Raw genomic sequence first — 248,476 nt, 5'->3', positions numbered from 1 at the left:
ATGTGGTGACTGATTTGGGCTGTGTCTCTGTTGTTCAGATGCCACCAGCGGCCCAGTGGGGCCTGAACGGCCTTCCTGGAGGCAGATAGGCCTCTATTACCTCCCTTTTACCAACGGGGTGGAGATGTAATTTTAATTGTAATTGCATTTATATAGCCCTTACTACCCCTGACGAGGCATCGCAGCACTTTTTGACGAGTAGCACGCTACTTCGGAACCCGTAAAGGATTAGTGGTGAATAAGTATAGCAAAAATATGAAAGTAATTTGAGCGGTGGATATGTTAGTCAGTTATTTAGATTGAGAAGGATAGTGGTGGAAGGATAGAAGGAGGGAAAAAGGTTTGCATTTATATAGCGCTTGATACGCTTGATGGGGTGTTGAAGCGCTTTTTCAGTGAATAGCACACTACTTCGGAACCCATAAAGGATTAGATATGAATTAGTATAGTGAAAGTATGAAAGTGATTTCAATGGTGGATATATTAGTCAGTTATTTGGATTGAGAAGATATTGGAGGAATAGAGAAGGGAGTAAGGTTTGCATTTATATAGTGCTTGCTACCCATGATGGGGTGTTGAAGTGCTTTTTGTGGCGAGTAACACACTACTCTGGAACCCATAAGTCTTAGTGGTGAATTAGTATAATGAATTATGAAAGAAATTTGAGTGGTGGATATGTCAGTCCTTATTTGGGATTGAAAAGAATAGCGAAGGTGTAGAAGAGGTAAAAAGGTTTGCGCTTATATAGCGCTTGCTACCCCTGATGAGGCGTTAAAACGTTTTTTGGCAAGTAGCATGCTACTTCAGAACCCATAAAGGATTAGTGGTGAATGAGTATAGTGAAAATATTAAAGTAATTTGAGCGGTGGATACGTTAGTCAGTTATTTGGATTGAGAAGAAAGTGGAGGGATTGAAGAGGGAAAAAGGTTTGCATTTATATAGCGCTTGCTACCCTTGATGGGGTGTTGAAGCGCTTTTTCAGCGAGTAGCATGCTACTTTGGAACCCATAAAGGATTAGTGATTAATTAGTATAATGAAAGTGATTTGAGTGGTGGATATGTTAGTCTGTTATTGGATTGAGAAGGGTAGCGAAGGGGTAAAAGAGGTAAAAAGGATTGCATTTATATAGCGCTTGTTTACCCCGATGGGGTGTTGAAGTGCTTTTTCAGCGAGTAGCACGCTACTCCGGAACCCATAAAGGACTAGTGGTGAATTAGTATAGTGTAATAGTGTAGTGAAACATGAAATTAATTTGAAAGGTGGACATGTTGGTCTGTCATTACTACTCTCTAGCTGGGCTGGCACATTAAGGTATGCAGATTGGGCAATGGGCCTGAGCAGAAGTGGCCTCACTTATATTCGGGTATGGTTCACCATTGTAAACTGATCCGTGCACAAAGAGTCCTGGCAACATTTACATTTTTTTAGGATCTCAGTGAGGTTAGGAAAAACATGCCTGTTCGAGGCATGTGGGCTGCTAAATTCATATCTTAGCATTAGATCGCCGCCTAGTGTTGGGTCCGGATGATCGCACATTGTTGTCCTGGAAGAGTCTTCGAAGTATCCTGAGATAGGTGGCTCCTCCCCTGGACTACAGTGCGCATGGGCATCGGCTCCATCCCCAGATTGTTTTTTTCCGCCATTGGGTTCGGATGCGGTCTCGACGTCTCTCTGTCGGAACCGAGAAAAACTAACTTTAAACGGCCAAAAGGCCTTGTATTCTTTGCGTCGGTATTGTTTGCGTGCGGTCTCGAGTTCTTCCGTCTCTTGGAGTCGGAATCAGCGGAGTGCTTACACTCTTCGGACATCGGGGCCTTCTCATCGCGACACGACTGCAACTTTACAGCATGGAGCGGAGTCGGTTTCAGCTCTGTCCGCTCTGTGGGTCCAAATACCCACATATAGACCTGCACCCGGTCTGTAACAAATGCCTTTCGCCAGACCATGACGACGGCAACTGCAGGGCCTGTGCAAAGTTCAGGTCCAAGAAAACACTCAAGATTCGGCGCGCGGTGCGCCTCGAAGCCAGACAAGCGGCCCCAGATCCAGAAAACATCTTCGGCGACCAAGAAGACGAGGACCAGAGCCATCACCTTCAAATCTCCCCGCCCGAGACGGAGGTCGAGGCCGATCCGGAACACGACGACGGAGTCGGGGGTCAAGGCCTTGAATACGTCGAAGAGGTAGGGGACGTCGAAGAGGTTTATGGGGCCGCGGAAGATAGCTCAGGGGACGAGCTATGCCCCGAAGGTTACGAAGATCGAGATCGGGTCACGGGATCGCCTGTCGGCCTTACCCTAGACCCCGTACCGCAAGCCACGGCCCCGCCTTCCGGCCCGGCCACGGACAAACTTGCTGGGCAGGCCTTATCGAAACCGAAACCGAAACCTACGGTATCGACTACACCTAAAATGGCCGACCCAAAATCGAAACCGAAACTTATGGATTCGAGCACACCTAAAATGGCGGCCGTGCCAACGACAACGACCAAACCCGCTGCTTCATCGACTCCGTCGACCTCCGGGCCACAGAAGTCGAAGAAATCTGTCGATTCAAAGGTGTCAAAATCGACGACAGAGGAGGGATCCTCTAAGAAGGGTGGTCGGCACGGGTCGACCGCTGCGGCGCCGTCAAAGCCCGCAACAGCCAGCGAAACGGCTCCGGTTCCGACTGGGACTCCGTTAGTCGGACGCGTGGTGGAGACGGAGCCGAAAAAGTCACACGGATCGAAGGCTGGTACATCTGCGCATCGGTCCAAGGACTCTGGGTCGGCGGCTGCGGCATCATCGTCAAAGACTCAGAAGGGGCAACAGGATGTCGGATCCGAGGGCAAGGTCAAGTCCTCCTCGTCGACGCCAAAGGCCACTGTAAGTGACGCGTCCCTCGTCGCCGCTTCACTACAGAGAATCAGGGAGAAAGCCTCTGCAACGTCGGCTCCGATACCATCGCCACAGAAGCCGATGGACACTCCGGTGAAGCCTGCGAATAAACTTCTCTTCCTTCTGCCGCCAAAGGAGGCGCCGAAGGCCTTTTCAACAAAATCGGCGCCAAAGAAGTCGGATTCTTCGACGGCAGGGGCATTTTCAAGTCGAGTACTCGACTCAGAAGAGGATTCTGAGCGTTTTATCGACGCAGACACGGGCAAATTGACCCTTTACAAGAGGAGAATCACTTCACAGCCACTGGACTCCTATGTCATCCCCCTGAAAAAGAAAAAGCTTCCTCAGGACGCTTCATGCCTCATGGAACCTATCCAGCCTCCTCCAAGAAGGAGCCCAACACCTTCCCCAGAACACTCTGAGGGTGAGGGATATAATGAAGATGACCAGTACACCTTCCCCATCAATGAACCAGATGCACAGCCGGATTCATATGATGACATTGGTGACCAAAGCACCCAGGATGTGGGGCAAGACCCACAGCCTGACCCACAGCCTTTCAGTGTTCGTGCCTCCCCAACAGAAGATTCTGCAGGTTTTCATGCACTCATTGAGAGGGCAGCTGCTAATCATGATGTGGACATGCATGCTGACCCAGTAGAAGAAGACTTTTTATTTGACACTTTTTCAGTCTCTGAAAGGACAGTTAAGACACTGCCTATGCTCAAAGGGGTCCTCAAACATGCTGCGGACATCTTTAAAGAACCTACCAGGGCGAGAGTGGTCAATCCACGTATCGAAAAAAAGTACAGACCAGCACCTGCAGACCCTGCATACATTCGGGGACAGTTGCCGCTTGACTCCCTGGTGGTCGCAAATGCCCGCAAAAGGGCCAACTCCCAAACAACGGGTGAAGCTCCTCCCCCGGATAAGGAGTCCAAAGTGCTAGAGGCAGGAGGCAAAAGAGTAGCTGCACAGGCTGCCAATTTTTGGCGTATTGCAAATACACAGGCACTCTTGGAACGTTACGATAGGGCGCATTACGACACCCTAGAGCAAGTTTTACAACACCTGCCTCCGCAGTTTCAAGAGGCTACCAAACTGCTGATAGAGGAGGGAAAGCTAATCTCCAACGCAGCCATAAAGTGTGCACTTGATGCCGCGGACACGGCCGCTAGGGCCATTAACACTAGCGTCATGCTGAGACGACAGGCGTGGCTCCGCATATCGGGGTTTAAACCTGACATTCAAACAACCATACTTAATCAGCCAGTCAATCCTGATAGACTGTTTGGTCCAGATGTTGACACCACCCTAGAAAAAATAAAGAAAGACACCGAAACTGCTAAGTCGATGGGGGCCCTACAATCACAACAGTTTCGTGGCAACAATTTTCGTCGCTCAGGTGCGCGTGGAGTCACCAGAGGACAGATGGGTCAACAATCACAATTCTCTAGAGGTGGAGCACAATCCTCGTACCCCAAACAGAACAAGGGGGGTTACCGAGGAAACAGCACCAGAGGACGTGGCAGAGGAAACAACAACTCCCGCTCCTCTACCCCAAGCAAACAGTGACTCTCTGTCACTGCCCCCCGACCACTTAACACCTGTCGGGGGGAGGCTACAGCAGTTCCTGCCCGTCTGGAGAAACATCACCACAGACAGGTGGGTGCGACAACTTGTCCAGTACGGTTATTGTCTAGAGTTAAAATCCACTCCACCCAACATTCCACCAAGGCAAAGGCCTATGTCCGCAGAGCACTTGCACTTATTGCAGCAGGAAGTGGTGGTGATGCTGCAAAAAGGAGCAATCGAGCTCGTGCCAGTAGGGGAGGAAGGCACGGGGGTGTATTCCCTGTACTTCCTTATTCCAAAGAAGGACGGATCTCTCAGACCCATTCTGGATCTGCGTCCCCTCAACCTGTATATACTGTCAGAACACTTCCATATGCTTACACTACAACAGATTCTTCCCTTGTTAAACCAAGGGGACTTCTTAGCAACCTTAGACCTCAAGGATGCTTATTTCCACATTCCACTACACCCGTCCCATAGGAAATACCTCAGATTCACTATCCAAGGCAAACATTATCAGTTCAAGGTCCTACCCTTCGGAGTGACCACAGCCCCAAGAGTGTTTACCAAGTGTCTGGCGACAGTGGCGGCGCACCTCAGGAGGCAGAACATCCATGTCTACCCCTACCTAGATGACTGGCTTGTTCAAGCCAAGTCGGAACAACAGTGCGCCGCGGACATGTCGACTACCATTCACCTCCTTCACGATCTGGGCTTCTCGTTGAACTACCCAAAGTCGCATCTTCAGCCGGCACATGTCCGGCAGTTTCTGGGTGCGACGATCAATACCCTGACGGCCATGGCTCACCCAAACCAAGTCAGGATAGACAGCATGCAGTCTCTAATCCAAAAGTTCAGACCACAACACTCACTTCCAGCGAGAGTGTTCATGCAGTTGATAGGCATGATGGCCTCCTGCATCTTCATAGTCCCTCACGCACGGTTGCATATGCGCCCGCTCCAGGAGTGCTTAGCAAATCAGTGGACACAGGCACAAGGACAATTAACAGACCTAGTGTTGGTTACCAGTCGGGCATACGACTCTCTGCATTGGTGGACTCCACACAACCTTTGCAAGGGCCGACTGTTCCAGGAGCCAGTGCCACAGATTATCCTGACGACGGACGCATCTCTCCAGGGATGGGGAGCTCATCTGCTCACTTACACCGTGCAGGGACTATGGACGACGCAGCAACAGAAGATGCACATCAACTATCTGGAACTGATGGCAATCTTCATGGCGCTCAAGTCCTTCATTGTACATCTGTGCAACAAGGTAGTGTTAGTCCGGACGGACAACATGACCGCGATGTACTACATTCAAAAACAGGGGGGCACCCACTCGCCACAGCTGTCTCATCTGGCTCAGGGCATGTGGCGATGGGCCATTCAGAGGAACATCTTCCTCATGGCAGAACACCTCCCGGGCAAGGACAATCAGATGGCGGATCTGCTCAGCAGATACAGCCATCAAATGCACGAGTGGGAGCTACATCTGTCAGTACTCCTCCCGTACTTCCAGCGGTGGGGTCATCCGGAGATAGACCTGTTTGCAACAAAAGAAAACGCAAAATGCCAACACTTTGCCGCCAGGTTCCCTCACCCACAGTCTCAGGGGAATGCGATATGGATGAACTGGTCAGGCAAATTTGCGTACGCTTTTCCGCCAGCCCCTCTGATACCGCTGGTGGCAAGAAAGCTAAGGCAGCACGCGATGACTCTCATCCTGGTTGCTCCAACGTGGGCGCGCCAAGCATGGTACACCACGTTCCTCGAACTCTCAGTGGTGCCGCATCAAAGACTGCGCCTCACGCCCAGACTCTTGACGCAGAACCATGGAGAAATTCAGCATCCAGATCCGCAACAGCTCAACCTGGCGATCTGGCTCCTGAAGTCCTAGAGTTTGGATACCTTAACCTACCTCCAGAATGCATGAACATCATCAAGGAGGCACGGAAGCCAACTACCAGAGCATGCTATGCTGCAAAATGGAAGCGTTTTGTCATTTACTGTACAGCCAATGACGTCAACCCGCTAGATGCATCTATCCCTAACATCATTTGCTATCTGCTACATCTCTACAAGTGCAATCTAGCGTTCACTTCTATTCGGATACATCTATCCGCCATGGCAGCTTATCTTCAAAATAGGCAGCATCTCTCTGTTTTCAGGGTGCCTGCTATTAAAGCTTTCCTTGAAGGCCTGAAACGAGTCATTCCCCCAAGAACACCGCCAGCTCCGGTGTGGAACCTCAATGTGGTCCTCACCAGACTGATGGGACCACCATTTGAGCCACTACACTCGTGTGAACTCCAGTTCCTAACGTGGAAAGTGGCTTTCCTAATTGCTATTACGTCACTAAGGCGTGTTAGTGAGCTACAAGTGCTCACAATCCAAGAGCCATTCATTCAGATTCATCCAAATAGGGTAGTGCTACGTACTAACCCCAAATTCCTTCCAAAGGTGGTGTCACAGTTTCATCTCAACCAAACTATTGACTTGCCGGCATTCTTCCAAAACCCACAAACGGTAGCGGAAAGAATGCTCCATACGTTAGACGTACGGAGGGCGTTAATGTACTACATAGACAGAACACAACACTTTAGGAAGACAAAACAACTTTTTGTTGCCTTCTCACCACAACACAAAGGCAACCCTATTTCCAAAGCAGGAATAGCCAGGTGGATTGTTAAGTGCATCCAAATCTGTTATCACAAGGCCAAGCGCACGTTAACGATACCCCCAAGGGCGCACTCCACACGCAAATTGGGGGCATCCATGGCTTTCCTAGGGAACATTCCTTTAGAGGACATTTGCAGAGCAGCCACGTGGATTACACCACATACCTTTACAAAACACTACTGTGTTGATGTGCATTCCAAGCAGCAGGCTGCTGTGGGACAGGCTGTTCTCAAGACGCTTTTTCAAGTTTCTGCAGCTGGCACGGGCAACCGCCGCTAATGGAGGGACTGCTATGTATTCTATGCTAAGATATGAATTTAGCAGCCCACATGCCTCGAACTGAATATGCTACTTACCAGTATGCATCTGTTCTTGGCATGTAGGGCTGCTAACATTCATATCGCCCACCCTCCTCCCCGGTGCCTGTCGCAGCTGCAGATCTACTATTGTATTCAATCATTAGCATGGACATCCTTTACACTTTTCACTCCATCTTCTGCCACAATGGCGAAAAACAATCTGGGGATGGAGCCGATGCCCATGCGCACTGTAGTCCAGGGGAGGAGCCACCTATCTCAGGATACTTCGAAGACTCTTCCAGGACAACAATGTGCGATCATCCGGACCCAACACTAGGCGGCGATCTAATGCTAAGATATGAATGTTAGCAGCCCTACATGCCAAGAACAGATGCATACTGGTAAGTAGCATATTCATTTTTAGATAACCCCCCCCCCTATTTTCATAATACTTAAAACACTGAAGCAGTGTTTCACAAAAATGCGCTGTCCACAAATGTGGGCCACTTTTATTTTAGGGTGCCCGGGCCTATTTTTTACCCCAATCTAACCCTGGTCCTGATTACGGGTAGGAAAAAGCTGAGAGGGGAATGTCACAGGCTGTAAGCTGCCTATGCAGAGTAAGCAGAAAGTTCTGTGTGCCTTTGCATCTGAAAACAGTGTCAGGAAAACCATACAGTTAAAGGATTCTGGGAATTGAATTAGACACAGAGAAAAAACATTCAAGGCAGCTGCAGAACTGATGTTTGTTTTCAAAAATACGTTTATTCTTTTGTTTACACTGAATGATTAAAAACATTGGGAAAAACAATCATTACAGACATCTCATTGCCTTTACCCTGAAAGAGGGAATTACTACATATAAACATGTTCCCGCCAAAATGTAGCCTCCAAATCATTTTATTATGAGTAGACACAAAAATAATTTGCAACGCCATTCAGGTTTCCAGCAGCATGAAAACCACCAACAAAACAATGCACCCAAAAATAACACAGCACAGAATATTTTCCATTTACAATCCTTAAAAAACAAAAAAAATGCAGCCATTCATACATATTGAAAGGGGGGGCAGGTTAGGCAGACCAAGATAACAACAAATCTATTTGCATGTAACATAGTTCAGGCAGCCTGCTTCCACAGCCCACACTACAGGAGAGTCCCACCCTCCACATCTAGAACAGACCATTATTCCCAAATCTATCCACGCAATAAAGATATTGTGGGAGGAACAGCCACCCACAAACTTCACGCTGATGTACCCCTCAGATCTCCTGAGAAGACACATACTACATCCCCTTACATGAAGCATTCAGAAAGAGAAGTTGAGTACAGCCTTAACACCCAAAGGTATAGCTAGGGATTTGTTTCTTAATAACGTGTCAGAACTCAGGTCCAGGGAAAAGCAGACTGAGATCTTCACCATAGAACAACCTCTTCTGCCAATACCTTCCTGGGTTCTGGTAACTTAAACCCATGTCTTCAGGGCCGCCTTCACCACCCCTTCTTTTAAACTTCCCACAGGGAGTTTCCTTGTATGGATTTGATGATCTGAGAAGGCCCGGCTCATTACTGAAGACCTACAGTGTCTAGGCAACTCTTTAAATGTCCACGGTGGTTGAGACTGGGTCTCTTCTTCTTAAGTTAAGCATAATCTCTATCAGGATTCAAGCCCTATATAGGATCAACCACACAGCTCTGGAGGTCTTGAAGGTTTCAGCTGAGGTACTAGCTTCCACCTTGTGTGCTTCAAGGGTGCTCAGACGCATCTCTGAAACTCCCAGTCTGTTCATTTGCAATCACTCTCCCTGACAGGCCTTATGATTGACCTGCAGTGTGCTGACCGCTGTCGTTATGGATATGGTTGATGGAGGTCAGCGGTGTATTGCACCTCTGCTTCTTCAAGTCAGTCGTCCATCAGGAGGTAATCTCTTACAGATCTGCTTGATGCAGCACAGTCAGATCCGAAGGACTTTCCTTTGAATCTTACTTTAACTATCTAAGAAAATGGTTCATCTGATGCATCATTTTATTAACTTTCCAGTGATTACTGATATTTTAGGAGGCATTAGAAAATATTTTAAAAAGTCTTCTCTCCAGCTAGGAGATACTCCTCTCCTTTCTGGGAATTGAACACAGTCCTTTCACATTAAATATGCCTGCCTTTTGTACCAAGACATAAGCCCTACCTTCGCTACCGCACGTGGGTTGGGGCTACTGTAGTGGCCATAAAAGTAGACATCGCTTTAATTAAGATGCAAGTCTCATGTTAAGGTGAATGTTATCCAGGTTTTTTTTCGTAATAAGGTTTTGTTAAGCACTTATTCTTTATTCCTATGGGATCCCCTTCCCTTCCATACAATATGTGTAAAAAAAAGCCCATATGTTTTACTTCAATAACAAAATCATAACAAATAAACATGTTTTTGAAAAATATGGGGCTACTTTCAAAGCAATCCATAGCTGTACACCTAGAGTCACGGGTACAGTTCATTATCAAAAAGCTACTTATCCCATTCTGGGAATACAAAGGACTTATTTCATTAGCAGTAAAACACCCAATGCTACTTGTTGCTACTTTAATAAAAACAAAAAACTAAATGGAGAACAGCTGCCCGGTGGCCTTAGACTGGTGAATTTCTATATTGGAGAACCGTTAAAACAGACAAAAACCACTTCTAGGAAAATCATAAGATCTCCATGTGAACAAATCCACAAAAATCTGCTGAATTCTATGTGAAAAATATACCAGATCTCTGACGGATTCCTGTTTCTGATTACAAATAAAAAACAAAATGACCTCCCTACAAACCTTTCTGTTGCATGTACAGTAAGAACAAATATTTCTCTAAAAACAGGCCAAGCAAATAAAATAATTTTTAAAACTACGGGTTGTAATAGTCTTTTTAGTCTGTCTCCCACAGTCCAGAATACAAACAGCAGCAAGCAGAGGACAGGATGTGCAAACAAAAGGCAGAGCAAAATGGGAATGGCTGGTAGGAAGTCTGGGGTCCCTTGAGCAATAGAGAGCAGGACACAGGACTCAAAAAGGAAAAAAAGCCATCAGAGAGCAGCAGTATCAAGGGGGCCCCAGAAAAGATTTAAAAAAATTAGAAACAAGGAAGTGTTTGGTTAAAACTATAAGTTACACAGAAATAAGTCTGGCCAAAGTTGGGGAAAAGCAAAGCTGTCACGTAGAATTGTTCACTTACAGAGGCATTCATCAAGTTGGGTTCATCAGCCAGGGGAAAGCCATTCAAAGGGAAATGTATGAAGAACTGTTTTGTCAAAAAGGGGTTCATCAAGCCGCTTCCATTGGGTGGGTTCACTTTGGTTTCAAATACAGATACTTCCTGCTGCTCTTATGGAGAACCTCCCTAAAACCGCAGCAATTTGGAGACCATGGTATACCTTTTTCATGTATTCTGATACCAGGACAAACACCTTGGCGGGATGTCTGTCCCACTAGATTGCTTCATTTATTTCTCAGGGTCATCCTTTCCCTAAGCTGCTGGTTGGCCCTCTTCCTGGTAGGGCTAAGCTTGTTATACTAGTGTCATTGATGGGAGAGGAAATGTTACACCTTGCAATCCTACCCTCTTAATAAACAAGAAACATAGCTGGAAATTGGCAATCGCATTCCTGGCTCGGCCCTTGATGGAAACATGAATTGCCCTAGCGGAAACTGATCAGCATTGTGGAACTGTCCCTTGGAGCCTTAGAGTGGCAATACAAAAAGTCTCTCTTATACCAGCACTGACTTCCTGGCCACTTCCTTTTCTCCTTGAGGGAATTATGAGGTGTTTGCTCTATAAACGCTTGTTAGCATCAACATTTGAATTTATGTGAATTTTATAAAAAGGAAATTGAATTGCCTCCTGTAAATAGGTATGTTTCTCTAAAAAAGTACACATTTCTCAAGTTTATGTGGTTGAGATCATGCAAATAGGGAGTTATATCCTGGTATTTATTCATTCAAAGGAGGTACCCATGAGTGAGAATTTGGCACCTTCAAAGTGCATTTTGCCAGGTGTTTCTGTCAAAATATCAAGGTTTATTTTTTATTTACTTGAGTGTTATATAGCGCTGGCTAGACCCGGAGGTATCAGAGCACTTTACATGAGGAGAATTACATAGGTTACAAGTTACACATTGTTCCAGAAGGTACATCAGTTACAGGTTACATCCGTTGGTTCAAGGCGTGTAGAAGGGTATGGGGGTAATGTAAAAGGGTAATGGGGAGGGAGATTAAGCGGAGCATAGGCATAAGGATAAACAGGTTGTCGAGGCATTTGTACAGAGGGAACAGAAGAAACCCTTCACATAGCTAAGGGTTTTCCACTACAGTCTGGCTGACCTTTCCATTGTCCCAGCAAGGAAAGTGTGTGCTGAATGGAAACATAGGCTTGGGGAAAGATTTCTTCCAACATACAGATTTTTAGGTATAAATGTGCCCTATAGAAACATAGTATATGCAACAGTAGGTGGCTAGTGACATAAAGGGATTAAGTGCACTTATTAGCAATATTACCCATCTGAAATGTTGTGCTTCGAACGTAGAACATTTTTTCCTCATGTTCTAAAAGCATTATAGCCCTCTAACCGCGAGCTGTACCAGTCGTTAAAGGCCCTCTTCCTTGTTATTGGGTTCTCAACTGCAACCACAGCCTGTAACACAGGTAGAGGACCTTTTAACAACTGGTACAGGCATCTTCAGTGGGTTACAGCCCTATATTGCTCTTCCAACACACAACTATACCAATAAGAATCACTTTTGCATTCACAGTGCCTTAAGAGTTACTTGACAACTGCCTCGCTTACAGCATTACTGTGTCATGTGATATGGCCTTGAATGTTAAATCAAGTATGTGCTATATCGGTGATAAATGCTGAGCCAGTTATTATGCTTTTTAAAGATATTATCCCAGTTAATAGGTCTATTAAATTTGTAGTGTACATAAATATGCATATTATAACTTAATATACATCAAAATTACTGGGCAGTTTATTACGCCATCCTAAAAACTACGCCATTTTGCATGCCATTCTCATTATTGTAGAACTTAATACTTAATTTCATTTTAATAACTTTGCCAGTTAGTGTGATAGCCTTCTTATTATGTAAGTAAATATGCCACCATGATAATGCCACTATTCGCCTGCCAAGGCAAACCCTAGCATGTCTCTGCCAATGAACCTGTCATTAACCAACAGCAGGTGGAGGAAGGTCCTTCTCCTACCTCGCTGCGAAGACCTGGAGCTCCCTGCCTCTCACCTCAGGCAATAACCATCGCTGCCGCAATTCAGGAATGACCTCAAGACCTGGCTCTTTGACTGAACCGCAGACTCAGCCCCCCACCACCACTCCCAGCGCCTTGAGACCCTCACGGGTGAGTAGTCGCGCTTTTTAAGATTACTGATTCATTGATTGATTGATTGATTCAGGGTAGGTTCTGCTAACAAGGAACCACATCTTAATTAGCTATAATTCAGTGATTCAACTATGGCTTATCATTATGTTCTCTTTGATTCAGGTCACATTGTGACCTGAAATTTAGCGGGGCGATAGTGCTCAGCGAGTAGGGACTCTAAAGCCAACGAGACAAATGTAGGCAGCCTATAGTACATCACGCCCTACACAAAAGAATGACTGCGGTTGTAAATGCTTGCAATATATTTTTAAACCTCGGGTTAGATGCCTTTTAACTTGTGCTTAGCTGAATAGCTAAAGGCGTTCCTGATCGAGTGTTGACTTGAATACTGAAATGACTGGAAGAATATAATCTTGCACTGTTTAACTGATTAATTACATTAATTGGAGGTTGGTTCCTTGCGATAGTTCTATGGCTTATCACTAGTTAACAAGGATTGTAAATCTTTGCTTTAGTGCAAAATACTTTTCAGGATATGGAGTCGTCTGAGGCAAAGTTCATCTGATGCTTTCAGGGGGAAGGGTTAGAGCCCTCCCAAATTGTCCTGGAACAAAGAGGGCTGCCATGCGCTTCCGTCCCACAGGAACGCGTCCCACCGGTCAGGCCACACACAACTCCATTCTTCGTGCAACGGTATACAGTTCACATTTCGAGTGTGGCCAGTGAAGTGACGCTGCTAATCTTCTTGAACCTGTTTGCAGCCGTCACTGCAATAAAGTTTTTCTGTTGAGATAGGAAACATAAATTCTTTATTGTATAGTTAATAAAAACTGTTACAATATTCCAGTTAATAAAATACTTTCCTTGGCGTACTATTATACATTAAATACAATTTAAAAACTACATTTGTTGTAAAATACATATAGAAAAAAAAATTGTCCTCATTGTCCTTTACATGAGTTCTCAATATTAGTTAATATTTTGAGAAACAAATTTTAAATCAACCAGTATGAATTGCAAGATCAAAGTTCTGACTTGTGTTATCTTTTCTGTTGAGATAGAAAAAACAAGGATTACATTATTATTCCAACCACAGGGGTGATCTTGCTGGAAAAGGTAGCATAGAGGCAGACCTGGATTTTCTTTCGGTAGAAGATAAACAGGGTCGGAGATTTGTGTGAGACGTGGAAGAGCTGTGTGACTGGTGTTGTAGTTCTGCTTGAGGGTGTTACACGTCTGGAAGAAGGTGTGTCACAGCTTTCTTGAAAGATGATAAGTATGCATGTATTGGAAATGTAAATAGCATAAATCTTGCTGAGAAGCAGTAGCATTGTACATTGTGTGGGTGTTGTCATATACTAGAAGACTGTATACATCAAGAGGCATTTGCATCTTTGTTTTACACATTTTTGTAACATATCAGATGTTATGTCGCAAGGAGAGACCAAGTTGCTTGAGAATCCCTGACTTTAGGATGATCACAATGAGATTACAGAATGTAGATACCATCCCACAGATTTCCTTGAAGAAGGTCATAGATCAGATTAAGCCACCTATTGCCCCAGTACCCTGCATTTTCTTTAAGTCTGGACAATCAGTAAGGTCTGGATTCTTTACCCATCTGGTATTACATAGAACACTATATCTGCCCTACATTCGTTAGCACGCGGTGCTATGCCCGTGAGACGGTCAGACATTACAGAGTTAAGCGGGGAGTGATTGGAAGCTTCACAATTCCCACCTGGTGATGCATCTTGCATTGACTACTCATTTATTTCACTCATTCTGCAACCTCATATGGGATGGTCAATGCTACTTCCTATCATTAACGTATTAGACTTGCCCTGCTAGAAATCACTACTAAGTACGTCCTACACCGGTGGTTCTTAACCTGTCGTCTGAGGATCCCTGGAGTCCATGACGCCTATGTGAGACTGCATATAAAATTAAACAATATAAACACATTAATAAGGTGTATATAAATAAAGAAGCTAATGCAAAGTAGAACATTTTAAATTAGAGGCTAAAACTTAATTTGGCACCCTCAGATTGATTCGTAGGAACAGTGTAAGTGCGGAAAACATAATATACTATGTACAATGGCGACCTCTATTGAATTGCATTTAAAAAAAAAAATCATTTATGCATGTGTTTGATGAATGCTTATTTCCGTATTTTTGTGCATTGTTTTGTGGCTCAAATCACACAAAATTGCTTATGCCGAGGTCACTGGCTACCAAAAGCTACTCAGGAGGGGGTTACCGGATTCCAGTAACGATTAAAAGTCAAAAAGGTTACGAACCATTGTCTTACACAATGCTTAATTAGTAAAAACAATAAGTGCCAGGGCCCTCGTCAGAAGGCTACCACAGCTCGCACTACCCATTGCCCCTATCGGTGCTGCCAACGACAGTATCAACACAACTACTTATCATCACACTCCTATAAGTGTGACATTTCAGACAATTTCAGGACCCCAAAGCTATAAGAATGGCTTGGGTAACAGGCATTAGTCATTTTTAATATACTTTTAATTAAGAAACTACTGTTGTTGTGCTCCTCCCTAAATCAGATAAACAGTGCCAACAGTCCCAGTGTTGACAGTTAAGTGCCAGTGCCGAGCACTGCCACAAATTAAGCACTGTTAACACTTTGGGCCTCATTATGAGTACGGCTGTCCTCAGGATCACCGTACTCACGGTGGCGGTCTGACCACTGCAGGTCTGTCCGCAGTATTCTGAGTGTGGTAGTCAGACCGCCACAAGACTGCCGACTCTGCCGGGATGAGAGATCCCACTGCGTCAGCAGTCTGCAACCAGCCTCAATATGCTGGCAGCGCCGATGCATATTATGAGTTGGCTTTCCACCACCCTTTTTTTGGCGGTGACCCCGCCATGAAAAGGGTGGAAGAGAGGCAACTAAGGGGGCCCTAACAGAGCCCACTGCCAGATTTGAGAATGGGGGTGCATGCGGGGGGCACATGTTGTGCCCGTCTGGAATTGAAACCCCGTTCCTGCATGGTGTAGTATGCATGCCACACCATGCAGGAACGTGCTGGGCGCTGTCATGACAGTGATCTGCTGTTAAGGTACTCCTATGAGCCTTACACAGCCGCCGCCGTGAGACCACCGCAACACCATTGACATCTCCCGCGCAGAGTGGCCGCCGGTAACCTCTACACCCACCTCGGAGGCGGGACGCTGGGGGCGCGGCCTAGACCGATGACGCGACCTGCGGCTGTTTAAAGGAATATGGGTCTGTTACCGCGCAGCGGTCGTGCCATGGGCGCGCCGGAGGTGCGCCAGAGGTAAGCCCGTCTGTGCCCGTCCGAGCCAGTCCGCGGCCAGAGGCCAAAACCCCTGGTCCGCTACCCGTTAAGTCCTTCCCTAGGATAGCCTTCTCTTCCTCAGAACTGTGGAATATCCGTAAATCTGCTATGGAACAGGGAGGGGTCATGTTAAATTGCTCCCATCACTTCCCTTCCCAACTCGACGGTCCGGTGGCTTGTAAATACTGCACTTTTCAAGGCCGCTTGCAGTTTATCCAGGCGGGTCCTACAGTCCCGGTAATAACTTCTCTCCCTGGAGAGCGCACCTTCATCCTGTGCAATGTGCGCTCTTTGCCTAGACACTCCTTGGAGATCTGGGACATGATCAGTTCATACTCGCCAGAAATTTGCTTTCTGACAGAAACGTGGCTGAACACCACTAATTTCCCACTGATTAATATAGCCATCCCTGAGAACTATAAAATTATCCATCTGGATAGGATGGGGAAATCGGGGGGGGGGGAGGATTGCTATTGTTCGTAAGAGCCATATAAATATTGCTTGGGTCAACACGCAAATGGACGATAGCATGGAAGTCGGAATTTTTAAAGCCAACTTTTCCCCGTCGGAGAGCTGGACGGGGGCCCTAGTCTATCGGCCCCCGGGTCCTAAGGCGGACTTTGCAAACAAACTTGTGGATTTGATCGCCACACACGTTCTCGCTGTGAATAAATTTCTGCTCTTGGGCGATTTCAATTTTCACGGTGAATTACTCACCTCCCCGGAAGTGAGCAAGCTCCTTATGGATCTGGAGCAGCTGGGGCTCTCACAGAGAGTCCTGGGGGCTACACACAAGGGGGTCATACCCTGGACCTAGTCTTTACAAACATCGACTTTGTTAGTTGTGATCCCCGGCGCCCCTCACGTGGACAGATCATGCGTTGATCAAGTTCACGCTGGCCCACAGCTTGTCGAGTCTTTTAGGTCATTCTACGGGGAGGGGAAAACAGCCTCAGCGCCAATGGAATAAGCTTTCGCCTCAGAGTTTTGAAACCGAATTCCAGGCGTTGCCCCCGCCGATGGACCAAGATGTTTCAAGGGCCCTGAAGGGTTTCGGAGAGGGCCTGGAACATGTATTGGATACTATCTTACCTGTAAACAGACAGGCCAGACCCAGTCGAAGCCGTCTCTCAGCCCAGTGGTACTCGCTAGAACTCAAACAGGAAAAAACTTCCTGTAAAAAGCTGGAAAGAATATGGCGACGTAATAAGTCCTCACAGTCGAAGGCATCATTTAAAGCTGCACAGGGGATTTATCATCATAACCTTAAGGCAGATAGATGTCAGTTTATCGTGAGTCAGATCGAAAGGGCAGACAATTAATCCAAAGCCCTTTTCGATATTCTAAAGGACTTCACTGCCCCGGCTGCCTGTAAACCGCCACCCATTGAATCGCAAGAGTTATGCGACTCTTTGGCCCACTTTTTTCAACAGAAAATTGACAGAATATATGCCAATTTTCCAACCCAGGAACAGGGTTTCCCGCTACGGGATTGCAGGTTAGGATACCGTATGGGGCAGTTAGACTGCTCACTGGAATCTTTTACCCCGATCTCCCTTCTGGAGACACAAAGAGCTTTGGAGGCGGCGAAATCAGGCTCCCCGGTAGATCTCTGCCCTCCAAAGGTTATGTCACAGCTCTCGAATATTATGGCCCCTGCCATCCAAAGCATCTTTAATCTTTCAATCCTGGAAGGTGTGGTTCCACTACCTTGGAAGGAAGCCTTTGTTCGCCCCATACTTAAAAAGCCCACGGCGAACCCTCAGGATTTAGGTTACTATCGCCCCATTTCCCTGCTCCCTTTATTGGGGAAAATATTGGAGAGCCTTATAAACCAGCAATTAAATAGCTACCTAGAAACAAATACTATCCTGGACCATTCTCAATCTGGGTTCCAGCGGGGTTTTAGTACTGAAACTGCCTTATTGGCGGTAACAGACTCCTTAAGGATGACCATGGATGCTGGGGGTTCGGCTATCCTGGTCCTGCTTGACCTCTCCGCGGCTTTTGATACCATCTCTCATGTGAAGCTCGCGGAGAGGTTGAGTTCTGCAGGCATTCAGGGCTTAGCCCTGAAGTGGTTGCTGAGTTTCCTGCGGGACAGATACCAAACGGTCACCATGGGCCCTTATCAATCGAAAAAAACACAGCTGGACAAGGGCGTGCCCCAGGGCTCCTGCCTTAGCCCCACCCTTTTTAACATCTATCTGGCACCACTGGCAAGGGTAGTGGAAGCCCTGGGGTTTGAGACGGTGTCTTACGCAGACGACACCCAGCTGGTGTTCAACTGTGGGCCAGATGTGGCGGCCGACAGACTCCGTTTTCGCACGGGTATGCTGGAGATCGCGAATTGGATGGCTAATAATTGCCTCCAATTAAACCCGAGCAAGACGGAAGTCATGCTGTTGGGAAAGGCCGATGAATCCTGGTCTGCGGACTGGTGGCCAGTACAACTGGGCTCGCCCCCCTCGTCATCTCAGAGTGTGAACAATCTGGGCATCAAACTTAACCGCACCCTTACAATGCAAGATCATATCTCCGCGGTGGCCGGGGCGGGGCGTGTTACCATAGATTAAGAATATTACGGAAGATTCTCCCTTTTATCCCGATGACACATCGCAGAACGCTGACTCAGGCAACGATTATTAGTCGGTTGGACTATGGAAATGCTCTGCTTGCAGAGGTTGGTAAAACCCACATGAGAAAGTTGCAGGTTATTCAGAACACGGCCGCCAGGCTGGTTCTGAATCAACCAGCGGGCACTCCATATTTGCCTCTGCTGAAAACCTTACACTGGCTCCCAGTCAAGCAAAGATCGTTTTTTAAAGTCTGCTGCCTGACGTTCACTGCCCTCCAGGGCCGAGGACCAGTGTATCTCCAAAAGAAACTGAAAAAATATGCGCCCAACCGCCCACTGAGGTCCAGTTCGCGACATCTACTGCATATTCCACGCATCAAATGATGTAGGACTGGGGGCAGGGCTTTCTCCTACTTGGCCCCTAAATATTGGAACAGCCTTCCTGTGACTCTTCGAGACACCCCCTCGTATCAGTTTTTTAGGAAACATCTTAAAGCTCACTAGGGAGGCCAGGAGACACTACACACTCTGTCAGAAAAATGCAAGGATGGAATGGGAGGATAATTTCTGGCAGGACCTCCTGGCTGCCAGCCGTGGGAAAGATGCCAAAGGTTTTTGGGACATGGTGGGCAAAAGGAATCGTCCTGACGATTCCCGGAGGACGTGTGCGATTAATGCCCAGACTTGGTTCTCCCATTTCCAAAATCTTTACTCTGTTGTTGAAGGCCCACTTAATGACCCCTTTAAAATTCCATCCTTTATTCTAGACCGAGACCTGGAATTGTTTTCCCCCCTCGATGTAACAAAGCAAATTAAAACCTTGGTCCCCCTGAAAGCAGCTGGCCCGGACGGCCTACCGGGGGACATTCTCCGTGCCTATCCGGAAGAATGGGGGGCTCTAATCTCTGCACTCCTCAATGCAATTATGGGGGGAGGGCTTGTGCCCGACTCCTGGAGAGGTGCGGAGGTGGTGCCCATTTTCAAAAAGGGCAGTCGGGACTCACCAGGGAACTATAGGCCTATAAGCCTAATAGACTCCAGCCAGAAATTGGCCGGGAAAACCATCTTGGGGAGAATTACTCAATGGGTGGACGACAATCACATTCTGTCCGACATGCAGGCTGGGTTCCGTTCGGGTACAGGAACTATTGAACAGGCCTTTAGGCTCTTGTTGTTACACTGGAAGGTGGTGGTGCTGGGCAAAGGCAGTCTCTATCTGGCCTTTATTGACCTTAAGACTGCCTTTGACCTGGTACCTAGGGAGGAACTTTGGAGGGTGCTTGATGGTCTAGGGATGCCCCCGTACCTATTGAACCTCCTTATTAACCTGCACACCAACACCTATGCCCAGGTTAGATGGGGGTTGAATGGGGAAAAGACCGATAAAATCAGGGTCGAGAGGGGGGTAAGACAGGGCTGTGTTTTGGCCCCCACCTTATTCTCCCTCTATATTAACGGGGTGGTAGATCATCTACTGGGCGAACCATCAGACGCTCCTAGCCTGGGTGGAGTAAAAATTCCAACTCTGTTGTTCGCCGACGACACCCTCCTCATCTCCAAAACTCCCCAAGGCCTACAGTCTTTACTGAACCGCTTCCAGGATTTCTGTACCACTAAAGGCCTCGTCATAAACATAGACAAGACCAAGTACCTAGTCATGCACCCACCCCGCAAACTTGGTCGCCCTCCAATTCTGAACTTTATACCCCTAGAAAGAGTGGCGGAATTTGATTATCTGGGGATCCGTCTGAATGATGCAATGAGCTGGACTGCCCATATTGATAAAATGACTCTGGCTCACAAAAGGGTGGGGGGCGCCCTTCTCAAGGAGTACAATAACTCCTCAAAACATTGTGTTGCACCCATACTTGAGATTTACAAAGCCCGTGCAGTCCCTGCTTCTCTCTATGGATCGGAATTGTGGGGCTTGGGCAAGGTCGATTCACTGAGTAAGGCCGAAAATAAATTTATCAAGGACCTTCTCGCTATTCCATCGAGCAGCCCGACCATCCCAATGCTCTTGGACACTGGCTGTAAAGCCATAAGGGACCAGGCTCGGCTTCGTCCCCTTCTGCTCTGGGCGCGCTTGTGGAGGGTCCCGGAGCTACAATCTTACGCCAATGGGCTGGCAGAAGTGATGCATGCGGATGGTTGGAGTAGCATTAAATGGCTGAAGGACATAAAACATCTTTTAGGGGAACTGGGTTTGGCCTCTTGCTGGCATAGTCACTCCGCTCCACCAAAGAAGATTCTAAAAAAACTTTTCTGGGAGTGGGTTGACGTGAAGCGCTCCAGTAGCCAGCAGCATTGTAAAACCACCGCAGCTTTCCTGCTGTTCAAAGACGTTGTCTTGTATGAGCCATATATGGATATTATAACAGTTGCCATGGATAGGTCCTTGTATATAAAATTTCGGCTAGGAACCTTGCCCTTGGCGGATCTTTGTTCAAGGTGGAATAAAGCCCAGCACACATCACGCTTTTGTGCTTCCTGTCCGGACAAACCAGAGTCGGTGCCACACTTTCTTTTCGAATGCCCGGACTATGGTCACCCCAGATCACGTTGGCTTGCCCCCATTTGCAGAGAACTGGGGACTCGTCAGCACTCTGTTGCCCTTCGGATTCTTTTAACGAACACAGCCCCTCCTATTGTCTGTGCTGTTGCAAAATTTTTAAAATGGGCTTGGTTGATAAGACTTAGAAGACTGTCCATATCAATTTAATTCTTTTTTAGCTAATTTATTCTGACATATTGTGTTTTAATTACCATTCTATTTGTACAGTCTTACCTATTTCGACATGCTGTTTTTATCTTTTTGTACTGCTTTTATGATATGTGCATATCGAAATAAAGCATCAATCAATCAAAGCTCACTTGTATTAGCACTAGCTTGTCCGGTTCTCTGTTCTTGTGGTGGTAACTAAGGAAAAAGCGCCGAGATGCCCCCCGGTGATTCGTGCGCTATATTAAGTTGTAATAACATAACATAACATAACCACCTGCCCGCCCTGGGTTACACTCATAATCGCAGCTGTGGTGGGCCGCCAGAAGGACCGCCAACCTCGAATATAGCTCGTTTTGACATGTGCGGAGGCCTTGATAGTTTGGATAATCGATATTTCAAGTAACAGTCCATATTTACATTCCTGGTTTGTTTTAGTGTTATTTCGCAAAAATTTGTTATTCTCTTTTCATTTTGGGGCTCATATACTTATGTCATTATACCTTTCCTCTTCTCTGGGGTGCCCCTACATTTCTCTCCTAGACACCTTAGAACTGGATATATTAGTATGATTCATAAATCCACTGATACAGTCATTACCTCTCTGCTCCTCCAATGTGTAATTCTGACACTGCTTTTCTTATTACATTGAAGGGTTGCATGCCTAGCTAAGGAAAAGTATATGCTTTGATAATGTCCTGATGTTTCTTCTTGATTCAATAATAAAGTATTGCAAAAAATGAAAAGTGTAGTCAGGGTGTCAGAAACCTTGTTTAGGCCCTGGACAATTTGCAGATTGTGAATACAGTAAAGTCACTGTCAGTGACCCTCAGTGGATGGGTTCTTTGATAGACCTGAACCCAATGCGAAAGCCTTTCCTTCACATGATATTTATATAGTTCCATAGGCATGCCTGCAACTCAGTCGCATTTGGAGGGTGTCTCTCTCTCTTAACTTCTATTCGCTCACCTGAAAAACACATTGCCTCCATAGACTTGAATAGGGTCACTCAAGTTTCAAAATCTATGATCACCCACCTAAAAAGGTTTCGTTCTCCAGTTACCTTAATTGGTTCACCCTCAAACGCGCCCACATTTTTGAGTCAAGAGTTTCACAGGTATGTATATGAGAGTGGAGCTTAAGGGGTGTTGCCCCTTTGAACATGGGTGCTAAATTTCTGTATGTGGGGGTTTGCATGAGTCCAGTTGAACCTACCTTCCATTTTCTCCTCATCATGTATTTTCGGAGCTCAATCTGTGATTTGAGGAGCCGGTTACAGCGTTTGGCTTTCTCTGCCAGGTTATTGAGCCACGGGTGGCGCAGGCATTGCCCTGCACTGAGCCGGCCACTAGGGGAGGAGAGAGCGAGTGGAGAGGGGAGGTAAGCAAGGTGGTGTGGGTAAAGGGGGCGGGGTGGAGCAGAGAAAAAGAGAAGGGAGGGGAAAGGAGGTGAGGGGTAGAGTAGAGTAAAGAAACAGTGAAGTTAATTTATTGGTAACATTAGATGTACTAAATATTTGCAACAAATAAATACATACATACACACATTGAAACATTCTTTAAAGAAATGAGAATACGAATTACAACAAAATCTGTGAAATATATATATGTCACAAAAAAGACATATAATGAAACTGACAGCACAGCTAAAGCACGTTCATGCAGTTATCCTATAGGACTTACAGCAGTAGGTGTGCTGTTTTCAAGTCTCTTCCAGGAAATGATCAACTGCATTCACCCCCACACTCAGTCTATCATACATCTAGGTTTACCCACTATGCATTAGAGCTGGAAGGACTGGAAAACAGGGGTTGGCTTAACAAACACTTACAAGTCATCTTATGTCAATAAGGATTGTCTGCTCTGCAAGAACACTGCCCCTGCTGCTCTTGGGGTGGGAGTCTGGGGAGCCGGAGGAACCAGACAGCATCGAAAACCTATATCATGGTGACATTGGGCTCCCTCCTACAGCCATGGAGATTTTGTTCCATTATAGCCATTGTAAGTTTTTCTTTTCTTTTTTTAAGCACATTTTCTTATGCAGGTTCATCCAAAGTGCCCAGCCAATCACATCTGTGAGCACCAGACCTCCTTGGAAAGTGTAAGAATTTCATTGGTCAATATCCAAAGAACTGACCGCATTCCTCACAAGCAAGTGAACAGGAGAAACTGGCAACATGAGGCATTCCATGAACTGCAGCAATGCTCCTGTGAACCAAAGCGGGACCTGCAAGGAAATTAGTTAAGGGGACCATAGAAATAACACCACCCTTCTCCCACTTTCCTCCACCTCATAGATATTTACCCTACCCACCTTGTCTGGCTCTCAATACGCAACAGCTGGCCCTCAAGGCAAGCAAGTGTAAAGTTATGTTGTCAACAAACATGGTGGAGGCGAGCTAAGAGAGCAGGCATCAGAACCCTGCCAGTTAGATGACTAAGCCAAGCCTGGCGAGGGCAATTCCCCCTGCAAGAATAGAGTTAGGTTGCCGGTTCTGGACCTGGACAAATAAGACAAGCGACGGAACCGGCGATAAGTGCACTCAGTCGTGAGGAGGATGACTGGTCACTCTCTGACTACAACCCTACATTATATGAAAAGAGGATCGCAAGAGAGTGTGACTCATGTGGAACACAGCAAGGAGCAGAAGTCTAACTGGTAACTTGAACATTTATACCCCACATACCAAAACTTAATTTGGCAAATGTATGCTACAGGCCAGCGTCCCGCAATCTGTATCCTACTAAACCAGATGTCACAAGCTTGGACAGTGCTGACCGAATAATAACCAATCTCAGTCATGCATAAGAATAGCAGGTCCTAGGGAACTAAATCATCTTAGAAAGACCTCATAAATATTGCAAGCTTAAATGGTTCTGGAATAGATCCAAGCCTGCTTGCATTATTGTTTCCTATAACTAACCCAGTATCATCTATCATCATGTTGACTATGAAAATCTTCAGCCTCATTACCGTCTGTAACCACTTACTTCACAAACTGTTATGCTTGAAGCTATAAGGGAGGCGATCCCAGCGAGTTGGAGAAAAATTGAATGCGATTGACCCCAAAATTGCAGAACTGACAACTCAGGGGAAATCAACAAGACAGCTTCATTTCATGTCACAGAGGAAAATTAAGTACTTGCAGAATAACCTGGAATATTCCAAAGACTGGTTCCACGATGTTTGGCACGTGTAACAAAAGATTGTTGAGTTGAACGTCAGAGCACTCACAGACAATGACAATTCTGTGGTGTGCCAGAAGGGTGCATTGGTGAAAATGTTCCATTACTTGTTAAATGTGCTATTCATCCCCGGCGGGCAAGTAAGAGCCCATAGAACATGCCCAAGCTACCAAAGCTCCACAAGCCGATCACTGCAGGTTATCTGCATCACCAACAAGTACACCAAATCATTAGGGTGCAAGGAAAATATATGACTGGGTAGTCATAAAATGCAAATACTTGCAGAATTCTAACCCGCAACCAATGTAAAGAGTAAAATATTTGTAGCAAGTCCACTGGCTTCTCAGCACTTAAAGACCTAGGAAAATTCCTGGACAGCTTGGATTCTAGCTCCATAGGGAACATTTAAACCTCCCGATGTTCGCCCAGCAGCCACACTAGCCAGGTCAACCAAAAATCATGAGCATCAGCCAGACATGTGGAGTAATGTCAGACCTCAGCATAGGCAGTCTGGAAATGTATTCAGAAGGAGGATGTATTGCCAAACAACAGAGACAAGTCCAGATCACCTATGAAACAATAAGTGAGATACTACTGGCTTTCCATTAGTATCTAACCACAATATCACAAATCTTCCCACACTTTCTTTCCTCTGACAACTTTGGTATACTCATGCCAGATGGGCGACTTCAAGATAACTCTAACTGGCATACCGCTTGTGCTATATAGTTTTAACTCCCCATTCCCTACATCACACTGACTCCCCCATGGTAACTCATCACTTCACTGAAATTGGTCCTCATAATGTCCTGCTGATGTCATCTCTCTGTCTCAAAGGCTTTATCCCCATTTATGACCTCATGATTAAAATGTGCTGAAGTCATAAGATGCACCGTACACTACCTCTCACATCCAGGCTTTTTAGATGTCCTGTCTGAGAGATATCTTGGACACTATTCATGCCTATACAGCTATTTTAATCTAAAGGTGTCTCAGATCCCATGAACCCCACCTTCTGCACTGAGCAATCTTGGTAAGCCACCCTTCAAAAAGATAGACCTTATCCCAGGGCCTGAAAGTCGCAGGCGCCTGAACCTGTGCCCACCACTGACAGTTTGAGCCAACTTTTTAGAGCCAGATCTTGATAAGGACAACTCTACACCACATTCCGTTACCTTATTTATTTATTTGAGAGTTTTATATTGCAGTAGGTAGACCGGAGGGTAACAGGACGTGTGAACAGGTTCCATACCACTAATACGAGGACTCGTAACTGTTCACAGAGTCTTGACACAAGGCTCTGATTTCTTAATCCCCGTATTCTGACAACTCAGACCCCTTCTTCCTCTACCCCCCGGCGTGTGACTACAGATGGGCGCCCCTTCTGGGTTCTGCTAAAAGCTGCGTAAACTATGTAGCCAGTGTAAATATGTTGTTCTGTTCCCTATCTTGTTCAGGTGACAGTTTTTAAAGCGATTTTCAGGAAACATAGAGCTAATTGCATGACATTGCACATGTCACAGCAGGTTTTCTCTGATGACAGTTTTTAGTGTGATTTATAGCAAAAATAGAGATAATGGCATGACATTGCACACATGGGGGCGCATTCCTAGTGCCACCACAGGTTTTTCTTGTTTCTGCATAGCATACTGAACCACAATGGCATGCATCTAATGCACTCTTACTTGCTTCATAGTGCATGCGAGTTGAGCACATTATACCAGTATATTCTGAACTTAGAGCTAACCACTCGGCAGACAGTATTGATCGACTCACACATGTGCCAGATCGTCATAGACACCGTCATAGCCAATGAAGGTGGCACATAGTTACTGTACTAAAGATTGCATTTTATGTTACTTGTCTTTCCCTTTTCTTTTTCCCTACATGTTCTTCCAGTAAGTACACAGACACCACTGCATGCACAGATTAGCCCGTGTGCTGAATAACTATACACTTGGCAGGTTTTTGCCACTACCTCACTCGTCCTGAAGAAGGCCTCACAATTTTTAAAGAGGCTGAAACATGTTCTCCATAGTGACAATTAGGATCAATATATTCTAATATTGTCCCAATACCTTTTTTAGCCTTGTCCTGGGCCGCTGGGAATAAAATTAGGTCAGTAAGGACTCCCAGAGACATTTTTAACTTTCACCACTTCATGAGTACTTTCCCCACACACAATTACACCAACCCAGCTCCGCTGTAATCAGGCGTCGCAGCACAACTGGGTGGCACCCAACTACCCAGTTGGGACCCGATGATGAAGCATGCCATCAACTAGGTTGGTAGGGGAGGGGGTCTTTGTATAAACCTAATGGGTTTCTGGCACTCAAGAATTACTATTGAGTTGATTTTGTTAGTGGGTTCGTCCACTGTGTTTGTGTGTACTTTATCCTGGGAATAGGGACGTACCCCCATCAAAATCCTCACTCTCCCCATTTGTTTACATATATGGACAAAATATATTGTCAGGAATATTGAGGTAAAAAATATTGTACTAGTAAGTTTATATAGGTACGCAAGGTTTTACTATATATAACCCCACATATATGTACCTTGACTATACATATGTACATATGTATGTATATATACATATATTAATATATATCTCTTTAAGGTATGTAGATGTGGAGTTAAGAATAGTAAATCTATAATTGCCTATTTGCACTTACCTTCTAGATACTTAGGGCCTTGATATTTTTGACACAGTATTCTCTCCACACAATATTTTTGTTTCCGATATTCTGTCTGTGGTCCATTTGGCACAACAGCAGCATCCATATAGGAGGTAATAATATTATAAGGGGCACATTGGGAGATGCAGGATTTCATAGATTAGGCCAGTTGATAGCAGATTGTGAAATGAAAACCTTTCATATTCTGCAATGTGAATACAAACTAATAAGTCCTCAGATATGGAGCCATACCTAACGTATACACTGTCTTAAGAGCAGACTCAGGAAAACAGAATGGATCCTCTCTGAATCCCCCATACTAAACTATTTAGAGTTGGGAACATTACAGAGGGTGGTGTCCAGGCTATACAAATACATGATAAATAACCTCTTCTCAAAAGCCCAAGAACACAATCTATCTAAAAAATGGACTGGGCTCCTTGGACGTGAATTTACAAAAAAGTACTGTTTCCAAACTCTGGAAGCAGGTATTAGCGAAGAAGAATTGAATTCTCGATGCTTTAAAGCTAGTACTGGAAACCACATTAACCACAGAGAGCCAAAATAGTTGGGGTTTCATATTGCTGGAGGTGGGTTCAGCCAGACTGCAACCTACCTCATATACTGTGGTCTTGTCCGAATCTAACCCAATACTGGAAAGCCATATGGGAGATAACCATGAATCGGCGCAAACGCACATAGCCTGCCACTCATACTAAGCCTCTTCATGTACACTAGAGTTCAAGGACGAGGCAACAACTCCTACCTGTTAGTGACTCCCTTTCTTGAGGACATTAATAAAGAAAACCTCCCTCACAAGTCTTTGTTAAGTCTATGGATATGCACAAGTCAAGATGGACTTCGACGATCCGGCAGACACTCTCTTTTAAATTGATCTTGAAAATAATACACAGTTTGCCATGACTGGTGAAGCAACCTTATTGCCTGGGAGGTTAGCGAAATGAATAAAAGAATTATGGCTGGCGTCTGGTGGCCTCACTGATCTTGGCGTCCTGCATAGTTTACCATCAGTTTCTGCAACTGTAGCCCAAGGATGGAGGTTCATGAAAGAAATACTGCCTCAAATATCCAATTACTGTCTCCACTGACTTTAATGATCAACCAATCAAAAATGAAACCTGTGCTCACCCACCCCTTTAGAGAACTAAACATACTGAACTGGCCTGGACAACAACTGAATGCCCCGTCTTAAGAATAGCATCCAATCTTCAGAGGGCAGTTGAAGATTCATGCCTTCTAATCATTTCTGGATTGGAGGGACCAGAAAAGAACATTCTCAACAACAATTGTCTAAAGATAATAGAAACTAAGCAAACTATGGGACAATCAAACAGTCAGTGATCAGAAAAAGTCATAGAAGCAGGAGGCGGTCTCTAGAACCAACAAAAGAGATTTTTGCAACAAGTGGGTTACTTCAGAAAGTTATGTGGTTAGCAAGTACCACTCACCTTTTGTCCCTGATCAGTAGGTTGGAGATGAACTCTTTGGCCTCGTCAGAGACATTTTCAAAAGGCTCCTCATTGAAATCCACTTCGGAGGAGAGAACATTGTTCATGGTCTCCGTGTCATGGTCTCCAAGGAAAGGAGATAGTCCACTTAGCCTAAGTTGAAAAAAACAGAAATGGTGACAAAGGGTTAATGAGAAAGACAGCTAAAAACAGAAGATCAAAAATGGGGAAAGGTGCAAGGCAGACTGCTGGATGGGAGATGTCTATGAACAAAGATGGAAGGAGAAAAAAGGCAGGCATTTGTGGGTATGAGAGAGAGAGAGAGAGAGAGGGAGCGCCACTGAGAGACAGAAAGACAGAACAAAAATAGGAAATGGTAAACTTTAGAACATTGCTGTGTTGCATCTGCTCAAAGCAGAGACTGATATGTTCACCTCTTTCTACTCCATGCTAAGTCAAAAACTCTCCAGTTTGACACTTCGGTGGTTTGATTGCTGTCTGATAGTAGCTACAACTTAAGGTGCGTTCAAAGTTGCTTTTTGGGCAGTCTTGAACCAAACAAGAGTTCCTCTATCAAGCTTACCTACATTAGGATGAACAGAATTTCAATAAAAGCCTCAAGGATATTCACAGGAGTTGGGTAAAAGGAGACAAATCATGAGCAAAATAAATCAGCCCAGAAGCACTCAAAAAAACTTTGGCGAAATGCTTGCCAACCAATGGGTTCATTCTATGACTTTGTTGTAAATCCAGTCCAATCAATAAGCTCAACGCCACTTAGTTTAACAGCAGTCTTTCACAGCTAACTTGGTGTTTTCTTAAAATTAGTTCCATGAAGTAAGAAACAAATGTAAAATCTAGCTACCCTGCTTTACTGGTAGTCAGTTTCACATGTCCACAAAAGTTAGAATTCTCTATGACATGTTTACCCGGACATCCCTTCTCCAGGAGTCCAAATTCTGAAGCCTTCCATGTGGAAACTGTGGGTAGAAAGGCTAGAAGTGGCACAGATTTCAGCTTCTATCCATGAATGCCATGTTGGGTGAAATACGTGTCTGCACAGTTTCTTTCCCATAGCTACAGGAATACTACCCCACAGCTGCCCAGCTACACATCCTACATCATGTGAAAGCCTGCCACTGCTGAGACCCTGTAATATAAGAGAGCACATTGGTCTATAAACTTCCCAGCAACATGTAAGGCTTTTTGCATGCACCAACTCCACAGGACCAGAGTTCCTCATGAGGTAGAATATGCTATAGCCTTAGAGCCTGACCGAGCGGGCTCTACTGGCTTTTAACAAGGGAGCGGGCCTTTAATAGCCGGTAGAGCCCGCTAGGAGGGCTCTACGGCTATTAGAACATTCCGCCCCTAGAAGGCAGAATGTTTTAATTAGGAAAAAGAAGGGTCTCTCGGAGCCCAAGGTGGTTTAAATCCCCTCGGGCTCTGAGAGGCATTTGTTCACAGCAACAGCTGGGAAAGGAAAACAACATTGGAATGTTACTCCTCGGGACTCAGTAGCCATGGCCCAGCCCCATTATAACTAACACCGGTATGGCAAAAAGATGTGGATGGACTGATCAGACGAACCATCAATGGGAAGATATCACAGACGGGCATGCCAGTGGGAAAAGGAGGTGGTTTTTGTATTTTTATATATGTATTTTTAAAGCATGCTATCACAGACAAGGTAGTCTCTGCTAATTCTAGTCAAAGGCCAACCAGAAACAAGAAATTCCAATAATACTTACCCTGTAAGCATCTGTTCTTGGCACGCAGAGCTGTGGGTACACATGCTGTGCATACGTCTGACATCTAGCGTTGGGCTTTGATGTGGGTAACTTGTTTTTCTTCTAAGAAATCTTCGAGTCAAAAGGTATGGTGACCGGTGGCGGCTCCTCCGCCATGGTGGAGGAGCGTTGTCCCCCAGGCCAGCCTGAAATTTTTAATAATAAAACGATAATAAAACTAGTTTATTATCGTTTTATTTTTATTTCATTTAATGAGGCCTAGGGGCTGAGCCATCATGGGGCAAGTCAGGAGAGGGAGTGGGGAGCACTGCCTTCAGTGCGACTGTGGTTTTGGACGGCAATCTCAGGCCGGTCAAATCCACATGCGCAGTGAAGCTGACTCCAACCCAGCTGCATTGCTGGGTTGAAGAGAGTGCAGGCAGAGACTCCCAGCCGCCTTGTCGCTCAGGCCAATCCTGATGCTGCTCTCATGCATGAGAGCAGCATCAGGATTGGCTGCAGGGGAGACTGGGAGCCTCTGTCTGCAGCGAGGAATAAGCAGAAGAGCAGTGTTTCGGTGGGCGCGATGCAGCAGGTAAGTTCTTTTTTAAAATTGTTTTCTTTGCCCCCCAGTCCACTTCCGCCTTCCCGCTATTCTGATTGCACACCAGCCGCTACTGATGGTGATGCCACCTATTACTGGTAATGCACATGGTCATCTGCTTCACTGTTAGATTGTTTCTTTCCACTATCCGGTTCAGACATGCATTCTGCGAGCACTGGGTCAATGCCTTGTGCTGTTTACCAGAAGCTAAATTAGCTGACGGATCAGCAGAAAGGATCAGTCTTAAGATCTTGTCTAAATTTAGGATGATCTGCAAGAGCTCTGACCTTAAGCGGGAGTGTGCTCCAGTACTGAGTTGTGTACTTAAGATACACAACCCACCCTCCTCTTTAGTGTTAGGGACCACTTCGGTGATCCTGTCGGCTGATCAAGGGGTTCATCTTGGCATGTATTTTCTTAATAGACTCCTGAAGAAATGTGGATATCTTTTATGGACTGCCTGATGGGTGATACAGAGGGCTTTTAACTGTATGTGTCTACTTACTGGCATATAGTGTAAGGCGATTCGGGCAACAGAAACATGGGGGCATATTATCAAGGACGGGCGATACATTATCGCCGCTTTTATCGGCAGGAAACTGCAGATAAAGCGGCGATAATGGGCTTGATAATATGCTCTATGGAATTCCTATCGAAGCCCACGTTAGATGTCTGCACATCTAACACGGGCTTCGATAGGAATTCCATAGAGCATATTATCAAGCCCATTATCGCCGCTTTAGCTGCAGTTTCCTGCCGATAAAAGCGGCGATAATGTATCGCCCGTCCTTGATAATATGCCCCATGATCTTTCCAGCCTAATCCCATAAACAGGCGAACAACAGCATACTACAGCCTTTGCAGCTTGACTATCAGTTGTTTATTTATTCCTAAATACACACTGTTCTCGCAGTATCACAATAACGACCAATTTAACTTTACGAGTAAAGTCCAGGTAACAATATTTCTTTCAAAAGCTTTAGATTGCAAAGCCTGCACTACACTTTGTTAAAGTATGTCTCCAGATACATTGAGTTATCCATCCACGTGACTATGTTCTTGACTTGATTTGTTGGATAGGGGCAGAGGCATAGTTCCACAGGCGTTGATTTGTTTGAGTTGTAAATAGTTCTAGCACATCCGCACATCTATTTCAACAAGAATTGTTACTGAAACTTTTTCAAGTAGAATGTTATTTTAACATGTCCCCGCCTCTTCAGAGTTTGGGTTGATTTTGAAAATGAGCTGGTAATCATTATGATGTTAGGGCTTCTCAGCACTTTTATAAGATATAGAAGGTACAGGTTAATGAAGAAAGGCGAAAGGGCAGACCCAGGGAATCTAGGATCCCTTACTTCTTCTTCAAGATCTTTTGAATTTGATCATCTGAATTATTCTTTAAAGCCCAAACCTTATCAGTCCAATTCTCTTACTGTGAAGGAGCTCTGTCACCCAGGACACTTTCATCCATTATCAGAAGACCCACTCACTGCAAAACCATTAGCAACATCTCCATAGTTTTCCAGCCTGGCATAAGGCCAGGTATGAGACTCACCCCATTAATCTTTCGACTCTTCTGTTACACGCCTACTCAATCACCCATATCTAAACTAGAAATTGGCCAAATTGTGTTCTATGTTTTCTGCACGGTGGAGCTTGTTTACTTGATGGGTCAGAAAATTGCATTGTTCGTCGACTGCTACCAGATGATTCCATGTTATTAGGGACACCAGGTTCCATGAAAAGACTTTTCTTCTACAAATGTAGAACTAAGAAAAACAATTCCCAGAATGCCTTGCACTGGCATATGGATGCCTAGGACAGAAAATATTTGGTATCATCAACAATGCAGATTCACTCAGAGAATTTACACTTGGACGTACTTGCAATAGACTACTAACTGCATTTTAATTCGGGAACAATAGCATTTTATGTTTTCTGTTTTGGCAGAGTGGGCGAAAACAACTGCGGTGGTATTGTTCATGGCATCATTCACAAATGCACTATACAACTGCAAACAGCTGGATGAAACACATCCTTCCTTCGACAGAAGAGGGCTCCACCTTGCCCACTGCCATTAACAAGGTGTTAGCTTGACCAGAAGTAGCCGATGAGCCATATTGGATAAGGAACTGAAGCAGTAGGTGTCCATTTTTCACAGCTTTATATTGACCATCTGACCATCATTCCCTTGGACAGTGCATTTTCTAGACTTAAATTAGCTGTGTATTATAACCCCTTTAACAGATGGCAGAATGGTCGGCAATCCCTCTCCAGCTCTTGCAGCCCTCTACTTCGAGACTACACCCACACCAGTGAGGTGACTACAGCTGCGGTGAGTCACACTCTTCCCTACCGAGAAGGGCTACCCTTATTCAGGACATTGCCAATGGGGTTGAGCTGTGTGAACAGAGTGATGGTGCAACGAGCACCCCCAGTGCTTAATTTGTAAAAGAATACGTGCTGGGGCCAAAAGATTTGCTCAGAATCCTGTGGCTGGCGCTACTGAATGTCCACGACCCGCATACCAAGGCAGCATTGTCTTCATTTCACTTAATGCCTCTTTAATCCACCAGCAGACACTCTTTCCCTCGTCTCATTCCTGTAGTTTCCTGCTTTCTCCTTATGTCAACATTTTTCCGTATTTCTCTTCCTCCTTTCCCAGTTGTGTGTTTTTCTTCTCTTGCTCTGTTGAGGAAAAATAAGTTCTAGTCCACAAAAATGAGTGACGTTGGGCCCCACCTACAACCACAGGTTCAAATTAAGAACTGAACACCACCCTCCATCACATGGACTATACTTCATGTTGAGTGGGTCCTGGTATGAGTTGGCTGTAAGGTTGCATTGGCTAAGTAAGGTGTGCAACCTTGGGGATCTTAACAGATTGTGAGGTGCTGGAAGCCCCCCGCTGTGCAGCTGAGAAGGGCTTTTGAATCAATATTGGGGATGGTCCATGTGGAAGTTCAGCCAGGGTGTTGTGTTGTGTCTGTCTCCACTTCCATGAAGGAGACCTGACTACGACCCATGTCATACAGTCAGTTGCGTACCCTGGGAACACCCTCCTCGTGCACAAACAGGATACCATACACGTTTGAATTCAATAGTGTCTCAGGTTTGAAGCATGCACAAATATATTCCAGTAATCTTTTTTTACAAGATTTGTTTTGTGCTTAAGTGAAACAGCACAGTTTCTCCTTTTTGACTACACACTTGTGTAGCAGAGAGTGGTGTTACAGAAGAATTGTGTCTCAGGGTTATAATTCAGTTTCCACCTACGTTCCAAAAATCTATTATTTTCTTTGGATGCTTCCGATGCTACATAGGTCAACGTCCTGCGCTTTTCAATCTGTGGTGCCTGTGTCCAGCCTGAAAGAATCACATGGGTGTTGGCGTCTAATCCCTTTTGCCACCGTTCAATGAGCTACAGATCGCAACACGCCGGCTCGTGCAAGAGAGGAGAATATGGCGCTAGATTGGCAGCTAAGTCATCCATGTCTAGATGTTTTCGCAAGCCCCTAATCACAAGAGAAGAATGTATAGGTGGCAGCTGGTAGAAGGGCAATTATAACTTGAACTGACAGCCAGGTGGCAAGAACAATTAGCCGGCACTGGAGGGGACAGCGGCATATTTCTAGCACTGCCCACGGTCAGGTCCAAGGGACAGAACCACATAGGAGAAGTGAAGATTGGTACTGCCTGGAGATAAGCTAAGCTAAGCTAAGATAAGATAAGATAAGATAAGATAAGATAAGATAAGATAAGATAAGATAAGATTTGTAAAGTGCAAAGGATTGCCCAGAAGGGCATCTTGGCGCTGGCGGCAAGAACTCCAGCGGTTAAAAACAGAGAACAAAGGAAAGAGTAAGAAACCACAACTAGTAGGGATGAGAAAAAGTCAGGTTTTTACTGTTTACTAAAAGTGGGCAAATTTGCCTGAAACCTGAGGTCCCAGGCATGTCCTGCTTCACGAATGCACTCACCAACCAGGGTGGAGCGCTGAAGATCATCCATGGTTGACAACACATTTATAGAATTTGTGTGTTGGCTCATTCACTCATAACTTAAAATTCCAAGTGGTGATAGGTTGTTTTATTCCTTGGAATGTATGGTTGCAAGTTATGCAAAAGTGTGAAAAACAGGGGTGCCTGGAGTGAGTGGTCCACAGCAAAGCCCTACATGGTCTATATGATGATTAGTGACAGAGAATCTGGTGAAAAGAATGTAACCCTTTGAAGAGTGATTAATAGCAAGTTCTTTGAACTGAAAATAATAAAGGTAGTCCCCCCTTATGTGATGAATATTACTTTCCGCAGACACGTATATTAAGTGGAGGGGTAATTCAATGTAGGAGTCCTGGCCCAACCATATTCTGCATAAAAACAGAAGTGTAAATGATGGTCAACGATAAGGTTGTGCACTTGGGTTTTGTGGGCCGAGAACCTAATAACAAACTATTCAACTGTGAGGGTTTGGGGTTCATAAAAAGACAGTTGTGTGTGTTTGGACCCTTCCTCAGAGTGTTTATTAGTTTCTAAGGGACCAGACAGGAGCTTAGAAAGATCATCAAACAGAGGTCTATGGAATAATAATAATTGATATACAACTGCCCCCTCCACAAAAGTGGAGACCACGCGTTACAAAGTCTTAAAGGAATACCATCAGTGGATAGAAGTGGAGGTCCTTGTCTATGTTCAGCTTAGAAAAGCTGGTCTGTGGTCTGCTGCTGGAGCACCCACCAGGCACATCCTCTGTAAAGTGGAACAGCTGTAGGCTTCGTGCAGCCAAATTAGAGGAAGTTCCAGTCAGATTCAACCAAGACCCAATCAAATGCAGCTGTCATGTGGCTTCTCCCTAAGTTGAATGGGGAAGCAAGGGAGTGAGAATTAATTCAGGGAAAGCTGTCGGAGTCACTAAATCACAACTGGCGTATAAATATATATTTCCAGTTACCTATGAGGTACTCGCTGCACGTTAACTCCTTAGCACGCGCACTGGTACATGGAGACGCAAAAGTTGATCCCAGAAGAACCTTCCACTGAAATACATTGAATCGAACAAACATGCATTTTTCACTGCAAGAAACAGGTAATGAGAGTTATTAGTTCAGAGCTAGGGAGTTCACCTACAACAAATACCTCGTGGGTACCTGATGAAAAAATCTTTGTGCACATATAAAGTTGGGAAGTTCTTTAACGTCTTAGGGAATTCTACGGCCTTCCGCCCATGTTGCACCGAGGTTTTTGATTTTTTTGGATGAAAATGTTAATTATATTTTGTTAGTATGGTTGGCATTTTTTCCAACAGGTGCTAAAAGTGCAGGTCTGAATTGGTCTAGAGCTTACCCTAGAGAAGATTGAAAATGCTGTTGACCGTTGATGTGCAAAATCCTGACCCTGGGTGCTACCGCTTACATCTGTGCACGTGGGATGAAGTAGGGCTTCAAGAAATTGACAAGGTAGCACGTGGTCAATCATTTCCCTTCAACTGAACCAAGTGACTAAAGTAGCAAGTTACACCAGTTTGTAAAAAATAAGCCCAGGACTCGAAATATAGGGTTGCGGTGATACGGATTCAGCAGTGAACTTTCTGTACAAGGGAATATAGCATATATAATAACACAGCAGGCACTCCAGCGATAACAGGAACAAATGTGTCGGGCGGCTGTGCAGACATGCTGAGCAAATGCATGCCGATGAATGCTGTGCCTCTTCCTTCTGCCGGAGTCCCTTTTGGGTATTGTTAGATAGAGGTGCTGGATCCACATTTGCACACAGCCTCCCCACACAGCACGAGCACTCCCAGAGCCAAGGTATTAGGTACTCCAAGTGAAAAACACAACACAGGATGCAGGGACGTTTTTGTAGAAAAAACAAAATGCTGTGAGGTGGCTTTGATAGGCGGTTCTCTGCTCTGAGACTCTGGAGTGAAGATGGCTGGAATCCAGCTGAGCGTAAGGTCATGGCTAAGCCTGTGAGCCATAGAAATGGAGACGGAAGGGAGCAGCAGCCAAGAGGAGCCATTTTATCAAGATAAGGTTTCACGCTAGTGACGGTGCTGAACATGTAACAGGAGGCGGCAGCAAGGCGAGAGCCAAGAGGGAAGGACTGGAAAAACAAGCCCCTGCCAAGAGGGTGCAAGCAAGCAAAGCAAACATATGCAAAGGGAAATGGACCACAGGGTGGGCTCTGGGAGGGCACCAAAGCACAAGAGGTGGCTACAGGGCTCTGATGGAGAGAATGGTGGGAGAGACCTATGGAGGCTCACAAAGAGGTGAGAGTCTCTTTAGGCTCCCATGGGGAACCCTGGGAAGACATGTGGAGGCATAAACATTGATGTAACAGACTCAGTGGCTCCTATGAGGAGAACAATGATAAGGTCCTGTGGAGGCACAAGAGAGGTGAGGGTCTCACGCTATGTAGACCCGGAGAGGCAGAGCAATCTGTTTAGGAGCTCTGTGGCTCTTCTGGGGAGAACCAAAAGAGGCCCTAGGTATTGGATGTGAATTGGGGAGGTGGAGAGAACAAATGGAGGAATTAAGCATAGAGACTACCCTGGGAGAAGAGCAGGTGTGTATTATTTACCCATCTACAACTGAAGGCAATGCAGGAGAAATCTGTGTATATATCAAGACTGGGAGAAGGCAGGAGACTGATGTGTATCTAACAAGACTTGGACAATGCTGGGGAATTCTGTGTATATACCAAGACTGGGACAATGCAGGAGACTGCTGTATCCAGAGTGCTGTGTACATGCTGGGGATATACATGTGTTATGTAAAGGCCTAGAGTGGAACAAATCCGGACTGCTGCATAAAGCTTTAGGACTTGAACAATGCACTAGAGAGCTGTGTATATATCAGAACTGGAGAGAATATAAGAAGTGTTGCCCAATTTTTAGAACAGCAAACATTTGCAACACACCCAGCTTTAATGGATATGAGGCAGGCGAATTCTTTTTATGTAACTAAAGCATCGTGTGGTAGTGCATTGTCATTTGCTTTATTGAAATGGCTACTAAATTTGCACAGAGATAAGTTTTACAAATAAAACTATCCTTCACATACATGATAATGTGTGGAAATCGGGTTTCAGTACATCACTATGTGAAAATGCCTTGATTTGTTTTGATCCTATCAAGATCTTTGTTTCCATCACACTTCGGAATTACAAAACAATTGTGCTTCATTTTCACTTTTCTGGCTGCTGAATGTGTACAGTTCCTTAACAGGTATTTCCATTGTGTTGTGTATTACAAAAATCATGACATCCTACAGCCTTTCCTTTCACACTTCCTGCACCCCAGCAAGAGTGTCACATAATTCATGTTGCTTTTCTTTCTCTGAGTGCAAAGGAGCCAGGACCGCGAGGAGTTTGGAAAAACCAATCCCCATGTTAAGGAAATAAGCAGCAATTTGTCAGAAGAGATAGCCTGACATTGGACCTCAGTCTTTGAAGCGCAGCAGGTGTGACAGGATAAATACAGGATTTTAAGTCATCTTTATTCATTGCTTCGGCTTTCCCACCCCACCAAAAATCGAGCCACAGTTCGGGAAACACTGCTACCCAGTCTTTAGGCAGCACTGGCTTGTTTGCCCAACAAGGGTTGTGTATCTCATGGCTTTTACGTATTTCTTTGTGCAGAGCTCTGGTAGAGCTCCAGTAAAGTCATCAATAGAAGGATGAGGGTGAGGTGTAGCCACTGGATGGGAGCAGGAATGTGAAGGGGGCCAGGGTAGTGCATAGATAGGAGTCAGAAGATTAGCAGTGCAAGAGGCCAACAGCCAAAGTTTTTCCCCAGGTAACCTCGATAGTAGCCTCTGTGGGAACTAAGGGGCATATTATCAAGGGGGGCGATAGGCAATTTTCGCCGCTTTAGCGACCGTTTTCGGCCGCTAAGCGGTGATAATACTATCGCCCTATTAGCAAGCTGTCGCTAACAGCAGTTAGCGACAGCTTGTAGGCGATAGCGAGCGGTTTGGGGCCCGCTTTGCATGTCAGCGATATTTATCGCTACTGACATGCAAAGTGGGCGTACCCAACCTGTTAGCGACTGAAAGCAGTCGCTAACATCGCTATCGCCTATTACCAACACAGGCGTAGCGATGGAAATATTCGCGCTAAGCGCGAATATCTCCAAAAACGAACACCTGCTCAGACCAGTTCTTATTTACAACAAGGGGTGGTGATGGACAGAGTCTCTGAATTAAGCAGAATACTCTCACCCAGTCAAGAGATCAGGGCTAGATCCAACACCGTTTTTTAGCTCATTGCACCATCCCAGTTTCAGAACCTGGCTGTATGCAAATTAGTCTGTCCCTGGCCCAGTGCATCATGGGAACAGGGCAGACCAGACTACAAAAGCCAATTCTTACACTGGGAAGGAAACAAGCTTCCGGGGACCGGTTTCTGGCATTTCAGCCGTCTTCGGCCCGGCTTGCTTGAATCCTGATGGTGCAATGAGCAAGGGACTCACATCTGAGTATACCCTTCCACGCTTAGGGTGGACAAAATTATTTACAACAAGGGGTGGTGATGGACAGAGTCTCTGAATTAAGCAGAATACTCTCACCCAGTCAAGAGATCAGGGCTAGATCCAACACCGTTTTTTAGCTCATTGCACCATCCCAGTTTCAGAACCTGGCTGTATGCAAATTAGTCTGTCCCTGGCCCAGTGCATCATGGGAACAGGGCAGACCAGACTACAAAAGCCAATTCTTACACTGGGAAGGAAACAAGCTTCCGGGGACCGGTTTCTGGCATTTCAGCCGTCTTCGGCCCGGCTTGCTTGAATCCTGATGGTGCAATGAGCAAGGGACTCACATCTGAGTATACCCTTCCACGCTTAGGGTGGACAAAATTATTTACAACAAGGGGTGGTGATGGACAGAGTCTCTGAATTAAGCAGAATACTCTCACCCAGTCAAGAGATCAGGGCTAGATCCACAGACCAGTTCTTAGCCATTATATCCAATGGGAGGTGGATATAATGGCTAAGACCCTGTTAGCAATAATGCGTGAATATCGCTGTATTCTCAGCGTTATTCACAGATTTTGCCGCTATCGCTGGGAATGTTATCGCTTTTGAGATGAACGTTGCTAATAGCACGTTTTCTTAGCGATAAAATCCCGTGATGCGCGGCGATAAAAAAATTGCCGCTAACCCTACTTAGCGATAAATATTGCTTTTTGTTGATAATATGCCTCCAAATGTAGAGAAATCCCCATGGCCGCTCTCAGGTTATCCTGAAAGTGGATGAGGGGTCTTGTGAAACAAATACATGTTTTCAGTGGTTTTGAAAGTATGTCGCGAATGACTAGAGGATGAGTGGAGACATATGCACATACACTGAACATTCATTGACCACAGACAGAAGGGAAAAGGATGACACCATTTTGTCAGAGTAACTTGGGTTGGACCACCAAAGTCTACTGAATGAAATCTGGATTCTCAAGTGCTTAGATGTGAATTTCAATTTCAACTTATTTATTTGTTGTGCATAGTTAGTTAAAACCATTGCATGTTCGAAAATACAATAGGATAAATACATTAAAACACCGCCGCATGACATATGATACATTTTGGCTGTACCTGACTAGCGTTTAAAACTGTACGATTCCGAGATGTGCTCAGCAATAAAATATTTAAAATAAATATAAAAGTCCACAGGGGGCCGGCTTAGTAGGAGTCCCTTTATGCTTTATCTCCTGAGGACCACCCATATTTGGTGCCTGTTGGTAAAGTTCTCAAACACTGCCTGCCATGCATATAGTTTAGCATCTACTTATGCCTTAAAATGTAGTCTTTATACCTGTTTATGTATAGTCTAATACGCAAAATCAGCAATGCCAATGGTTTCACTCAAACGTAAGGTACAAGCCTAACTTACATCAGGGTTAACCTCTCTACCGTTCAAGCCAATCAAGAGTCTGTGGCCTGTTTAGTTAAAGTTACCTGGTTACATTTCAATAAACAACATATTGTGTTATACTCAAGAAGATGTTGTGGACAATGGTTTATTTGTAGCAGGGTGCGCCTTGTGTTTCAGCCATGATGTCTGTGCGTCAGGCTAGGGGCAAACATCACATTTGAGACCTGTATCAGATGTCAGGTTAGGCAAAGAAGAGGAACTAATCTTCGAGAGATTTATAGAACACAATTTATCGCGGTGGTAGCAGCTCACACAGTTCATGTTCACATAGTTTCCAAGACATTGAGGTCGACTGAGCTTTAGCCAAGTTGCTGTTCATGGCGCCAGACCACCATATTCTGTTGCCCATCACAGAGTCAATATGTAAATAAACGTCAAAGCTCGCAACTCACTAGCATTATTCATGCAACTTCATTATAGTGCCTAGACTATGAGCACGATGCAGCAGGAGGAAGCCCACTGCGTATACACAAACAGGACTGCTGCGTATGGGCCAAGAATGGGGAGTATGTCAGAGTGTTCTATTTATATCCAAGACTGGGACACTGCAGGAGACAGTAGAGAATGTAAGAGAGAGCTCAGTATGGCCTCAAGGTCGGGACAATGGAGAGAGTGCTGTGTAGGGACCAAGGCTGGCACAAAGTAGTATGTAAATGTAAATCCGTATTTGTAAAGTGCGACCTACTCACCCTTATGGGTCTCGAGGCGCTGGGGGCCATCGTGGAAATTAAGGGCTAGATGTAGGTAAATAGGTTTTACTGATTCTAAAATACCGAATTTTACCGATTTCTGTTTACAGTGCTTCCTACATCTCATTTACCGATTCGGTAAATACCGAATCGGTAAATAATGATTCGGTAAATACCGAATCGGTAAATACCGATTCGTTATTTACCGAATCGGTAAAATAGCCTCCTACATAGGAAAAGGCTTATACCGGTCGGTAACGGCCGATTTCGGCCGTTACCGACCGGTAAAACCTAACCTACATCTGGCCCTAAGTGAGCTATTGCCCAGAGTCACATGGTGCTGAGCTGAGCTGAGCTGCCGCCGGAGCAGGGGATCGAACTGTGAACCCTGTGCTCCAAAGTCAGCTGCCCTGGCCGCTGTACCACACTTCTCCACTCGGAGTTCGGTGTATAGTCCAGGACGGGAGAGAATTGTGTGCAGAGGAAGAGTCAAGAGAATTACAGAGCGTGCTTTCGCTAGTGGTTTAACAGCAGTGCTAATTTGAGCCGGTGAGCGCCGGCACTTTTCATGAGCACCAGTAAAGGACACATTCATTTACAGGGAGATTAAGTGATTTGCCCAGAATCACAGGATGTTGAGCCGAGCCAGAAATTTGAACCTAGTTCCCCAGCTCCGAAGTTGGCATCTCTTATTATGCACATCCTCTCCCCACTTTCATGGTTAGTCGCTGGCTCTGTTTTAGGCGGCTCTAACAGGAGAAATGTGCGGGTGAAAGCTGCCTCCTGATGAGAGCCCCAGCACTTACGTTTTTTACAAAACAACCACTGCTTAACATGAATAAGGACAGGGAGGCAGAAAGTATCACAAACTAACTCGGTATAGATACCAGACTCTAGAGCACGGAGAAGCTGTCTTGAAATGGAAAAGAGAGCGCAAAGCTTCTAAAAGTGTGCTTGGCATTGATACTGTAAAGTATCCTGAAGCCGGCTCACCAGAGATACCAGGCTATAGAGCATCCATAACCTCTCTCAGAGGAGATTTCACACTAGAAGCACCCCAGAATGCACAGAAGCATGCTTGACATAGATTTTGTACTAGAAAGCATCCAGAAGCTTGTTCAGTGTAAATATTAGACTCTGCAGAACACACGTAGAAAACATATCAGACTCTAGAAAATGGGTACTCACAAACTTTCTCTCGGGGGCCAAATTTACAGTGTGGTGTGTGTCCAAGGGCCGCACCAGTAGGGGTGGGGTCAGTGGGGGAGGGGGCTGGGCTAGAGCAAAAAAAAACTGTGACCATGAAGTTGAACACAGGCCCCTGCAGCGGACACCTTTATCCACTGAGCCACCAGACTCCTCTTTCTCTCCCTCCCTCCTTCTCGGTCTCCCCCTCCCTCTCTCTATCTCTCCCTCCCTCTCTCTGTCTCCCTCCCTCTCTCTGTCTCCCCCCCTCCCCGTCTCTCTCTCTCTGTCTCCCTCCCTCTCCCTGTCTCCCTCCCTCTCCGTCTCTCTCTCTCTCTCTCTCTCTCTCTTTATCTCTATCTCCCCCTGACTCCCTCCCTCTGCCTCCCTCCCTCTCTCAATCTCTCTCTGTCTCCCTCCATCTCCTTGTCTCTCTCAGTCTCCCTCCCTCTCTGTCTGTCTCAGTCTCTGCCTCTGTCTGTCCCTGTCTCTGCCTCTATCTGTCTGTCCAGGTCTCTTTCTGTCCCTGTCTGTTCCTGTCTCCCTCCCTCTGTCTCCCTCTCCGTCTCTCTGTCTCTGTCTGTTTCTGCCTCTATCCGTCTGCCCCTGTCTCTGCCTCTATCTGTCGGTCTGTACCTGTCTCTATCTCTGTCTCTCTGTCTCCCTCCCTCTCTCTCTCTCTCTGTCTCCCTCCCTCTAGCTCTCTGTCTCCCTCTGTCTCACTCACTGTCTGTCTCCCTCTGTCTCACTCACTCTGTCTGTCTTTCTCGCTCTCTCTCTCTCTCTCTGTCTCCCTCCCTCTCTGTCTAGCTCCCTCTCTCTCCCTCTGTCTCCCTATGTCTGTCTTCCTATGTCTCTCTGTCTCCCTCCCTCTGTCGACTTCCCTCTGTCGCCCACCTCCCTGTGTCTCCCTCTTTCTCTCTTTGTCGTCCTCCTCCCTCTGTCGCCCTCCTCCCTCTGCCTGTCTCCACCCTCTGTCTGTCTCCTCACTCTGTCTCCCTCCCACTGTCTCCCTCCCACTGTCTCCCTCTCTGTCTCTGTCCCTCTGTCTCCCTCCCTCTTTGTCTCCCTCTCTCTCTGTCTCCCTCTCTGTCTGTCTCCCTCTCTCTCTGTCTCCCTCTCTGTCTCCCTCTCTCTCGGCCTCCCTCTCTCCCGGTCTCCCTCTCTCTGTCTTTGTCTGTCTGTCTCCGTCTCCCTCCCTCTGTCTCCCTCCCTCTGTCTTTCTCCCTCTGTCTTCCTCCCTCCGTCTCCCTCTGTCTGTCATCCTCTGTCACCTCACCCCAGCTTCCTGGGCACACACAGAGCCGCACCCCAGTACTTCACAGGTCTTTAAAAGACCATTTACTTGCTAATGAGGCTTTGTTGTGAATCGGCCGCCTGTAGAGCAGAGTGTCTCGGAGTCCACGCTGCGGTGTTTGCTGACACTCTATATTTTGTTTTAAAACACAGGTACAATGTCTGCAAGGTCCGCGGGCTGCCAAGGAAAGCTTGCCGGTCCGCTGGCGGCCCGCGGGCTGTACTAGGAGTACCCATGCTCTAGAACAATCAGAAGCTAGCTCAACACGGATGTCAAAATATAAGGCACACAAAAGTGTGCTCGTCTTACGCACCACACTCAGAAGAGTGTTTTCAATAGATACCAGATGCCGTTTTGTCAAATTTTTGCTAAAGCTGCGGTGCATTGGCTGCATTGTACCACATCCCCCCAGCAGTGGCAGCCGCCACAAAAAAAAAAAGCGGTGAGGCGAGTGGAGGGGCGCGGGGGAGAGCGTGAGAGGATGAAACATGGTGGGTTTAATAATAATAAAAGGAGATTTCCTTACGCCAGTGCTTGAAATGGAAAAATAGAAGTGCAGGTACTCTGTAGCAGAGTACCTGCTTGTTTCTGAGAAGTGCCGGGACTCTCAAAATAAACGTTTAGCATTTCTCTCGAGAAGTGCCGGTACTCTCCCTCCCAAAATAAAAAAGTGCCGGTACTCCGTACCGGACAGTACTGGCCCATTTAAAGCACTGCCTTAAGACGGTGGCCATCGAGTGCCTCGGTCTTCCTGTGCTTCCTGGTCCCAGCAGACACTGGGCCAGCATCACAGACTACATGAGAGCAGCACAGGGATTGGCCTGAGCGGGCTGGTTTGATCCTGCACTCAGGCAAAGGGAATCTGTGCTGTTTCTCCATGCAATTCAGCCAGGGTGGAGAAACCTAAGTGTGCATTTGTGTCTGGCTGGCCCAAGACTGCCGGCCAAACACACATGTGCACTTAGAAGTGCACCAATCGGTCCTCCTCCCCCTCCCATGGCCCGGACACGCCCCTCTCTACACACGCTGGCTGAGCCAGCAGCTGAAAAATAATATGATGATATAATATTGTTTTATTTTTCAGCTACTGGCCCTGAGGGAGTGGGGTGACGCTCCTCTGCTATTGCGGAGGGTTTGCCACTGCACCCTAGGCATGCAGAGACAAATACAACCGAAGGATTATAACTGAACCACCCTTTCCAAAACCCTAAACCAAAACAATGTAATCGAACTCTGGCGCGCTCTCCGAACTTGGGCTTTACCACACAGTATTTAATTAGGAAATACCGACCTTCCCACGGGACAAATGAGACTGATGGGGACCATGGAATTTCATAAAAGTTTTAAATTACCATCTAATGTCAGTCTAATGTCAATCTTAAACTCGTTATTTTGCACACAGCCTTTTTACTACGGATTCAAAGTTTTTATGTTGTAACTTGGCAATTTTAAATAAGTTTTAGCAACTAATCTTAGCTGATTTCAAGTAACAAAATGCATTGTTTTTTTAAATTACCGTTCATTGCAAAGGATTTTAAGTAACCAAGCAATTAATCAATAAACTAAACTAAACATAGATCCCAGATTCAGAAGGGTCTAGTAGAAGTCAGCCATGACACCAAGGTATACATTTCCAAAGAAGTAATCAGTCTGAGTTCCAGGCAAAGACACACTCTAGCCAGGGCCGGACTGGCTGTAGCGGGCATCGGGTGTTTTCCCAGGAAGCTGGAAGGGTGGGGGCCAGTTTTGCAGCAGTGAGGGGGGGGGGGCACTTTTGTTACTGGGGCTGGTTTTGGAGGGGTGCTGGAATATCACCCCAATAACAAAAGCAATGCTTCCCACTTGCACAACTGCCCCCCCCCCCCAGGAGGGGGGGTGCTGGTCCGACACAATTGCCAAGGCTGCTTCGGCTTCCCAGCCTGGCCCTGTGTGTTACAAGGACTTTCAGAGCTGGCATTAATTGGGCATGGGCATTCTACTACCTCAGTGAGTGTCTGGGTGAAAATGGGTTGTGGGACGAAGCGTGGGATTATCCGAGCAGTGCCCCATCCATACCCTAGTGAGGTATGCTGGTCCGACACAATTGCCAAGGCTGCTTTGGCTTCCCAGACTGGCCCTGTGTGTTACAAGGACTTTCAGAGCTGGCATTAAGTGGGCATGGGCATTCTACTACCTCAGTGAGTGTCTGGGTGAAAATGGGTTGTGGGACGAAGCGTGGGATTATCCGAGTAGTGCCTGATCCATACCCTAGTGAGGTATGCTGGTCCGACACAATTGCCAAGGCTGCTTTGGCTTCCCAGACTGGCCCTGTGTGTTACAAGGACTTTCAGAGCTGGCATTAAGTGGGCATGGGCATTCTACTACCTCAGTGAGTGTCTGGGTGAAAATGGGTTGTGGGACGAAGCGTGGGATTATCCGAGTAGTGCCCGATCCATACCCTAGTGAGGTATGCTGGTCCGACACAATTGCCAAGGCTGCTTTGGCTTCCCAGACTGGCCCTGTGTGTTACAAGGACTTTCAGAGCTGGCATTAAGTGGGCATGGGCATTCTACTACCTCAGTGAGTGTCTGGGTGAAAATGGGTTGTGGGCCGAAGCGTGGGATTATCCGAGTAGTGCCCGATCCATACCTTAGTGAGGTATGCTTCTGCTGCGACCTTGACCACTAGTTTTAAGCTCAGCGTACATTCAGTGGGATGGAAGATTTCCAAGCTCTTTCTTCCCCTGCCAGCATGACTGGCTCCAAAGGCACCTTTCAAGGTTCATAAGTAATTGCTTTTGCCAGGCTGTCCTGGCAGAGGGTGTTGTTCAGAAGTCAAAGGAAATCTAGCTAAGCCATGCCACATTCTGGTTCCATACTTAGCTGCACAACAAATAAGCTAAGAAGCACCAGGCCCCGTCACTTCACATGTCCGCCAGGAGATGAACATATAACAGCAGTTCGAATGGAGGCAAAGAACATGTCTGAGGCAAGTAGTTACGCAATACAGTTCCGAAAATATGTTTGTTTCTTGTGTTCAAGATATCTGGGGAAAACGAGAAGGCTATTAAATGCATAACATATGTGAGTCTTTCGTCTTTGAGGTCATTTATACTAATAATGATCGTGGTAATGCTTTGAACCCAAAACATGGTCACCATGTTCAAGTCAGGCACTGCACTCAGAGGATGCTAGGTTCGAGGCGTTGGGCCATGGTCCACCTCTTAAAAGGAGGAGATTCCTGGGGATCTTACGGGGCAGAGCTGACAAGCGGGGAGAAGGGGATTGTTGCAAATCCATCAGATGTGGATCGGCATAAAGTGGTTTAGAAGGGAGAGGGGGGCTGTTGAAGAAAAAGGAGACTGTAGGAAAAAGCAGTATACCCATCAAATTGTGCAGTCCTGACGAATAAATACACATAGGTATCTAGGAAGCAGAATATAAGAGCAGGTTAAAAGTAATTCCATGACAAAACGCATAGACAACAACGCTTCATTTTACAGATAAGAATAAGCAGGTGTGAGGTATGTTCTATATTTGCACAGGATTAATATGTATCAATTGTACAAAGAGTATCTTGGTTGTTAGAGTACAGTGCTCCCTGCTGTGGTTCAGTTTACAATGAAGTAAAGTGTTATTTATCTCCGTAAAAAAAATATTTACATGGTCCAGCCAGAAACACTTTAAACTGAGCACAGAAACCTCCTTTTCATCTCTACGCAGATGTCACCCAACTATATCTGAGAGTATCCGTAGCCACAACTCTTAGGTACCTGTCAAAAACGCTCACAGACCTACAATCATGGATGTCGCTCCACCACCTGAAACACAATCCCCAGAAGACAGAGTTCCTCCTGTTCTCTCCACCCCACTACAACCAACCCACAAAGTCCTGGATAGTCTCCTTAAACCTCCTGGGATCCACCCCACTACCGGCTGACAAGGCCAAATCTCTAGGCTTTACCCTTGACTCTAATCTGAACCTACATACAAATATCAATGCTATAGCAAAGAACACCCAATTCCAAATCAAACTTCTCAAAGGGATCAAACAATTAAATCTCACAAATTACTTCAGAACGGTAGTTCAGTTGATGGTCCTCTCAAAACTGCATTACGGCAACTCTTTACTTACAGATATTCGCAGAATACACCTTGCTCCCCTGAAGGCAGCCCTCAAACCAGCTGCTCTTCTGGTATCTGACATCACCCCTATCCTGACATCACTCAATGGCTCTCCATTGAATCAAGGAGTACTTTTAAACTGGCCTGTATCATCCACAAAACCCTTCAAGAGGGCTCACCAAAATATCTCATATAAGCTAACCATTTCATGTGGCCTCGTTCCCTCCGAATCCCCAACTCATATTGTCTGGCAACCTCTACCTTAAAAAAATTAGACCTCTAAAGCAACCATTCTCAGGCACCGCCCCAGAATCTGGAATGCCATCCCACCTTCCATCATGCCAATCCTCCTTGCATATCTCCTTCAAGAAGAAACAGAAAATCCTACTCCTACAACACTATCTCCCAACCTAACCATCTCTTTGGAAACTACAAACTGCAAAGCCATGCCTAACTGACTTAATCAGACTCTAAACCCATATTACTGGATAAACCCAATTGCAACTCTGCTAACGCACTGTTTCAGTTGAGCGTCTGCGAAGCCCTCTCATACTCCTCGAGGTCTGGTCTGTGTCATTTAAGACTGTAAATAAATAAATACTTAGCTCCCCGCAAACCACCCTCCCCCTCACGAAAAAACACAGAAGGATTTGCGGGGTCACCCCAGAAGTAACTTAAGGGAAATGTAGTTACAATGTAGTGATTTAAGGAAATGTAAACCACTACTCCCTGCTGAAAAATATTTCTGAGGGCCACTCAAAAATAGTTACAGAATATGTCACGGGGGAATGTTGCTATGTCATTGGGTTAGAATGTGAGATGCAGGGTGGGCAGTTGGGAGAGGTGCAGAGAGGCGGTGAAGGATCTGTGCTCTACCATGTGCTCTAACTGGTATCAATAAATGTACTTACCTGCTTCTTCTTGTGTAGACTTTTCACCACACAAACCTACAGCATTACGGTGCTCACTGCATTCATAAAGGAATTATTTCTGGAGTCCACACAGAATTACTGAGAGATCTTGAACAATAGCGAGCCTACAGAATTACTGAGAGATCTTGAACAATAGTGAGCCTACAGAATTACTGAGCGATCTTGAACAATAGCGAGCCTACAGAATTACTAAGAGATCTTGAACAATAGCGAGCCTACAGAATTACTGAGAGATCTTGAACAATAGCGAGCCTACAGAATTATTGAGAGATCTTGAACAATAGCAAGTCTATAGAATTACTGAGAGACCTTGAACAATAGCGAGCCTACAGAATTACTGAGAGATCTTGAACAATAGCAAGTCTATAGAATTACTGAGAGACCTTGAACAATAGCGAGCCTACAGAATTACTGAGAGACCTTGAACAATAGCGAGCCTACAGAATTATTAAGAAACCTTGAACAATAGAGAGCCTGTAGAATTACTGAGAGACCTTGAACAATAGCGAGCCTACAGAATTACTGAGTGCCCTTCAACAATAGCGAGCCTACAGAATTAATGAGAGACCTTCAAGCATAGCGAGCATACAGAATTACTGAGAGACCTTGAACAATAGCAAGCCTACAGAATTACTGAGAGACCTTGAACAATAGCGAGCCTAGAGAATTCCTGAGAGACCTTGAACAATAGCAAGCCTACAGAATTACTGAGAGACCTTGCACAATAGCGAGCATACAGAATTACTGAGAGACCTTGAACAATAGCGAGCCTACAGAATTACTGAGAGCCCTTCAACAATAGCGAGCCTAGAGAATTCCTGAGAGACCTTGAACAATAGCGAGCCTACAGAATTACTGAGAGCCCTTCAACAATAGCGAGCCTAGAGAATTCCTGAGAGACCTTGAACAATAGCGAGCCTACAGAATTACTGAGAGATCTTGAACAATATCGAGCCTACAGAATTACTGAGAGCCCTTCAACAATAGCGAGCCTACAGAATTATTGAGAGATCTTGAACAATAGCGAGCCTACAGAATTACTGAGAGACCTTGAAGAATAGCGAGCCTAGAGAATTCCTGAGAGACCTTGAACAATAGCGAGCCTACAGAATTACTGAGAGACCTTGAACAATAGTGAGCCTAGAGAATTCCTGAGAGACCTTGAACAATAGCGAGCCTACAGAATTACTGAGAGATCTTGAACAATAGCGAGCCTACAGAATTACTGAGAGCCCTTCAACAATAGCGAGCCAACAGAATTACTGAGAGCCCTTCAACAATAGCGAGCCTACAGAATTACTGAGAGACCTTCAAGCATAGCGAGCATACAGAATTACTGGGAGATCTTGAACAATAGCGGGCCTACAGAATTACTGAGAGACCTTGAACAATAGCGAGCCTAGAGAATTCCTGAGAGACCTTGAACAATACCGAGCCTACAGAATTACTAAGAGATCTTGAACAATAGGGAGCCTACAGAATTACTGAGAGCCCTTCAACAATAGCGAGCCTACAGAATTACTGAGAGCCCTTCAACAGTAGCGAGCCAACGGAATTACTGAGAGATCTTGAACAATAGCGAGCCTACAGAATTACTGAGAGCCCTTCAACAATAGCGAGCATAGAGAATTCCTGAGAGACCTTGAACAATAGCGAGCCTACAGAATTACTGAGAGATCTTGAACAAAAGCGAGCCTACAGAATTACTGAGAGCCCTTCAACAATAGCGAGCCTACAGAATTATTGAGAGATCTTGAACAATAGCGAGCCTACAGAATTATTGAGAGACCTTGAACAATAGCGAGCCTAGAGAATTCCTGCGAGACCTTGAACAATAGCGAGCCTACAGAATTACTGAGAGACCTTGAACAATAGCGAGCCTAGAGAATTATTGAGAGACCTTGAACAATAGCGAGCCTAGAGAATTCCTGAGAGACCTTGAACAATAGCGAGCCTACAGAATTACTGAGAGACCTTGAACAATAGCGAGCCTAGAGAATTCCTGAGAGACCTTGAACATTAGCGAGCCTACAGAATTACTGAGAGATCTTGAACAATATCGAGCCTACAGAATTACTGAGAGCCCTTCAACAAAGCGAGCCTACAGAATTATTGAGAGATCTTGAACAATAGCGAGCCTACAGAATTACTGAGAGACCTTGAAGAATAGCGAGCCTAGAGAATTCCTGAGAGACCTTGAACAATAGCGAGCCTACAGAATTACTGAGAGACCTTGAACAATAGTGAGCCTAGAGAATTCCTGAGAGACCTTGAACAATAGCGAGCCTACAGAATTACTGAGAGATCTTGAACAATAGCGAGTCTACAGAATTACTGAGAGCCCTTCAACAATAGCGAGCCAACAGAATTACTGAGAGCCCTTCAACAATAGCGAGCCTACAGAATTACTGAGAGACCTTCAAGCATAGCGAGCATACAGAATTACTGGGAGACCTTGAACAATAGCGGGCCTACAGAATTACTGAGCGATCTTGAACAATAGCGAGCCTACAGAATTACTAAGAGATCTTGAACAATAGCGAGCCTACAGAATTACTGAGAGATCTTGAACAATAGCGAGCCTACAGAATTATTGAGAGATCTTGAACAATAGCAAGTCTATAGAATTACTGAGAGACCTTGAACAATAGCGAGCCTACAGAATTACTGAGAGATCTTGAACAATAGCAAGTCTATAGAATTACTGAGAGACCTTGAACAATAGCGAGCCTACAGAATTACTGAGAGACCTTGAACAATAGCGAGCCTACAGAATTATTAAGAAACCTTGAACAATAGAGAGCCTGCAGAATTACTGAGAGACCTTGAACAATAGCGAGCCTACAGAATTACTGAGTGCCCTTCAACAATAGCGAGCCTACAGAATTAATGAGAGACCTTCAAGCATAGCGAGCATACAGAATTACTGAGAGACCTTGAACAATAGCAAGCCTACAGAATTACTGAGAGACCTTGAACAATAGTGAGCCTAGAGAATTCCTGAGAGACCCTGAACAATAGCAAGCCTACAGAATTACTGAGAGACCTTGCACAATAGCGAGCATACAGAATTACTGAGAGACCTTGAACAATAGCGAGCCTACAGAATTACTGAGAGCCCTTCAACAATAGCGAGCCTAGAGAATTCCTGAGAGACCTTGAACAATAGCGAGCCTACAGAATTACTGAGAGCCCTTCAACAATAGCGAGCCTAGAGAATTCCTGAGAGACCTTGAACAATAGCGAGCCTACAGAATTACTGAGAGATCTTGAACAATATCGAGCCTACAGAATTACTGAGAGCCCTTCAACAATAGCGAGCCTACAGAATTATTGAGAGATCTTGAACAATAGCGAGCCTACAGAATTACTGAGAGACCTTGAAGAATAGCGAGCCTAGAGAATTCCTGAGAGACCTTGAACAATAGCGAGCCTACAGAATTACTGAGAGACCTTGAACAATAGTGAGCCTAGAGAATTCCTGAGAGACCTTGAACAATAGCGAGCCTACAGAATTACTGAGAGATCTTGAACAATAGCGAGCCTACAGAATTACTGAGAGCCCTTCAACAATAGCGAGCCAACAGAATTACTGAGAGCCCTTCAACAATAGCGAGCCTACAGAATTACTGAGAGACCTTCAAGCATAGCGAGCATACAGAATTACTGGGAGATCTTGAACAATAGCGGGCCTACAGAATTACTGAGAGACCTTGAACAATAGCGAGCCTAGAGAATTCCTGAGAGACCTTGAACAATACCGAGCCTACAGAATTACTAAGAGATCTTGAACAATAGGGAGCCTACAGAATTACTGAGAGCCCTTCAACAATAGCGAGCCTACAGAATTACTGAGAGCCCTTCAACAGTAGCGAGCCAACGGAATTACTGAGAGATCTTGAACAATAGCGAGCCTACAGAATTACTGAGAGCCCTTCAACAATAGCGAGCATAGAGAATGCCTGAGAGACCTTGAACAATAGCGAGCCTACAGAATTACTGAGAGATCTTGAACAAAAGCGAGCCTACAGAATTACTGAGAGCCCTTCAACAATAGCGAGCCTACAGAATTATTGAGAGATCTTGAACAATAGCGAGCCTACAGAATTATTGAGAGACCTTGAACAATAGCGAGCCTAGAGAATTCCTGCGAGACCTTGAACAATAGCGAGCCTACAGAATTACTGAGAGACCTTGAACAATAGCGAGCCTAGAGAATTATTGAGAGACCTTGAACAATAGCGAGCCTAGAGAATTCCTGAGAGACCTTGAACAATAGCGAGCCTACAGAATTACTGAGAGACCTTGAACAATAGCGAGCCTAGAGAATTCCTGAGAGACCTTGAACATTAGCGAGCCTACAGAATTACTGAGAGATCTTGAACAATATCGAGCCTACAGAATTACTGAGAGCCCTTCAACAAAGCGAGCCTACAGAATTATTGAGAGATCTTGAACAATAGCGAGCCTACAGAATTACTGAGAGACCTTGAAGAATAGCGAGCCTAGAGAATTCCTGAGAGACCTTGAACAATAGCGAGCCTACAGAATTACTGAGAGACCTTGAACAATAGTGAGCCTAGAGAATTCCTGAGAGACCTTGAACAATAGCGAGCCTACAGAATTACTGAGAGATCTTGAACAATAGCGAGCCTACAGAATTACTGAGAGCCCTTCAACAATAGCGAGCCAACAGAATTACTGAGAGCCCTTCAACAATAGCGAGCCTACACAATTACTGAGAGACCTTCAAGCATAGCGAGCATACAGAATTACTGGGAGACCTTGAACAATAGCGGGCCTACAGAATTACTGAGAGACCTTGAACAATAGCGAGCCTAGAGAATTCCTGAGAGACCTTGAACAATACCGAGCCTACAGAATTACTGAGAGATCTTGAACAATAGGGAGCCTACAGAATTACTGAGAGCCCTTCAACAATAGCGAGCCTGCAGAATTACTGAGAGCCCTTCAACAGTAGCGAGCCAACGGAATTACTGAGAGATCTTGAGCAATAGCGAGCCTACAGAATTACTGAGAGCCCTTCAACAATAGCGAGCCAACAGAATTACTGAGAGCCCTTCAACAATAGCGAGCCTACAGAATAACTGAGAGACCTTCAAGCATAGCGAGCATACAGAATTACTGGGAGACCTTGAACAATAGCGAGCCTAGAGAATTCCTGAGAGACCTTGAACAGTACCGAGCCTACAGAATTACTGAGAGATCATGAACAATAGCGAGCCTACAGAATTACTGGGAGACCTTGAACAATAGCGAGCCTACAGAATTACTGAGAGACCTTGAACAATAGCGAGCCTAGAGAATTCCTGAGAGACCTTGAACAATACCGAGCCTACAGAATTACTGAGAGATCTTGAACAATAGCGAGCCTACAGAATTACTGAGAGCCCTTCAACAATAGCAAGCCTACAGAATTACTGAGAGCCCTTCAACAATAGCGAGCCAACGTAATTACTGAGAGCCCTTCAACAATAGCGAGCCTACAGAATTACTGAGAGACCTTCAAGCATAGCGAGCATACAGAATTACTGAGAGACCTTGAACAATAACGAGCCTACAGAATTACTGAGAGATCTTGAACAATAGCGAGCCTACAGAATTACTGAGAGATCTTGAACAATAGCGAGCCTACAGAATTACTGAGAGACCTTGAACAATATCGAGCCCACAGAATTACTAAGAAACCTTCAACAATAGCGAGCCTACAGAATTATTGAGAGATCTTGAACAATAGGGAGCTTACAGAATTACTGAGAGACCTTCAACAATAGCGAGTCTATAGAATTACTGAGAGACCTTGAACAATAGCAAGCCTACAGAATTACTGAGAGATCTTGAACAATAGCAAGTCTATAGAACTACTGAGAGACCTTGAACAATAGCGAGCCTACAGAATTACTGAGAGACCTTGAACAATATCGAGCCCACAGAATTACTAAGAAACCTTCAACAATAGCGAGCCTACAGAATTATTGAGAGATCTTGAACAATAGGGAGCTTACAGAATTACTGAGAGACCTTCAACAATAGCGAGTCTATAGAATTACTGAGAGACCTTGAACAATAGCGAGCCTAGAGAATTACTGAGAGACCTTCAAGCATAGCGAGCATACAGAATTACTGAGAGACCTTGAACAATAGCGAGCCTACAGAATTACTGAGAGATCTTGAACAATAGCGAGCCTACAGAATTACTGAGAGATCTTGAACAATAGCGAGCCTACAGAATTACTGAGAGATCTTGAACAATAGCAAGTCTATAGAACTACTGAGAGACCTTGAACAATAGCGAGCCTACAGAATTACTGAGAGACCTTGAACAATAGCGAGCCTACAGAATTATTGAGAGATCTTGAACAATAGCGAGCCTACAGAATTACTGAGAGACCTTGAACAATAGCAAGCCTACAGAATTACTGAGAGACCTTGAACAATAGCGAGCCTACAGAATTACTGAGAGATCTTGAACAATAGCAAGTCTATAGAACTACTGAGAGACCTTGAACAATAGCGAGCCTACAGAATTACTGAGAGACCTTGAACAATAGCGAGCCTAGAGAATTACTGAGAGACCTTGAACAATAGCGAGCCTACAGAATTACTGAGAGACCTTGAACAATAGCGAGCCTACAGAATTACTGAGAGCCCTTCAACAATAGCGAGTTCACAGAATTGCTGAGTTCACTGCATTCTTAAGGAAATTATGTGTGTGATCCAACGGGAAGAGTGAATGTTGCGAGTTATTCAATCCATCAGAACTCTGTGTGGTCCAAACTAAAAGCATATTTTGTGGAACGCAGTTACTCAGTTCCCAAGAAAGAAATATTTTGTGAGGAGGAGGATCCAGAAGTTATTTACTGGGATTGAAGAAAATATTACTGGTTTAAAAGAATATGTGCAAGGTCCACCGAGAACCGATTTCTGAGGAAAGTACAATTTGCCCATGCTATCAATTTCTTTCAGGACAGATTTTGAAAATAAATACTATGTCTGACATAGAAGGCCACTGATTGACGGTCACTGACTCTGCTTCTCATTGTTCCAGCCTTTCCCTTTCCTGACTCCACTACTTTTCTACCAGCACCGCCTCTCGCTCCTAGGCAGCGGTCGAAGTGCATAAAGGAAAGTATGAGAACTGTGATCCTAAATATAAAGGCAGCGAGTGTGGGAACATGGTCAGGGTCAGGGACGTGGCTAAAACAACAAAATATTCTGTATATATTTTGTTAGCTTTCGATCTACAGGTAACCGCATTAAAAAATATATGCACACACCTCAAATGAAAAATAAATGCAACTTAAATTCATCTGTGGGAAATGCATTTTTCCTGCAGGGCGGTTCGGTTGGTTAATGTGAGCACTTCAGATATCTGTGGGTGTAACCAGACAGTCACTGATTGGAATCATGGTCAGAGCCCTGGGTAAATAGTGACGTCTATTTATAGTTCTACAAGGTTCAAGCCTGTGACAGAAAGCACAGCAAACTGAGTAAGTCATTAGTTTAAACATGTTTTATACACAGTACAAGATGAGTTGCACTTAGGCTGTCGCAAAACGTGCAAAAAGCTTTTGTTTAAATGTTTACAGTGCTTTCAAAAGTTAATGTTTTTAGTAATACGCTGAATGTAGCTAGTGCAAACCTTTTTAATAGATTTCCTTTAAAAATACAAATTCCTGATGCTATCAATCGATTAAACCTATGCTGGCCTTCAAGCAGCCTTCAGATTTGCAAATTAAAAATTGCACATATTTAAATTTCTATCAGGTAGCAGGCACCCAGGAGAGAAGGCTTGTTTCTTCTTTAGCTGCCTTGCTTTTCTCTCATTTCACTGTCAATAAGACCCATCTTCTCCCGCTTCAACCTGCGGCAGCCCAGCATTTCAGGAACAGATGTGTTTTTAAATAATATGGGAACTGTTTTGATCAAATTGTTAAAGCATGGGAATGTCGTTTCCCAGCTCCCCTGCCAACAACCTCTGCTCCTAGGAAAGGTGCAATGACTATAAATGTGGCAGCCTTGTCGGCATCAAATGTGGAGATTGTGCGGCTTTCACTAAGCTTTGCCACACCAGTTATGCAGCACGGCTCTTCCGGTATGGTGGAGGAGCGACCCGACCCCCCTTCCAGCAGCATAATGAAAATAAAAATATAACAATAATAAACAGTGATTTATTATCGTCATTATTTGTGTCCCAGAGTCTTGGGGGCGGGGCCAGGGGGATAACAGGTACCCACGGGAGCGGTATGCACTGTTAATAGTATGCAGGACAGTTTGGCCGGTCGTCTCAAGCCAGCCAGACCGTCATGCACAATTTGCATGTTCTCCACGCAGTCTGCATTACAGCCTAGGTGGAGTGGAGAATATGCCCAGGCTCCCTGTCCCTGGCTGAGCACCGAAAAACTGCGCTCAGACCAATCACAACACTGCACTGCAGCGTTGTGATTGGCTCAGGGGAGCCTCGGTGCTTCCTACTTCCAGCTGGAGCCGAGCGACCACGAGGAGGGACAACGAGAAGAGTTGTGGCGGCAGCAAGGAGATAAGTTGATTTTTTTTTTACTACCCCCTGACCGCCCCCATCCCCATTCAGTGACAGCTGCCACTGCAGTTATTAGCAAAACGAAGTGAAGGGGGTAAAGAAGAAAAACGTGGTGAGATATGCGGAATTTTGGCATGAGTTATACTTACATCATGTAAGTTATCACCCCCAGGCTCCACATATCTGTGGGAAACGACACATAATCAAAATTCACAACTTCAGGTGCAACGAATTCAGGCGTTCCAAAGGAAACTCGCAGCTTCTCGCGAGGTTTGTACCTGGAGATGAAAAGTAGAGAGACAGGCTATCAACCACAGAAAGGATTGCTATCAGCCACACTGCAAAGGAGACACTGGGGGGAAAAAAGGCTTAAATAAAGTAGGAAAAGACAAGATAGGAGACCATGAACAACAGTGTGAAGAGTAGGTGACAGATTTAAAGACCGGATGTAGCAAATCTGAGCGATAAACACATTTTGTTCTTCAATTTACCTCCTTACTTTTTGTAGATATGAATGCTTGCTTTCTCATTGTTCAACAAACAATGGTTTAATCTAATGTACATCGAGGAAAGACACCATTGCCAGATACAGAGCCCACCTGATTATTTTGACTATGAAAGACTGAGTGCATTTGGAAAGCTGGTGCATTTGCATTTATCAAAAGAATTATTTAACAGCATGATTCAAAATGTTTGTAGCACATCTACCAACCATCGAAATGTGAAATTAAAATACTTGTGAGAGAAGCGAGCTATTGGGATGCTCATAGGAGCTATATAATGGATGAGAACCGAAGAGTAATTCTACATAACTTCGATCACTTGCTCCCTCCACATATTTGATGTTAAAAATTTAAACTTTGCTAGACACTGAGTATTTAGGACACTTTTACAACTATCCCAAAGCTTCTAATACGCCCACAGGTAATTTCTGTTTATATTTATTCGTTTCCACACATATGACCAATTTCTATATACTCTAGGTGTTCTTTTAATTAATGATATTTTTAACTCTGAAAATTATTCTAGCTCTCTCAAAAAACAGAGCACTCTAGATTGGAGAGCGGCTCCTGTGCGGAGCACCCTAAAAGACCATCGACAATCTGCTCACCCCAAATGTCTGTTTTTCTAGCAATGTTTTTAATCATAGGAATAGCACATTGCCATCCACGTCAAGCTAGAAAGGTACAAAGTATTTCCTATTTCTACAGCAAAGTCTTTAAGCATAGGATCAGCACGGTGCCATCCACGCCGAGCTGTAAAATGACAAAATTATTTTATCACTTCAAGCACAGTAGTACAGCTCTGGATTGGTAACTATCATTCAAGTCAACCTGAAATGAATAAAAGCAACTCCTGGCACGTGTTTCACTATCATTATAGCTCTTCAGAGAGTTACTTGCCATCTTTCAATTTATTACACCTCCTTCTATACTTAGTTTCACCCTTCCCTACTAATCCCTTGAAGTAAAATACCACGGGTAAGATGTACAAAATACGTTTTGTGGTTGCAAACCCTCCTGTTGACAAGGTTACAGGGTTTGTGACTGCAAAAGAGTGTTAATAAATTTATGAGACCCCTTTTGCAAGTTGGAAAGAGCTTCCCAACTTGCAAAAGGGATTCTGTGACTTATACCGAATCACAATTAGGAGGGAGGTTGAACGAGGACCCCCACCCCCAATTGTAGGTCACCATTACATGTATCAGTGTTTAGTTATTGAAAATCATTTATCAGGGCTCGACACCTGAGTTGGGGTAGTATCTGAATGGCAAAGAGAAAGTTGTCTTTGTGGGAGCCTTGGGGGAGCAGGTAGTGGTCCAGTGGACCACTGTCTCCTGCCCCTAACAGGAAACATTTCTTAAGTCACTTTAATGGAAATGGACTGCTTTAAAATGTATTTCCTATTTAGGAATGCAAACACAGTGACAGAGGTCTGCTGTTCCTTGAAGGCCACCATCCAGCCAATCACTGTATATCATAAACTGTGACCCGACTATTTAATATTCATTAGACAAGTCATTTTGCAACCATCTGTAAGCGGCAGGGGAGGCATGGGCGGTATCAGACCACCATCTGTGGTTCCAAGCATATTTGCAGTCTGTTGAAACTGAGTAGATGGGATTAGAATGGAGGAGATGACCTGCCAAAGCATTGACAGTACCATAGGAAAAAAGTTTGTGTCTACGTAGCTGCAATATCAATGCAGTGAATATCCAGCAATATACTTTCTCTGTTGAAGTAAATGGCAAAAATAGGAAGAGATGGGGCTTTAGTTCTGCATCACTTTAAAGATGCATATTGATGATGTTGCCACTTTGAAGAGATGAGTATAAATGAAAAAGCAAATGGTGCCATCTTTGTGGTTGGGAACGGGTGAGGTAAAGATAGTCCAAGAGACGGAAGAAAGTGGAAAGGTACAATGAAAAACCTTGAGTAGGATGGGCAGGCAATGAGTAGGGTAAGTGGAGCAACAGAAAGGAGATGGGTCAAACATATATTTTTCAATTACTATAACAGCTAGACCTATTCAGGCCAGGCACATATAGAGGAGGACAGATAAACCAAAAGAGAGGCAAACAGGCTGAGAGAAGATGAAAGCAGGGGTGATCGGAAGAGCATGAAAGTTACAAAACATAGCGAGTGCAAGAAAGACACAAAGCAAAACAGACAGAAGTGGAAATGACAGACAGAAGTTTGATACCTGCGTGCAAGCCCGAAATCAATGATCTTCACCATGTGTCCGGTCTGACTGACGCACACGATGTTCTCAGGCTGTAGAAGAAGAACAAGTTACAAGATAGATCTCTGAGACAGTGGCAGCTTCATGTCCTCTCTAAAGCTCCATCCTCATTGTCCATGGAGCTCAAGCTGTCAGGCCTCTGTCTGCTCTACCATCCAGCACCCAACCTCCTATCCTTCTCTCTCCCTGCTCAACCTCTCTCACTACATGTATCCCCTTGGCACTCTTCCTTTCTTATACCCATACTCCTCTTTCTACCCCTCTGGCCTTCCTTCTCCTAACCGCTAGTCCCTGTCCACCTCTCTGATCTTGCTTACCACTATTCATTCTCCCCATCACTCCCGCTACTCGCACTGATTGCTATCCCTTCTTTCCTTCCTCGTTCTACTCTATCTCTCCAAGCTTACTTCCACATGCTCTCCATTCTCCACTCCCTTTCTCTTCACCTCCTTTTCACTTCTTGCTCTCTGCTTCTCCCCTATCCTTAGATTCATCATCCCATCCCTCGTATCCTTCCCTAATGTCTTCCTCCTCTCCACACCACACTGTAGGTCACAAGAGTGGCCTCTACTGAAGCCTTGTGCACCGGCCTAGAGGGTCGCATATTGAGGGAATGGGTGCTATTCCAATGGCATTCTGGATAATGCTGCTGATCCTAAAGGTAATGTGAACTTGGGTAGCCTCAGACGTTTCTTCTTGAGTGTGGGACGAGCTGGCACATTGATGCAGAACTTCTGAGTGTTTACAGTGCTTTGAAAAGGAGCCACAGTGGTGTTGTGGTAGTCATTGAGTACAGCAATGCCTCCACCAATGTGAGTGAGGACTAAGGCTGGCACTGTCATCCTATAGCAGTTTGGATAGGTATGATTTCAGGAGTGAGAGATAATGCCATGCTGTCTTGGATGTTTGGGCGTGTGCTCTTAGAAGTGGATGTGCCGAGGGTGAATCCAAGTGATTTTGCACTTGGCTGTTAGCATGGGGTGAAGCCACCAAGGTCATGTTGGATAACCAAGTTTGAAATTGTGGCTGTATGGTGGTGTTGGTCGGCAGAAGGAATTCTGTCTTTGTCAATATGGCCTTTAGATAGGTGCTTTACATCCATTTCTCAATTAGATCAAAGCTGCTTTTGATTAAACTAGGGGTCTTGCCCCAGGGATGTTTTGAGGTAGAGTTGCATTTCACTAGCCTATTAATAGATCTTGATAATGTCTCTACGTATGGATTAATTGATCCAAATATAGGTTGAAGGGGGGAGGAGAGGAGGACAGACCACTATTGTATGCTTCATGAAATGGGTGCTTTCTGGGATCTAGAGCTTCTCATCTAGATGACAGTGGCTGTTGAGATAACAGCCTCCCATTAAACATATGCATATTTCTAGGGTGTCGATCAATGCTTGGCTTGGTGCCATGGAGTAAAGAAAGACAGAGCTCAACTAGGAGGTATGTGGGTCAAGTTTTGTTGTTGATTAGGAGGAGGGCATTTCTTGAAGGGCAGCGGTCTCCACGCCACATCGTGGTGTGAAGCCAGATTGGCAGTCTGCTAGAAGGGTATTTTGGTAGAACTGATATGACTTTCTCCAAACCTTTTCAGATGGAATGGAGATGGGTAAAGGTCTGATAGTTGTCAATGTCATCTGCAGTGAACGCACTGGCCCATGCATGCTCTCTCTTTGCTACAGTTGCACACTCCTGACTCTGATCTGTAGTGAACACACTAACAAATACCTTCCTTCTCTACCCCTCTCTGACACCCGAGCGCATTACTGAGGTGGCGAATTGCTGTACATACCTTGAGGTCCAGGTGCAGCACATACATCTGGTGCATGTAGGAAATGCCTTCACAGATTTGCCTCACAAACACCATGGCATCCATCTCAGTCAGATGGTAGTTCTCGTCAATGATTCTCTCAAAGAGTTCTCCGCCCTCCACACTGAAGAAAAGAAAATGACAATAACTGAAAGAGAGAGTACTGCTCAAGGCAGGTGAGACAACAGGTACTACACCCTGACTTCTGACGCTACCGTTTCGCAATACAGCATGGTAAGCTCTAATGACATCAGCTGTTACCACGATCAAGCACTTTAAACACTGCTGACAGCATCCTTTCCCAGTGCAGCACTGAAGACCACTGACTTGGGCTCGGACGTTTCCCTCGACCAGGATGAGGAGGATGCCAGGTGGGGGATCCCAGCTCTGGACATCGCACCGATTAAAAGGTGGACAGAAGTGGCGCTCCAAATATACTCCCTTACTCTTGAATTTAATTTAAGGGCAGCGAATGGGAGGACTTCCTTGGATAGGGGGGGTGCACATACCTACAACAGACCAGGGCACACCTCTAGGCTGGATTATGCCCTAATAGACGTGTGCTTATGGCCTTATGTAAAGGACATGCAGGTGGTCCCTTCGACAGAAAGCGATCACAACCCTCTCTCCCTAGAAATGGAACATTGGTGGCAACCCCTAAGGAAGGCCAACATTAAAGAGGCACTCGTACCACTAGATGAATCTGAAGTCTCCCCATGTGGTAGAAGAATTAAATGGGCGAAACTGGTCCTATCTGAGGCGAAGGTTGGGGAAATTCAATCCCATTTAAACCGCGCGGTAATATCTCTGGAATCCTCGCTAGAAGGGGTGGGTAAAGTGAGTGGGTTATTTCTCTCCCTGATTGAAGCCCTAACCAACGTGTTTACCCTGTACTCTAAAAAGCCGGGCAATACAGGAACTAAAAAATCTGTTGAGGGGTGGTATACCCAAGCATGCAGGACCCATAAGGCAAAGCTAGTTGAGGCAGTTAAATCTAAATCCCAAAGTGTGATCCAGGAAGCTAGGAAGGCTTACAAAAAGACCCTTAGTTTGGCTAGAAGGGAGTGGGAAGAAAATTACTGGGAAGACCTACTCCAGGCTAGCAAAATTAGGGATTCAGGGGTGTTTTGGAATCTTATAAGGAAACGGAGCAAATCCGATGCAGCCATCAGACCCTGCAGCATCCCGCCTCAAAGTTGGGCAAAACACTTTGGGTCTTTATACCTCCCACCAGACGGGGAACTGTCTGTGGGGATGGATCTCACACTAGCAATCGAACCTCATGCCTATGACCTTTTCACTCCCTTAGAGATTGAGGGGGTTATAGGCTGGGTGGCACCACGCAAGGCACCGGGCCCGGACGGCCTTCCGGGTGATTTGATGAGGGCTTACCCAGCGGAATGGGGAAGGATCATAGCAGCTCTCCTAAATGATATTATGAGGGGAGGAGTAGTACCAGAATCCTGGAAAGGGGCGGTGGTTGTCCCCATTTATAAAAAAGGGTGCAGGGAAACCCCGGGAAACTATCGCCCAATAAGTCTGATAGACTCCACCCAAAAGATAGCTGGTAAAGCTATCCTTGGTAGGATCCTCCATTGGGTGGAGGAGAATGAAATCCTATCAGACTTTCAGGCAGGTTTCCGGGCTGGTATGGGGACTATAGAGCAGGTGTTTAGGTTGTCCCTCTTGGGGTGGAAGGTGGTGGAGCTAGGCAAGGGTAGTCTTTATTTAGCCTTTATAGACTTGAAGACTGCCTTTGATCTAGTTCCCCGGGAAGAGCTTTGGAGGGTCCTTTTTGAGTTGGGGCTACCACCTTACATCTTGTCCCTTCTTATAAGCCTTCATGCCCACACTTTTGCACAGGTCCGCTGGGGTAAAAACGGAGAGCTTACGGAAAAAATACCAGTGTCTAGGGGCGTAAGACAGGGTTGCGTCCTGGCACCCACCCTATTCTCGTTATATCTGAATGGGGTGGTAAAACACCTTCAACAAGAACCAGCTGACGCCCCCTGTCTTGGAGGTGTCCGTATCCCAACCCTGCTTTTTGCGGACGACACGCTCCTGATTTCGAAGACCCCACAAGGACTACAGAAACTTCTAACACGATTCCAGGAGTTCTGTGTTGCAAAAGGGCTAATAATAAATGTGGACAAAACAAAATACCTAGTTGTTAACCCACCTAAAAAATTGGGCCGCCCACCTACACTCAACTCTATTCCCCTGGAGAAAGTAGCCGAATTCGACTACCTTGGCATTCGGATTACGGACAGGATGACTTGGGCAAACCACATTGAAAAAATGGTCCTTAACCACAGGAGAGTAGGAGGAGCTCTCATGAGGGAATACAGGGCCTCAACTAGGAGATCACTTACCCCAGTACTTGACATCTACAAGGCCAAAGTAGCGACATCAGCCTTGTATGGGGCAGAACTGTGGGGTCACTGCCGTCTGGATGCCCTAGTTACTGCTGAGAGCAAGCTATTAAAATCCTTCATCGCTGTTCCTCTGAGCACACCGTCAGTACCTGTGAGGATGGACACGGGATGTAAAAACATTAAAGATCAGGCCCAGCTTCGCCCGCTCCTGTTGTGGACACGGATCTGGAGGTGCGAAGAATTAAAATCCTATGCTGATGCCCTGAGAGACATAATGAGCCAGTGGGGTTGGGCCAAGATAAAATGGTTAAAGGACACCAAAAAGCTGTTGGAGAATATAGGACTAGGGGATTGTTGGTCATCCCGCTCAGCTCCTCCAAAAGAAGTTGTCAAGGCGCTTTTTTGGAAATGGACTGCTGAGCGTCTAATCTCTAGCCCAAATCACTGCAGGTCCACTGCCACCTTTTTACAAATTAAAGACACTGTGGCCATCGAACCTTACTTGGACTTGATTACTCTCCCCTTTGACCGTGCTCTTTACTTTAAATTTAGAGTTGGTTCCCTCCCGCTAGGTGCCCTGGTATCGAAATGGTCAACAGCGGATCGCACTTCTCCCAACTGTGCATGTTGCCCGAGTAAGATTGAGTCTATTGCGCACGTCTTATTTGAATGCCCGGATTATGCAAGGCCTAGGAGCTCTTGGCTGAAACCACTCTGCCGTAACATGGGCACACGCAGTCATTTAGTAGCCTTGCGTATCCTAAGCACGGACACTTCCCCCCCCATAGTCTGTGGAATAGCTAAATTTTTAAAGCAGTTTTGGCATATTCGATGTAAGAGATTGTCAGTAGCTGTTTAATCCTTGTTTTAGCTAATTTATTAACGGACTTTATATCCTTTTATCACTTTTTAATATTCTAACATTTCTTACTGACTTCTTATGGCATAAAATTTTTGTATACTGTATTGATTGTATTATGTATGTGCTTATAAGATATCTCTGCGTATCGAATAAAAGCTTATGACTGACTGACTGACTGCTACCTTCCACAGGCACTGTAAACAAAGATGGCAATGTCTTTGTCACCACAATGTTGTTTATACTGCTGCCAACCCATTCTCTGCATAAAGGGATGTATACATTGATCCCTCCCTCCCCCTTGCAGAGTGCCACACTGTTAATTATAATGGCACACTCTTTCACATCACAGAATAGAATCCACTACTGCTGACACAGTGCCCTTTTTTGTCCTTTGATCCAAGTATAATGGCTGCTGTATCCATCTTCTTTTGATGTCTATATAAGGTCTTCAAGCCAACTGCAGAAAAGGAACCTCAGAGGATGCCTGGGGAGAACTCTGTTAACATCATAACTTCAAGTCAGCAATGGCAGCGGTTGGCAATGCCTGAATAGACAGTCAAATCAAATCAAATCATCTTTATTCGGTTTCCGTTTGTGAAAAACCATAAAAGTACAAAATACAGTAAACATTTTAAAAAAAAGAAACGTTGAATTCATTCAATACTAAAATCATACTTAAAAAGAAATATTTTACTGACAGAATACTTTTTAAATGAGAAGATCGTTATTATTTTGTAAATTCAAACGATGTCTAAGACATAGTTTTAGGTACTGTGCCACTGATGTTGTCATTAAGTTATTTTCCAGAAATTGTAGTGCCAAGTAGGCAGGGCGGCATCTGCGAATTTTCATAACTTTCAATACAGGCAATATCCACCTCCTGCGTAATGGGACATAGAATTTGCAAAAGAAAAGAACGTGAATTGTAGACTGCGAAGATGTTGAATCACAGGGACATACTGATGCAGTTTGTGTCCAAACATTCTGGGTGGGGAATAAAACCATGTAGTGATAAAGGTTAAACCTAAAACGAGTAAGAAGTAATTTTTCAAATTGTGACAGATCGTATTGCAAGTATGGTTGAATGGTTGGAAACAACTGTATTAATAGGCAATGTTGGACAGTTGGCTTTCCTATTTCATTCAGCATCCGAAGTTGGGAAAGATGCGACAGACAGAGAGTTTTTAGTTCTTTTCCACAGGCACTGTAAACAAAGATGGCAATGTCTTTGTCACCACAATGTTGTTTATACTGCTGCCAACCCATTCTCTGCATAAAGGGATGTATACATTGATCCCTCCCTCCCCCTTGCAGAGTGCCACACTGTTAATTCTAATGGCACACTCTTTCACATCACAGAATAGAATCCACTACTGCTGACACAGTGCCCTTTTTTGTCCTTTGATCCAAGTATAATGGCTGCTGTATCCATCTTCTTTTGATGTCTATATAAGGTCTTCAAGCCAACTGCAGAAAAGGAACCTCAGAGGATGCCTGGGGAGAACTCTGTTAACATCATAACTTCAAGTCAGCAATGGCAGCGGTTGGCAATGCCTGAATAGACAGTCAATAAAACTGCAACTCGGGGGCTAATATTTGTGATGGGTCCCATTCGGTATGCACTGCATAACAGACTATTTTAAAAAAAACCTTTCCAGAAGCCATGGTAAAACTATTCAGCCGGAAGCCAGATTGGAACGGTCAGTTCCATCAAAGCAAGGGTCACAGGTGATCACTGCTGTCTCTAAGTAGTCCCATCTGGGTCATTTCAGGTATATCTATCATTTTTAGGTCTGGCTTGGCAGCGCAGCTGTTGCCCGGCCTACTGTGATCAACCTAAAAAAGAGCTTTCAGGAGAACAACAGAGAGGAGCTTTGGCTTTGTTTATGATATGCGTTTTTTTGTTCTATAACATTTTAGTGACATTTAGTAAGAAAATACATACAAAATAAACCAACATTGCAGAGGCTCTGTGATACAAACAGAAGCTGCACACCCCAAAAACCAAAAAAAAAGAAAAAAACCATAGAAAAATGACAATGAAGAAATACATATGTTTTGATTGGGCAGACGTTCTGCACTTCTACAGAAAAATTGCTTATGCATTACCCTCTAACAGCTGTAATCATTTGTTTATCAAGTTGCCAGAACTCTTTATCAAGTCTAACTCATTATCAAGTCTAACTATTGTGTTACTGTAAATATATGCCACTGCAGTTATATATGTCTCCTAGATAATTATGGTGTTTGCTCTAATCTGGTAGCAGCACAGATGGGAGAACGGGAGTCAGATGGAATTTGTTAAATGTAAATGTACAGGAATTTATATAGCGCAAATCACCAAGCGGTTTCTAAGCGCTTGCTTAGGGAACCCGTCCTGGTATTCCCCTGTGAGATAACCCCGGCAGGGTATCCGCAAGGTGAAAGCCAGGCATCCCGCCGCGAGGGGCCGTTGTGGAGATTAAGCAAGCTATTGCCCAGAGTCGCAGAGTGTGAACCCGTGAATCGAGTAGGCACCGGAGCGAGAATTGTCGAGTCCATGGAAATTTTAGGACTCAAGACCCCGCCGAGCCGGGAATTGAACCCTGGTCCCGGGCTGACCTCTGCTTCCAGGTCTGCCTCCTCTAACCAGTGAGCCACACTTCTCCAGTGAGCCAATTTGTTGCTGTATAGCAGTCCCAGCTTCATCCCACCTTCTCTTTCCATCATCTATTTCAGAGATACCTTAACACAGCATTTCTTCCCTGAACCCTAAAAACTCCTTACTACAACTTCAAGCAACCCTTACATGAACCCTGAAGACCTCGTACTATCCCTTGATGCGACCCTTCAATGAACCCTAGAATCCTCTCACAACCTTTTAATGCTACCCATACCCGAACCCTAAAAAACTCATACTATATCTTACATATACCCTTACATAAACCCATGAACCCCCATGCTCCCCCTCCACACTAACCTGCTCTGAACTGGAAACCCTTACAACTCTTTAATGCTGCTTAACCCTGAACCCTAAAAACCCTTACTACTCATGAAAACTACCATTCCTTGAACCCAGATAGCCCGAAACCGGTCCTAGGATGCTTGTTGGGGCACAGGGTCAAGACTGATTTGTATATGGCTGGGTTCAAACTGGAATGGCATGGTGACCAAAAAACGATAGATTTGGGCTCAGATCTCTGTACTGGGGTGAATGTATGACATTGTTCTGCATTCTGTCCATCAACTGTTGTTTTTGCATTTGTCACCCCGAGTGGGACGGGTATGCTCAGACGTGAGTCCCGTGCTCTCCATGCCACTGGAATCAAGCTATCCTGGCTGATGAGGGCTGAAAGCCCAAAACTGGTCCTAGGATGCTTGTTTCCAGTCCAGGGAGGACCTGGCTTGGCAGTTCGGGTTGGACTGTTCCCATGGGGCACAGGGTCAAGACTGATATGCATATGGCTGGGTTCAAACTGGAATGGCATGGTGAGCAAAAAAACGATGGATTTAGGCCCAGATCTCTGTACTAGGTTGAATGTATGATATTGCTCTGCATTCTCTCCATCAACTGTTGTTTTTACTGTAAATATATGCCACAGCAGTTATATATGTCTCCTAGATAATTATGGTGTTTGCTCTAATCTGGTAGCAGCACAGATGGGAGGAAGGGAGTCGGATGGAATTTGTTGCTGTATAGCAGTCCCAGCTTCATCCCACCTTCTCTTTCCATCATCTATTTCAGAGATACCTTAACACAGCATTTCTTCCCTGAACCCTAAAAACTCCTTACTACAACTTCAAGCTACCCTTTCATAAACCCTAAAGACCTCGTACTATCCCTTGATGGGACCCATCAATGAACCCTAAAATCCTCTCATAACCTCTTAATGCTACCCATACGCAAACCCCAAAAAAACCTTACTATATCTTACATATACCCTTACATAAACCCTTAAACCCCCATGCTCCCCCTCCACACTAACCTGCTCTGAACTGGAAACCCTTACAACTCTTTAATGCTGCTCAACCCTGAACCCTAAAAACCCTTACTACTCATGAAAACTACCATTCCTTGAACCCTCAAAACTCCTTACTAACCCTTAATGCTGCCCTTCCCTGAACCCTAAAAAAACATTTACCCTATCCCGAAACCTACACCCCCCTTAGTGCTACCATTCCGTGAATCCTACAAACTCATTCTTACTCCCTAATGCAACTCTTACTCGAGCCCTAAAAATAAGTAACTATCTCTTAATCATACCCATCCCGAACCCTAAAAATCTCTTAATACCCCTTACTGCTACTCTTCCCTAAACCCTAAAAAACACTTGCTACCAATGCTTCTCTTCCCTGAAATATAAAAACCTTACTACCCCCTTAACACTGTTCATCCTGGAACCCCAGAAATCCTTACTACTCCTTGATGCTAACCTTCTGTGAACCCTAGAAACCATAACTACTCCTTATAGCTATCCCTGAACCCTAAAAACCCTTACCACTCCTAACAGCTACCCATCCTTGACGGTTAAAAAACCCTACCACTCCTTAAAGCTATCCTTCCATGAACCCAGAAAACACGTATGCCTCCTCAATACTACCAAAACCTAAACCATAAGAACTCTTATGAACCCCTTCACTGTACAATAATACCTGATTACCCCTTAACATTACCCAGTCCTAATCCCTAGAAATCCCTTACTACTCATTAACATTACACGTCTTTGAACCATGAAAACCCTTTACTACCCCTTAATAATAGCCATCGCAGAACCCTAAAAATCCCTCACTAACACTTAGTGCTACACTTCCCTGAACCCCCAAAAAACTCTTTACTATTCATTAATGCTTCACATTCAAGACGCCTAAACAACATATGCCTCAATGCTACTCTTCCTGAACCTTGTAAACCCTTTACTACCCATTAACACCACCCAGACCTAAACCCTAAAGTCCTTACTACCCATTAATGCTATTTTTCCCAGAACACTAAAAATCCTTTACTACGCCTAAATGCTATGAATTTCACTCCCAGGCACACGTTACGTTTGAAAAAGGTTTCCCTGTTTAGTTTACAGACACAGTAATTTTAAACAAAGTATACACAATTTCTGTTGGTTCTTTTTTTTTTTTTCAGGTTTTATTCTTTTGCTTTCAGCCACAGCCAACACGTGTTTCATCGCAATTGGGGCGTGATCCCGCAACTTCCTCAAGGCTATACTTTTCAAGGTGTTGGGATTTTATATGTGGTGATAATTCCAACCCACAAAGGGGTTCCAAGTAGTCTCGCGACTGTCCTGAAGCACAATTCCTTATATATGTAGGTCCAGATTTCCACTGTATGTCATGTAGTCTTCAAGAGTTACAGAGTACAACAACCAAATCCGAGGCAACACGTCCACTGAGTGCGGTAAACGCCTAAATGCTACCCTTTCCTGAACTCTATAAACTCCTCGCTACAGCTTAATGATATACATCCGTGAACTCTAAAATAACATACCAACCCTTAATGCTACCCTTGCCTGCACAATAAAAATCCCTTATTACCATATACAACTATCCTTCCCTAAACCCTAAAAAACCCGTACTACCCTTTAGACCAGTTCTTCCTGAACGAGAAAAAATTACCCCTAAACGCTGAACCCTTAAAAACTCTTTACTACCCTTAATTGCTACCCATCCCTCAACCCTAACAACCCCTTAATGCTACACTTCCAAGAACACTAGAAACTCCTTTATTTCCCTTAGCAGTACCTTCCCTGAACGGTTGTATGATGTTACAACGAATTCCGTTGCAACGCATGCCTTTACCACGCATGCGTTACAACGGAATTCCTTTCCCACGCATCTCCTTTCCCACGAAAATGCCTTTAACACGCACATTTTTACAACGTTTTTCGTTGTGAAACTATGCATGTTATTGGCATTTTTCTGTTAAAGGATATATCCTATCACTGTAAATTAACGCTTATATTTTTCCCCTGTGAAACCACCCCCTCATTCCTCCTTACCTCTCCACGTCCACTTCTTTCCAATCCCTTCCGATGTGACGTTTCACGTCGTTTAGAGGAAACGGAAATGGTTTTCCGTTTCCTCTAACGACGCCGATTGCCTCCACATTTCTTCATCTTTCTGAATCAGGTGAGTTTCTTTTGGGGGGGGAGACCCCCCCAACCCCCTTTATTAAACCCACGTTTTTTGTTGGTGGTGGGGGAGACCCCCCAAGCCCCCCCCTTTTTTGTTTACTTTTGCACACATGCCTTTACTACGTATCTCGTAGTAAAGGTATGCGTGGTAAAGGCTTTTCGTGTAACCACGCATGCGTTGTAAAGCATGCGTGGTTATGGTTACTCGTGGAAACGGCCGCGTTGTAGTGGCCGTTTCCTTCCCTGAACATTAAAACCCTTTATGATACACGGAGTCCTAGCAACACTTTGCCACTGCTTAAATCTAACCGTTTCTCAACCCTCAAAACCCTTACTACTCAATAACGATACCCTTCCCTTAACCTTCCAAATCCCTAAACCCTACCCTTCCCCGAACCCTACAAACTCCTTACTATCCCTAAATGCTACCAGTCCTACCTGCAAAAAACCTTAATTACCCCTTAAAGTTACCATTCCTTTAAATCTACAAACCGATTACTACCGCTAACGGTACCCATCCCTGAAACCTAAAAAGCTCTTATTGCCCTTTAACACTACCGTTCTCTGCGCCATAGTCGCTTTACCAGACCATGTTCAGTGGACCACAGGATGAGCAGGGGCTACTGGGAACAACTGTGGGGGTTGGGGCCTTTTACTTCTCATCCCCCAGGGCTGGCCTTACTAAGGGGCCGATTATGATTGCGGTTTTTCCGCATCCTCCGGGCCGGCGGAAGCCACCGCCGGCCCAGAGGATGCGGAAAAACCGCTGCGGAGTCTCCAAAGACCCACCGCCAAATTAGGATGGCTGGTGGGTCTGGAATTCCGTCCGCAGCTAGAGAAAAGCTCTAACATGGCTGGCGGTGTCTATCAGACACCGCCAGCCATATTAGGATGGTGGTGAATACATGCTTTTCCGTGGCGGCTTTTCCGCCGTGGAAAAGCATACGGACTTTCACTTTGGGGGCCCGTTGCGGGCCCCCTGGGTGAAAGGGGTGTGGGGGGTGCACATGGGGGGTACCTATGGTACCCCCCTGCATTTGCATGCACAAAGTGGCAGGCACTGCGCAGTGCCTGCTGCTTTGTGCATGCAAATGCGATGCATGCATTTTTAACATTGCGGCGGGTGCAGCTTGAAGCTGCATCCGCCGCAATGTTAAAGATAGAGGATGTGACCGCCAACCTGGCGGTCACATCCTAATCTGCTCGGAGGGAACGCCGCAGCCCATGCGGACGTTCCCTCCTCCTCAGGGGTCGCGGACGGACTCAAGTCCGTCCGCGATCCTAATCGGCCCCTATGTCTCTGTAAACTAGACCAAATACAATCCTTTCCACATTTGACTCTCAGTGGAGGCGTAGGTTGAGCAGTCACAGGCTTCTCAGGGAACTTAGTTTGGGGGTTCCTAGGCTCACAAACCAATACAAGTCAATGCAGCAATTCTTTAAATCAAAGTCCAGCCCAATGCTTCTCTTTTTTAGTAAAGACAAGTATATTATCACACACAAAAACATCGGAATACTCGACACAGGCAATTATGATTGAATCCCAGATTCTTTGGAACAGTGCTAGGTGCTTAGAGGAGCCTCCGCTGATGGGAGCATCCCTTGCTATAGTGAGTGTCCGGTCTGGTACTGGATTCCCCCCTGTGTAGCAAATTCAGGTTCTATCAGGTAAATTGGTGGTGCAGCTTGTGCTTCTCTGTCCCCTCTGCCCGTCTGATAATCAGGTTGCACCCAGGTCCCCCAGGCCTAGTCCCAGTCAATCTCTCACCAAGGTCAGGTTTAGCAGACGCTGGTCAAACTTAGCCTTTTTAATTTCTCATCAATCTCTGGATGTTGTGTTGGATTGCGGCCAGCCTCTCAGCAGCATTGGAATCTTCCCCTGCTGCCCGAAAAAGCTTAAAGCGGTATACAGCAGTTCAGGCAAGGTGAGAGCCAGAATTCACTTCTCCCACTGTAGTGGGACCTCACCAGCAGCAGTCCTCTTTGGCAGTGCAGTAGCCGGCCACTCAAAATGTCGCTCGCAGAGTCACGACAGGATCTGAGTCTTCTGACGATGGCCCTCTTCCGGGTGGTGACAGCAGATCTCGATTTGCCCTGGCCCTCCAGTGAGTACTTGGTGGTTCTTCCTTCGCGTTTTGACCAAATGTCGCAGGCTGATGAGTTCTTTGGTGTGGCAGACTCCTGGCACTATCATTGGCACACAGTGCTTTGTGGCAAGGGCCTCATATCTTCATAAGACACACTTCATGTTGTTCCTCTTGGGTAACTGGAGTTCTTAATAGCGGATCCTGTGACACAATTGGCAATGTTGTAGTCTCACAGGCCCCCTTCTTCAGGACCTGACACACTTGGCAGTGTTGCAGTCACTCAGTGCACTTAAGGAGCAACAGAAGCTGATCTCACCTTCAGTCGGGCCCATCACATGAGCACGCTGCTCCAGGGGCCAGGAAGCTCCAAAGGGGTTTGGTCACAAAAATGTCATTGCCCAACCTATGATCACTATGATTCCTTTGGGGCTCTTGTTTCACTGTCAGACAGACCCTACACAAGGGTCCCTTACAGCAGTCCTCCACATTCCATTCCTCCTGCGTGGTTGTTGCTTTGTTCCCTTGTTCACAGGTAGGATCTCGTAGCTCTTACGACAGTCAGTAATTGTTCTTTCAGATCAGACTCCAGTCGATGTTCCCTCACCTCTGGGAAGTTGGTTTACGGAGTGACACCAGCCCACAGCTGGAACTGTTCCGGATCGATTACTCTTTCATGTATTTTGGCCGGAGCAACCTCCCAGGCGTGGCCTCTATCTGCAAAAATACTCAGTCCAGCATAACAGTCCTCAGGTGAAGCACCCACCACAAAAGTACAAAGAGGCGCAAGCAGGCTGCACCCAGCTATTGATGATCTATGCTCTCTGATCAGGAAGAGACAAGAATCTGTGCCCCTTCAAAGGGTTAATTTCCTCATCAACAGATACTGCAGACATCACCCTGTATCCCGCCATCCACCAAATGGCAGCTGCAATCACAGTCATTTGCTACCTAGTGTATCAGGAAAGGCCCTGGTAATTCTAAGGAAAGCTTGTCTCCTCTTTCCTCACCCCAAGGACTGGTGCTCCTCCTCCTATCTAAAAGATGCCAGCAATCCACATATGCTGACTTGTACTCAGCTATGGCTGTGGGCTTCCAAAATGGAACCCAGAGACCTGTAATAGTTGTGCATAACACACTACTGTTTCTAGCTTAAATGCGCATTCACAAAGTTTGGGATATTATGTTACAAGATTCTGGGTTAATCATGAGCAGCAAAATTAGGTGAATAGGCCAGTAGACATGCATTCACATTACATAGGCAAAATGTCTGTCACTATAATTGTCTTCCACTTGATATACTGTTACCACGGTGCTCCAGGCATGGAACCCTTGACAGGGATGATTGTCCTCTCTCACTTATGAGAGTACACTTGGTGCACCCCTCCTGGTTTGTTTCAGGACTAGGGGCCATATGTATCATTCCAAATTGCGATCGCAAATGCCGAAATTCGCAGAATTTGGGCTCAGTGGTATGTATGAAAGAAAAACTGACTTGCAAAATAAGGAATCGCTAAATTTACGATTCCCTATCTTGCGCTTGCATTTAAGGAATCGCAAATTGCTATTCCTTAAATGCAATGTAAGAAGAACTTTAAGTTGGTGGTAATTTGCGATATCTCTGAAAAATGCACTTTTTTTGCATTTTTCAAAGTGCCATGTGGCGGTTTGCCACATGTGCACACATACACATTTCAGGGGTGCAACAGGGTGTCCTTTTGACACCCTGGCACCTTTGAAATTACATTCTCAATTTGCTAATCTCTAATTTCAGAAATCGCAAGTTGAGAATGTCTTCCCATTCATTCCTATGGGCCTGTAGGCCCAAAGGAATGAAAGGGGAGGTATTCCTTAATTGCGAATCACAATTTGCAATTAAAGAATATGTAGGATTCGCAAAATGATTTGCAAATCCTACATACATAGCGTTTTGCGATTCTCAAATAGCGATTTGCAAAAAATCGCAATTTGAGAATCGCAAAATCAGAGTTTGATACATATGGCCCCTGGTCCACAACTTAACATTGCCGAAGGGCGGGCCTATGTTCATGCGTGCACACAAGATTTGTGTGTGGAATGACTGGTAAATCAAAAAACCCGGACTATAATTATGCAGTTCGGGTAGATAGCACAACTATAAATCATGCAGGAGACATTCCCGTCACAACATCATTACTAGCCCCTAATGTTATACTTTCCTGAACACTTCAAGCTCCTTACTACCCCAAAATACTTACTCAGGGACTCTGCCTGCTAGAAGCAGCAGGAACCCAAGAATGAAATACTGGGAAGAACAAGAAACCAAATAACTCATCACTTCTAAGGGGATCCTCAGGCTCCCACTTGTGATTCCAGTTATTGACATCATCTTCTTCCTCCCCACAGTTATCAATGTCCCTGGAATCCTGAACTCTGGGGAGGTGTTACTAGGAAATACAAAGAACGTCGTTATAAGGCACTTAGTGGTGTTGCACTACAAAGAAAAGCGCAACTCTTAAAAGAATTAGAAGAGCGTTTTTAGGGGCCAAGTAGAGGCACTTTAGGGACTAGGCTTATGTATAGTGGAGCTGAGCTGCACTTCCCATTCAGAAGTAATTAGCACTTCCTCATTAACGGAGTTATTTACAGTATGTCAGATGTTTTTCTGTTAAAAAAACAATTTGGTAATAGTGCCACCCCAACCAGTTATCATGACATTACCACAAATGTAGAGATAAATATTCAAGCATTGTTTCTGTCCCTTTTTCAGCAATTATCGATGCAAAATTAGCACCACGTATCTGCTTGTGCTCTGATACTAGTAGGAGCAGAGTAGTAAAGTATATATCTTTCTTAATGGAGGAATAGTGTTACACTGAAAACCAGTTTCCACGTATTTCACTGGACGTTTTACAGCTCACACCTATTCTAAAAAATAACCCCAAACGTAATAAGGCCTTCCATGTCAAAATACAAAACCAAATATTAGTGCACGATTACTACAAATTTGTTCGCAATTTTGTTCTATCTAGGTAAGGTGGACACCACTTCCCTTTTTAGGTCTGGCTTGACAGCGCAGCTGTACTGATGACATATCTTTAGAAATTCAATAAAATATAAAATATGCATAGAGTGGGCTTTGGCTCAGCTCCACTAAGATGTGTACTACTATCTCACCTCATGCTATCAGCTGGCGGTGTGTAATTTCAGCTTTCCAGGAGTGCTTCCAATAGAATGCAGGAGGGATTGTTCTAAATGTGAAACATTCTACAGGGCATCAGTGGCACGGGACCCCGGCAGAGATGCAGAGTCAGGGAAGCAGGGGAGCGGGATCTGGCGCATGCAATCCACGATTCACAGTGGGTGCTTTGTTGTGCTCAGATAAAGGAGGTATCTCCTAATAGTAGACATAAGTTATTACACTTTACATTTTTCTGGAGGACATATGTCGCCAGCAAAAATAAACTCCATAGACCCAGACAGGTCTCACTGCTGCTCGAAATGCAGGGCCCCTCGGGCCAACTTTGCCCACATGAAATGGAATTGTGCTAAAATAGGAGAATATTGGAGGGCGATTTTGGGGATTTTAATGCTCATGATTGGGCAAGAGTCTTCTCCTCTTCCCGAGGTTGCGTTGTTGGGCTATGCATACGAGTACCCGAAGAAACAGAGGAAATTCATAGCAATTGCCTTACTCCTTGTAAAGAGAGAGATTGCAATCCACTGGGGCAGGCGGATTACCCCCACGGCCAAGGCGTGGCTGGCGAGTCTTACATACTGTAATACTAATTGGAACTTGTTTGCGTCATGGCAGCCCCCCATCTCCAGACCGAAAGACATTTGGTACCACCTGAAAGACTATCTCCTGCAAACTGGGTCCTCCCCCCACAACAAAGCAAACCGGCGGGTATTGTTCCCACTGGTGTGGGTTAAATTCATGTTCACAGGGAAATATAGTACCAGTCTGCCTGAGTTTGTCAATGTGTAGTAGTTATGTAAACGAAAAAATCTGATAGGATTTGGAGTGGGGATCAATGGCGGCTCCTCGAGGGAGTGCTGTGGGGTGGTGAGGCGGGGGAGGGGCAAGGTGGGGGGTAGTAAACTCCGGCATATACGGCCGAATGGAGTTAAGTAAATAAATAAATACAACTAATTACATTGCGTGGGCTGCAAATTGTATTTCCGGTGAGAGTCCCTGATCCCTTCGGGATTACCAGAGGCACTTGTAATGAAGATGTGGTCCAGAAACAAATTCCTGCTTACACCTCCACCATTTTTTAACATATATGCCCTTAGGTTATCCCTTTCAATAAGAGAGTATTTTCACAAATTGAAGCCATCTTCGGAGTCTCAGAACCGACAATTCCTGCTTTCTGGTGCCCGCGCTGAGTGTCTGCACCCCTGTCCAAAGTACTGCATTCCAGTGTGAGAATCCCAACTGTGGTGAAAACTCAACTTTTTTCATTCCTTTCTATTTACTGCATGTTTCTCTTTGATTTCTCAAGAATTGCCCTTTGCACCTCTAGTCTTCAAAGCTCTTTTCCCCTGGTGTCTTTAGTTACCTGAGTTCATCTTCTTTCAGGGCATTCCACTTTACACTCATCATGCACCCCTGTTGGTGTTACCCAGGGATACTCTACCAATTTAGGTGTCTTTAACTGTTCTGTCAGGAGCGTCCGTGAGCCCTGTACGATGACATCCTAGACACATTGCGAGGATACCCACTGGACATGTGAATATGTACCATTTGGATTACATGTACTTTATAAGTATATCTTGGAAATCTGGCAGGCATCTGGACCTACACTGAACATTCCATGCAAAGGTGTTGATAATACATCTATGTGTAATGTTCCATTATAAATCAAATACTGGGGAGGCCAATAGTTCTGTCTTGTATTTGAAGTCCCTCTTAAACATTAAGAACGTTTGCAATGGGAAAGACAATATAAAAAACGATTACTTTCTGCATGTAGTGCATTTATGAGATAAAGATTTTCATGTGATGATTGGGCATACTTTTGAGATCGAAAATAGTCCTCGTGCATTGGAATGCAAGAGCCCCACTGGATTTGGAATGATACATGAATTGGCCAATAGCATGTGGTGCGAGAGAAATGCTCCTGGTGGTGGAACCAAAGCCCCATTCTAGATATGTTTCCAGGTTTCAGTAACAATAGGTCATAGACGGATGTGCTGCTATGCTAGACCTAAAAATGGCTTCTGTCACAAGAATTTCCTTTGCTATTAGCCTATTCACACACGTACTCACAGGTTAGCTCCAGCAATATTGGTCTTGTGTCTCTGTAAGTATTTCATACTAATATCTGCACACTTTTTTTCACGAATTGTGTTAAACATGTGTGCTTAGGGTGGGTAATAACGTTAATAAAACAGTAAGTCTGTACAAAGAAAGATAAAGAAAATTGTTTTGTTTTAACAAATTAAATTGAATGTTGACATAAGATCCATGTTCGTTTCATAATGTATAGAAGGAATCTCCATAATTGGAAATAAATTGCAGGAGAAAATTTCACTTCTTTACATAGTTTAATTTTCTAGGTAAGCAACATTTCTTATATAAAGGAATGCACTGTAAATGTTCATATGATTGTGTAATATCTTATTTTGAGAGAAAGAAAAAGATTAATGTTATTCTTCACTAGTATTCGGGTTGAATTTTAAGATAAAATCAAAATGGTAATTTCTGGATGTTAAAAGTCAATCGCTATTGTAGCTTCGCAGTAAAAATCAGCATTTATTGTTCATGTAAAAATATTCAGACAACTGATTCAGATCGGTTTATAATTGTATTGTGAAAATATTTTCAGGATTATTTTTGAAAATAGTAATAAAATGCAATGAAATCTTCAGGAAAAGGACAAAGTAGAGATTAGAGAAAGATGTTGCTTGCACTTTGTCAAGAAACTTGAAGATTATACAAACACAATAAGATAACAAGGTGTACTGTATTTGAGTCACAATTTGTTCTGTTGTTTCTTAGGCGCCACTGATGATTAAATCATAGAATTAAAAGGGATAAAAAGGAAAATACTTTAATATCATACTAAAGTGCAATTATGTCAAGTTCAGTCTTTTTGAATTCCTGACGGGAAAAGCATGTTATTGCTGAAAAGGTGGTACTTGTAATGTGTTGCAATGTCATACTATTTCAAGAACCTGCAACCTACGAAGAGCATTAAAACTGGTGCAATACCACAGAGAGGCCAGAATCGAAATAGGGTCTCCAAGGGTCGTGAAATGGACGTACTGCAAAATCTTGGTAGTGTTATTCAGACATCCTTTGTGAGTATGTTTCTCTGTTAAAAGGTGTGTACAGCTCTGACACGGTTGACAGAACTCTGTCCAGATCACCATTAACTCTACTGCTAACATAGATGACCTGACACACTGTGCACTCGGATATCCTTTTTTTCATCCACTCTAAAGTGCATGCTGCTGCCCACCCGCCAGCTGCAAGGAGGCCTGGAGTGGTATATGCAAGCTGGGAAATACTCACTATTCCAGGAAGAGGATGATGCTGCTGGGCGTCTCAAGGGCGTCATACATCTGGATCAGGTTCTGATGGTCCAGCTGATTCATGACGTCCACCTCGTTCAAGCCCATCTCCTGAATAGCAAATAAAGGGAAAATCAGGAGAACTGCTTAATAACGTGTACTGACAATTCAAACATAAGCAAGCAATGGCCAAGTTAATAGTTAGGAATGGTTGTTCAAAGCCATCCCTTGAAAAGTAAGAGGCCAAGGCAGGAGAAACACCTGGTACCTTGGAGTGCTTGAGGCATCCCCACTGACACTCCCATCAATGGCAGTGCTACATCCTTGGAGGCACAGCTTGACATGGCAGCAACATCAACACACGTAACAGTAGCGCATCCTTGGAGGTACACTCACACAATACAACACTTCTCTTCAAGGAAACTGTTATACACTACGATGGCTCTTCTGAGCAATCGTTATTAAATTTTATATTTTTTTGTACATTTTTCAGTCATGTGTTTAGATTTTTTCTCAAACCACTTTTAATTAATATTGGTCATCAAAAATGCAGAGAAGCATTATTCCACCTACAGCTGCTGAACAGTCACGATATATGTTTTAGGAATGGTTCCTTTCTTAAAGCTGCAGTGGTCTGTAGAATATCAATGAAAGGTTAGCTTGCAGCATTGTTTGTGACAACTGTTACTCCGTACAAGGTGTTGTTTCAAAAATCCAAAATTCTGAATTATACAGAGGTTGAGATATTGTCTGTAAATTGTTTTCAATATATCTGTTTTTTATAACCTGAGCAGTGACATATCAAATGATCTACTGATTTTGTTCTTTCATTTTAAATTGTACTCTGTCTATTCTTTTATGGCCATGCTTGGTCGAATAAAGATGTTTTTGATTGATTGATACCCTCCAATACTTTATGACTGATGTACAAAATTATTAAATCTTAATAATTTACCATTGGAGGAGCATACATACGCACAACCGCACACAAACAAGCAATCATAATCAGCTATTAGCCTTCAATGAATGTAAGCAGATTTTAAAATGAATAACATGGTAAATTTTAAAACATCTACTATATGTATATTGTGTATTACGTATATACCTGTTTGTACTGCTCACACTGAGGAAGGTTACATAATCATACATTTTTCAACTAGACAGACAGACAGATTTACCCCCCCACCAAAAAAAACCCTGCTCCGATTCTGTTTGAAATGGTTTATGTATTTTAGTAGTGACTGGCTTTGGGATAGTTCCTGGATATTTACTGAGGTAAGCGCGAGCAGCTGAGATAAGCAGAGAACCTACTGGTCAACAGCATGAAACCTGGATGGGCAGAATCAGCCTTTCATCCTTTCTCTGTCGATGATACAAGTACGATTGAATTGGATATTAGTAATATCTCCTAGTGACATATACCATTCAGCTATGAAAAATAGAAATAGTAACTATTATTTAAAACGTATTTCACAGAAATTAAATGTGTAAATAATCTTGATTTAGAACTACATGTACGCATGAATAAAATTTAAGGAACAGCGTCCCTGTGCTTTTGGGATGGTATTGTTGAAGTAGTTGCTAATTCTCTGCAACAATAAACTTGAAAAACCTTATTAAATAATCATTAATATTGAAGATAAGCAATGCTTTTCGATTACTAAGGGTGGAAATGAATTTATACAGCTGAATGTTTTTGTACATGACTGCACATTATTGAAATGTCATAGGAAGGTGACCTCCACAAACACCAGGTTATATGCCAAAAGGGTATGCACAACAATTGTTAAATAGGATATCAAAAGGGGTAGCAAAACTTGTATTAACAAAAAGAATAATTCAGCAGCAAATTTGTGTAACATCCTGGATTTCAAGGGAAACAAACGACATAGTTAAATGTACGCTCCGGTTGTTGTTGGATCTCGTACAAATCAATATCGGGCAGCTGCTGTATATGGAGGGACTTTTTCCATTTCATGCTTATTTTCCTGTCTTATAAATGAATGACAATACTTTTGAATCCTTTGCTTACTTTCCCGTCTAATACATAAACAACTGCTTTTGAAACCTTTGTTTGTTGTGGCTGAGATCTATGCAATTAGAACTGCAGTTCAACACTGTTTGAGACAATCCTCACCACAATGAATTTCTAGAATCATTAAATATCTGACACGGTTGTTAAAATAGCATTATTTCTATTTGCATTACATGTTTATATAATGTATGCTGTTATTTTAATTGATGGATGCCGTTATTCTAAACATGTAATTCCTTCATTTATTTTGTAATGTTTAACAACATATCTTAGCATTTAATTCTCTGTTCCATCAGAAAGAATTAACACAATTCACTGATGCTAACAACTTAATGAATAATACAAAGCAGGTATTGAGAGTCTTGCTAACTGAAAGATGTAGCTGAAGCTGTAGGTGCAGGTCTCTTTCATATATTAAAAAAATGTCTTCCGTGTTAAAAAGGTAATTTTATTCCCTTTCTATATAAGGTCATCATATCTGACCCCACATGCTTAAAACAAGAAACTAAATATTGTTTGTACATCTGGAACAAATAAAAATACTCATGAACACAGTTAGAGTACCTATTAAATCATCAATTGCAACTCCAGTTTATCCGGTATAAATTAGTTTATAATTGAGAGGCTTGTTCTCCATGAAGTACATTGGCAACACAATAAAGTGTTTAATAACTGGATCTTCCAACCTGTGGTAGGTAGTGTTGAATAATATCCAAAGCCTGTGCATTTCACTGAAAAACACAGGATGGGTGCTGATGTCATCACATTCTTTTGCAATGAAAGGATGTGTGTGGCTCCAAGTCAAGGAATCAAGAAGAAAAGCAGGACAACTGAAATCCAAGCTAATTATCAGTCTTAAAGCTAAACTACGGAGGATTTTGAACATTTTGAATGGTTTACATTGTTTTTGAATAACACAAGCTTCTAGTGGACAAACAGGTGGTAAACACTGTTGGCAATATTAGCTCGAGTGAGGCAGCAAAATTAACAGTTAACTCTCAGATTAAAATAATATTCCCATGAAAAAGAAGTGACAAATATGTTACATTTATAAACTCATGTTATTTGTCACCCTATCTCTATGTCAAATGCTATAAGTTGCACGTGTGATCACTCAAACTTGTAAAATCTCTGGAATTATGTCAAAGTATACAATATGAAGAGATACAAAAATAACTTGGCAGAACAAAAAATATTCAATTTAGAGTCTAACTAATATTATGAACACTTTGGAACTAAAAGGAAAATAAACACAATATAAAATTATGTTCTTACTCGACAAAGAAAAATCAATGGTGCATGCACTGTACAAATAAGCAATTTTGGGTGAAACACATTCTGAGTAATTAACCGCATTCGGAACAAAGTGATCAACTGGGACAGGTTGTATTATCTGCACCATTACACAATGAAATTGTTCATGCAATATGTGCTTTGAGAAAACTCTATTTCTAGTGTGAAAAGAAAAAGGTGCACCTGCTCCTTGTTTTACATTTTTGCAAAGCAAATCAACCCTGCCGACACATGATATGGTCATGCAAATTTCTGTGTGTGCTGATCTGGAGTGTGAGATCCTTTAAAATGCAAGTCTTTACAGTGTTGAATTTTTCATGATGGTTAATGTTAAGATTTGAGGAAATATAGAAAACATGCATTAAATGTAATACAATACTCAAAACAGTAATACCATGCTCTAAAATTATATCAATTTAACACCTAAAGAAACCTTTGCTAATTATCTAGGTATTAGGTTACAGAGTGAGGCACAAGAGCATTAAAACCCTAATAAAACAAATACATTTAAAGTAGGCTTGTCCGGAGCAATGAAAAGAGCCATGTTTTCTTATTAAACTGTCTACAAATATTATAATTTTTTATGCTATTCCTAAATCATATCTTGCCAATATTTGAACACAAAAATACAGCGGTTTAAAACCAATTGTGCTAATCCTAAATCATACCGTGGCAACATTTGTGCAAAACAGGCGTGTGGTCAAATATGCATCTGGAAAAAAATCTATCAAAATAAAATGATCAAGGAACTTAAATAAAGGCGATTTCGATGAAAAATAGCTTTTTCATCATTTGCTATATAGAGAAAACTCCCAAAAGAGGCCATATTAACCACCAAATGGCCTAATTATATATGCCTTCTCAATCCTTTCATTAAGTCCGCCCTTGAAGTTACCAATAATGGAGGTACTTTGGCAATCTTATGAGGTGTAGTCCTAGCTCCCCACAGCACTACTCTCACAGAATCCGCTAAAGGAAAGATTTTTCAACTAGCCTTCTTAATACAGTCCTTAACTAAGTGATTAATCCTGTCTACCATACAATTAGCTGTGGGTGATAGAATAATATACATTGATGCACAATTCCCATACCCCACAAGCACTCCACCATTCCTCTAGATGTCAACTGCCCACTACTATCACTGAGTATACCACAGAAAAAAAACCTTTCTGCCAATGATACCACATGATAATCATTATTGTCCGTTGAGGCCATATTGATCTGCTTCTCACATGGGCAGAGTCCAAAATCAGTGATTCCCTCTACATGTGTACACATTTATGTTAATTTCACACATGTGCATACATAATCGTGACAAACCTTGTCCTTAGAATCCTGGAATTTGATAACTTTGGCCACAAGCTGGAGTCCTGTGGCTTTCACTGTGCATGTGTGAACATCACCAAACCTGCCCCTGGAAAATCCAAAATGGAAAAATGAACGTCTTATACATGCAAGGTGCAGTTTCATCTTGAGTGACACTCCTACACAAGGGGTGTGGTCATGCAGAGAACAATCCAGATCACAGTTAGTGTGTATTACTCGTCCAACCTTTGGTGAGTGTGTTAGTGTTCTAGTGAAAAACATTCCAGCTCACACAGTGTACTACACAACGAATACACTCACTAAGAACTGCAGGGTTAGTATAAACACACACTGGGTGCGATATTCCTGCAACTCCTAGTGAGTGTTTCAATCCCGCAATTCACAGTGAGTATTCATTTTCTATTTTACAGTAAGTGTGTTAATTCTGCAGTCGACAGTGAATGGGTTAATCCTGCATCCAATAGGTTTTGATGAAAAGTCACACCGTCCTTACCCTCCTAAAATGTCATCTAGGTTGATATCGAATATAGTGGTCACATCGCCTGATCTTAGTGTGACAAACCGATGAGGAAAAGGGGCAGATGGGGGCGGGCTGTCGTCTGAGGAGGCAAGAAGGGCAATTAACCACATCAAGATGGCCAAATCACAATGTTGCAGAAACTTGTAGAATGAAAAATAAAACAGTTGTTTTATATGGGTTCCATTTAGTTTAACATTCCCAAAATTCACTGGACTCTAGACACTACTGGAATTCTTGTCAGTGGGTTGAGTGATGTCTGCTGCTTCCAGGTTTCCCATCAGTGAGCAACTGGATGGAGAGTTGGTCCTGCGACCTTCCACTAACTATGTGATTATGACCAGTGGATTTTTGTTTTGGTAGCTGAATGAAGCCACCTTTTGGGTTAGGCAGTGCTTTAAGTTGTCATAAACTCTCAGATACTTAATGCCCACACTTTTGTAATTTGAGATGGAGAGTATCACCACTTCTCCCCAGGTATGCATTCCATTTAAATTGATAATACAAGCACTTCTCAATAGTAAACAGTACTGTGGGATAGTTAGTACTGGCACTTCTACAGTTCTATTTCAAGCACTATGGTTAGTCACACTTTCCAGTCTTAAAAAATAAAATAAAGTATTCCTGTAAGGTATCCTTGTTTCATCTTTACCAACATGGCTTGAACAATAAATCTATGCTCTAATAACGATGGCTTCAAGGAGATAAAATGTTCACTCTCAAGTGAATCCCTATTAAGCTGTGTATGTTTTTTGGTGTGTTTTGATTATGTTGTACGGCAGTGCCTTTCTGTGCATACTGCATCTAGTCTTTGACACAAGGTGATGGATTATATCAGCGCTACAAATGTCGTTCAATTCTTCCTTCAATTTACCAAATGATATACACAAATTTAGGGGAGTACCTCTTTCTTTTATTGAATAGCCCAATGCTTCAGAATATGTGTTTGCCTTAGTCGACTGAGGCGGCTAAAGCGATCGGAGAAAACGTTGGATCCTTCTCTCATGTGTCTTCCTCACCAAAAATCTCTATGCCTAACATTTGATATTGGGTATTCAAAGACAATATTATTTTGAATCCTTTTTCACATCTCTATACCAACACTAGTGAACACTTTTCTGCTATGAAAACTTTATCTTATACTGTGTTTAAGTGTTTAAGCCACTATTCTTTCAGCAATTAGATTCAAACCATTAAATGCACACCCACCCTTACTTCACCCACAACCTGCTTGCATCCTACCACAGAACCAGGCAGTCCAGTCTTGGGCACATTCTTCGTTTCCCCACCACCTCGGGGGCAGTTTCTCTTACCTATCACCTGGAAAAATTCTGCAAGTCTGTCTCCTGTGACAGGAGAGGTTGGTTCTGTATTTATGCTTCCTGGGGCTTCCAGTGCCACACTATCTACTACGCTATCTGCCTCTGGTCTTGGGGTTTCAGTCGTGTTCTCCTCCAGTAAGGCTTTTTTCTCTGTGGAACTTGACTTTGGGTCCCCTGTGTTTTTTGCATCTTCCTGCTCAGACCTGAAAATAAAAAGCAGAGTTAAGATGAATGACATTTTGCTTATGGACAGCGTGATAACAAGACCAACTGAAGAATGAAGCTACGTTTACGGTGGTAAAAGCTTGTCAAGTGGCTCTGAGCATACCAGTACCCACAGTTAGAAACAAGGTCTGGGGTCCTCAGTGGGGTCCTCTCATGATCGTGAGCACTGACCACGACATGAGAGGAACCCACTGAGGACCCCAGACCTTGTTTCTAACTCGGATCACACCCATCCAGTGACGATCTACATCTGAATACCGGATACCACCGTGTACCTCCGTGGAATTCAACGCGATGCCTTGATCTCGAAGACGCGCCCCCACATACCTACTTAGCTGTGGGTTTTGTTAATGTATTTATAACTCGTAGGCATGCATCGTTTGTCCTGAAGATGAACTCTGTATTCGTATATAGGGTTCGAAACATCGTCGACCTGATTACACTATATGCCCATAATTGCATTGTATGATTTGAATCAATAGTGTATTTACTTTATCCTTGTCTGTTTAACTCATATGATCTACAGACTGCCAAACTTGCATCTACCCCTACCCCCGTGTTTGTTTGTCCACAGTGTGGTAGTTGGGCATCGGGTGGTGTCCCACTTGAACTCACACTACAATTCTTTGTATACACTGTTATATACAATATTAAATACTGTCCGGCTGGACAAAGAATATAGCAACTATCTAGTCTATATTTATTATTGTCAGCATATCCCCTACTGTTTAGGGACCTTTGTTTTTGAAATATAAGAGTGGGATTAGATCATTTTCATGCCACTGTCGATTCCACTGTTGCTAGGCGTGAGTCAGTTTGACCGTAATGACTGATTAAGGGCTGCAAGGGCCCTAGTGAAGTCAGGTGGAGCAACGCGAGGTCTTTGCGAAATTTGTTGAACAAGAGCTGAATGTCCTCTTTGGTCGCAGGGGCATGGGGATAGGGGCTCCTCCGTATAAGGAGGCTGTGTTAAGGGGTACAATTCTGGTGGTCAAGGGGGGTCAGGTTTTTGCAGCATATCCCGAATCAAGGAAGAGCAAAGGGGCTTTGATCTTTTGCCACCATTGTGGTGGGGATGGTCAATCAGGGATCAACAAGCACAGTTCACCCAGCAGAGGTGAAACCCTTGTCCCCACATCCAGTCTGAAACTAACAGAGCTAAAAAGCACCCTTTAGCAATTATTGATCTCCTGAAGGACCTGTCATCACTATGAATAATCCTGGTGGTCAGAGAATTAACCTCACATTTACAAAACTGACTACAGATAGACACACTGGTGGAAGAGCTGGCATTCGTACCACAGAGAATTCACCCAATTGGACAAATAACTGAATTCTGAAAAAGTGTGAGTGTGTGTGGGGCGGGGGGGGGTGTTTACTAGCTTTGTACAGCTCGAATACAATGCTGACTAGTGGACACCCAAACCTCTATTCAATTGAAAAGCTTCTCTTGCTTCATATTGCGGATCAGTTGCCCCTTGTGCAAGAGGTGAATGTTATTGGTGCTGCTGGTGGGGATGTTGGAATGTCCCTGAGAGACAATGTGGTTGGTCAATCTATATACGCTGTTTCTGAGCAAGAACTCTCCCTGGCTTCAAAAGTAGCAGTAGCAGAGGCTGAGAAAGGGTGCTTGAGTGCACTACCCATTGACAATAGTGATCAGGCACTTTCTGGCCTACGGTATGTTCCACCCCTACAGAAAACACTTTTGCTGCATGATTTGGAAGACGAGACCCACTACTACCTTTCCAGTAAAATTCAAAAACATTCTGCAGCAGAATGGAGGTTTTACCAATGACAAACCAGTTCTACATCCTCCCACTCTCCAACAAGCAGAGTCGGCTGCAATCACTTGAAAAAGCTAGTGACAGTCAAGCAGGAAGGGAGACCATTCTTGCCAAGTCTGGGCTGGTGTCTGCTGTTTATAAATCTAACACAGGGTCAACAAAAGAGACCCTGGAATAGCAGGTGAACCCCAAACTTAAAGGTCAAAGGAACATCAGTCCCAGTAACATCCTGCTCTTCACTCTGTGATCCATATTGGATCGTTGAAATAATCCAGGAGACACTACTAATGCTCTGCGACTGTCTAGAGAGGAATTATTTTTCTTCCTGTCCAATAACTCTTAGGCAGTACCTTGTCTATGTGCGACTCTGACATTGGTATGACACATTGCATTGCGATCACTTCCTAAATTATTTGGAAACCAGCTAATGGGAAAACTGACTTCAACTGAGAGGTTGATGGAGCGGACAGTTATACCGCTCTCATATTAGTTTATAATGTAATTAGATCTTATGGAAAGGAAATCCAATAGGAGCAGCTGGCATAAATATATAGAATGGGAAAATGCAGGTTGGTGTTCGAAGAGTTGCAAAATATAGGAACAAGACAAATGAAAAGGTGAGATGCATGGAAACCCAGGAGATACATGGAAACCCAGGTAGTGGATGCTGAGTGAACAACCAAACTAGTTTGGTGGCGTATAAGAAACTAGAAGATCTTAAAAATGCACATTGTGGCAAAAGTCCATAATTAATGGCCCTTACAAAGTTGCTGAGGTGCAGACCCCAAGCTGTATATTCTCAATTAGTTCACAAAACCTTTTCCATAACTTGGCTCACGAAAGATTGGCCTCGAAGTGCAGTGGGTGCTTTCATGTCCATTTCCCCTATCAAGAAGAAAAGGTTGGCAGGGCAGTGAAGCTTTAAGCAGGGTTGATCGACATTGGAAATATTAACTGCAAAACTAATTATTCAATGTTGGAAACTTGTCAGTCTTTGCTACGTCAGATGTTTCCCATGGCCCAAGTGAAAAGGTGCAGGAACTTGAAGCAAAAGATTGAGCATCACCACCTCATATGATTACCCAACATCTATTTCCACAGGAAGTGACATCAAAGCATTACCCAGCATCCATCTCTAGAAGAAGTGACATCCCTGCGTGGAGCATGATAAGAAGTAAAGGCGTACACCGGGGTGGGTATGCAAGTAAAGCCATGCATGGAGCATGATTAGATGTAAAGCCGTACACCAGGGGCAGGTATACAACTAAAGCCACGAGTGGGGCATGATTCGAAGTAAAGTTGTACACCGGGTAGGTATACAAGTAAAGCCACTCGTAAGGCATGATTTGAAATAAAGCTTATAACCAGATTTCAATTAGCAGTACAGCCACAAACGGTAGAAGGATAAGATATAAATCTATGTACAAATTAAAGCATAGAACAAATCCATGCATGAAAGCAGGATTAGTAATAAAATTGTAAACCGATTGTGAGTCAGAATTCACTGCACTGAAGTCGGAGAGCAGCAAAAGCAATGCATTGGATAGGATCAAATGCAAAACCTAGTTAGAATCAGGACTAAAGCCTCGAGCTGATGAAGGATTAGATGCAAAGCCTGCACTGAGGCAAGGCTATAATTAAAGCAATGCTTTCAACACGGCTAGAAGAAGCAGTGACACCACTCACTGGTACATAATTATAAGTAAAGCCCTGCATTGAGGCAGGACTACAGCCAGAGCCGTGACTTAGAAGCAATTCCTGCATTTGGTGCAGTATTAGAAGTAAAACTATGGTATGAATTGGAATTAAAAGAAAAACAACGTGCACTGCTGCGTGAATACAAACTAAGAAAATCAAAGATTTGTACAAAAAAACCCACAAAAAGGTGATGGATAGAATGCATTCCATATACAACACAGAAACACAGGAGGTCTAATAGCCAAATAATTTAGCTGAGCTGCCAAACCGACCTAACAAAGTCTCGGAGTACATAAGTCACCTAAGGACAGCCTCTTAAAACATGGGTGAACATTATGTTAAGGAACATACAGACATTTTTAGGTCATTTACAGATTGGTTGGCGTAATCCGCACCATTGCGCAATGGGTTACCATCAAATAGACTTGATGATCAGTCCTATCATCTGGCCATACCCAGGTGTGATATAGGCTAGTCCCCTGATCATTGGGACTTACAAGCCACACCATTCGTTGCTGGTTTTGGATTTGGTCCTACCAACATAAATGAGCCGCCATCTGATTGCTAATCTTTGATGGTTAGTGAATTATAGTGCAACACACAAAAATATATAGTGAATTAAAATAGGATGGTGTGTCCCCCTTATATAAATGTTATTCTTCAGCCGAACAACACCTCCTATTTAAAAACTAGAACAGTGCAAGGAAGACAGTCAACAAATATCTGTCTGATAATGGGCCAACATGTTTCTGCCTAACCGGCAACCTGTCCCATGGCTTTCATCAGGGCCTCTGTTCTTTAAGTCGTTGCACTTAGTATTGAATAAACAGTGGTTGTAAACAAAAAACCACCTAATAGTGAATAAAGTCAAAAAAGGTTGGGTACGATACAACCTGTACCAACCGAGAACTTTAAACCTCCATGTCACTTGGAAAATAGGATTTCTACGGAGGAAAAATATACAATAATTAGTGTGACCTAGCCTGGTCTGTTATTCCCCAACATATGTATCACTGCAATTATTTACAATTAAAATGAAAAGTTTATTTTGCTCACCCTTCATGATAGGGGTATTGACCTCTCCTCACCTGGACCTTGCTCAGGTTCTACGAGGCCCCGCATTGTATAGAAAGAAGAAGTGAAACAGAAAGTAGGAACACCATGAAGCCTTTGTCAGCCCTTCAGAAACTAGTGTCACACAATACCTTCCGCTATAAATCTCAACTTCCATCTATATATCAACAGAGAAGAGACCCCAGCCATCTAACAAGAATGCATGTCAAGTCTCAAAGTCTCTCAGACTGATCACATCGTCTTACAGCTCACTGAATGTTCCTCTCAAATATATATCAGTATTTACCATAGAGAGAACACTAGATGCTAATCGTTAATCTTAGCCTTATTCAATATCAGAATCCCCATACACAAAGTTCTTTTAAACAGAGAGTAGTCTCACACACTCACCTCTCCGTCGGTACCTCAAGCTCACATCTGAGTCTTGAGGGAGGTACCGAACCGGAGAGGACCAATGCTTTAAACTGTTTGTCGTTATGGTGTTGTTCATGTAACTGCGCTTCTCTCAGCATCTTACATCTCAACTTGAGAAGAGATGTGCAATTAAGGTTATATACGCACCTCTAGTGAAACGAATAACACAATAAAAAACATTTACAGTTTGTTGTATAATATTCTTTCTGTGCACTACTTTTCGTTCATTCGGAAACACCCCAGATGAACGCGATTACTCTCGCGAGATAGACTACAAGATGATGTCATCCCGCTCACGTTTGTAGTTCTATTCCCGGAGCGAGTGCATCGGTAGTCTAACATATTACCAGTATATGGATAATACTTCCTACTGGGTTAGATAACACTTCAAACTGGGTCCGGGTAGTCCTTTCAATTTTAAAATTAATTCTGCTTGTCATTAATCTAGTGATTTGAAATAGGACTACACAGTGACATCATATCGTCCATTTTAGTAGTTCATTTATCGCGTTTACCCATTCCTCTCATTTTTTGCAAAATAATATTTTTTAACCTCTGTTGGGAGTTCACATACAATTACTCCACTTGGGATATACATATATCTAGCTTCCAATGTACCGAAAGTAGATTAGGTGTACAATAAGTAATGGATGTGTATCACTATCTCCTAAATCGAATTATCAACAGATTAATTGCATGTCACTGTTTATGTTTCCTACAAGTGTATGAATTGTGGAAACTAAAAGGAATATTGCATATTCATCCTTCTATCCTTTCAGTGATTAGTGTTGCCACTCAGACTTCAGATCTGCCAATACTGGATGCGTATACCATCAACATCCGCACCAGACTCTACAGGAGGGTCCAAGGGATGTCATCATTCAGTCCGTCTGTGTCCGTACGGAGCTTACAGATCCATTTCTGTTCCCTTTGGAAAAGATATCTGGACACATCGCTAATATGCCCCGGTATGAAAGGCTTCTCGAGGACTGTCCATTGAAAATCAGTTTCGCGATGTTGCTTCTCCAGAAAATGTCTCGTGAGTTTGGTTGAACATTTCTTGCACCGAAAGGAGCTCTTGTGCTCTAACATTCGAACGCGTATTTTCCGAGTGGTCATCCCCTTGTATCGAATGGAGCAAGGGCATGTTATCAGATAAATTAAATCATTGCTGTTGCAGTTGCTAAAACTGCGCTGTACCCACGGTCTGTTGGTGCCTATATATATTTCCCTTGAATGTTTGGTCTGGGGGCAAACTGAACAAATACCGCAGGGATGATGCCCCATTACAGGAGGTAAATCCCACAAGGTCTCTCCTGTTTTTCTAGCAATCTCCTTAGGGCGAGTATGCACCAGGCGGTCTCGAATGTTACTTGCCCGTTTACATGCAAAAAGCGGTAAAGCAATTTTATCATTGCTGTGATTCAAAATCCGCCAGTGTCTTCTAATAATCCTCTGGATGTTGTTGCTCCTAGTATTGAAAGTGCTCACAAAAGTGAGTCTTCCTAGAGGAGGAATCTAGGGAAATCTCTAGTAATGTTTTATCATAAGAAGCGGAACTTTTATCCATGCACTCTGGGAAAGAATGGAACGAGTCAATTTTTACTTTACATGAAATAAATACATCTATTAGAGAACACATCTCAGTCATCTTATCACCTAATAAAGTACCCCCTTCCAAAAACAAAAACACGTGGGAATCCTCCTTTCTGCAAGCAAAGAGGAAATCTCCAGGGTAATAAAACTCCACAAATTAACCAACTATTACCCTACTGAAAACATGACAATAGCCAAATTTGACCTATCTGAAGAAGCCTGCTTTAAATTGAGCAACGATTCGCTCACCACTGGTATTTTACCAGACATGCTAAAAACTAGTCAAAAACATTATGTTGCTAATCAATTAAGTTCCATCAAGTGAAGGATACTCTTGCACCCCTCAGGGCAGTGCGACACAATCAATCATCAAAAACCCACCTCTGTGTCTGAGCACTGCATGTGTTTGCGAAGATAAGTACTGAACTAGTTTTCATCTTACCTGCAAACCTTTATCAGCTGATTAAGATGGGGAAATACACCTCAGTCAAATAATTGATCTCTTGCTTTGTCCCTCAAGAAACAATCCTCGCACCCTCATTTTTCAAGTTGCGGCTGCTGAGTCCTTTATTTGAGGGTCAAAGAGCCTTCATCTTTCAACTCTATTATGAATAACACACAACTTCCATTGAATATGTCCTCACCAACATAATTGTCCAACTCTCCTGCTTGATGAAGCTCCAAAGCGGGATGTGAAAGAGCATCCTGATATTAAATCCACAAAAACTGAGTTCCTACTCTTCACAGCAAGACACAAAAACAAATTTGATCCCTTACAAATTCACAAACTAAGGGTAGATGGTTCATCCCCATCCATTTCGCAAACAGTAAAATCGTAAAATCTCTAGACTTCTCTCAGATTCTACCTTAAAAAGATCAAACAATCCCTTTTCACCACCAACCTAAAAACGGCAGCTCAGCCCCTCGTCTGCTCATATCTGTATTTGGTAACACTTTGTTAGCAAATGTACCTCAATCATCTCTCTCACTGCCAAAGGAGCCTACCACTCCACTGACTCTCTTAACACCTGCAAAAACAGTTTGACCACATCTCACCCCTGTTAAGAGATCAACACGGGCTGCCCATACATGCCGGGATTAAATTGAGGAATTGGTGTCTGGATTATAAAGCAGTTCACTTGAAGAGTCCCCTTTATTTGGCAAACCAGACTCATCATATCCAGCAATCAAAGGGGACCCAGAAACAAAGACTGACTTAATCTAGATATCCAATGGTTCAAATCTTTCCAAGCACTAGATAAGATGTTCACTGCAGCAGCTACTTCATTCTCGCACCTAACATAACAAAATAACCTCACTCCTGGCCTTCGTGAAACATATAAAGACTCTTCTCTTCAAGTTACAGATGGACTTATGGGGACAACAACTTCTTAGTAACCGTCAACTCATTGTCCTGTAAATGTAACACTTTTGACTTTTTTACTCTAAGGTAGTTATGTGTTATTACAAATGCTCTTATGTAATACAAAGTTAATTTATGCTGATGTATCCTGCACCCAGAAGACGTTCGCTAGGTGCAGGGAGGCCGGAGCATTTTTATCAAGTTTTTTTATCTTTTTGAGTTGAATCCTCGAAAACAACAAAACCAGTTAGAAACAGTAAAAAATCGAACAGTGAAACATTAAATAATAGCCCCATTGCACTCATCTGTTTGCAATGAAAGGTTTCTGTTTTTTTAATGGTTGCTATTAAGATAGCTATATATTTACCAGGTGGCACCTACAAACGTTAAAGAGTCATATTAACACACATCAAGGACATTTCCTATCTTTTAATCCAAAAATCTTCTATGTTTCCCTTCCGAATTATATCGGGGGTTACATTCAACAAAAACTGAAATAAAACTCTGTCCTGAAGAAGGTGTTTGATCCTACTTCACCGAAACGCTGTTTCAACTTTTTGTAGTTTTCTTGTTTTTAATCATTGAATAAGATATTTGTGTAGTGTTTATTTTGAATTTTTTTAATTAAATGTGGTACTAGCATTGATTATTGTAAAAGTGATATGATATGTTTTAACAAATATTTGAATAATCATTCCTTTTGTAATTTTTGCAATTGTTTTGGTCTTCGACATCCTGTTTTCATCGATATATGAGCTTGTTTATTGGGGGCCCCAATGCATGTAAAGGTTATATGTTGCAATTATTGCTGTTTTTTTAAGTATACGTTTTGTTTTAATTGAGTTAATTTAACAGACCCCACCAGCATTGTACATGTTAATAGGACAGCACTTGATCCACATACAAAAATCAGGGGCTTGTTCTTTTTCTAGTAAAGCATACTCATGCCACCCTGGTACAACAGTGCCTTACAAAACTGTTAAATAAATAGATTCTAGGAAAAGGTCATCACCAACCATATGAAGTCAACACAATTTGGGAGTGACAGGACAGCCCCAAAGGGGACATAACAACATGTCGCCCTCGCATGACAAATTATAAAATTCCATCAGGTTTTTTAGCTTATTACCTGATATTAAAATTTACATCCTGGCCGTCAAGCTTTTAGGAATGCACTGCAATTATTAACCTAAACATAACTAACAGCAAAAATGCCCTGAGGTAACCTATGAACACATCAGTAGATTGCTACAGAGAAGTGTTACTAAGTACCAACACACGAAATTCATGTACAGATATGTTTGCCATGACAAAACACAAAGATATGGCTGAACATGGCAGGAGATATAGTTTTCGGTGTGGACACACAAGGAGAAAATTCACTGAACATAGCAGAAAATCTACTCAACTACGAAGAAATAAAAAGTACACCAAACAAATCCACAAATGTGTTGATCCCATCCAGAATGACAAATACTCTTCACCCCTACAGCCACTAAATAAAGAGTCTTCAGCTCACAAGATGGAATTCATGATCCGTCCACACTGAATAAATATATTGGTACAACCAACAAGGGTGTGCACATCTCTGAATCAATGGGACCCAAGCACAAGTCCCAACTTGCTAACAAGGGAATAACTAGCAAGGAACATAATTAAATACAGCCAGCCATAAAGTTCTAAAATATCCACCCCGATGAACACACATAAGAGAATGGGGACATAAAAAGAGAAACAACTGCAGAACACCTTGAGCCTTTTAAGCAAAACAAAGAAGCAATCAACATACAACAAACCTGATGAAAAACTTTGATGAATGGCTACCTGTTCCTAAGCAAAAGAGTTTTCACACTGCACTACAGCCCACCATACAGCACCAATCAAACTAGGCATCCCGATTAAAAATATATATAGCACCAACCGCTCCCATACTTAGCTCAATTCCAAACTCACCGCAACGCATGTGACACCACACAAATCAACACAGCATCCTGCAAAATCACAACACACCTTTTCACCAACAATACCTGACACTATTTCTCCCAGTATCAGACCACATTACTTCACATCATTGCACATCATACTCATCCTCATCACAATGGCCCCAAAGTACAACTCACTACAGAGCACCATGAAGGCCCACCGAAATACAAGGTATCAGGCCACATCACACAACCCAACAACACATCATATCATTATGCAGCACACTTTTCCACACTCATCACAACACACCATACCTTTCATGCCTCAGGTGCAGAACTAGATCATTTGCTGTGAGTGTTATTCATGTTTCCAAGCACACCAATCATAACCGTGTTGTATTGTCAACCCCCTGTGATTATCACACCCCTCGCTGCAACATGCCATCAAGCACTGTAACTCATTACGTTGCAGTACAGGAGACCTCACTATAATACATCACATCTCAGTATACCCTAAAACATAACATCATACCACTGCTTACCAAGATGGTTTATAACATGGGATTCTTCAACAGGACACTAAAGTGCCCTCCACTTCATATTATTTATACCACGCCACCCCACTTAGTATAACCATGCCACAGCATATCATGTCATATCATGAATTTCCTGGCCAGTCCACCCAACACCATATCGCAGTGCACCACATCACTCCAAAGCAACACTTACTATACCACAATATGCTATGCATACTACACTATACATCACCAACACACCGCAGGATAGAGCATAGCACAAACCATAACAAATCAACAACATACTCACAAGGATATATCACGTAATAACTCATAACAATATATGTATGTATGTATGTATGTATGTATGTATGTATGTATACGGTTTTATACACTGTACAGCTGATGGATGAGTAAGCGGCGCACACTCAATACTGGTACAGTCAAACAAACATTTGCAATGCAATAGATCTCGCATTAGGAAAGTTTGAGCTATTAGTCTTGTAAATGACAATTTTTTTATTTATGTGTTGGTTTTGAAAATAGCTAAATTAATAGCTTTGTCATTTACAATGCCAATAGTTATAACTTTCGTAAATGTGACACATTTGTAATGCAACATGTTTTGTATTTACGTGACTTAGATGTATTGATATTACAAATAACAATGGCTTTTAATTTTTTTAAATAATTAATACTTAAATAAAAGTGATTGTAATTTAAAATGGCAATAGCTTAAACTTTTGTAAATAACTTTTGTGAAGATTATGTTCAGTGTATTTTATTGTGACGAAAATCCAAGAACAGAAGTGAAATATTAACATCTTTTTGTGACATTTGTAATAAAGCTTGAAACATTGAGAGAACATATTTGAACCAGTTGTTGTTGAATAGTTGCACAGATTGATGCTGGGGTGGCGCTGAGTGATGCTGTGGTGGTGCTGAGTGGTGCTCTGGTGGTGCTGAGTGATGCTGTGGTGGTGCCGAGTGGTGCTGTGGTGGTGCTGAGTGGTGCTGTGGTGGTGCTGAGTGATAATGTGGTGGTGCTGAGTGATGCTGTGGTAGCGCTGAGTGATGCTGTGGTAGCGCTGAGTGGTGCTGTGGTGGCGCTGAGTGGTGCTGTAGTGGTGCTGAGTGATGCTGTGGTGGTGCTGTGGTGGTGCTGAGTGATGCTGTGGTGGTGCTGAGTGGTGCTGTGGTGGTGCTGAGTGATGCTGTGGTGGTGCTGAGTGGTGCTGTGGTGGTGCTGAGTTATAATGTGGTGGGGCTGAGTGATGCTGTTGTGGTGCTGAGTGGTGCTGAGGTGGTGCTGAGTGGTGCTGTGGTGATGCTGAGTGGTGCAGTGGTGGTGCTGAGTGATGCTGGGGTGGTGCTGAGTGATGCTGGGGTGGTGCTGAGTGATGCTGGGGTGGTGCTGAGTGATGCTGTGGTGATGCTGAGTGATGCTGTGGTGGTGCTGAGTGATGCTGTGGTGGTGCTGTGGTGGTGCTGAGTGATGCTGGGGTGGTGCTGAGTGATGCTGGGTGGTGCCGAGTGATGCTGGGGTGGTGCTGAGTGATGCTGTGGTGGTGCTGAGTGATGCTGTGGTGGTGCCGTGGTGGTGCTGAGTGATAATGTGGTGGTGCTGAGTGATTCTGTGGTAGCGCTGAGTGATGCTGTGGTAGCGCTGAGTGGTGCTGTTGTCGTGCTGAGTGGTGCAGTAGTGGTGCTGAGTGATGCTGTAGTGGTGCTGTGGTGGTGCTGTGGTGGTGCTGAGTGATGCTGTGGTGGTGCTGAGTGGTGCTGTGGTGGTGCTGAGTGATGCTGTGGTGGTGCTGAGTGGTGCTGTGGTGGTGCTGAGTTATAATGTGGTGGCGCTGAGTGATGCTGTTGTGGTGCTGAGTGGTGCTGTGGTGGTGCTGAGTGGTGCTGTGGTGATGCTGTGGTGGTGCTGAGTGATGCTGTGGTGGTGCTGAGAGATAATGCGGTGGTGCTGAGTGATGCTGTGGTAGCGCTGAGTGATGCTGTGGTAGCGCTGAGTGGTGCTGTGGTGGTGCTGAGTGGTGCTGTAGTGATGCTGAGTGATGCTGTGCTGGTGCTGTGGTGGTGCTGAGTGATGCTGTGGTGGTGCTGAGTGGTGCTGAGTGATGCTGTGGTGGTGCTGAGTGGTGCTGTGGTGGTGCTGAGTGGTGCTGTGGTGATGCTGAGTGGTGCTGTGGTGGTGCTGAGTGATGCTGTGGTGGTGCTGAGTGATAATGTGGTAGTGCTGAGTGATGCTGTGGTAGCGCTCAGTGGTGCTGTGGTAGCGCTGAGTGGTGCTGTGGTGGTGCTGAGTGATGCTGTGGTGGTGCTGAGTGGTGCTGCTGAGTGATGCTGTGGTGGTGCTGAGTGATGCTGTGGTGGTGCTGAGTGGTGCTGTGGTGGTGCTGAGTGGTGCTGTGGTGATGCTGAGTTATAATGTGGTGGTGCTGAGTGATAATGTGGTGGTGCTGGGTGGTGCTGTGGTGGTGCTGAGAGGTGCTGTGGTGGTGCTGAGTGATGCTGTGGTGGTGCTGAGAGATAATGTGGTGGTGCTGAGTGGTGCTGTGGTGGTGCTGAGTGGTGCTGTGGTGGTGCTGAGTGGTGCTGTGGTGGTGCTGAGTGATCCTGTGGTGGTGCTGAGAGATAATGCGGTGGTGCTGAGTGATGCTGTGGTAGTGCTGAGTGATGCTGTGGTAGCGCTGAGTGGTGCTGTGGTGGTGCTGAGTGGTGCTGTAGTGGTGCTGAGTGATGCTGTGCTGGTGCTGTGGTGGTGCTGAGTGATGCTGTGGTGGTGCTGAGTGGTGCTGAGTGATGCTGTGGTGGTGCTGAGTTATAATGTGGTGGTGCTCAGTGATGCTGTGGTGATGCTGTGGTGGTGCTGAGTGGTGCTGTGGTGGTGCTGTGGTGGTGCTGAGTGATGCTGGGGTGGTGCTGAGTGATGCTGGGGTGGTGCTGAGTGATGCTGGGGTGGTGCTGAGTGGTGCTGGGGTTGGACTGAGTGGTGCTGTGGTGATGCTGAGTGGTGCTGTGGTGGTGCTGAGTGATAATGTGGTGGTGCTGAGTGATAATGTGGTAGTGCTGAGTGATGCTGTGGTAGCGCTGAGTGGTGCTGTGGTAGCGCTGAGTGGTGCTGTGGTGGTGCTGGCTGGTGCTGTGGTGGTGCTGAGTGTTGCTGTGGTGGTGCTGAGTGTTGCTGTGGTGGTGCTGAGAGATAATGTGGTGGTGCTGAGTGGTGCTGCTGAGTGGTGCTGAGTTATCCTGTGGTGGTGCTGAGTGATGCTGTGGTGGTGCTGAGTGATGCTGAGTGGTGCTGTGGTGGTGCTGAGTGATAATGTGGTGGTGCTGAGTGATAATGTGGTAGTGCTGAGTGATGCTGTGGTAGCGCTGAGTGGTGCTGTGGTAGCGCTGAGTGGTGCTGTGGTGGTGCTGGCTGGTGCTGTGGTGGTGCTGAGTGTTGCTGTGGTGGTGCTGAGTGATGCTGTGGTGGTGCTGAGAGATAATGTGGTGGTGCTGAGTGGTGCTGTGGTGGTGCTGAGTGGTGCTGTGGTGGTGCTGAGTGGTGCTGTGGTGGTGCTGAGTGATCCTGTGGTGGTGCTGAGAGATAATGCGGTGGTGCTGAGTGATGCTGTGGTAGTGCTGAGTGATGCTGTGGTAGCGCTGAGTGGTGCTGTGGTGGTGCTGAGTGGTGCTGTAGTGGTGCTGAGTGATGCTGTGCTGGTGCTGTGGTGGTGCTGAGTGATGCTGTGGTGGTGCTGAGTGGTGCTGAGTGATGCTGTGGTGGTGCTGAGTTATAATGTGGTGGTGCTCAGTGATGCTGTGGTGATGCTGTGGTGGTGCTGAGTGGTGCTGTGGTGGTGCTGTGGTGGTGCTGAGTGATGCTGGGGTGGTGCTGAGTGATGCTGGGGTGGTGCTGAGTGATGCTGGGGTGGTGCTGAGTGGTGCTGGGGTTGGACTGAGTGGTGCTGTGGTGATGCTGAGTGGTGCTGTGGTGGTGCTGAGTGATAATGTGGTGGTGCTGAGTGATAATGTGGTAGTGCTGAGTGATGCTGTGGTAGCGCTGAGTGGTGCTGTGGTAGCGCTGAGTGGTGCTGTGGTGGTGCTGGCTGGTGCTGTGGTGGTGCTGAGTGTTGCTGTGGTGGTGCTGAGTGTTGCTGTGGTGGTGCTGAGAGATAATGTGGTGGTGCTGAGTGGTGCTGCTGAGTGGTGCTGAGTTATCCTGTGGTGGTGCTGAGTGATGCTGTGGTGGTGCTGAGTGATGCTGAGTGGTGCTGTGGTGGTGCTGAGTGATAATGTGGTGGTGCTGAGTGATAATGTGGTAGTGCTGAGTGATGCTGTGGTAGCGCTGAGTGGTGCTGTGGTAGCGCTGAGTGGTGCTGTGGTGGTGCTGGCTGGTGCTGTGGTGGTGCTGAGTGTTGCTGTGGTGGTGCTGAGTGTTGCTGTGGTGGTGCTGAGAGATAATGTGGTGGTGCTGAGTGGTGCTGCTGAGTGGTGCTGAGTTATCCTGTGGTGGTGCTGAGTGATGCTGTGGTGGTGCTGAGTGATGCTGAGTGGTGCTGTGGTGGTGCTGAGTGATAATGTGGTGGTACTGAGTGATAATGTGGTGGTGCTGAGTGGTGCTGTGGTGGTGCTGAGTGATGCTGTGGTGGTGCTGTGGTGGTGCTGAGTGGTGCAGTAGTGGTGCTGAGTGATGCTGGGGTGGTGCTGAGTGGTGCTGTGGTGGTGCTGAGTTATAATGTGGTGGCGCTGAGTGATGCTGTTGTGGTGCTGAGTGGTGCTGAGGTGGTGCTGAGTGGTGCTGTGGTGGTGCTGAGTGGTGCAGTGGTGGTGCTGAGTGATGCTGGGGTGGTGCTGAGTGATGCTGGGGTGGTGCTGAGTGATGCTGTGGTGGCGCTGAGTGATGCTGTTGTGGTGTTGAGTGGTGCTGAGGTGGTGCTGAGTGGTGCTGTGGTGGTGCTGAGTGGTGCAGTGGTGGTGCTGAGTGATGCTGGGTGGTGCTGAGTGATGCTGGGGTGGTGCTGAGTGATGCTGTGGTGGTGCTGAGTGATGCTGTGGTGGTGCTGAGTGATGCTGTGGTGGTGCTGTGGTGGTGCTGAGTGATGCTGGGGTGGTGCTGAGAGATGCTGGGTGGTGCTGAGTGATGCTGGGGTGGTGCCGAGTGATGCTGGGGTGGTGCCGAGTGATGCTGGGGTCGTGCTGAGTGATGCTGTGGTGGTGCTGAGTGATGCTGTGGTGGTGCCGTGGTGGTGCTGAGTGATAATGTGGTGGTGCTGAGTGATGCTGTGGTAGCGCTGAGTGATGCTGTGGTAGCGCTGAGTGATGCTGTGGTAGCGCTGAGTGGTGCTGTGGTGGTGCTGAGTGATGCTGTGGTGGTGCTGAGTGATGCTGTGGTGGTGCTGTGGTGGTGCTGAGTGATGCTGTGGTGGTGCTGAGTGGTGCTGTGGTGGTGCTGAGTGATGCTGTGGTGGTGCGAGTGGTGCTGTGGTGGTGCTGAGTTATAATGTGGTGGCGCAGAGTGATGCTGTTGTGGTGCTGAGTGGTGCTGTGGTGGTGCTGAGTGGTGCTGTGGTGATGCTGTGGTGGTGCTGAGTGATGCTGGGGTGGTGCTGAGTGATGCTGGGGTGGTGCTGAGTGATGCTGGGGTGGTGCTGAGTGATGCTGGGGTGGTGCTGAGTGATGCTGTGGTGGTGCTGAGTGGTGCTGTGGTGGTGCTGAGTGATAATGTGATAGTGCTAAGTGATGCTGTGGTAGCACTCAGTGGTGCTGTGGTAGCGCTGAGTGGTGCTGTGGTGGTGCTGAGTGATGCTGTGGTGGTGCTGAGTGGTGCTGCTGAGTGATGCTGTGGTGGTGCTGAGTGATGCTGTGGTGGTGCTGAGTGGTGCTGTGGTGGTGCTGAGTGGTGCTGTGGTGATGCTGAGTTATAGTCAGTCAAGTCAAAAAGTGCTTTATTCGAGTTATTACTCATAAAAGCATAGTATACACAGAGTTATAAAAAGCGAATTAATTTACAATCAAGCACATTGACACAACACTATAAGTACTGCTAAAAATACATTCGGTTATAAATAGATTAAAACATTTGACAAGGACAATTTCCAAGATGTAAAACGCTGGAGTCTAAAAGCAATTATACAAGTGCAAAAAACAGTTAATCGAGACAGAGAATAGTTAATTACTAGCAGTCTCTATCTTGATTCATGATCATCAATAATTAAAAAAACAGTAATGTCAAATTCATGGGGACCAATTGATCAGACAGAGAATAGTTATTTAACTAGCAGTCTCTGTCTAGTTTGTCAGACAGAGAATAGTCATTTAACTAGCAGTCTCTGCCTGAGCGTCCACGCCCAACCCAGATACTTTGCTGTAGCTATCTGGATCCAAGAAACTGGACTCGTACATATAATTCGCATAGCTACAGAGCTACATGATGTCCCAAGGTTCCTGCACATAGGAGCTAACCACACTCGTCTTGGAATAGCATAAGTTCTGCATGAAAACAGAAAATGACCCAGAGACTCACTCCCCAACCCACAGGCTGGGCAGGTGTTACTACCACCTGAACCCCATTTAGCTGTCAATGTTTTTATAGGAAGTGCACCAGCTCTCAGTTGGAATAAAAGCTTCCTATCACCTGGTTTGGAGATGATATCCCAATATGGTTCCAGGACTGGATACATTTTAGCCTCAAGGAAATACAAAGACATCGACCCCAGAATTTGAAGCATTTAAAGTTTTGGTAGCAACCCATTCCCAAAAAATATTTTTTAAAACACGCTTAGAAGGGAATGAGGCCCCTGCCGGGTCCTGCCATAGAGAACTTAACCCTAGCTCAAACAGTATAGTTTTCAGAGATTTAAGCCAGCTTATCTTGTGGAAGCCATCAGCCTTGATGACATCCACAAAACCCGCGGCATAATGTGAGAGCTCAGGAGTGGTCCAGAGTCTGCGCCAATATAAGATCGGGCGTAATCTGGCCAAGTCCTTGATTTGTTTCCTTCCTAGGTCGTATCGGAGGGGCAACAGTGGAGTACTTTTGGGTGTACCGGTGAGAGTTCTTAAAAATTTATTTTCAGAGGCTTGCAAAAATGTAAGATTTTCAAAGCCCCACATTTCTGCGCCATAAAGTGCAGACCCAATAGCCTTTGCTTCATATACGAATAGGGCTGGTTTAACAGGTTTAGTTAGCGACTTCCTGTGTTCAGAATTAATTGTGCCAGCTATTTGTTTGTGTCGCAAAACGGCAATTTTTATATGCTGGTTCCACCTGTGGTCATCAGCTATTTGGATACCTAGGTAAGTGAATGATTTAACTAACTCTAAAGGCCCGCCGCTCATCATAATTTTGGACTTAAAGCTACGCTGCGGCTTAAAGCTCATTAATTTAGTTTTCGTAGTGTTCACCTCCAGTCCATGTTCCCCACAGAAGTTCTCAAAAATTGTCAGAGCACGCTGTAGGCCACTAGGGGTTTTTGATAAAATCAGCGTGTCGTCCGCGAACATTAATATGGGGATTTTTAGGCCTGCAAGAGAAGGAGCATCCACGTTCGCAGTTACCAATCGTGAAACTACACCGTTTATGAACAATGTAAATAGAGTAGGAGCCATTGAGCACCCTTGTCTGACCCCTTTTTCAACACGGAAATCAGGAGTGACCATCCCGTGGCCGCCCCACTGAATTTTTGCATAGTTAGACTCGTGGAGGCGCAGTATCATAGTTAGTAACTCATCAGAGACCCCCACACTATGCAAGACTTGCCACAGTTTCGCACGTGGGACCAGGTCGAATGCAGCCCGCAAGTCGACAAATGCCGCGTACAGGCTGCACCCCCCCAAAACCACGGTTTTCCACTGTAACAATTGGAAACGGAACACTTGGTCAATCGTGCTTGTTGCCCTTCTAAAACCTGCTTGGAATGGAGATAGGATACTAAAATCCTCAGCCCAGTCGAGAAGCCTATTGACCACCACACGACCCACAATTTTTTGTACAGTATCAATGAGGCTAATAGGCCTATAGTTACAGGGCTGAGCACGGTCCCCCTTCTTGTACACGGGGATAATAACTGCACCCCTCCATGAATCTGGGACATCTGCTCCCTGAGCAATAGAATTAATAAGCAAATGTATATATTTGCACCAGCGTTCACTATCGTTTAAAAATATATCAGCGGGCACTCCATCTTGACCTGGAGCTCGCCCACATTTTACTGCACAAATAGCAGACATAATCTCTTTGAAATTAAAATTATTGCCTTCAAAAAACTTCATAACAATACTGTCCTCATCTGAGACCCGGGTATTAAGAGTGTATTGCGAACTAAAGAATTTAACCCATGCTTCCTGTGAGACGTTATTACTTGGAGACTCTTCAGCTCTCTCAGAACCCCATTTTACAATATTCCAGAATGCTCTGGAATCCTTCCTGTCACTGGCCTTTTTCAGTTTGCACCAGTGTTGTTCGTCCCAATCCCTCTTAGCTTTAGCAATGCATACTTTGTACTCCTTCCTGGCTAGAGGAACAGACACACAGTCTCGCTTCTTGATTGCCCGGCCAAGGTCAAGTCTTGCCTTCCTACAATCAGAATTAAACCATTTAGCATCTTTACGAGTGGTAGCCCCCTTGTGCTTGTCAGGTCTTAAAAAGTGCACTTTGATCTTAGCAAAGAGGCTATCATGTATTTTAACCACTTCCCCCAGATCCTTAGGAGAGGCATTAGCTAGTTCCATGGCAAGAATGGCTAGATCAGTTTCACTGTTAATAATGTCAATAGCCTGCTGATTTCTCGCTACAGTGTCCCATCTTAACCTGCGCATATTGTTCTCAGGGATAATGGACGGAGGAACTAATTCATTCGGGCAGATAGGGCTTAACTCAGCAGGCCACCATTTGTGAGTCACACATAAGGGGTTGTGGTCACTCTCAGGTCTTATAATAACTTCCATGTCACAAAGGGTAGGCCACAGATGCAAACTACAAATCACGTAGTCAATTCGACTTTTGTGCCTCCCATTGTCGAAAGTTGGAGAACCATTTTTATCCCTAGCTGTTCTCCCATTCATAGCTCTCAAGCCTTTTTCCAGACACATTGCATTGATAGTTATTATATCCTCGGTCCATCGGGAGACTGGTTTCAGATGCAGCTCAGGGATGTCCCAAAGGGAATCCTCATCAGCACCAGTAAAAGCATCTCCCGCAACCAAAGGCTCAAACGTCCTATTAAGGTCTCCTGCTATAACAATGTTATTTTTATCAGAGTGATCGTCGATAAGGTCGACCAGGGCTAATATTGTTTCAAAACGACCCTTAGAGCTCCTGATATAAACGTTGTAAATGTCAAGTGACCCTGTTCTATCATTAGAAATCCTAATGAACTGGATATCATTGTGTCCGATAGCTATGTTTTTAACTGAGAAATTTAGTGACTGTCGGATCCATATAGTAAGCCCCCCCATAGGTCTACCTTTCGGGCCCTTGACAGCTGGCACGTAGAAATTCAAGTAGCCTAAAAGAAAGACAGGATCGCATGCCCAAGTCTCCTGGAATATACAAATATCAAATTGGGTAACAAAACCAAGCCAGTCTCCACAATCGAGTTTGGATGTCAGACCAGCTATGTTCCAGGAGAGTAGGTTAGCAGCCCCTGACAAACGTCCCTGGCCTAATCCAGGGAAAGAATTTAGTACACAGGCCTCGCCATCTGCTTGAGCAACCAGGTTGTTCAACAGATCGTTAGTAGGGCAATTAACATTCTGGGCAGGTAAGCTATCCAGAAACTGATCCCCATTAACTAGTGGTACTGGGCTTAGTTTGATAGAAAGTCAATCACAGTCATCTAAGTTAGAAAAAGCTGAAAATCTATTCTCCAAATTTAGACCCCACTCTGGCCGCTTCACTTCCCTCCGCCCTTTTGTTGGAACAACGTTCCACTTAGTTTTTAGCATTGTTTTATTAGAGACCCTCCCACTACACTGATAGAAGAAGTCTAGAGTGAGTGGAATGATTTCAGTCGATCTCCGTTGCGGAGGTAAAAGGTTAGGTAGAATATTGGCCAAAACCTCTGGGTCAGAGAAATGTAGGACAACACAATCACCCTGAAACTTCTTTGCGCTATTGCCTATCCACCTCACCCTTCTGGCCTTTACTATTTCTTCAGCCAATTGGTGCTTACCCCTAGGAGTTATTAACATATTATTTGTTAACCAATAAAGGGCTTTAGACAATAGGGATGAGGTAGATTCTTCCTGACCAGGCTGCAGGAGAGGAACATTGGCTAAAACCAAGACCAAAGGAGAGGCATCAACTATCAGCTCTACCGAGCCAGTTACAGATTCTGGGGCGGAGGATGCATCTGGAGGAACGTCTTTGTTCTCTGCACTATCAAGTATGGATATCAGGGGAGCCACCGGAGGGTCAGGTAGTGAGGAGGCCCCACCACCCACCAAAGAAGAAGAGGCCTTATTAGACTCTACCCTACTAGAAACAGCATCTGGTAGTTTGCCTACTTCAGATAAGGTTTGATTCAGTAGACCCCCAAGGCGATTCACTTCTTTAGTAAGTTTATCAATTCTGCCTAGCAGTGGATTAACAATGTCCTTTACCTTAGTGTCCATCATACTCAGTAAGTTCTTAAATTGACCACTAGTGAAAGACATAGAAACGTTATCAGAAGTGTCATCTTCTTCCCTCGCGGATTTACTAGGGGGGGATGCAATCTTTTTTCGGCTTGATCTGAGCCCGAATCGTTTTGGCTGTGGCTGCGGCTTTTTAGCCCCTCTGGTGGAGCGAGGAGCAGGCACCGGAGTGGGGGCTTTATCCTCAGGTAGATGTTGATCAGTCTCCGTCTCACTCTCGCTGACTAACTCAATAAGAGCTGACCGATTCATTACAGCGGTATCAGCTTGGTCAGATTCACTTGCAAGTGCACAGCAGGAGCTAGGTTGCTCTGAGGATTCGACAAAGACTGAAGCCGGCGAAGTTGGTGAGCATAGGGCAGATGGTGAACTCAGGCCAAGTGAAGATCTCCTGTCACTATTGATTTTGGCAACTACCTGAAAGATATAGTTGTCCATAGATGCTGAGTTATAATGTGGTGGTGCTGAGTGATAATGTGGTGGTGCTGGGGGGTGCTGTGGTGGTGCTGAGAGGTGCTGTGGTGGTGCTGAGTGATGCTGTGGTGGTGCTGAGAGATAATGTGGTGGTGCTGAGTGGTGCTGTGGTGGTGCTGAGTGGTGCTGTGGTGGTGCTGAGTGATCCTGTAGTGGTGCTGAGAGATAATGCGGTGGTGCTGAGTGATGCTGTGGTAGCACTGAGTGATGCTGTGGTAGCGCTGAGTGGTGCTGTGGTGGTGCTGAGTGGTGCTGTAGTGGTGCTGAGTGATGCTGTGCTGGTGCTGTGGTGGTGCTGAGTGATGCTGAGTGGTGCTGAGTGATGCTGTGGTGGTGCTGAGTGGTGCTGTGGTGGTGCTGAGTTATAATGTGGTGGTGCTCAGTGATGCTGTGGTGGTGCTGAGTGGTGCTGTGGTGGTGCTGAGTGATGCTGGGGTGGTGCTGAGTGATGCTGGGGTGGTGCTGAGTGATGCTGGGGTGGTGCTGAGTGGTGCTGGGGTGGTGCTGAGTGATGCTGTGGTGGTGCTGAGTGGTGCTGTGGTGGTGCTGAGTGATAATGTGGTGGTGCTGAGTGATAATGTGGTAGTGCTGAGTGATAATGTGGTAGCGCTGAGTGGTGCTGTGGTAGCGCTGAGTGGTGCTGTGGTGGTGCTGGCTGGTGCTGTGGTGGTGCTGAGTGTTGCTGTGGTGGTGCTGAGTGTTGCTGTGGTGGTGCTGAGAGATAATGTGGTGGTGCTGAGTGGTGCTGCTGAGTGGTGCTGTGGTGGTGCTGAGTTATCCTGTGGTGGTGCTGAGTGATGCTGTGGTGGTGCTGAGTGATGCTGAGTGGTGCTGTGGTGGTGCTGAGTGATAATGTGGTGGTACTGAGTGATAATGTGGTGGTGCTGAGTGATAATGGGGTGGTGCTGAGTGGTGCTGTGGTGGTGCTGAGTGGTGCTGTGTTGGTGCGGAGTGATGCTATGGTGGTGCTGAGTGGTGCTGTGGTGGTGCTGAGTGATAATGTGGTGGTGCTGAGTGATAATGTGGTGGTGCTGAGTGGTGCTGCGGTGGTGCTGAGTGGTGCTGTGGTGGTGCTGAGTGGTACTGAGTGATAATGTGGTGGTGCTGAGTGATGCTGGGGTAGCGCTGAGTGATGATGTAGTGATGCTGAGTGGTAGGGTGCTGAGTAATGCTGTTGTGGCGCTGAGTGATGCTGTGGTGGTGCTGTGGTGATGCGACAGATAGATAGAGGGCGATGGATAGAGGGAGGCCGATAGATAGATATAGATAGAGGGAGGGCGATAGATAGATAGAGGTAGGGCGATAGAGTGAGGGAGGGCAATAGATAGAGTGAGGGCGATAGATAGATAGATATAGATAGAGGGAGGGCGATAGATAGATAGAGGTAGGGCGATAGATAGAGTGAGGGAGGGCAATAGATAGAGTGAGGGCGATAGACAGATAGATAGATAGATAGCTAGAGTGATGTTGATAAATAGATAAGAGTGGGGGCGATAGATAGATAGAGTGAGGGCGATATATAAATAGAGTGAGGGCGATAGATAAATAGAGTGAGGGCGATAGATAAATAGAGTGAGGGCGACAGATAAATAGAGTGAGGGCGATAGATAGATAAATAGAGTGAGGGCGATAGATAGATAGAGTGAGGGCGATAGATAGAGTGAGGGCGATAGATAGATATATAGATAGAGTGAGGGCGATAGATAGAGGGAGGGCGATAGATAGATAGAGTGAGGGCGATAGATAGAGGGAGGGCGATAGATAGATAGAGTGAGGGCGATAGATAGAGTGAGGGCGATAGAGTGAGGGCGATAGATAGAGTGAGGGCGATAGAGAGATAGATAGATAGAGGGCGATAGAGTGAGATAGATAGATAGATAGATAGATAGATAGATAGATAGATAGATAGATAGATAGATAGATAGATAGATAGATAGATAGATAGATAGATAGATAGATAGATAGAGTGAGGAGAGATCAGAACATACACTGGACCACCGGAATGTGATCTCATGGGTACATGGGGACGTATGGAATGAGTACGGGATGGTATCATTCACTGTGTTACGAGAACAATTTGAGCTGGCGGAGAACCTAGACTTGCACCATCAACAGGTGAACCATATTCTTCACCACAAAGAGCTGATACCTTATTTGGCAGAAGAAACACAACTAGAATATAGAATTCTGGGAGCACCCTTCAACAAATATGCAGTTCTGAAGATCTATACTACCCTACTTAATGATAGTCAAAACTTTCTCTAAGTTGGGAGAGAAAAGGAAACAAGACCTGGGGAGGTTAGAGGATGCAGACTAGGGAGAAGCTTGTAAATATCTAAGAGAGGTGGCCATAAGGGCCAGGTTTTGCTTGGTCTAACTGGGAATATTACAAAGGGCCTGGAGTTGTCCATGGGGACAGGGATATTGAACGGGAGCGAGGAGAAGAATAGTTATTTTTTTTTTTTTTTTTTTTTTTTTTTTAGTCCTCATAAGTGCAATATTTGAAGTAAGGAGTTGTCGGGGCCCCTTTCTCTCATTGAATCTTACCCTTCACTGTCCTAACATAGGGTGTGTGTAACTGGACAGTTCCCCTGGAGCGTCAATTAAGAGAGAGGAGGGTCCCCTTGTTTCCAATACTTTGTAGAAGGATTGAGTACGGGGGGGTGGAGCTAGCCATTATGGCTACTCATGCAGGCCTTCTCCTGCGTTTCCATTGCTTACACATAATCATTGGACTTATGTAAACGTTTGTCGTACCGATCACACAGCCAGTTTTACATCTTGGATACCTCCATTATTTAATTTGCACCTTGCTGGTAATTTTCCCAGATTTCCCAGAACTTGAGTTTTTTTCTGGGGGCCTTTCTTTTATCAAGTCTATAGATTCTTAGTATGGAGGTCAACCAATCACTATGAGTTGGAGGAGCAGAGCTTACCCAATTTATACAAATTTCTCTCCTTGCAAGCAAAATTAATAAAAAAAGGAGATTTTCCTGGAGAGTAGAAAGCTTATCAGGTGCATTTGAGCTCCTTACCCCAAAGATAATTAAGTCGGTACTTACATTTAGATGTCTTCCTAACACCCCATCCAAAGTCTTACCCACATCATTCCAGAAGCCGTCGAGAAGGGGGCACTGCCGAAACATGTGTAGATCGTCGGCTCTTTCCAGCCCTCTTTCCAGGAGAAGAATAGTTATGACCATTGAGAGAATCCACAGAATGTACCCTTCAACTAGTGGCTCTGGTTATCAGGGGGAGGAAGACGGTGGCAGACCCACAGCCAAATATGCACTCCATTTTTGTAATGAGGCTATGATGGTGGCTAGAAAGGATATAATTAGATCCTGGGGATGCACTTCCGTTCAGACGTTGGAGTAATGGTGGGAGTCTAATATGGACTGGTGCATGCAGGCAGGGGAACTGGTATTAAGAGTGAGGATGCCCCAGAAATGTAATGAAATATGGGGTCCATGGAGGGACGTAAGGGGGGACCGTGAATGACGTTTGTTAAAGTAAGGGACGGTTGCAATACGTTTCTGGAAGGAAGTATCTCCTCTGCTCGTCCTGGGTTATAGTTTGTAAGTCAAGTGGGGGCAGGAAATAGCCGTATTAAGATACATGTGCACCTGCTAGGCACTGCAATTCTGGATACGGAGTTTGACCTGATCTGTCAGCCGCGAAGTTACATATATAATGTTGTTGTGTTCATGCTATAATGGAGAAATACTTAAACATTTTTTTTTAAAGGGAGCTCGACACCAAGCTGCAGCAGGGCTCATTATTGAAGATTCTGAAGTAGGGCAGAGAAGAGAAATGGGGTGGCGGAGGTTGTGGGAGCAAGTGAATAGGCATGACTGTGCTGTAAGGTTTACGCAGAACCTAAGAAAGAAGCAAGAAATGCACTCTTGGAGTACTAACTGAACAACGAAAGTAAAGAAAAAAATAAATAAGAAGATGTCAGCAGTGGAAGGATAATACTCAGTCAATCAAAAGGGTGGGACAAACAAAAGAACAGGAAGGAAAGTCGTAAAATAAAGCGCTACGGAATGCAATAGATATGAAAGCCACACAATTATAAGCAAGGGCTGACTGAATGTAAACATCCGTGCAGTGCTAGCTGCAAAAGGCAGGTGAAGCTGTCTGTAGCGATAAAATAAACAGTCAAGAAATAAATTATGTTACTTCTTTCACTTCGTTCATATTTCATGTGTCAATTCCTTTCTTACTGCAACTCGCACTACCAACCAACCAACCCTTGCCACCTATTCACGATTAAAAAAGCAGACTATAGAATTGAGCTAGAGATGCTATACATATACTCTGCAAGATGTTTCGCTTCCACTTTCTATACCCAGCGGACCACACAGATCAAGCTTTTATAATGAGCCTTGTAAGGACTGTTGCAAACAACAAGTGCTTCCATAGCAAAAAATGTTTTAAGTAATAACTGAAAGATAACTCAAACCCGGCATTGTTTTGTGGCACGGGAAAAAAAGTACACAAATATGCGATGTACCCAGATCGTGATAACTCAAGGATTAAAACACTTTTAAAATGGTGACCGTAAACTCGCATAGCAATCATCTGCCTGGATTAAGTATTGTTAACTCCTTGGCTGTGTTCTGTTTTCAACAGCTGCTTATGCAGGAGTCCAGACAGGTCACTACCGGGGACTTCGCTTACTTCACACTTAAATAAAACTTCTCCCCGGCAAGATGACTCAGCAAATTGAGTATTGGCATCTGACATCTGGTATGATCTGCAGATCGCGAGTTCAGAACCTGACCAAGTCAACTTCACCTTTGTATCCTTTGGCTTTTAAAACATTTATATCACAATAATGCCTGCTGGTAACACCACTTACAACCGTGTCCCGGGGACCGTTATAAAAACAACGTGGTAAAGAACAGTAAAATAAACATACATCAACACAGTCGTCGGGATTAAAAAAACAAGGCATAACAAAGTGCATCGTGCCATAAATAAAATGTTAAAAGCACACCGATTACTCACAGCTGTCGCTTAGCCTGACTGCAGAATTAAACAAGCCGTGAGCGTGCACATCCCGAAACTGGAAGTTCGGGAGCGTCACGCCTGTCATGGGGCAGGACTTCCGTCTTCTGCAGGAAGCCCGCGCCCATGGAGAGGCTGGCTCAGAGGAGCAGTGGTGACGCGGGGCTCCCATGCCTGAGGGAGAGCCCCGCGGTGGCTGCAGAAGTCCGGAGTGGCGCCGATGCGGTGAGTGGGGCTTAGTTGTACTGGGGGTGTCGGTGGCGGCGGGGGTGTGTGTGTGTGTGTGCGCGTGCGTGTTTGTCTCTGTAGGAGTGCGCTCGTGTGTGTGTGTGTGCGTGTGTGTCATTCACTGATGGGGGTTGGGGCACTGCCAGAGTATATGCATCACAGTCCAGCTGTGTGCGCTGCCAGCAGCCACAACAGGGAAGTAGCCCAACTTTATGGAGTCTCAAGGTGGACCAGTAAGGTAAAACTTTAAAATGAGAATCTGAAGGCTTGTTCTGTCTGTTTGGAGGACGTGACCTATCAATACGCTGTACATACCTGGCATCACACCTTCAAAGGACCCCCGTTTAAAGAAGCATTCTTTAATTGGTGATACAGGCAGCGACACTGAGTCAGGGCCTAAGGTGCTAGTTGCCTATATGTTCAGGCACAGCCACCCGAACTTCATGCAGGGTCATGAAAGGCCTTAGGTCCGACATTCGAAAACAGTTGTTCCAGACACAAAATAGAGTTCTTGCCGCAGCACTTTCAAAGGATTATACAGCCTCCTATGCATGTGTCTGCATTACACCATACTGTTGTGCCACATTATATTAGCAGGCTGACTCCCAGTAGCTTGTGCGCACAGTTCCACTGAATAGGAATGGTTCTCGGTATTGGGTTAGACAAGGGGAGTGTCCCTATGTATGCCTGCCCCGGAAAATGACACAGAGACAGGTCTTGGAAGAAAATACACCAGTTGAGGAAGATACTTAGCCAAGTAATAACCGCACATATGAGGCAGCTGCAGTGATCCAGAGGTGGTGTGGCGGACCTAACCTCAGGTGGGAGCCTCCCCAGACAAATCATTTAATACAGTTGCCTATCTACGTCGAGTTATTTGTGAGTGAGCAGGAGGAACATCCCGAACAACAGATAAGTGAAAAGTGGCAACCCTGGCATCTTAATCATTAGAACCCAAACCCATAAGCAAAAGCAAAGATAAGGCCAGCAGGAGAAATTGTGGCACGTACAGGATATCAGTGGGTTGAGGTCGTCTTAACCACACCGCAAATCCTCTATTCAATGAGACACCCTAGGATTTCAGAGCCCTGGTAATCTAGCACATACGGTAGCCGGACAGACTGGCCATCTCAGTGGCACCGGTCATGGGTACTGCGTCACATTTGTACTTATTGATTTTATACCAAAAGACCTGGGAAAAGGAGTGGATCGCTGTCATCATATCAGGCATCAAAGAGTGCAAGTTAGTAAGGGTCAACAATATGGCATCATGAAGGATTTTACCTGCCCATCAGCTGTGTTTATTTCCTGAATGTACCGATATCTGCTGGGAACTGAATATCTGCTGAAAATGCTTCCAATGATAAAAGGAAGAGTTGGAGAGACAAAGGACACCCTTGATTGTGTAACGGTTTGGATAGAAATCCCACATAGCTGACCTGCACCACAGGTGTGTCATAAAACTACCCGACTTTCAATATAAAAGCAGTGCTGAGACCTTCTTTGCACAGGACCCCAGCTTTCATCCAATCTCTTGATGACTAGATCTCTGGCCTGGATAGAGTACAGAGCCGCGCTGCCTTCTGGGTAGGTCTGGCGATACAAATACCAGGTCCATACTTCCATGCACACACATATAAAGGGAGGACTGGAAAATGGGTCCACGCAAACGTATGCACGGCCAGCTCGGAGCCCTTTCGCACACAGCCGAGAACCAACCACGGAGAAACAGAAGTAACTCGGAAATGACACATACCATTTGCTAGGCTTTGGGGGCGAGGCGGATAAACTAATGTGGTTAAGTGCGCGTTACTTAAGTCACTACAAATTCACTGAAAGACTGAACCTTCAAATCACGCTTAAACGCGGGGCAGGTTTCTGCTGTGCCCCAGCCCCAGGATGAAAGGAGGTGTTGTATAACAGTGACAGCATTTTGCTTACACAGCGAGAAATGTGAAGGGAAGACTGAAAACACGAGCGATCAAACGCCCCCTGCAGCCGTAGCTGCCTCGGGTGCGGTTCTCGATTAAAGGCTGATCTGACGCTCAGAGTCGCGCTACGTCGTTCCAAGCCGGGCCCAGATTATCTGTTCCTGGCAGGGGACGGGTGGTATTTCAGCGGGTGGGTCCGGTTTCATCGCCCGCTGTTTGCTAGAAACACTCTGCCCTCACATGCCTGCCCCGTAGCCGGTGTTAAGACATCTCCATCAGTGAGTAAGTGAAGGCATTGGAAATCAATGTGCAGGACCTAGTGTTGAATACTTGAGCTTCGGCGGGTCAAGAGGTTTAGAACACAGCAATTGCTCTGCATTCCAGCGACGCACGCGCGCAGAACCCGAACAAAACCAATGTGCACTGGCCGTGCGCGCCTCCGTTCACGCTGCACCCCTAGTAATACTGCTGCATGGCTAAAGAAGAAACAGCAAAGATCCGCAAAAAGCGCCAAAGGAAACAAGCAAACAAATCCCCCCCGGCCCTCACTTACCACATGCCGTCTACCTCCAGCCACAGAAACGCTGGAGCACGCACACCGCAAGTCGGCCTGGAGCGTGTATCGGAAGAGACGCGGGAGGACAGGAGCGTGACGCCGTGAGCGTGCACGTTGGCGTTCCCGCGCGTCCACAGACCTGAGTCGGCTCGTGCCCCGGTCTGAATCGGCTCGTGCCCAGCTCTGTCTCCCTTGGGAGGAAGCACGGCGACAATAAGTCTCGTTGGCGGCAGCGCTTCGCGCTGCAACGCCAGCAAGACCTAAAAAGTCCATAGTCAATTTCACAAATATTATGGTTGGTGCTAAGGAGGAGGGAGAGCCACCAAATCTTCCTCAATTACAGACGTACGAAATCTTCTCCTCAACTTGCTCAAGATATCTCTAAGCACTCAAAATTAAGAAAAGTATCCCCTCCGGCAAAACAAGGAGCTGTTGCGATGTCATGGAATGATTTATATGACGGACTGTAACTCCGGAAAGAAAGCTTGATTTCTGAATAAAAGACACTGGATGCCTTAACACAGTGATACTTTTCTTGATTTTGAGTGCTTGGAGATATGTACATTGTTATTCTGTACCGCAAACTGAGCCAAAAGGCAGTAGAGTGTAGTACAGGGTCAAAGAAAAGCTAAAGCCAGCAAGTGACAGGAACGGTAGCTGGGTTGCGAGTGGTTTTATTATATATCTCTGCAGCTGATACAACATATTACACAGAACTGCAACATATAAACCAACACTATCAACCAGGACAACCCACCATTCAAGCTGCTGCCATATCACAAAGTACCAGAACACCTAACACCACTTCACACCAACCTCCTCCAAACCCCCCAACAACACATAAGGCCCGTACTCTTTACAAAACACACCTAACACCGTACACCATGCTACACTGCATACTATCTCGCCCAAAAGAATTTTTCTACTTGGTACACCCTAAAAAGGCCATATCCAACGAAACCATCAACCATGAACCAGCCTACCACAGAGGGACGAGGACGAGACCAGAAACCTGCATTCGTGGTGTTGCCTCAGACCAGAAGAAAGCATCACTGAACCAGTGAGGGATCATGGCAGAGAATACCTAGTGCCACACTGAGAGGAAAAATACATGCACCGAACATGAATACCAGACAGTGTCGCTGAGAGTACTATCAGGGAACCCAAAGACCAGAGGCGACTCCTCCACAAAGGCAGAGGTGCGTCACCCCACTGCTCTATGAGCAGCGCAAAAGAAAAATAAAATGATAATAATATAACGTTATCATTTTATTTTTGGTATAATGGAGCCAAGTTAGGGCGGGGCTGGGTTTGTGTCAGAGGGAGGAGTGGATGGTGCACCATAAATCCGCATGATGGTTTGGCCGGCCGTCTTAGACCAGCCAAACAGTCATGTGCACTTAGCATGTTCTCCACCTGGTTGTATTGCAAGGCCGGGTGGAGAACATGCACAGGCTCCCATTCCCTGTCTGAACACCGAACCAGGCCGCTCAGACCAATCAGGATGCTGCTGTGATGCTGATGACAGCAGCATCATGATAGGCTATGGGAGTCTAGGAGCCTGGGTGCTGGCGGGAGCCAGGTTAACAGCGAGGACCGAAGAGAGGCAGCAGCTGGCAACCGGCAAACCAGCAGGTAAGTCTTCTACTTTTTTCTTCCTTTTTTTTAACTCCCACTCCATCACTACCATTCCCTACCAGCCACCACTGCTAAAGACATCGATGTGCATACAACACCAAATGCAGAAAGGGCAATGACAAAACACTAACACGGACTGGTAACTGAACCAGTGCCCAATCCACTGCATATGGGCAACAAGGAGCAAATACAGAAAGACAGTGGGAACAAACATGCCAAATACATAGAATACCATTACCTATCATAACATAAGATAACGTTACATAGCATAGCATAACATAACATAACACAGCAAAGCCAAAAAAAGCATAACATAACAACCCCCATCAGCTATATGGAATTCACTCCCACCCGCCATTAGAAGGATACCGTCTCCAGCCCACTTCAAAAAGAAGACCAAATCTTTCCTAATGGACAAATTCCTCTCCTAAAGCTCATGCTACAAGCACCCCCTCAACCTGACTTTACCTTCATTGCACTATTCCTTGGCTGCCTTCCCCTATGTTACCCACCATGCACTTTGAACAATCCTTCTGGGTGTTGAGACTGCTTTTCTAGTTTATTGCATCGTTTTTGCTCCTATCCCTTATAGTAGCCTAATAATATGATTGTTTTGTTTTACCATATACTGTTTTGTTTTGTTCCCTTATCCCTGGACTCTCCTTCCCCCTTTGTTTTGTATCCCACCTGATACTACTGTTAAGCGCTCTGATACCCTCACTGGTCTGGTTCGCCTCTATAAAACACTAAATAAATAAATAAATAAAAAGCTAACGAGATGTCTATTGACAAATAAAGGATGTTAATTGTAAATGGAGCAACAGTAGCACACACTAGATTACAAGAAACAAATACTCCCAGGATCAGGCATAAAATTAAATTGGAGGTGTGACCAAATGTATGTGCCTTGAAACAGGGGTTCACAAAACATGTCCCTCCAAAAGCGTAGTTTAAATATTGGGCAATGCACTAAGTAAAATCCTTACACTGTAAAATAACATTACATAACATAACTTCAAATGTGTTCTGCGGCTGCCACAGGCATGACAAGGTTTTCTAGCTGAAGCACTGGCCTGGCAGTGTGAAAAGTGCTACAGCAGGTTTCTTAGGGCCCTGTGAAACTTTCATGGCAATGTGAAAATTGGCATGAGATTTTCTGGAATGTAGGTAGAAACTGGCATGCATATGAATGCCTTACGTGGTCATCGTAAAGTGTGCATGATAATGTGATGACTGATTTAGCAATGGGAAACTATTTAGGCAGTGAGAAAACTGACTGCAATGTTCTGGTGGCAGTGTAAAAACTGGCATGGTAACGTGCTTTCTTGATGCAATATGGAAAGAGTGTCATGGAAATATGAAAGTTGACAGGCTGACGCATCGAGAAGACCTTTGGTAGTTCTAAACAGTACTGGCATATCTGAACAGCACCAAGCTAATACATTCAGCAGAATATGATTAGCAGCAAATTTAGGCATTTAAACAACACGGATTTTGTAAGCATCACTCAGGAACACTTAAGCAATAGTTGTTTGCATATTATATATATATAATATTAACAGTGCTAGTGATATTTAATTGTTTCAGTGGTTGAATTAACTGGCACAGTAAACTACATCTCAGTCCTAACATGATATTTAAAGTTATAGCAGTGGCATACCGTTTCCAGAGAATAATCACAAATCGAGCTGGTGTGCACCTAGTCTTTCATCAAGCACACACTTCTCTGTTGGCTATATACATTGTTTGCTGCTGCTTTTATAAATAAATGTTATGTGTACTGAGGCAGACCGTAAATAATGAAGCATTTAATGATCTCCCCTTCAGAACAGTCTATATAGCCAAATGTATTTTGTCCAATATGCATTGAAATGTGACCTCTACAAGGCATCACTTGGCCTCATTATCCGCACTGCCCCCAAATCTCACCCTAACTCTACTTAAGGAATCACGGTTCATCATTTTACTCAGCAAAATACAGGGCTGGCATTTACACCCACATCGAAGTTCATCTGCCTCCGTTGTTGAATGCTTAAAGTACTGAAACAGGCTACACTATTCAGCCAAGAGAAATCAATAACAGTAAGAACTCAATTGACTTATCAAGACAGAGCAAAAAGTCTCCCTCACGACCTATATTATTCTCCAATGGAATTGATCCAAATACATTCAGTGGGCACCCAAACCAAATTATTAATCCACTATACAAAGTATTCCAACAATTCTAAAAATATATTATTTTATTTCATTTCTTTTGTCAGAGAAATTTTCATAGATATTCATATTTTTAAATACTTTTTTTTAACATTTTCAACATAGATAATACATTCATAAATAATCACCAATTGAGAAAAATATATACAATCAAATCAAATAGACCCAGGAAGAGAAAAATAATGCAGAATCACAACAGCCCATTCAGACCCAACTCTCGCACATCCAGACACACCTTCACATTCATAACATATCTGGAGAATACAATTACAGAGTAGCAATGTAATTGGAATGACCAAAGACAAGAACTGCAAAAAGCAGGATGTTCTCAGGGCAGTGGTCGACGCGTTTCCCTGGCTGCAAGATGATAGAGTGCCACCTTCATCAGGACCTGCCAGATATAAGGCCCTAAACAGGGCCACTCCACTCGGGAGGAAAAAGGCACACTAACAGAACAGTGGTAACGCCATCTATATTGGTTCAAATTGACGTCTCTAGATCTAATGTCTGAAAGTCCGCCAGATGCTGGCACTCACCGCTCTCAAAGCTCTCAAAACCTCGAGCGACTCAACACCATATATTGTTGCTAAGAGCTGCCTGTAGGTGTTCCAGAAACCTCTAATCACTATGGAAAGGAATGTATGCGCAGGACACCAATTATCATAAAGTACTCGGAAATAGAGTATACAATGACTACATGTCGTCCAAAAGGCCTCCTGCTCCAAGTATTGTCTGCTTCAAACTATAAAATGCTTCACATGTGGCTGAATGCTCACATCGGTAATGGCGCGTAACGTCCTCAAGGTAGCGTTGTGGGTGTTAAAAGCTCAGGCCCAAGAAGTAGTAAGGAGTACAAACAAGGGGCTCCGAATTGGAATTCGGAATTAAGCATAATAAGTATGAAATGTTAGCTGACCTATCTCAGCTGGAATCCTTGTTTAGAGAACAAGATGGTTCAGGACAAGTGGGCTCCAGTAAGGGGTGGGAGTGGGGGGGAATTGTTAGATCCAGCACGTGATATGAGGAAAAATAATTAGGTTTTCTCAATATTTAAAAAATACAAAAAGAGCAAGAACCCAGAACCTGTTATTCAGTCAGACATAAGAAAGAGAAAAGGAAACATTTGTAGGCTAAAAAAGAAAAGAGCTAGAATGCTTAAATTCCCTATTATGGTGCCACAAGAAGAGACCCCTGTCAGGCAATCATTAGTGGTAGAAGGTTCTACTGATGTTCTGGGCGGGGCAGCTCACTCATCAGTGATCCCTAATTCACAAGAAGGGGTGGGGTGACTATTGTCCCATGGTACGGATACTAACCGGCGCAGGACAGAATGGTACAAGTGCAGGGCAAGGTCGATCTCCCCCTAAATGTAGGAGCTGAGCCTTTTAGGTCCGAGTTCGAACAAACATGGGGCATAGGATCAGTAGTCTGCCCCTATGAGGAAGTAGAGTGGGTTCTGCAATTGGTGGATACTTTTGCAGATATGGAATGTTCTCTTAATAGGTCGTGTATTTGATCTCTCTATGAATCAATTCCATGACTGTCTAAAATTCTTCTAAGAAAAATTCTTTGGTAGTCCTTCCAAAGGCCAGTGATAAGGCTACATCATGGACATTTGCCTAGGATTAATAATATTCCTGGATTGTGGTGGATAAAGTCATGAACTCGTTGTACGAGCTTTGTAGGTCATGTTTTGACATTTATGACTTATTTATACATAGGTTATACCCCTCTGTAATGTCAGCGACCCAGGTGAAGGCTCATGAGGGAGGGTGTGGGAGCCGTAAGACACCAGCCCAATCATGTCCCCTCGTTGGGGGGGCAGGAGCCCCCGAGTGTGTTAAGTACGATAATATCCTTATTGTGAAATCGGAAAAGGGAAGGCAGATCTCTAATAGTGAAAAATTTACAAAACCACATGACAACAAAGAAGAATGGCTTATGGGGGCACTAAATGATAAAACAGCGTTTACCAGACCCCCCTAGATCCTAATGATACAATGGTTAATTTGTTGTCATGGAACATCGCATGCCTAAATAGAAATCTAGATTCTTTGCGGGCTGCTGAGGAGAGAAACGCTATCATTATCATTTTGCAGGCGACTTGGGAAGTGAATGAGGTCGCGATCAGTGATTACGTTTTTAGTACTAGTGCAATTAAGGGCAAGTTCGGCTGGGCTGCAGGAGGACTTGCTCTAATGACTGGTGTAAAATACGAGATGGAGGGGTGCATATTATTTCAGGATTATACACATTTTTGACAGTCTCAATTTGTGGATTATTATCAGAAAAGTAGGATGAAAGGGAGGCCGAAGTCTGTCCAGATTTAATATTAAACAAATGTTATTTTTCTCCGAATACAATGTTGGATAATCAGTTGAAGGAGCTGGCAGCTCTGATGGATATGGCACGAATAAATTCCCCCAAGGCCCCAATCATGCTGAAGGGAGATTTTATCACTAAGATTCCACTTAATTCAGCAAAGGACGAGTTCCAAAGGGAGAAAGAAAACACCCTGGGTATCCAGAGTCAGCATTTGGAGCATCACTGGGGTGATGGGAGAAGAGAAAACTGGGTCTGTTGCTCGACAGTCTGAATTTGACTACTGTAAATGGTAGACGTGTAGGGGACCAACCCGCTCAACATACCCTTGATAATTGAAGGGTGTCCACATTGATAGATTAGGTTATGATCTCCACATAAAGTTTTGGGAAAGTCAAGAATTTAGTAGTAGGTGGTTTACCAGGCAATGATCATAAACCCCTAATCCTTACACTGCATACAGATATACACTTAAGTGACCTGTGGCAAAATAACACAACAATTTACAATCTGAATGAGTGTAGACTGGTATGGACTGGTAATCTGAAATGTTATACCCAAAATAAAATGAAGTAAGTTTTGAAAGCACAATCTACCTTGCCCCCTCAGCTCATGGTACAGGAGTATGAGTTTTTAATTGCCTCCATAAGCAAAATGGCTTCAGAAGGTTTAAACTGTGATTGAGCCAGGAAGAATCCATTGGGCTGGGCTAAAAAACATGCCATGGCGACACTAAATAAGAACATAAGGGAGGCTTATAAACAAGGTTGGGCGAATAAGGATTACCAAATTAAATGCTATAGGAAGGTGCTTAGAAGAATAGCCTGGGAAGATAAGGCGAATACATGGACTAAAGCAACTGCCTCCCTATGATCGGGAAATACTATGGGCTTTTGGAATATAGTGAATAGAGTGTTGGGGGGACCAAAAGTACTCTACCAGCCCCAGTCCTAGTCCCAGAAGAAACATGGGTGAGTTCTCTATCGGAGCTGTACAAACTTAAAAAGGTAGATAAGGGAGGGGTGGTGAGGAGGCAGGTATGTGCCTCAGAACAGGGGGCGGTGGATAGTCACTTGATTACGTCAGTAGGGGGTATAGAAACCATTGTAAAAGATCTAAAAAGCTCTAAGGCCCAGTGCCCTGATGGCCTCTCCTCTGATGTAATTAAAGTTAACCCAAATTTGTGGGCCCAATTCCTAGTACCGGCATTTGTAGCATTACTAAGCCGCCAGGAGACACAAAGAACATGGAAAGGCAGTATTAGAACATCTCCTAGGGCTGCTAGAAGATTGGCTAATTTGCCCTGAGTTTCATTTTAAAAAAATATATATATTTATTGATTTTTTAGATATACGCACAGCACAATTCAAAGAAAGCAAGAATAAAAAAAAACAGCTACAGCATAGAATCAAAGTAATCACAACACAATACAATATTACAGTGCCTAACAAAAGTACAACAATATGCTTACACAAAATCGAACCCAAATACATAAACAACTAATAATAATATAGCCCCATCTGCTACTTTAAAAGATCAGTCACTAACCATTGCCCTGAGTTTCAAATGGGTTTTCGCAAAGTCTATTTAACAACGGATGCCTGCATTATATTAAATCTAAAAAATTAACTGGGAGTGTTAACTTGTTTCAAAAACCATTTGAACATTTAATCATCACGTAACATTCAATGGGATTTCTACATTCAAAAATGAATAGATTTCTACATTCAAAAATGAATATTGATATTGGTGTAGAATCACAAAAACAATCAAATTCTTGTCTTTCGTGATGTGCCGCAGCCGACGCGTTTCGTCCTACAGACAGGACGTCATCAGGGCTTGCACACACTAAGTCAGCGACGTTTCTCCAATCGATTAATCTCTTTATTTCCTTTAATCGAGAGTTCTTTAAAAACTGATATGCCCAAGAGATATAATGCCCCAATCAATATGATGATGGACCATCAAAAATTGCCGTCTTCTAGTAATCAATGTTATCCATATTCCTCATGTTTAATTCAGTCGTTCAATAGGTGGCCTCACGCTCCTCTCACCGACCCGGGTGCGATAAATCCCAGCTGGTGAGTGTAAATTTATACTATCAGGTAATCACCCCTAATAGTGCACCCTAGTATACCCTACGTCGTCCTTAAGCCTTGTTGTACAATTATTATATTAAATCTGTTGGTAGAAAAATATGCCTTTAAAAAGAAGCAACCTATATATGTGTCATATGTTGATATATCAACATTTGACACTATAACTAGGCCCTTACTTTGGGAGAATGTGAGGAAATGAGAGTGCCCGCCAGGCTTATTAAAATTGATTATTCAATTACATGAAGACTAATGGACTAGGGTCAAATTTGGGGGTAAAGGAGCATTGACCAGAAAAATGTATACCCTAATGAATTGAAGCAGGGGTTAATTATGGCGCCATTTCTGATCTCCATATATATTTTGGATGCAATATTAGGATTACATTTAGTTCAAGCATTTCCGCAAAAACTAGGCAACGAGGCCATTCCAGTAATGTTTTATGCCGATGATATCGTTTTGCTGGACCTTACCCTGGTTTGCCTGCAGAGGAAATTTGATGCTTTTGCTGAGTATTGTAAGTCTAACTATTTGAAAATAAATACATCTAAGACTAAAGAAATGGTCTTCTCGAAAGGGAGGGTACAGAAGAAAAGGTTGAAGTGGTGGCTAAAATGGCGTCCCAGTAGAAGAGGAAAAGGAATATCACTATCTTGGCTTTCGCTTTAGATATAACCTCAACTGTACGCCTCATATTGACATCCAGGAGGGGCAGGTTAAGGAAGTTGTAGGTACTTTATATAGAATAGACTCAGTATTCGGCCATACATCCATTGAAGTGCTTAGAGAGACATACAATGCTAAAATTGTTAGTCTGTTGCAGTATGGGAGAGAGGTGCAGCCCCAAATGGGCTGCTAATATGCTCAATATTAAGGTATCCCTGGATGTTGCAGTAGGTGTTGTACTTTAAGGCTTGCTTGTTGTACAGCAGAAACAAACATTAAAGCATTTAGTAAAAGAGGGTTCCAGGAGGAGGGACATAGAAGATGTGTATAAGAGAGATAACTTGTATCATATAAAGTAATCAAGATATGTGGGGGCATATCCAGACTCACCTGAGGGATATAAAAAGTGCTTATATAAGGAGGTAGACTTTGAAGGTTAGGCTGGGACAGGTTCCAGCCTTTATACGATGGACGCTTATTAGACACACAGGGTCAGATATAGTTACGTGACCCTTTTGTCAAAGTGTACCATTAACCTTTCTGCACTTACTCGTAGCCTGCTTATGTTGTTGCCGGCTTTTAGAATGGCACAGGTCCACCGTACAAATTATTTAAAGATATTAATTCCAAGATGTGATAATATATCATTGTGCTATGAGGTAGAAACATCCCAGTCCATTGTTTACGAACGGTTAATTGAGCAGAGTGGTCTGCCAAATTAGTGATATGGAAGGGGCTCACTGAGTTTTAATTGCTCTTTTGCACAAATACAAATATTGAATGTCACTCTGTCACAGTTTTAACCTTAATTAAAGAGAAGTTATTTTGTATTAAGGCAATAATTACCTTGCCTAATAGCACTCTGTATAATTATAACCGTATTTTGCACTACCATTGCTCTACTGTGCACAAAGAAATTGCCTTTTGCACAATGAAAATTGTTTACCCTGTCTGTACAATCCCGATGCCCATCTTCCCAATCGCGTACGATATAAAAATAATTTTATAATTATAATTGTATTTTGTATAACCGTCTCTTTATTTTGCACAAACGAAAATTTCACAATGTTAATTGTTTACGTAATGTCTATCTTGCCAACTTGTGTACAGCATAAAAATAACTGTATTTTGCAATACTACCACTCTATTTTGCACACAAATGCACACGTTTACCTTGTTTAGAAATATGATGAATGCAATATCTTTGTGAAAATGGGTCTAAGATAGAGTGTTCCAGTTTGGACGGGAGGCAGGAGAGATTTTAGTGTTTTAAATATTGATCAGATAGCAGGTAAAAAATTGTACTTGTTGATTTTAAATATCTTTTATGGGGGTGGGTAGAGTGCGCTAGTGATAGATTTTTTGGCAGAAATGTAAACGTTTTAAAATGACCGGAGCTTCTTCTTAAGTGGTATGTTTATTTTGTTTATTTTGTGTTATGTGTATATACGAACTGTTTGTAGTGTCCTGTTTGGCATGATATCAAACTGTTAATAAAAATCAAATCAACCAAAAGACAGCACTAAAGAATTCAGACAATCACACGGAGAGGACTGCAGTTCACTTTTACACTCAGAAATAGATCTAATCAGGGGGCGTGGCTTGGACGGAAATGAGAAATAGATCTAATCACACCCTGAGTACCACAGTTTACCTCCACATTCAGGGCTTGAGGCACTCAAACAGGAGGAGTACCACACTCCACCTTCTAACTCGCCTCGATCCAATGTAACCCTGAGGACTACAGTCCACTCACTCAAAACTTGATGCAGTTGTGCACTTGGGAAGAGATTCGAATCATACATGGAGGACTTGAATCTACTACTACACAATGTTCTAGAAAGTGTCTAAGTTCTCAATGTGTAAAGATATCACTGCATGCTGTTGGTATGCCAGAAGGTACTGTGACGTGCAATCATTTATTGATGTATCTATAAAGTTTTATATAGTGCGAACTTGACCCTAGAGCGTATCAGAGCGCTTTATATATGTTTATGCAAAGAAGAAACAGGTAGACCAACCGACAAACATATATGCTTATAGTTCAAGGTATACATCAATAGAAGGCCAGTAGATTAAAAAGCAAGAACACAGTGGGATGAACATGCCATTACCTCAGTAAGGTGTTTTGAGGCTCAGGTTCAGGTAGGGGAGGACTTCCAAGTGCGGGAGCGTCTACATTTCCTCTTTCATCTTTCTCAGCCCCCTGTTCTTGATTCTTGGGACAGAGGCTGCTCTGGTCCCTGCTTGACTCGTGGGACGCATGTCCATTTTTTGCCAATGGGGCCACATCTGGTCCTTGTGGCTCTGAGGGAGGCAGCTTCGAGGAGGTCTCTGTCACTGTATCAGCCACTTCCTTTGTGGCTGTGTTTGTTCTTTTCTCTGACTCATCTCCACCATTTTGTGTTTCTGCCCCCACTGGTGCTGCAGTGTCTTGTTGCCTGCTCTCTGTGGCTTCAGCCTTCAACGGTTCACCCGTCTTAGGAGCGGCCATGTCACTGCTTCCACAATCAGTATCCTTTGCTGTGGTGCTGGGAACACTCTCGGGTTCTCCCTGGTCAGCGGTGCTAGAGGGAGGCTTGTCTTTTCCCACTTCACCACTCAGGCGATCCGCACCTGCAACTGCATCCAATCCTTGTTTGTCCTGTGTTTCACCTACAAAAGAGAGGGCAAGACCATCACATGATGCCACAACAAGGGGAGTATAACATGTGGTACTCAACATTACCACTGGCACATATCAACACAACTAAGTCCTGACTACAGAAGGTGCTCTGATGGCCCTGCCCTACCATTCCACACTTTCTGCCCATCAATGAACAATGAAGTACCAATTTTGCACAAAACAAAATGGGTTTGTCACATCGACGCTTCATATTTTGTAGATTTTGTCACCCTCTTTCATATATATGTATTTTTAATCATTTGTAGGGGCTGATTGTATCATTCACACCATGTAAAACATTAGAAAATAATGTCTGTTAATCTGTTAATTGGTAGAAGAAAAAAAGTTTTAATTTGGATAGCAGAAGATACTTATTAAACTTGTTTTCTTCTACTACCAATTTTACTATCACTTCTCACTCTTATGCACTGTGCCCATCACTCACATATACAGAATATCTCTTCAGATCTGTAGTTTCTTACTTACTTCTCTATATTGAAAACATCTGTGAGCTCCCCTCTCTCAGTGAGAAGGTTATAGCCCCTGGTTACACTAATGAGTAACGAGGAAGGAGAATCCAGATGATGAAGCATGTGACTTCGGTGAGTGATGGGTATCCGTCCTTTCTAAAGGATTTTCCTTTCTAAAAAATGAATTTTTTTTGCCCCCTTTAAGGTAGTGTCCTCTGACTATAGGAATACAGCACACAAAGTTTTCTGCATACGAAAAGGTCTGTTTCAGACCTCTTAGACCCATGGGTAGTTCATTTGTTTTATAAGTATCCTTAGGGGAGTACATCCATGCAAGGTCTTTAAACATTCCTTTAGACCCTCTGAATATTGTTTGGTTGATTTTGTGATTGGAAGGTTACCAGGACTTGAATTCTTGGTCTAGGAATTTTTAGTTCTGGTGAAACAGCTTTACTCCTGTTTTTGGAGCCCTGGTGAAAATGGTTGACCATTAAGTCCTGGTCTCTAAATAAATGAGAGATGTTGAGTGTAGTCAGAACCTGAACTCAAATTTTCGAAAGAGTTATCCTGCATGTCAGGCATTTGTGACCACACTGGGTATTTAAGGCCTAATTATGAGACCGCCGAATCTGTGAGTGTCCCTGGACTACCAGACTGGCGGTCCATCCAATGTATTAGAACCACAGAGATGGGACTGTGGGAATCCCTGATCCCGCGGCAGTGGTGCAGCGTTGTGAGGCTGTAGGGCCCCCTGTTGTCTCTGTGTAGGGGGGCGCATGCAGGGGGACACATGGTGTGCCCCCTATCTGTATGCAACCCCCCCCATTTCTGCACAGAACGAAATGCACAATATTATGCATTTCAGTCCGTGAAGGAAAGGGCTGCAGTGCTCCCACAGCGGTGCCTTTCTAAGGCTCTACTATGAGCCTCAGAAAGGCACCGCCACCAGAGGACCACCCGACCTGTATTCAAGTCTGAACGGTGGGCTGGCTCACTATTGGTTTGGAAGTGCTACAGCGGGGCGCTGGCGTGGAAGACCGCTGAAACACCGCCAAACTCGTAATCAGGTCCTTGGTACTTTGTTCTGGCTTTAACTCTAATCCACACTTGCGGTAATCAGCATAAACTATTTAAGTGGTACAAGGAAACCCCAGCACCTGTGGTCCGCCTTATCGATGCGACTACCAGATCAGCAAGTACGGAAGTAGAATAGATTCTGATACTTTGTTGGGTCACATTCTGGCTTGAACATCATCTGATATGTTGTTTTCTTATATCCGGTATCATCGGAATAATTGCTGTTCTGACGAACTGATCAGCAGAGTAGAATGGCTGTGATCGCAGCCTGAAGGCGAGTCCCCACCATCCATGGTACCCTCCTCAACAAAAGCCAGCACATGAGTCTCTAATTGTGAGTAAAGACCTGAGCATAAGTGATCCGGGGATCGTGGGGGATAACTAACGAATACAGTAAACCAACAAAATGTCTAGACTTTATTGTATATGATGATAATCACCTATCCTGAAATTTGCCATAAACATGGGGCACAGCATGCAGAGTTTGGTGCTTACAGCTCCACCTAGTGAATTTCGGGGCTTACTGCATCAACATCTGAATGTTTCGGTGAATATCGGGCATTTGTCCCCTATTACATGTCAGTATATTTCACTTGCCGCAATTTAAAGAGGAGAGCGGAATTTAGTGCCTTGGTAATTACAAGGTGTGAAGGCCATCTAGCCCATTAAACCGACAACCCCTGCGCTAATAGGTGTTCGCACAAGGACTGCAATTTACTGGGCTACCCAGAATGAGGCCTTAAGAGGGTAAATTTCAAATGCTGTTCGAACTCCAGTTTACGGAGGGATCAGAATTATAATGGGGGTTCAATAAATGATCACGCCCTTCTGGTTCACCTGACAAATTTCACCAGGTAAACCCTGGAGAAATGTACCTTTGGAAAATGCCTATTAAAAAGGAGAAACATGCAAATTTTGTTTGGTAAATGCTAACTGCATGTAATACTTCATTTTTACCCAGATACATTGTGTAGGTGTTTTTTATGCACCCAGTAAATATCCCACCACGGAGTATCCCTATTTATCAGGAGTTGCGAATACCACCTGTTTTCCGTACCACTCCTAATTAGAGTGCTTTAGTTAAGCAGGGACCATGCCAATGGATGCTTCACACACTCGTGCAGCATATATATTTAGTGCAGAAGTTCACAACTTGTGCAGAATGTATGTTTATTACAGATGTTCACACCTTGTGCAGTGTTTATTACAGATATTCACAACTTGTGCAGTATGCATATTTATTACAGTGAACTCGTGCAATACATTTATTACACATGTTCACAAATCGTGCAGTATGTATGTTTGTTGTAGATGTTCACAACTCATGCAGTACATGTTTATTGCAGATGTTCACAACTTGTGCAATGCTATTACAGAAGTTCACAGTTCGTGCAGTATGTATGTGTATTACAGATGTTCACAGGTCATGCAGTATGTATATTACAGCTATTCACACCGTGTGCAGTGTTTATTACAGAAGGTCACAACTCGTGCAGTAAGTTTATTACAAAAGTTCACAACTTGTGCAGTAAATTTATTACAGAAGTTCACAACTCGTGCAGTATATGTTTATTACCGATGGTCACAACTCGTACAGTATGTATGTTTATTACAAATGTTCACACCTTGTGCACTGTTTATTACAGATGTTCACAACTCGTGCAGTACATTTATTACAGATGTTCACAACTCGTGCAGTATGTTTATCACTGAAGGCCTGTTTCTTCAGTAGGTTAGAGGATAGAGTCATTAGAACTAGTTGCTTTATTGTCCTTCAAAATCACACTGAACGTCTATAAAAGCGGCTGAAGTCTATCGATCACCATTAATCCTCATACTAAATCCGAAAGGGCGTGGGCGGGGTGTCTATCGCTGACTCACTCATATAAAATCCCCTTAAATATTATCGAAAATGATCATGCCAAAGTCTTTCAAAGATCATCTGATCTCATGATTGGCATTTATAGGCCACCATGCTTTCCTGAACCGTTCTTTGTCAGTGGAATCCCTCCAATAGTGCTCTACAGCTCTCAGCTGTTTCTCCATGTCAAGCAGGTCCTGGGTGAACCTTTTCTGGGGCAGCCTCCTGCCCCCGAGTGTTATCTTTCCCTTGAAGTGGGCCAGCTCATCTGCTGCCCATGTCACTCTTCTGGTGTAAGATTTCAGTATGCACTACATCTGAGACTCTGGTTGCAACTTGCAGTGTTTTTATTAAGGTGTCAGCAAATTCACTGGGATTAAGGGTGGGGTTTAGTAACTAATCTAGGCGATAATGTAAGAAGTGGCAGCCGAAGTGTGGCAGGTGGGGTGGATGAGTTCCTGCACAGATTTGGTAAGACTCACACTTTATAATCTTCATTCACTTCAATCGATCCTGCGGTCTGCATTCATTAAGGTCTCTTGTTCACCCTATGTCACTCTGTACCTTGCACAACTAAAATGGCTCCCTATTCCTATCAGATTTAGTTTACTTGCTTCAGGGCTTTTTTCTAAGGTCTTTAATATCCTTGCACCACTTTATGTTTCTAAACTCATCTCACTATATCAACCGACATGTACTCTCGGATTGCCGTCTCGTCTGCTGTTTGCGCACCTCCTGCCATCAAGTCTCTCCAGAGAGTCATTCCTACCCTCTGTTGGCCTAAAAACTATGGAATGTCCTATTTAACAAGGTTCTGCAGATGCGTGATATACCAAGGTCTTGTTCGGAAGCTATAATATGCCTAATTCTAAAACCTGCTTAAAAATGTGTTACTATGTGAACACTGTTGACATATTTGCTGATAAATGTCGACTATAAACTGTTTTTAGTTTATGATAAAGGTAGATATCTGAAAGACTTAACACAGAAAATGATTGGCACTATATATATATCATCACTATGAGTAAGCCACATTTTGCCATTCGTATGAATGATTCAGTGGAAGCATTTGATCGAATCAACTAGGTGTATTTGTGGAAAGTCCTTTACCTGGTGGGGTCGGGGTTGGAAAGCTTAAAAGCTGTCTCAGATTGTTAGGCCAAACTAAATGCAAGAGTGCTTGTTAATTGTGATCTCAGTCGAAAAACACAGACATCAAGTAAGGAACTAGGCAAGAATGCACACTCTGCCCTCTTCCTTTTATAATATATATAGTTTATCCTTTGGACAAGGAATTAAGAGAGAATAGGAAATATGGCTGTTTACAAGAAAATCGAGACAAAAATGGCACTGTATGTTAACAAATGGCCATCTTTCCCGCTCACCCGGAAAATAGTGTACTAAAAACTGAAGAAATTATTAAAAATCAGTAAGGAAAAATAAGAGAGCCTGGTTTGGAATAGTCATTACTGTTCAGCAGGATGGCTAGTCTTTAATTGAACCGTACCATTACCATTTCCAAGCAGGGCCAAGTGACATTTGATGGAATGCTATTAGATCTTGTCAGGCCCTGCTGGCCAGAAGTAAACCGGTGAAGACTATCCAAGCCCCATGCCTCAAGGCTCCATGTGTGGTTTACACTCAAGCCCCTCTCTCCCCTGCTCCAATCCATCTTTGGGATGAAAGGCGGCACAGATCTCCCCCTCAGCAGCTGAGCCCACACCTGTACTGCATCTGTGCTTCACCATCACCTCGAGGCTCCAGCCTTATTTATATTTCCCACGCCACCCCACCCATGCTACTCCTCACACAGAGGTTACTCCACTGCCTGCACTGGAAAAGCCAGAGCAACTGATTAAATACATCACAAATTCGGTTTTCATTCTATATTTTACTAGTCAAGCTGATATAGTAGTGACTTGCCTGGTTCACTACAGATCCCCTGGCTGCACTGAACACGTAAGGGGTGGAGAGGCGCTGGGGGGTGTCCAGCGTCGCCCATTACTCTATGCTTTGCACAAAAAAAAGGAGTATCTTAGGACAAAGAGAGTGGGTGGGAAAGGATGTTTGTCTGTAGAGTGTGGAGGGCGGGAGGGTGATTGAGAGGAAAGGGCAATACACTAACCTAGCTTTCCGGGGATCTCTGTGCCATGTTGTGCGTCTCCTGTTTCTCTCAGACCCACCCTGGCCTCTCCTTCGCTCATACCACTTGAGTTTGGTTTTCTCTCAAAACTCACCATCAATGAGTCGAGCCTAGTGGTGACTGAGTGTGTAGTGTGTGTTACAAGTAGCTAACATAACTGTAACTCTATCACATCTCAGAAAGCATGAGCATCCATCCGAGAGAGCTTAAACAACACCCTACAGTGAATAAATGCTGTCTCCTACCACTTAAATCCAGCCTCAGAGAGTGGTTGAACCAGGCCCGGACTGGCCGATGCAGGCACCGGGCAATCCCCCGGTCGGCCGCATGGGTGGGGGCCGGTTTTGGGCCCCAGGGGGTCGTTTTTGTTACAGGTCCGTTTTTTGCAGCATAGCTGCAAAAACGGCCCTGTAACAAAATCGGCCGAAAACCGGCCCTGGCAAAGAGTGCGGTCACACCCCCAGGGTAGAGGGGGGGGCCGGCTGAGCACTTTGCCAGGGCCGATTTTGGGTCCCAGTCCGGCGGTTGAACCACACCTCAGGATAATATAGTGCTATCCCCTAGCACTTTAAATCCCATCACACTGAGCTTAACCCCATTACAGATTCTTTAAACCCCCATCATGGAGAGCTCACACTAAGTTCTATGGTGCATACAAGCTATACCAGAACAGCTGAAACAAATTCCACGGCGTGTAAACCAAGACACATTATGTAAATGGAAGCAGACAACACTCAAATGCATCACAATGTGTTTAAGCCCCGTCTTGGAGGCTTTAAAAATTATCTAAGAGTGCTCAAGTCCATCTCAGAATGCTTAAATGCCATCCCAGGGTGCATAGACCATATTATGGGTTTCACATGGCAGCTGGAAGCAATAAAATGCACCACGCTGTGCTTAAAACTTCACACTAAAGAGCACAACTACCATCTTAGAGTGCTTACATTCACCATAGAATGCTTCAACCTCATCCATGCGAGATTAAGTTATATTCTATGGTGTGTAAATGCTGTCTTGAGACACGTAAACCCCATTCCAGAGCCATTAAACCCCCATTGATGAGAGCCATAGCCACATCTCAGGGTACTTAAGCTCCACCCAGAGTGCTAAAGCCCCATCCAAGAGAGCTTAAAGCACATCGCAGGATAATTAGACACAATACCTTGCTAGGCCATATAATTTAAACATCAATGCATTGTGCTTAAACCTTATTCCTAAGAAAGATCTACACCATGTCATGTTTAAATCACAATAGACAAGACTCAACCTCACCACAAAGCACTTAAAAGACAATCCGAATAACTATACTCTCATCAAAGGGAACGTATGCCACATCTTAGTAGGGCTTAAATGCTATCGGTCAGTGCTTAAATGCATGCATAAATCCCAAACTCCAAGATAGTGTAACACACATCAGGGCGTCTAAATGTAATCTCACAGCACATAAACCCAAGCTCAGATTTGTTAAACCCCATCCTGGAGAGGTTACTCTACATCTCAGAGAGCCTGAATTCAGTCAGAGGAGTATCGCAAAATGATGGATCAGCAAGCATAATTAGGTACATTTCATTTAGGCTGGTCGTCTTAAAGACATATACATGCTTGTGGCGAGATGGAGGCACCCTAAAGCGTGGGAACCGACCTGCACCACAGTAGCTCATGTTGTGCCCCTGTTTAAACTGCATCCTAAAGCAATTATCCAAAGAAAATGCTTAAATCCCATTCCTCAATGTTTAAGTCCCTCTCAAAGCCCTTTACTCAACCTGAGTACTGACTACAGAGTATATACTCCTAATCCAGATGAATCAAATTGAATGCCACAGCATCTAAGACCCATGTCCTGCTGCAAAAGCCCACTTTGCAGTGCTTAAACCACATGCAATAGCGTTGAACCCTTAAACGTAGTGCACTCCACTCCTATAGCGCTCTGAATAGTGAAAGTCAACACACAGTGCTTTACCAAACCCCCTAATAAGTACATAAATAAACTGGATAATTATCTCCAGTTTCACACTTTTGCTGTGGTACCTACCACCCTATTGCTCTGTTGTTCAATTCCTGTCTGCCTTTGTTCCTCATAAATTGCACCCCCTTCCTCTCTCTTTGTCTCTTTTCGTTTGTGCGAGTCACTTTCGATCCATCTCTCCCAATACCCAAAGAACCAGAAGTCAAATCCATTAAATGTAATCCCTGCAGAAGCTTTGTATTCTGGCAGTGCTGGATTAAACCCTGTGGAGGACCCTAGGCAGTCAAAATTTCGGGGTACCCCTTGCAAATTATCTCCTAATACGTTTTTCATTTTACCAATCAACAATCCTAATAAACCAATTTTATTACACCAAACTAAACATTAAAAATGTTATTTAATGAAATAAATTGGAAACAATTTAAGAAAGCTTGATTGTAATTTTCTTTCACGATCAAATCAAAGTGTGGCTCACTGGTTAGAGGCGGCAGACCCGTAAGCAGAGAACGGCCCGGGACCAGGGTTCGATTCCCGACGCGGCAGGGTCGTGGACCAGGGTCAGCGGACTCGATAATTCTCGCCTCGGTGCCTACTCTAGTCAGAAACCACACTCGGCAACTCTGGGCATCAGCTTGCCTCATCTTCACAACGGCCCCCCCAGACCGCCGGGGATGCTTGGTCGCACCTTAGAGATACCCATCAGGGACCATCTCTCAGGGTGAGCCAGGATGGGTTCCCCAGCGGTCGAAGCATGGAGATACTCCTCCGGGAGTCGATTCCTAGCGCTATATAAACCCACATTTTAATTAAATTAATTATCATTTTGATCCGTTGTCGCAGGGCCCCTAAAAGGAGTGGGGCCCATCTGCCGGTGTCTACTTTGCATATTTGGAAATTCTGAACTGAATCCTGGCAGATGCACAGGCACCAAAGTGTGGGGAATCAAAGGTAAAAAGGCAGGGGGTTCAGGCTGGGAGTGTGTGTGGGAGCAGATGGCCCTTTCCCTGATCTGCAAACTTCCCATATTTTTACTGCCCTCAACTCACTGGCACACCTGTCCCATGGGCCTTTTAACTCCCGGCCTTTAGACTTCGCACCCTGCTGCTGCCATTTGAACATGGTTGGGCAAACTCCGTTCCAACCTGACTTGAGACTTCTGGCTACTGCTGGGCAATGCTGTAAATGGACTGTAACCTCACTGAAGTGTCACCTAACTGGGACAAGGCACTACAGCCATGTAGTCACTTCTGACGTTTCCTGAAATAAAGTGTTATTACGGTTGAGTTCTGACATCAGAGTGTCTGCTGCCAGGGTGAAAGGCAGGTCACTGAGCATTATTAAAGCCACAGTTTAAAGAAGGAAAAGGGGAATTGGCTTTTCCTTCTTCAGATATAGTTCTCTAAAAAGAAAAAGTAAACAACAGAAAGCAGAACTTTATGGCAAGAAGTTAATATTTTTCCTAAGGTATAGGTCATGTAAGAAAGGATAGAATCTCTGCATGTTTCTACACGATATGAACCACTGCATTTTTACTCTGACATATTAAACTGGTTCTAATATCTTTTGGCAAAAATTAGTAACTGCTTTTGGTGTGTTTAATTTCACAGTACGGATTCTGATTTTACTGCTGTGTGCTGAACATGAAAGAGCAATGCACAATGGATTTGAGGTCTTTATTGGAAAGGTGATGGTTATAAGGATTAAAATAACCTCTCTCTTCCTTTAAAAGGATATTGCAAGTCACCTCAGAGTTACGTGACGTTATAAAAGAACTTGTAAAGGAACATGGGGTGCCTTACTCTGAATTATCACTGAGCATAGGCCATAGAAAAGGAATTAAATTCTCTGCCACAAAATCCAAATGGAGAAATACATGTATTTATTCCATCATATAACGCACACAGAAATAAAAGTGTGGAGCAACAACCGAACGTAAAAACTTTCAAAGCTCAGCAATTTGCTATTGACTGTAACTTAGAATAATTGACCGGTTTTGTCATATGTTAAACATTGCTTCAGAGTTTTCCTACATCGCACTGTCAATAGATTATTTACTAAATGCGGTATAAACAGAGCCCCTGTACCAAGGTAACCCCATACTCCCCTCAAGGCTGCTGTGTAGTACCTGAGCTCTGCTCCCCTATTTCGTTTACTGTCCCTGCTCTCCTTGCCTGTCGCCGCTCGTGCTTGCTCTACCTGCTCAGCCTACTGTACTGTTGCCTGTGGTGCACACCAGCGCGCGCTATCTACAGTACGCAGACAGTTACCCTCTGACCCCACGCTGCTTTACCTGCGTTACTGTACGCAGGCAACGCGCGGCCGCCAGTTGACGTACCTGCTGTCCCGTCACGCGCTTCGACCCCGGGCCTCTCTTCTCCGGGTCCTGCCGCTCTGTCGTCTTCTGACATACTCTGAGGTGAGACACAAAGCCACAGTTTTAAGTGGGCAGCAGCAATCTGTCCGCACAGGGCCAGCTGTCCAGAGGAAACACACACGTATGCCTGGAATAACAGGTCAGGGCTGCCCGGGGACCCCAGGACAGCAGCTGCTCACGAGACAGAGACTGATGGGGTTCTCCTGAGGAGATACACAGGGCTGAGTGATACAGGAAACACGAGAAGGGGTCTTATGAGGTGACGGCGGGAGAGTGATAGAGGAAACAGAATGATATAGCAGGGGTCGCTGAAGCTGAAAAGCACTGAGTGGAAGGGAGACGTTTAGGATTAGGGCAGGGTCGAGAAAGAGGAAACAGATGGAAAAATAGGGGAGAAAAGAGGAGGGGAAATTCAAAGGAAGGGAGAGAGGGGAAAAAACAGAATTGGAAACATAACTTGTAAACAAAGACGTAAAAGATTGAAGGACAAAATGTTAGACTGACATTGAATGAAGCACAGAAGACAAAAAAAAGGAAAAATGTTAAATGAGAGAAGTAGGGAAATAGACAAAAGGTGAAAAATTATAAGAGCTTTGGGTGCTTGTATCTTTAGCGCTGCCATATCCCGATTAGTACTCTTCTTTACTCTGAGTCCTAGTGTTCCTCATCCACACCCTCTTACTCAAGGTGATTATACTACACAGAGTTCCTTCTGGACTGTGTGTTGAGTTCTGGTTGGGAGAAGAAGGAAACTTAAAGTGTCACTTTGTGTACCTTTGAATCAGTGCTTTAAATGGGCCGGTACTCAGCGGTACTGAGTATCGGCACTTCTCAGTTTTCTGCCCCTGAGTACCGGAACTTAATTTCAGGCAAGGAGAGTACCGGTATTCTCAGAAGCAGCAGGGCTCAGGCCCTGAAGTACGGTTACCTGCAACGCAAAAACTGAAAAGGACACTTTCAAATGGAGCGTGTTTATGTGCCGCTCTGGCTGGCAACAGCCTGTGTATTTGTGTATTCCTGCTATGGGTTCAAAGGGCTTCAGCGCCCCCCCCCCCTTTCGTGTGTTTGGGCCGGGGCCCAGACAGCTCTGGGGCACACGCACAGCCGCACCTGAGTACTTCACAGGTCTTTAAAAGACCATTTGCTTATTAATGAGGCTTTGTTGTTTTTTCGCCCCTGCATCTCCACTCTGCATCTTGTTAGAAGAATTAGCCGCCCCACCCAACCCAAAAAAAATTCTTAGCGTCCACCCCCCCCACACACACACATAGAAAAAAGGACTAAATGTTGGCACTGGTCAACAGTTATTTCTATTTCTATGTCAATTAATTTTTCCATATATATATTTATATATGTTTGTGTTCAGTCTAGCCATATGGAACACACCACAGCATGGCCGAGCAAGTCTTTAATTTTCATGCTACAAAGGTACATGATCACACTCTACTCTAGCATGCAAATTAAAGACTTCCTCTGCCAAACTGAAGTGTGTTGCAAGGGGAGCATTGTGATTCTGGCCTCCTGTGATGTGCTTTGCAGGGGTTGATTCACCCTTCATTAAACCCTGCTGTGTTGCCTGAATTAAGTCAGGCAGCACAGTAAGAGAAACTTTCAAACAATTCTCTGTCCCTGGTGTCTTAGGAGGGCCAGAGGGAAGGTGAATCTTTTTTAAAAAAAACATATTTTATTGGTTTTATTAGCACACAAACCAGCGTTTAAATCATTTTACATTTAACCATCAGACATGTCTTCATAGTTTCTCCCAACTAACCCCTTGGATCCCTCCCCCCCTTTTAACAATTGGTGTGGGCATGGTTCCAGCATACAATTCCATTATTCAAAAGAAGCTTAACGGACAACTGCTCAGCTCAATTTTCATTACCGTGTGCACATGCTCGTACTCCATTCACTAGTCTTCATCCTCTATTTGTGAGTCCCGTAAGGCTTGTACCAGCGCTTCCCATGCCTGTGCCATCTCCAAGCTCTTGTCGTTGGCTGCTCGAGCTGCCTGCCTCAGTCTGACAATACTTTCACTGCTGGCCCACTTATATAATTCGGTTTTCCACCGCCCACTCGACGGGCCTTCTCTCGATTTCCAATGCCAAGTTATCTCTCTCTGAGCCAGTATTAGCCCTAAATCACCTCAGACCAATAATTTCCCAACTTCGGGCAGTCCCACAGCATATGCTCCAGTTCCACAGCTGGTGCCGTGCATCTAGGGCATGCTGCATCCCGGGCCTGGAAATATTTCTGGATCTTCCCCGGGGTCAAATATGCTCTGTGCAATATGAAAAAATGCACCTGATGGAATCTTGCATTTCTGCTCCCCTTCCATGCTCTCCTAAGAATGTGGCCCCATATCGTGTCCGGTATCGGTCGCCCTATATTCGTTTCCCACTTCAGTTTCAAAGCTTCTAATGGCTTCAGGCACTCAAGCAGCATTCGGGAGTGTAGGCAAGTTACCGCTTTAAATGTCCCTGCAGCCATTACAACATATTGGCATGCCATGGTGGTCAATGGCTCCGCCTGTCCTCCCCTCAGAGGGAAGGTGAGTCTTCACAGTAAAGTGTAAATGTTCGGGCTCACCCGACCCTCTCTCAAAACCGGGACATTTGTTCATTTATGAAATAAGTGTCGGTATATTTCCCGAAAATCCGGGACGTCTGGTCACCCTAAATTAGTGAGTACCTGCACTTTTAATTTTCCATTTAAAGCACTGCTTTGAATGAAACTATTTACAGTCCTTCCTTCAGATTGTGCATCCTTCACATGGGAGCAAGGATGGGAAGGATATAAATCATACATGGACTCTGTCCTTTCTCTGAAGGAAGAGGCTGATTTTGAGAAGTGTGGAGATCCATGCATGACCCGGTATGCGGACAACCATGCTGCAAGCATTTTCGTGGTAGTGTTTTATGGCTTTTGATGCCAATGCAGGTGACATCACCCTGCTTCGTCTTGGTGGGTCTACTAGAGAAAAGCCCACAGTTTCTTATTCGCACATACTAAGGTGATTGGCAGTGCTGATAAACGTAGGGCCAATGTGGCCAACATATGTGTGCTTACATCTTGGACTAAAAGATGAAGCAAATTAATTCCTTGCTGTCCCTGTGAATGAGACGTAAATGGCGACCTTGAGCTGTATCTGCTACTAGCACAGTGGAAAAGGTGTGTGCAGTTAATGGGACCATTGAAGATGCTCCCGCGTTCTAAGACTTTCTGATTCCGCCACTTTTCACAATACCTCTTTTCCAGATGAATAAGCAGCCGTCAAGTCAACATGAGTGGGTTTGAGGAAGCGATCAGCAGAAAGCATTCAGTGTTGAGTTCCACATTGATTTATATTGTTCCTCAAAGCACCACTCTTATTAATAATGCCCTTATGGAGTAGGACACAGCCTTTTGCAGTGTGAGCTGTGACTGGTGGGTTACCTCATTGCCAAGGTCAGCCACACCCACACCTCAACTGAGCAAAAAAATTCAACCATAATGTAATGATAATTGCCAATCTTGGCGCAATCATAAATTCCACTTCTACCATTATGGACATTCTCTAAGGGTTGCTGTTAACTGCATCTATGAAACGTCTTTTACCCGAAGTTCTCAAGGCGCTGATCACTATTTTACCACAAATGTTAGGGTCAAGAATCTACAACGGCACGGGAAGAAGAAGACCTGCTGATACAGCTGAGTTTTAAGTTTTCTTCTCAGGTTTCCAAGGGCTGGCTTAATCTCAGGTCTCTGAGAAGATTGTGGCTTTAGCAGCAGTGATTGAAGAGCGGCCTCCTCTCTTGGAGTTCAAGAAACATGGAGGTCTTCACAAACGGCTCTCGCCTGAGCCTTTGAGCCAGAGAGTATGATACTGTAGTTTACTGGTGTACAGTAGTCCTCTTATGGACACATTTCTAAATTAGAGGGCACTTTTTGAATATCCTTCGTAGAATGGTAGTCAATGTAGCGTCTCCTTGAATAGGACACATTACAACGCAAACTTTTACAGTGCAGTTTTTACATTGCAACATCCATTACAACGCATGATTTTACAATGTATGCCATCAACACACATTTTTAGAAACTACACTTAAAACGCCTTCATTTACAACACATAATACTTTTAAGGCAACAGTAGTGTAAGTGTTGGATAGTTTAGGGGTAAAAAGTACTATTCCCACTCCAGTGAGTGCAACAGTAGGGTAAGTGTTGGCAGAGGCGTAGCTAGAGCGCGTGGCACCCTGGGCTATCCCTCAGATTGCCGCCCGGGGGGGGCTCAGGTGCTGCGGAAAAAGGATGGCGAGCACTTGAAAGAAGTCAGAGAGACACTTAGTATCGCTGCTAATAGTTACCTCGATCATGCAAGTTACATGCACATACATGACACGGTCCAAGGCTACACAGTTGAATACACTATATAAGGGCTACAGTATGAATTAGCTTCCAGTGTAGTAGGGTGATGTTTTAAAAAAAATATGTCCTCTACTCAATGTGTTTGACACCAGGGTTATATGAATGATGTAGAGTGGGAACAATGTGGTGCTGCAGGATGTTTTCAGGTCATTCAAATTTTTGAATGCCCTAAATGTTCACTGCAAGATGATCTAAGTCAGCGGTGGCCATCAATAGTCGGCTAGGCCAGCATGGCTTGATCCATGATACAGTTTTAGAATATGTGCATAGTATACATTTACATGCCGCAAATCTAAATAGGACTTATTTACTTATCAGTTATTTTGAAAATATGGCAGGAATCTGGAGTTGCATTGGCCACCCCTGCTCTAAGCTTTAGTTCAGAAGCTGCACATCTCTGCAAATCAGATGTCTCCTTCAGGGGCAAAACAAAATCCTCTGTGGCGCGAGGTGGCCCCAAACCTTTTAGGGGGCCCCCATTCAACCCAAAGCCTATGAATACTTATGAGATATTGGGTACTTGGGGCCCCTTATCACAATCTGGAGGGGTACCCCATCAGTTTGTGTTACGCTACTGGTGTCCTTAGGGTTCATGTTGATGTCTGATTTTTCATGGTATTGGGCAGTCACTGTAATGAAGACAGTGGTTGGTGACTGTTGTCACGTCTTCATCGCCCTAGCAAGATTCTTTTGACCAACTTTATTTCGTTATATTTCATTATTTTAAACAACAGTTATTTCAGAGCGTCCTGCTTTATAGGTTGCGGTGGTAGTGTCCCCTGTGGATGCCTCACATGCCCTCCTAGGATGAGTTTACAGCATTTTTCTGATGGCAAATTAATCTGCTCAGCTAAAGTGAGCTGGCCAACAAGAGGCAAGGGGAGGTGATTTTTGTTTTCAGTACACTCCCTGTCCAAGGGAGTTTCAACTTAATAGTGCCCCATTCGCCATTGAAAAGGCAGACATTAATACACCCCCCCCCCTTCAATTAGTATTTTGGAACTGTGTTGTCATGTGACGTCTCACTATGACAGAGAGGAGAAACCTTATGCCAGAGGTGCCACTGAAATTATTAGACTCTGCGTCCTAGAATTATTCCACAAAAATATGGATTTGCTGCACTTTACACATAATCTGCCATCTGCTATATAAATTGCAGATCTCTACATAAAACGTCACTAGCTCAGATGCATCATAAGTTGGTGCCATACAGTTTCCAGCTGTAGAAGATAATTTCATTGACCGGATGCCACCAGCACTAAAGCTGGTGCGTCATTAGCTCTGCGGTCAGGGCATGAGGCTGCCTCCTACTTGACAGGTATGTTGGGACGTACAAATGACAGGACACGGACTGCTTTGCTAACCATCCAAGTGCCAGAGGCATGCATATTTAGCTTTTTCACTAACCTGCGGCCATCACCATGCGCTAACCAAAGCAACCCTGGTGTGCAGGGGTAACATCGGGCTAGATCACGACCAAACCCTCCTTGAGTGTCACACATGTCCCACTACAATGAATTGCAGGACAGCTCTGATCCCAGTATTCGAATGCATCCCCTCATTTGTCAGTCAGTCACACTCTATTTCCATTCCAGAATAACCAACAATAAGGTGTGATGAGATGTTGCAATGCAGATACATAGCATGAGCAAAGCTTAAAACTATCAAAACATGGGGAAAAAGATCAATAAGTCTCCACAGGTCCTTGAACGGCCCAGAGTAGCTTCTGAGATCCTGATGAAACCAGGATTGGCAAAGAAAATAGAAATGGCCTTGAAAAGCGTGAACATTTTTTTAATGTCTTTTTTAATAAACATTTGCAATATCCAAAAATAAATTGCCAAATGTATAAAAAAGTGAAAATGAAGCAGTGCCTCAGCAGACTTGACATACCTCCCCTGATATTGAAGTGCCATCCTTTTCAGGTGGCTAAGCACATACGAGCTGGTAAAGTACTGTCACTCGCAGTGCACATCAGCAAATGGGCCAAGTTGACTGCCGCATTGAGCCCATACCATGGTGGGCGCAAGTAAATCTGACTGACAGTATGAGCAGCCCAATGGATGAATTGGGGGAACCGAAAGCCCTGTATTTATTTTTTCATTACGTTTGGGATAACATGAGGCGTCTCTAGACCAGACCTAAGCACACTGACTGCAAAATTATAGGATCAGAAACGAAGACTTGCAAAATCTCGACCACATGTAAATATCTCCCGACAAAAAGCCGACTTGCTTCTAAGCACACCATCAAACAGTTACCTCACCCCCCGAACCTGATAAAATTGAAGTTTAAGATTAACCCAGTCTTGCAAGAAATGGAAAGAAAGTGAGTTTTATTGCACTTATACATTTTATACCTGCTAATACCGGCGCTCATTTGCAAGGTAAACTGCTCACCTTTTGGTTTCTTGCATATGAAGCTCCCCTCACATTCCACAAACAGTGCTCTTGCCAGGTTTAAATGTCCCGTCCTCGCAAGCACCAGGATACCCCTGCACCCCACCCAAGCTCCGCTGCACAGCGCCGTCCACTGGAAGCGCAATCACTACTTTGAGTCCCGACCCCAGCCGGCGAGCACAATGAACCCGGACGCCTCCGCCCGGCGCAGTCAACCTTGCAGAAGTTAATTCTGCGTGCGACTGGCCTATTCTCGTGGTGTTGGCGTGCGTTTGCTGCACGCTGCAGGCAGCAGTTGCAAGCAGCAGGTGGCGGTGCACTTGCAGTTGCACTTCAAACGGGCATGCCTGTGCAGCACTGGTGGACGGTGCAGCGGCCTTTATAATTTATTTGGGGACACTACTGTAACGACTGACAGTAGTGTCAGTCAGTGAGTGTCCCCAAATAAATTATAAAGGTCGCCGCAACGGGCCACCAGTGCCGCGCGGCCTCCGCCCCCCCAAATGGTGCCGCCTGGGGCGGACCGACCCCAAACTACGCAGCTGTGTGTTGGATAGTGTAGGGGTAAAAATTACTATTCCCGCTCCAGTGAGTGCAACAGTAGGGTAAGTGTTCAGATTACTTACCTTATAATGCGTTGTAATAGCACCAGGACCGGACTGGGAACCGAAACCGGCCCTGGCAAACTGCTCGGCCGGCCCCCAGGAAGGGGGGGCAGCTGAGCTATTTCCTACGGCCGATATTGTCGGCCTCCAGTAACAAAAACGCCCCATGGGGGCCCAAAAACAGCCCCTACCCTAGCGGCCCACCTGGGAAATGCCCGGTCCTGAATTGCATGCGTTGTAGTGGCATGCATTGTAATGGCATGCGTTGTAGTGACATGCAATGTAATGGCTGCGTTGTAATGGCATGCGATGTAGAGGATGTTGTGTTGTAATGACTGCATTGTAAAGGTAGTGCGTTGTAATGACTGCGTTGTTCTGGTTGTTTCCCGGCTCCTTACTCGAAGAGATGTTATCTTTTTATTCTTTACCGAAGATAATTCTTCCTGCAACATTCTGTACAAGCCGCAATCTACATAAGATATTCGAGGGAGCTTGCCATACCAAGCATTCAATAGCCAAACATTGAAGTGATGGCTGCTCAAACCACAAAATTCTGATGTTTTGCGGTCGACAGAAGGAAGCTTCTTAAGCTGATAGAAACATGATTTTGTAACATTCATGAGTTGTGGGGCAAAGCCCATTTCCTGAGTTAACCTGTTGCATGCTCGCGTCGGCCGACGCAAGCACTACCTCTGGGGTGCTCCGCACGACCAACGGTCGACGCACCCCACCCACTAGGTGGAACGCCGCACCACGTCTGAATATCTGCCGCGGTAAACGGGTTAATGGTACACTTATATTTTTTAATGCTGTTGACATGGCATGTTGAGGCACTTCCCCTGAATTGTTTTGAAAAGGAGGATCTTTGAAAACTGCTTTCCCTTCAGGTCCAAAATAAATAAATAAAAATCCTAGTCTTTATGCTGTTCGCTCGGAGTTCATCATTCACAGACATATCCACATACATTTGAAGCTCTTCAAGGGTTTTTATTTTACCCCCAATTTTGTTCCAAATTTGTGTCGTGCATAGATGGTATAAAAGCTATGGCATAAGAGACACTGATGGAGCACCCATCATATTGTCGCGAGGAGCTACCGAGGCTCCTATATCTCACAGATTCTCATATGCTCTGGGTGGCATGAGGAGCCCCTGAATGGTGAAGTCCCTCTGCTCTGCCAGGCCTTCATGGGACTGTTTTACACCTCTGTATAAAGGACATCGGCTGTGACGAAACTTTAGAGGAACCCCACAGTTCAGGTTGGAACTTTCCAATATGAGTGGTCCAAGTTGCACTCCCAAGAGCTGGTTTGGCAAGAATGACCTGAACCAGGTCATTGACCAGGTGGAACCATGTAACACTTTGGCTACCCTTTGTAAAATATTGTCCCCAGAATGTCAATTGGATACATTCGAGGACAAAATATAAACAAGCATTTGCAATGCAATAGGTCTCGCATTAGGAAAGTTTGAGCTATTGGTCTTGTAAATGACACATTTTTTATTTATGTGTTGGTTTTGAAAATAGCGAAATTAATAGCTTTGTCATTTACAATGCCAATACTTTTATCTTTTGCAAATGTGACACCTATAGCAATTGTAATGCAACATGTTTTGTATTTACGTGACTTAGATGTATTGATATTACAAATAACAATGGCTTTTAATTTTTTTAAATAATTAATACTTAAATAAAAGTTATTGTAATTTATAATGGCAATAGCTTAAACTTTTGTAAATAACTTTTGTGAAGATTATGTTCAGTGTATTTTATTGTGACGAAAATCCAAGAACAGAAGTGAAATATTAACATCTTTTTGTGACATTTGTAATAAAGCTTGGAACATTGAGAGAAAATATTTGAACCAGTTATTGTTGAATGGTTTCACAGATTGATACTGTGGTGGCGCTGAGTGATGTTGTGGTGGCGACGAGTGATGCTGTGGCGTTCAGTGATGCTGTGGAAGCGCATAGTGATGTGGTGCCCCGGAGTGATGCTGTGGTGGTGCGATAGATAGATAGAGTGAGGGCGATAGATAGATAGAGTGAGGGCGATAGATAGATAGAGTGAGGGCGATAGATAGAGTGAGGGCGATAGATAGAGTGAGGTCGATAGATAGAGTGAGGGCGATAGATAGCTAGAGGGAGGGCGAAAGATAGCTAGAGGGAGGGCGAAAGATAGCTAGAGGGAGGGCGAAAGATAGCTAGAGGGAGGGCGAAAGATAGCTAGAGGGAGGGCGAAAGATAGCTAGAGTGAGCGCAATAGATAGATAGAGTGAGGGCGATAGATAGATAGAGTGAGGGCGATAGATAGAGTGAGGGCGATAGATAGAGTGAGGTCGATAGATAGAGTGAGGTCGATAGATAGATAGAGTGAGGGCGATAGATAGCTAGAGGGAGGGCGAAAGATAGCTAGAGGGAGGGCGAAAGATAGCTAGAGGGAGGGCGAAAGATAGCTAGAGTGAGCGCAATAGATAGATAGAGTGAGCGCGATAGATAGATAGAGTGAGGGCGATAGATAGAGTGAGAGCGATAGACAGAGTGAGGGCAATAGATAGATAGAGTGAGGGCGATAGATAGATAGAGTGAGGGCGATAGATAGATAGAGTGAGGGCGATAGATAGATAGAGTGAGGGTGATAGATAGAGTGAGGGCGATAGTGAGGGAGATAGATAGAGTGAGGGCGATAGATAGAGTGAGGGCGATAGATGTGTGTGATTGTGTGTGTGGTTGGGTGTGGTTGGGTGTGTGGTGGGGTGTGTGGTGGGGTGTGTGGTTGGGTGTGGTTGGGTGTATGGTTGTGGTTGTGTGTGTTGTTGAGTGTGTGGTTGAGCGTGTGGTTGAGCGTGTGGTTGAGCGCGTGGTTGTGCGTGTGGTTGTGCATGTGGTTGTGTGCGTGTGATTGTGTGTGTGTGGTTGTGTGTGTGTGGTTGTGTGTATGTGTGGTTGTATGTGTGTGTGGTTGGGTGTGGTTGATAGAGGGAGGGCGATGAAGGGAGGGCGATAGAGTGAGGGCAATAGATAGATAGAGGGAGGGCGATAGATAGATAGAGGGAGGGCGATAGATAGATAGATGGAGGGTTGATAGACGGAGGGCGATAGAGTGAGGGAGGGCAATAGATAGATAGAGTGAGTGAGGGCGATAGAGTGAGTGAGGGCGATAGAGTGAGTAAGGGCAGTAGAGTGAGTGAGGGCGGTAGAGTGAGTGAGGGCGGTAGAGTGAGGGCGGTAGAGTGAGGGCATGAGGGCAGTAGAGTGAGGGCGGTAGAGTGAGTGCGTGAGGGCGGTAGAGTGAAGGCAGTAGAGTCAGGGCGTGTGGGTGGTAGAGTGAGGGCAGTAGAGGCGGTAGAGTGGTAGAGTGAGGGCAGTAGAGTGAGGGCGGTAAAGTGGTAGAGTGAGTGCAGTTGAGTGAGGCCGTGAGGGCGGTAGAGTGGTAGAGTGAGGGCGGTAGAGTGGTATAGTGAGGGCAGTAGAGTGAAAGCGTGAGGGCGGTAGAGTGGTAGAGTGAGGGTGGTAGAGTGAGGGCATGAGGGCAGTAGAGTGAGGGCGGTAGAGTGGTAGTGTGAGGGCGGTAGAGTGAGGGCAGTAGAGTGGTAGAGGAAGGGCGGTAGAGTGAGGGCGGTAGAGTGAGGGTGGTAGAGTGGTAGTGTGAGGGTGGTAGAGTGAGGGCCTGAGGGCAGTAGAGTGGTATATTGAGGGCGGTAGAGTGTAGGTGTGAGGGCGGTAGAGTGGTAGAGTGAGGACGGTAGAGTGAGGGCATGAGGGCGGTAGAGTGGTAGGGTGAGGGCGGTAGAGCAGTAGAGTGAGGGCGGTAGAGTGGTAGAGTGAGGGTGGTAGAGTGAGGGGTATAGAGTGGTATAGAGGGCGGTAGAGTGAGGGCGGCAGAGTGGTAGAGTGAGGGTGGTAGAGAGGTAGAGTGAGGGCGGTAGAGAGGTAGAGTGAGGGCGGTAGAGAGGTAGAGTGAGGGCGGTAGAGCAAGGGCGGTAGAGTGAGAACGGTAGAGTGGTAGAGTGAGGGGATCGAAAATCAAACATTTTCATATAAACAGACAAAAAACCGTTATACATTCATAAATGTGAACAAACTCAAAAATATCAAAAAATAATAATTAAATAGAAAAACAACAGCAAAACAATATTACAACTCCCTCGAGTACATGCACGTGAACATGGCAGGTGCGAAGCCATGGGGATTTCAGCTTTGTTTCGGTCCAATTAAACAAACACGCCTGAAAACAATGATTTGTAAATGAAAAGTCCAGGACGGTGAAAATGCTACCACAAAGATGTGTTGTGAGGTTGTGTCCCTGCCCCAACGATACAAATAGCTTTCGGTTAAAAAGTGAGGACTGCCTGAAGGTGTCACTTATGGATGTATGATGATACATCGCTAACCGCCACAACGCCAGCAATGACCATGCCGTTTTTACATCGCAAAAGGCATCACATCGCACGCATTCAGTGCGCATGCTGTCCCCACGCTATTGTAGTGTATCTGCCGCTTTAGGCAAATACATCGCCGGTCATCACATCGCATGCTAGAAAATCGTTTTCCCGAAAGTGTTTATTATAGTCCAGACTTTGGGGCCGATTAGGATGGCGGACGGACTTGCGTCCGTCCGCCATCCCAGAGGTGGAGGGACCGTCCGCATGGACTGCGGAGGTCCCTCCATGCAAATCAGGATGTGACCGCCACCCTGGCGGTCACATCCTGGATATTTAACATTGCGGCGGTTGCTGCTTCAAGCAGCACCCGCCGCAATGTTAAAAGTGCATGTAAATGCTGGGGGGTACCATAGGTACCCCCCATGTGCACCCCCCACCCGCCTACGCCCTGGGGGGCCCGCAACGGGCCCCCAAAAGCAAAAGTACACATGCTTTTCCACGGCGGAAAAACCGCCGCGGAAAAGCGTATTTACTAATGCTTCCTAATTTGGCTGACGGTGTCTAATAGACACTGCCAGCCAAAGGAGAGCTTTTCCGCCGCGGTTGTAATCCGACCGCGGCGGAAAAGCAGCGGACAGAATCCAAGACCCACCAGCCATCGTAATGCGGCGGTGGGTCTTTGGTGACTCCGCAGAGGATTTTCCGCCTCCTCCGGGCCGGAGGTGGCTTCCGCCGCCCCGGAGGAGGCGGAAAATCCTCTATCATAATCGGCCCCTTTATTAATATGGATTGCACGCAACTGCCATCTTCCGTGTTCGTGACAACCCATGTCATCTTGCATCAGTGGGTCTAAAGTGATAATTTTCTATAGTTTAAAAGTAACGTTTTTTTCATAGTGTAACCATATGTCATCTAATGTCAGCCCCGTGGCTATTGGTATAAACTCACGCAAAATGTCATAAGTCGGCATGCATCTGTCATCTTCCGTGTTCGTGCATACAATCTCCCATCTTATCTGTCATCTTCTATGTTAGTGCATACTATCTCCCATCTGCCATGTCCTGCAGCACCCCCGTGTCTATTGGTATGACGTCACCGCAGCACACGCATCTTGCATCAGTCATAATGCGCATCTGTCATCTGCACGCATCATGCAGCCTTTGCTACTATGTCATCCATGTGCCCCTGCTAATTGCATAATAATTTGTATTGATAGAAGTGATCGGCATGTGGGTCGGCATCTGTCATCTTGCAGGCATCTGCCATCTGCCGTGTTCGTGACCCCCATGTCATCTTGCATCAGTGGGTCTAAAGTGATATTTTTGTATAGTTTAAAAGTAATGTTTTTCCATGTTCAATACAACTAATTGCTAATTGCATAATAATAATGTTTTTTCATATTCAATACAACTGCACGTATCAATAATTTGTAATGAATACAAGTGATTGGCATCTGTATCGGCATCTGTCATCTTCACCATCTGTATCACTCGCATCTTACATCTCATTTGTCTTTTCTAATGTCACGCATAATGTCTATCTTCGCACTCCGAGTTCAATACAAGTAATTGCTAATTGCACATTGCAAATTGCACAATACTAACGGTTTTTTCTTATTAAATACAACTAATTGCATAATATTTTTTATAAAACACAAGTGATCGTTGCACGCATCAGTCCTACAACTAATTGCTAATTGCATAATATTTTGTATTAAATACAAGTGATCGGTGCATACAAGTAAATGCTAATTGCACAATACTATTTTTTTTTGCATATGAAATAGAACTAATTGCTAATTGCATAATATTTTTTATGAAATACAACCGATCGGTGCACGCATCAGTCGCCTCCCGTGTACCATCTCCCATGTCATGCCAGCACCCACGTGGCTAATGGTATGACGTCACCGCATGCCGTTGAAATCTCCCATATCATCTTAGTCTGCGTACAAGTGATCTCCCATGTTATCTGTCACCTCGGCACAGTCATCTAAGTGGGACGCATCAATAACTTTTATTGAGATCTACATCTCGTCTGATACAAATCTCGGCACTCTGCGTTTTATACATGTCGGCACTCTGCGTCTGATACACGTGATCTCCATACATCTCAAATCTCGGCTCTCTGCGTTTTATACATCAGTCATACAACGAATTGCTAATTCCATAATAATTTGTAGTATTAAATACAAGTGATCGGTGCATGCAACTAATTGATAGTCAGTCATCTCCCCTCCGCTGTGGCTATTGCTATGACGTCACCGGCACAGCAGTCACCTCCTGTGTACCATCTTCAATGTCATGGCAGCACCCCATGCATCAGTGGCCCGCATCAATAATTTTTATTTCGGCACTCTTCGTTTTATACATGTCGGCATACAGCTAATTGATAATTGCACGCATTAGTCACCTCCCCTCCGCATCAGTCACCTCCCGTGTACCATCTCCCATGTCATGGCAGCACCCCCATGACTATTGCTATGACGTCACCGGCACAGTCATCAATTTTTATTTCGGCACTCTGTGTTTTGTACATGTCGGCACGCGCATCAATAATTTTTATTTCGGCACTCTGCGTTTTATACATGTTGGCACTCCGCGTCTGATACAAGCGATCTCGGCACTCGCGCATTGTCATGGCTAGCGATGTTAATGTGAATGCGCATTAGTAGCATCCGTTCTAAAACCATGCGATGTAATGGCTCCTGTGATGTGAAAGTTGCGTTGCGATGGCAGCGCGTGAAAACACCGTCGTTGTAATGGGTGGTTCCCGTCACTTAGCAGTATTGTTTCTATAATCGGACTAAGAAAATTGGTAGAAAGCTGTAGCTGATATTAAAAGTTGAACCTAGCGCCACTGAGATGCCAAAGGGCGCAGTGTCACGTGCCACGCCTTTAGCCAGTTTGGGGCTTTTAGCCAACACCGTTTACTATTTTTGGACAGGGCTTGTGTTTAGACTTAATGCGTGCGGGCTTTCAACAGTTTCCCAAATAAAATCGCTTTGCGCCTATCGGACTGAAACTGGCTGTCCAGGGCCGGACTGGCTACCGGGCATTTTAGCATTCTGCAGAGCTGGGGGCTGATGTCACTGCGGTGGGGGCTAATTTCGTAGATGGAGACCTGCGTGTGCTTCGAAATCAACAATGCAAAACGAATTTCAATTTGCACATGCAGGTCCCCATCAACGGAATCAGCCCCCAGCTCTGCAGAATGCTAAAATGCCCGGTAGCCAGTCCGGCCCTGTGGCTGTCTCAATGCATTACACATGACATGCGGCTGTCTGGCTTGTCTGTCCGGTGTAACGAATTTCTATTTAATGTGACATCTGAAAATAAAATATAATTTGAGTCAGAACCGAGCAGGGCTGGAGCAGATCGGCTGAAGCCGGAGGTTCGCATTCCTCTTCTAATCTGCGCCGGGATCTGAAGGCGTCCAAGCGACAGACGATAGACAGAAGTGGAGCAGTCCTGCGCGAGCCGAGACCACTGGTAGCAGAGACAGGAGGGCGCGCGCTTCCCCAGGGGGAACGGCAAAAAAAAAACAAGGGCAGAGTGCTTTAACAGCTACGGGTAAGGGAAAGGACATACAACAGAAAGCAAAAGCGTTCGCGCACATTCACAGCAAACAGCCAGCAGCAAAAGCGCGCTCACAAGGACAAATCTGACACTGAAAAAGCACGCGTCCGACGCGTGTCCACATTCAAGTAATAATAATAAGGGAGTTTTATAAAGCGCGCGGTTACGCTCATCTAGCGTGTCCCTGCGCTAAGACAGAAAAACTCAAGCAAGCAGGCAACAGAGTCAGCTCGAGTTACCGTGTGTAGAGATGTGTTTTTAGCTTCTTCCTGAAGCCGGCTTCAGACGATTCTAGGCGAAGGTCCAGAGGTAAGGCGTGCCAGCCTTTCGCCACCAAGTAGCGAAAGGATCTCCCTCCCATGCGAGCCTTTCTTGTCCTAGGGACCATTAATAGGCCACCATGGGAGGAGCGCAGAGCTCGCATAGGTTCATATCTGGAGACCAGACTCTGGAGTGGTGCTGGTGCCCTCCCATTAAGGATTCGATGGCAGGTGCAGAGGGCCTTAAACTCGACCCTGCTCCTCACTGGAAGCCAGTGAAGAGTCTGAAGGGCTGCTTTGGAGGCCGATCTTTTAGGAAGCTTCAGAATGAGGTGAGCTGCCGCATTCTGCAGCACCTGGAGACGATTTAGTACCTTACTGGTTGCTCCTAGGTACAGTAGATTGCCGTAGTCCAGGCGCGATGTGACGAGCGCATGTACCAGCGTCCTACGGGCCGACATGGGAAGTAGATCTAAGACCTTCCGCAGACTTTTTAGGACGCTGAAACAGACACCCACCACACGGCCTGTCTGCGGTCCAAAGGATAAATCAGCATCAAGCCAAACTCCAAGTTTCTTGGCTTCCCGACAGGGGGTAGGAGCCTCGCCTAGGCAAGAGGGCCACCACGCCGACGACCACACAGATGGGCTCCCCCCCACCACGAGCACCTCGGTCTTATTGCCATTTAGTTTGAGGCTATTGGTGGACATCCAGGTTGCCAACTCCTGCATACAGGTTCTGAATCGGTCCACCGCAAGACCGGGCGCACGCGATAGGGAGATAGCCAACTGCGTATCGTCGGCGTAGGATACTATGTGCAGACCATAGCCCTCCACAATAGAGGCCACTGGGGAGACATATAAATTAAATAGGGTGGGGCTCAGGGACGAGCCCTGGGGCACGCCCTGTCCCAAACAGATCTCCCCCGAATAGCATTCATCCTGGCGGACCTGGAAGCGTCTCCCTGTCAGGAAGGACTGGAACCATCTAAGTGCAGTACCCGATATCCCTCCATTGTTCAGACACTGTAGCAAGGTGGTATGTGCTACAGTGTCAAATGCCGCACTTAGGTCCAGTAGGATGAGGGCCATGGTCTGCCCTTCATCCACCCCCTGGCGTAGGGTCTCCACCGCCATCAGGAGCGCCGATTCAGTTGAGTGGTGGGGGCGGAAACCAAACTGGGTGTCATGCAGGAGGACAGCCTCCTCCACGGAATCCATTAGTTGTACATTAATCGTTTTTTCTGCCACTTTAGCCAGATAGGGCAGCAGGGAGATAGGTCGGAGGTTCTCTAATTTTTCAAAACTGATGTTTGATTTCTTCCTAAGGGGTAGAACGACCGCCTGCTTCCAGTCTCTAGGCACTGTCCCAGTCTCAAATGACAGGTCTAGCAGGTACCTGATGTAGGGTTCCAGTACTGGCAAGCTATCGGCTAGCCGTTTAGGCGTGGTGGGGTCCCGAGGGGATCCAGACTTGATAGATCTGCATATCTTTAGGAGGTCCTCCGGGGGCGGGGTAACGAAGTTGGTCAATCTGTGTCTATTCCCCCAATCCCTCAGGATTTCCACGAACTCAGTCCCTGCCATGGGGTGACTAGGAAATGACGAGTAGATTTTAGTTACCTTCTCGGCGAAAAAGTTCGCGATCTTATCACAGGATTCCGCCGAACACTCATCTGGGGCAGTAGCTGGTTTCCCACACGAGAGAGATTTGTAAAGCAGAAAAAGCTCCCTCGTGGAGTTGCCAGCCTCACTGATTCTAGTGGCATAGTGTACAGCTTTGGACTTCCTAATTAGCCCATGGTAGAGTCGCCTCTCAGTTAGGTAAGGCTCCCTAGTTTCCGTTGAAAAGGCCACTCGCCATTGCCTTTCTACTCGCTTCAGTGCTGCCTTTGCAGCCCGCAGCTCATCACTGTACCACGGGGCAGTTTTCTGAGTGCGACCACCTAATTTAGCACGAGAGAGTGGGGCCGTGCAGTCAAGTGCCTCAGTGATACGTCTGCAAAGGTTGGAGTTAGAAGTGTCCGCATCATCCCCCCCGGACTCCCTCCTTTGATAAGTGCCGCACAGAACTTTGCCTGGGAGAAGTTTGCCCATCTCCGCCTAGAGTGGTATAGCGGTGCTGGCACCAATAATCTTCTCCCGGGAATACGTACGGAGAATGGTACCAGATAGTGATCCGACCATGGGATAGGGATGGGAGTCATTGCTTCTACATCCCCCCAGTTGACAAATATGGGGTCTAACAAATGTCCCAGCTGGTGAGTGGGACCACCTACTATCTGATTCAGTTGGAGGGTTCCTAGCGCCTGGCAGAGGTCCTTGGTAGCGTTGTCTGTGGGGTTATTCAGATGTAGATTAAGATCCCCCAGTACCAAGATTTTGTCTCTACGCAGCGCAGCCTCCATAATGCCTTCTACTAGACTCTCCCCAAACCGGGCCATAGGGCCTGGGGGTCTATAGATAAGGAAGCCCTTCAACGTACAGTCTTCTTTTACTTTGATGGTGAAGTTCCCCGCCTCACTATCTAAAATGGGGGAAGTATCCAGTTGACATCATAGGCTTTGCTTAGCTATAATGGCGATACCCCCTCCTCTACCATTGGGTCTATCCTGCCTAAGCATAGTATAGCCCTCCGGTAGTGCTTCTAAGCATCAGGGGTAGAGCCTTCATCCAGCCATGTCTCAGTGAGAAACAAAAGATCTCACTGTTTCTCAGTGAGTAGGTCATAAAGGTCTAGTCTGTGCTTCCGCAGGGAACGTACGTTGAGAAGACCACAGGCCAGGGTAAGGTCTCCCGATGCCACCTTTCTACCTAGATCATAGGAGAAGTGGCAATGTTCACAGGCTATATTATCCTCCACTCTCATCGTATGTAAGCATGTGTTGGCAGTAGTATTGCGAAAAGCCAACAGCTCCTGCCTGCTCCACCGTATGTGTCCCACCTGATGGACATAGGGTCCGGCCCTGGACCGCGCCCGATCGCGGACGGGCGCAGACGGGCTTGCCTTTTGCGCGCCACCGGCGCGCCCGCTGCGCCCGTCCGCTGCGCGGCCGGGAGAGGCACATGACTTAAGTAGGAAAATGAAAGGGGCGTGACCTGGTGCAGAGGGGGCGTGGCCTGGCCGGGGGGGGGCTTCCCCGAAATGGCGTCGGTGTTATAAGCGGCCCCGCAGCAGCGTTAAGATCGGCTGCGCGGGAGGATGATGTGGCAAGAGCGTGAGGTAAAGTGCAAATGCAATCACAAGTAAAACACAGGAATACAATTAAAAACCTTTGTTGCTCCCGGCTTTCCGCCTCAGGAGTTCGTGCTGTCTGGCTGCGCGGTGTTTAGAGCGCGCTATAAAGGCTAGGGGGGCGTGGCCTGGCGCAGAGGGGGCATGGCCTGGGCGGGGGGGCTTCTCCGAAATGGCGTCGGTGTTAGAAGCGGCCCCGCAGCAGCGTTAAGATCGGCTGCGCGGGAGGATGATGTGGCAAGAGCGTGAGGTAAAGTGCAAATGCAATCACAAGTAAAACACAGGAATACAATTAAAAACCTTCGTTGCTCCCGGCTTTCCGCCTCAGGAGTTCGTGCTGTATGGCTGCGCGGTGTTTAGAGCGTACTATAAAGGCTAGGGGGGCGTGGCCTGGCCGGGGGGGCTTCCCCGAAATGGCGTCGGTGTTAGAAGCGGCCCCGCAGCAGCGTTAAGATCGGCTGCCCGGGAGGATGATGTGGCAAGAGCGTGAGGTAAAGTGCAAATGCAATCACAAGTAAAACACAGGAATACAATTAAAAACCTTCGTTGCTCCCGGCTTTCCGCCTCAGGAGTTCGTGCTGTCTGGCTGCGCGGTGTTTAGAGCGCGCTATAAAGGCTAGGGGGCGTGGCCTGGCCGGGGGGGCTTCCCCGAAATGGCGTCGGTGTTAGAAGCGGCTCCGCAGCAGCGTTAAGATCGGCTGCGCGGGAGGATGATGTGGCAAGAGCGTGAGGTAAAGTGCAAATGCAATCACAAGTAAAACACAGGAATACAATTAAAAACCTTTGTTGCTCCCGGCTTTCCGCCTCAGGAGTTCGTGCTGTCTGGCTGCGCGGTGTTTAGAGCGCGCTATAAAGGCTAGGGGGGCGTGGCCTGGCGCAGAGGGGGCGTGGCCTGGCCAGGGGGAGCTTCCCCGAAATGGCGTCAGTGTAAGAAGCGGCCCCGCAGCAGCGTTAAGATCGGCTGCGCGGGAGGATGATGTGGCAAGAGCATGAGGTAAAGTGCAAATGCAATCACAAGTAAAACACAGGAATACAATTAAAAACCTTCGTTGCTCCCGGCTTTCCGCCTCAGGAGTTCGTGCTGTCTGGCTGCGCGGTGTTTAGAGCGCGCTATAAAGGGCAGGGGGCGTGGCCTGGCGCAGAGGGGGCGTTACCTGGCCGGGGGGGCTTCCCCGAAATGACGTCGGTGTTAGAAGCGGCCCCGCAGCAGCGTTAAGATCGGCTGCGCGGGAGGATGATGTGGCAAGAGCGTGAGGTAAAGTGCAAATGCAATCACAAGTAAAACACAGGAATACAATTAAAAACCTTCGTTGCTCCCGGCTTTCCGCCTCAGGAGTTCGTGCTGTCTGGCTGCGCGGTGTTTAGAGCGCGCTATAAAGGCTGGGGGGGCATGGCCTGGCGCAGAGGGGGCGTGGCCTGGCCGGGGGGGGGCTTCCCCGAAATGGCGTTGGTGTTAGAAGCGGCCCCGCAGCAGCGTTAAGATCGGCTGCGCGGGAGGATGATGTGGCAAGAGCGTGAGGTAAAGTGCAAATGCAATCACAAGTAAAACACAGGAATACAATTAAAAACCTTCGTTGCTCCCGGCTTTCCGCCTCAGGAGTTCGTGCTGTCTGGCTGCGCGGTGTTTAGAGCGCGCTATAAAGGCTATGGGGGCGTGGCCTGGCGCAGAGGGGGTGTGGCCTGGCCGGGGGGTCTTCCCCGAAATGGCGTCGGTGTTAGAAGCGGCCCCGCAGCAGCGTTAAGATCGGCTGCGCGGGAGGATGATGTGGCAAGAGCGTGAGGTAAAGTGCAAATGCAATCACGAGTAAAACACAGGAATACAATTAAAAACCTTCGTTGCTCCCGGCTTTCTGCCTCAGGAGTTCGTGCTGTCTGGCTGTGCGGTGTTTAGAGCGCGCTATAAAGGCTATGGGGCGTGGCCTGGCGCAGAGGGGGTGTGGCCTGGCCGGGGGGTCTTCCCCGAAATGGCGTCGGTGTTAGAAGCGGCCCCGCAGCAGCGTTAAGATCGGCTGCGCGGGAGGATGATGTGGCAAGAGCGTGAGGTAAAGTGCAAATGCAATCACGAGTAAAACACAGGAATACAATTAAAAACCTTCGTTGCTCCCGGCTTTCTGCCTCAGGAGTTCGTGCTGTCTGGCTGTGCGGTGTTTAGAGCGCGCTATAAAGGCTAGGGGGGCGTGGCCTGGTGCAGAGGGGGCGTGGCCTGGCCGGGGGGGCTTCCCCAAAATGGCGTCAGTGTTAGAAGCGGCAAGCGGTTAGTGAAGTAAGCAAGAGGTATACTAAAGTATACAGGAGGTCTCGAATGCTCGACCTAAAAAAGAAATATTAACAGGCAAGTATGTCTATATTTTCTATGCTCAACTCGATAGGACACAGAGATGGATGGAGACTGACAAAGAGGAAGAAAGAGTGGGAAAAAGAGAAAAAAGGGAGAAAGTACTTGAGGACAGGTGTAGGTACATTAGGAATACCGATATCCCAATTGCGATTTTCTTTGAATCGGTATTCCTAATGTATGAAACTCATTGAGTTTCATTTAAAGATTCCTTGGGGGTCGCAAATGTACCTACCTCATGAATATTAATGACGTAGGTCGCAGTTTGCGAACCATTAGGAATCACAGCCATCACAGGGATGGGGTCCTGTTGAGATCAGGAGAACACCATGTCTGTAATTGCTTTTTCATAAAGCAATCTTTTTTTTGTTTTAATGCAACCCATTTTCCTTAAAGGAAAATTAGATGCATTTAAACAGAAAAAAACGAAACCTCGAAGTTTATTTTTTAAGAGGCAGGCAGTGTCTTAAAAAATATTTTTATTTACATTTGCAAAGGGAAAGGGATCCCTTGAGGACCTCTTGCCCTTTGTGTATAGGTTACCACCAGTTTTAAACTGGTGGTAAAGTATTACTGTTTTCCGACCATAATTCGGTTGCAAAACAGTAATACATACCATACCAATTCGGTATTTTGGAAGGGGTGCTCTAAACACATCTCTTTCAAATACAGAATTGCAAATGCAAAATGTGATTTGGCAATAAGTTACTGAATCGCATTTGTACATTTGAAAAAGCATTTTCCCGGTTGCAGATGGCCCGACTCTGCAAATTGGGAAGTTGGCGACCGGTAAAAATGCTTTCTACATCTGGCCCTAAGTAAATGTAAAAATAAAACTTACCGGGAGACATAGATACAGACACACAACCGAACACTACTGGCTGCTATACAAAAGCTGCCCATAACAATATCTGCTCACATTGAGAAACCATAGAGGCAGCCAGTGATCATGTATAGAGCTAGTGAGCATGGGTTTGAGACTGAAACTGGCTGACACAGACATGGAAAGCAGAGATATGGACTAGTAATAAATGAGATGGGCTACCTCAGTTCATACACTGTCCTAGTTTTAGTGATTTCTCTGATTTAACAAAGCATGTGTACATATAATCCTGAATCAGATAGGGGAACCACTTGAGGTGGCAGAAAATTAGCAAAATATTTGACAGTCTATGATACTATCAGTGGCATAAAGGTCTGTGTTAAACTGTTAGCAATCCTGTAAGTCTCACCATAAAGCATTATTGTATGGAACTCTGGAGGAAAGAGGGCAATTTACAGGTAGTGGTTCCAGTTGTCCACTTTGTGGATATTGTTGCCAATAACTACATGCTGTAGCATCATGTTATTCATGTATTACTGTGGATGTATTGTGTATAGCTCAGATTTAAGGCTAGTGAACAGCTGTACAAAATATAGTTTAGAATTATAATTTACATTACGATACGCATAGGTATACACATATTTATAAACTTGCTCTGCAACAGTAGTAATGTATCATAAATGCTAATCGAAAGAACATTACAACATATGAACAAGCACATCGGATCCAGAGGTTAGATTTCTGAAGTTACACAACATTTAGTAAACCTGTAACACCTCTGGTTCACAGCATGGGAGTGGTGGCAGATCTGATTGGCTGCCATTAAAATAGCCTGCCATGATGCATGGCATTGTTTGCTTTGCAGACCGTGTCCTACATGCCTTGGGTATGCCAGTGGTCTGCCTGCTAAGGGCCCACAGCAAGAAGTAATTTTCTTCTCAAGCATAAATGGCCATGAGGTATGACTGCACCATAGGGACGATAGAGTAATGCATAAATCTTTTTTAAATTTTGGGTAAGTATACGAAGGCCAAGAATAAATCCATCTATTTGGTTTTCATAGATCTATCGAGCGCTTTAGATTTAGTGAATCGTGACAAACTGTGGGACATAATGAGGGGGATGGGTGTTGAACCGGAACTATTATTATTGATTCACCGGCTCTATCTTGAACTTTCAGTGCAGGTGTGTTACGATTCCTCAGGTGAATGCTCCCCAGTTGTTGAGTCTACACGGGTGTTAGACAGGGCTGCATTTTGGCTCCTTTCCTTTCTCTTATCTATTTAAATGGGATAAGTCCCTTTTTGGTTGAAAATGGAAAGGACTTGGCGCAAATGTGGAATGAGTTGGAGCCCATTATGCTGTACACGGATGATGTCGCAGAGATTGCCCGCACAGCAAATGGCCTCCAAATCTTATTAGGTCTTTTCCTGTTATATATACGCAGGGGCTAGACCTTCAAGTTAACTTTTCCAAGCCTTTTGAAATGACTTGTGGACGACCAAAGACTAGGATGAAAACTTTTAGGATGGGAGACCACATTTTAGGGAAAGTAAAAAATGTACATTATTTTGGTATCGCCTTTAATAAAACGCTGAGCTAGTCGTCCTTTTTGACGGAAAGACTTCAATCCCTCAACAGAAATTCAGATGCTATTTTTAGATTTGCCCATATTTACAACATAAACCACTTAAAGAAATGATGGTTCGTTTTAAGAGCAAATGCATCTTGGTTGCCATTTACAGTACTGGATTGTGGGGCAACTGTAAAGTTGGTCCCCTGCAAAGAGCAGAAAACAGTCCTTGAAGACTGTTCTCAGTCCCAGCCAATATACCGAATTGAATCTGTCATGAAGAATTGGGGCTGACCTTTATGAACGATCTGATTGGCCTGGCCCTGTTATTGCTCTGGGCAAACATTTGGTTCACACCTGAACTTGCTGTTAATAGATGTTTTGTCAGTCATTAGACAAAGCGAAACAGATTCCCTGGCTGTTCTGTATTAAAAATACTTTATACTTACTGGGTCTGACAGACCGGTATGACAATCCATCCTGTATCAGGCGTGACCATAAATCGCTTATAAAAAAGTGCTATCTTACTCATTGTACAAACACTCACCCTGGACCTTGCCAGGCTAAAGTATCTGTTATTAGGTATGTCGCTGTCTACACAACAAACAGCATAGAGCACTAACTATGCTGGGTAGAGAATCCAACTCATCGATATTGGCTGACAAGTCTCCGTTTAGAGAAATTGCACTTTAAATTTGCCTTCCCTATAGCAGAGGTTTGGAGCAGGGACTTGCTGCCTTGTTGTTGCGATGGTATCGCTATTCAGAGCACAAGCCACTTTATTTTATTTTGCACATTGTACTTAGAACCAAGACATACTTTTCAGCCCCAGCCATTCGTAATTCCAAAGTTAGAACGCACAAAGAAGGGCTTATATACCTGCAATCTTAGACTTCCCGAGCCCTGTGTCATTCTGTACTAAATTTTATAAGATTTGCTTTTAATATTAGGAACAGATGCACAACGTAAAAAGTACATTGGGGAATATTATCAAGAACGCCGATAAAATTATTGTCCGCTTTAGCGGCAGGAAACTGCAGCTAAAGCTGCGATAATGGGCTTGATAATATGTCCTTGTGAATTCCCATAGCAGCCCAGGTTCTGGTGTTATCCTGGGCTGCTATGGGAATTCACAAGGGCATATTATCAAGCCCATCATCGCCGCTTTAGCGGCGGTTTCCTGCTGCTAAAGCGGCGATAATTTTATCGCCGTTCTTGATAATATGCCCCTGTATTTTTTATTTTTTATACCTGTATTTAGATTTTTAAATGTTTTATAAAGTTGGTGTAAGATACCTTTTATATTTTGTTGATTGTTTTATATGATGATATTTAATTGTATGTGCTAATTTTTGAGGTTTTTGTCTTCTTGGCAGAATAAAGGTTGTTTTGACTTGACTTTACCATTTAAACTGTCCCCTCTCTCCATGTTGGAGAATCTCTCAACAGAGTTGCAGCTACTAATTAAATAGCGAAGGAAATTCTACTGGCAAAATCCACCAACGAATGAATTAGCACTTCCTCCAGAAATGTCTGCCCTAAGCCAGAAAATAGAAAACTTGGACGTGGAGAATAACAAACGTTTTTTCCGGTCTACCCTACCTTATTTAGAATGAGTATATCTTTCCCATCTAAAACAGATTTTCCTTTAAACTTACACTTTTAAACTTTTGGTTATTTTTATATTTAATCATATAAATTTAGGGTACACTTGGAAGACTTCAGTATATTCAGATTGGGTATTAATAGATTATTTGTGGAAAACACTGAGTAAGCATGTGATGGGATGGGGTGAAGACAATGAATGAGAGATGTGGAAAAAGGAGAGAGGCAGGAGTGAAAGAGAAGCAGGGAGAATATGTGTTTGCTTGAGAGAGATAGGGAAGGCGGAGAGATAGGGCGAGAGAGAAAGGATGAAAACTGGGAAAAGATAAAGGTATCACACCTTTTATGGTATATGGATTACCGTGGAAACAGTACTGCCCAAAATAACCCAAATATGGAGCATATTACCTGGAATTAACTAAATTTATGGACAGCGGCAACACAAATTCAATATTCTGACAACACAAATGGAATTTATGGATCCCATTTTCCTTCGGCTTGGTTTCTTTACATTTAAATGCCAGCTATTACAGTGTTCACGTCCCAAATCTTAGCGTCTAGCAGTTATATGTTTAGGACCTCAGAAATCCATCCTATCCCCTGGTTGTCCTCAATGTCAACATGGAGCCTCTCTGGGTCTTCTCACCACCATGGCAACAAGATCCACCAAAACAATGAAAAGCCACAACTCTGTCTGAAGGCCTCCATGGCCAACATCCAATGATTCATGAACTCCCCATATGTAAAGCACTCTCATCAGGCTGAATTCTACTGAAGCCTAATCCATACTCAGTGACAAAACTACTAGGAAAGCCCAGACCTTGGAAAGGCTCCAATTCTTGAAACTTGAAATGTTCCCCATAGCTCTATACAGGTGCCTAATCCGTCATCGAAAGTGACCTCTCTGGTGCTTAGTTTGTGCTGGTGTTTGCAGGTGGTGGGCCACAGTTAGGGTTGTCACCTGGTCTGTATTTCACCATCATTACCAGTATTTGCAAGTCAGGGGCAGTAATATTGTTGTGCATCTATTACACTCCAGAGAAATTGTTCAAAATGAACAAAACTCAGACAGTCATCTATACTCGCTGTGGGTTGGAGAAGGGAGCCTTGTTTCATATGAACTAGGAATGGCCGCAAATGTACCTGTGTGGACGAGGGTTCACGCCACTTTGCAAAGCATTCTGGGCTTCGCAATGGAACCTGACGCCAGCAGAACTTTACTGGGTATTCATGAAGGTTGGGATGGGATGAATGGGAACAAATTATTTCACAGCATTAGATGCTTGGTTGCCATAAGAGACATTGCCAGAAATCGACATGCATCTGTGCCCGCCACGATGGCGGAATGGCTCCGGGGCAAGGACTACTGGGCAGTGGCTAAAGAAATGGTTTACAGAACCCCTGGCTGTCCTGAGAAACATAACGAAATTTGGGGCAAATGGGTGGATTGCTCCAAGCAACTGTTTCGCACATGAACATGTGCACTGTATTATGTGTTTGTATATCCTGTTGCCTGTATGCGAGAGACCAAGTTCTTCAACAGATCGGACCGGTATACTGTCCTTTTTGTGTTTTTTTGTTATGGTTCATATGGAAAAGAATAAAAATAACTTACAAGAAAATAATGTTGTGAAAATGAGCAGAAGCTCGTATTTATAACTCTTTCCAAAGTAGATTTAAAACAGCAAGCACAAAAAAATCAAATCAGTCGTATTTTACAAGTGTCTAATCTGTTTCTAAACGAATATGAAAACAAACATGCCAAATGACCATGTTAAGAACCAACCAAAATGATTTTACAGGAATTCTAATTCTAATTATTGCTCCTGGCCGCTCGGAGAATATCAAAACATGAACAAGTGGCCGGTATTTTACTTTGTGAAAGGTGGCACCCCTAGCCACAACCCACATTTTGGGGGACTCTGATTAAAAAGAGCCTACCAGATAGAGATAAAGAGACAGGAAGAAAAGGCATGAGGTGGAATCAAGAGTTGTGAGCCTGGGTATTCGGCAAACTTGCATCAGGAAGTTTCTATTTTGTCTTGTGCACTTATCTATTTTACAAGTTAAGTACTGGAACGTTCATCCAAAGACACACAAATCATGACAACTGGTGTCAGGTCTCACTGCTACCAAGCAATCAAACCCTGCCTCCCCTAATCAGACTTCAGACCAAGCTCTGCGGCTCTGGAAAGTTCCCTTGTGGATGCTTCAACGTGGTACTCCCCTGCATCCCTGACTCCACTGAGGAGCATCCTACAAACGCTGCTTGAGTCCGAGGACAGAAGAAATAGAACTATATTCTTTTCACATGGACCCACATGGACCCACCAGCACTGGCTGCCCTTTCAATTCATCCTCAAACCCAAGATCTGCTGCACCACCAACACAGCAGCCAGCAACAACCAGCATACTCGGCTGAGAACAAACCACCTCAGTGGGAAACACAGGGAGTCTTAACATCGCGAGACTTCAAATCAAGAAATGCAAGAAAGATCAAGTAGGAAACGACTGCAGCCACGTGCATCTCAAGCCCAGACCATCACTCTCGCCGCTCAGAAAGTTGCTGAAGACCCATCTTTCAAAGGAGATCCTCATCGAGAAGATCCATTGCTACCCCCACTACCCTCCTCTTATAGTATCAGTGGTGCAACCAGTGCTATGGGCCCCAAAGCCACCGAGTAAACTAGCCCCACGCCAGAGATGTTTTAAGGCAACAGGGTAATTGCCCAGGGCCCCATACTTCAATATTGTTAGGCAACATCCGGCTTGAAAGGGCAAAAACCGGGCACCGTAAAATTCAAAGTTGTTCCAAACAAGGTCCCTAAAATCCTTAACATGAGTGCCCCAACTCGCGGTTAAAAGAACTATGGCTAGAGTGCAGTGAGCCTATCAGACATGTGGGCCGGCCCTGGTGTCACTGCACTCGCTGCACTATGGATAGCTACACCCCTGCATGGCGTAGTTTTGAGGGCCACTCGTTGCTGTGCACATGACTCAACCTGGTCCCCAAGCTCGGGTTGTGCTACATTAAAAAAATGTGCCCACACAGCACCTCCCTGTTACCTGGAATTCCTCCCTGTTACCTGGTGTTCCCCAAACACCTGCAGAATGTGTCCCGACATTCCTCATGCACACGGGTAGTAACACATGGGCCGCATGGTGCCCGCCGAATGTTACCTGTTATCCGTGGTTCCGCGCGCGCCGTGCCGCCTCCAGCTCTGCCGTGGGTCGGTACTGACGGGCAGGGTCGGTGCCAGGGCCCCTGGTCTGGTGGTAACTGAGCCCTGCTGGGGTATACTTCTGCGGCGGGGAGGGGGCACGGGTTGCGTACACACAGAGCCTGCAGTTTGTTTTGCCTCCCGGAGCACCTGTCATTGCTGGATTCGGTTACCAGCCCACTCCATTCTTCTTGCGCTCTTTAAGATGTCAATTTATCAGGGTGAAAAAATGAGGACAGCCACCCTCCCTCCCCAGCTCAGCCCCCGTCATCGCCCCCTCTGCCTTCTCTCGGGAGGGTAGAGAGCTGGATTGTAACTTTGTCCTTCACTTTGCCCATTTGTTCCCCGGTGCCTTCCATGGCTCCTCTGTTAATGGCAGCCAGCCATGCCCCCCCCCCCCAACCCCCACAGGGAAAGACGGTTTTGCCCAGTGGTGCCAAGAAAGCCTCCCGGAACAGGGAGTCCTGAGCCCGAGTTATTTCCGTCCTCCGGGGTGGGCGCCTTGGAATTTGCCGTAGCCGCTTCCAGGCCATCCATCCATCCGGGCATTGCGTCAGGACAGGTCGGTGCCAGCCGGGGGACCCCGGGTGGAGCAACCGTGACAAGCCGGAGCAGGTGGGACCTCCGGGGAATAATAGCGGTGTAGAAGCAGGAGCTGCTACAGGGCAGAGTCCGCGGCCCACAGGCAGCAGCTTCCAGAGGGATGGCTCTGGCGCCTAGTACATGCACAGATGATGGTGGCAGAGAGAGACAGAGACGACCATGTCCACCCAGTGAGCCCCTTTCACTGCCTATTACCAACCTGTTGATGCCTCAAGTCCGCCACCGCTCACTAGTCTATCCCCCGTTTCTCTCTCTCTCGCTCTCTCAACAATTCCAATTCAGTGGCACCTAGCGCCCCTATGTGGTGGGTATGAAAACTGCTACTCAAAGTTGTTGAACAACAAAGCTTTGTACGTCTGTACACATACAGGTATATTCAGCATCCACCTGACCCAATGTACATGACTACATTGTATTCCTAAGGGCGTATCGAATGCTCCTGCAAGTAGGGATAGGGCAACCATTCAGGGAGCCCCCACCCCAACCTTTCAGAGGGCACCATTCAACCCACGGCCAACGATTATCCGTGAGATATGGATATCTCTGGGGGTGCGTCACATTCTCTTCTTTCTGAACCTCACTCTCCTTCTGCACTGTTTGATCACTTATTTAAAACCCGACAAGAAGGTTAAGAATGCTAGGTGATGTTGTCTAAAACAGCCCGGACTGGCCTAACGGGGGTGGAGGGAGGAATGAGGGGGAAGGGGGGGGGGGGGCTCTTAGCAGCTACACCTGTGTTCCTTTTTGCTCCGCTGCCCACTGGCTTGGGTTATACATTTATCGTTCAATGTTGGCTCTAATGCATAAGGTTTGCAGATGACTTTGTGAATTGAAACACACGGTTTGCAGTTGTGTGTGCTCATTCAGCAAACCATTGCAGTCTGGGTGTTGTAGTCTTAGTGAAATTCAAGTGACACCAGTGGAATCAGTGACTTGTAAAAGGAAAGCCCAGGGCTAGAAAAGTTGTGCCAGAATGACACCGGGTCATCTCGTAACCATAATCGTTCTTCTCAGTCTAATTAAACTGCTTGGTATTGGTGAACTCACCAGCCACTCTTTTTTTAGGTCTGGCTTGACCTCACAGCTTTCTCTGGGGGTATTTTGTTGCCAAATCTTGAAAATATACATAGAGTGGTCTCTGGCTCAACTGAAGGAAGTATTCCTCTCACCTCATGCTATTGGCTATTTGGCGTACCCTTCTCTCCTCCAAGAAGGCCTTCCATTGGAATGCATGAATAACTATTTTACTTCTGAAAAGTATACTCAATTATGCTGCTATCACATTAAATTGTATATCTCTTACATGCATCCTACACAAACTCCTTTTTACTACTTTTTTCCAGCATTGGCAAAGCCAACAGGACAGGCTTAAATTGGAGAAACTCCATTTGTGCATGCAACACATGTAAACTGTATTTGTGAGTGTCTGTGTTTACATGTGCTGGCACATTAAAAACAGATCTATGGGTTTTGTCAGTGCTTGTATTTTCATTGTAAGCACTGAGTAAACGCTCCCATATTCTCTCTTAGCTTAGCTTTTCTATTATAATGTGCCCCTAAGAAATGTTGGTATTCGACCGACTGGCCTCCAAAGACAACAAGCATCAGCAAACCCAACAAGTTTAACCTTTGAGACTGATTGGCTCTGCCAATGACTTTTGTTTATGCTGTACAGCAGGAGTAAAAGGGAAAATGTGTGATTCCATGGATACTGGTGGCTGTGCCATCTTGTAGGCTCATGCATGCATAATGATGCATGCACAGGATGTAGGCTTCTTGTTGTTTTTTATTTACCTACCTGAGATGGGTCAGTAAATAAAAAATATAAAAATAAGGTAGCACAAAAGTGCTTTTATTTATAAAACTGAAGGGCCGGCCAATTAGCTGCACAGCACAACACCTTGCCCCCCAAAAAAGGATTATTGGGGAGGGTGGACGCTGTTAGAAAGGAAGGCAATGGAAGAGCAGGTCAGGTGAGGGACAGAAGAAGAGCACACAAGGGAGGGTGCAACAAGGAGGGAAGGGGAAGAAGCGCACGAGGGAGAAAACATGGGGCAAAGGGAGAAACACATGGGTGAGAGCAACACAGAGCACGTGGGAGAGAAGCACACTGGGAAGAGAAGTACATAAGGGAGTTAGCTGGAAAACACAGGCATTCCCAAGGAGTGCTTAAGCAAAAAGGAAAAAACAGTAGTTCCCTTAACGTGAGCAGTGAAAGGATACAAGTCAAGAGACTATGCTCCAGGGGAGAGAGAAACACAAGATGAACACAGCAAGCCATTAAATAATGAGCAACCAAATGAGAGTGACAATAAAACCAATCAGTGGTAACCAATCAGCAGGCTTTAAGCCAACTGTAAGTTCTTGGTAAACTGCCAACAGGTCTTTTCAAACTAGACAGCTCGCACTGTGTGCTAGGCTCGACCTAAAAAGCTCTACTGCATACCTAGGAGATCTCATTAAAGAGCAGCGTTCTCTGTGTGACTATAATGTGCTGTAGTTAAACAGACTTGGACTTACAGGCAGCCTATCCCACAGGGAAAGGACTGTCCTGCTGTGACAGTGTCAATCTAATGTTTAGCTGTTCTAAGATGCCGGACGTTCAAAAAGGATGGTATGGCTGGGACAAAATTAGTCACATGCATCCCAAACAGCCCAACCAATCTATCAGAAATTTTGGCCTGCTTGGACCTCTACAGGTTTCCCAAAAGGCCAGTTCAGCTCAGTGTGAATGGGATACAATGCGAAATTCCACTTCCTCAACCACAGTGTCTAATTAATTAATTATTACATGTAATGGGGTGACCCTGTAACCCTCAGAACCTGGGTGGGTAATATAGTAAATAATAATGATTCTGTCGGACAGAAATACACAGTTATGTAGTATTCCAATTACGTTATTCATACACTTCGTCCCTGATGAGGATACAAAGACAATAGTATCTATACCAGTAAGTTTAAACACACTTGTACATTTAAACACACTGACCAAAAAAGTTTTAAGTGAAGTTTTACTCATACACTTTCATATTCTTTATAGTCGAATCAAGACATTCGTATTGCTGTCCAATTATAAAACATTAAACATACAAGACACGTGAAATCTATGCCAAACTGTTACACCATTAAAACACAATATAAAATTGTCACTTCATGGACTTATTAACGACGACAACTATATATACAATAATCCCATAGGTACATCAATCTATTCTTGGGTCCTAGAGGATTTTTAGGTCTCGCCTTTACCATTCCGCAGGAATGGGAAATGGGGAGAATTCAAGTGCTCAAAATACTCGTCAAACTACCGCTTTTCCCGTGGCGTTTTCTTCGAGTTCACGTGGGCACAGGCACGCGCTTTTGTGCCATAAACTTTTTTTCACCGTGCCTTTCCTTTTTTTCATTGGCTCTTCACTTTGTCCACGCCTCATTGAAGCTGCTTCCTCCGCCCACCATCTCTCTGCCCTGCGCGTGCCTCTTGCTTATTTCATCGTAGCTTCACAACATTGAGTCGTGCACTTTTTTTAAACCGTAACACCCTGTCTTTCACTTGCTGAAACACGTACACCAAAACATCTCTCTGTTCCATTCACGCATCGCAACACGCACCCGAATACGCACAAACAGCCCAGTAGCTTCACAACATTGAGGCGTGCACTTTTTTTTACGCCCACGAATACGCACAAACAGCCCAGTAGCTTCACAACATTGAGGCGTGCATTTTTTTTTAAACCCTAACACCCTGTCTTTCACTTGCTGAAACACGTACACCAAAACATCTCTCAGTTCCATTCACGCATCGCAACACGCACCCGAATACGCACAAACAGCCCAGTAGCTTCACAACATTGAGGCGTGCATTTTTTTTAAACCCTAACACCCTGTCGTTCACTTGATGAAACACGTACACCAAAACATCTCTCTGTTCCATTCACGCATCGCAACACGCACACGAATACACACAAACAGCCCACAGACTCTCTCTCTTTTCATTCACGCACGGAAACACGCATACGTTGACATACGTGCATCTTGCAAGTTTACCCCCCGGCCTTACCTTCTGTCTAATTCATTCATTTATACGTGCATTTTGCAAGCATACCCCCCCTGCCTTTCCTTCTGTCTCATTCATTCATCTGCACGTTTCTGCCTTTCACTCGCGGAAATACGCACACACACAAGCAGCCCACAGACTCTCTCTTCCCCCCCCCCCACACTCACAGTATCTCGCACGGAAACACGCACACCATAGCTTGTCTCTCATTCATCGGCACGTTCTCCCACCCCACCTTCGACTTTTATTTACGCACTGCATACACGCACAAAAACATGCCAGAGACTCTCTGTTCCATTCACGCACGGCAACACGCACACGTTGAAAACATTTAGACGTGCATCTTGCAAGCATCCCCCCCCTGCCTTAGCTTCTCTATCATTCATTCATCTGGACCTTTCTGCCTTTCACTCGCGGAAATACGCACAAAAACACAACCAACATTTTCTAGACTCTTTCACATTCATGCACGACATGGCGGTCTTCTTTTTCCCCTCTGTAAGGTGGGGAGGGGGCGAGAGCAAAACGTTTGGGGCCTAACCACCCCAGGAGACTGAATTGCTTTCATCATAGTCGTAAAGATTCTAATCTGTTGTCGACCATCCGCGGGGAAATGCAAATGTAAACTAAAGAGACCGAAAGTCGCCTTCTCCATGAAAACCATAAAACAAGGGAAGCAACTTTAGAAACAATGTGTCAAGCACCACGTTCTTTTACACATTAGATTACATGCACGTAAAATGGTATTTTTTATTATTTTTTTGAGGTTTGCTAGTACACACCACCGGCCGTAAGTGCACGCTTTCACCACATATTTTAACATAACACACACAATTACAGGTATAAAAGCATGCTTTTTTGCTGGTGAGTACTGCAGTAGTGTGCATAAATGAGACTGTTGTTGTGCTAAATACGGCTGTGGTGGTGCAGAGTGATGCTGTGTTGTTGTTCAATGGTACTGTGGGGGTGCTGAGTGATAATGTTGTGTCGCTGCGTGTTGCATTGGTGGGGCTCAGTGATGCAGTTGTTGTGAGAAGTGCTACTGTTATGGTGCTGAGTTATGCTGTGGTGGTAATCAGTGAACACCAACACAGCACCACTCATCACCAGCACAGCACCACTCATCACCACAACAGCATTACTCAGCACCACACGAACATCACTAGGCAACACAACAGCATCACTCCACACCACCACAACAGCATCATTCAGCAACAACACAATATCACTCTACAACGACACAGCAGCACTATCACCACCCCAGCACCACTCATCACCACAACAGCATTACTCAGCAGACAAACGTCACACAAACAGAACATGTACGCTTTCACCAGGCACACACACCAACAGCCATCATTGCACGCTTTCACCAGGCATACACACACACCAACAGCCATTAGTTTACGCTTTCAACAGGCATACACACCACCGGCCGTAAGTGCACGCTTTCACCACATATTTTAACATAACACACACAATTACAGGTATAAAAGCATGCTTTTTTGCTGGTGAGTACTGCAGTAGTGTGCATAAATGAGACTGTTGTTGTGCTAAATACGGCTGTGGTGGTGCAGAGTGATGCTGTGTTGTTGCTCAATGGTACTGTGGGGGTGCTGAGTGATAACGTTGTGTCGCTGCGTCTTGCATTGGTGGGGCCCAGTGATGCAGTTGTTGTGAGAAGTGCTACTGTTGTGGTGCTGAGTTATGCTGTGGTGGTAATCAGTGAACACCAACACAGCACCACTCATCACCAGCACAGCACCACTCATCACCACAACAGCATTACTCAGCACCACACGAACATCACTCGGCAACACAACAGCATCACTCCACACCACCACAACAGCATCATTCAGCAACAACACAATATCACTCTACAACGACACAGCAGCACTCATCACCACCCCAGCACCACTCATCACCACAACAGCATTACTCAGCAGACAAACGTCACACAAACAGAACATGTACGCTTTCACCAGGCACACACACCAACAGCCATCAGTGCACCCTTTCACCAGGCATACACACACACCAACAGCCATTAGTGCACGCTTTCAACAGGCATACACACCACCGGCCGTAAGTGCACGCTTTCACCACATATTTTAACATAACACACACAATTACAGGTATAAAAGCATGCTTTTTTGCTGTGGAGTACTGCAGTGGTGTGGATAAATGAGACTGTTGTGCTAAATACGGCTGTGGTGGTGCAGACTGATGCTGTGTTGTTGCTCAATGGTACTGTGGGGGATGCGGAGTGATAATTTTGTGTTGCTGCGTGTTGCATTGGTGGGGCTCAGTGATGCATTTGTTGTGAGAAGTGCTACTGTTGTGGTGCTGAGTTATGCTGTGGTGGTAATCAGTGAACACCAACACAGCACCACTCATCACCAGCACAGCACCACTCATCACCACAACAGCATTACTCAGCACCACACGAACATCACTCGGCAACACACCAGCATCACTCCACACCACCACAACAGCATCATTCATCAACAACACAATATCACTCTACAACGACACAGCAACACTCATCACCACCACAGCACCAGTCATCACCACAACAGCATTACTCAGCAGACAAACGTCACACAAACAGAACATGTACGCTTTCACCAGGCACACACAACAACAGCTATCAATGCACACTTTCACAAGGCATACTCCCACACCAACAGCCATCAGTGAACGCTTTCACCAGGCATACACAACACCGGCCATAAGTGCACACTTTCAAGTGCATACATACTACGTTTAAAAAATAGTAAAAAATAAAAACAAAGGCCAATGCAAAGCGGCGATATAAGACACATACGGCCCAAAACAAGACAAAAAAGAGCCAGCTGCGAGATAAAAAAAAAGAGAGATCAGCCGAAACTACACTACAGGACCCGCATACCAGGACGACACAAGCAAACCTGAGTCAATGCATGGTGAAGAGAGAAGCTAAAGACGAGCCACTGATAGCATGAAAAAAAGGACAATAAGCAGAGACGACACGGACACAAGCAAAGTGTGAGCCAAGTCCATAATTACATTAACATCACACAAAGGAACTGTATACAATTTACAGTAAAAAATCACAAAAGCACTCTTTCATTATATTTCAACAATTTGCATTTACAGGTCGATCGTAGCAGCTCAGTCAGTGAAGTCTACTAATCAGACAAACGTCACACAAAAAGAACAGAGACAGTGCATACATAATAAGTTTTAAAAAAAATAAAAAACATCTGTAAAAAAATAGGCCAATGCATAGCCACGATACGAGCCAGATACGGGCCAGACACGAGCCAAACACAAGCCAGGTGCCAGATAAATACAAACAGGGTGCGAGCTCAGGCGAAACAACACTACAGGACCCGCATACCAGAACGACACGCGCAAACATGAGTCAATGCATGGCGAAGAGACGACCTAAATACGAGCCAGTGATCGCATGAAAAAGGGCACTAAGAAGAAACGAGCCGGACACAAGCCAAGTGCGAAAGAAATAATTGCAAAGTTCATAATTACATTCAATTCACACAAAAGGAAATGTATAGATTTTTAGGTGAAAATTCACAAAGGCACTCTTTAAATAAAATTTAAAAAATGGCAATTACCTGTCGATCGGAGCAGCTCAGTCAGTGAAGTGTAGAGATCAGAGAAACAACACACAAAGAGAACATAGACAGTGCATACATAATAAGGTTAACAATAAAAATAAAACATCACAACAAACACGGCAATGCATAGCGGCGACACAAGCCAGATACGGGCCAACAACGAGCCAAAGAATAGCCAGGTGCGAAATAAACAATTTTCTGGGTGCGAGCTCAGGCAAAACTCGACTACAGGACTTGCATACCAGGACGACACAAGCAAACATGAGTCAATGCATGGCGAAGAGACGACCTAAATACGAGCCAGTGATTGCATGAAAAAGGGCACTAAGAAGAAACGAGCCGGACACAAGCCAAGTGCGAAAGAAATAATTGCAAAGTTCATAATTACATTCAATTCACACAAAAGGAAATGTATAGAATTTTACGTGAAAATTCACAAAGGCACTCTTTAAATCAATTTTCAAAAATGGCAATTACCTGTCGATCGGAGCAGCTCAGTCAGTGAAGGGTAGAGATCAGACAAACAACACACAAAGAGAACATAGACAGTGCATACATAATAAGGTTAACAATAAAAATAAAACATCACAACAAACACGGCAATGCATAGCGGCGACACAAGCCAGATACGGGCCAACAACGAGCCAAAGAAGAGCCAGGTGCGAAATAAACAATTTACTGGGTGCGAGCTCAGGCAAAACTCGACTACAGGACTTGCATACCAGGACGACACAAGCAAACATGAGTCAATGCATGGCGAAGAGACGACCTAAATACGAGCCAGTGATCGCATGAAAAAGGGCACTAAGAAGAAACGAGCCGGACACAAGCCAAGTGCGAACGAAATAATTGCAAAGTTCATAATTACATTCAATTCACACAAAAGGAAATGTATAGAATTTTAAGTGAAAATTCACAGGCACTCTTTAAATAAAATTTCAAAAATGGCAATTACCTGTCGATCGGAGCAGCTCACTCAGTGAAGTGTAGAGATCAGACAAACAACACACAAAGAGAACATAGACGTTGCATACATAATAAGGTTAACAATAAAAAAAAATCACTACAAACACGGCAATGCATAGCGGCGACACAAGACAGATACAGGCCAACAACGAGCCAAAGAAGAGCCAGGTGCGAAATAAACAATTTACTGGGTGCGAGCTCAGGCAAAACTCGATTACAGGACTTGCATACCAGGACGACACAAGTAAACATGAGTCAATGCATGGCGAAGAGACGACCTAAATACGAGCCAGTGATCCCATGAAAAAGGGCACTAAGAAGAAACGAGCCGGACACAAGCCAAGTGCGAACGAAATAATTGCAAATTTCATAATTACATTCAATTCACACAAAAGGAAATGTATAGAATTTTACGTGAAAATTCACTAAGGCACTCTTTAAATAAAATTTCAAAAATGGCAATTACCTGTCGATCGGAGCAGCTCAGTCAGTGAAGTGTAGAGAACAGACAAACAACACACAAAGAGAACAGACACAGTGCATACATAATACGTTTGAAAAAAAATAAACTGGCACTACAAAGACCACAATGCATAGCGGCGAAACGAGCCAGATACGGGCCAGACACAAGCCAAACACAAGGCAGGTTCGAAATTATACAAAAACAGGGTGCAAGCTCAGCCGAAACTAGACTACAGGACCCGCATACCAAAACGACACGCTAAAACATAAATCAATGCATGGCGAAGAGACGAGCTAAATACCAGCCAGTGATAGCATGAAAAAGCACACTAAAAAGAAACGAGCCGGACACAAAACAAGTGCCAGCAAAGAAAGAGCCAAAACAATCATTACATTAACATCACACAAAGGAAATGTATACAAACAAGTGTACAAATTCACAAAGGCACTCTTTTATTATATTTAAAAATATACCAATTACCTGTCGATCGGAGCAGCCCAGTCACTGAAATGTAGAGATCTGAAAAAAACACACAAAGAGAACATAGAGAGTGCATACATAATACGTTTAACTAAAACAAGAAAACATCACCAAAAAAAGGCCAATGCATAGCGCCGAGACATGCCAGATCCGTTGCAAAGACGAGGCAAAGACGAGCCAGGTGCGAGATAAAAAAAAAAAAAGGGTGCGATCTCAGGCGAAACTAGACTACAGGACCCGCATAACAGGATGACACAAGCAAACATGAGTCAATGCATGGCAAAGAGACGAGCGAAAATTAAACACGAGCCAGTGCTACAATGAAAAACACTAAGCAGAGACGAGCCGGACACAAGCCAAGTGCGAACACAAAAAGAGCCAAGTACATTTACGTTACATTCACACAAAGGAAATGTATACAATTTATTGTAAAACATCACAAAGTCACTCTTTAAATATATTAACAAAAACAGCAATTACCTGTCGAGCGTAGCAGCTAGGTCATTGAAGTGTAGCGACGAGACCAAAAAAGACAAGATAACATTTATAAACCAAAAAATAGGAAAACATACACAATAAATAAAGATCTCAACAAATTGAACACAATGCTGAAAAGGGTAATAGTAGCCATGTACATTATTCAATCCACATTCCACAAAAAAATTAAATACAATAAAGTCGAACAAAACAAAATACACAAATAGAAAATATCGAAAAAAATACGGAGAGTTACCTGTATGTCGCTTCAAAATGTCACAAGCGGTAGACGAAGAGGACCCAGAGAGTCAATAGCTGTCAATACAAAAAGAAATTTACAAAACATCAACAATAAGAAATTTAAACACATTACATCGACAGACAAAAGTGGTTATTACATGCAGAACTTCACAAAAGATATACGTAACTGACGTTTACGTCAAAAACGTCACCCGACCGTTACGTATTACTTTTAATTATTCCCAAAAATAAATTTAGAATAGCAGTTTCGTCAAATAAATAAAAATATAAATTTTGACATCATTTGTTATAAAAACATATACAGGTAAACAGGGAACTACAAATTAATACACAATACTTTAAAATTCAATATAAAAAAGTATTTAAACAAAAAAATAGCGGTATGTTGCAGAAAGTCGCACATTGAAGTGGAGAAAGATCACAATCAGTACCCAAACATAAAAAACAGACACATAAGTACTTCGGAAACACAAACATTATTGACTTAATTACAACAAACATATTTTTAGCTTACCGTTCACATTTCACCGAAAACATCGGTAAGTGACTTTGACGGAGTCAAACAGGAACGGTACAGTCAAAAGCTGTAAATAAAAAAAAATTATATAAAATTAACGTATTCAAAATAAAGCCAAAAACATTCTATCAACAGCCATCATTTGGTCTTACCTCCAGAATTACACAAAACATATCGATAGCTGACATTTACCCGAAACACGTGCCCCACCCGTGACGTATTAAAATAAAGTACTCCCCGTATTCAATTAAAAATCGCACTTTCGTCAAATAAATAAAGATGAAAGATCACGCTAATATTATATCACTTGCAATTACTGCTATAAGGCAACACTAAGTATACAAATGTCACAAAACATTTCAAAACATCTACAATAAATCATTAAATACATTACATCAACAGACAAAAGTTGTTCTTACCTGCAGAAGTTCGCAAAAGATATACGTCACTGACGTTTACGTAAAAAACGTCACCCGACCGTTACGTATTACATTCAAATATTACCCCAAAACAATTAAGATTAGCACTTTCGTCAAATAAAAAAAAAAACATGTGACATCATTTGTTATAAAACAATATACTGGTATTTAATACACAATACTTTCAAAGTCAATATTAAAAGGTATTTAAACAAAAAATTACCGTTATGTTGCAGAAAGTTGCCCATTAAAGTGGAGAAAGATCACAATCAGTACCCAAACATAAAAAACAGACACATAAGTACTTCGGAAACACAAACATTATTGCCTTAATTACAACAAACATCTTTTTAGCTTACCGGTCGCATTTCACCGAAAACATCGGTAAGTGACTTTGACGGAGTCAAACAGGAACGGTACAGTCAAAAGCTGTAAATAAATAAAAAATATATAAAATTAACGTATACAAAAGAAAGGAAAAAAAATTATATCAACAGCCATCATTTGGTCTTACCTCCAGAACTACACAAAACATATCGATAGCTGACATTTACACGAAAGACGTGCCCCACCCGTGACGTATTAAAATCAAGTACTCCCCCTTTTCAATTAAAAAACGCACTTTCGTAAAATAAATAAATAAGAAAGATCACGCAAATATTATATCAAATGCAATTACAGCTATAAGGCAACCCTAAGTATACAAATGTCACAAGCGGGAGCCGAAGAGGACACAGAAAGTCAAGAGCTGTCAATACAAAAAAATTAATTACAAAAAATCTACAATAAATCATTAAAATCAGTACAACAACAGACAGAAATTGTTCTTACCTGCAGAAATTCACAAAAGATATACGTAACTAACGTTTACGTCAAAAACGTGCCACAACGGTCACGTATTACATTTAAATAATCACCGATAAAAAATAGGATTTGCACTTTCGTCAAATAAAACAATTAATAAATGCATAAATCATTATTATTATTTAAACGTACAGATAAAAAGGAAACACAAAGTAATACACAATACATTCAACATCAATATAAAAATGCATTTAACCAAATATTTAACGGTATGTTGCAGGAACACGCACATACGATAAGGAAAATAATCCCCATACATATGAACATTACATAATAAACGGAATAAACATAACGATATACTGCATAAGTAAATAAGAAAAACATAGCAATTCAAGAAATTATGGTATTTCGAGAGATATTCTGAAAGTACATACAACAAATATAACAACGGTCGAAAATTTCGGATACACAACACAGACTAAAAAATACAATGCTATATATTACAATTAAAAACATTACAATTAATAGCACATCTATAGTTTATAACTGTAAAAAAATATATACTAAGTAGATAGGGTAACCAATAAACAAGGCACAATAGCAAAAAGTCAATAATACATACAAAAAATGAATACATTTAATAACAATAGAAACACAATCAATAATACATTCAGATTCATGTAGTAACTAAATATTTTTCATCTTACCGGTCAAACGACGCAGGAACAAGAACGGAAGAAGAACACGCCTTTCCCGCACTAACATTCACACCAATCTGGAAAGTTCCCCGTTGACGCACGTCAAACGCAACGCTACGTCACCAAAAGTAGCGCTGCGATTGGCTAGAAATTACGTCACACTAAACATTACATAAAAACAAATAAAAGACTAGAACGCTAAATTCAATTACGTAACGGACGTAAAGGGAATACATAGCGTCCGCCATTTTTAAATACGAAATAAAAAAATAAAAAAAACAGTTTAAAAACATTAACAACACACATATAATAAAAACAAATAATTAACACAGGATAAACACTCACACTCACACAACATCAAATATGCTACATCACCAAATAATCTTTTACTCACAAAGTACATGAAAACTACACTAGCAAAAAATCACCAAAAAATAGATTAATACGTTCATTAATATCACCTTTAAGTAACACTCGCCAAAATGTTAAATCTTAGCTAAACAAAGAACACAAGAACATAGCAGGATAAATGGGAATAAAGTAAACATACAACTAAAACAGAACTGCAAACTCAAAGGAACATCCACATGTGCACTTTCAAAATATGTTGCCTAACAGGATTCGCATATTTCATTTCACACGAAAATAAGAATAAAAAACATTCAATAAACATTTCGACATCTTCATATAAACACTGTGCATCCAATAAAATATTTACATTTTCTGATTATACCATCACCATAATACAATATTTACATACGCGCAATAAATACATGTCACAATATGTATTACATACAATGCAAGAACATAAATTTATGTTATACACAAAAAAAAAAAAATTTCAACATTTCACATCCTAAAACTACATAAATAGACTCAAAGTACATACCCATTCGACGGGGAAATAAAAATTATGTACGTAATACTTCGAATACAAACAATATATTAATAAAATATCAGTTGTCAGAAACATATACATAATATATCAACTTTAAAAACATTTCATTTCGTTTAAATTAAGTAAATACGCTATTACAAATAGAGTCGCGAACAAAAAAGTAAAGAAATTATCGAAAAACAGTAATATACATTACTTAATTTATACACACTATCAATAGTACATTCAATAAACTTTTAAAATAAACATTCAAATAAACTCTTACCTGTCAAACAACGCAGAAACAGCACAGGAACAAGAACACGCCTTCCGCACACCACGATTCTCGATCTTCTGGAAAATTCCCCGGTGACGCACGCCAATCGCAACACTACGTCAAAAACGTAGCACTACGATTGGCTGAAAAAAATGTCAATCAAAAATAGAACACGGAAGTAGCAAGACAAAAAAAAAACTAGACTGCTGACCTACTAAACGTAAGTAGCGTCAAGGGGACGCATTGCGTCCGCCATTACAAAAAAAAAAGAATTAACCAATCTATTACGGAACACAACACAACACTAACACACACGCCACACACAAAATAAGAGAACAAAAACACAAAAAAAAACATATAAACATAAACATTACATTTGTTGCATACTATCAAAAAACACTTACACACCATCAATTCTAATACAAATACACATCACACACTACAAATAGCAACACTACTATACACTTATACGGCACCACAAAAGCATCAATGACAAACACCACAACACAACTCAACACCACCACAATACCACTCAACAACCCTGCAGCATCACTATACATCAGAAACGCTCCACCACAACAAAACTCTACAACACCACAGCATCAAACAGCACAACACATGCTGCACTAAGCGGAAAGACAACATCATTCATCACAACACCTGCAACACTCATCGCAACACCTAAAACACTCACCGCAACGCAGCAAAACTACGCACAACACTTGCATCGCTACACGCAACACTTGCAACACTCTACCAAAATAATGCATAAGTCAGCAAACATAAGTACATCACTCAGCTCAACTCACAACATCACTCAGCACTACTCTGCACCACTCTGCGCATCACTAACACAACTCAGCAAAAACAATGCATCACTCAACACTAATGCAACTACTACATAACTCTGAAGAACAACTGCATCACTATCTACAATACCTGCATCACTCAGCGCAGCCACTGCATCACTCACACCATACTCTGCATCAGTCAACATATCTCCAAGATTCAGTCGCACAACGCCTGCATTAGTCAGCGCAACACATGCATCACTCTGCCCAACAACAGCATCACTCTGCACCACCACAACACCACTCAGCGCAACACCAATATCAATATGCATCACAACAGCACCACTCAGCATCAACACATCATCACACAACACCACCACAGCACAACTCACCACCACTACATCAACAACAAAAGCAAGGCCAGCATCACTTAGCACCACAAAAACAACACTCACCACAACACCAACAAAACAATAATAATTATCACATGCACCACGCAACATCAACACATCATCAATGTGCACTACCCCAGCATCACTCAACAACACCAAAATTTTACTTAGCAGCAACACATATACACTCATCACCACCACAACACCACTCAGCACCACCACAACTTCAAACACCAAAAACACAACTCAGCACCAACACAACAACACTCAGCACAACCACATTATGCCATCCTATTTGTATTTTGCAGTTTCCATCATTGCATCCCAATATGTGATACACATCATAAATAAAAATTGTGTGGTGCACAACTTGTACTTTGATGTTTCCATCATTGCATAAAAATCATGTTCAGATTTTGAACACAGCCCATGTAAGTATGCCATTCAAGTATGAACAAGCCCTACTCTACCTCTATTTAGCCCCCTGCTTCACAATTTTCACACATGCCAGCACATGTCTCACATTTCTAATACCACCCTCACAACAACATACCAACAAAGTCTTTTAATTCCAACATCCCTGTCTGTTTTACTTCACAAGGATTACGGATTTTGTTGACTATGGAAATAACTTATTTTAAATGTAATTAGCTATTACAAAAAAAAATATTGTTAGTTTGTCCCCAACACATACATTTACAACACCAGCATTTTTACCTTTTTTTTTAATATTCTGTCCTCTGGTACACTCTTTATTTACAAAACTTTCTACCCTCTGCATCACCACATCATCACTAACGCAGCATCACTCAGCAACACCACATTATCACTCGACACCACCACAGAACAACTCAGCACCACCACAGCACCACTCATCAACACAACAGAGCACCAATAAACACCCACACACCACAACTCTGCACCACTCTGCACCACCACAGAAGCACTCGGCATACTCCACAGCAACACTCAGCAACACCTCTGCATCACTCTACACCACCACAGAAACACTCACCACCACCACAATATCAATAAGCGGAACACAGGTTATAGGTGTCACACTTTAAATTGGTAAAACTGTTAACATTGTAAATGGCAACATTATTACTTTTACTACTTTCAAAATAACCACATAAAAAAAGAAATTTCTTTTACAAGACCAATAACTCAAACTTACCTATTGCGAGACCTATTGCATTGCAAATGCTTGTATAGTGATGTAGTTCTAATTATGCCCTGCAGCTACTGCGAATGTATATTAAAATCAATAATTCCTCGGAATTTCCCTTGAAACAATTCAGGTTCTAACATTTACATTGCTAGTCAGCTCACGGATGCACCCCAGGTTATTCTACACAGTTAGTTCAATGTTGCCATATAATATGCCTCGGGCGTTTGTATACAGGCACCATCTCGAAATAGGAGCCGGCAGTCAGAGGACTCTATGGTCTTTGTAAAACGGATGTTAACACCGCGAACTTCCCACTGCCTTGAGTGTTAATAATCATTAACTTTAAAGTACAACAGCACACATGAAATAGGCACCACGGACAAAGGAACAGTCAGTCCGCAGAAACGCAGCTGTGTTGTGGCTTAAGCTTTTGCAGTGTAGTGTTTTGTGATAGGTTAGGATGAAATGAATAGGCATCATAAATCTGGAATAACCATCTGACTCATTTGTTCTGCCGTATATCCCGAGAGACTACAGCTTTGGGCCATCCCCTGCTTTGGGCCTTAATTGTGCACCCCTCAGAGGTGTTTTGCCTGAGCAGCGGAGAGCTCAGTGTGGTAGGAACACGAGCAGTTATTAAAGTTAGCAGTCACTTTTAATTTGATTACTTTCCTAGATCTGGATTCAATAGTACAATACCAAACAAGTATTTGCAATACAATAGGTCTTTTTTAAGCTATTGGCACTGTAAATGACAATGCCTTTTATTTATGTTTTAAAACCAAAACATACATAAAAGGCATTGCCATTTACAATGTCAATAGCTCAAACTCTGGTAAATGCGAGACCTATTGCATTGCAAATGCTTGTTAATAGTTGGTTCGTGTAGGAAGGGAATGCGTCGACGTTTCGACCCTGGGAAGGATGCGCTAATTTTGCGCATCAGCAGCGGGTCTTCATCGGGACTGTAGTAATGTAGGACAGCCTTATGTGGACCTTGACTCAATTTGGTCCTGTTTGAGTAGAACTGCTGGTCAGACGACTCGGGCAATGTCTGCAATTTCCTTCGATCTCTGTATTCGTTAGTTATACAGGAGGTGGGATGAGGAAGGCGTGATTTCCTTGATTTGTTTCCCTGTACACATCCGCTATCTGTGTCTATCTCCTTCTCGTGTTCGCATGCACGAACACGAGAAGGAGATAAGGAGAAGGAGATAGACACGGATAGCGGATGTGTACAGGGAAACAAATCAAGGACATCACGCCTTCCTCATCCCACCTCCTGTATAACTAACGAATACAGAGATCGAAGGAAATTGCAGACATTGCCCGAGTCGTCTGACCAGCAGTTCTACTCAAACAGGACCAAATTGAGTCAAGGTCCACATAAGGCTGTCCTACATTACTACAGTCCCGATGAAGACCCGCTGCTGATGCGCAAAATTAGCGCATCCTTCCCAGGGTCGAAACGTCGACGCATTCCCTTCCTACACGAACCAACTATTAAAAATCCTCTAGGACCCAAGAATAGATTGATGTACCTATGGTATTATTGTATATATAGTTGTCGTCGTTAATAAGTCCATGAAGTGACAATTTTATATTGTGTTTTAATGGTGTAACAGTTTGGCATAGATTTCACGTGTCTTGTATGTTTAATGTTTTATAATTGGACAGCAATATGAATGTCTTGATTCGAATATAAAGAATATGAAAGTGTATGAGTAAAACTTCACTTAAAACTTTTTTGGTCAGTGTGTTTAAATGTACAAGTGTGTTTAAACTTACTGGTATAGATACCATTGTCTTTGTATCCTCATCAGGGACGAAGTGTATGAATAACGTAATTGGAATACTACATAACTGTGTATTTCTGTCCGACAGAATCATTATTATTTACTATATAATTAATTAATTAGGCAAGCACTTCTATATGAGCTAAATTAAACCCTGCCAATGCGCACTTTCCAAGAGTGCTGGCAAAATTTACCTTGAAGTTGCGCTCCCATTTGCTGTGACCCAGTCTGGTCTTTGTGGTTTTCCAAGTACGCAATCCAGTTTGAGCTTTCCTTCTACTCTCTTTTAGGGTGCTGTCATTACTGGGGGCTTCTAAAGATGCTCGACAAAGTCTGAACCAAGTCTTCCATCATCTCTTCGAGGTGTTGCAACCGCTGGTTTTGCTTGTTGACTAGTTTGGTGATCACATAGTCGAGTACACGGCAATTTTCCCAGACGCACCCAATGTCCATCTGCTGACCCATGTTTCCTCTACACTGTAGTATCTCCACCACCTTCTCCAACTCATTGATGCCCTGAATAATGGCATTCACCTGCTGTAGTAGGAGCAGCTCCTGTCTGTGGCCAAGCTTGTCCACCTTTCTCCCCAGTCAGCCAAGCTTCACGTCCACTGAACTCAGGCTGGACGGGATTGATTGCCCTGACTGGCAGCAGCGGCCAGTCTGTTCACGGATGCCATATTAGAAATCCAACCTTAGACTACTTGTGTGCCGACAAACAAGGACATCAACTTCGTGTGGAAGTTAACTACAGTATGCATCACCAGCCCTTCTTGAAGTGTTGTAGGCAAGAAGCTCTTTTCAATCTCCAAAGTGCTGAATGCAATTCCCTCACTCATGTGTGAGTAGGCCTGGTAACTCAGACTCTTAGCTCTTGGGCATTGCAAAATTCTGGTGCTCCACAAAGGTCCATGGTTCGGTGAAACTCAATCGTCTAAAGGGAGGGTCCGGCTCCTGCACTTAGAACCCAAAGATGGACAGCACAAGGTGATCACTTCCGCACAAAATTCACATGAAGCCAGACTGAGCCATCCATCTTAAGAGAATCCAACCAAATGAAATACAACAGTCCATAACTTTTCAAATTGAGAATAGTTCACTCAGAGACTAGTGGAATTATTACCTTTCAAAAACCCCACACCCAGAAAAATGTCTGACTTCCACCACTCCCACCAAATAAGAGCAGTGTCTCTGAGAAAAACAGTTTTGGAGGACGGTCCAGCAGGTGACGAGGATTTAGTGGGTCTACTTGTGGAGAGGGAACACAAGCAATGGTAGACATCAGAGGTATTGCGGATGGGTGGTGAGGAGGAGTGAGAGTGGTAAGGAGAGAGTGAGTGCTGCTTAAAAGAATCTGCAGGGACAAAATCTAGTCACTATTGAAATAAGGTTGATGGACATGGATCGGAAGAGTTGAGTGGTTCTCAAGGACCGCGCCATCCTAGTAAAGGAGTCTGGGGACTTTTGATGCACCTCAACATCCAGAACTGTCCTGGAGAGGTTCACTGAGATGAAGCAAGTTAGGGTGTCTGTGCAACAGCCATAACAAAATGAAATCCCATTCCAGGTACGTAAATCTCACATACATCTTCAGGAAAAGGTTCTGTTAAAATGTGGTGCTCCTCAAGCCAGTCATCAGAAAGAGAGAAATTTGATGAGGCATCTAACAAACTAAATCTTAAGTATCGGTGAGATGAGAAGTCCTTTTAGCTAAATTCAATATCAGAAGGCTTTGGTGAGTTGTGAGTCGTTCTGGTAGCAGAGATCTGTAGTCGAGGGTTAGATTAGACATGCAAACAGTTCTGTCTTGTGTGAGGATCTGATAAATTGTGCCCTGTTGTGGTAGTTGGAGCTATAGGGATCTAGTGGAATGTGTGAGAAGTTCTGGAAGCTGAATTCGCTCTATGAGGATCTGGTTAGATGTGAGCTTCAATGGTTGCAGAAATTTCCCGTAGACCACCGAAAGATTTGGTGAGCTTTTACTGTTCTGGTCGCTGAGGTCTTTAGTAGAGGGATCTAGAGATACATGTGAAAACTTTTGGTAGCAGAAGTCTGCATTGGAACATCTGGTGAGGCATGAGTAGTTCTGAAAGCTAAAGTTTCTAGTAGAGGGATTTGGTGAGATATTTGAGAAGTTCCTGGATATTGAAATCCTCAGTCGAGGATTTTGTGAAAGGTCAGTAGTTCTGGTTGCAGACGTCTGTAGTAGAGTATCCGGTCAGATGTTACACTTCTGGTAGCTGAAGCCTTTAGAAAGTGGAATCCGGTGAGACAGTCTGGTAGTAAAAGTTCTTAGTAGAGAACTGGTCATACGGTATCCGTTATGGTGGAACTAGTCTCTAGTGAAGGATTCAGTGAGATGTTAGTAGTACCAAAAGCAGAAGTTCCTTCTAAGAATCTGGTGAGATGTGAGTATAACTGGTAGTACAAGCCTGTAGTTGTGTATCTCATTCGAGGTAGTTCTGGTAGCACATGTCTCTGGAATATTGATGTGAATTGAGGCAATCGTGGGTGGTATAAAAATATGTGATGACTTATAGTGACCCGTAGTCGCTGCAACGAGGGTGCTGCAGTGTGTTAAAGGCCACAGGACCCCGATTTCCTAGGTGCAGAATGTCCTAGAAGCTCAGGAAAGTCGTGATGTCAGGCTCGCTCTCTTCCTCTCACTGTTTTTTGGCTGCGATGGGAGTAAATGGATGTGACCTTTCAGATTCCTGCCGAATCTGCCAGTGGCCCTCCCTTCTTCCCCCCTCCGAGCTCCAAATATAGGAGACACAGCATCTGCAGACAGATAGCTGAACCCAGGGAGCAGGGTGTAAAGCTCCTTCCTGCTGGCAGAAGGCCACAGCTGATTAAGGCATGTCATTCACCAGAACATTTCCAAAACAGCACAACGGGGAGCTGTGAGGATACCATCGGAGTAGAGTAGGGGAACAGCAACCGATGGAAGATGCTGAGCCCTGGAAGATCAGTCTGAAAAGCAAACTATGACAGTTCCCCAAGCTCTGAAAGATTCAAAGAAAAGCACTGTTTAGTTACAACATCTAAAGGAGAATAAAACCCTCCCCTGCAAGAATGGAGAGAAACAGTAATATGCATTGAAAAAAGGTGAATGTAATTACTAGTTGCAAATCTAGGTCTTCAGCAGTTTCCAGAAATTCGAAAAATTCCGCTTAGCCCATTCAATGAGAGGCTATGAGCTCCAGATTTTTGCTGCAGGAGTGGGGAAGGATCTATCACCTCAGATCGTTGACATGGCTTTTGGGACCAGTACACAAATTGTCTGGTTGACCAGAAGACTCATTTCAGCATGTATCACTCTGTTTTTGAAGAAGTGGAGAAGTAGAGAAAGTTGGCTTTCTCTTGGTAACCCAGCAATAAGACAGTTAGCGCAGTTGTGTACTAGTTGAAGATGATAAACCAGCTTCACAAGGAATACCAAAAAGTTTGTTATCTTCAACTTTAATATGACTAGAACTGAGGTATCTCTCATTGTAACCCGTACATGGGAGGAGATGCTGGTTCCGAACCATCTAGGGAAAGCAACCTATCGCAAATCCCGAGCATCAAAAATAAGCAGAAAAGCAACTGATGTCAGATCCTTGGATACAGAAGGCCCAAGGTAATGATGATGATGTTAGATGCAGGACCTAGGTCATCACAGACAAGGTCTCCAATACTGCACTGTTCACCCACAAATCAATGATGTCAGGTGTTAGTCTAATTAGAAGCAAAACAGGAAATCAACAGCCTAAATCTGTTAGGCTATCATGGAAAACTTCAGACCTGCAGGCTCATATGGTGCCATGATGTTTCATACAAAAGTACCTCCGTTTACGCAGTCACCCGGTGAAGAGTCGATATCACACAGCGACAGGGAAGACATGCTGGAAACCACTGCGCAGAGGGGGTTTCCAGCTAGTCTTTGGTGGCTCTGAACAGTTGAAATCCATTAGAGGTGTGAAAACACCCCAGAACATCAAGGCGGCCTCAGCAAGTTTTTGCTTTTGTATTTTTTTTTGGGGAGTGGGCAGAACTGCAACTTAGGTAGTTCGACACTAGGCCCAGCTTTCTTTATGGTGGCATGGCGGAAAGTCCAGGAATTGAACCATGTCCCTAGTGATCTGGAGGGAGGTGGTCACCATACTGACTTAGACCCCAGTCACTGTGAGATAGGAACCCCAGACAGAGGCATAGAAAGGATTTATAGGATCCTGGGCAGAACAGGCTTTGTGGTGGGGGGCCCTATGCTGATCATCTCGGACTCTATCTAGAGGAAAGCTGAATAAGCTTTCCACAAAAATAACAGCAATTCCCCAGCGGTTTCATAGGTATGCCCCGGAGAGCTTTAGGAAAGGACATCATAGCTCACTCATTGAAGGAGGAATCTCTCCAGGTAGCACACAGCGGGCTACTAGTATATCCCTTCGAACTTAAAACAGCGTATAATCAAAGTGCACTGGTGGTGGCTGTAGGGGGATTGTATTACTCCACCTCACCACATTGCAAGTAATGGCATTTTTGTGCCAACCTAGTGCATTCTGGGAGTTGGAGTCTTGGTCCATTCGCTTTCAAGAAAATGGACAACGCTTATCAGATCCCAACTGTTTGTAAAGGGAAAGCCTGAGAGTAGAAATATGGGTATTACGGTCATCCTACTATAGGGCACTGGTGGGCACAGGCACAAACGTGTGCCAATCCCAGTGATTAACGGCAGGCGCTACCTCGAGCGGGAATCAAGAACCCTGGGCAACCCTCCCCATCTTGAAGGAGTGGTGCCAGGACGAACATGCGCAGTCAAATCCCTGTAGTGTTTGCTGATAAGTAAAGTTGAAAGTGGGCGATCAGCAGATCCTCCGCATTGAGAAGGGTCCCGAAGCCAGGAGCGTGGTGCACAAGCAGATCTGAGGGGAATTTCTGTTCAGGTAACTGACCAGGAGAGTAGTGAAGCTCACCATTCTTGTGAAGTGCCCTGAAGGCTGAGGGCTCATTGAGGCGCACTGGCAGAGCTGTGTGATTATCTCAGATCAGGGAAGTTGGCCAGGAGAGTTGCGCAGTTCCCCATTCTTGAGAAGACCAATGCTGGGGTCCACTGCCGGAACTCTATGGGGTGATTTTTGATGAGGAAATGTGATAGTGGGTGCCCTGTAGTCCCCAATCATTGTGAGATGTTCTGGACATGGAGGCCGAGTGAGGTGCATGCGCAGAGGTGGCTCAAGTGCTCTGTATCCTGAGAGTTGGTCGTGGGAGCTGTGTAGTTCTACATCCTTGAAAGGTACCATAAAGCCAAAGGGCTGATCTGCATTGGCAGAGATGCGTGGGGCGAGGTTTATGATCTCGAGTTTGGGTTGTGCAGGGCAGGTGTAGTGTTGTGATAGCCCGGGTCAACACCAAACGCACAGGGGTGACTTGTGGTTTGACCGCTGATAGGGGTGGGTGGACATTTCCATTCCGCCCACCTAAATTTGCCCTTCCGCCCTCCGCAAAGAAGGCGGAAAAACGGGGCAAATTTACGCACACTCGGGTGCGAAACGGAAGTTGGCCGCCCGCCCGCCCGCAATATTCAAAATATTAAAGCCAGAAATAAACTTTAAAACACTTACCTTAACGCGTGGAGAACTCTTCCTGTCTATCGAGCCTTCTTCTTTGAAACTGCACATGCATGCGCGCAGGCTCAAGAAGAAGGCGCGATAGACAGGAAGAGATGTCCCAGCGTTATGGTAAGTGTTTTAACGTTTATTTCTGGCTTTAATATTTTTAATATTGCGGGCGGGTGTCACGTAACGGAAATTTGCGGCGAGGCACGGAAATTGGTTCAATTTCTGTGCCTCGCCGCGAAAGTCCATTACGCGAATTCCGCCCACCTAGTGGTATCGTTTGGCATACAGCTAGATGTGGTAAATAAATGGCCGGGGGAGCCAGGCGTGGTTAATCTACTGAATAACCACCACTGCAGTCACAATGTCGGTGTGGTCTTTGCTTGGGCACCACACAGTGACTTGAGACTGGCAACAAAGGGGCAGCTCTCTCTATGCGTGCCTCCCCCATCATTCAAGTACCTGGCCACTCATCCGGTGCCTCCAAGATCCTGTCGGCAGCATATATGGCTGCATTCTCCGAGTTCCCCCCCAGCCGGGACTGCGAGTGTGTGTGCTGCGGCCTGCTCCATGCCGCTCCTCTCCTTCGACGATGGTCCGGGGGCGGGGCTCCATCCTGCATCGGCCCCGGCTGACCTCAGTGCCCAGCCTCGCTACGGATAATCTCCAGCGATGGTCCAGTTTCATGACCCCCAGCACTACTGGCCTCATCTTGTCAAGACCGGAAGAAGGCTCAGGTCAGTGACCTCAGCGACTTTGGGGCCGTCCTGCCACACGCCATACTCGGCCTGCAAGCGTCTATCACCCTGTTTCCACCTGCCACATGCCTGCACTCTTCTGCTGACGGTGTCAGTGCCAACGGGCGACATTCCCCGCATTGGAAGGCCTTTAAGATAGTTCAACCAGGACAAACAAAGGGGGCAATACCTTTTTCCTACGGAAAGTAAGACAATGCATGGACAGTCCACTCGTCAGGCACCTGATTTGTAGGCCCCAAGCCTCCCCAGGTAAGTCCTCTCTTTGTCTGTCAACGGCCTCTGTGCCAGCTATGCATCTATTCACCTGAGCTACTTCAAGAGTGCTGCACCCCTCCACACTCATGGTGTCGGTTCCTGCGCTAGAACCCTTCACCGTCACCGCGCCCCCACCCTCCCAAAGGGCCCGCTAGAAATCGTGGGTGCAGCAACTGGAGAACTATTTCGATGTTGTCGAAATGCTGGCAGGTCGCAGGCGACCGATGCTTCTGTACCTGGGTGTCACTGATATCCACAAAATATCCAAGTCAGTCGTGGAAGCTGGCCTCCCACAGAACTGTGCACCACTACTGGATGCCATCACAGCCTACTTCGAACCTTACGCCAATCCTGATTGCAAGCGATTCCTCCTGCGTCAGGCCCGGCAGCTTCAAGAAGAATACGTAGACGTCGTCCATGCTCAGCTGAGGGAGCTTGCCATCACCTGAACCCTCCCCGATGAAGACAATGAAGACCGCGCTCAATTCATCCAGGGGTGCGCATCCACCAAGCTTAGATAAAAAATCCTCCAGAAGCCCAACATGTTTATGAGGAACATACTGAACTAAGGTCGCTCTAAGGAACTCTCTAAAGCCCATGCAGCCCATATGGACCCACCCTCTTCAGTCTCTGTCAAAGAGGAGCCCGTCAGTGCCATTCAATGGAAAATGCATGTGGACAAACTTGAGCCCGCTATGTACATGCTGATTCTTTGCCAAACGAGGATCGCCGTCACGCCCGTATGGATAGTGCGGTGGCTCTTACCCTCACACAGGTTCCTGTCCAGCAAACAGAAAGATGTGCAGTGCATGTGGCAAGCCTAACCACTTCACCAAAATCTGCTCATGCTTACAAAGGCGAAGACCCAAACCGCCCGAAAAGCTGTACGCACACTGGAGCATCCTCAGAACACCACGTCTGATGAAGAGATGGATGAAGACGACGTAGCCGTTGTCCGCATAGTCAGGACACTGGACACCTTCCAAGCGAGTCTTCAGTCTGCCCCCATGTGCCAGGTGGAAGTGCAGAACCATATAGTCTCCGCCCTAATTAACACAGGGCGTCGATCAACCTTATTGCTGGAGATGTCTACTGTAATCTACCGGACCCCCCAATGCTCCGGTGCACCTGCGTGCAAGTGTATGCATTCGACAACCACTCCCTTCTACAGCTCTGCGGCATGTTTCATGCAGACCTTGCTCATGAGTCCACCAAGCGGAGAGCTAGAGTGAACATGTCACAGGAGGGGTCAGGATTTTCTCCTCAGCTGCCGCACCACCCAAGACCTTAACCTCATACAATTTGCATTCAGTGTCCATGAACAAAGCCTAGACCCCGTCCTACAAGACTTCACGCCCCTGTTCAGCGGAATCCGCTGCCTCTCTGGCCCCACCATACAGCTTCTCATTGACAAATCTGTGGCTTCCATCGCCCTCAGGCACTGCTGCATAGGCTTCCATCCTTAGTCCGAGGTAGAAGCAGAGTTGCGACTCTTGAATAAGGCTGGCATCCTAGAGCTGGTAAAAGGCCCCACCCGGGGGTGAAACCCGATCGTGGTGGGGAAGAAGCCCAAGCAGCCAGACACAGTCCGGACTGCATGGATATGAGATATGAGAATACGGAGCATGGCGACCAAGCTCCTGCTTGATAACCTTTCCTTAGGGCAGTTCCTCTGACTGTGTTGCAACTGCAGTGCCATTGACGACAATAAACAACAGGCTCAATCTCTGAGCTCAGATCTAGTGGCTAGACACTATCCCAAAGACGTGGTACAAGAGAGCGAGAAACAATAATAGGGAGGGTCTCTTAGAACCACGTAAACGGCACCTACCAATGTCATCACCTGTGTCACATCTTTCACACCCCAGTCAAACCACATAAAAAAGATCTTTAAGAAGCACTGGTCTATACTAGACGCTGGAGATATGTCACCCGCTAACCCGCGGTTTGCTTTCAAACGAACTGCCAACATCAAAGACATAGTTGTACACACCAGACCACCTCCCAAAAAAACCTTGCGACAACTGCCTCTTTGGGGCCTCCCTCCTGTGACTGGCCACTACCTATGTGGCTCATGCAGTGTGTACCCACTGACACAACCTTCCAAACAAGTTGATCTGGGTACTTCAGACGTTTGGATCCAGACGTCCCATACGAACTGCAACATCAGGAACTGCATGTATTTGATCACATGTCCCTGTCAGAAACGTTACATTGGGATGACAACATGGGCAGTGAAAATAAGAATTACAGAGTACCACAGTAACATCGGGTGCAACAAGACAATGACCAAAATGCTCACCCATTACACTGAAATAGGCCACACACCAAACGAGTTATGCTGGACAATACTTGAAGCACATGCCAACATAACCCAACAAGCCCTCTTCACCAAAGAGCAACAATGGGTATTCCGACTTGCCACACACCAGACAGGATTTCATGATGACATCCCTTGGGGGGAGGTGGCATGATAACATACACACACACACCCTTTTCACTATAACCTTTGTGACCATTGACATCTTAGATTCCCTGCATGTGACCCGTTCTCCTCTATCCCTTTACTAGACTAATAGCCACCGACCCTCTGTGTCGGTGCAGCACCCCTGTGTGGGTGAAGCACTTCTGCCACCTAATGGGCCTGTGTTCATAGAAGCCAGTCCCATCCCGCTTCTCTTCCTCTCATGGGCCCATCCTGAAACTGGTACATTACTTGCCAATCTTTACATTTATGAGTGCCTACCTTTTTGCTTCTCTGAGCGCCCTCCCTTTGAATCCGTCAACTTCTTGGTAGTAATTCTTCAATTCTAATGGCCCACGTTTCAAGGAGCCAGGATTTCCCCTCATTCAATTGGTTATGCGAGGTCCTCTAACAACTTCTGTGAGCCCCTGAGGACCTTGATAATTTTAACAGTCCTAGGAGTTAGGATTTTCTTGCATTTAATTTATTATGCGAGTCTCTCTACGAACTTCTATGAGTGTTTGAATTCTTTTCTAATAACAAATGTCTCCCCAGTGGTTCTCCGCCTCACTGTGTTGCCACTCTCACATGTTATAAGTGGTCTCTATCTCCGAGGCACTCTTTACAAGATGGCACCGACTTTTTATATTGATTTTTCAATATGGCACCCGTTTTTCCACTCCCTTGAGTATACAGGAGCATTCTAGTCTCGCTGCTCCCTACGCCAACATGAAGATAAGACAGCACTGGTCCGACCCCATGTATTCCCGGTGACGGCCAGGCACGGGTTGGTCCCGTGTTTCGGAGAACCTCTAGTTGAGTAAGTACTGGGTGCCCGCATTTCTACCTCCGATAGAAGTGCCATGCGGCACCTCCCCCTTTTTACTACTCTTCATTTTGCTGTTAGCCTACTAATCAGTGCAAGTATCCAGTCACTGGCATCAAAAATACGCTTCTGCCTAGCCACTCCCACCTGTATTCACATGTGGCGGCTTACTTCTGCCGCCTCACATGGCCTTTTTAGTCCTGTGCTTCGGTGGATCCCTAGTGGAGTATGTACCGGGTGTCTGCGTTTCTACCCCCAATAGATTCACTATGCGCTGCCCTCCCTCCTTTACATATATGGCTATTCATTCATACTTTGTTAAACACACCAATCGGTGCTATTATCCATCCACCCGCATCTGTCAGATACTCCTGCCTAGTTACTCCCACTTGACTTGAGATGTGGCCGCTCACTTAAACTGCCTCACATGGCCCTGTTTAGCATCGCATTTCTTGGGGACAGACTATCCGGTGCACTACGGAGCCGGTAGAAGCATGCTTACGCCCGCTACCCCCATTTGTATTGCCATGCCGTGGCTTACTACCACCGCTCCACATGGCCATTTGACATCCCCACATTCGAATGGATACCAACGACCTAGTGTGGAGCCAGCCAACCTCATCAAGGCTACCGGGGATAGTCAAGCAAAACCAAAGGGGATGATGGACGGAGTGTTGAACAATGCAAGCACTCACCACAGTCAACTGATCTGGGTTTAATCCATCATCATTCTTTAGCTCACGCCTGCCACCCCAGTTCAGACATGCCATATGCAAATCAGTCTGACCCTGTGCATCATGGGAACAGTCCAGCCCGAACTGCCAAGCCATGTCTTTCCTGGACCGGAATCAAGCATCCAAGGACCGGTTTCTGGCTATCAGCCATCATCAGCCTGGATAGCTTGACTCCAGTGGTGTAGAGAGCATGGGACTCACGTCTGAGCATACCCATCCCACTCGGGGTGACAAATGCAAAAACAACAATTGATGGACAGAATGCAGAACAATGTCATACATTCACCCCAGTACAGAGATCTGGGCCAAAATCCATTGTTTTTTTGCACTCCACACCACCCTGGGTTAGACACTGGCTATATGCAAATCAGCTCTGACCCTGTGCCTCATGGGAACAGTCCAGTCCGAACTACCAAGCCATGTCTTTCCCAGACCGGAATCAAGCATCCAAGGACCGGTTTCTGGCTATCAGCCTTCATCAGCCTGGATAGCTTGACTCCAGTGGTGTGGAGAGCCTGGGACTCACGTCTGAGCATGCCCAGCCCACTCGGGGTGAAAATTGCAAAAAACACAGTTGATGGACAGAATGTAGAACAATGTCATACATTCACCCCAGTACAAGGATCTGGGCCTAAATCCATTGTTTATTTGCACTCCACACCACCCTGGGTTAGACACTGGCTATATGCAAATCAGCTCTGACCCTGTGCCTCATGGGAACAGTCCAGTCCGAACTACCAAGCCATGTCTTTCCCAGACCGGAATCAAGCATCCAAGGACCGGTTTCTGGCTATCAGCCTTCATCAGCCTGGATAGCTTGACTCCAGTGGTGTGGAGAGCCTGGGACTCACGTCTGAGCATGCCCAGCCCACTCGGGGTGAAAATTGCAAAAAACACAGTTGATGGACAGAATGTAGAACAATGTCATACATTCACCCCAGTACAAGGATCTGGGCCTAAATCCATTGTTTATTTGCACTCCACACCACCCTGGGTTAGACACTGGCTATATGCAAATCAGCGCTGACCCTGTGCCTCATGGGAACAGTCCAGTCCGAACTACCAAGCCATGTCTTTCCCAGACCGGAATCAAGCATCCAAGGACCGGTTTCTGGCTATCAGCCTTCATCAGCCTGGATAGCTTGACTCCAGTGGTGTGGAGAGCCTGGGACTCACGTCTGAGCATACCCAGCCCACTCGGGGTGAAAATTGCAAAAAACGCAGTTGATGGACAGAATGTAGAACAATGTCATACATTCACCCCAGTACAAGGATCTGGGCCTAAATCCATCGTTTATTTGCACTCCACACCACCCTGGGTTAGACACTGGCTATATGCAAATCAGCTCTGACCCTGTGCCTCATGGGAACAGTCCAGTCCAAACTACCAAGCCATGTCTTTCCCAGACCGGAATCAAGCATCCAAGGACCGGTTTCTGGCTATCAGCCTTCATCAGCCTGGATAGCTTGACTCCAGTGGTGTGGAGAGCCTGGGACTCACGTCTGAGCATACCCAGCCCACTCGGGGTGAAAATTGCAAAAAACACAGTTGATGGACAGAATGTAGAACAATGTCATACATTCACCCCAGTACAAGGATCTGGGCCTAAATCCATCGTTTATTTGCACTCCACACCACCCTGGGTTAGACACTGGCTATATGCAAATCAGCTCTGACCCTGTGCCTCATGGGAACAGTCCAGTCCGAACTACCAAGCCATGTCTTTCCCAGACCGGAATCAAGCATCCAAGGACCGGTTTCTGGAACTGGGGTGGCAGAGTGGGCTAAAGAACGGTGATGGATTAAACCCAGATCTTTTGACTGGGTGTGAGTGTTTGATTGATTCAGATACTCCGTCCATCACCACCCCCTTTTGTACCGCTTTTGGCCGCCATAAGTGTGGCAGGGTATGCTCAGACGTGAGTCCCTTGCTCACTTTGCCACTGGATTCAAGTAAGCCGGGCTGAAGACGGCTGGAATGCCAGAAACCGGTCCTCGGAAGCTTGTTTCCGGTCCAGGGATGACATGGCTTGGCAGTTCGGGCTGGACTGTTCCCATGAGGCACAGGGTCAGACTGATTTGCATATAGCCATGTCTGAACTGGGGTGGCAGAGTGGGCTAAAGAACGGTGATGGATTAAACCCAGATCTTTTGACTGGGTGTGAGTGTTTGATTGATTCAGATACTCGGTCCATCACCACCCCCTTTTGTACCGCTTTTGGCCGCCATAAGTGTGGCAGGGTATGCTCAGACGTGAGTCCCTTGCTCACTTTGCCACTGGATTCAAGCAAGCCGGGCTGAAGACGGCTGGAATGCCAGAAACCGGTCCTCGGAAGCTTGTTTCCGGTCCAGGGATGACATGGCTTGGCAGTTCGGGCTGGACTGTTCCCATGAGGCACAGGGTCAGACTGATTTGCATATAGCCATGTCTGAACTGGGGTGGCAGAGTGGGCTAAAGAACGGTGATGGATTAAACCCAGATCTTTTGACTGGGTGTGAGTGTTTGATTGATTCAGATACTCCGTCCATCACCACCCCCTTCTGTACCGTTTTCGCAAAGTTAGCACAGCGAGGACTGACGCTCCACCGTTAGAAGTGCGACTTTCTGCACAGGGACATCAGTGTCTTCGGGTACCATTTTTCAGACAAGGGAACTGGTCCCGATCTAGAGAAGGTGAATGACCTACAAAAAGCTCCTGCTCCCTCTTCTGTGTCAGGAGTCTGCAGTTTCCTCGGCATGGTGACGTACTGCGGACGCTTCTGGAAAAGTCGCTCAGACATCAGCGGCCCCCTCCGGGAGCTCACCAAGTCATCCAGCCTTTTGGTTTGGTAGGCCAGTGCAGGAAAAGGCATTTCTCCAGACAAAGGCAGTCCTGTCCGCAGACACCAACAGGGTGTGCTTCGACCTGCAGAGAGTCACAGTTGGAAGTGGATGCCAGCCAATGCCGGTCTAGGAGCAGTGTTGGACCAAAAGCAGGAGTGCGGAGAGTGGGCCCCGGTAGTGTATCCAAGCCACATGCTTACACCAACCTACTCCCAAATTGAGCGGGAAGCAATTGCCATCCTATGGGGCTGTAGACATTTTTATATATACCTGTATAGACACCCATTCTCAGTCATCACGGACCACAAACCCCTAGTCTCACTATTCCAGGGTTCCTTGTTGCGCCCTCCTCCCTGGATCGAGAAGTGGATCCTGCAACTACAGGAGTTCCATATTACCATGCAGTACCAACCAGGCACTCAGAACCCAGCAGATTTTCTAGCCAGGCACGCTTGGCCGGCTACCCCTTCAAAGACGTCTGAAGCCAAAGAGACAGAAGAATATGTCCGGCTCATCGTAGACCACTCCCGGCCTCTGCCGATGTCCTTGGCTGACGTGGTAGATGCCATGCAGCGTGACGACTGCCTGCAAATAGACCTTGCACTCGCCAACGTGCCTCGAATCCGAAGAACAATCACCGGCGGGAGATCCTTCTCCCACCTCGCCACCAAGACCTGGAACACCCTCCCACTGAGCCTACGACAGACCCAAGACCTGCTGTCCTTCAGGAGGCTACTCAAGACCTGTCTGTTTGACCAGTGGCGCCCCCTCCCAGCGCCTTGAGACCCTCGCGGGTATGTAGTGTGCTCTACAAATGACTGATTGATTGATTGATGAAGCCACAGCCTCTGGCAACTAGAGACAGCTTCAGAGCCCAACACATTTCAGGACAGAAGCAGCCTGATCCACCCTTCAAGTACTGTACAATTTCCGGCAAGAACTGTCAGTCACCAACGGCGGGTGTCTACAACGAGGCCCGCGCCTAGGACTATCTGAAACGCTGATGCAGAAAGCTGCTCTTCTGGTGTAAGGGGCGCACCAAGCCATCGTGAAATCCAAGAATCAACTCAGGAGCAAAGTCTGGTTTCCTGGGTTAGACCAGAAGGTGAAATCGGTGGTGCGAGAATGCCCAGTTTGCCGTGCAACGAGCCAACCTGGCCCGCCGGCCCCTATCATCACTGAGTCTGGCCCGAAAGCCCCATGGCAGAGAGTCGCAGTGGATTTTGGAAGCCTTCCGAACAGAGCACACATTTTGGTGGTCCTGGATGACTACTCGCCCTATCCAGAAGTGAAACTCATGGCCACCACATCAGCGGCGGAGGTCATCCCAAAGCTGGAAAAAAAGTCATGGCCATCGACTGACTATTCGCAGAAATCTGCACTGACACTAGCTCCGAGCTAGCAGAATACCTGAACTCCAGAAGATTGAACGTGCCCTATACCAATTCCTAGGCAAATACAGACTCACGTCCCACTCCACAACTTGTGTGTCCCCCAGCAAGATGTGCAAAAGTACATCCATGGTAGACACCATCCCCCACCACCCCACATAGGATTGCAATGCCAGTCCTCCAAACCAGTCGGCCTACAGGAGACTCTGCAACAACGAATACGCAACAATAAACAAAGGGCAAAAGAAAGACCCCCTCAAAGTGGGCGACCAGGTGCTGGTGGAGGACTGTCATCCTGGGAGAGTTCAGAATGCCTTTTGAACTGGACTCATGGCTTGGGACCTATATCAGTGGAACACAAGTGACAGCCCAGAAAGGCACAGAGTGACACACAACGTAACCCAGTTCAAGGAAGTTCAAACTTGGCCAACGACCATTGAGCCGCTAGAATGCATCGCTGAAGAGGGTCGCCCCGGTCGAGCAAGAGACAGTGTGTCAAACCCCGAAGAAGTGGACCCCTCTGAGTATCTATTCGGGACACCCTCCCCAGGATCCAGACCCTGCGCCGAGCCCATCCCCAGCTGGGGTCGGCGGAAGCCACAGACCAGTGGAGAGTTCGAGTCCGAGTCCGGAGGTACCCTTGCCAGAATCCCCTGCCAGGGGTGGTCTAGGACAGTACCAGTTGCGACCACACCCTGAGCCATCCCAGAAGTACAAAGACTTTGTCTTTGGCTTATTCGTGGAGGACGTAGGTGCCAAGGTCGTGAGTAACTCTGAATGAAATGAAATGTGGTACTTATAAAGGGCAACCTGTCACTCCGGAAGGAGCCTCCTGGCGCTATACGGATAGAAACAAACCTAGCAGTGGAGAGTGGAGAATGTGAACATGTTTGGAGTGTTCTGTTATGATGAGGGACTAGAATTATGAAGTTTATAATGTTGATGTTCTTTAAAGTTAATGTTATGTTTTTCCATGGCATGGGAGCAGTGTAGTGTTGCGATAGCCCAGAGCGACACCAAATGCACAGGGACTTGTGGTTTGACCCCATGTGTGTGATGATAGTTCTGCCGTGCAGCCAGACGAGGTAAATAAATGGCCCAGGAAGCCGTCGTTGTTAATCTGCGGAGTAACCACCACTACAGTCACTTTGTTGGTGTGGTATTTGCTTTAGCACGCCAGCAACTTTACAGCAGGAACGAGTGTCTTTAAAGAACTGTCTAACCGACTTTGAGATTAGTTGCTTCGGCAGAGCTGTGGTCTAGCCCCCAAGTCCTGAAATAGCAGAGGGCACGAGAGGTCAGAGATCATGGCGGATCAGCGTGGGCACATTCCTGCTGCTGAGCAGGCGTGCTAGAATTCAAGACTGGGGTGCTGACAGGACTAAGTGCAGATGCCAGGGTCGGGTGGGGGTGGCAGGAGGTGCTGCAGCACGGATCTGAGGAGTGATGACAGCAATGGGTTCAGATTCCTGCACTTAAGGTCGACTCGCACCACTCATCTGTTTGTAAATGAACACCATAATGCACTCTGGGACTTGTAGTCTTGAATTCCATCAATGAAATCAATTGGACGAGGCTATCACAGCACCCTGAGTTTGGAGAGGAAATCCCCGGACTGGAACTGCGTCTTAGGAGACATCTGTAACCTTACCAGTCCTAAAATGTCATCTGTATGGGGAGAAGATACTGGATAGTACCGAATTTAAATGTATGGAACGCTGAGGGGTATAAACAGAGATGTTTTGGCGGCTGGTACTGGAACAGAAGAGAGTGTTTACATACCAAACCCTGGAAGGAGCAGGTGTCCAAGTACAAGAAGGGATGCCCGCCCGCATCCAGGACTGTGAGAGGTATTAAAATCCGGTGTTGCCATACAATTACAAATGGCAGCATCGGCCTAGCGAAAAATGTAGAATTTTTATAATAGCTACCTACTGAAACTGAAAGGTGAACTGTAAATAAATATGGCCAGTAAGGCTGGGGAGAGGCAGTCACGGGAGCCATAATTGATAATCTTGCCAGGTTTCACCCTGGCATGCACCGACCCATGGAAACAAACAGGAAAACAGATCACACGGAGGGTGCTTGAACGATGGCCTCGCGCCAAAATTCCCATTGGCTCCCGTCGAAGACAAGCTGTCCTGAGATGTTTGACTCGATGTCAAGCACGCCGCGGGGCCCGCCCACCGCCGTCACAGCGGCGCGTTTAACCTTCATGCCTTCAGCCTCTTTGGAGAGGCCTTGGCAGGGCCCTGGCCCCATCAGTCTACAGGAGACTCAACGCCTGCGACAATAACAGGCCTCCGGAAGGGTGACGTCATCACTCGCAGCAAGGACCCTGGCAGAGACCGAGGGGCTGGGGCAGTAGGCTGTCCAGCGCAGAAGCCGGAATTATTTCTACGATGCTGGGGGAATGCTCTTTCGGGGGCACTAGAGGCTGAAACCGTGCACATAAGTGTAGGCTTCCAACACGGCCATCAGCGTGCATCGGACTCAAGAGGTGGGGGAGTGGGCTCTAGACTCCGTGACCATTCAATCCATGGCGTCTCTGCTGGGCAGCCGATTTTGGACAGGTGCATAGTACTTGCGGGCAGAAGAATGGGGTGGTAGGTATACGTTTATAGAGCGACTGCATAATTGTTTTGGCCACATAAGAGGTTAGAGAGAGCTATATAAATGTAACTACAGTTTTAACACATCTTTTCATTACCACATTTGATTTGTAATCAATGAGAGGTACCAGCAGCCCTCTTACCATTGTTATCACATTTTATAATGGCATATAATCTCACATTTTCTTTCAAGAACGAAAAGATAGATATGATATGGTTCACTTTCTCTCCATTTAAATTCAAACGCTGTCCAGTTCTGTTCGCTGTGCTCTCTTAGCTACCACTTCAGTTAAAGCCAGCTGGTCTGTCCAATATGGTTAGACGTAAAATCTGTTACTCTTACAGGCTTTAAGCACGTATTGATTCAAACATTACAGCTTCTGGTTGATTTTCATTCACTGTCCCAGTTTTATTTTCTTACATTAAAGTGCTGAGAGTAAAACGCAACTTTCTCCTGTAAGGAGCTAAGTAACTGAGCAAGGGGCAGTCAAACTGCCTTTAAGATTGTATTCCACCATTATTTAGGAGTTCTTAAAGACCCATGAGAGCAAACAGGGTCACATAGGTGGCAACTCGAGTTTCAACACAGGAGTTGTGTTTTGAGACTTTCGCTGTAGATTTTGTAGACACTCACAGCTAAGAAATGCTGATGGATAGGTGAATGTACCGAAGTCTAATAGTAAAGGGCAACCTCATGTCCAGGAGATAAAGTGTTTTAGAGTAAATGTCTGATCAGTGCAATAATAACTGAGGTGTAGCGTGTTTGGTAATTCCTTCAAAACCATTTGAAGTAAGTATGTCAATTTTTTTAACGGAGGAAATACAATCTAAGACAAGAGTTTACCTTGGATTTTTTTTTTTTGCAGGGGGAGTGTTATTTGAAAACAATAGAGATGATCATATCAGAATACTACATATTTGTGTACACATACTAAAGTATTCGAAGACCAAAAACGGCCATGTAGTAGTCCCCATCAATCCAATCCAATCCAAAAATTCTTTATTTCGGCCTCGTGGGCCATAAAAGAAGCAATAAAAATACATACAGGTAAAAAACAATATATACAATAAAAACCAACTGGACCTGCAGAGTTTAGAAAAGCGTGGTAAAATAAATTAACCAGACATTTTTTTCCTTATTATCCATGCTGCCATTAGGAATTTGGAAACCGCAAACACAATGTGGCCCAGGGTATTAGTTTTCAGCACCCTGTAGGCTTGTACATAGTTACTGAAGCCCAGGTTCCGACATAGAGGGGCTAGCCAGCGCCTCCTCGGACTCCAGTAGACGTGGCAACAAAACATTATGTGCAAGTCATCTTCTTCCTTAACTTTACAGCATGGACAAAGCTTGTCGCCCCCTAGCGACCACTTGTGGGTAAAAACTTTAGTAGGGAGCGTACCAAACCTCCATTGCAGGAACAATTTCCTCGCCAAAAGAGGGTAGATAAAATCCATAAAAGGTTCAAAAACATATGAATTTTTGGATACAATAAAACATCCCGTCAGGGTGCCACTGTCGTGTGCACTGTCCATATCAGCAAGGGTTTTGTTCTTGTAGAGCTGTGCCAGGGTTTTGCGCGGAATCCTTCTGCATCCCTGAGCTGGGTCATCCCATAGGTCTGGCAAATTTAAGCTGGAACATTCCGATTTGATAAGTGCCAGCCAAGGGATCTTACCATTGACATCCAGCTTTAAGACATGTATGAGGTCCTGCCTATAGTGATGCAGCTCCTCAGTGGACCATAACCGATGCCAATACTTCACCGGTTTCGACCGCAAGTCCTCTGCGATTGACGGGAGGCCCAGGTCAAGTCTTAGAGGGAGGAGTGGTGTGCCCTGCGGGAGAGCAAGAAGACGTCTGAGGAAACAATTTTCCACTCCTGCCATGACCTTCCCAGCTTTATGGCCCCACAGCTCACTGCCATACAAGGCAGCCGCCTTCGCCTGAGTCCTGTACATTTCTATAGCCGGGCTGACAGGCTTGAAGGTGGACTTATTAGATACCCTCAGGAGTGCGCCCGAAAGCTGGGAGAGTTTCAGCCTAGATCTTGCCACCTGGGAATCCCAAGTCAGATTTTCTTGAAGTGAGACCCCCAAGTATGTAAAGGTAGAAACCCTTTCCAGACTGGTTCCCTCGAGTTTTGGGTTGGGTCTGGTCTTGGTCGGAGGGTTGAAGATCATGAACTTAGTTTTTTCCGTGTTCACCTCCAACCCATGTTGTCTACAAAAGTGACCAAAACCATCCACGATCCTCTGAATCCCCATGGGGGATTTGGAAAGAAGGAGGGTGTCATCGGCAAACATAATTGCCGGCACCCTCCTTCCTGCCAAAACCGGGGCGTCATTGTCCCCGACAGCGTCAAGATGTTGAATGACGCTGTTGATGTACAGACAGAACAGTGTCGGAGCCAGGACGCAGCCCTGTCTGACACCTCGGCGGACCGGGAATTTACCCGAGGGCTTGCCATCCCTCCCACACCTTACTACCGCAAAGTTGTTCTCGTGCAGTCTAATGATGATTCTAAGGAGGTGGGGGGGAACTCCTAGCTTCTGCAGAACCTCCCATAACTTCCCCCTCGGGACGAGGTCAAAGGCTGACCTCAGATCCACGAAGACCATGTATAGTCGACCTCCCTCTAACGTAACCGTCTTCCAGTACAGAAGAAGGAGGCGAAAGATTTGGTCCATGGTCGACGTGTTCTTTCTGAAGCCAGCCTGTAAGGGGCTCAAGATGTCATTGGCCTCGGCCCAGTCTAGGAGATGGTCCAAAATGAGGCGCGCGAAGATCTTTTGGGGCACATCTATAAGGCTTATAGGCCTGTAATTGGAAGGGAGCAGAGTAGAGCCCTTCTTGTGGATGGGCACAATCTCTGCCCCCAACCACGACCCAGGGATCGCCATACCTCCAAGAATGGCATTAAATAGAACAAGAAGGTATGGACCCCAGATATTCGGGTGATGCCTGAATAGATCCCCGGGTAGCCTATCCAGGCCTGGTGCCTTCCCCACTGCTAAACGTTCTAGGGCAAGCTCCACTTCCCCCAGGGATAGTTCCATTCCGGACTCCTCAGTACCCAAGGGCAGTTGCATCTCCACGGCCGGGCAGGGACAGGTATCTAGGTAGAGAGCCCCAAAATGGGACTCCCATACCGCAGGGGCTATATTAGGCTCAATCGCTTTACTGAGTTTCCCTGACCCATTGTTTACAAGGGCCCAAAACTGCCGGGGGTCCCTGAATTTGAGGGCATCATAGAGGTCCTGCCAGTACTTCCAATCCCACTCGGTCCTTGCAGCCACCAGCACTGATTTGTGGTGGTTCCTCAGGTCACGCACTTTGGCCTTGTCTGACCCCTCTTTTATGGCTGCAATAAGGTCAGATTTTGCTGCCCTGCAGTCTGGGGTGTACCAAGTGGGAAGAGGTGTCCTTTTCTTTCGAATTGGGACCTCCGGATGAAATATCTCGGCCAAGTCCCTCACTAAAACCTGATGAATGTTTCCCAGTTTCTCGCAGTACTCAGCGGTTCTTGGTTCATTCAGAAGGGTCTCCACCTCCATGAGGCTAGGGAGCGCCAGCTCGTATAGTTTCTTGATTGACTCCTCCGAATTTACAAGCTTCCCCCACTTAACTCGGCGCCTATTTGTGGTCAGGAGCAAATCCCCCATATCAGCCCCTTGGCCAGCTGGGGATGAGTCCGTCAAGGGCGAAGGGCACAGAATATTTAAGCAGAGAGCATTATGGTCGCTGTCTGTCCTCTTGATAACCCTAAAGTCCCGCACTTTGGGCCAGAGTGAAATATCCACCATAATATAATCTAACCTCGACTCATGGCCCCTCCTGTTGAATGTACACACCGAGGGGGTATCGGAAGGAGTACGACCATTACACGCCCTCAGCGCGCCATTCAAAGTAAGGGACATGAGCTGTAAGGCTAGAGGGGACCAGGCTTTAGGGTGAGGGGAAGAAGAGGGTGGAACCCCCCAATGGTCGTCCTCGGCCGTAAGGGCACCATCGAGTAAACCTTCCAAGGGTTCAAAGTGGCAATTGAAGTCCCCTCCAAGTACCACCTTGTATTCACCCGGAAGTTGACCCAGGAAGGAAGCCAGATCATTTAAGGTAGGTGATTCACTTGACGAGGCAACCGGGCGCGAGTAGACATTGACAATGGCCCACGGAGTTTTACCAGGCCAAGTGAGCCGCACACACTGGATGTCCTGCGAACACGTGTGTATCCGCTCCGCCTGACATCCAGTGTGACTCGCAATCCAGATTGCCAAACCACCAGATGGCCTCCCCCTCCCAGCCCATGTGGCAGGGATTTCAAATACTTCGAACCCTCTCCTGATCTGAGCGACCCTCACCCAAGTCTCCTGAAGGAGAACGATGTCACATCCACCCACCAGGGAGTCCCATTCAGGAGAGCCCTCCTTGTTCGCTATTCCTGCCACATTCCAGGAGAGAATTCTCAATCCTGGATCAAGTGGCAGGCTGCCCTTTGCTCCAGCATGAGGTTGCAGGATAGCCTTGGGTGGACCGACGTCAGAGGCGCCGGTTCCGCCGACAGCAGAGGCGGCGCAACCATCCCGCTCTGCTGCCCCTGTTTGGGGAATATGGGCTAGCCCGGTATTAAGTGGGGGACTCAATTGGCACGGGTTATCAATCGTATCAGCCCCTCGCTCTTTAGCAGCCTGGAGCCGGGTTAGTTCCGGCATGGGGATCACACCCAAACCCACATGACTTTGCACCTCATCCATCCCATTCTCATGTCCAGACCAGATTGGCCTAGTTTGTGGTCAATCAACCTGGTCCAGACAGGAAAACCTATTGTGATGGGTGAAGTTTGCCTGAGCAATTGGCAAGGAGAGCCTTGGTCTGTAACGAGAACCATCTACAGCAAAGCCCACCCTGGTCCATCCCCTCTCACTCCCTCCCACCGTGTTGCTACCACTAGGGTAGAAATAGGAAAGGGGTACAAGTTCTATTGTGGACTTATCAGGCCTTACAAGCCAGTTGCAGATGTAATTAGCAACATGCGGGCTCCTGAAACTTAAAACGATACAGTCCCCTGACCTGTTCTTCTTGGTAGGGCCAATCCACGGGATCCTCCTTACCATCAGAACCTCACCCTTCAAGTTTGGGGGCAACGGTCTATTAATACTGAGCCAGCTTATGACCTTATTACGTAGGGAGTCTTGGGACTCCCCAACACCACCAGCTAGCTCAGGAACTCCCACCATAATTGCCGTGTACGGGACAGCTTCTGGGGGCAGATTAACCTCCCTGCGTCTATCTAGGGGAGGGACACAACCATCACTTCGGGCGTTTGTAGGACCCACTGTCGCCCTTGTCTGAGGCACAAGCCGCGGCACAGGGGGTGGCTTAGATCTCCTAGGTGCCGGAACAGGGGGCCCAGGCACTAGAGGTAGCAAAGTGCGCGTCTGGGAAGTAGACACACCATTTGCGCTAGGCAATGCCCTGCTAGAAGCCTGTGGTGATGTAGAAGGAGGTAGACTATTCCCAGATGGTTCCCCGGTGGCTACAGGGACATTTGAAGCTACACCAGGGCTACTCCTAATAGGAATATTTCCCCGGAGCTGAAGTAGATTCTCTATAGCCTCTAGTCTAGCTAAGATGGGGGTTAACAGGTTCTTAATAGTGGCTGTGAGGGAATTTATTACTGCATCTGAACTATTAGAAGATAGCCCACCAAAGATAAATGGGCCCGCCACCACTGGTGATAACACAGGAGCTGGCGAGGCCCCAAGATCCGACCCAGTCCCAGGTAAAATGAGCTCAGGGGAGACCGAAATATCTGTGCTGTCTTCAAGTGTTGATTCAGATGCAACAAATGTTGCCCTTTTTACCCTCTTTGATTCGGCAGGCCTTTTCCTTTTTAAGGGCTGAGTCACCCCGCTGTCAACAGGGACTGTTGTCAAAACCACTTGACCCGCTTCCAGCGTGTTTAAACCCATATTATCCAGAACAGCAGAGTGGTCGGAAATCCCTGCTGGCCGTGGGGAATCTCGATCCCTCTGCGTAACCGGAGTTCTTAGCTGCCGGAGTACCGACTCAATAGTCTGGTCGATGCTGTCCAGCAGAGACATGTGGGTAGCGTCCGTATTGATGGGTGTACTGGCATCATTTGAGGCAGATTCCTCCAGGTCCAGGAACACACTTTCGGGACCCATCTCGAGGTGAGAGTCCGTAGGTAAATGACACTTGCTAATTTGGGAGCTCGCCTTGGGGAAAAATTTTTCCAAAGTGCTTGTGCCATGTTGTACCGACTTACTTCTTAGAGCTCTGGATGCCATGATGAGGTGAGTGGGGAGCAAATTAGCGGGGGCGTTAGAGGGGGGGCCCGGTCCGGTCTCTCCCGGCCTCTAACGGCCTAAAACGGCCCGCTCTTTGCCCGGTCTTCGCCCCGGTGACCGCCCCGCGCGCGTCCCGCTGCGCGTGTGAGGAGATTCTCCTAAGTATAGCAGGGGGGCGTGGCACTGGGAGGGGGCGCGAGGCGCGGCGGGAAGAGGAACCAGCTGGCGCTGTCAGATGGACTGCTGGTCCTCGCAGTCCCGCTCGCCTCCGCCTCTCACCTCCGCTGCGGCCGGTCCACAGAACAGGAATCCCCAAGGTTTGTCCGCTGGTACAAAGGAAACAGGCAACAGTCCAAAACTCCTACCGCGAGCGGCACCCGCGGAGCGGGGGCCGCGAGGAGTAAAATACACTCTCAGCCAAGGGGGCGTGGCACTGGGAGGGGGCGCGAGGCGCGGCGGGAAGAGGAACCAGCTGGCGCTGTCAGATGGACTGCTGGTCCTCGCAGTCCCGCTCGCCTCCGCCTCTCACCTCCGCTGCGGCCGGTCCACAGAACAGGAATCCCCAAGGTTTGTCCGCTGGTACAAAGGAAACAGGCAACAGTCCAAAACTCCTACCGCGAGCGGCACCCCTTTAACGGAGGAAATACAATCTAAGACAAGAGTTTACCTTGGATTTTTTTTTTTGCAGGGGGAGTGTTATTTGAAAACAATAGAGATGATCATATCAGAATACTACATATTTGTGTACACATACTAAAGTATTCGAAGACCAAAAACGGCCATGTAGTAGTCCCCATCAATCAGTAATGTATGTCAACCTGTTTGGGAATAGTTATGCCAATTAACGTGGAAAGACAGTCCTACTATCCATCAATGAGAAGCAACATGTTTCAGCCACTGGACTGCTGTTGGGGATCTTCATCAGGCTAGATTGGAGGCCCTATAATAGCAGTCCTTAACCTGAGGCCCTCAGCACCTTCTCAGTGGGTCTATTTGGAAATTTAAATATTACCAGTTTAATAAAGTATACGGACTTAAAAAGCAAAATGTATACTAACATTTTAGAACCCTCTGTAAACAGGAAGGAATTTGCAATTGGAGACAAAAAATGAAGTTGGTATTCTTGGGAGCAATGCAATAGCAGCAAACAATCTAGTATAGACGCTTGGTGCCCTCAATTGAATCACTGGCATGCGCCAGCAAAAACAGCATGCATCTGGAGCAAAAAAAAAGTATGGCAAATTTCAGATATAAAATTACATTCTACAAATGAACCCTTACAATTGATTTGTGTACCTTTTTGTTTGTGTATTAAATAAAATATTTCACAATAACACAAAATGTGTCTTACATAGGTTGTCCAGACCAAAGGTGAACAAAACTATTTGTTAAGTTATTTCTCAGGGGAGAAATTGCCAGTGCTATAGAATGGGAAGTGGCACATATTCTCTCTCCCCCCCCCCCCCCGCCTCCCATCCTGCTTTCCTAAATGGCGTCTGGAGCAGACCAGATCAGCCTAGGCCAAAGCGACTACTAGGAGGCACCTTATATACAAGGCGAAAAAAACTGTGATGGCAAGTGGATGGGGATGCAATGCTGCAGAAACTAGACCTGAAATCAGACATTAAGTCCCCCCCATAGCTTGCCAAAATCACGTATAATTCAAGAAATAAAATTCAGGAATGAGGCATGCAATGTTAAAAACGTCCTCAGTGAAATTGTACAACGTTGTTTTGGGGCTTCTCTTTGCCCCAAAGACAGTGGCGACAGCCTCTTTTTTAATATGCATTTGCATCCAGTTATCTTTAATTCAACAATTCTTTTCCTCCTCTTTTAAGTTACTTCTGTTTTTTGTACTCTGTTTTCATTTACTCATTTTTATACTCTTTATGTCCTTCAAAAAGCCATGCAAGGTAAATGCCAATTTTTCGTCGTTTCTCGTGTTCAAGAATACATGCAGAAAACACCATTCATCTTGTTCGTCACTAGCAGTTTATTCCAGCCCAATGCATTTTGGACCCCCACAGGTCCTTCGTCAGGGGTAACTGTAAATAACAACAAAAACATCCTTATAAATACTTCCCCTCCACATATTTGCTCAAATATTACAAAGCTTCAAAGATCTAAATGACACATAAACTAACATTCCTAGATGGCTCAGTAGAAGTCTCACCCCCCTCTCTCTATCCGCCTTCTCTCTACCGTATCCTGTGTCCCTCACCCTCTTACAAACTTACGAACACTCTTCAACTGTTTAAACACCTTGTTTCCTTCCATTAACCCCTTTGCGGGTACCTGCTCAAGAGTAGTCATCCTCGTGTTTCCATCTTCCCAGCGGATTCTACGTTATCCACTAACCCCTCCTTTCCTTTTAACTCAACCTTCCCGCCTCTTTTCTCTGTACCCACCATCATTTTACCACTTAACAATTCACACCTGAGCCTTCCATGCCTAACCCAAACACTACAACTCCCGTCATCCTCTAAATTTCTCGTGTGATTTAAACGATCATATTCAGAAAACGCATTGTTGTGACAATCAATCATTGTACTTATAAAGCACGCTACTTACCCGTGAGGGTCTCAAGGCGCTGAGGGGGGGCGCTACTGCTTGAAGAGCCAGGTCTTGAGGAGTCTTCTGAAGCTGAGCAGGTCTTGGGTCTACCGTAGGTGGGTAGGGAGGGTGTTCCAGGTTTTGGCGGCGAGTAAGTCGTTCGTTGGATGCGGGGGACAGCGGCTAGAGCGAGGGTAGCGGAGCGAAGCAGGCGGGTGGGTGGGGGTGTAGAAGCTGAGTCTGCTGTTGAGGAGGCTGGTCCGGTGTTGTGGAGTGCTTTGTGTGCGTGGGTGAGTAGCTTGAAGGTGATCCTCTTGTTGACGGGGAGCCAATGTAGGTCTCTCAGGAGGGAGGTGATGTGGCTGCGGCAAGGGACGTTGAGGATCAGCCGGGCGGAGGCGTTTTGGATGCGTTGCACTCGTCGTAGGTGTTTGGAAGGTATTCCTGCGTAGAGTGCGTTGCCGTAGTCTAGCCTGCTGCTGACGAGGGCCTGGGTCACCGTTCTTCTTGTTTCAGTGGGGATCCACTTGTAGATCCTGCGGAGCATGCGGAGGGTGTTGTAGCAGGAGGAGGAGACAGCGTTGATCTGTTTCGACATGAAGAGGGAGGAGTCGAGGATGATTCCTAGTTTGCATGCGTGGTCGGTGGGTGTCGGTGCTGTTCCCAGCGTGGTCGGCCACCATGAGTCGTCCCAGGCTGAGGGGGTGGATCCGAGTATGAGGACCTCCGTCTTGTCCGAGTTCAGCTTCAGTCGGCTGCCTCTCATCCATTAGGAGACGGCCTTCATTCCCTCGTGTAGGTTGGTTTTGGCGGTGTGTGGGTCCTTGGTGAGGGAGAGGATGAGCTGGGTGTCATCGGCGTAGGAGATGATGTTGAGGTAGTGCTGGCGTGCGACGTGAGCAAGGGGGGCCATGTATACGTTGAACAGCGTTGGGCTGAGGGATGATCCCTGGGGTACGCCGCAGATGATGTAGGTGGCTTCGGAGTAGAAGGGGGGGAGGCGGACGCTCTGGGTTCTGCCGGAGAGGAAGGATGTGGTCCAGTCCAGGGCCTTGTCTTGGATTCCGGCTTCCTGGAGGCGTGTCTTTAGTGTGCGGTGGCAGACCTTGGTGAAGGCGGCTGACAGGACCAGGAGGATGAGGGCTGATGTTTCGCCGTTGTCTAGTTGGATCCTGATGTCATCTGCGGCGGCGATGAGGGCTGTCTCGGTGCTGTGGTTTCTTCGCAATCCGAACTGGGATGGGTCTAGGATGTTGTTGTCCTCGACGTAGCGGGTCAGTTGTGTGTTGATGATTTTCTCGATAACCTCTCCCGGGAATGGGAGCAGGGAGATGGGCCAGAAATTCTTGAGGTCCTTGGGGTCCCCTTGGGCTTCTTTAGAAGGGCGTTGTTTTTGGCGCTCTTCCAGCTTTCCGGGAATGTAGCAGTCTCGAAGGAGATGTTGATTACTTTCCGTAGTTGGGGTGCGATGGCTGCGTCTGCTTTGTTGAATATGTGGTGTGGGCAGGGGTCTGACGGTGATCCTGAGTGGATGGAGTTCATGATCTTGCGTGTTTCGTCGTCGTTGACGTTGGTCCAGGAGGTGGTGTTCGTAGGGGGGTGGAGTCTGACGTTGTCGGGTGGTCGTGGTGGTGTTGAAGCTGTCGTGTATATCAGCGATCTTGCGGTGGAAGAAGGTGGCCAGCGAGTCGTACAGTTCTTGTGGGGGCGGGATGTCGTTGGCGTTGGCGCTGGGGTTGGAGAGTTCCTTCACAATGCTGAAGAGCTCTTTGCTGTCGTGTGTGTTGTTGTCCAGGCGGGTTTTGAAGGACGATCTCTTGGCTAATCTGATGAGATGGTGATGTCTGCGATGGCGTCCTTTGGGCTGCGTGGCTGTTTGGTGTTCGTTCATGGAGCCATTTTTTCTCTTATTTCCGGCATGCTCGTTTGGAGGTCTGGAGTTCTTCGGTGAACCAGGTGGCTTTCTTGCTGGTGCAGCTGTTGGAGGGTTTCTTGAGCGGGGTGAGGGTGTTGGCGCAGTCATTGATCCACTGTCTGAGGTTGACGTGGCGGCGTCTGGGTTGATGGGGTCGGTGGGAGGATTCTGGGTGAGGGTGGTGGCCAGCTGGTCTTCGGTGATTTTGCTCCAGCAGCGGCAGGGCAGCTGCTTAGTGGAGTGGTGCGTGGTGGGCTTCTTGTAGGTGACATGGATGCAGAGGTGATCTGTCAAGTGAAGTTCGGTGGTGTGGTCGAAGGAGACGTAGGGGCTTGTGGAGAAGATGGGGTCAAGCGTGTGTGTGGCCGGCGATGTGGGTGGGAGCGGTGACGAGTTGTCTGAGGCCGAGGTTGTCAATCAGGGCGGCGAAGTTGGCGTCGTCGTTGTTCTCGAGGTAGAAGTTCAGGTCCCCGAGGAGGATGTAGTCCGTGGAGGCGAGAGCGTGGGTGCTGACGAGGTGGTCGATGGAGTCGCTGAACTGTGGCCGGGGTCCGGGGGGACTGTAGATGAGTGTTCCTCTGAGGGCGGTGTTGGGGGTCAGTGTGGATCCAGAAGTGCAGGTGTTCGGCGGTGCTGAGTGTGTCGTCTGAGTGGGTGGAGACCTTGAGGGTGGACTTGTGGACGATGGCTATTCCTCCTCCAATTCCGTTGGTACGGTCTCTGCGGGCGATCTTGTATTTGTCCAGGACGGCTATGGCGATGTCGGTAGCCGAGGAGTCGTGCCACCAGGTCTCGGTCAGGAAGGCAACGTCTGGGGTGGAGGTGTCGAGCAGGTCCCAGAGCTCGACGGCGTGTTTGCGTGCGGAGCGTGTGTTTAGGAGTATGCAGCGGAGGTGGTTGGGTCCGTTCCTTGGTGGTTTAGTGGCTCTGTCACAGGTGAAGCTGCAGGTGCGGCAGGAGAAAGGTCCGTGGGTGCGTTTCGGGGCGGCCTGGAAGCAGCTGTGGTCTCGGCCGACATGGAGGGTGCTGGCGTCGTATCGGAGTCTGGCGTCGTGGGGCCAGGGGTTCTGGCGCTGGGCGCGGTCCTGGCACGGGCGGGCGCAGACGGGCTTGCCTTGGGTGCACCTTCGGCGTGCCCGCTGCGCGCGTCCTCTGCACGGCCGCACAGCATCCGGCATATATACAGGGAGGTGGGGGACTGTAGATGAGTGTTCCTCTGAGGGCGGTGTTGGGGGTCAGTGTGGATCCAGAAGTGCAGGTGTTTGGCGGTGCTGAGTGTGTCGTCTGAGTGGGTGGAGACCTTGAGGATGGACTTGTGGACGATGGCTATTCCTCCTCCAATTCCGTTGGTACGGTCTCTGCGGGCGATCTTGTATTTGTCCAGGACGGCTATGGCGATGTCGGTAGCCGAGGAGTCGTGCCACCAGGTCTCGGTCAGGAAGGCAACGTCTGGGGTGGAGGTGTCGAGCAGGTCCCAGAGCTCGACGGCGTGTTTGCGTGCGGAGCGTGTGTTTGAGAGTATGCAGCGGAGGTGGTTGGGTCCGTTCCTTGGTGGTTTAGTGGCTCTGTCACAGGTGAAGCTGCAGGTGTGGCAGGAGAAAGGTCCGTGGGTGCGTTTCGGGGCGGCCTGGAAGCAGCTGTGGTCTCGGCCGACATGGAGGGTGCTGGCGTCGTATCGGAGTCTGGCGTCGTGGGGCCAGGGGTTCTGGCGCTGGGCGCGGTCCTGGCACGGGCGGGCGCAGACGGGCTTGCCTTGGGTGCACCTTCGGCGTGCCCGCTGCGCGCGTCCTCTGCACGGCCGCACAGCATCCGGCATATATACAGGGAGGTGGGGGGAAGAGCAGCTGGGAGGCGGGAGCAGCGAGTAGGCAGGGGGCGGGGCCGCAGGGGGCACAGCGGCGGGAAAAACAGTGGCACAGAAAGCGAAATGGGACACAAAGAGGGTGAGAAAACGAGTGGCACAGAGAGCAAAATGGGTCACAAACGTGGGGGGGGGGAAACAAGTGGTACACATGCCAAATGGGGCACAAAAAGGTGGGGAAGAGCGAGTGGCACAGAGCAAAAGCGGGGCACTAAGAGGGAGCACACTTACCAGCGAGTCCTCGGCAGTGGCAGCAGGGGCACACATGCGGCGCTGCGTTGAGGGGGAGCGACCTACCAGGAGGGTCAGGGGTCACTCCCCCTCCTCGGGGGGCACCACCCGTGGAGGGGGAGACAGGCACCACTTGCCTGAAACCTTGGACCTACTAATGGTTGGATGGGCTTGACATAGACTCTGAAGGCACGTGGAGTGGTTAGCTCACCACTGCGACCCCCAAGAACCTGTGTTCATCATTGTACCATACACAAAGGATAAGGTAAGAACATTGTTATAGAAATGCAATGAGATCTATATTGTGTTTTCCAGCCGGACAAAAATATTTAATGTTCTAGATATTCACAAAGAAAACAACATCACGAAGTGGAAAAACAAACCCTGTGACAATAAAAACAAGAAAAAAAACTCAGGCATTTCTTGGTGCTTGAAAGATTTCAGAGGATTGTCGAACACACATTAAGGTAAACACCTTCTAAGATCCACACAGAGACGAAGCTCACCTGAAGGCTTCAGAGCTAAAACTACTGGAGATACCCATGGTGATGACTCTATAGGTTAAATAACCTCCTTATCACATAAATCTTTTAACTTAACTCTCAATATTTCCCTGTAAGTCAAAGGTACGTTTTGAACTTTGTGCCTGACTAGAACGGCATTCTCCAACACCACAATTTTGTGTTTGAAACCAATGAATTTTCCTAGATTATCTGAAAAAACTAAAGGAAATTCTTGTTTCACCTCGCTAACATCCTCATCGCTTCTATTTTGTACGTTCCCTACTACATACACCTGTGGTACAGCGTTGGGATCTAATTTCATATTCAATTCTTGCAGATGTGGCCACCCCAAAATCAAATCCCCTTTAGCAACCATGTACATTTTCCCTTTTGTTTTCCTTTCTTTGAAGCTGATATTAGCCCAGAAATAACTTAGTAAATCTAACATGCCCGTATATTCACCACGTCATACATTTGAGGCCATTAATTTCTCATTTTTCCAATTTGCTTGCCATACAATTTTACCAATGATGGTGTACCATGCACATGAGTCAAGCATTACCTCCACCCCCTTGTCATTAATGTGGACCATACATTTTGGAAAACTCTTCACATTACCATTGCTTACACAAACTATGGCATTTGAATTTAACTCATCTTCAAACCCCCATTAATCATATAATTAACATTGCAATCTGGTTTACTCCTGTATACCCTTCCAAAATTACCTTTTTTTCTACAACTATAATCTTTGTCTATTGCTAGGCAGGTTCTGAAATTTCCAGGGTTGAAACTACTGCCACATTTGTAACAAAGTTTTACTCCTCACTGGCATCATTTTTTTACTTCTCCAATTTGATTGCATTTACTGAATAACTGACTTTTGTTTTTTTTTCAGTCTTTCCCTCCATTGCTACTACTTATTATTTAATGTACAAATGTTTTTGATTGCTCTATGCAGTACTACTCGTGGCATTCATTGACATATCAGATCCTACCCATCACATTTCTTGCACCTTTTTACTTTTAGTTTTCATCATGACTTGATCATACGTTATGGTTTTAAATGCACATGACGCAGCCAAGACTCTCAGGGCTGATACGTACTCTTCAATACTTTCTTCATCTTTCTGTGCCCTTGAAAAGCATTTAAACCTTTCCATAACAGTGTTGGCTTTCTTACGGATAACTGTTGTACTGCCTGCTCAAACACATTCACATTTTCTGGATTCTCTACAGGAGGTAAAGTGGTGAATTCCTTTAAACCCACACCACCTAACTAACGTGTGTTTTAGTAAAGCCAATTTTCTTTGTGGTGTGCACTCCTCCCCTTCTAATGCTTCCACATACGCAAAAAATACAGGAAACCACAACTCCCATTCCGTAGGAGGATCTCCCTTTCACTGTAAACGCTGGTGGCGAAGCTATACTGCACATGGCGTAAATGAAGAAGTCACAAATCAAACTATTAAACAAATGAAAGTTGTCATGCACAGAGCACAATACATTTACATGCTGCAGAAATAGGAGGAAGACACCATATAAACTAGTTTGCATTATGCATAAACACTTAATCTGCAAATTAAAGTTGTGCATTTCACCATATCCACAGTATACACTATTTTTTCCCCTTTAATGGTGGCATATCACTGTGTAAATATAGTGCTGGTGATCGCTGCAGTAAATTCTTGCCAATAAATAATGTCACATTCTTTATTGGTGAGCGTATCACCGTGTATTCAACATGCTGGAGAATGCTGCTCTAATTAGTAAAAGTGAAAGGCATGCGTATCACCGTCACAATCGCACGTTCTTATCTTCTTGATGGTGAGCATATCAGGGAGTAATTATAGTGCTGGTGAATGCTGCAGTAAATGATACGTGTATCACCTATGAGCACAGATGTACACGGTGTCGGCCAAAACGTATGTAGGCTGGCTGTAGTCACATCAGGACATGTGACCTAATACAGCCAATAGGAGTTTGCAGTGCCAAAAACAGCCTTCTGTGACGCCTTGGGATATTAATCCCCGACACACAGTACCTTTCTGGTTCCCGCACTTGCCATCCTGTGACTTAGCTGTGCTTCTCCATGGTCGCACTCAAATGTTCACCACCACGCATCTGCGCCTGCCCGAGGCCACCCGGTGGCCATCAGGAGGGCGGGCCCTTAGTCGCGGAGGGCCGCCCCGCCCCTAGACAGGGTCAGACACCCCCCCTCCGGGCAGAGTCGCCTGGTGGAGGGGGCGGCCCAGTGACGCACGTCCGGGGGGCGGCAGGCAGGAAGAAGGTATATCTTCCCCTCAGGCCACTGCGGTGGTCTCTTTGCCGCCCCGGACGTTGCGTGGAACAGAATCAGGCAACTGAGGCTGCGGATTTACAGCCCTGTATTAGCTGAGCGCGGATCTCCTCCTATTGATTAATGTTACGCATGTGCTTGCAAGCTTCCTAAGGCGTATGTGAAAACATGTCGACAGACTTGTCCATCTGTTTGGTTTGCCATAGTTTGAAGCACTTGTAGTCTGGGCTGGGCTGTGGTTTGAAGTGTTGATTCAGGACAGTCACTGCAGCATAGAAGTCAGTGTCCCCCATCTGTGTTAATCAATGTCTCAAACAGATCATATATATTGTATTTATGAGGTTCCTGAGCTCGGGGTAGTCTTAGAGGGTGGAATTCTAGGGCTCTGGAGCAGGTATTTGGGAGGAGACAGTTGGCGGAGTTTGATAAAGGTGCCTCTGTTGTTGGGCTCGCCTGTAAGAAGATGAATAAACTGCTTCTTACCTGAACCTGTGTGTGTTTATTTAAATATAACACAATTTCACCACCACGCATCTGGTTCCTGACCGCAGCTTCCGATTATTGCCAGCAACGCTCCCTGGAACTCTGCCGCTTCTCCCTCTCTCTGCGGCTCCAGTTCTCGGCTCCTTGTTCACATGCAGGACTTGTCACACGTCTTGACTGCTTCGAGGCTGCTCCTTCCGCCAATCATCACCAAATTGTGTTATATTTAAATAAACACACACAGGTTCAGGTAAGAAGCAGTTTATTCATCTTCTTACAGGCGAGCCCAACAACAGAGGCACCTTTATCAAACTCCGCCAACTGTCTCCTCCCAAATACCTGCTCCAGAGCCCTAGAATTCCACCCTCTAAGACTACCCCGAGCTCAGGAACCTCATAAATACAATATATATGATCTGTTTGAGACATTGATTAACACAGATGGGGGACACTGACTTCTATGCTGCAGTGACTGTCCTGAATCAACACTTCAAACCACAGCCCAGCCCAGACTACAAGTGCTTCAAACTATGGCAAACCAAACAGATGGACAAGTCTGTCGACATGTTTTCACATACGCCTTAGGAAGCTTGCAAGCACATGCGTAACATTGATCAATAGGAGGAGATCCGCGCTCAGCTAATACAGGGCTGTAAATCCGCAGCCTCAGTTGCCTGATTCTGTTCCAGCCGGGAATATTCCTTGATGACATCCTGGTGTTTTCTCGTTCTCCCGAACTGCCAAATAGCTGAGCAGATGACATGGAGATGGCTTTGGCAAATGTCAGGTGACAAGAGCGGCAACTGTGGACTTGAACACCGCACTGCACCCCGAACATGTGCCCTGCTAAGGGACATGCGTTCTCTCTATGTGGGCGATTGAACCTTTTTGCGAAAGTATGCATGAGTGAGAGGCAGAATCCCAGTGCGGAAACACCAGGAAGGACAACAGCTGCACTACAACAACTGTCCCTTGATGTACAAGAGACAGAGGGCATGTTGTAGAGTGGCATACGGGGTACCCCGCAAAACAACAAAGAGGATGACAATGAGATATTTGTGATATCGTTCGCAGGAAAAGGAGGCAACTGTAGAGATTGGGGAAACGTCGGTAAGAGCACTGATAGGCATGGGGGCATCAGTCAATGTAAGGGACTCAGCCCAATACAACAAACGCACACCGTGCCCCAAGCTGACCCACACCATGGCAAAGATCTACTTCTACGACAGAGCCCTTGCATCTGCAAGGTATTTTGGAGATTGAAGTAATGGATGAAGGACGATTGACACAAGCCTGATTTCAGGTCAATGAAGGGGATACCGACACAGTGCTAGGGTGCCATACAACAGAAGACCTATGCCTAGTCTTCTTTGTAAAGCAAGTGCACAAGTCGCATGCTGACCCCATCATGTAGAAATTCCCTCAGCTGTTCAGAGGCCTAAAGCAGCTCAAAGGCAAACAAGTTAATTTGCATATTGATGATGTGGTGAGACCAACAGCACTGTGACACAGAAGAGTCCTTTTTCACTCGTGGCCAGAGGTGGAGAAAGTACTAAGAGACCTGGAGCTGAAGGGGGTCATTGAAAAGGTCACTGGCCATGCCGTGAGTATCCCTAATAGTGATCGCACCGAAACCTAAGCAGCCAGGGGCAATCAGACTGTGAGTAGATTTGAGACTCCCAAACAAGGCCAGATGGCAGGATCTGCACATCACACTAACCATGGATGACATTGTGTCAGACCTGAATGGCACCCAATGGTTCTCGAAATTGGACCTCAATGCTGATTTCCACCAGCCAGAGCTTTAACCTGCAAGCCGGTACATCAATCTCGCCTGCGGCTAAAATTTGGCATCTCCTTGTGTACTAAGGTGCTCCTTAACACCATAAGAGAGACCTTATCTGGCATGATGGGAGTACTAAATATAAGCAGCATCTTGATTTTTTCTGAGACCCTCGAAGAACATCACAAGAGTCTCAGAGTTACCCTGAAATGACTGGCAGACTGTCAGACTGTGGGCTGACTCTACAAAAACAGAAATGTTCCTTCTACACAAACTCTGTAGACTTCTTCGGCTATGTGTTTCTGGGATGTACTATAGATTGATCTGAAGAGGGTGAAGGCCACTCGTAGTGCATGTGTTCCCCAAAATGCCACAGAGGTAAGGAGCTTTCTCAGTATGGCAGCATACTACGGCCTGTTTACCCCAAACCTGACCAACTTGGCCGAGCCACTGAGAGCCCTTATGCTCCCAGGACCTGGTACTCACGTGCAGATGCTGCATTTCGCCAAGTGAAAGGGGACCTCCTTGATAATTCAACAATGGCATACTTTAACCCTCAGCATTGGACTGAACTTGTGGTCGATGCCAGCCCATTAGGCCTCTGGGCTGTCTTACAAAAAAAGACTAAAGGCTTGTGGGTGTCCATTGCCTACGCAAGTAGAGCTTTCGGATTCTGAAACCCTGTATGCCAAGATCGAACAAGAGGCCCTAGCCATCCAGTGGGTGTGTTGCCACTCCCACTTGTACTTATTTGGGCAACACTTTTGCCTGGTCACTGATAACCAGCCCTTGGTTTCTCTGTTTGAAGTAATGGCACAGTTATAGCCCCCAAGGATCGAGTGATGGGTGGTGCATCTATAGCTTTACTCGTTCAAGGTGATCTACAGCCCCAGAGTGAACAACCCAGTGGACTACCTGTCCCGGCATCCCCAGAAGCCGAGAACAGATGGACAATGATGAAACTGAGGACTTTGTGAGGATGGTGGTGTATGAGGCATGCCCTAAAGCCTTATTGATTGAGGCAATTAAGGAGTCTTCATTTATGGGTGAAAGTATAGGGAAAGCAAAGGAGGCGCTCTCCCAAAAGCAGTTCAAAATCACGGACGCCCTCAGAACAACACACCAGAAGTTAGCAATGGAGAGTCCGAGACAAACTAAGCACTAGTGAAGAGGGGCTGCTGTCTGGGGTCGGCATATTGTGATTCCCAAAAGTTTGTGAGCCAGGGTGGTCGATCTAGCTCATCAAGGTCACCAGGACCTGGTCCAGACCAAAGCGAGACAGGGATAAGGTGTGGCTCCCCAAGGCGGCTACCCAAGTAGAAGATAAAGTACACAGCTGTCAGTCATGTGCCATTACCAGCGGAGAACCGCTTCCTGCACCAGTGCTTACAGAGGAACCTAGTTTGAAACCCTGGTTGAAAGTCAGCATGGACTTTGGGAGCTTCCCTGACAGCCGACTCAGCACAGTGATGTTGGATTCACATACAAAATTCTCAATTTTCAATCAACAGCCTTTTTGAAAGTGGAGCCAATCCTACAGAAGGTATTCACCTTGTTTCAGAGGAGATCAAAACAGACAACGGCCCCCCATTCCAAGGACAAGAGTTTTAGGATGATCTCACCTCCCTTGCCATTAAACACCAGAGAGTGACCCCCGCAATGGCCTCAGGCCAATGGTGAAGTGTAACGTTTCCTATATACACTAATGAGCCCTCTGCATAGGAGTATAGAAGAAGAAAGGATGCTGATTGCTTCCTCCACAGGTTCCTCAGGGTCTACAGGCAAACCTCTCATAGCACCCCCAATTGTGCCGCAGTAGATCTTCTATTCCAAAGACCAACTCATGACAGCATCTTGGTAGGCCCAAGCTGGCAACCTACGACACTGGATGTTGTGGCAGTGCAAGATAAGACTGGCGGACAGTTATGCCAAACCTGAGAAAGCAGGACCACCACCCAGGGTGGAAGTTCCACACTCCTTTTTTGGGTCTCGCTGGAAATGCATCCGTAAGGATGCATCCAGCTGGAGACCAGTAGCGATCACTCTGGGGGGAATGACGGACCGTAGGGTGCGCGAGCTTTTTCTCTCCTGGATGCGCGAACGCGCACGTCGCGTCCCGCGCCGTACACATCGCAGACAGACACTCGCTCACACACCCCCTCCCCCACAGTCACACACACGCACTCCAAGACACACACACACACGCACGCACACACACACATACACAGGCCGCCTCTCCGCCCCCCCACGCGCGCACGCGCGTACATGCTTCCCCCCCCCCCCCGCCCGCCCGCCCGCCGCTCAGCAACGCACTCACCGGCTTCCTCTCCTCAGCTGCAAGGCCCGGCAGCAGGACTCTTCTTCCCTCCTTCGGCACCGGGGCGCAGGGTAGGCTCCTGCCTGCTCCGGTGCTCCACACGGCTCCAATCGCGGCTCTTCCGTGGGAGGCGGGGTAGGCTCCCGCCCTCCTACTTCCTGTTTCCTGTTGTCGCGCCGGCCTGCCTGACTTCCTGGTCGCAGGCCGGCAGAGTAACGAGGATGTTTTGCGGTATTTATTTATTTATTTAATTATGCATTTTTATATAGAGCAGACTTTACCCGAAAGCGGTATTTATTTATTTATGTATTTATGCATTTTTATATAGCGCGGACTTTACCCGAAGGCGGTATTTATTTATTCATATATTTATGCATTTTTATATAGCGCGGACTTAACCGAAGGCGGTATTTATTTATTCATGTATTTATGCATTTTGAAAAACGAATCTGACTTTGTGTAATACTTCAGTGAGGATATCTCATCTAACTTTCCTGTCTAATGTTTATCATTTGGGGCAGAGACAACACTATGCTAAGTGTTTGCAGAGAGTGCGCGCCTTTTATTATTACACAATAATGTACACATTTATTTTAAGACAAAAGATGTACAATATATTTTTTATTTCGTCTATAACGACCATCCACCAAATCTACAAGGGAGACAATATTTAACAGAACTGTGTGTAGATAATGCATTGTTTTTTTTCTCTGAAACCATGACTGTATGCGTGATCCCCTCCTTCGAGCCCCCGCCCCCTCAGATCCTCAGTGCATCCCAGTTGACGCACTGAGTTGGACATCCCTGTGTTCTGCATTTCATTGTGAAAGACATAACTATACAAGATCGTGTAGAAACAAAATGCTTTTCTACCATAAACTTCGGGGTGAAACTTAAAAGTTGGCATGATTTTTGTGAGTGTGTGTTTTATCTGACAGCACAGTTGTCATTTCATGCACAGTTGCATACACAGGGGCAGGAATGCTTGCTCTTAAAGCAGTGTAACCAGAACAGAAGGGCTTCAGAAACAGACGTGCGTGCACAACAGAGCTGCTCGCCTTTTAATTCACTTGCAAGAACTGGAGACATGATTTTAGTCTTTTTTCCCCAGTTGTTACATAACTCCTTAATTCGTTCTGGGAAGCACTTGTAATGACGTTCGCCATTAAGAACCGGACGACGATTTCCCAGAGATCTTGCGGGGTCCAGTCCTGTTTTTTCATCCAGTCATCCCGGTTTGAGTCCATAGGTTGACTGGGTTTGCTTAACCCTGTGAAAGGTGAGGGCGAGGAAAGGTGTCCATTCACTCCCAGTACAAAGGAGCATGGAAGTCTATTCACTGGGCTCTGATAGCAGCATGTGGGTCATCCCTGACCCCTGGCCACCCTTGTTGCTGGTAGTAAAGGGCGTTGCAGTGAAAGGGACTGCGCTACACCACCCTCTCCCACTACAGATTACCCCATGAAGCAGACATCTCAAGCTCATTACATGTGGGTAATTCCTACCGGAAAAAAAATACTGCAGTATGGGAAGGGCTCTCCTACTGGGAGCTGCATCAGGAGGGAAGGTCTATGCCGTGAGCACTGCCATGTGATTGTGCACTGATTTATTTTGATTGCTCAGGCTGTATTAGTGCTGGTGCAATTTCATAATGTCATTTCTTCAATACATTGATTGCACCATTGCAACACTGCACCACTATTTCTGGTGGACATAAAGTGCACATGTGAACTATAACAAAAATTTATCTGGGTTAAAATGATAAGACGAGCCAAATTTGCACATATATTTCTGGATTGCAGAGATTAACTTTAGTAAGATTGTTTACTTTCAACCACACTGCATTACAACATGGCACAAAAATAATAAAGCCAATAGATATTGTATAGGCAATACCTGTAGGGCTATGCCGATGATTGTTCTTTTAAAGTCTTTATAGCTGAGTGTGTGAATGGGTGATATCCTGAACCATGACATACCTCTGGTTACACTTGAGTGTGTTTGGGCTTTCCCGTGAGTCTCTGTGTCTGGCTTCAGGGGTGGCAAGGATCCGTGCTGAGATAGATGGCTGTCTGTATGCTTTTAACCCCGTGCACCATCCCAATCAATAGGATTAAATGCTACCTGGAAGGGGTAAACAACCTTTACAACGAAACTTTTACAACGACCTACCATTACAACGCAACTTTTACAACGCAAACTATTACAACGCATTGCTCTGGGGGGCGCTCTAGGATAGGGAATAGGTTAATTTACTATCCAATAACCTTCCCTACTATCCATGGGGACTGGAGTTGGAATAGTAAATTAAACTATTCATTATCCAGCGCCTAAAAGCATTATGCGTTGTAATGGTATGCGTTGTAAAAACCGCGTTGTAAAGGTAGGCATTCCTGCACTTATATTCGACTGACTTGAAATAGGGCGGTTAATGCCTCACTGTTCATTTGTGGGCACAGCTGTCTGTCACAGAATAAAGTCGTTCTTAGACAGCTGCTGTTCCACTTAATGTTACAAATACTATAGGTGTCACATTTGTGAAAGTTAAAACTATTGGCATTGTAAATGACAAAGCTATTACTTTAGCTATTACTATAGCTATTTTCACAACCAACACATAAATAAAAAAAAATGTAATTCACAATACCAATGGCTCAAACTTTCCTAATGCGAGACCTATTGCATTGCAAATGCTTGTTTAAAGGAGACATGGAAGGTGGAAAGTATTCAAGGGACAATGGTCACTGTCAAGAGGCCTCACCCCAATAGCCAGAAAGGTATCAAGGATCAAGAGCTCCTGCTTCAGTTGACGGACAGAACAGTGACTACGGCGAAGATGGGGGAGCAAACTAAGGGGGCGGGACGGCACCCGGCATTTCCAACCGCAGCACTCGGACACAGGTCGACCGACAGAGCATCTAGCCAGGTACTGACAGGAGCAATAGCCAGTCCATGAACAGACATCCAAACACGGGAGGATAGCGGAAGTAGCATCCCAGTCAACATGTGTGAAGGCATCCAGAGGTATGGACTTCACCCCAACCCCTTTCCAAGTCAGAAGCTGCGAGACTATGTCTGCCCAGTAGGAGAACATGTTCAGGGACTCTCCATGTAAATAAAAGTTGAATGGGATGCACAGTGCCACCCGGTCTCTACTAAACATGGTTTTCTTTCTCGCACCTAGAAGGCCAAGCTCGACCTGATACATAAATAAAGGTACAGGGCGGTCACCCGGAGACACTCCTGCGATACAAGTTTTAAGTGTGTTTGTTGCGTCATTATAGCTTCAGCACTAAGACCTAACACGGATTGGAAGCAGACTCCACCCTAGGGAAAAAAAGGTGGGTGTCAATTTACTAAGGGTTAAAGGGTCATTGTGGTTGTAATCATGGCCACCGGACTTATGCAATTGTGCAACCGTGGCTTTTGACCTAGTTAGATTTACTGCCCTTGCAACATTCTTCATCTTCATAACTTGCAGGTGTTTTGTTTGGTTACATTTTATCGCTTAGACGGATCAAAAGTTACTAAAAACGCTACCACATGCAGGTCTCCTGTCAGATACAGATTGCTGTGTTTCGGTGTTAAACTTATAAGGAGGTGAAACCTTTGCGCAATCTGTGTTCACGTGGATAAGAATGTCAAAACTACTTAAGTAATGCGGCTTCCAAATGTGCCACATTATTTCCGCCACATAATTTAATCAACCTTGCCGCATAATTCCAACATCCCTTGTCATAAATCAAACTGGTCGACTGTTATTCCTCTTGCATTTGGCAGTATTTTGGTGCCACTGTTCTCTTGCATCACTCGTTCACTCATTTCGTGCATTACAGTCCAGCAAACTAAAGTGAGGGTATCTAGGGCTGGCATTTTCAAGTAATGTCCATAGGAGATCAACTTCAGCCTGCTAAAGTGTTGCAGCCACCGCTATGGTCTCCAGCAGGATTCTACTCCACCAGCTGGTCACGTGCCCATGGCTTGGGGTTTAAACTCGTTTAGTAAAGTCCGTTATTCCATCAACCAAACCACTCTTCAGGGATTGTTGGGTGTCTAGGCCCGGAAAATGAGGGCGTAGAGAACCGCAGCCAGGTAACCTCCCTAGCTTAATTTTAATCCCCTGAACAGGCATGATGCAGGACCTGGGGGGAAAAGGTGTGACATAGCTCTTGTGTCTGGTGTAAAATAGGAATTTGGTTAGCGATATTTATGGTTGCAGCCAGATGCTAAACGTGCCCAGCTCTTGCAGACACAACTGAGACCTATCCTTCAACCCTGAGACAATCCGACAGGGAGCAACCCCCGGAGAGAAGGACCAGAATATGATAAGTGAACACCACTTTGCTGCTCAATAAAATATCCCGCCTGCTCGACACGGTCTGAAGTAGGCACAAGTTTATTAGCGCCATGCCGAACTCTAATGTAAATAGAAAACAACAAGATTGCTAAACTCTCATCTCCAGTCCTTTATAGACAGTTTCACTATTGAGCCTGACTCCACTCTCCTCCTGTGGCTGTTTGAGTTTTTTTTTAAAGGGATTTCAGTAGGTGGCCGCACTCCCACCTGCAATTACAAAATGACACTCAACGAGCAAGGATGAAATTGTCTTGGAGGCCAAAAATATAATTGGGGTTTCCCTACCAATATTGTTACTTTTTATCACCACCGTTCCCTACACACTACTCAGTCAGAATATCTTTATTCGACTTATTACAAGTCATACAAAGAAACAAAACAATAAAACCCTGAGAAGGGATATATACTTAAATAACCCTTCGATAACCTAAAAAACATCAAACTAAATGCATATTATATTATAAATGCTATATACAAGAATAAATAGAAAATACATTATACAATCCATCAAAGAAAAACATGACAATTTTTTTTAAAAAGTTTAAGGCGACATCTAACCTCCCCTTTTTGCCCTTACAGCGGCCACTAAGAAGTTTGCAATACAAAAAGTTATGCGGGGATTAGTCAGGAGTTGTAGGTAAAGCAACGCCGGACGCACCTGAGTAAAGCCTACTTCTTTCAGGATAGGGAGCAAATATTTTCTTCTCTGCTCATGGTATAGACTACAAAACATAATAAAATGCATTGTATCCTGAACAGAAAAATGGTCACAACTGCAAGGGGGGGCTAAATCTGGCTTCTGCCAAGATGTAAAAGAACCTAAGTAAAAATGTATCAGGTTAAACCTAAATTTAGTTAATAAAAACCTGTGGTAAGGGACTGTAACAAAAATGAGATAAGATGCAAGGGATGATTCGCTCACCAAGAAATTATGAGCCCTAACTGCTGGCTTCTGCATTTCAGCTTCTTCACGACGCGTTTCCTTCATAACCCTGAATGACTGTTTTATAAGGTCTATGTCCAGAGCTCTAATTTTATCTGGGCTTAGAAAGAGTTCTGGGCGGCCCAAATCAGTAAATGATTTGATTAAATAGGCCAACCATGGGATGCTACTATGTTTATCAAGTAATAAGACATCCTTCAATATTATGTGGTTCAAAGGGAGATCTTCGTTCAACCACATTTTCAGCCACAGAGTTAGAGGTGCTAAGCTCAATGAGTCTGACAGGTAGGATAAACCCACCTCTTTATGAATGGAAAGAGTCGGAGTTGACTGAGGGATAGAGAGAAGCGATCTTATAAATCTATTTTATGCCCTTTGAATGGGATCAAGATTCACGTACCCCCACAAAGGGGATCCATAAAGGGCAATAGCAACAGACTTGCACTTATAGATCTTTAAAAGGGCTTCCATGGGCCTGGCGCCCAGCTTGCCAGAAAAGCCCAGGAGCGCTGAGGAAGATCTTATGACCGCCAGCCTCTTTGCTCTAATCTGTGGCCCCCACGTTCCATTCTGGTCAAACAAAACACCCAAGTAGGGAAATGTGGTTACCTTGGTCACCAGGGCCCCTCTGCAGAAAAATGATTTATGTTTCTTTTTGAAACGTTCGCGGCCCATAACCATGGTATGCGATTTAGCGGCATTGACCCTAAGGTCTAGGTTATCCATGAAGGAGCCAAAAGCGTCCAAAAGACGCTGCAAACCTACACCAGTGCGAGCAATCAACACGGCGTCATCCGCGTACAGGAGTGCCGGAATTTGGACATCTCCTGCACGTGGTACGTCCGCGTCCTGGTCTCGCAGGTATTCCCCCAGGCCATTGATGTAGATGGTAAAAAGCGTGGGCGCTAAGATGCAGCCTTGCCGGACCCCTTTTAAAGATTTAAAAAGCGGGGTACATCTGCCGTTGTTAGACACTCGGACAGCTGCAAAAAGCTCCTGATGCATGGTGGCCATGAACATTACCAAAGCTTCATCGATACCCATCTCCAAAAGAATTGTCCACAGTTTTGCCCTATTGACGAGGTCAAAGGCCGAGGATAGGTCCATAAATGCTAAAAACACAGAACCCTCCTTGGCCACCGTATACTTTGAGATGAGTAAATGCAGATTAATACATTGTTCGACGGTCCCTTTTCTCTCCCTAAAACCATATTGTAGGTCAGACAACCCACCACAGCCCTCAACGTTCTCCCTCAGTCTAGATAAAAGGACTCTGCCCAGAATTTTTATCGTTGAGTCCAAGAGGGATATAGGCCTATAAAACGCGGGGTCATCCCGCTGACCTTTGTTTTTAAAAATAGGGACGATGGTGGATCTGGCCCACGAGGCGGGAGCTGGGTTACGATTAACTGCATTAAACACATTTGACATAACCTCAGCCCACAGTTTAGGAGAGTACATAAAAAAGTCAGCAGGGACTCCATCGGGACCGGGTGCCTTATGTTTGGTGGTAGCCAAGATAGCTTTCTCCACTTCTTGTGGGTTAAAAATGATGGGATGGGGGACCACACTTATTAATGGAACATCTTTACAACCAACTTCATCACCCCCATAAACATTTTTAAAGAAACACAACCATTTTTCATCTTTGATCACGCAGTCCATAGGTGCATTACTTTCAACAGAGAATATGGGCTGTTTGACAATCTCCCAAAATCTCCTACTGTCCTTCAGCACTGCTGCCGAGAGGAGATTGTCCCATGTTTCGCTTTTAATGGTGTCTTTGCGTATCTTGACGGCTGACTTATAGTTTTTCCTTAAACTCAGGATTACATCTTTGTCCCTTGGAATCTTTTTTAAAGCTGCCAACAGTTCTCTATGTGCTTTTGAGCATGTAGAATCAAACCATCGCTTATGTCCTTGTCCACCCTGGAATGGTTTTGCTGAAAGATCCTTGGATACCTGAGTACAGATTGCCTCATAAGCCGCTACTATGTGAGTACCTTGTGAGCCCGGATTTTTGCAGATCTCCACATTATCTTTGATATTAGGAAAACATTTTCCATAAAAAATTTCCGGAATCACTTTAGCCCACTTCACTCGTCGGTCTTGATCAGTGGACCTCAGTGGGTGAGCCGGTTTTAGTTTCCTTGGTGGCACCCCCATCTGGGCACCCCAGGCCACTTCGAGTAAAACCGGGTTATGGTCACTATAGTGTGTAGCAACTGTACAATAAGCCATGGTCTGATTTAAGATCCCTGGTGAGACAAAAATGTAATCAATCACTGTGCCATTTTGGGCACCGGTAAAGGTTGGCAATCTCAAACCACTATCCGGTTCATACAAGTCGTAGTTGGCCAACAGGTCCTCAAGCTCCTGGCCCTCAGCAGAATGTTCGAAATGAGGGCCCTGTAAGGCTGCATCATCAAACTCATTTGTACTTCTTCCCTTACATGATAGGTTACATAAATGAATATTAAAATCGCCTAATAAAATAAACTCAAAAGCTAACTCGGTATTCTGTACTGCCGTATTTAAAATATTGTCCAAACTGGAGATATTGCGACCGCTATATTCAGAATTCCCTGAATTGTAGAAATTTACATATAAAGTCCTACATTTTTTGTTAGTCACCCTTTCAATCATTAGGATATTGTCAGAGTCAGTACTGATCTCCCTGTAGCTGCCCGCTAAATCTAATGAAAACAAAATCACCAAGCCACCTTTGGCTCTACCCGCCCTGCTAGCCACTGCTGGTTTAGTAAAACAGGTGAACCCATCCCACCAAAGATTGCTGGATTTGTCCCATGTTTCTTGCAAGGCGATTATATGGTGCTTAGTGACAAAGCTCGACCAGGAATTGTCCTGGCGTTTTGCAGCTAAGCCTGCTACGTTCCAACTAATAATCCTACAGTAATCAGTAGGTAACCTTAATTCATTTGTAACCTCTGAATCACCCTCCGCTACTGGTTGCAATAATGTGCCTTGGCTGTTGTCAACTAGACACGGGCTCTGTATGCCCTCTCCCCCCGTACTCAAGTCTACCGCAACCACAGTACAAGATTCAAACAATTGCTGTACAGAAATCATTAACACTTGAGACTCTGGTGCTACATTGGGGGCAAGAATATTTGGTTGCTCAAAAATATTCAAATCTCCGCATTTTACTATTGGGTTATTCAACACCTCCCTATCCGTGTCAAATCCTGGTACGAGTCAATCACAAGTATTCAGGTCAGATAGAGGACCAAACCTATTTCCTGTGGCAAACCCCCACTCAAAAGGAGTAGCCACCTGACCCTGTCCATATGAAGCTGGGTTCCACATAGGTTGTGGAATATTTGGGCGTGTAGGAAAATGGTCATTTCTCAACCAGTGTGAGGGCCTAAATCCCTGCGCGCTATGTTCATGGCCCGTAAGGCCAGAACCCCAGCCATTAAGCCTTGGATCGTGTGCAAGGGCTTGCCTGTTAGTTGACTCTGTGTGATAATTAAATCTTCCAGGCTCACGATATACTGTGTGCTTGAACCAGTCATTAAAATGTTGAGATGTGGTACCCCCTCCCCAGCTACTGGGGTTAGTGTGTCTTTTGTGACTTGGAATAATGGGTATAGTAGCAAACCGAGTCACATCATAAAAGAACTTTAGCGTGAGAGGAACTATAGAGCCGCTACGACGTTGGGGTGGGAAAACGTTATTCAAAATTCCTGGGAGGACCTCGGAATTGGCAAAGTTTAGAATGACACAGTCCCCCTGGAACTTTTTGGGCTTACTGCCAATCCAGGGGACCCTCCTAGTCATAACAATATCCCCTGCCAATTTATCAAGCCCTTGTTGTGCCATATACATATTGTTGGAGAGCCAATGTAATGCTTTATCTTTTAGATCTTGATTGGTCTCTTTTATCCCTTGTAATAGGACCGGGACATTCGCCAGCACCAACACTACTGGCGAAGCTTCCACAACAAATTGGGCAGAAACATCCTCTTGTTGTGTAACCACTGTAGAACCAGGGATACTGTTTCGGCCATCTCCATTGTCTACGACAGCGTCCTGACCAGGAATAGGTACAGAAGGTAACGCTGGCAAAAGCAGCGGACCTTGTTGCATGGGTTGTGAATTGCTTATGGTTGGGGTGACCTCCACGACTGTGGGTATTAAATTTGTAACGAGAGAGGATAGATTCTCAACCTCATCTACTAGTTTAATATGTACCCCGCCCAGTTTTTTAACCTCAGATGTTATTTTATCTAATTTCCCGATGAGGGGTTTAATTATTGTCCTGATCTTGATGTCTATCATTTCTTGGATCCTATTAAAAAGGTCATCATCGATAGTGCATTTGGACTCTATATCAATATCGGGCTCCGTATGTCTCCCCCCCCGCCTAGTGGGTGGTGTGGCGGGTTTTTTCCTTCCTAATTGTTTCCCCCCCCCTCTTTGCTTGAAGTCTTCTGCAGGCTCTAACAGCCCGTGTTGAAGGCTGCACGGATTGTGAATCTTCCTCCGGAACAGCTGGCTGATGGTTGACATCACTAAAAACGCTGTCTGATAGGTCTATTAAATCAGTTCTATCTATTGATAAGTCAACATCAGCGTCAGCATCAGCAGCTACCTTAATGCTGTTATTTTGAGGATCTTGTTCTGCAGAAACTGACGGTTGTTTTTCAATGAGTGACTCCGATGTCGCAGTACTTAGGATGCTTGTAGAGGGGCTATCTGTATGCAAAATAGGTGATTGGCTTAGCCCGAGAGATTGCCTTCTCTTATTATTAATGTTACTGACTACTTGTACCAAGTATGAGTCAATAGTATTCACAGCCTCGACCGGGGCAGGAATCAACTTTTTTCCCATAATTGCTAAGATATTTTGTGATGATCCTCAGGGCACAAATCTGGTGGGTACAGACAATATTGGCAATGATGTACCATGCAGGTCAGTCAACCATCCAGTAATGGAAAAAGAGGCCAATGCCTATTAAATTAATAAAATCAAAATTAAACTAAACTGGAAACAGTACCTTATAGAATATGTAGGAGATATCAGGGGGGTGGCCTAGCCTGGCCTCTTCGTGCCGATGAGGGCCGTAGAGGGCCCGCCCTTTGCCCGGGCTTAGCCCCGGGCGTCCCGCGACGCGGGTTTCTGCCCGCCTTTGAACCCGCTCGCGCTCTCTGTGCGCGTCACTCTACGCGCCGCCGCGAGGCCTGCCGGGTGTTGTGGTTCCCGGAGCGGCGGCGCGGAGTTCTACGGGCGGATGACTCCTGGCGGTGGCGGCTTCTCCCTCTGTGGTGCAGCGTGTGGAAAATCAGGTAGGTAGCGGTCTCCCCCGCTTTGCCGGTTTCTGCCCGCCTTTGAACCCGCTCGCGCTCTCTGTGCGCGTCACTCTACGCGCCGCCGCGAGGCCTGCCGGGTGTTGTGGTTCCCGGAGCGGCGGCGCGGAGTTCTACGGGCGGATGACTCCTGGCGGTGGCGGCTTCTCCCTCTGTGGTGCAGCGTGTGGAAAATCAGGTAGGTAGCGGTCTCCCCCGCTTTGCCGGTTTCTGCCCGCCTTTGAACCCGCTCGCGCTCTCTGTGCGCGTCACTCTACGCGCCGCCGCGAGGCCTGCCGGGTGTTGTGGTTCCCGGAGCGGCGGCGCGGAGTTCTACGGGCGGATGACTCCTGGCGGTGGCGGCTTCTCCCTCTGTGGTGCAGCGTGTGGAAAATCAGGTAGGTAGCGGTCTCCCCCGCTTTGCCGGTTTCTGCCCGCCTTTGAACCCGCTCGCGCTCTCTGTGCGCGTCACTCTACGCGCCGCCGCGAGGCCTGCCGGGTGTTGTGGTTCCCGGAGCGGCGGCGCGGAGTTCTACGGGCGGATAACTCCTGGCGGTGGCGGCTTCTCCCTCTGTGGTGCAGCGTGTGGAAAATCAGGTAGGTAGCGGTCTCCCCCGCTTTGCCGGTTTCTGCCCGCCTTTGAACAAGCTCGCGCTCTCTGTGCGCGTCACTCTACGCGCCGCCGCGAGGCCTGCCGGGTGGTGTGGTTCCCGGAGCGGCGGCGCGGAGTTCTACGGGCGGATGACTCCTGGCGGTGGCGGCTTCTCCCTCTGTGGTGCAGCGTGTGGAAAATCAGGTAGGTAGCGGTCTCCACTACTCCTAAACATGCCTCCTCACTGTACAACCACCACACTACTTCCTTCCAGAAAGACATACTACATGTCACCATACGGCTTATGCTACTCTGCACCGCCTCTGGCAGTGAGGCCACAGGTGCGATGGCACGCAACAAAACATGTACCTATCCTCCCCGCCCCATAAGAGCGCTACAATAGAATGCAAAAATACTGCCACATACAAAACCCAATGGCACACTGTTAGACCTGTCTGCCTCTGGGAGTTCCCTACCAATTAATCATTTATTTTGTCCCCTTTGGCCTCCTAGTGTTACCATTTTTTTTATTTTATGTTCGCCAGAATTTTTCTAGTGTTGTCAGGGGGCTAGGTGTTCCTTGACGTTGTCACCTTTTCTTACTTTTGAGGCCTAGTCACCCTCATGAGAGCTGAGGGAAACATAGAGACCTAAAATGGTGGCCAGCAACTGTCATAACGGTTAACTTAGTGAGGCTGACCCATTGGACTACATGGAGAAGGTTCTGGAACCTTCTGGCAGTTTCCAGTAGTCAGAGGCCAGCCTATGTAAGGCCAAGTCCAGGGCGGCCATTTTGAGTAGTGAGTGACCAGAAGAAGTGTGAGGTAGTCCAGGACAGGAGGGAAGCGATTTAGAGAGGAGGACAGCGCAGACTCAGGGATAGATCGACCTGTGGGCCGGCTAATTACCTGTGCTGATGCAACCCCTCTTGGGTTGACCAAACCCTGACCTGTTAGATCCATAACTAATTTTCAAGCAGGTCCTCTTATCGGCCTCACAAAAGCTCTGGAGCGGTAAACTGACTTCAAGACTGACCGGGAGCGAGAGATTAGCTCTAGAGAGAGGTCGTCACCACAGTGGATCTAGATCTCCACGCCGTTCTGCTGGTGGGGAGCGAACATCAGCTACGGTAGAAACGTTGTGTGTGGGGAGCAGCACTCACCGTGTGGGTGACTCGAGGCATCAGCTGTCAGCCCGTCAACGAGTGGGTTGCCCCCTCCATCGGGTCAGTTTCCGACCGCTGTGTTGGTGGAGGCGCGGCTCAGAGGAGGCCGTCTGAGAAGAGGAGGAATCCCGTGGTGACGTCGAGAGAGAGGCGGGGAGACGTGGATCGAGGCCGAGTAGAGGCGTCGACCTGAACCAGGGAGTCTCCGGTGTCATCAGAAGGGGCGGATCCTGCCTCAGAGGGATCCTGGTACGAGGAGCAACGCGAGTTGAGGAAAAGCGCCCCCCGTGAATCTCAGCTGAGTCTTCCCATCTCCGGCGCTGGAACGAGTGATCGGAGCACATCGGAAACTCGAGCCGAGTCAGCCCACAAGTGCGAAGTAAGCTGGGAAACTTGTGGGGAAGCGGGAGGCGACACAGCGAGAGAACTGTGAACTCTGTACCGCCGGACTAAAAAGTACTGCAATTAGACATTACGGCTTTGGAGCAACATCCTTTAGAGATCGAATTCAATAAATTAAGAAACTATTGAGGCACTGAGGGTGTGAGAAGGGAGAAGGTGCCCTGAGAAAATGGGCCCCTGGCACAAGTGTTGAGAACCGGATTATAGGGCTAAATTAGAGGCCGGAGGTCAATGTTATAATAACTCCACAGTGCATTAAATGTCCTTTAAGAGCCGGATCGTTCCCAATTGAAGTAGAGCAAAAGCATAGCCATAAGAATGTATGAGTAATTTGCCTGTCTTCTTTTAGTTGAATTGCTGGCTGTGACACTTGCCAGGAACGCTGCTCGGGGTAGAAGCTGTGCAGCTGTAAGCTCAAGCTAATTCAGACCCTGAGTTCTTATGGGTAATGTACATGTCAGATTACAAATTGAAGAGCATTAATCTGTTAATGTGACCTATCCAATCTGCACTATTTATGCTGGCAAGTGACCCTGTTGATAATGTTGCTGGTTGATCTCAAATGAAATGTAACAAGAATTAATCTTCACTGAAATGAGGAAGTTAATGAATATTGCTTATTGAATGTGAAAATTCCTATTGAACTGAATGTATACATTAATTTGATTTAAAGAAAAAGAAAAAGGTACAAAGAGAATTTTCATAAAAGGTACTGGTATTTTTCTAAATTGGTGTGGCGTCCTTTATTTTTAGTGGTAAGACATTGGGTTACTGTGAGTGAGTTTGTAAGCACTACACGAAAACCTCGGAGGTTAGTTGTGACCACTCTGCGCCGGGCTACCCTATGTAGTCTAGGATTCCTAGGTCTAACATAATTGGTGTTTCAGCGGTGGGATACGAGTTTGTGCTTACAGCCATTTAGTAGTAACGCAGTGTGTACCACAGGCCTACACCTGGAGTTTTCTCCAAGCGGACCCCCTGATTATATTTTTGTTTTTTCCAAATTTACTTCTGGTGGTGGGTGGAGGTAGCTTCTAAATACCCTCTTAATTAATTCCTTCCAAGTGGCTGTCCCTGACTCTCATTGGCAAAATGGAATTTGCCCTGGAAGAAATGGAGACCTATACTGTGGCCCAACTTAGAGACTTTTGCCAAAATATGGGAGTGTTCTTTAAGCGTGGTGCTAAAAAGGGGGAACTCCAGACCAGTTTGAGGGCGTGGGTGGCAGCACACCCAGAGGGGAAGGAGGAGGAAGAGGAGGAGCGGGACACGGTCATCGGGATAGATGAGTTGTACCTGCCTGAGAGGGAGAACCTACTGATAGGTCCAAGAACACTCTCAAGGGGGGGCAGCAGTGTTTCCGTGAGGAGTTTGACTGAAGCCGAACTAGCGGACAGGAGGGAGAAAAGACAGTTGAAGTGGGAGTTAGCCCGGTTGGAAAAGGAGAAGGAGGAGCAGAGGATGGCTCACGAGTTGAAACTCAGAGAGTTAGATCTCAAGGCCCTACAGGCAGGGACTTCCAGTTCTCCAAATGGTGGCAGCAAATCTAAGGACTTGACCAGGGAACCCAGACCCTATTTACCCAAGGACGTAGTCGCCAGCTACAGCGCAGGGGAGGACATCGCCAAGTGGCTGGCTGCCTATGAGGTCTCTTTAAGAGCCCATGGGATACTGGAGAAACACTGGGGGGGTGGCTTGTATAAATACATGCCTCCTGCAGGAAGGGATACACTTTTGGCCCTAGAGCAGGGAGAGCAGACCCACTACCCCACCATGAAAGTGGCGCTGATCAAAAAGTTTGGATTAACTCCAGAAAATTACTCACAGAGGTTCAGGGGTCACAAACTAGGCACACAGAATTGGGTGGATTTCTTGGACTACGCAAAGAAGGCATTAGAGGGTTGGGTACAAGGCAGCGAGGTGAGGGACTATGAGGGGTTGTATGACCTTATTCTCAAGGAGTACCTACTCGAGAAATGTTTTCCCGAACTGCGTCAACACCTGGTGGACAGCAAGCTGACCAACCCCCGGAAGCTTGCTGAGGAGGCAGACATCTGGGCTAGTACCCGGGTGTCCTCAAAGGGGACTGGAGGGGATTCCCAAAGGATCGGACAGGACGCCCCCCAGAAGAAAGAGGGGGAGATAAAAAGAGGGAGTTCTCAAAAGGCCCCCAAAACAGTTTCCAGGGAAAGGGAACAGGATTCACCCCTAAGGCTAACCCGCCCAGAAACCCTTATCTTGGCCAAAGTCAGCAGCCAAGGGTTGTCCACTGCTTTGAGTGTGGTGGTGTTGGACACTATAAGGGAGATGTCAAGTGCCCAAAGAGACCACCCCCTCCCATTGAAGGAAGAGCCCCGGGAGTAGCTAGTGTAGTGCTCGGGGAGGAGTTGCCCTTGAATAAGGGGGGAGAGTGGGCGGGTGTCACCTTAGTGTCCCTGGGAGATCGGGAGATGGTTCCTAAGATCCAGGTGCCCTCAAATACTGTAAAGTATGGGCAGTGGGTCACCATCAATGGCCAAAGAGGGGAGGCTCTGAGAGACACAGGAGCTAGTATGACTATGGTAAGGAGTCAACTGGTGTCTCCATAGCAGGTGATTCCACATGTACTCCACCCCGCCGCGATGGCTGACGGCAGATTGAGATTGGGCCACTACCCCGTGGCGAGGTTCCCTTTGAGTGGGAAGGGGTTGCAGGTTCACTTCGAGTTGCCGTAAGCCCTGCCGTGCCAGTTGATTGTCTGCTGGGGAATGATATGGAGCACAATGCTTGGAAGGAGGTGGAATACCGGACTCATTCTGAGATGCTGGGTACACCTGACTGGGCCTGTGCTAGCACAAGGTCTGCTACTACCCGGAGGGGGAGTTCGCTTGGGCTGGAGCCTGAAACAAAGGCACAGCCAGCTGCCTAAAAGGGAAAGAACCAAGGACAGGAGAAGCCTACCTTGGCTTCCACACCCCATGAGACAGATAGGCCACCTGCGGTGGTGGACCAGGAGTCCGTGGAGGGGGAAGTTGTCTCCCTGGAGAACTTACCTATCCCTGCTGAGTGGCATGTGGAAGGAGGGCCTACCAGGGAGGAGTTTTGTAAGGGCCAGAAGGAGTGCCCTACCCTTGATGGACTGAGGCGACAGGCCGAAGCCCAGGCAGCAGGGAACGTTACTGGGAGTTACCATATTTACTGGGAGGATGGACTCCTCTACAGTGAACCTAAGGCACCCATGCACGGTTCATCACGGGCCTTGGTTGTCCCTCAACGTTACTGAGCCTTTCTTTTAGAACTGGCTCATGAAATTCCCTTGGCAGGACACTTAGGACAGGACAAGACCTTTGCCCGGCTTGTCCCCCACTTTTACTGGCCTCGGATGAAAGTGGCATCCGACACATACTGTCGGACATGTGTATCCTGCCAAGCCAGTGGGAAAACAGGGGTGAAGCTGAAAGCTCCCCTGGAACCACTTCCTGTTGTTAGCACCCCCTTTGAAAGGGTGGGCATCGACATTGTGGGGCCATTGGATCCGCCAACTACAGCTGGTCACAGGTTTATCCTGGTTCTGGTGGATCACGCCACACGGTACCCAGAGGCAATACCTCTGAGGATCATTACTGCACCTGCAGTGGCTAGGGCCCTGATGGGGTTCTTTACCCGAGTGGGTTTCCCCAAGGAGGTTGTGTCCGACAGGGGGACCAACTTCATGTCAGCATATATGCGGACTATGTGGAAGGAGTGTGGAGTTACCTACCGGTTTACCACTCCTTATCACCCACAGACCAATGGTCTAGTGGAAAGGTTCAACAAGACCCTGAAAGGCATGATAAGGAGTCTGCCTGAGAGCCTGCGGAGGAAATGGGACGTCCTCCTACCCTGTTTGTTGTTTTCCTACAGGGAAGTGCCACAGAAGGGAGTGGGCTTCAGCCCCTTCGAGCTTCTGTATGGGCACCCTGTGCGTGGACCTCTCAGCCTGGTGAAGGACGGATGGGAAAAGTCTTCCAGGAGGCTTCCCCAGGATGTGGTGAGCTACATGCTGGCTTTCCGGAGCCAAATGGCTAAGTTGTGGAAGCAAGCTTCAGACAACTTGGAAGCCAGCCAAGCAGTGATGAAAGAGTGGTATGACCACAACGCTCACCCCGTGGAGTTGGAGCCTGGCCAGAAAGTGTGGGTGATGGAACCTGGAGAGCTAAGTGCCCTCCAGGATCGCTGGACAGGCCCCTTTGAGGTGATGGAGAAGAAGGGTAAGGCCACCTACCTGGTGGATCTTAAGACTCCTTGACAGCCCCTACGGGTGCTGCACGCCAATCGCCTCAAACCCCACCATGAGAGGCCCGAGGTCATCTTGATGATGGTGACTGATGGAGCAGATGAGGCGGAAAGCGAGTCTCTCCCTGATCTCTTTTCGTCTCAGGAAAAGGATGGGTCGGTGGAGGGAGTGATTCTCTCCCCATCCCTAACTCCTGAGCAGCGAGAGGACTGCCGCCAGGTCTTGGAGCAGTACTCATCGTTGTTCTCCCTTGTCCCGGGAAGCACCCACCTGTGTACCCATGATGTGGACACAGGAGACAGCCCACCAGTGAAGTCTAAGACCTACCGGCTGTCAGACAAGGTGAAGGCCAGCATCCACAGTGAAGTTACCAAGATGCTGGAGCTAGGAGTCATTGAACCTTCTAATAGCCCCTGGCCCAGTCCGGTGGTTCTGGTACCAAAAGCTGCCCCACCGGGCACCACCCCAGAACTGAGGTTCTGTGTGGATTACCGGGGACTGAATTCAATGACCAAAACTGATGCACATCCGATCCCTAGGGCGGATGAACTTATTGACCGTCTGGGAGCTGGCCATTTCCTGAGTACCTTTGACCTTACTTCAGGGTACTGGCAGATATCCCTTACAGATGGAGCAAAGGAAAGGTCAGCCTTCTCCACGCCTGAGGGCCACTACCAGTTCTGTGTGATGCCCTTTGGGCTCAAGAACGCCCCTGCCACTTTTCAGCGGCTGGTGAACCAGGTCCTCTCTGGAATGGAGGCTTATCTGGATGACATTGCCGTCTTCAGCAGCAGTTGGGAGGACCATTTGTGCCACTTACAAGCTGTTCTCCAGGCCCTGAAACAGGCTGGCTTGACAATCAAGGCCAGTAAATGTCAGATCGGGCAGGGGGCGGTTGTGTACCTAGGCCACTTGGTGGGCAGGGGAGCAGTGCAGCCCCTCCAGGCAAAGAATGAGGCAATCGTAGCCTGGGAGCCCCCCAAGATCCAAACTAAGGTCCGAGCTTTCCTGGGCCTCACAGGTTACTACCGTCGCTTTGTGAAGGGGTATGGCACTATTGTAGCGCCCCTCACTGAGCTCACATCTAAGAAACAACCTCGACGGGTAGTCTGGACAGAGGCTTGTCAGCAAGCCTTTGAAAAGTTGAAACAGGCAATGTGTGCAGCACCGGTCCTGAGGGCCCCAGATTTCTCCAAGGAGTTCATTGTCCAGACGGATGCATCAGAGCATGGCATTGGGGCAGTGTTATCGCAACTCAACGAAGAGGGTCTGGATCAACCTGTTGTCTTTCTGTCTAGGAGACTGCTTCCCCGGGAACAGAAGTGGAGTGCAATTGAGCGGGAAGCTTTTGCGGTGGTTTGGGCTCTGAAGAAGCTGCGTCCATACCTGTTTGGCTCGCACTTCCTGGTTCAGACCGACCACCGACCCCTTCGTTGGCTGATGCAAATGAAGGGAGAAAACCCCAAGCGGTTGAGATGGTCTATCTCCCTACAGGGAATGGACTTCCGGGTGGAACATCGGCCTGGAGTGGACCACGCCAATGCAGACGGTCTCTCTAGGTATTTCCGCCTTAGTGATGAGAACTCCCAAGGGGTTGGGTAGCTCTCCCCACTTTCAGCTGGAGGGGACGCGTGTTAGACCTGTCTGCCTCTGGGAGTTCCCTACCAATTAATCATTTATTTTGTCCTCTTTGGCCTCCTAGTGTTACCATTTTTTTTATTTTATGTTCGCCAGAATTTTTCTAGTGTTGTCAGGGGGCTAGGTGTTCCTTGACGTTGTCACCTTTTCTTACTTTTGAGGCCTAGTCACCCTCATGAGAGCTGAGGGAAACATAGAGACCTAAAATGGTGGCCAGCAACTGTCATAACGGTTAACTTAGTGAGGCTGACCCATTGGACTACATGGAGAAGGTTCTGGAACCTTCTGGCAGGTTCCAGTAGTCAGAGGCCAGCCTATATAAGGCCAAGTCCAGGGCGGCCATTTTGAGTAGTGAGTGACCAAAAGAAGTGTGAGGTAGTCCAGGACAGGAGGGAGGCGATTTAGAGAGGAGGACAGTGCAGACTCAGGGATAGATCGACCTGTGGGCCGGCTAATTACCTGTGCTGATGCAACCCCTCTTCGGTTGACCAAACCCTGACCTGTTAGATCCATAACTAATTTTCAAGCAGGTCCTCTTATCGGCCTCACAAAAGCTCTGGAGCGGTAAACTGACTTAAAGACTGACCGGGAGCGAGAGATTAGCTTTAGAGAGCGGTCGTCACCACAGAGGATCTAGATCTCCACGCCGTTCTGCTGGTGGGGAGCGAACATCAGCTACGGTAGAAATGTTGTGTGTGGGGAGCAGCACTCACTGTGTGGGTGACTCGAGGCATCAGCTGTCAGCCTGTCAACGAGTGGGTTGCCCCCTCCATCGGGTCAGTTTCCGACCGCTGTGTTGGTGGAGGCGCGGCTCAGAGGAGGCCGTCTGAGAAGAGGAGGAATCCCGTGATGACGTCGAGAGAGAGGCGGGGAGACGCGGATTGAGGCCGAGTAGAGGCGGCGACCTGAACCAGGGAGTCTCCGGTGTCATTGGAAGGGGCGGAGCCTGCCTCAGAGGGATCCTGGTACGAGGAGCAACGCGAGTTGAGGAAAAGCGGCCCCCGTGAATCTCAGCGGAGTCTTCCCATCTCTGGCGCTGGAACGAGTGATCGGAGCACATCGGAAACTCGAGCCGAGTCAGACCACAAGTGCGAAGTAAGCTGGGAAACTTGTGGGGAAGCGGGAGGCGACAGAGCGAGAGAACTGTGAACTCTGTACCGCCGGACTAAAAAGTACTGCAATTAGACATTCCGGCTTTGGAGCAACATCCTTTAGAGATCGAATTCAATAAATTAAGAAACTATTGAGGCACTGAGGGTGTGAGAAGGGAGAAGGTGCCCTGAGAAAATGGGCCCCTGGCACAAGTGTTGAGAACCAGATTATAGGGCTAAATTAGAGGCCAGAGGTCAATGTTATAATAACTGCACAGTGCATTAAATGTCCTTTAAGAGCCGGATCGTTCCCAATTGAAGTAGAGCAAAAGCATAGCCATAAGAATGTATGAGTAATTTGCCTGTCTTCTTTTAGTTGAATTGCTGGCTGTGACACTTGCCAGGAACGCTGCTGCGGGTAGAAGCTGTGCAGCTGTAAGCTCAAGCTAATTCGGACCCTGAGTTCTTATGGGTAATGTACATGTAAGATTACAAATTGAAGAGCATTAATCTGTTAATGTGACCTATCCAATCTGCACTATTTATGCTGGTAAGTGACCCTGTTGATAATGTTGCTGGTTGATCTCAAATGAAATGTAACAAGAATTAATCTTCACTGAAATGAGGAAGTTAATGAATATTGCTTATTGAATGTGAAAATTCCTATTGAACTTAATGTATACATTAATTTGATTTAAAGAAAAAGAAAAAGGTACAAAGAGAATTTTCATAAAAGCTACTGGTATTTTTCCAAATTGGTGTGGCGTCCTTTATTTTTAGTGGTAAGACATTGGGTTACTGTGAGTGAGTTTGTAAGCAATACACGAAAACCTCGGAGGTTAGCTGTGACCACTCTGCGCCGGGCTACCCTATGTAGTCTAGGATTCCTAGGTCTAACACACACCCAACTGCATTACAAAACCCAATGGCACACCCAACTGGACTACACACATCATCTCCACACAGTTTGGAAGTAAACACCAAGTTCAGCCTCCGTGACCTACGCAGAGGACATTCAGATAACTCGAAACATAAGTTGCCTATCAAGAAGACAGTGGACACATATCAATAAGGTTCCCAACACACGCCCACTTGTGTTGACACTAAGGGGGTCACTACTGTCAGTAGCAACAGCATAATTAAACAAGAGGTTCACAAATAGACAGTGGTTGAGGCTGAATGGGGGTCGTCACAAAACCTTACTCCTCATAGAACCACTCTCGCTTCTAGGTCACCCATCGCCAGGCTTATTAACCCAATGCCACCAGGGCACAATGCAAGATGGCGGACATAGCCCTAAACCACACACTTGCTTTGACCTCATTAAATGAGCTACCGCGCCCCCTGGGTACTAGCATGAGGCACCGAAACAGAGGCACAGAAAGGAATGTACACAGACTGCGTGAAGGAAGGGAAGCAAAGACTGCAGTCCTGGGATGTAAGTACATCTTACACTTCTTAGCTCAAAGTACCTCCTTTCTTCCTACTCATAGAAGACAAGCATTTACAATGCAATGGTCTCGGCATCATTAAAGGTAGAGCTATTGGCATTGCTCATGACATTTCATTTTTTTCCCTTTAAATCATAAATAAATGGCATTGTCATTTACATTGCCAATAAACAGCACTCTGCACTCAACAGCACACGCCGCTCTGCACCTGCACACACTGCTCTGCACCTGCACTCACTGCTCTGCACCTGCACTCACTGCTCTGCACACTCACTCTGCACCTGCACTCACTGCTCTGCACACTCACTCTGCACCTGCACTCACTGCTCTGCACACTCACTCTGCACTCACTACTCTGCACTCACTACTCTGCACTGACTACTCTGCACTCACTACTCACTACTCTGCACTCACTACTCACTACTCTGCACTCACTACTCACTCTGCACTCACTACTCTGCACTCACTACTCTGCACTCACTACTCTGCACTCACTACTCACTACTCTGCACTCACTATTCACTACTCTGCACTCACTACTCTGCACTCACTACTCTGCACTCACTACTCTGCACTCACTACTCTGCACTCACTACTCTGCACACACTACTCTGCACACACTACTCACTACTCTGCACTCACTACTCACTACTCTGCACTCACTACTCACTACTCTGCACTCACTACTCTGCACTCACTACTCACTACTCTGCACTCACTACTCTGCACTCACTACTCACTACTCTGCACTCACTACTCACTACTCTGCACTCACTACTCACTACTCTGCACTCACTACTCACTACTCTGCACTCACTACTCTGCACTCACTACTCACTACTCTGCACTCACTACTCTGCACTCACTACTCTGCACTCACTACTCACTACTCTGCAATCACTACTCACTACTCTGCAATCACTACTCTGCAATCACTACTCTGCACTCACTGCTCACTACTCTGCAATCACTACTCACTACTCTGCAATCACTACTCTGCACTCACTACTCTGCACTCACTACTCTGCACTCACTACTCACTACTCTGCACTCACTACTCACTACTCTGCACTCACTACTCGCTACTCACTACTCTGCACTCACTACTCACTACTCTCCACTCACTACTCACTACTCACTACTCTCCACTCACTACTCTGCACTCACTACTCACTACTCTGCACTCACTACTTTGCACTCACTACTCTGCACTCACTACTCACTACTCTGCACTCACTACTCACTACTCACTACTCTGCACTCACTACTCTGCACTCACTACTCTGCACTCACTACTCTGCACTCACTACTCACTACTCTGCACTCACTACTCACTACTCTACACTCACTACTCTGCACTCACTACTCACTACTCTGCACTCACTACTCACTACTCACTACTCTGCACTCACTACTCTGCACTCACTACTCACTACTCTGCACTCACTACTCACTACTCTGCGCTCTCCACTCTGCACTCACTACTCTGCACTCACTACTCTGCACTCACTACTCACTACTCTGCACTCACTACTCACTGCTCTGCACTCACTACTCACTACTCTGCACTCACTACTCTGCACTCACTACTCACTACTCTGCACTCACTGCTCACTACTCTGCACTCACTACTCTGCACTCACTACTCACTACTCTGCACTCACTACTCTGCACTCACTGCTCACTACTCTGCACTCACTACTCACTACTCTGCACTCACTACTCACTACTCTGCACTCACTACTCACTACTCTGCACTCACTACTCACTACTCTGCACTCACTACTCTGCACTCACTACTCACTACTCTGCACTCACTACTCTGCACTCACTACTTACTACTCTGCACTCACTACTCACTACTCTGCACTCACGACTCTGCACTCACTACTCACTACTCTGCACTCACTACTCACTACTCTGCACTCACTACTCTGCACTCACTACTCACTACTCTGCACTCACTACTCTGTACTCACTACTCACTACTCTGCACTCACTACTCACTACTCTGCACTCACTCCTCACTACTCACTACTCTGCACTCACTACTCTGCACTCACTACTCACTACTCTGCACTCACTACTCTGCACTCACTACTCACTACTCTGCACTCACTACTCTGCACTCACTACTCTGCACTCACTACTCACTACTCTGCACTCACTACTCTGCACTCACTACTCACTACTCTGCACACACTACTCACTACTCTGCACTCACTACTCTGCACTCACTACTCTGCACTCACTACTCTGCACTCACTACTCACTACTCTGCACTCACTACTCTGCACTCACTACTCTGCACTCTCTACTCACTACTCTGCACTCACTACTCACTACTCTGCACTCACTACTCACTATTCTGCACTCACTAATCACTACTCACTGCTCTGCACTCACTACTCTGCACTCACTAATCACTGCTTACTACTCTGCACTCACTACTCTGCACTCACTACTCTGCACTCACTAATCACTACTCACTACTCTGCACTCACTACTCTGCACTCACTAATCACTGCTTACTACTCTGCACTCACTACTCTGCACTCACTACTCTGCACTCACTACTCACTACTCACTTCTCTGCACTCACTACTCACTACTCTGCACTCACTACTCACTACTCTGCACTCACTACTCACTACTCTGCACTCACTACTCACTACTCTGCACTCTCCACTCTGCACTCACTACTCTGCACTCACTACTCTGCACTCACCACTCACTACTCTGCACTCACCACTCACTGCTCTACAGTCACTACTCACTACTCTGCACTCACTACTCTGCACTCACTACTCTGCACTCACTACTCACTACTCTGCACTCACTACTCACTACTCTGCACTCACTACTCTGTAACTCACTACTCACTACTCTGCACTCACTACTCTGCACTCACTACTCACTACTCTGCACTCACTACTCTGCACTCACTACTTACTACTCTGCACTCACTACTCACTACTCTGTACTCACTACTCTGCACTCACTACTCTGCACTCACTACTCACTACTCTGCACTCACTACTCACTACTCACTACTCTGCACTCACTACTCACTACTCTGCACTCTCCACTCTGCACTCACTACTCTGCACTCACTACTCACTACTCTGCACTCACTACTCTGCACTCACTACTCACTACTCTGCACTCACTACTCTGCACTCACTACTCTGCACTCTCTACTCACTACTCTGCACTCACTACTCTGCACTCACTACTCTGCACTCACTACTCACTACTCTTCACTCACTACTCACTACTCTGCACTCACTCCTCACTACTCACTACTCTGCACTCACTACTCTGCACTCACTACTCACTACTCTGCACTCACTACTCTGCACTCACTACTCACTACTGCACTCACTACTCTGCACTCACTATTCTGCACTCACTACTCACTACTCTTCACTCACTACTCTGCACTCACTACTCACTACTCTGCACTCACTACTCTGCACTCACTACTCACTACTCTGCACTCACTACACACTACTCACTACTCTGCACTCACTACTCTGCACTCACTACTCTGCACTCACTACTCTGCACTCACTACTCTGCACTCACTACTCACTACTCTGCACTCACTACTCTGCACTCACTACTCTGCACTCTCTACTCACTACTCTGCACTCACTACTCACTACTCTGCACTCACTACTCACTATTCTGCACTCACTAATCACTACTCACTGCTCTGCACTCACTACTCTGCACTCACTAATCACTGCTTACTACTCTGCACTCACTACTCTGCACTCACTACTCTGCACTCACTAATCACTACTCACTACTCTGCACTCACTAATCACTGCTTACTACTCTGCACTCACTACTCTGCACTCACTACTCTGCACTCACTACTCACTACTCACTTCTCTGCACTCACTACTCACTACTCTGCACTCACTACTCACTACTCTGCACTCACTACTCACTACTCTGCACTCACTACTCACTACTCTGCACTCTCCACTCTGCACTCACTACTCTGCACTCACTACTCTGCACTCACCACTCACTACTCTGCACTCACCACTCACTGCTCTACAGTCACTACTCACTACTCTGCACTCACTACTCTGCACTCACTACTCTGCACTCACTACTCACTACTCTGCACTCACTACTCACTACTCTGCACTCACTACTCTGTAACTCACTACTCACTACTCTGCACTCACTACTCTGCACTCACTACTCACTACTCTGCACTCACTACTCACTACTCTGCACTCACTACTCACTACTCTGCACTCATTACTCACTACTCTGCACTCACTACTCTGCACTCACTACTCACTACTCTGCACTCACTACTCTGCACTCACTACTTACTACTCTGCACTCACTACTCACTACTCTGTACTCACTACTCTGCACTCACTACTCTGCACTCACTACTCACTACTCTGCACTCACTACTCTGCACTCACTACTCACTACTCTGCACTCACTACTCAGTACTCTGCACTCACTACTCACTACTCTGCACTCACTACTCACTACTCACTACTCTGCACTCACTACTCACTACTCTGCACTCTCCACTCTGCACTCACTACTCTGCACTCACTACTCACTACTCTGCACTCACTACTCTGCACTCACTACTCTGCACTCACTAATCACTACTCACTACTCTGCACTCACTACTCACTACTCTGCACTCTCCACTCTGCACTCACTACTCTGCACTCACTACTCACTACTCTGCACTCACTACTCTGCACTCACTACTCTG

At 45.7% G+C, this 248,476-nt stretch overlaps 1 protein-coding gene across 2 annotated transcripts; it reads right to left on the bottom strand.

Moving 5' to 3' along the window:
• Positions 1-8,182: 8,182 nt before the first annotated feature.
• On the bottom strand, positions 8,183-166,946 carry MYLK2 (myosin light chain kinase 2). Of its 2 annotated transcripts, none has more exons than XM_078651759.1 (13): positions 166,926-166,946; positions 137,665-137,740; positions 127,262-127,802; positions 86,775-86,986; positions 85,438-85,543; positions 84,939-85,032; positions 80,292-80,401; positions 62,329-62,470; positions 60,499-60,569; positions 57,945-58,073; positions 28,768-28,920; positions 22,651-22,783; positions 8,183-13,590 (listed from the first exon to the last, which is right to left on the bottom strand). In XM_078651759.1, the coding sequence occupies exons 2-13, from the start codon at positions 137,735-137,737 to the stop codon at positions 13,510-13,512; spliced, it is 1,845 nt and encodes a 614-aa protein (XP_078507885.1). In that variant the 5' UTR covers positions 137,738-137,740; positions 166,926-166,946; the 3' UTR covers positions 8,183-13,509. The 2 variants fall into 2 exon arrangements, with proteins under 2 accessions (XP_078507885.1, XP_078507884.1); XM_078651758.1 differs by lacking the exon at positions 166,926-166,946 and adding an exon at positions 166,083-166,345.
• Between the last annotated feature and the right edge of the window lie 81,530 nt (positions 166,947-248,476).

This window comes from Lissotriton helveticus, chromosome 7, assembly GCF_964261635.1.
Source record: "Lissotriton helveticus chromosome 7, aLisHel1.1, whole genome shotgun sequence".
Taxonomy (NCBI): domain Eukaryota; kingdom Metazoa; phylum Chordata; class Amphibia; order Caudata; family Salamandridae; genus Lissotriton; species Lissotriton helveticus.
This window is presented reverse-complemented; position numbering and strand designations above follow the sequence as displayed.

Coding starts and splice junctions, on each gene's coding strand:
- MYLK2 (XM_078651759.1), bottom strand. CDS start 137,737: ATGTCAGAAGACGACAGAGCGGCAGGACCCGGAGAAGAGAGGCCCGGG. Junction 127,803..137,664: donor AGCGCGTGACGGGACAGCAG/GTACGTCAACTG, acceptor TCTCTTTTGTAG/GTGAAACACAGGACAAACAA. Junction 22,784..28,767: donor CTACTGATCAGGGACAAAAG/GTGAGTGGTACT, acceptor CTCCTCCCCTAG/TGGCCGGCTCAGTGCAGGGC.